At 35.3% G+C, this 288,358-nt stretch overlaps 1 protein-coding gene and 1 pseudogene across 2 annotated transcripts; both read right to left on the bottom strand.

Moving 5' to 3' along the window:
- Nucleotides 1–82,991: 82,991 nt before the first annotated feature.
- On the bottom strand, nt 82,992–84,005 carry LOC132364430 (protein SET-like; annotated as a pseudogene).
- Nucleotides 84,006–147,897: 63,892 nt separating this feature from the next.
- Nucleotides 147,898–286,918, bottom strand: USP25 (ubiquitin specific peptidase 25). Of its 2 annotated transcripts, XM_059921381.1 has the most exons (26): nt 286,443–286,918; nt 264,134–264,211; nt 260,816–260,960; nt 249,482–249,605; nt 239,738–239,900; nt 231,951–232,037; nt 225,493–225,630; nt 222,814–222,890; nt 207,926–207,999; nt 204,073–204,221; nt 198,604–198,731; nt 198,160–198,255; nt 196,813–196,974; nt 195,961–196,187; nt 192,886–192,956; nt 191,576–191,804; nt 189,939–190,139; nt 180,864–181,003; nt 176,117–176,230; nt 173,818–173,913; nt 162,719–162,897; nt 160,826–160,904; nt 156,401–156,480; nt 152,391–152,514; nt 148,810–149,005; nt 147,898–148,500 (listed from the first exon to the last, which is right to left on the bottom strand). In XM_059921381.1, exons 1-26 carry the CDS (start codon nt 286,485–286,487, stop codon nt 148,328–148,330), a joined length of 3,375 nt encoding a protein of 1,124 aa, XP_059777364.1. In that variant the 5' UTR covers nt 286,488–286,918; the 3' UTR covers nt 147,898–148,327. The 2 variants fall into 2 exon arrangements, with proteins under 2 accessions (XP_059777364.1, XP_059777366.1); XM_059921383.1 differs by lacking the exons at nt 173,818–173,913; nt 176,117–176,230.
- Nucleotides 286,919–288,358: the final 1,440 nt, after the last annotated feature.

Genomic DNA, 288,358 nt, shown 5'->3' with positions numbered 1-288,358 from the left:
AGTTTAGGCCCAGCCTTCAAGTTCATCACTAAACCAAACATTGCTGCACTGGGGACAGAATTAAGCTTGTTCGGTTACTTTGTTTGTTTGTTTCAAGGATAGGGGTGAGAGTAGATATAATAAATAATAGCTCTTTACTTCCTTCCCAAGTTCAGAAACAAATGAAAAATAACACATAAGGGATAGACATATGGAGAGCAAAATGTCAATCCTTTTACTTATATAGACTGAATGGAGAATATGGCTTGGGCTGTGGCCCAATAGGTTTGCTCACATTTCAACCAAAGATCTCTGGAGACCCTCATTAAGGCAAAACCTCTACTACAAAGGTTATCCATGCTGCCTTGCTGAGGGGGAGAATATCTAACAAGAAAGAAAAAGGTTGAGTTGAGAACACTGGATTTCTCCTTCCAACTCACAATCAGCTATTATCTTTTTCCATAGGGAAGACTGAGTGAGGAGTGGAGAGTGTTACTGCACCTGAAATCTCTCCATATGGGAAAATGAAGCCAAGAACTGGAAGATTCTTGACCCTCTTCCCCAGCCATGATGATGATTACCTGGGGTCAATAAGGGCCTCTCCTTCAAAACCACATAGCTGTTAAATCTGAAGTCCTGTTAACAATGGGTAAACAGAGAGTTGATGCCAGGGGGTTAACTGGCTCTGTCCACCATAGATAATATATGAGTATATCATGACAGAGACGTCCTGAAAAACATGACAGACACACATTTCTCTCTGCTCCCTCCCCAAACCTGACTGAAATGGCACTTACATAGTTTTAAAAAATAAAATCATTAACCCACAAGGACAAAGAAAATGATAAAGGAAATAAAAGCACTCTAGTGAAGTCAATAAAACTTTGGAGGCATATGGACGAAATAACAGTAACAGAAATCTAAGTGACTTTTTGGAGAGAAGCCAGGATAAATAAGCCAATTTATGTCATAAAACTCTAGAAAGACTCAGGAATTAAAGGTTCCCAGAGGAAGGGATATAGGGGTGTGGGGGTAAAGCATAAAACAGAAAGACTGGTAGAAAGTCTGAAGAAAATGTATTGCTTATATGCCCCTTCTGAGGCTGTGATTAATCATCCCTCACCACAGCCAAAGTGTCGATTTCTGGAGAAACTGTGTCATAGAGCAGAGAAACAGTTGACAACAAGGATGAGATAGAGTATTGCCAAAGAAAGAATAAGTGAAAGTCTGCATGCTGAATTAGGAGAACACCCCTCCAAACCCCATCACTACCCAGACAACTATCTCAGGCTGAAGAGTGTTGAGAAAACTGACCAGCATATTGGGAATACTGGGCATCCCTTTCTAACCACCCGTCAGTAAACACAAGTCAGCAAGCCTTGCCAAAGCAGATAGAGATTCTCATAAGCATTTTGGAAAACTCTTAGACATAAATAGATTGCCTAAGTTATTACATATTTGAGAAAGGCCTCTTTCATTGAAGATATTTTTCCTTCCCCTTTTTTTCAGATTAAGAAAAAAAAAAACAACAGTATATGATATTGAGTAGAATGGTAGAATATCATGATTTAGAAAATTTAGCTGAGAAATTCCATAATTGCTCAATGGAAGGACATCACAATCAACAATCTAAGAAATGTTTACAAAAATATAGTAATCCCAATAAATACCATTTAAAAAACATTTGTTCAAATTCAAGTTATTTACAAATAAAAACCAGTGAAAATGGAAATAAAATCTAATTACTTGTCATGATAATGAATGACTATCCTGAAACAACTGTCATCATATACTGAAAGGAAATGTACATATGTACAAGAAAGGAAGAGACACATCATTAACAAGAAATAAAACTATTACATGCAGTTAATATGGTATAAGATAACAATACAATACTCATTCCTGAATAACCAAATAGGATGGTAAAAAAATAAAAATGTATTTCATCACAATATTAACTAACATAAATTATACTTCATAAATCTGAATGAGAATATATATGACATGCTTTGCAAAAACTAGAAAGCTTTATTGGAAGAAAACTGTATTTGACAAAATGTAAAGAAATGACACGTTCCCGGATAGGAAGATGCAGTCATGTATAATACTGGTTCTCTTCTAAAATAATATGAATGTTTAATAAAAACTCAATCAAAATCAAAAGCTCTTTCTTGGACCAAAACATTCACATGATAAATTGTACTTGGACTATTAATTAGTAAAGAATATCTCAGAATAGTCTCAGAAGAAATATAATGGGGGAACTAGATTTATTAGATATTAAAATATGCACTAATCAATAACTAAAACAGTATACTACAAAAATCAACACATTACATTATATTGAAAAGTTGGGAAAAGTAAAAATTAACCCATACATCAAATTTTTTTAAAATGTTTTGAATTAAAATAATAAGATAATAGTTCTGCATGTTTGGGGAAAAAATCTATTCAGATGATCACAAAAAATAATAGCTCATCCCTAAACATTTTGGCATGCACTATGTATCATTATATAAAACTTTAACAATATCCAGCATGCCCCAAATAAAATAAAACTAGACATTTAGCCCATAGTGTAGTGGTAAAGTGAAGTGGTAGTCAATAACTTTTGAACTATCTAAGAATAAAACATATTTCCTTCCCAAAAACCAAGTGAAGTTATATAAAATTTTGAAATTTCTGAATTATAGCCATAAATAAAAATTCAAAGTCTTTAAAAAATCTAGAGGAAAAGTAACAGAAATAGATTAAAATTTAATTATAATTCCTGTTTTACAAATTAAACTCAGGATACAAATAGGCAAAGCAACGAGCAAACAATTATAAAGAATACTATTTTAGTAAACAAATTAAAATGTTTAGCCTCAATCATATTTCAAATGTAAATTGAAAAGTCAGTGAATAATTGTTTACTACATTAGTAAAATTAAATGAGGCATGCTTTGGCAAAAAATATCTTAAACTTGGCACAGTCGGGAGAAGGTCAACATGTCCTTTTTCAAGAATGACACAGAAAAACATGAAGCATTTCATTTTTTTTAAAAATGCACTAAGAATACAGAATACAAGTCTCAGTTAATTTAAAAATGATAAAATCGTAATGAAATAGTTCACCAAAACATGAAGTAATTTGGTATTTATTGTAACTGTGAAAAAGATTTCTATTATTAATTCAAATCAATTAAGCATTTACCATTTATTTAGTATGTGTTAGGCATTATTCTAGTGCTACAGAAAATTAAAAGTTGAGCAATAAATACATAGTCTTATGTCTCTAGGAGCATATGATTTTCTGTGAGACTAGAAGTGGGACTGTAAAAATAACAATAAATGTTAATTAGATGGAATTACAATTAATTACAATTAATACATAATGTTAGAAATAACAAAACTAATATATATGCTGTATTAAGAGATTTAAATTTTTAAAAACCCTTTTTATAAAGAAGTTTGGCATTTCATATAATGAGCCATAAACATTTCATAACCATACTCAGTAATACTATTTCTGGAAATGTAGTCTAAGGAAATACATACAAAAGGAGAAAAAAAAGCCTAATTAATTAATTTGTTTATTGCAAAGTTATTAAGCAGTAAGAACCTGAAGGGTGTTCTTTGGAAAATTGGTTACATTTAATAGTCATTATGAAGATCATAGCAACCAAGAGGAAAACTGTGAAACATACATACGTATAGAAAACTCGAGATACATAATTTTAGTACTACGTTAAATATGTTTTAAAAGTATAAATGTGGAAAAAGTCTGGAAGGAAATAACAATGTAGAGATGCATATGCTTGGATTAGGGGTGATTTTCATTTATATTCAACATTTTTTAGCTTGCCAAAAATATAGACTTGCCCTGGGCAAACATTCTCTAGAGTTGTTGGATTCTTTAATGATTTTAAGACCATATAAAACAAAGGAGTTTTAGACCCTTTGCTAATAAAAATTTTAGAACCCCAGATTCCCACTGTTTTATTTTCACAGAAGGCCTTTTAGATTTACATCTTAATTTGTTAAGCAGTTAACTGCAGGAGAACCAGGTAGCAGTGAAGATGGTTAACAGAGGGAGGGCCTACAGGCTTTGGCCAGCCCTACTCTTAGTTCCTTGAAATTTGACTCTTGTCTCTCAATCGTTCAAACCTGGACTTGGATTGGGGGGTGGGGGGCTGAACTTCACCGAAGATTAAAGAATCCGAGGCAATGTGGTTTTGTCCAATTACGAAGGAAAGAGGAAGTGGAACACCATATTCGATGTTGTGTACGTAGGCAGAGGGAAAGGATAAACATTTTACCTATATGTTGCAAGGCATTCATTCAGAGATTTACCATGAATAACCTGACACCAGACAATAGCATCAACTGCGCTGTGCCCAGAAACAAATCCCCATCCACTTCCTGACTCATTAATTCCAAGAGTGGACACAGTCCTTTCCTTGACAACTACCCAAGCAGCAAAACCAAGTGAAATGTCAAAGAAACCTCAATAGTTCACAGTATATTCCTCAAAGTTGCAGGTGTTCCACCTTCAATAACCCACATTAGGCACATTTAGTACAATCTCAACTTCCCTCTCAGGAAAATCATTTTTTTACTTACTCAAGGAAACAGCTGAAATTAAAGCTCAACTGACAATATACTAAACTAAGCACTTAATATCCTGATTGCAGATTTAAGTGACCTTCCTCTTTTTCCAAGGGCAAGAGATAATAAGTTACTTAACTTTGTATAATTAAAAGATCCACCTTGTTGTTTTAAGTCCATACAGTCTCAGATCACAAAGCAAAATCAACTTTACGACAAAAGAGAGCAGCTGGATTCTGATGGATTGGAAGTGGAAAAGCTTATTTCAGATTGAGGTGACTGAGGAAAAAGAACTCAGAAGCTTTATTCTGCTTTGTTGGTTCAGGGAACTATACTTGGCTCAGAGTGACACAGAGTTTAACGGGCCCAGAGAAACGCAGCAGGACATGCAGCTAGAGATTCAGGCAGGTACCTAGTCACAGAAATGTAAAGGTGCTACATGTTAACCTATGTTGTTTGCATTGTACAGGACAGGTGGCTGTTCCCAACTTCCTATTCATTGGAACACCCAGAGTGCAGGGCTGGGCCTATCAGGCTTCGGGGCATGCCATCAGCTGAGCCAGGGCTGGTTCAGGAACTCAGCTTATGCCATTCTGTGTATGACATTCCCTAACCAGAGACCTGACTTAGAACATGTATGTGACCTAGTTTGGAAAAAGATGCAAGATGCAAGGGTTTCCTGTGGACTTAAGAGGATGAAGTTTTCTTGACCTCAGCAGAGAACCACTGCAAGGTACTCATTCTTTGGTTGTCGTGCATGAGGATGACCACGTGGTATTGCTTCAACCAGTCTGCCACCAGCTGGGGACTCTACTGCTGAAGGATAAAGTCCACACAGATGAGAGCAGAACCAAAGAGAGGGAAACAGTTGGAGAAAATGACTTACACCTGCCCCAAATTTCTTCCTGTCTCCGGACTCTAAGGTACAGGAACCAATAAGCAGAGCAATATTCAAAATATGAAACAACCTGTATGCCATGATATATATATATGCATATATGTAATGTAAATAAAACTCACAATGTATATCAGTCATAAAATCATTCTAATAACTTCCAAATTGTTTCTTGATTTTTAGGGAGTGTTGTCATGATCTTTTCTTTGATATGCTGCCTCTGACTAAATGATGCATCTGTTTAAGTCATATTTGACCAAAGAAACTTCTTCCAAAAATTCCCCATAAAATTATGTGACATAATCTAAATAGAGAAATATAATTCATTATATTGAATCCTCTCCATGTTTCTGCCAAACTAACAAAAATTATATTCAAAATATGTCTAACTTACATACTCTGTGGTTTTTATATATTAAATGTCTATTACTAATTCATAAAAATTATTTATTGGAATATAATATTTAATTACTTAGCCTTGTTATATTGATTTTTATTAATCTTCAATCCATAAATAAACTTAATATTATTTGAAAAGAATTCAACTCAATAAACTGAAAGAACTTAGATGTTTATTAAATATTTCACTTGTGATATCACTTTTGTGTGATTTATCAATGAATGTTACAGTCTTTTATTAGAATTATTTTGTTTCAAATGTTGTATCACATGCCTTTATTTCTAGATCTTATTCTCTTTCCTAGTTTTCTTTCTTTAGTTTATATATTTAATAATTTTGTCATGCATTAAATTAATCAGACAGCTTTAATAAAACAACTTTTTTCTTGTAAAACTAAACAAAGTAGCGAAAGATGTACTATTATTCAAACTCAGATCTCTGGGAAAAAAGTCCACTTTCCAAGTTCTTAATTATTCCCATTGCAAAATTTCTATTACAAGTGACTATTAGAAGCTTCTTAAAATTTCCAAACCACATTTGCTGCTCTAGTGGCACAGGCTGCCAACAGAGTTACAAATAACCCTTCCAATTTTCAGGATGTCAATTCCCAGCAAGTTAGTAAGTCATTTAATTCTCTCTGCTGTGTATCTAATATATGATGATAAAGATAAACTTCATCAAGAAAAGAATTTAATGATGTGTTATTTACATATTCTATTGCCTTACCCAGAAATAACTGAATGTGATAATGTACTGTCAAATTAAAACATCCAGAAATTTTAATAAAAATTCCACTTAAACTCCAAACTTTCTCCTTCATATTACATTGATACAACCACGTGAAAATATATCATGCATATTTTCATGCAGATGTTTTTCATTTAAATTATTTTTCTTGAGCACCAACAATAAAGATTGATAAGTTATTCCAGATGATATTCCTTCTAATTCCATAATCAATGAAACCACAAAATTATCCTGTCTTTAACTTTACTAAGTTAATCATTAATCACTTTTATGTGAAACAACTGAAGCCTCATCAATGATAATTGAAATTCTCCAGTCTTGTGCATATTTTTCAAACAATGTGGCAAAGTTCCAAATATGTTTCCAAAAGTGATTACATGTTTCCTCCCAAGTGGAGCCATAAATCTGGATTACAAAAATAGGCACATATTAGTATTATTATTTGTGAAATGCTATTATATTTTATAACTAGACATGTTTGAATATTTTTAATACAAAATAAAGTTCTGATGATACTTTCTAAATTTTAATTTACTTTATTGATACTCTTTGAAAAAATACTTTCGGTAGTTTATATTATTTCAAATGTTTTATTATGTGACGCTTGATGTGAAATTATATGACACTGAACTGATGATTAATGATTTACCCCTTTGATGTTTGCAAATTTTCTCCATTTGAACCATGAGCTTTAATAAAACATGATTAACATTCTGATGAAATACATGTGTTTAGCACTTTCAACCTTTATTGACAGAAAATTTAGCTTTTTTTTTTAACATTTTTATTGGAGTATAATTGCTTTACAATGGTGTGTTAGTTTCTGCTTTATAACAAAGTGAATCAGTTATACATATACATATATCCCCATATCTCTTCCCTCTTGCGTTTCCCTCCCTCCCACCCTCCCTATCCCACCCTTCTAGCTGGTCACAAAGCACGGAGCTGATCTCCCTGTGCTATGCAGCTGCTTCCCACTAGCTATCTATTTTACATTTGGGAGTGTATATATGTCCATATATACACTACCACTCTCTCACTTTGTCCCTGCTTACGCTTCCCCCCCCCCTGTCCTCAAGTCCATTCTCTAGTAGGTCTGCGTTTTTATTCCCGTCTTGCCCCTAGATTCTTCATGACCATATTTTTTTTTTTTTTTTTAGATTCCATATATATATGTTAGCATACGGTATTTGTTTTTCTCTTTCTGACTTACTTCACTCTGTATGACAGACTCTAGGTCCATCCACCTCACTACAAATAACTCAATTTCGTTTCTTTTTATGGCTGAGTAATATTCCATTGTATATATGTGTCACATCTTCTTTCTCCATTCATCTGTCAATGGACACTTAGGTTGCTTCCATGTCCTGGCTATTGTAAATAGAGCTGCAATGAACATTGTGGTATATGACTCTTTTTGAATTATGGTTTTCTCAGGGTATATGCCCAGTAGTGGGATTAATTTAGCATTTTTTAATGCTCAGAAGCAATGATACGCTACTTGTACATTTTGTTGAAATAATCAAGTTGTATTTTATTCAAGAAATACAAATGGTTTGTTTTCTTTTGTATTAATTCTTGGACATTATCAAAATACATTCTGGACTTTTTTGATTTTTTTCCCTAACATCAGAAGATGTCCCAGGAGGCAGTTTATTATTTCATTTCATAAAGTCTTTCCTGTGTTCCTACAAATTTTAGAGATTCATGTTTATAACACCTGTTGCTACACAAACTCTCACCATCCCAATAGATTCTTACAGTAAGAGATACCTGTATTTCAAAGCAATAATGATTAATTACTTAAAAGACAGTGACAAGGGCTTCCCTGGTGGTGCAGTGGCAGAGAATCTGCCTGCTAATGCAGGGGACACGGGTTCGCGCCCTGGTCTGGGAAGATCCCACATGCCGCGGAGCAACTGGGCCCGTGAGCCACAACTACTGAGCCTGCGCGTCTGGAGCCTGTGCTCCGCAACAAGAGAGGCCACAATAGTGAGAGGCCGGCGCACCGCAATGAAGAGTGGCCCCCACTTGCCGCAACTAGAGAAAGCCCTAGCACAGAAACGAAGACCCAACATAGCAATCAATCAATCAATCTATAAATCTTTAAAAAAAAAAAAAAAAAAGACAGTGACAAAATGCTGATTCTCCTAAAACATAGAATACTTCTTAGAGAATGCACGTTACATGATACTGATCTATTTAGTAGTCGGAACTGCAAATGTTTTGGATCTCACTATAAGAAGAGAACTATTTACCAATCAATATTGTGAAATCAATAGATATTGTGACATCCTATGACAATTAACTTGGATTAACAAATTTGTTGTAGTTTGATTTTATCAATGGCCTCACTACTTCACCATTCTCTGCATCTATGTGTTTTTGCCATGTAACTGTGTAGTGCCATCCCATTCTGTCTCTGGGCTCCACCAAGTGACTTGCTTAGGCAATGTGATATTAGTAAGTGTGATGCAAGCAGAGGTTTGAAAGTATGTGTGCGATAGGCATGCATTTGCTCCTCTGTCTTTACTATGAGAACAAACCAAGGCTAACCTTTTAGAGGATGGCCTATGCGTGGAACAGAGCTGAGTCACTCCAGTTGTGCAAGCCAGGGACATCCCTGAGAGATGTGGTAAAGCCAGGCAACATCAGAAAGACCCTGTCTGACAGACAGCTGACAGCAGCTACGTGAACATACCCAGCTGAGATCACCTGAGCAGATGAGATCATCTAAATCTTAGAAAATCACAAGCTAAATGAATTGTATTGTTGCACACCACTGAGCTTTTGTGGCCATAGATGGCAGATGTAAGTTTTATAGCTAATTTCTATTTAATTAATTTTACTACTTACTGCCATTACTATTATAGTTTTTAGCAACCAATGAAAACATACTTTAAGTTTTAAAAAACTAGTATAACTATCCTGGTGTGAATTAGCTAAATATCAGCCAAGCAGTGAGTCTCAGAATTTAGCACTGCTTGGATGGGTTTTCTGTTACTTACAGCCAAAGACAACATAAATGACGCAATTTGTGCTTTCATCCTGGAAACAACAGGAAAGCACTGAGTGATGGCAACACTTCAAAGTCCCACAACTATAATGGCCAATAATTTGTCTACATTTTCTGCACATCTGCTTGACCCAGAAGCCAATTTTCCAATTTGAATATAAATATCTTACCGTCTTGCTTTCTCTTCTGAGACAAGAAAGATCACATGACTTTTAACAGCTTAGAGTAGTCATAATCACTGAGATCAACATTTAACAACATCATATGAGGCCAGTAGAAACTCCAGATAAAACTTAACTTTTATAAGTTTGATAGTTACTGAATTAAAAATATTGGAGAGAAGATGTTGCACCTTAAGAGACTTTAAAAAACTATTATCTAGTAAATTGAAAATCAACATCTGTTCTGCATTTCTACACCTTTTAAGAGGAAAGAAACCTGATAAATATTATCTCAATTTTAGGAAAATAATCTGGGAAACAATTCACTCTGAAATATGACTTGTTTTAATGAAATGACAGCTAACATGGTGACTTCATCATCAGAATGAGGAAAAATAGCTTTTAAAATGTTGCACTTAAAATTAAAATGACACCAATTATCTTTTATCCAACTGGCAAATATTTACAATAATGATAAACCTAGCTGGAGAGGATAGCAAATGGCTACAAAAGTTTTGGAAAACAACTTAACAATGTGAATTACAAGGCTTAAAAATGTCCATTTTTTTGCCCAAATATAGATTGTATACTTTAGTGTTACTATGAAATACCACCCCAAGATTTAGCTATGTAAAATGACAACCATTTATTAGCCTATTAACTGGATAGTTCTGGTCATGCTGGGCTCACTCTGTGCATATGCCTCAGGAGCCACTCAGGGAAGCATCTCTGCTTCTGCAATTGACTGACAATTGGCTGGAGCAACAGTGGCAAATGGGTTACGTGTCTCTCATGGATCAGGAGCTCGGTTAATGGCAGCTAGGATTCGATGAATCAGAACATAAGCTGCAAGGCCTCTTAAGACCGAGGCTAGGAACAGGCATGATAGTCACTTCTGCTGCATTTTACTGGCCAAAGCAAGTCACAAGTTCTGATTCAAGTAGTGGGGAACGGATTTCACTTCTTGATGGAAGAAGCTGTAAAATCACCCTGCAAAGGGGCAGGGGTGAGGGAGGCATTGAGAATTGTGGCCAATTTTGCAAACTACCATATAGACTCTGACAATATCTTCTAAGCAATTATCAAAAATATGGGGACTAGGGGCACTCAATGTACAAAGATGGTTATACAGGTAAAATTAGAGGAAACAGCATTTCCAACCCTTGAGGAAAATAATTATATACATTATGAAAAGTTTACTTTGTGGAATAATATGCAGATAATATTAAAAATATAAGGCATGGATACTTGTAAATTTGAAAAACAAAGCAGAACTGAATGAAAGTAATGTGATTACAGTTAAATCAAACACTGAGGGGAAATACATCAAACTGTGCACAGTAACGTGTTTAGGGAGTAAGATTATAGATTTTTAATTAGCTTATATTCCTGAATTTCATTATTCTCTACACTGAACAAGTATAGCCTCCAGGATATTGGACACAAAGTGATCACATGATAATACCCCCTCCACTATTCTTTTAGAAGATATTTTTAAGATGATACATGGAAAGTAACATCACACTTTTGAGTTGGGGAGGGATTTTTTTGAAGTCTTCCCCAAGTAAGAAGTGACCCACATGACTCAGAACACCAAATCCATCATGAGACTGAAGCAACCAGAGAGAACACAGGTGAAGACATAGTGCGTTATGGGTAGGAAGGCAGAGAAGTTCATTAAACAAGAACCACAGCATTCATTGAACATATAAGCAAGACCTCATTGCTATTAGCTGATGCTCCAAGTTCTACTTTGAAGGAGTACATAAGTAAAGATTAAGAAACTTTTGTCATCAGTAACTAGGGACCTGAAGCCAAAGCACTCATTCAGCTCAGCTCAAATTACACGAATTAGTAGCAGAGAAAGGATCAGAGGAACAGAAAAGTAAGCCTTTAACTACTCCAGCTAAGAATTATAAAGCTACATAGTGGGAATGATAATAATTCTTTATATATGCTTCATAACTTGTTGAATACAAACATATATATAAATAGTATATAGAGTCCGTAATCACAGTCACATTCAATAAGTTATGAACTTCTGAGGACAAAAAGTGTTCCTACCCTAGTAGAGCTGTAGCTTTGCTACCGTGTACCCATTACAGTACATTGTTAGACTCTGAGCAAGACTTTTTTTCTTCCCTAAACTACATGCTCTATACATGTTTAGGATGATGGTCTTACAAGATTTCTTGTAGCATCAAACTTCTATGATTTGATGATTTTGCATTGAATGGTGGCTCACTAAATATTGGGTCCTATAGAGACATCTCATTTACTGCTTGGCTTGCTTAAATTAAGTTCTAGGATATAAAGAGGTAAGCACCTCTTCCTAGGGAATTTTGTCTCATTCTGACAGGAGTTGTCAAGTGCTTTTAGGTAGTTCTAGAAACAGGTAAACATAACATTAGGCTCTAGGCCAGAATTAATTTAATTTAATCATTACATAATGCTGCCTTTGTAGTGAGTTCTCCCTCATTGTTTTCCCCTTAGGTCCCTGGACCAGAAACTGACAGCTCCTACTTTGCAACTGGACAGGTATTTTTTAACAAATGGCATTGATCTTGATACTTTGCAATTCCAGATAACTATAGTTATTGTGACAAACTAATCCATCCTAATCTTTAGCCTTTCCAACAGTGTGACACAAATAGTTAAGAACATTAGAATCATACCGGTTTGTGGTATTTTGTTATGGCAACGATAGGAAACTAATACACATAGTAAAAATGATAATATAGTTGTGGGTTACTGAAGTGCATATATATCCTCTATCTTTCTGCCTATATTTTCTGTTTAGGCCTTTGGAATGGACTGGGCCAAATTTTGAAATCACATAGAGTAATATTTCCTCCTGAGGCAATGTATTAGAAAGGGTTGTTTATATTTTATTACCCTGAATGTATTTTATTTATGGGAAAAAACACTTAAGGAAGAGTGACAGAAAAATAATAAAACTCTTTAGAATTCAGAGAGACACAAAACAAACTAAAAATCTTCTCAGGAAATGAAAATAGCTAAGAGCAACAAGACTTCAAATATACATCATGATGGACAAAGGAGATATTTTAAAATGAAAAAAATAAAACAAGCAAACAAGAGAAAGGAGAACACTGTTTCCAGTTCTGCTTTATGTTTTGATCATATCCAGTCTTATAATAATTCATTTTTTATCAGATAGACTTTTAAAAATAGACATATTTTATCAAATACATGAAACACCTTTAGTCGTTGAACATTTTTAAAGGTTTTTACATAGTTAACTTGATAAATTACACTATTTCTAAATGAAAATTTGGCCAATTCATTTTTATGCTACTTGAAATAAAGAAGATTGAAATATTGACCTTTTCTTACTGCAACAATTTTAGTGATTGTTTTTTATGTTCCAAGGAGGAATTTTTTGTTTGCTATGAAATGTTTACTTAACAAGAAAACTAATATAATTTTTTTTTAAGAAGTGTTTAGAAGAACACCAAATCTCAAGTTTATCAATTAGGTAAAAAACAAAATCTGAATAGAAAAAAAAAGAATCTTAAATGATTTATTTGGTAAATTTTAACAATCACGCTGTCCAAGTAGTTATATAGGACTTATATGATAGAAGAGGAAAACCATATTTTGATAATACAGTAGAAATAGAACAAAAGCATTTATAGAAGTTTAAATTCAATTTCTGATCTTTCCCACAAAATATCTAATTCAAAACCCTACATATTTAAGAACACAACTATTTTTCTCATCCAAACCCCATTTTTTCATTTTACAGATTCTTCTTGCAGGCCATAAGTCAGTATATTAGGTTCCCAAATAGCCTCTAAAATCAGTACAAGCAGCACTAAAATGTTGGATTCTATTTAGTCTTTAAAACATATTGTGCCTTCTTTCGTTTAATAGCAACCTACAAAAATTTTGATTCTTAGTTAATATGACTACATGTAAATTAAGGTATGATCATACAATTCAAGTTAACAGTTTATACTTCTTATGTATTTCACAGATCACAGCATAAATACATTTTCTTTGTCATATAATCAATTCACAACTAAAAGTATATGTTGACATTATTACTATTTGTAAGCCAGAGAGTATGGTTATCTTTAGTAAAAATATTCTTAAATGTTTTATCAGAAGTCAAAAATTCAACATAGCTTATAATGGAAATTTTAATTTGCAGTCTTCATTGGAATACTGAAACACTGTATTCTATTTAATTTCTGTACAAACCAGATTTTCTTACTTTATGTATGTTTACATCAGGCACAGATGAAGGAAAGAATATGTGAAAGAGAAGGAGAAGAACAAAGGTGAGAGGAGGGTTTGATCACTGAAAATCTTTGACACCATACAAAATGCATGGGAGTTTGATTTTGTAGGCATTGGGAAGCCATTGAAGGGTTTTACGTAGCGGAATAGCTTGACATATTTATAGTCTAGTAAACTCACTCTAGAAGGATGGTAGAATAAAGAAGAATGACCCTCAAATCAGGAAAAAAGTTACGCGAGGTATGAGGAAGTTTTAAACTATGATAGTGGTAAGTAAATAAGATGATTATGGATGCACTCTGGGATTTAAGAGTAAGAAGTAGACACTTAGTCACTCTTTCTGACTTAAGGGCTAGTTGGAAATGCTGACATAAGAAATACAAAAGTCAGAAGTGGTGTCAGGGTGAGAGGTGGAGACAAAGAGTTCAATTTGGCAAGACAGGACTGCCTGTGTCTGTAAGGAGCCAGCTAGAAGTGTCCTGTCCTGTAATTTGAAACTTAGCAGTGTAGAAGTTGAAGATGGAAACCTAGATTTCATGATTACAGCTGATGAAAGAAGGATGTTGGTTAGGACAGTTGTATAATTGTGAACATGTCGAAAACAATAGCCTGAATAATAGAAATCCTTGGAGAGTGGAGAAAATAAGAAAGAGAGAATCCAACAGAAGAGTCTGAGAAGAAATAGTTAGAAAGGTTAGAAGAGAAACAGGGCAGAGTAACATTTTTGAAGCCAAGGAAAAAGGAAGGGTCAAGAGGAGAAGAGTGGCCCATACCACCAAATACAGAGAGGTCAGACATGATGAGGACTTAACGGAATTCAATGAACCAATTCTCCATGTTTTAATATCATAACGGCTTCTGATACATTAAGTATCTTGACAGTTATTCAGGCAGAAATATTTTTATTTCTGTTTCAAAGAATAGTAGACAGGATTTTAATCCCAATGTAAAGTCCTTTTTGACTAATCATTATGCTCTTTTTCTCCAGCTTTCTGACAATCTTTAACAGAAACAGAGGTCCTGGACCCTTTTTTTAGTATACATACACAAAATAAAAACAAATATAAACAAATACATTTGTTTATATATAAACAAAATATTTACCTTCCATTTATTAGGCATTCACAGAATATCCAAATGTGCATTATGGCCTTGCTAATCTTACGGTTTTGCTTCACTAATTAGAGATGCTTACCCGAGTGTCAGCAATGAGTGAAAGCTACGGGACAACTGTGGTGAAGCCTTCCATGGGCTTTCTGAGACTCCTGGAGGTGAACTGACATGGAAAGTAAAGTGATCATTCTTATACTGGGAATTAAAGACAGAAACCCAGCAGTAAGGGCAGGGGCAGGAAGAGAGGACATAGAGAAACTGAGAAACAGGTCACCAAGGCCATGCTAGTCAGAGGAGAGAGGGACAGAAATGTCAGGTAGAGAAACCATTGAGGCCCAGGGTAAGCTGGAGAAGGAGCCAGAATGCCTGATCTACTCCTGAGAAGATTCCATTTCCAGGCCTTAAAAATTCGTATAAGAATCTCACTTTTACTTTTAGGTAACTTGAGTGAATCTGTTCCTTGAAACCAAACCTTAAAGATAAAGGCTATCGTGAAAGTTGACAGGTAGGGAAGAGAAGTGTCAGCTCAGGAAAGAGAAAGCGAACAAGTGAACAAACAAACAAAATAATAGAGGAAAGCTTTCTGGAGAAGGTAATATTCAAACTAAGCTGGTCCACCTGACAAATTGGTTGTGCCAATATGTCTGTCTTTCAGATCAGAGTTGGAGAGTCTTGAGGTCAGGCCTATGGTCTCCAATGAACAGTATGTTGCATCCATGAGCTCGATAAATATCTCTACATTGAATAGAGAATATGGAAGCATGAGAAATTGGCACAGAAATTTCACTTCAGAACAGCTCAATATAAAAATAAGTAGTTTGATTATAAAGACAATTTAAGAAACCACTAATAAAGATGTCTCCCCATATTTCTTTAGTTCTGGGGTTAAAAAACCATTTTTATATAAGTGCCCCAACATCTATCTGAATGTTGCTGTAACCAGCATTTTATTCCACTGAAGACCAAAGGAATAAAAATGGCCACCAAACCTTTTTAAACATGTATTTTATTAATGTTGTATTCTTGTATCCCAGATGTTAAGATCAACCCAATAAGTGTGAAACCCTTAGTCTTACTAAACCAAATTAATTTTTGAATTCCATGTTTCTTGTAAGCTCATATGCAACTACTAAAAAGATTTCAAAAGCTAAGTAAAATAACTTCATATACAGGAATACTTAGAGTGGTAATATTTCAAGTTCCTGACTGGTAATGGTGTCACTATTGAGAGAAATGAGAATATCTCACAAAGGATTCTAAATATATTGTGTCACATTCAATGCAGAGAAATGTCTCACTCTTCCTCATGATTCCTTAGCCAACAACCTCATCCCCAGATATCATGGCATAAGGGAGAAGTGGCGTTGGCTCAATTTAGATTTATGTGCTGCATCTTCAGGAACAGACAAACCTGCATAATAAACAGCATATGTTATACTTGACCAAGCATGTGGATTCTGTCATATTAAAAGCAAATGTTCAACTAACAAAATTAATATTAATGTGTTTTGCAAAATCAAAGTCAGGAGCTACTTTTGGAGGAGCTGAATAATTACAGACCCTACTGTAGGCCAAATCTCATTTATTTCACATAATAAAAAAGAACTGGTGGTCTCCAGTATTGAATCTCACAGGTCTAATACTCAAAACTAAGTTTTATATTCTTCATATAGAAAGTTTCTCTGTGAGAAAAATGTTTTATAAAAATGGCAATTATAGTCTTTGACAAGAAAAATAGAATTGTATAGAAGATAACCACCACTGTTGCAAAATTCTCCCAAGTCATCTTCACAGCTATTCTGTGTTCTAGTTCCTCCACTTCATTTTGGAATTCTCAACTGCAAAGATCATAATAAGCAGTAATAAGCCAGGAAAGAAATTCCCTTTAAGGACAAGAGACAGGGCAATTGATTTCGATTTTGCCCAAATCTTTGCACTGGAGACACCCTTATAATTACTTAAAACTCCTACAATTTAACACTGAATGTTTAAAAATTATTCTACAGGTATCCCAGGAAGCTAGTTTTCCTGAAATCCCATATTCTGACCCACTTTTGATTTCTGGAATCACATTTACTCATACATTCATATACTATATGCATACTTTTCCATATTTACTGCCCCTCTTCTTGGGTCTGTCTTTCTGTATCTCATTCTGTCCACTATGACAAACAACAGTTATCAAGGCTCCACTCTCCCCACAGATGGAACATGGAAGTCTTTTTTACTTTGAATTACACAACTCCTTCCTACATGGGCTTACATACAACCTGCATAGAACCAAGTGTTCCACTGTCAATATTTCTCTGAAATAGTCAGAAATAAATCTGTCCATTTAATATTAATGTGCACTCTTATCTTTAAAAAATCAGAATGAAGTGCCTTGGGGTTCTGTTGCTTTATCTAACTGAGAGTTTTTCAAACATATCCTGTGGCTTTCCCCATTATTAAACCACACAGACAAATCCCATCTCAGTGATTCAAAGTTCTGTATATCTGACCTCATGTAAGCACGAAGGGTAAAAAAGAGGCAAACTGAGAAAGTACTGAAAGGCTTCTATGTTTAGTTGTTTGCAAAGAAACAAAAAGCCAAAAGGCCTTGTTGCTTTTAATCATTCCATAATATTGAACGATTTTTTTAAAAATGTGATTTGCTGAAGATTTTAAAACCCTGAAACATTGTCTGCTGCTGAGGTCTGGTGTCAAAAGTCATTACTGAAAATGATGCTCCCTTGGTTTTTTAAAATAAATTATTGTTTTCTCAAATATTAAAAAAGTGCTTTCTACAAAATAACTCATAGGAATAAAGAAAAGTATGGGGAAATAAAGATAACCTATGATCCTTTACCCAGATATAACAGTTGTGAATTTGTTTATTTATATACTTTTACAATATGTATGTGTGCATGCATATATATTATCAAAAGATAGACTGAGGGCATATTAAAATTTTTATTTGAGGAAAAATTGATTCAAATTGGGCAGCATCCAATCTAGCAGATAAGAAAGGAGCTCTGAGGACCTGTAAAAAATGAAAGACAGAAGGGCAGGGGAACAAGGAAGTTATACCAGGCAAAAAAGCAGGTTGGTTATTGCAAAGTTCCTTTTCTTTGCAGGATGGCAGGAGTCTATCAGGCAGATGACATAACTAGTACTGATTAAGTGATTCCTGATCACCTGGTTTAAGATTTCATTTCTAGGAGAGCCAAAACTATAGTTAAGTCTCAGTTTGGTGATGTGGGGCTTAGCATACACAACTCCGCTTGGGGCCTGTTGTATGTCTGTTACAGAAAAAGGATCATGTAGTTGCATAACCAGCTTTTTACACTTGTCAACAAATATATCATGAGACTCTTTCACCACTAATAAGTGCATTTGTACAGTATTCCATTGTATGCCTGTTGCACAATTTTTAAATTGGCAATTAAGACGTTTTTAATTTTTGCCTATTGAAGACAGTGTCTTGATGACTATAACTGAAAATATATCTTGGCACAAAAATCTCAATGCTTCCTTAGGATATATTTTTAGAAATAAAGTTGCTGAGTCAAACAGCAAGCGTATTTTAAAATCTGAATCATGTTTCCAGGTGCCTTCCAAACTGCAGTAGATGGATGTGCTCCCTTGCCCTATCTCTCATTAGTTTTTCATAGAGGCAACAAACACTGCATGCTTCCTATGTCCTGGGACATGTACTAGGTGCAAGACAAGGATACATGGAAGGAATAAAACATGGTTCCAGCCAAGTTCTCCCAGAGTTTATAGCTTAGTAATAGGATATACACAAAATTTAAATGCAATGTTATAAATGACAGAGTTTGAGCGATATGTATAATCCTACTTAATCAAGGAGGATAAATAATATTCATTAAACATGAGTTAGGTGCTTTCACCTACTACCTCATCTTCTACTACAAACATTGTAAGAGATGGGTCTTATTATCTTCATTCTACATAGGAAAAATCTAAGACCTAGAGAATTTAAGCAACTTTTACTGGCTTAGCTGCTCTAGTCTCAGCTCCATAACCCTCTAGGTTTGTGATCCTGGACAAGTGAAGTTTTCTAAAACTCAGTTTTCTTATCTGCAACATGAGGATAAAATGAAGTTCAGGACTGTAAAGGACTGAATTAAACGTGAATTCTTGGAATGCATGTAGTGCAGTGCTTAGCACATAGCAAGCGCTCGAGAAACATTATTACCCTAATATCACCACTGCCTCTACTAATACCTCTATCAAAGAAGAGCAACTCTGCTCATAATCCTTTTCTTAATCAAAAGATTTCTTCAATGTTCAACCTAAATCTTCTCAGTGCCCTTTAGTGACATCTGGCAACATAAACTTCTCTTCTTTAAGTAATTGAAGTATCTCTAAGATTGTCTTCCTGTTTATTATTTACTGATTCTTTAGTTATTTTTATGAAAATAAGGATGTAACACAGTCCTGCACTTGGTTTTGAGCATCTGAAGAAGTTATTATAAATTCAGTTTCTAAAACAATTTAAAATACATTTTTTAAAATGGTTTGGCAGCATGAGCAATTAACTCATGGCATTATCTAAGGGCAGGAAGAACAGACTGCAGGTGATTCAAGTAAGTTACAGGTGTAGAGTTTTGAGGTAAGAAAACATCTTTTAGCTACTTCGATTTTAGAATTTCTCATTTATGTAAAATACATAAAAATTCATAAGTGATATATTCTGAGCCTCTCAAGTAATCTATTAAACCAGATCATTTTTTCCATTAATTGTTCCAGAAATTACTTATAGTCCAAGACATAGCTGGCATTTGTTTCTCTTATTTTCATTTTCATAGAGTTTCTACACTTTTGCTTATTTTTGTTAGAAAGATTTGGTTGAGAGAGACAGAGAGAGAGAAGTTTTAATTTGTCTTTATGCTTCCAGTATTCATATTAATCAGTTAACTCTATTAACTGATTTGGGGTTTGGAGCATGGATAAAATAGCCCTCAAAGTGAAACTATTTCAAGCATTTCACCAAAAACATAGAGATGCTCCTCATTAAACATGGAAAGATGCAGATAAATTATCTACCTAAAAATGCTCAAGTAAGCAGCAATGATGAATCTAAAAAGGTTAATATTAATATCTTGAAAATTTACTATTCTAAGCATCTGCCTTACTCTTTGTCACTTACCTAAAATTAGCTCTGCGGGATATTTCTTTAGTAGGCTCACTAATTGTTGTTATCAGTTGCTTTAATTTCAAGCTTTAGGGTGAAAAGGATTTGTGGAATATCTGTCCCAAATTCCAATATAATTTTGCTTTTGTTTTCAATGACTTAAAAGCTGTGGATCACTAAGCTTTAATGATTACTATAGCAAAGAAATTCATTTAAATCATCTCAACAAAGAATTACTCTTAATGCAATATTATTATATTGAGAATTTGTGGGATGCCATGAAAAGGAAAGAAGCATTCTACCATACTAGGAAATATATACAAATCACTTGCAATTAATGTAATTCATGTAATAAAAAATAATATTGCTTTCATCTGTTAAAAAATCTTTATTAGCATGAATATTGGATTTATAAAGCCATTAATAAATTCAGATTGCTAAACAGCAATACAAACTTACTCCTAAAAATGAAATACTCACTTTTCCTTCTCCTGCGTGAAGTACACTTTAGAAAGCCTCTCTGACCTAAAGAGAACCATATTATCTAATTGTAGCGAACATTTTTTTCCCTAGAAATGGAACATCAACCTTGCAAATGCAGTGTCAATGAATTTATTATTGCATGAGTTTGAAGGCCAGAGAGCTTCAACTGAATGGAAAAAAAGAAAGATTTATTTTCTCTAAGTGTCATATAGCCCTTCAATGACTTCAAAGTCAGACTCATTTCCAGTCCTCTAAGACATAAAATGCAGTACTCATGTCAAGTGAATTTTCTAGTGGGTTATTTATTTCCATCTGTCTTATATTTGTGGGCAGGTTGAGCACAAGATCTGAGCCTGCTACAGAGAGAGATGAAAGACTACTCTAAAGAAAGAGTTGAGTTTAAATAAGAAAATAAGAGTCAACATTAGCAAATTAAACTGAAAAGCTTGGGGAATGTCTATCATACAGGCAATTTCATGTGCAAATTTTAATTTGCAAGTATGGAAATTTGACCATCTCCACTATATACAATATAGCTAGAAATGATCATTTATGTAAACAAAAATGATGTGTGTGTATTTCCTAAGTAGCACAGTTCAATTTTATCTGTTGAAATTTTCTTTGTTCCCATAAAACTAAGTTTCAGTTTCCCAACTTCTCTTTCAGTGAACTCTATCCATTTTTAGCACTCTTATTTACCTTTCCTATGAAACTTCATTTTTCATTAAAGTTTATGCCAATAATTAAGCAGAAAAATAATCTGGCGGTGTGTTGGATAGAGCTTCTTGACTCATCATCACACATTAAACCTGTGCCTAATTTAGGCTGGTGTTAACTGCAGATTTATGCCCTTTGAACGTTTTAAATAAGTGAATGTTTTATTTCTCTAATGCAAACACTGTTGTTTGTTCAGACCCTTAAAAAATATTTAAGTTACTCTGATGTCCTTAGGTAAAAATAACTTAACTTAGAAAATCAGACCAGCCTAATTAAATCAGGTGCTATGTAGCTTTCTACCTGCTCATCATTATAGATAAAAACCAATATTGTTTACTGAAAAGAAAATACATACAACTTTAATCAGTCTTTTGAGATGGTTAAAATATTAAAAATGTGATGTGTTTAAAATCAGATAATTTACCTCTCATGATTTAGGAACAATTGTTAGGGCATGAGATACAGTTTTAGGGGATCAGAATTTGCAAACAGGAGCTTTCAGCTTTCTCCTAGCTTAACCTATATTAAACAGTCTTTACTGTGAACAGCTTTGGTTTCTTATTTAAGTGGTCTACTCCAATGTTTACTGAAAAAAATCCCAGGTGAGCTTTTCCAAATAGAAAACGTTTTATAAAATTGATCTTAAAAAAAAAATCATTAACTCCAAATCTCACTGGCTTAGCACAACAGTATATGTCACTTCATACCCTAATATATATCTGACTTGGATTAACAAAGGTTTCTCCCCTGCAAGTGTTTTTAGGGACCTGGGCTGATGGAGACTTCAGTATCTGGTGATGCTGCATCTTGTGATGCTTCGGCATTGGCCACAGCTAAGGAAGAGAGAGCTGAGAAAACCCAAAGCTGCTCATAAGAGAAGTACTTCATTTCTGTTCACAGTTCATTGGCAAGTTATGGCCCCAACGTAAACTTCAAGGGATATTAAGAAATTTTCAAGCAAAGGGAAAAGAGTCAACTATGGTGAAGACTAGTAATCTCAATATTACTTTCTATTCTCTAAATGTTCAGTTCCTTCTTCTTCCCACACGTAACACATATTCAGCAACTCAAATGGAGACAGCCTGAATCTCATTCAATCAGTGCCAGAATCTCAAAGTCCAGCGTATCTAGGGAAAGTTCAGTAGTCCTTACCAAGCCTAGATGTGGCTTCTCTTGGTCTGGAGACCTATGAATTTAAAAGCAGAATTTTCCTGTCCCTACACACACACACACGCACGCACACACACACACACACACACACGCACGCACAGACGCACGCACGCACGCACACACATATTCTCTCTTTCTCTCTCATTCTCAATAAACAAAAGAGTGACAGGACCAGGATAATTACAATAATACACTCACTTTTAGAAAGAAGACAATCAGACACAATCAGCAGCCCATATAAATCCTGAAGTCCTGCTGAGCACACTTATGGAAGGCTCCCTACCTGCGTGTGTCTTCAGTATCCACCCTATGGCAGTTCCTTTTTTTCCCATTCCCTTCTTTGACTGTATCTGGAAATAAGTCTCAGGGCTGCACAGCTTCTTCAGGCTCCTTCTTGTTCACATAAGGTTGTGAGCACAAAGGCCATTTTCAGCTTCTACAGTCAAAGGCCCCTTCAGTCCAGGCTTGTGGTTTCTTTGGCAGTACATTTCTCTCAAATACTTAAGAGGCTTCTTCTCTATTTGTTTCCAGTCAGCTCCACATACCAGTAACCACACCCACACTTTTAAATACCTAGTTCTCAAATCTCCCGTAGCTCTTTGTTTTCTCAACCTCCGGTCTTTTTCTCTCAATTTGATGGTGGCTAACTGAAGCTTATCTGTAATAACAGGTGAGAAGACCTGATTTTTAAAACTTTCTCTGCCTTAAGTACTATAATCAACTGAAAGGTCTTGTTGAATGTTTGCTACTTAAAGCCTCTGTAAAATTCCTTTGAGTGTAGTTTGGGTCTAGAAGCAGTTGGCTTTTCCAATACTATGTGAATCCATATTTCTAGACCCTCATTATATCTTCATTTCTGCTTGCGAACCAGCCAATTCTTTCCTGAGTTCATCTTTATTTTTGTAATACCTTGTCAAGCACAGCCAATGACAGTTAGCATACACTGTTATGGTTCTGTTTTCTACATCTTACCTAGGAGCTAACCTAGGAGTATGATCTGCCTTCCAAGTTCTGACATGCAAGAGTTTCACCAAATGTTTCACTGCTACATAACATTCATTTTCTTCTTTGTCTCCTCTGGGATCATTTTTCTTACTGGCTGTCCACTGCCAGTGCACAAGTACATATCAATTTTTTTTATTATAGTAGAGCCCTGTTTCCTAAAGCTAAATCTGTGTTAGTGAGTACAGATAAGGTAAAACTGTATGTTAATCTGTGGTAGCAAATTAACCACAGAATCTAAGTATCTTATCATAACACAGGTTAATTTCTTATTCATGTGAAATGTACACATTTCAAGGGAACTCTTCTCTATATAGTCACTCAGGGAACCAGGCTATCAGTGGCACCACTGTTTTTTAGCTGGCCATCTAGATCCATGGCTGTCAAGGTTGCCAGGTCAAAAGGAACTTACAATCACACTTAAATGCCTCAGACTTTAAGTGACATGTGTCACTTCTTCTCACAACCATAGTCCACAGTTAGACATATGACCCTGCCCTAATGACAAGACAGACTGGGAAGTCTTTAAGTGTGCTTAGGAAGGAGAGGATAACTGAATATTGTACAGACTAGTTATTTCTATCTTCCTCTACTTTTAATGTTCAGATAAACATGGAAATATAGATAAGTCACAGTAATGTTATTTGATCACTGTGATGGAGAAACATTTGTTGAAAAAAATAATTGGATCATATCATAAGTGTAAATAGGAAGCAGGAATTTGATCCATTTCTTCAATTTTGAAAACACCTGTTGACTAATAAGCTATACAAGAAAGCTACGTGACAATATAATTAGCTCTTAATTTTTAAAAAAAAGTCCCTCGGAACTAATGATACCACATGGAAAACAAATGTTTGAATAAAGCTAAGTCACTAGCAAGAAACAGTTAAGAAGTGGGACAGGAAATACGAAGGAAAAGAGATGAGTAAAAAGGAGAAAAGTAAGAGTAAAGCCACATAAAAACATCCAGCAAAGATTTAAAATGCTGTAGAACATAAGGTATTATTTTTTAAAAAGATAAGTAAAGAGTCCATATAAAGCATTTACTTACAGCTTCAAAGCTTTATCATAGTTAGGACATCAAGGTTGAATAGAAATAGAAGTGTTCTAAATGATTCTCAGAAATGGATATTCCTTAACATCTAGGTCAAGAATGAGAGTTATAAACATTTTCGTGAGAAAGTGATTACCAAGATAATAAATTGGTCCATCCACCATTCATGGTAAAAAGGATGGTAGTAGTCCTTCTAAGTCAAAGGACACTATGTTATTCATCATTCCAGCACCCCAGGCTCAGGGGGTTTGAGAGAAAGAGGGAGTAGAGATGGAAACCATCAGGGCCTGATCAAGCAAGCAAAAGACTTGAAATAAAATATTTGCAAGAAAAATTTCAAACAAAAGTAAAAATTCTTACATAAAGAGCTCATTCAAGTCAATTCAAAAAAAGCTTAAAAAAAATTATCTCTCGAAAACATGACTAGGGACTCATAAACTCTTTCTGTAGAGTGTCAGAGACTACATATTTTAGATTTTGATGGCCATACAATCCTATCATAACTACTTGTCCCTGCTGTTGTAGCAAGAAAAAAATAGATAATATGATACAGAAATGAATGGGTCTGGTTGTGTCTTAGTGAAACTTTATTTACAAAAATAAGTAGAGGCTGAATTGGCCTGTAGCCCATAGTTTGCCAACCTCTGCTCTAAGAGAAAAGGACAAAGAATAATAACAAAAATTTTAAAATAAACTGGTCCCAAAAATAGTAAAGAAAACAACATTCAACCATATTCGTAATCAAAGAAATGCAAAGGAAAACAACGAAATTCTATTTTTCCCTACAACATTATGAAATAAATACCATGATATATGGCTAGAAGGGGCAAGAGCATACTGACATAAATTTGACAAACTTTCTGAAGATGAAATGCATACATACAAATGTCAATAGATAGATACATACATACATACATAGACAGACATACATATTATATACATATATATAGATATATAGATATATAGATATAGAGAGAGAGAGATGAACCATAGAATTAGAACTAGCAAGTTTTACCAAGGATGTGTGGTGTTTGGTCTGAATTTTAAAACTCTTAGTCCAAAATCTATTTATAGATGAATCAGGAATGAAACTACTTCTGGGTAGCCATAATAATGATTTACTTAACATATATGCACTTTCCTAGCCCCATTATTTACCTGAATAATAAAAAATGGTAAGAAATGGGAAAAGTCATACAACCTCTTTATTGGTTACAGAATTTCTTAATGGCAACATGAGGTCTCCTACTCAATCTCCTTTTTATCACCTTCTTTCATCCCATGGATTGAACAACTTTCTGGAGAAATCATATTAAGCAATAGCCAGAAGCATGTACTTCTAGCCATAGGATGTCCACCCGCTATGAGGGGTCCCAATACCCCCATCTGTCTATGGGTCCAACAATTCTTGCATAAAAATATTTCCCTAGCACCTTTGAACTGTAAGTATAATAATTACAAGGTTTTGTGAGTGCTATAGAAATGAAGATTTCACTAACAAGTAAAATTTGTTTCCGGTACTCTCTCAACTATTATAAAAAAACTGAAACACAGATTTATGAAGAGGTTTCTACCTAATAAATCCATTTTCTTTCTTTTTGAAATTCTCTTTTCTTCTTCTCTGACCACAAGAGTAACCATGCCTCACTGTCAAATGTTACAAAGAAAAAATTAAAAAGAAACAGTCACGCATGATGCCAGTAATGAGAGATGACTACAGTAGGTATTGTGAAGTATATTCTCCCCGATTTTTATATTCATATATATGGGTGTGTTTACCAAACCAAGATCTGCTAAACTATTTTTTTTAATTTGCTCTATTTTACTTAAAACAATATAAACAATTTAAATGCACATAAATAAAAATTAGCTCATTCACTTTTAACCACATTGCATTTTACTGGAAGTATGCACCGTAATTATTTATGCAATCTTCTTCTGATGGACATTTAGGTTGCAAAATTATTTTCACTATCATATACTCTAACGTGAACATTTCAGTACACATATTTGAGTGAGCTTGCACTATTATTTCCCTTAGGAAAATTCCTAGAAATGCAATTTTTCATGTTGAAGAGTATTTAAAATTATATTTTACATTATATTAACAAATTACGCTCTAGGGGTGATTGGTTCAAGATGGCGGGGTAGAAGGACATGCACTCACTCCCTCTTGCAAGAGCACCAGAATCACAACTAACTGCTGAACAATAATTGACAGGAAGACACTGGAACTCACCAAAAAAGATACCCCACATAAAAAAACAAAGGAGAAGCCACAATGAGATGGTAGGAGGGGCACAAACACAATAAAATCAAATCCCATAACCGCTAGGTGGGTGACTCACAAACTGGAGAAAAATTATACCATAGAAGTCCACCCACTGGAGTGAAGGTTCTGAGCCCCATGTCAGGCTTCCCAATCTGGGGGTCCAGCAACAGGAGGGGGAATTCCCAGAGAATCAAATTTTGAAGGCTAGTGAGATTTGATTGCAGGACTTTGACAGGAGTGGGGGAAACAGAGACTCCATTCCTGGAGGGCACACACAAAGTAGTGTGCGCATGAGGACACAAGGGAAGGAGCAGTGACCCCATAAGAGATTGAACCAGACCTACCTTCTAGTGTTGGAGGGTCTCCTGCAGAGACAGGGGATGGCTGTGGCTCACCATGGGGACAAGGACACTGGCAGCAGAAGTTCTGGGGAGTACTTCTTGGCATGAGCCCTTCCAGAGTCCACCATTATCTCCACCAAAGAGCATGTAGCCTCCAGTGTTGGGTCACCTTAGGCCAAACAACCAACAGGGAGGAAACTCAGCCCCACCCATCAGCAGACAAGTGGATTAAAGTTTTACTGAGCTCTGCCCACCAGAGCAACACCCAGCTCTACTGACCACCAGTACCTTCCATCAGGAAGCTTGCAGAACCCTCTTAGATAGCCTCATCCATGAGAGGGCAGACAGCAGAAGCAAGAAGAATTACAATCCTACAGCCTGTGGAATGAAAACATTCACAGAAAGACAGACAAAATGAAAAGACAGAGGACTATGTACCAGATGAAGGAACAAGATAAAACCCCAGAAAAACAACTAAATGAAGTGGAGATAAGCAATCTTCCAGAAAAGAATTCAGAATAAAGATAGTGAAGATGATCCAGGACCTTGGAAAAAGAATGGAGACAAAGATGCAGAAGATGCAAGAAATGTTTAACAAAGACCTAGAAGAATTAAAGAACAAACACCTGGAAGAATTAAAGAACAAACAAACAGAGATGAACAATACAATGACTGAATTGAAAAATACACTAGAAGGAATCAATAGCAGAATAACTGAGGCAGAAGAACGGATAAGTGACCTGGAAGGCAGAATGATGGAATACACAGTCACAGAACAGAATAAAGGAAAAAGAATGAAAAGAAGTGAAGACAGCCTAAGAGACTTCTTTTTTTTTTTTTTTTTCACACACACACACTGTATTTTATTTTTACAAGAGATAAATCGACTGACACCAGCCTAAGAGACTTCTGGGACAACATTAAACACACCAACATTCACATTATAGGGGTCCCAGAAGGAGAAGAGAGAGAGAAAGGATACGAGAAAATATTTGAAGAGATTATAGACGAAAACTTCCCTAACATGGGAAGGAAATAGCTACCCAAGTCCAGGAAGTGCAAAGAGTCCCAGGCAGGATAAATCCAAGGAGAAACACGCCGAGACACATAGTAATCAAATTGATAAAAATTAAAGGCAAAGAAAAATTGTTAAAAGCAACAACAAAAAAACGACAAACAATGTACAACGGAACTCCCATAAGGTTAACAGCTGATTTCTCAGCAGAAACTCTACAAGCCAGAAGGGAGTGGCAAGGTATATTTAAAGTGACGAAAGGGAAGATCCTACAAGCAAGATTACTCTACCCGGCAAGGATCTCATTCAGTTTCAATGGAGAAGTCAAAAGCTTTACAGAAAAGCAAAAGCTAAGAGAACTCAGCACTACCAAATCAGCTCTACAACAAATACTAAAGGAACTTCTCTAAGTGGGAAACACAAGAGAAGAAAAGGACCTACAAAAACAAACCCAAAACAATTAAGAACATGATAATAGGAACATACATATCAATAATTACCTTAAAGGTGAATGGATTAAATGCTCCAACCAAAAGACACAGATTGGCTGATTGGATACAAAAACAAGACCCATCTATATGCTGCCTACTAGAGACCCACTTCTCAGACCTGGGGACACATACAGACTGAAAGTGAGGGAATGGAAAAAGATATTCCATGCAAATGGAAATCAAAAGAAAACTGGAGTAGCAATACTCAGATAAAATAAACTTTAAAATAAAGAATGTTATAAGAGACAAGGAAAAACACTACATAATGATCAAGGAATCAATTTAACAAGAAGATATAACAATTATAAATATATATGTACCCAACATAGGAGCACTTCAATACATAAGGCAAATGCTAACAGCTATAAAAGAGGAAATCGACAGTAACACAATAATAGTGGGGAACTTTAACACCTCACTTACACCAATGGACAGATCATCCAGACAGAAAATTAATAAGGAAACACAAGCTTTAAGTGACAAAATAGACCAGATAGATTTAATTGATATTTATAGGACATTCCATCCAAAAACAGCAAATTACACTTTCTTCTCAAGGCACACGGAACATTCTCCAAGATAGATCAAATCTTGGGTCACAAATCAAGCCTCGGAAAATTTAAGAAAATTGAAATCATATGAAGCATCTTTTCCAACCGCAACACTATGAGATTAGAATCAATTACAGGAAAAAACACATAAAAAACACAAACACAAACACATGGAGGCTAAATAATACATTACTAAATAACCAAGAGATCACTGAACAAATCAAAGAGGAAATCAAAAAATACCTAGAGACAAACACCAATGAAAACACGATGATCCAAAACCTATGGGACGCCAACAAAAGCAGTTCTAACAGGGAAATATACAGCAATACAATCCTACCTCAAAAAACAAGAAAACTCTCAAATAAACAATCTAAACTTACACCTAAAGTAACTAGAAAAAGAAGAACAAACAAAACACAAAGTTAGTAGAAAGAAAGAAATCATAAAGATCAGAGCAGAAATAAATGAAATAGAAACAAAGAAAACAATAGCAAAGATCAATAAAACTAAATGTTGCTCTTTGAAAAGATAAACAAAATTGATAAACCTTTAGCCAGACTCATCAAGAAAAAGAGGGAGAGGACTCAAATCAATAAAATTAGAAATGAAAAGGGGAAGTTACAACAGAAACTGCAGAAATACAAAGCATCTTAAGAGACTACTACAAGCAACTCTATGCCAATAAAATGGACAATCTGGAAGAAATGGACAAGTTCTTAGAAAGGTATAACCTTCCAAGACTGAAGCAGGAATAAATAGAAAATATGAACAGATCAATCACAAGTAATGAAATTGAAACTGTAAATAAAAATCTTCCAACAAACAAAAGTCCAAGACCAGATGGCTTCATAGGTGAATTCTATCAAACATTTAGAGAAGAGCTAACACCCATCCTTCTCAAACTCTTCCAAAAAATTGCAGAGGAAGGAACACTCCCAAACTCATTCTACGAGGCCACCATCATCCTGATACCAAAACCAGACAAAGATACTACAAAAAAGAAAATTACAGACCAAAATCACTGATGAATATAGATGCAAAAATCCTCAACAAAACACTAGCAAACAGAATCCAACAGCACGTTAAAAGGATCATCACCATGATCAAGTGGGATTTATCCCAGGGATGCAAGGATTCTTCAATATATGCAAATCAATCAATGTGATATACCATGTTAATAAACTGAGGAATAAAAACCATATGATCATCTCAATAGATGCAGAGAAAGCTTTTGACAAAATTCAATACCCATTTATGATAAAAACTCTCCAGAAACTGGGCATAGAGGGAACCTACCTCAACGTAATAAAGGCCATATGTGACAAACCCAAAGCAAACATCATTCTCAATGGTGAAAAACTGAAAGCATGTCCTCTAAGATCAGGAACAAGACAAGAATGTCCACTCTCGCCACTCTTACTCAAAAGTTTTGGAAGTCCTAGCCACGGCAATCAGAGAAGAAAAAGAAATAAAAGGAATACAAATTGGAAAAGAAAAAATAAAACTGTCATAGGTTGCAGATGACATGATACTATACATATATAATCCTAAAGATGCCACCAGAAAACTACTAGAGCTAATCAATGAATTTGGTAAAGTTGCGGGATACAAAATGAACGCACAGAAATCTCCTGCATTCCTATACACTAACAATGAAAGACCAGAAAGATAAATTAAGGAAACAATCCCATTCACCATTATAACAAAAAGAATAAAATACCTAGGAATAAACCTACCTAAGGAGGTAAAATACCTGTATCAGAAAACTATAAGATACTGATGAAAGAAATCAAAGATGACACAAACAGATGGAGAGATATACCCTGTTCTTGGCTTGGAAGAATCGATATTGTGAAAATGACTGTACTACCGAAAGCAATCTACAGATTCAATGCAATCCCTATCAAATTACCAGTGGCATTTTTTACAGAACTAGAACAAAAAATCTTAAAATTTGTATGGAGACACAAAAGACCCCAAATAGCCAAAGCAGTCTTGAAGGAAAAAAACGGAGTTGGAGGAATCAGACCCCCTGATTTCAGACTATACTTCAAAGCCACAGTAATCAAGACAATATGGTACTGGCACAAAAACAGAAATATACATCGATGGAACAGGATAGAAAGCCAAGAGTTAAACTCATGTACCTATGGTCAACTGATCTATGACAAAGAAGGCAAGGATATACAGTGGAGAAAAGACAGTCTCTTCATAAGTGGTGCTGGGAAAACTGTACAGCTACATGTAAAAGAATGAAATTGAAACACTCTCTAACACCATACACAAAAATAAACTCAAAATGGATTAAAGACCTAAATGTAAGACCAGACATATAAAACTCTTAGAGGAAAACATAGGAAGAATACTCTTTGACATAAATCACAGCAAGATCTTTGTTGACCCACCTCTTAGAGTAATGGAAATAAAAACAAAAATAAACAAATGGGACCTAATGAAACTTAAAAGCTTTTGCACAGCAAAGGAAACTATAAACAAGATGAAAAGACAACCCTCAGAATGGGAGTAAATATTTGCAAACAGATCAACAGACAAAGGATTAATCTCCAAAATATATAAACAGCTCATGCAGCTCAATATTAAAAAAAACAAACAACCCAATCAAAAAATGGACAGAAGACCTAAATAGACACTTCTCCAAAGAACACATACAGATGGCCAAGAGGCACATGAAAAGCTGCTCAACATCACCAATTATTAGGGAAATGCAAATCAAAACTACAATGAGGTATCACCTCACACCAGTTAGAATGGGCATCATCAGAAAATCTACCAACAACAAATGCTGGAGAGGGTGTGGAGAAAAGGGAACCCTCCTGCACTGTTGGTGGGAATGTAAATTGATACAGCCACTATGGAGAACAGTATGGAGGTTCCTTAAAAGACTAAAAATAGAATTACCATATGACCCAGCAATCCCACTACTGGGCATATACCCAGAGAAAGCCATAATTCAAATAGACACATGCACTCCAATGTTCATTGCAGCACTACTTACAATAGCCAGGTCATGGAAGCAACCTAAATGCCCATTGCCAGACGAATGGATAAAGAAGAAGTGGTACATATATACAGTGGAATATTACTCAGCCATAAAAAAGAAGGAAACTGGGTCATTTGTAGAGACGTGGATGGACCTAGAGTCTGTCATATAGAGTGAAGTCAGAAAGAGAAAAACAAATATTGTGTATTAACGCATATATGTGGAATCTAGAAAAATGGTACAGAAGAACTGGTGTGCAGTGCTGAAATAGAGACACAGATGTAGAGAACAAACATATGGACACCAAGGCGGGAAGGAGGTGGTGGTGGTGGGATGAATTTGGACATTGGGATTGACATATATACACTCATATATATAAAACAGATAACTAGTAAGAACCTGCTGAATAAAAAATAAGATAAAAAAATAAATTACCCTCTAGAAAAGTTGTAACAATTTATTCTCTCTCCCTAAGTGTCCAATATGACCATGTTTAAGTAAATTATAGTATTTCCACAGACTAAAATACTATTTGCAAAAATTAATGACATGGCAAACTAGGCACAGGACTGTATCAAGTAAAACAAGGTATAATATAAAGCATACCACTGATATGATATATTACTATATAAATTATATATGTGGAGAGGAATATATACACATATATACACACATATATATGGCAGAAATTGTCACAACTGAGGGATAGGACTAGAATAAATTTCTAAAATTCCTTTAATGCTCTTCTATATTTGTCAAATTTCCTAGAATTTCTGCATATTTTACTTGCAATCTGATAAACAATATGCTCAGAAAATATTGTAAGTCGTAAAGCCAAAGAAACAAGTCTTCAGGTCATCTAATGTTAGACGTACACTTACAAAACTGCAAACTCCTAGTGTGCTCCAATCTGGAATGTTTAAACGTAGTGGCCTGAAATACATTTGACCAACAAAGAACTTGCTTTAACTCATGAAAATCTTCATGCCTCATAGCAAGCAGGATAAAACCTTTCTTTTCTCCACTGAGAAAACAAATAAGAGCAAACTGTGAGATCCCCGAAAACAGAGAGAAAACTATCTCTTCGAACAAGCTCTAAGTCCCTGGCTGCAGGCATTTTGGAAAGCATTTTGGATGGGAACAAACCATTAATAAAGACTCAGTACTTACACTGACCTTTGAGCAATTCCAGATGTAGACATGGAGAATTTTCCACAAATAATAAAGAAGGGTCGGCTACAAGAAGTGACAGTCCGGAACAGGCTTGCAGGAGGCTAGAATTACACGGGACACAGAAAAGAGACTCAGCAGAAATGAAACAATGCAAAAGGAATCCATATCCTTGACCAAACATAACCAGAGATTTATACTCTCATAAGAATTTTTACCAGTTCCTTAGTGTGGAGGAAATACAGGCTATATTATATTTTCTGGATATGATTATAGTTTCATCAGTCTTTATGATGCACTTATTCTCCATGCTATTACTCTATGCTAACTTTTTATACAGAGTAACTCATTTAGTCCTCACTAAATCCAACTTGGTAGACTGTTATTCATATTTTACAATTAGAAAAATGAGGCCCAGAAATTTAGATAACTTGGCCAAGATCATACTTCTTGAACAGGGGTCAGCAAACTTTTTGTTAAAGGGTCAGAGAGTAAACATTGTGCTTGCCAGTCACAAGGTCTCGGTCACAACTACTCAACTCTGCTGTGTAGTACAAAAGCACGCATAGGCAATATTTCAAGGAGTCAATGTGGCTATGTTACGCAAATGGGTGGTGGGTCCGCTGGCTATGGTTTGCCAACCTCTGATCTAGAACGTAGTAAAGCAAGATTCAAACTCAAGTCTTTGCCTTTAATAACTAAACTGCCATACAATAAGAGAAAATGAAATAAATGTGGTTCTCCTCCCATAACATGGGTTCACTAACTTTCAAATATTCTTTGCCTCTCTATACAGTTTTGTTCTAAAGAATCTAACCAGTTAATAGGAATTGTCACTTATTGTGATTTGGTGAGCAGAAAGATCTGGATGCCCAGAGAGCATAAACAAGGTAGGTAGCTCACCTAACAGAATGTGGATTTAACAACATTATGTTAGGATAGATGTGCAGATCTGAAATTTGGGCAGTACTCAGCCTGCTAAAATGGAAAAGAAGAAAGAAGAAGATGACTCTGGGTTCTTTTAAAATATAACAATACTTAGTTTAACAAGTCTCTATATTTTTTTCTTAATTTCAAAATTATTATCCGTGAATTTGTCTCATAAGTACAATAATATTGGGTAATATAGCTATATCCATTTTAAGTTGTTTAAAATTCAAAGTCATAAGGAAAGATATTTTAATCACATCTAGTTTTTCTTGTGTTTATAAATTATAACGTAGCAATGAAAATTAATCAACAGATTGAGTCAGTTGTTTGATTTTTTAGTAGTAGATCTTCACCAGAATTTGAGAGCCACATCCACGACAGAATGAGTCAAGATGACATAACATTCCTTAAATAATGGAGATGTAACAAGCTCTCTGGGCAGGAGAATGATCAGAAAATTTATACTTCAGTCTTAATGTTTCTATGGACCAGTCATACAACCTTCAGCCAATTCTGCATCTTCTTTAGAAAAATGGTAATTATATCATCTGTTACCATACCAGGGTCATTGTGAAAGTTATATAAAAAAAATTCATAAAGTTATCTTATAAATTTAAAATGCTATATTCATTAAGGTAGACATCTAAGGCTTATAATACAATCTGTTTTTACAAAGAAAAATACTTTTATTTTTTTCCTTCTTTCACAGATCTATAACCCCTTTCACCAGAAACAGAAGAGACCCAGAGTTCAGAATTTTTGCCAGCCCATCATTGTGAAAAAACAAAGTAAAGCCATAATTCTACTATTGTTTTATTTTTTAGGACCTTTAAAATTTTCCTTACCATTAGTAATCACCAACATTTCTAAATATTCAGTCTATTAGATTCCTACACGTTTTCTTTAGAAATCTCAGTGACTAAAAACTAAACAATAATAGTACTTATAGAACCAAGTTATTTGTAAAAGGTAGTTTGCACAAATAAATCTACTAAAATTTTGGTTAAATTTCTAAGAAATATCATAAGGACACTGTAATATTAGATTGTGTTATTTTTCACAAATATTTGCAGCCCATCTCTCCGGAAGGTTTATACCCTCCTACTCCACTACTGTCAGCCTTGGTTGTGTGATTCTTGTAACGTGAGCAGAAGTGACCCATGTCACCTGCAAGCTGAAATTTTAAAAGCCACTATGTCGTTTGCCAGGTTCTATTTTCTCCTATGCTATAAGACCAGAATATTCCAGATAAGGGCTGCTCCAACATTCTGGGGTCCAAAAGAATACAACATAAAACAGCACTAAGACCAACCCGTGAGACCATGTAGAGTGAGTGAAAAGTAAAATTTTGTTCCTGTTAGTCACTTTAAGTTATTTGCTACCACAGGATTACCTAGGCTATCCTAAGTGACTAATTACAAGAATGCAAAAGTCCAGTTATACTCTGTATGTTGACAATTAGAATAATTAACATAAGCATGGTAGCAACATAAAATCTCATTTATTAAGAAAGAAACAAGCATTCCAATGCTTCCTATATGTGAACACAGTTACAACAGGATATAAAAACCAAGTTTTGTCTCACTAAACCACAAAGATGGTGTAAGAGATTCAGACTGCAATAATTTTTCAAGTTATTTATAGAATAGAAAGACATAAAACCAGAGAATCACATCCAGAAACAATGTTGGCCATCATTTAGGGATTATCTATAATCCTAGAAATTAGGGCTCTCACCGTCTTACTTTACAATCACTTTTTTCTTTTTCTATTTTTTAACGAAGAAACTTCAAAATTATTTTCAAGGAAAAAAGAAATGACTCTCAAAATGCACTAGCAAAATTCAACAGATTTCCTAAATCCAAAGACTAATAAAAAATATGACATTTCCTCATCTAGAAGCTGTCAATATTACACAGGTCATTTCAGGATTTCTGTTTTTAATTAAAACTTAAATTGTGTCATTAGTATTTTTAAGCATAAAATCTCTAATATGCGGCTCGATACATAAAACATAAGATTTCAGGGATAACATTAGATATGCTTTGCACTTTCAAGAAATTATCAACACAGTATCAGGGATACCCTGCCCTCTACTGTCAGTATTATAATTTTGCATGTTTAACTAAATTAGTTAAAACACTTCATTTAAAATCCAAGTTTTCTCCCTCCATCAGTTTTATTTGGTATTTAAACATTCTGTTTCTATTCTATTAGCTGTTTTCTTAGAAAATTTAACATGTATGTTTCACTGAAATATTAAAGTTCGTCCATCTTTTTATACTGCTCCTAAATAAAGGAACTCAGAATGCTCTAACGCTAAGCAGTCATTTCCCAACTTATAGTCTCTTATTGTTCTGTACTAATTTCTCTCGATTTTTACCCTTATCAGTTAGAAAATATTGTAATTATTTCACATGGTAAGTTTACTTAGAGTTACACAGGTATTTTCTATTTTATTTGCTCACCATTCCTTTCTGCATCTCAGACCTTCCCTTGAAATTAGTTCATCTTTAAAGCAGGTCTGCTGGTATGAAATGCTCTCCATTTTTGTCTGCAGGAATCATTAGTTTGTCCTTCTCCTTTAAAGGTTCAGTGGTATACAATTCCAGATTAACAATTATTTTCCGTCACTATTTGAAGATAATATTCTCCTGTCTTCTACCTTCTGCTGTTGTTGTTGATACCCCTCATCTCCATACTTCATTGGCCTCTGGCTCCACTTAGTTTTCCAATAAATTGTCCCAATATTCACAAACTTGCAGTCTACTCAAGCTCTCATCAATGCCAATTTGTGGAGTTTTCCACAGTTTGTTGAGAAATCTCACTTTGTCTTTGGCTTTCTACTTCACCTGTATTGTAGCTTCCTCAATTCCCTTTGGTTTCCCTGTGTATTTGTCATTTCTTATGGTTTTCAGTATTTTCTTACCATGTGATCTCTAAAAGTTAGTTTAAAATATATGCAGATTTAGTATATATGGTTTACATCATCTTCATTTACATCAATGAAGAGAAAACATATTAATGCATTACCGTTTAGTATTTCATATCACCTTGGTATTCTGGATATGTATTGATGGTGGTCTTGTATAGTGATAGTCAAAATTTTTTAAATCACATACTTTTGTCAAAAAATTAAGTGCTCTGCAATGTATTACACTTATTTGCAAATCACATGCATGTTCTCCTATCAATCTTAACATTAAATAGTAGTGAAATATATTTTTATTTTTAAACAAACAAATTTAAATAGAACATATGGAAAAGATTTTACATATATTTTGGAATGTATGTCCCATCTGGTATCATAAAGAGTCTTAGAAGCTCTGACATTGGCAGGCTTTCTGTAGTAGAGCTAGCTCTATTCTTTGGACACTGTAGATATTTTCAGAGCCTTTTAGATAATTCAAGAAATAAGTCTGGAAAAACACAACAAAGTATCATTGTTTTCAATTACTAAATATGGTACTACTCAAATAACATTATGTCCCAACAAATATACAAATGAAATAGGTGAAATTTTACCACTACTCAGAGTATCCCTCATTAATTCAAAAAAATTTGTTTTCTACCTGTAAAGTGCTTGGTGCTATATTAGGTGCAAATGATACAGCAGTGAAAAGATGGACCTGGTCTGAGGCCATAGACTATAAAGCCTCTTACTGGAGACTAACAATTAAAAAGCCAGTACAGTAAAGTGGGATGAATGCTATGCTTGTAGAAAAGCAGGGCACACTAAATGAGTACTTAACTTCAGAAACATTTTGAAAAGACTCAGGCTCTTATGATTTGGCTTGAGATTATACCATAGACAGAACCTTGAAAAACATGTTTTATTTCTTCACCCTGACAATCACATTATAACTCCTTTGTTCTCCCTGCATTATGTGAAATCCTAGATGGCCACCAACAACAGTTCATAAAAAATTAAAACTTATTAAAAACGTTAGTGATGATTTACAAAAAAAGCTTGGTAAAGATAGTTGCAAGTCAGTACAATTTTGAAAAGGTACCTCCTGTGATGATGGATGAGTTTACTCAAAGTGCAGATTATTGGAGATTTGGTGAATCATACAAATATATCTGGGTTCTCTGACGTCAAAACAGAGTAAAAAGACAGCAACTAAAAATATGTAGGAGATGATATATGAACCAAATATACTTTTAAAAGTGTACTGTACCAGTTTAAAATTTAATTTGGTGTAACATGATCCTGTACAAATTAAAGGAGCATCCCATGATACTATGTTATCATGATTAGAGACATGAAAATAGAGGTTCTATTTTAAGTACAACACAATAAGCATCATCTCGCAATGAAGTGAAATGACCTATTTTCTTTTTCTTTGTGTTCTCTTACTATCTTATTCTCCCTTAAGGTAGCAAGGGATAGTACATATACATATTCTTAGAGGTATGTAGTGATGGTCCAGGTGTTCATCAAGTCAGAGTAAAACTACAGCTCACCTGCCTGGCACATAAGATTTACCCAACTGTACATAATTGAAACATTTAGACAGATTATGTAGAATAACACATTTGTATGATATTTTGTGAATGGATATATGACTAAATGGTTGACTTGTGTTTGTAGCATTATCTTGGGGGTACTTGATCACAGCCTATTTTGGTGTATTTCAAGACCTCTGAAACAACCGTTACTAGAAGGAGCCCTCAGCCAGACACAGAAGGCCCGGTTTTGATGATCCCTCTTCTACTGAGTCCATGGCTGAGGGCAAGGCCCTGAACCTCTGGGTTTTTCATCACAGTGTCCAAATCCCTAAAATGGGATCTCTGAGGCTCTTCATACTCTCACATTCTGTGTTTCTGTGTGGTTCCTGCTGATGTTTATTGGGTCTCAAGAGCACAGAAAGTCCACCTTCCCAACAAAATTTTTTGAGTACCCCCATGTAATAATGGACCATGTTCATTCATTGCCAGAACATGTCAAGGAATGTATAAGGTTGGTAGCAATTGGGAAGGGTGGATCGGGGCCAATGAGGGATGCACATATTAAAATATCTACACTCAGATTGTCTTGTGTTATTTAGTTCTCTAATTTTATTTATGCAAAATAAACATTATTTTTCCCAGACTGTAAATTTTACATTGTAGGAATTATATCATACTATTAATTCTGCTACCCAGACAGTAAGTTGTCAGTTACTTCTTGATTAATATCTAAGACAACTTTAAAAATAATCAAGTAATTATTTGGGACATAGAGTTTTTACCTACTTTATATCAGACAAAACTCTGAAATGAATTTCTTAAATATAAAAAAAGGAGTTAAATACTTCTCACTTTTATTCCCATAGCAATTACTGGAAAAGAAATGTAAAGAAAAGGAAAGAGTGAAACATTTAATTCCAAAATAAGTGTGGGCAACAATCCTGCTTTATTAATACAAAACCACACCCATCATATTCACGTTAAACATTTAGTTTTAGTAAGTTGGTACATGAATTATTGGTAAGGAAATTATTCATGAGGAAAAAATGGCTTTTGACATAAACCTTGTGTGTAAGAATATATGAATAATGAGTTGGAAGCCACCTCCCAGAGGAGAAAGTTGCCTGGGCTTTTAAGTATGAATATAAAAAAAAATCTCTCCTCATTTCACCTCTTTTCTGAGGGCCAGATGGTTCTGTGAACTGAACCCATTCCAACCTGAATATACTTAATATAAATGAACATCATAGCAAAAGTTAATAAGGCCAAATTCTGCTACCACAAAAATTTTAAAACAAATAATCACCATAAGGAAAATAGTCATAAACCCTGGCTTATGGCCCATACTTGGTTGAGTTTTTAAAATATGCTATTCAAAATCATTCCACATAATTTTATCAAGTCCTTAACACTCATTACTCCAGTGCCTTTTAACTTTTTACTGTGACTTCCAATAAAAAATATATTTTATATAATGGACAAGTGTACGTATATATCTTTCTCTCTCTATATATATGCATATATGTATGTACACATATGTTACATATAGCTTTATATATATATATATATATATATACTTCATATATTTTTACATATTTATATGAAATTGTAAAATGGAAAAAAGTTTCATAAAATAATACCTACCCTTCTACATGCTATACTGTCTGGTATTTTATATTCTTTCCTACTTCCTTTTAAAAAATGCTGTTTGAGGCCCAGTTAATTGATTATACAACTCAGTACTATATCATAAACCATCGCATAATAGAAAAAAATAGGGACAAAATATTCCCTTCAAGAAAATGGAGAAAGAGCAAAAGAAGGACAAAAAGGAAATGGGGTAGAGATAGGAGAAAGAAAAGAATGGATGAACATTATAGAGAAAAGCAGTCATAGCACTTTGGAAATGATATGGCCAAAGAGAAGAAAAGATCATTAACTAGAAAAAAGGAAAAATCATGGAAAATTGTTAGGGTTGATCTTTAGGGTCTGAAAACTTCAAGCAATCATAAATATTTTCCTCCCAGATATATGAAAACTAACAGTGTCACAGATTAACCATGACATTCATTAGATAGATGAACTATGTCCAAACTACAGACTAGATGAAAACCAAGGTGTCCTTGCAAATTTTTAAGCTGTGGCATGTTAAATTTTGTGCAACATGGAGAATATTTTATGATTCACAAATCTTGAAATAAGAATAACTATCCATTTCATTCAATAACTCTGTCAGAGGCTTTCTTTATAAATTTCCACATCCTCGACTGATGTTTAATTCATAAGATTAGCCAACAACTGTGCAAAGAGCATAGACTTCAGAGTTGGAAGACCAAGTTTTGTGTTTGAGTCTAGGTTTTACCACTCTGTAAAAAGGGTAAATGACAAAATATGTAGAAACACTTTGTATATCAGATCCCCCAAAGCAATGTAGGTAATCCTCAACCAATTATAGTACCATTATATTTTCATAATTGCTTAGAGTTAGAAGAAACTTTTTCATAGGAGAGCTCATTTGTAATACGAATCTGTTTCTCCTTTCTTCCAACCATTCTAAGATCTTTCCATTTAATTTTCCTGCTGCAAAATAACCCAGAAGATTTCATTTTTACTTGCCTGGCACTTTTTTAGAAATCACCTCTTTTGATTTGTAAGGATTCAGCAAATATCATCTTAAAATCTTCCATAATAAAAACAAATGTTTATTATTAGATTGTCTTTGAAATTAAATAAATCAGGACATGCTATGTTATAGATATTTCAGATAAGTGGTCTTGCTTTTTCTTCTGTTAGCCTGAGGCTTAGTTTAAAAAGTCCATGCCCTAGTGCATTTTATTATCTTCATTATTAATTATTTTCTAGTTACTTTACTTCTGTAGTTCTCGAGGCTAGTTTTAGATTTGAATCCCCTAGGGACCTTTCCAAACTATGCGATAAATCAGAAAGCCTCATTTCTCTGTCCTGAGTTGCGGCTTAGGCATTGATTGTTTTTATGTCCCTAAGTGATTCTGTTGGGCAGAAAAGATTGAGAACCACTGCTTTAGTTTTTCCCACTAATCAAAAAGCAGCTAAGAGACTCAAAATTCAGTCAAGAGATTCTGAATTGATTCAGTCAAGAGACATAAAAATTACATGCTTATATTCCAGTGAAAGAAAGTTATGACCATATCAAAGATATTTTAAGAGTAATTATCCTCATTCCTGCATCAGTAAATTTTCCTTTTGAATATTCAGGACAGCATAGAAACCATTATTTATCCTTTCTTAAAATACTTAAAAGTAAAAACCTCTCCTAATTCCACAACCCTTTCTCACAACCACTTCATTTTTCTGTTTTTCTTGATAGCAAAACTCCTCAAAAAAGGATTTATACTGGCTATTTCCAACTTCTCTTTTTCTCTGGAACTTACTCCATTTGGACTTTCTCCACTACTACCACTTCATTTAAACTGTTTCAAAGTCACTGATAATTTGTATGATCCTAGATCAAATGGTCATTCCTCAGGCTTCATGTTACTTGATCCTTTAGCAGGTTTTGGCTGCAGTTGGCAATAGTTTGATCACTTCTCCCTTCATTACACTCTCAGTTCACTCACTTCTAAGGTAAAGCTTTCCCAGTGGTTATTCCTTTTCACTTCCCTTTACTGGCTTCTCCTTTCCAACCATGCCCAACCAACAGTGTGTTCAGTGCTCAACCAGTGGACCTCTTCTCTTTTCTGTGCTCATTCCCTTTCTGGTCCTCAATCAGCCTTGGAGCTTTAAATATCATTTATATATTGAGAAGCAACAAATTTAAATCTCCAGCTCTTCTCTCCTCCTCAGTGTCCTTATACTCAACTGACTACTTGACATCTCAGTTGAATACCTATTAGCCATTTCAAACTTAATGTGTATGAAAACACACTCTTATTATTATCCCTGACTTGCTCTGTATAGTCTTCACCATCTCATCTTCACCATCATTCTAGCTGTCAGGCCAAAAACCTGGGAATCATCTAGGATTACTCATTCTTTTATACCCCACAGTCATTCTTTTAGCAAGCCCTGTTGATGCTCCCTTTACAAATGTACCCAGAATTCAACCACATCGTACCACCTCTACTGCCTCCTCCCTGGTCCAGGTTACATCATCTCTCACCTGGGTCACGAAAGCAACTTTTAAATGACCCTTTTCTTCTCTTATTGTCCACATCCACATAGAAGCCAGAGGAAGCATTTTTAAAATACATATCATACTTTGTCTTCCCATCACTCAAAACAATTTCATATTTCATTTTACTAAAAGTAGAATTAAAAGGATTTACAATTGTTTACAAGATCCTATGTGATTTAACTCCTTATGTCCTGTCTAAACTCATTTTCTGTGCTTTCCCATCACATGTGATGCTCCAGCCACACTGGCCTCCATGCTGTTCTTGAAAGCTAAAGATATAATCTCACATCATGGTCTTTATATTACGCTCTTCTGTTGCTAGGAATGCTTTTGCAACTGTCCCTCTAATACACCCAGATCTCTTCTCTCTCAATTCCTCCAGGTCTTGCTCAGTGGTCTTACCCGGCCAGATTATTTAAAATGATAATACCTCTCTCAGTCTCTATACTACTTTTCTGTGCAGCTAGTCCATAACAGTTATTTACTTATCTCCATCTGATGTACCGTAGGTTTAGTTGTGTGACTCTCACTCCCATTAAAATGTAAATGCCATAAGGACACAAATTTTGGGTTTTGTTTTGTTTTGTTTGGCTTTTCTCAACGTTCTAATTGTTTTTTTCAGCTTCATTGAGGTATAACTGACAAATTGTAAGATATTTAAAGTGTACACATGGTGATTATATATATATGTATACATTTTGAAAGGATTCCCTCCATCAAGTTAACACATCCTTTACCTCACTATTTAGCTTTTATTGGTGAAAACATTTAAATTAGAGATGAAATCAGAATCTCTTAGCAAATTTCAATTGTACAATACAGTGTTATCAACTTGCCAGCTACAAACTGGCACTTGCCATCTAGCTCTACAAGGATTAAACCAGGAGCTGCTGCAGCTGCTGACCTTCAACACACCCTGAAAGAGTTCAGGGTGGAGATCAGGAATGAGGCACTCTGTGCTCTGGGAAAAACTGGCAAAAACAGGTCTTCAGATAGTTAGATATTTTCAGGAGAAGATTTTATGAGACCGATTCTTGCATCTCCTTGTATCTAGAAAAGCACTAAAATCCTTCATGGTGACGTCTGCTCCTCGTGACTAGCAGTAACCTTCACGAGACTATCAGCAACTTCCTGCGAAAAATATGTGCTTGATTGCATGTACTCCCCCTTCACCAAAATCACATATATACTGACCTTCCCCCCTACCTCTTTAGAGCAGTTTCTCAGAGCTATCTGAAATGCTGCCTCCCAGGCTATAGTCATTTTGCCCCAAATAAAGCTTAACTCACAACTCTCACGTGCATTTTTTTTCAGTCAACAAATTATAGTCACCATGTTATACATTAGAACCTCAGAACTTATTCGTCCTCCCATAAGTGAAAGTTTGTATCCTTTTACCCACCTCCCCATATTTCCCTCACCCCAGCCCCTGACAACCACTTTTCTACTCTGTGTCTATGAGTTCTACTTTTTTTAAGATTCCACATATAAGATTTGTCTATCTTATCTTTTCAAAATTCCATCTTATAGTTTCATTGATCTTTTCTATTGTCTTCTTAGTCTCTATTGTTTCCATTTTGATCTTTGTTATTTCCTTCTGTCTACTAATTTTAGGCTTAGTTTCTTCTTTTTCTAGTTCCTTGAGGTGTAAATTTAGGTTGTTTATTTAAGATCTTTCTTTTTTCTTTACGAAGGCATTTATCATTATAAATTTCCCTCTTAAAACTGTTTTTGCTGCATCCCATAAGTTTTGGTGTGATTGGTGTTTCCATTTTCATTTGTCTCAAGACATTTTTTTACTTCTCTTTTGATTTCTTCTTTAACCTATTGGTTGTTCAGGAGCACGGTGTTTAACCTCCATATATTTGTGAATTTTCCAGTTTTCTTCTTGTAACTGATTTATAGTTTCATACCATTGTGGTCAAAAAAGATACTTGATATGATTTCAATCTCCATAAATTTATTGAGACCTATTTTGTGTCTAACATATGATCTTTCCTGGAGGATTTTCCATGTGACTTTGAGAAGAATGTGTATTCTGCTGCTACTGCATGAAATGTTCTATAAATGTCTGGTAAGTCCATGTGGTCTAACATGTAGTTTAAGTCCAATGTTTCCTTATTGATTTTTGTCTAGATGATCTATCCATTGTTAAAAGTGGGATTTTGAAATCCCCTATTATTGTATCGCTGTCTATTTCTCCCTTCAAGTCTGTTAATATTTGCCTTATATATTTAGGTACTCCTATGTTGGGTGCATAAATATTTACTGTTATATCCTCTTATGAATTGACCACTCTATCATATATAATAACCTTCTTTGTCTCTTGTTACAGTCTTCGGCTTAAAGTCTGTTTTGTATGACACAAGTATAGCTACCCCTTCTTTCTTTTGGTTTCCATTTGCATGGAATATCTTTTCTCATCCCTTCACTTTCAGTCTGTGTGTATCCTTAAAGCTGAAATGTTTCTCATGGGCACCCTGTCAGGGGTGAGGTTTATGGTGAGAGTGTGTCTCAGCCTCTCCTACCCATTTTGATATAGGCATTTCTCATTCACTTGATATGTAGGAGTCACTTAGCTAGTTTCTGGATGTCTTTCTCAGGTGGTTGCTCTAGGTGTAGCTGTATATTTTGTGTGTCCCTGGGAGGAGGGGAGTTTAGGAGCCTCTAGATCACTTTCTTAGTCCAATAAGCTTGCTTTTGTTTTTGTTTTCTTGACACTGTTAATCCCAATGCCTAGAAATATGCTGGGCACACAACTGATATTCAATACTTATTTGTTGAATAAATCAATGAAAAGCTTCAATTTTGTACTGGATACTTCAATATTTTATTTTAAAATTTATACCTTATTTGTAGGTTAGGTAATCTATAAATCCCCTTCCAGTTCTAAAGTTCTATGACTCTAACACAAACATGTGCTCAGTCTGCTTGATGACTCCTTTCCTGATTCACTCAAACCAAGTTAGTTCATCGCCCCCTCTGCTCTTATGGCACTCTATTCTTGCTTATAATATTAGCATTTATCATAATATTTTCCCCAAAATTAGACCAAGAGTTACTCAAGAGCAAGGTATGTTTTTATCTGTTTCTTCATATCCTTGCTGTAACATACCATGGTATCTGACACTCTTAGTGTTTGGCTTTCAATATGTAAATATTTACTGACTGAGTGAGTGTGACTTGTATAAAATAATGCTTTGGGAGAGTGAGGGAAAGAGAATGTTTATCTTTTTAAACATCTAGCTGAAGGGAAAAAACTGGAGGGGAATATTTCTCTAGTGGGTCACTGAGGAGCTTTTTCAGATTTTCTGTATTCCCCAGTCTTGGAACCCAAGCACTCAAGCAGCAAATTTTTTTCTTTCCTATGATGTTTTCTTCTGGGGGCATTCAAAAGTCATCATATCCTCTCCTGGACGGTAAGACTCATTTAAAAGGACAGAAGCATATATAAGTCTGCCTAGATAAGTAAGAAGCAATCCTAAAGCTTTCAGAAATAGATACTGCCTGAAATTCCCATTTCTATATTTTATTACAATTTTTAAAAAAGAAACAAATGAAGAAATACCTATCACTGAGCAGCATTTTAACTGCATACTCTAAATCACGATATTTAAATAAAAGAGAAAGACATAATATTGTATAATAAGATAAATTTTAAAGAAATTTTGTTTAATCACATATCTAATCTTAAGGAAATGGCAAGAAACTATGTATTTAGCTTAATTGTACATCTACAACATGAATTCATACTTCACTCATTGTAGTACAAAATATTATCGTCTGTTATAAGAATGAGGTTCGAATATGTTTGACTTTATCATTTTTCCTTTCCTAGAACTTATTTTTATGCATACAGAATAAACTAAACTTATTTGCAGTATGAATTTTCTACTCTTTGAAAATGAAAGTGCCTCTCACCTTCACTGAAGCAAGACTCAGAGTTCTCTTTGGTTTATATCTGTTTTTAACTTTCCATAACCAAAAGTACTGCCTCACTCTAATTGCTCCAGATATATTCAAACATTAAAACAAATAATAATGATTATAACACTGTTACCAGCAAAGTCCATTAACAATTCGCAGGAAATAAAAATAGAATCTGGGTAATAAAATAAGGTCTAACCTGTTTTTTTTCCTTGGTGCTTAGTCTCACTTGCTCATACGGTGCCCGTGCAGAGGCCTCCCACCAGCTCCTTCAGACCAGAGTTCCTGGCGTGAAATGGTTGCGCCAACACCTCAGCTTGGGACTGTGTGCAAAAACACGGCAATTAAAGATGGCGGCGGCGGCGGCGGCAGCGGGCCGTGCGCAGAGGCGCTGCACCTGGCCCTGCGATCGGAGACTGAGCAGCGCAGCTGCACTGGTCCCGCGAGAACTCCGCTCCCTCCACTCCTCACTGCGGGATCCCTATGAAGCAGCCCCGCCCGCGGCCCGAGAGCGTGTGGTCTAGAACCAGCTCCCACCTCTCCGTTCTCTGATAGAGAATTAAGCTTTCCTTTGCTTCTTAGCCGGACTCAGTCTCCTTCTATAGGCGTGACTGACATCGGACAGGAGGACCCCTGTTTGGGACCATCTCGGGAATGTCGGTAACAATACTAAGAATATCTAAATGTGTTCTTAAGTTAAAGGAGAATCTTATTAGAGTTTATTTGTAATTTGCACTCAAAGTCAAAAGTAAGTTGAGGTGAATGTCTTTTTGCAATAGAAATTTCTGTTCACATTCAAAATAGTCATCATTACTTATGAGATAGAATTTTATGTTTTTAATCACAACTGGGGAAGGATGAAATCAAATACCTTTAAAAATGTTTTCTCTAAGCTGAACAACACTATGCTTTCATTGGAGGATATGATTATCTGTATTACTCAAATCAGTAGTTTCTAAATTTTCCAAAATGATGAATTGCTATCATATAATGGCTTTCCTTTAAATATGCCAATCATCTTACTAGTAAAAGCAGAGGACTCTGGGAATCACCTTGAGTTTCTAAACCAATCCCTGTCAGACACTCAAACATCCCATAATCCTTTATCAAGCAATTTCTACAGTTATGTATCAAGTACTGTGCTAGGTACACAGGTTTTAAAGATCAAAGTCCTTGTTTCCTTCATAAAGGATTAACAGACGGAAAGCAAAATTAAAATAAAATAAATGCTTACTAGAATGTGAAGTATTCTATGCAGAATGATTCAAGTTTTGTAGGGCCCGAAATTTGAGGGAATATTTTTTATTTTTTATTTTATTGAGGTATAGTTGATTTACAATGTTGTGTTGAATTTCTGCTGTACAGCAAAGTGATAAAGTTATACATATATATATATTCTTTTTCATATTCTTTTCCATTGGTTTATTACAGGATATTAAATATAGTTCCCTTTGCTATACAGTAGGACCTTGTTGTTTATCCATTGTGTGCATAATAGTTTGCATCTGCTAATCCCAAACTCCCAATTCATCCCCCTCCCATATCCCCTCACCCTTGGCAACCATAAGTGTGTTCTCTATATCTGTGAGTCCACTTCTGTTTCACAGATAAGTTCATTTTGTCATATTTTAGATTCCACATATAAGTGATAGCATATGGTATTTGTCTTTCTCTTTCTGACTTACTTCACTTAGTAAGATAATCTCTAGGTCCATCCATGTTGCTGCAAATGGCATTATTTCATTCTTTTCTATGGATGAGTAGTATTCCATTGTATATATATATATTACATCTTCTTCATCCATTCATCTGTCAATGAACATTTAGGTTGTTTCCATGTCTTGGCTATTGTAAATAGTGCTGCTATGAACATAGGGGTGCAATTATCTTTTCAAATTAGAGTTTAATCTGGATATCTGCCCAGGAGTGAGATTGCTGGATCATATGGCAACTCTATTTTTAGTTTTTTGAGGAACCTCCATACTGTTTTCCATAGTGGCTCTACCAATTTACATTCTTGAGGGAACTTCTTAATGAAAAAGAATATAAACTTACAAATGTAAAATTAGGCAAGTATGTGAATATTTAGAATGAGAAAATAAATCATGAAAAAATTGCAAAATTTAAAAAGCTGAAAATATTATAAACCTCACAAGATTGGCAAATTCAGTCTTTGCTCTAGTACAATTTAATAAATTTATTTTAGTATTGATATTTTAGAAAATTTTATCTTCACAACTTGTTATTGGTAATGTTATAAAAATGTTTAGGATTGTTATCCAATTTGAGGAAACTTATCAAGTTTCTTTCGTATAAATAAGATTCCAGGCATTTAGAATATTCCTGCATATTGACTATCTCACATACTCTGAGTTGACAACATTTATTAACCAGTTTGTCGCAGATATCTTCATTACTTTGATGTCATTAGGAGTGTCATTTTATCTTCATCAAAGTAAATAATCTTGTCCAAACGGCAAAAAATTTAAGTCATTTTCCACTGTGTTCATATGACTCATTTCTTCACTAATTTGATCATCTAACAATTTATAGTTATTAATTTCCTTGCCCTGGAAAAACATCTGTCTCTCTTAACAAGGTACTATTTTAGGTATGTTTTGAACGTGTTTTGTTACAATTTGCTTCTCATTGTCAAAGTAATTTTGATTAATTTTCCTTCTCACCTTTCTCTTTTGCTTTTGTTTGCATATTTCATTAATTTTTATGTAAATTTTCTCCCATTAAAAAAAAATAAATGTCCCAAAGAGGAGTCTATAATTTCTCACTTGCTATATCAAAAACTTTCCAAAAAGTATTTCCTTATTACAGCTAACATGGCTTCCCCTTAGCCTTATCCTGATAATGCTCTAGTGACTGCAATGAGTGGAGCAAGACTCAAATCATAACTAACTGTGGTTGAACTATGTTTTGCTTCACAGTAAATATACATCTGTGTTACAGAAATATGAAAAGGAAAACTAACTGTGCCTGGTAATTTGAAGGAAGGCATCACAATGTACATGAATACTGGAGTTAACTCTTGCAAAGTAAGTCAGTGTTCACAAGATAGGGAAGACCGTGGGCAAGAATTTGTGCTCAAGTTCAAAGCCCCACAACACTAACCATGAACCCAAGATACTGACCCGGAAATCACCATCCTTCTCTTCCAGTTAGCTATCCAGTGTCCTTGTTGCCCAATTTCCACCTACTCATGTACAGTAGCAATTGTGGCTTTCATAACTCAAGGGCAATTAAGCCGTGTGGCATACAAATTTCCAGATGAAAATAGAATAAAGACAGCTTAAGATTTTTGGTTTGAAAAGATAAAGACCAGGAAAAGGATATATGTGAAAAATATGAAACCATGAAGGGCATGCTTCTTTTCAAGTCTAGGGTGTACCAGTAAGGGACCATGTTCATGAAACTTGAAGGAGGCATTTTTGGAAAATGAAAGCACACTTTCACTCAGTGGGCTTCATCAACCTGAAAGATGGTAAGGATTAAAATTAGGAGCTTCAAGAAAGCTTAAATGACATCATGGATAAAAGATCTTTATCAAGAGGAAATTATACTTCAGAGCCTCCAGTCTGTACTCTTTGTGATACAGATCAAAAAAGGGAGCTGTCATTCTCTCCACATAAGGGGTCTTACTAAAGTCAAATGCTCTGGAGTCAGGTGAGCTTTTAGGGTGACCCCTATGATTCTGATGTTCTTAGTTTCTCAAACATCTTTAAAGCCTTTTAGAAAATAGATATCAAATAGATAATCCCAAAGATTAGAGACAAATGCATACTACCTATATGGTTTCCTTTTTTCACTAATGTGATGGTTAATTTTATGTGTCAACTTGACCAGGCCATGGGGTCCCCAGATATTTGGTCAAACATTATTCTAGGTGTGTCTGTGAGGGTGTTTTGGATGAGACTAACATTTGAGTCAGTAGACTGAGTAAAGCAGATTACTCTCCCCTATGTGAGTGGGCCTCATCCCAGGGGTTGAAGAACCCTTAATAGAATAAAAAGGCTGACCCTCCTGTGAGTAAGAGGGAACTCCTCCTGCTTGATGGCTTGAGCTGGAATATTGGTTTTTTTCTGCTTTCAGACTCAGACTGAAATACTGTCTCTTCTTGAGTCTTGAGTCTATCTCTCAGTTCTCCTAGTTCTCAGGTCTTCAGTCTTAGACTTGAACTACACCAGAGGCTCTGCCGGGTCTACAGCCTTCAGACTGCATATCTCAGGACTTCTCAGCCTCCATTATCACTCATGGGCCACTTTCATATAATAAATATCTTCATATATATATATATATGAAGATATATATATATATTCCATTGGTTCTGTTTTCTTGGAGCACCTTGACTAATACAACTGATATAAATAAGAAGAAGAATTCTATATGGTAGCTAAGAAGAGAATGTCTAAGTTAATATTTATACATATTTAATCCAGTCTGTACATTTGGCCTTTGCCATTTGAGGTATGGCATAAGGGAACAAAGACATATTTCACCTATAAACATACAGCTATGGATGTTAAAGTTGGTCCACTGTACAGATAAGGAAAATGAAACACGGTGAGATTAAATATTTTCCCAAAGATACACAGCAAAGTAGTGGCAGAACTATCAGTAGCACACCTTTTCTGAATTCTAGTCTACTGTTCTATCCTTCCCACCGGGCTTCAATTTCACATTTGATTCTTTCCACACTTAAGTGGTTTAACATGTGAAACGATCTCTGAAGCTAACTCCCACTCCCCACTTCACTTACTGTGCACTAATTCTTTCTTTAAAATGAGCATGTTCAGCTGAATAAACCAGGTCCTTGGGTTGGGCAAGGAACATACTTATGCTTTAGAAAAGGTATGGCAGTGAAGGGCTGGGAGAGATGAGTAGAATGCCTCTGGCTCATGAGGATCAGTCAGAGAACCCTGTGTAGCCCATCCCAAGATGCGGAGAGAGTAAATATTGAGCCAGTGCCAATGTACTCAACTGCAAGGAGGGTTGAGGGGGGATGCAGAATGCCAAGGTCTACAGGGAAGCATTATCCTAGTAGCCTCCTTAGACCACCTCATCTCCAGAGAAGGCTCTGGTAACCTGAACATGCCGTAAACAAAGCTGACACTAAGAAGCACAAAAATTTGCTTCAAGGAACTTTCCCTGAATATTTTTATATGAGGCGCTCACTGTCCATCAACTAACTGTTTTTGGTAAATTTCACCACTATCCTTATTCAATTTTCACACCCTTGGGAGTCTCACTCAATATTTAATGATACGCAGGCTTGGCAAAATAAAAGAAACTCTAGATTATTTTTGCAAAACACATCTGCTTGCTACAGAAAAAAAAAGTGAGGAAAGGAAAATAAGGCATTCAAATTTCCCTGGACAGCTTTTAAAGCTAGCTGAAAAAAATCATATCAAAGAATACTTTCTAATATCTAAGGAAGCAAATAAAAGTCACTTAGAGAGTGTTTATCACAACTAGCTATATGTTTTTAGTCAAATCTATAATGATAGTTTTTTTTTAATATAACTGATATGTTCAGTATATTTTTCCCTATTTTATTTCAAGAAAGATTTTGATAGTTTGCATTATTGTAGATTTTTATAGTTGTCAGATGTTTTGCTCTGATTAGTTTTATGTTGGGTCCTTGATCAGAAATATGACACCTACCACCCATTACAGTTGTTCCTATGAGAAAAATCAATCTTTTTGGCAATGAAACAAGTCATGAAAATTTTCATGAACATCCTCTAGTGAAAAGCAAGAGTAGCTTGTTATATCCCTTCCCTACATTGAAAGGACCAGAGGGGGCAATATCCTAGTGTTTGCTTTGGATAAATCATTCAGATTTTATGAGTCCTTGCATAGATCCATTCCCTATGTCGGAACCAGCCGCGTGTCCCTAAAGTGGTTTCATAGACCTCCGGGTGCTGCTGAGCTGCGGCGCTGCCTGTCCTTAAACAGGAAGGTCAATATCCAGGGCTACTTATATGAAGTGTTTGACATATTCTATGGTCGGTAAGCTGTGAAGCCTAGGATATATTCAAGAGCTAGTTATTGGTGGCCCTAACTGTGTACTTCTGATGCCTCTCTCTTTGGGGATGGATGAGGGATAAATTTAGATGGGCTCACAAATGGAAATGAATGCTTAATCTGGATGGTGGTGAGATATCTAAGGAGAGAAGCAGTTTTATTAGGAATAAAATATTCACATATAAAGAATAAACTATTTTACATACACAAAAGTTATTTTTTAGAAGGATCTGTGGTTTAAAAGGTGTCTGTGATATCTGGATGTTTCTTTTCTGACCCACCACTTTCATAAAGTCACATAACATAATAAATATATCATAAAATTATAACTTAAAAATTAGACTCTAATGAAAACTTTCCTTCTTTCCCGATGCTAACTTCTATTCCTGCCCATCATACCAACCATTTAATGAAACCAGTCTATCAGTTCTTTGTCAGGAGTCATGAAAATCTGACAGTGGACATTGATGGCTAAGCAAAATTACACATTTTGCAAAAGATGTGGGATTCCATGAAGTCCATGAAACTGGTTTTGGAGGACTGCTTTTACTTATATGCACAGAAACAATTGAAGAAAAGACATTGACCCCAAAACAGATGACTAAGTATCAAAAGATTAAGAGAGGCTTTGGGGAAAAGTTATGATGCTACCACTTTTTTCCCAAAGATAATTCTGTTAATAACCATAAAAGTCAAACATGTGGGCTTTTTTAAAGCCCACTGGTCTTCAAAAGATGTTTGAAACCTGTTATAATTTTGTAGGAGGTGTACATGTTGAAAGAATTAAATCTTTTGAGCATTTCCTCCTATTCCTATGTTGATCCAATTAGCCTACAACGACCTGATTTACCAAATCCCTCTCCTCTATGCAGACTCTCTGTTTTCAGTTTCTCATCTAAAACTGGAGAGGAGTCTTATGAAAATGAAATGAGAACAGAAATTTACTTTCTATCCTGGAAAGGGGTGATTTATAATATAGAACAAGGTTGAGGGAAGATACCAGAATATCAGGGTGAAAGGTGAGGGAAAGGGGGGCACATGGTTTGAAAAACATATTCAGTATGATATTTATTTTAAATTTTACAAAGCAAACAAAAAGTACTTTGTCATATCATAACAGTTATTAATATAAACCATAGAAAATAAAGCTTATAAAATCTTCATAAGTGGTAATATGCATATGCTACTGTGATTTAAAGAAGGTTTTTTATAATTGGAAGGGAAATTTGAGAATGTTTTCTGCAATGCATGTGTGTAGAAAAAGGGAGAGAAACACTGGTCTTTGTAAACAGGCAAAAAATAATTTAAGGGTGAGAGAAAAAAAGTTCCATTTGGTCATTTGAGGCTTGACCAAATCTATTTAATCTTTTCCTCTAATAAAATAACAAATGAGCTGATTTAAAGGTGGTGAATCTATTTTGACATTCTCTCCTCTCTCACCTGGATACAGACCTCCTCAGCTCCAGAACTGACTCCTTTATTTGATGAACAAGGATGGCCAGGGGAAGGCAAACACACACATACCCTCTTTGCAAGCTCAATCTATGTCTAAGACACCCTAGTGTTAAAGGCAAGTCATATATTTACATTGGTCTTAACTATATTTATAAAAGCAGGGCAGAGTTCCTCCCTTGATTCTATAACTCATTCTGAGTTCTGGGAGGTTTGTATAAATGTCAGCTGTCATAATTGCTCATTTATTTGAGAGTGTATTTATTTTAACATTTATATTGAGATCTTGGGATTCCTGATGTAGGGATATAAAATTTACTTTTTACTAAATCTTTAGACAGGCTAGGAAATAGTACAGGATTTAAGCAACAGAATTTCAAAGCTAGGACAGAACTTAGAGATCATCAGTTTCTTCATTATCATAAATATGAAAACCAAGGCCCAGGAAACCAGATTCTAAAGCTCATGCTTAGACAGTGATACTGCAGAGTAAAAAAGGCTGCAGGATTTGGAAGCCCAGACTTCTGAATTCAAATCTCTACTCTGCCTTTTATAATTATGATATATTGGGCAAATCATTTAATCCCAGAAGAAGATATTTTGATGTGACTAAAGTTAAATAATTTAACCATGAACTTCAGTTTATCCATCTATAAAATTAGGGCAATAATACCTAGCTTTCAGGGTTATTGATAAAAATACAGATAATATATAAAAATGTTTTTAAAATGTTAACTCTTATTTTTCTTTACTAGAAGAAATTCCAGAAATCCTAAATCCCAGCTCTTTGCTCTTTCTAACTAAGAGTAGGATGTCAGCATAAGCTTTAAAAATCTGATTCATTTTTTAAAAATTCCCTTAGTAAAAACCTCCTATTTCTTGATACTCTCCTCTAACAATATCACAATTAGACATAGATTACTATTTGACAAAGAGTGGTTCTCAACAGTAGACTCAGAATGTTCCAGGAAAAATGAGGCACATAATTCAGGTAATGCTGTATACTATCGCTCTAGACTAAAGAGAAGCAGAGTTTATTAATACCCAAAAGGTTTCTAAAAAATCCTGCAGGAAGGAATTCTATGTATACTAGCTTAACCAGGAACTTTGGCATCCTAAATAAATATCTGTTAATACTCCCACAGACTTGTGTCACCTGGACAAACTCCATTCCCCAAAATAACTTACAAAGGTGCTGCTCAAGGCACAAGTTAATTGAAATGATATGAATTCCAAAATAATGGCTTAAATTCCTTCTGAGTGTTAAGCAAATAAAATGTCAATTCATTTCTTTTTAGTTAAAAATTTTTATACATAGAGCTGGGGAGAGTGAGGAGAAACTGCTGAATAGGTATGGAGTTTTACCTTGGGTGATAGAAGTTTTTTGAACTAGATAGATGTGGTGGTGACACAGTACTATCAATGTACTAAATGTCATTGAATTATTTACGTCAAAATGGTTCCATTTATTAGGTGAATTTCAACCTCAATAAATTATCTTTTAAAATTTCATACATGTATAAAAAGTTCAATTTCAAAATATCAAAACCTGACTATTTCAAGTGTTGTATGACAAACCTACAAAAAGTTTCAGAGTTAAAACATATATTACTACAAATATCGAATCATTATGTTGTATACCTGAAACTAATATAACATTACGTCAATTATACTACGATTTAAAAAAACACACACATATATCACCAGAGCAAAGAGCAAGTTTTTTTAATGGCCTGTAAAATGTCTGTATGTATTTGTAAAAATAAAAATCAATATTTCTTTTAAGCTCTGAAATTGCAGAAGCTATGTAATAAAGTCAATACTAGAAGAAAAAAAAGGTATTTTCTACAGGTAGCTAATATCTTACAGGCAGATTACAAACCATCACAAAACACATATTGACAGAGATTGACTATGGCTGCTGTAACTTAATCTCTGCATTCGTGATCTCAAACCTCCTGAGTCTCACTTCATGGTTTATGATACAGTTACATCACAACCCCTCAATAGAATTACAGCTTTGTCACTAATCTCTCCCTATCAGTTATCCTGTAAGGAAGGAAGCTGGAAGGCACCACTAGAAAGACGCAACAGCATGAATGATTGCATTCAGTCCCTTTCCACAATAATATCTGTAAGTCTGGGAGTGATAAATGGCACCCAAGTTATAAACGAGCAACAAGGTCAGTAGCACCAAGCAGCCAAGAGTTCAAAGAAAAGTCACAATTCTGATGGGTTCAAGAAAAGGCCACATGCTGCTGGCATGCATGAGTAGAGATAAATCCTCAAAGATGCCTTACTGCAATTACAAAACAGAATCAGAAAAGCCTGTTATCGAAGAGCTAAGAGGTCTGTCCAGGAAATGAACAAAGAACATTGATTAGCATAAAAGTCATTCTTTTTCCGGAAAAATGATGAATTTTTATAACATTCCATGACCAGTCAAGAATTCTGGTGGAAAATGTCTTCAAAATGTTTAATAATTCTTTGACACTGAAAGATGTATCACTGAACAACACTGGTTTTCTTCTTGGTCTTCTCTCTTTAATCTCTTAAATACATCTATAAAGAATCCAGAAGAGACATGGAGGGAAATGGCCTAACTCTCTAGAATTATTTTAGGCTGTGTCTTCATCCCTTTATCAATTTCGTTAGGTGAATTGCATAAAATAAAAATGTGATCTTTCCTTATAAACTAAAATATACAAATCTTCTAACAATATAACGAATAAAAACCACTCAGAATGTTATCATGAAAGTGGCCTGAGAAATCCCCTTGTTTGACCCTTTATGTAATAGAGACCTGAAAATGTTGAGGGTCTTTCCCAAAGTTATATCATTGGTAATAGGCAAATTGGGGTTAAAACCACTAGGCTCCTGAAACTTACTCCTATCTTCTTTCTCCTTAATAAAAGGTCCCCTCAGATAGCTACTGAAGGTCCCGTAGCATCTAGCTCTCTCGTTGAAGGGACTATAATCCTCAAGTTTTCATGCTCTGTAGACTTGTAATAGATTTCAATAATCTTTGCTATTGCTCATTTATTTGTTCATGAGGATCAAGACGAATTGTACCATACTGGAGAATTTGCTAGCCATTCTGATGCAAAGCTAGAGAATACAAAAAGGGGCAATCATTGAAATCTCCACTACTCCTCGGAGAAAGAAGCCTTAAAACAAAGGACTCCTGAAGATATTGAAAGAGCTTCTTTCCACTTTCACTCCACTTTCTCATAAGGAGCCTCACATTCCTCCTGTGACAGCCATGGGAATTTTCTTCCTTATTTTAAACAGCCATGTTGGAGTATAAAAAATATTGCACCATGTCTCCCATGAGTAATTAACGTTAAGGTTATGATTTTCACAATGTTTTTGCCTTAAACAACAGAATACGAAATGTTAAAAAGCTGCTCATTGCATCCAATAATGGAAATGTAAGGCACATTTTGTATATGGATGCTTTTAAGATTCAAAATGACGTTACAAAATTTTAAGGATAGGACACTAACCATTGAGAAAAAAATATATTTTCAACAGTGGCCTAAAACTGTAAACAGTGCTCATCAAAGGACACAGGAGCTCTTATTGTCCAAATTGGTGGACAACCCAACCATGACTTACTTGTCTTTTCAGACCATTCTTATATGTAGTTATTTTGTGCATGTCTAATTTTCTGGAAATACTTCAAACTAGGTATTGAAATTTTACCATAAAGCTTTATTTTCTCCATCGTGTCCCATAAATGCCTCTACAACACTTTCTAACTTATCATGAGAACACTTGACTGGCATTGTGATCAGGCCCAAAGAATTTCTGCAACCTTGCTGACTCACACCTCTTTTGAATATGTATAATAATGGTTTTGCTTCAAAAGCATCATCTCTCTTCTTGCTATGCTAAACTTGAAAAGCGTAAGATGACTATTTCAATCAAGTACATCATTAAGAAGTCTAGACCATGAACGTGAATTTTTTTTTAATAGATAATGAAAAGAAGAGGTGATCAATAGAAAGCCACACAGCTCCAAATACATGTGAGAGTTATGAAGAGTTGGGCTCTGATGGGAGATTAAGATCAATAGAAAATATAATCACTGAAGTGTTCTGTGTACTCTAGACTCTAGAAAAATTATAGTCCAGGGCAGAGCCTCCTACAGCCACTTCAAAGTGTCTAAATTCTTTCCTTGTGCTGGAATGTTCTAATTACTATGGCTAGAAAAACCAAGTTGCAGGATAATTAACCACCTCCTCCATCAGAATCGGACTGAAATAAAACAGACCTCAAATGCCCCCGGACATCTTTTGGCACCTTTTCTTTAATTTGGGTAGGTTTACTTCATGAATATGCAAAATGCAGAATTAATCATCCTCTCTTTATTCCATGAAATAAATTGCTCATGCAGATTTATCCTGTAAGCAATGCTATGTGCACTGCTTTGCTTTCCTCTTTTGCTGTGGGCTTCCAGAGAAGCTGTTTACCTCTCTTCACAGAAAGCACTTCCTTTAGTCCTTACTGAGCTAGAAAATCTGCCTTCGTTATCACGAGGGCAGATCACAAACAGAGATATAACCTGGACAAAAAGCACGTTTTAACTTAATTAAGACCAGTATTGTAATTAGACCATTAAAGCACAAATATTATTGGCAATCGGCTGGAGCTGAGAGACTTTTTTTAAACCTGTGGTGGATTTTATTGTTGCTATAATGGTTTTTACCATAATGAAATTTAATGCATTACCAGGAAAAAGCCATACCCTGTGGTAGGGCGCTGCTTATATTTCGAAACACGTTAGCGTGAAGCGCCAGTGAGATCTAATAATAGAAATGAACTTACCTAAAGATGCATTGATTTTTATATCAGGTCATGTTGAGAATTTACAAAGAACATCCAGTCCATGAAACAAAAATCCTCTTGAGAATAACATTGATTGCAAGAAGGGTAATATTAGAAAAATGGAAATCCTCTCCTCCCGGAATAGTGTACATTCGTATAATGGATTAAGTGCACGAGGTAGTTTAGAAAAGGTCATCTTTCAGATAAATGATAAATTTGATAAATTTCAGTAGATTTAATCACCCCTGAGATTTGATCAAAACAGCAATAAAGTAACAAATAACATCCATCTCACACATATAATTTGCTTATTTATTCTAACTTCTGAAATTATAAACATTATTTCTATTAGCATGACCTATTCAATAAAATTCCTCACAAGATAAATTCTTACCATTTTAATACATACCCCAATCGTTGGATGGCTTCAAAGAAGATAAGAAGATTGTCTGAAAGAGAAGGAACAGAGAATTAAGGCAGTATTAAATTATATCTTTCATAAAACCATAGACCCCTCCTAAGGTATAAGGGACTAGAGAGGGAGGTTACTGTTACGCCCACATTATTAGACTTGAAATCAGCATTCAACAGTTTACATATATATTCAAAAACACTTTACTAACAGTTTTCTTCAGAGTAGTGTATTTCTTCATTTTCATCATTCAAGTTTATGTTGTTTATCCATATTCTCTATTATGTTTTTAATGTATTTTGTTTTGAAATATTAGGTTACAGTTTTCATATCTGTGAGGGCACGTCTCTTGAGAATTCTCCTAATCTGTATGGAGGTTCTGGTGCTCCTTACTCTCCCTTTTCCTATTTTAAATGGGTATGACGTTCAACTCACCTTTTTCTATTGCTCAATTTTAAGTAAAATGAGTGTTTGGTTCTTTTTTGAAAGGAGGAATGAGCCCTGCTATCTTTTCTAACTTCATGGCTCTAGAGCTCCCTCTTTTGTTGTTTTCTCAAAGTGATTGAAATAATACAGAGTCCTGCTTTCTGAGATGGGCTTCCTTTGCTTCCCTTTCTCATTTTCACCTAGATCAAGGGAGACAAACGACCGCCTATGGACCTCTGGCTTGTTTTTGTACTGCCTTCAGGCTAAGAATGTTTTCCACGTTTTTAAAACATTGAAAAGAAAAGGAAAAGAAGGAAGGAAGGAAAGAATGAAAGAAGATGATGCACAGAGACGCAGGTGCCCCAAAATAAAGCTGGCCCTTTAAAGAAAAAATTTGCCATCCGCTGAGTCCTAGGTCAATGTTTTCTTTTGAACTTGTCATTGTTCTGTTCAGTTAGGATTCTACTCCCAGAATTTTCTCCTGGCTCAAGCAAGACTGACCTGAAAGAGAGCTTCTATTTTTTAGCATCAAAAGTTTTTAGGGTCCAGACCTTACAGAAGTCCCCACGCACTAACCAGTAAATTTGATCCTGAGAACCCCTCCGGCTATGCCTGCTGTTTTCAGATTGCCATCCTTTCCAGCTGGCTTTCTTTCTCTGCATTTGTGGATTCAGGAAGAACTGAAATTTAGGCCACTGCCTCCATCTTCCCAAAATCGAGTTAATTTTTTTTAACTGAATAATGAAGAGAACCTGGAAAGATTAGGAACATTTCTGCTTTCTCTTTATGAACTGGAATGTGATTTTTTAAGGACCAAGGATGTGTTCAGTAAATGCTTATTAAACTGATTTACTGCTTCTTTCTTCCTTATCTTTAATAAAATATTCAATTATTTTTTTACATATGTTAATAAAATTGATCAAATAAATAATTAAATTTCAATTTATATACCATTATACAATAAAATTAAATTCCCCTCAGAGAAAGCAGACTCTTTCTCCTGGGTTAATTCTATATCTCCCCTGATAACAAAGCCACTCTCAGAGAGTTGAATCTATTTTACTCTCTTTGTTTCAGATTTCCCTTTCAAGGATGTAGCACAATATGAACCTTCATAATTAAATTTATTCTATGAGAAGGATGGAGTCACTTATATTGAACCTATAACTATTCAAAATGCCGAACAAAATATAAAAAGTAACTCTGAGGAAATCCTGGAGAGCGAGCAAAAGCAGAAAGAAACTGGAGGGCATTTGACTCTTTCAGGAAAGAAAGGAGCTGCACCAGGTGAAATCCTTGTTTCCAAGGCTTTTCACTGAGGACACCCACCCGGTAACACCTGGGGAGGGGGATGACGGAGGGCTAACGCTCAAGCAAAGGCTCAGACTTGCTGGCTTCAAAAGTCATAGAAGGAAGTTTGGGTTGCTAAATGGCTGAAAATTAAGAGGGGAAAATCAAATTAAAAAGACCACAGTAAGGGCAGTCCTCAAAACTGCGTACAGTGTGCAGGTTCGCAGAGCAAGTTAGAGGGAGCGCTGACTACCCAGAGAGGGAGGGAGAGGGCAGACCCCAGCTCAGAGAAGCTGTCTGGCCACCTTGGGTTTTGGAGTGGGTGTGCCCCAGCTACTGTGAACTTGGACCCCGTTGCAGGAGCCTTTCTCAGGATGCTCTTCTTTTCTCTGCCCAGACCTGGAGTACATTAGCAGCAGGGAATACTTGATATTGTTTTTCAGAACTACTGAATAACTTTTAAAAACTGAATTACTGGGATTCGCTTCAAGATGATGGAGGAGTGAGACATGGAGATCACCTTCCTCCCCACAAATACATAAAAAATACATCTACATGTGGAACAACTCCTACAGAACACCTACTAAACACTGGCAGAAAAGCTCAGACTTCCCAAGAGGAACAGATGCCTGAGGGCAACCTACACTCAGAGGTGGGGCCAAAACCAAAGCTGAACCCCAGGAGCTGTGCGAACAAAGAGAAAAGGAAATTTCTCTGTGCAGCCTCAGGAGCAGTGATTAAATCGCCACAATCAACTTGATGTACGCTGCATTGTGGAATACCTGAATAGACAAGAAATCATCCCAAAATTGAGGCAGTGGACTTTGGGAGCAAATGTAGACTTGGGGTTTGCTGTCTGCAACTGATTTGTTTCTGATTTTTATGTTTGTCTTAGTATAGTTTTTAGTGCTTGTTATCACTGGTAGATTTGTTTCTTGGTTTGGTTGCTCTCTCTTTTTTTAATTATTATTATTATTTTTTAAAATAATTTTTTTCATTTATTCCTTTTTTTTTCTTTCTTTTTTTCTCCCTTTTCTTCCGAGCTGTGTGGCTGACAGGGTCTTGGTGCTCTGCCCTGGTGTCAGCTATGAGCCTCTGAGGTGGGAGTGCCAAGTTCAGGACATTGGACCACCAGAGACCTCCCAGCCCCACATAATATTAATCGGTGAGAGCTCTCCCAGAGATCTTTCTCTCAACATTAAGACCCAGCTCCACCCAAAGGCCAGCACACTCCAGTGCTGGACAACCCATGTCAAACAACTAGCAGCACAGGAACACAACACAACCCATTAGCAGAGAGGCTGCCTAAAATCATACTAAGTTCACAGACACTCCAAAACATACCACCAGACGAGGCCATGCCCACCAGAAAGACAAGATGCAGCCCCACCCACAGGAAGACAGGCACCAGTCCCCTCCAACAGGAAGCCTACACAAGGCACTGAACCCACCTCACCCACTGGGGGCAGACACTAAAAACAACGGGCACTAAGAACCTGCAGCCTGCGAAAAGGAGACCCCAAACACAGTAAGTTAAATGAAATGAGAATGCAGAGAAATATACAGCAGATGATGGAGCAAGGTAAAAACCCACCAGACCAAACAAATGAAGAGGAAATAGGCAGTCTACCTGAAAAAGAATTCAGAGTAATGATAGTGAAGATGATCCAAAATAATAGAAATAGAATGGAGGAAATAAAAGGTATGTTTAACAAGGACCAAGAAGAACTAAAAAGCAAACAAACAATGCTGAACAACACAATAAATGAAATTAAAAATTCTCTAGAAGGAACCAATAGCAGAATAACTGAGACAGAAGAACGGATAAGTGACCTGGAAGACAAAATAGTGGAAATAACTACCACGATCAGAATAAAGAAAAAAGAATGAAAAGAATTGAGGACAGGCCCAGAGACCTCTGGGACAACATTAAACACATCAATATTCAAATTATAGGAGTCCGAGAAGAAGAAGAGAAAAAGAAAGGGTCTGAGAAAATATTTGAAAAGATTATAGTTGAAAACTTCCCTAACAAGGGAAAGGCAATAGTCAACCCCAGGAAGCACAGAGAATTCCATACAAGATAAATCGAAGGAGAAACACACCAAGACACATATTAATCAAACTATCAAAAATTAAATACAATGAAAAAATATTAAAAACAGCAAGGGAAAAGCAACAAATAACATACAAGGGAATCCCCATAAGGTTAACAGCTGATCTTTCATTAAAAACTCTGCAAGCCAGAAGGGAGTAGCAGGACATATTTAAAGTGATGAAAGGGAAAACCCTACAACCAAGATTACTGAGCAAGGATCTCATTCACATTCGACAGAGAAATTAAAACCTTTACAGACAAGCAAAAGCTAAGAGAATTCAGCACCACCAAACCAGCTTTACAACAAATGCTAAAGGAACTTCTCTAGGCAGGAAATGCAAGAGAAGGAAAAGACCCTCAAAAACAAATGCAAAACAATTTAAAAAATGATAATAGGAACATACATATCGATAATTACATTAAAATGTAAATGGCTTAAATACTCCAACCAAAAGACATAGATTGGCTGAATGGATACAGAAACAAGACCTGTATATATGCTGTCTACAAGAGACCCACTTCAGACCTAGGGACACATACAGCCTGAAAGTGAGAGGATGGAAAAAGATATTCCATGCAAATGGAAATCAAAAGAAAGCTGGAGTAGCAATTCTCATATCAGACAAAATAGACTTTAAAATAAAGACTATTACAAGAGACCAAGAAGGACACTACATAATGATCAAGGGATCAATCCAAGAAGAAGATATAGCAATTGTAAAATTTTATGCACCCCACATAGGAGCACCTCAATACATAAGGCAAATGCTAACAGCCTTAAAAGGGGAAATCGACACTAACACAATCATAGTAGGGGACTTTAACACCCCACTTTCACCAATGGACATATCATCCAAAATGAAAATAAATAAGGAAACACAAGCTTTAAATGATACATTAAACAAGATGGACTTAATTGATATTTATAGGACACTCTATCCAAAAACAACAGAGTACACTTTCTTCTCAAGTGCTCATGGAACATTCTCCAGGATAGATCATATTTGGGTCACAAATCAAGCCTTGGTAAATTTAAGAATATTGAAAGCATATCAAGTATCTTTTCTGACCACAGCACTATGAGACTAGATATCAATTACAGAAACAAAATGGTATAAAATACAAACTCATGGAGTCTAAACAATACACTACTAAATAACCAAGAGATCATTGAAGAAATCAAAGAGGAAATCAAAAAATACCTAGAAACAAATGACAATGAAAACACGATGGCCCAAAACCTATGGGATGCAGCAAAAGCAGTTCTAAGCGGAAAGTTTATAGCAATACAATCCTACCTCAAGAACCAGGAAAAATCTCAAATAAACTACCTAACCTTACACCTAAAGCAATTAGAGAAAGAAGAACAAAAATAACCGAAAGTTAGAAGAAGGAAAGAAATCAAAAAAATCAGATCAGAAATCAATGAAAAAGAAAAGAAGGAAACAAGAGCAAAGATCAATAAAACTAAGCTGGTTCTTTGTGAAGATAAACAAAATTGACAAAACATTAGCCAGACTCATCAAGAAGAAAAGGGAGAAGACTCAAATCAACAGGATTAGAAATGAAAAAGGAGAAGTAACAACTGACACTGCAGAAATACAAAGGATCATGAGAGATTACTACAAGCAACTCTGTGCCAATAAAATAGACAACCTGGAAGAAATGGACAAATTCTTAGAAATGCTCAACTTTCCGAGACTGAACCAGGAAAAAATAGAAAATATAAACAGACCAAGCATGAGCACTGAAATTGAAACTGTGATTAAAATCTACCAACAAACAAAAGCCCAGGACCAGATGGCTTCACAGGTGAATTCTATAAAACATTTAGAGAAGAGCTAACACCTATCCTTCCCAAACTCTTCCAAAATATAGCAGAGGGAGGAACACTCCCAAACTCATTCTACGAGGCCACCATCACCCTGATACCAAAACCAGACAAACATGTCACAAAAAAAGAAAACTACAGGCCAATATCACTGATGAACATAGGTGCAAATATCCTCAACAAAATAGTAACAAGCAGCATCCAACAGCACATTAAAAGGATCATACACTATGATCCAGTGAGGTTTATCCCAAGAATGCAAGGATTCTTCAATATATGCAAATCAATCAATGTGATACACCATATTAACAAACGGAAGGATAAAAACCATATGATAATCTCAATAGATGCAGAAAAAGCTTTTGACAAAATTCAACACCCATTTAGGATAAAAAACTCTCCAGAAAGTAGGCATAGAGGGAACCTACCTCAACATAATAAAGGCCATATATGACAAACCCACAGCCAACATGTTCTCAATGGTGAAAAACTGACACCATTTCCGCTAAGATCAGGAAGAAGACAAGGTTGCCCACTCTCACCGCTATTATTCAACATTGTTTGGAAGTTTTAGCCACAGCAGTCAGAGAAGAAACAGAAATAAAAGGAATCCAAATCAGAAAAGAAGGGTAAAACTGTCACTGTTTGCAGATGATATGATACTATACATAGAGAATCCTAAAGATGCTACCAGAAAACTACTAGAGCTAATCAATGAATTTGGTAAAGTAGCAGGGTACAAAATTAATGCACAGAAATCTCTTCCATTCCTTTACACTAATGATGAAAAATCTGAAAGAGGGGTTAAGGAAACACTCCCATTTACCATTGCAACAAAAAGAATAAAATACCTAGGAATAAATCTACCTAAGGAGACAAAGACCTGTATGCAGAAAACTATAAGACACCGATGAAAGAAATCGAAGATGACACAAACAGCTGGAGAGATATACCATGTTCTTGGATTGGAAGAATCAACATTGTGAAAATGACTATACTACCCAAAGCAATCTACAGATTCAATCCAATCCCTATCAAACTACCACTGGCATTTTTCACAGAACTAGAACAAAAAAATTTCGCAATTTGCATGGAAACACAAAAGACTCCGAATAGCCAAAGCAATCTTGAGAAAGAAAAATGCAGCTGGAGGAATCAGGCTCCTGGACTTCAGACTATACTACAAAGCTACAGTAATCAAGACAGTATGGTACTGGCACAAAAACAGAAATATAGATCAATAGAACAGGCTAGAAAGCCCAGAGATAAACTCACTCACCTGTGGTCACCTTATTTTTGATAAAGGAGGCAAGAATATACAATGGAGAAAGGACAGGCTCTTCAATAAGTGGTGCTATGAAAACTGGACAGCTGCATGTAAAAGAATGAAATTGGGACACTCCCTAACACCGTATACAAAAATAAACTCAAAATGGATTAAAGACCTAAATGTAAGGCCAGACACTATAAAACTCTTGGAGGAAAACATAGGCAGAACACTCTATGACATAAATCACAGCAAGATCCTTTTTGACCCACCTCGTAGAGAAATGGAAATAAAAACAAAAACAAACAAATGGGACCTAATGAAACTTAAAAGCTTTTGCACAGCAAAGGAAACCATAAAGAAGACAAAAAGACAACCCTCAGAATGGGAGAAAATACTTGCCAACGAAGAAACTGACAAAGGATTAATCTCCAAAATATACAGTCAGCTTATGCAGCTTAATATGAAAAAAACAAACAACCCAATTCAAAAATGGGCAGAAGACCTAAATAGACATTTCTCCAAAGTAGATATACAGATTGCGAACAAACACATGAAAGGATGCTCAACATCACTCATCATTAGAGAAATGCAAATCAAAACTACAATGAGGTATCACCTCACCCCAGTCAGAATGGCCATCAACAAAAAATCTACAAACAATAAATGCTGGAGAGGGTGTGGAGAAAAGGGAACTCTCCTGCAGTGTTGGTGGGAATGTAAATTGATACAGCCAGTATGGAGAACAGTATGGAGGTTCCTTAAAAAACTAAAAATAGAACTACCATATGACCCAGCAATCCCACTACTGGGCATATACCCTGAGGAAACCTTAAATCAAAAAGAGTCAAGTACCACAATGTTCACTGCAGCACTATTTACAGTAGCCAGGACATGGAAGCAACCTAAGTGTCCATCAACAGATGAATGGATAGAGAAGATGTGGCACATATATACAATGGAATATTAGCCATAAAAAGAAACAAAATTGAGTTATTTGTAGTGAGGTGGATGGACCTAGAGTCTGTCATACAGAGTGAAGTAAGTCAGAAAGAGAAAACCAATACCGTATGCTAACACATATATATGGAATCTAAAAAAAAAAAAAAAAAAAAAAAGTTCTGACAAACCTAGGGGCAGGAGAGGAATAAAGACGCAGATGTAGAGAATGGACTTGAGGACATGGGGAGGGGGAATGGTAAGCTGGGACAAAGTGAAAGAGTAACATTGACATGTATACACTACTAAATGTAAAATAGCTAGTGGGAAGCTGCTGCATAGCACAGGGAGATCAGCTCAGTGCTTTGTGACCACCTAGAGGGGTGGGATAGAGAGCGTGGGAGGGAGACGAAAGAGGGAGGGGATATGGGGATATATGTATACATATAGCTGATTCACTTTGTTATTCAGCAGAAACTAACACAACATCGTAAAGCAATTATACTCCGATAAAGATGTTAAAAAAAAAACCCTGAATTATTTACGTCTGCCTATTTTGAAAGGCATTAGACCTATGTAGTATGTTCCTTCAAAATATCATACTTGTTTTTCCCAGTTCGAGTTCTATGGCATAAGATTAAAATCTATGTGCTAAGAAAAATTATACACAACATGTAAATACTTTAAAAACGAACACAACATTGTAAATCAATTGTACTCCAGTATAAAACAAAATTTTTTTAAAGAGATTTTTATAGTGTGACCTTTTGACATTATGCAGGAACATTGTTTAATAGGCCCACATGATTGTTTAATTATCTAGAAGAATGAACCCATTTACTATTAGATTAGAGTTTAGACCCTGAAATTGATTATTTTTATTTCAGATACATATGGTAACTACAAAGGCTTTATTGCCCTGTAGGAAATTGATCAGTTTTTACGTAACCCAGCAATCTCATTCTAACGTTCTTCTATAAATGCCTGTAAATTCCTAGTTTCTCAAAATGCTCTTTTACTGGATCAGTCATTAATGGGTTTATAAATCTTTGGCGTGCATTTGTTCTATATTTGTATTACTGTGTTTTTAACTTTTGGAAAGTAATGCTTTGACACAGAGATTGTGCATATCTGGTAGGTATACACATAACATTGTGTGATAATAAATGTGCTTAGTTTGGTTGTTGCTTTACAATTCAAAAAAAAGAAAACAAAACTGTGTATAACCCCCACAAAAATCTCAGCTGATTCCTGGATGTGCCCAGGGTGGGATATGGAGAACTTCTGGTATGCAAGCTTGGGAGATGATCTGGTGAAATCTGAAACCGGCCTCTGGACACGGAAAGGAAGGAGAGACCCAAGAAATAGGCTCATTGGAGCCTCTTATATGGAATTTTACCTAAGGAAATCCCCCAATATCTCATCCTTTATTTACTCAGTACCTTTGGTGAAGACCTATAACATGCCCTGAGATGGGCACCACAGGAGATACAAAGTGAATGAGACACATTTTAGCCTTACAAAGAATTTACAAACTAGGTTAGACACTAGTGGTACGTATAAATATACAAATAAGCAAAATAAATGTGAGTAATTCAAGCACAGAATAATCAGGGAATTGTGGTGGTTCACATAAAGAAACATTTACTTCTAGGGTGATTGTCTAGAGAAAATAGTATTGTAGGCAGCTTTTGAAAATGAAAAGCATAGTCAGAGTTTTGACAGGTGAATGTGTTTCTATACGGCATTCTAGTGGATAAGGCCATATTAATAAATGTTCACGAATCTGATAAAAGAACAGTTTGCAATTTCAGACACTATTTTATACTATCATTATTCTGCCAAGGCTTATGCAATTTGAATTTTATGTAAGTTAAAAACAATCTACTTTTAGATTCAATACCAAACAAATCTCACTACATTATTAATAGTGTCGTCCCTCGGTATTCATGGGGGATTGGTTCCAGAACCCTATGGATACCAACATCCAATGCACATCCTCTTGTATATGTTAAATCATCTCTAGATTACTTATAATACCTAGCATAATGTAAATGCTATGTAAATAGTTACCATCACTCAGCAAATTCAAGTTTTGCTTTTTGGAACTTTCTGGAGTTTTTTTTCCCCCAAAATATTTTTGATCTGCTGTTGGTTGGTTGAATCCAAGGATGCAGAATCCACAAATACAGAGGGCTCACTGTATTATTAAAACCAAAGATCAGGTTTTAATCCCAGCAAATACAAGAAATTCCTCATGATTTACTCTTTTTAGAAATAAACAAAACAAAGAAAATTATACAAAGGCATGAAATTATGCATGCTAAAATTTATACACCACTTCTCAAGTGAAAAGAAACTGAACTGTTATTGACCATCTTCCATATATCAGACGTAATGGGAAAGCAATATATGTGTATCATTATTTTGTGTATATGTTTACTCTGTGCAAAGCACTGTGCTAGATCCTATAGAAAAAGAAAACAGGTCTTCATTCATTAAGGAGTTTGCACATTAATAAGGGAAACACACATGGGCTCAGGGACCATGAATGAGATCTATGCATTTATCGGTCCAAAGTCATAAATATCCCTGGCTGTTCAGAAAGAGTAAACATTTTTATCGTACCTCTGTCTGGCATACAACTGTTCCTTCAGAATCTTCATTATAGTACTGTTCTGTATTACGGCACTTAGACTGTATTTTAGCTGTGTACTTGACTTGCTCTTTTTTTTTTTTTTTTTTTCCTGTCATCACCTGACATTCAGTGTGTCTAAAATAGACTTCATTTTTCCCCCAAAGTGGCTGCCTCTCATGATTTTGTTTCTGTTCCTGGTAGCAACATTCTTTGTAATGGCAGAGCCTTAATATACAGCAAGTCGCTTTAATTCAAGTCCTTACTTTCAGCCCTGATCAGACCTTGGATCATGTTGGTCCTTTGTTCATATTTTTGAATCTCTGACTTGCTCTTTTGACACAATAAGATATTAAGGGCAAAGACTGAGTCATCACCTCTTTTTGCCTCAGAATCTGGGAAGTCCTGGAATATTCCATTATTCAATAAACACTTCATTAAAGGAGGAATAAATAAATAATTAGTAACTTTAAAATAAGTCATTTTTTTAAATTACAAAACCTTATTTAACAAAAGACTACCCTCATAACCATAGAAAGTATGGAGCGATAGAGTAGGATGTGACATAAAATGATCCATCAATTCTTTTATTTTCTCAGCCTGACTTCTACAGTCTTCTCCCAAAGCATTTTAAGCATCTAAATTATTTTAAATATATACGCTGCAAAGGGTAACCTATAACATGTTTTGTTATTATATGCCAAAGTTCAATTAAACATTTGGATTCATATTTAATCTAAATTCTACTCATAGAAAAGTTCTCATCTTTTCTCTACAATAGAAATAGAAACCTATCATGTGATGGAAACTATTTAATAAAGATTTTGTGTCCTCCTTAGAATTTAAAATAATAAAGAGCTTATGAGTTTTTTTGTACTTTTCTCTGTTTTTGAAAAAAACAGACATTTTTAGAGCAGTTTACAGTAAAATTGAGCAGCAGGTACAGAGATTTCCCATATACCTCCTGCCCCACATACACGCACGCCTCCCCACTATCAGAATCCTGCACCAGATGATACATTTGTTGCAGTTGATGGACCTACATTGACACATCATTACCACACAAAGTCCATAGTTTACCTTAGGGCTTACCCTTGGTGTGGTACTTTCTGTAGGTTTTAACAAATAGGTGATGATGCATATCCACAATTATAGGATCGTATAGAATAGTTTCACTGCTCAAATAATCCTTTGTGTTCTGCCTATTCATTCTGCCTCTTCCCTAACCTTTGGCAATGACTGATCTTTCTCTTTTTAAGAGACTTTATTTTTTAGATCAGTTTGTTTCACAGCAAAATTGAGTGAAGGTACAAAGATATTCCCTATCTCTAACCCCTGGTCCCACACAGGCACTTTTTAATCATTTCCACTGCACATAGAGAGGTGAATGCAGAACCAGAAGCCAAATACCCTACTTCTAAATCCTGTGTTCTTTCCACTTCACAGCAAATACATTTCTCTAAACACAGTCCCTGCTGTAACAGACTGGGCCTACAGGCCCACTCTATACAAAGTTCATTCAGGGGTGATTATGGCCCTAATTCCTTTATTAAAATTCCTCCTAAGAGGATCATAAAATTTACCCTTTAAATATTAACCAAATTTTAGTGACTACAAATAATTAGCATTTGATTATTTGTGAAGTCTGACCTCTCGGAAAGAGTTTTGTGTCTTCAGTCTGTGCTTTCCTGCAAAATTGCATTTCCTGTTAATAGTTTCATTAATAAATAAGGAGTCAGTCACCTAAGTTCCTTCATTTGTAATAAAGGGCTTTTGGGACTAAATGGACTTAGTTTGTTTCCAGCAATAGACTTTAGTGATGACACGATCATTCTTTTCCCTCATAAAATTAGAACCTCTCAGAAAAAGTTTATTAATTTAAAAAATGTGACTATATTAATAAAATATTTTTCTATTCCCGAAGTGACATTTTCTTAGAAGATTTAGCATATGGAATAAAATTATATTGGAACAATTTAGCAATGTGTTGGATAACATTAAATTATTAATAATCAAAGTTATTATTTAGAGAACTATAGTTATATAGGTAATTATAATCATTTTTATAAAGCTGATTATTAATAATAATTATTAATATTATTGTTATTAAAATGAATTGATGCCAATTCAGAGAATAAATAAAAATATATCAATGAATGGCATTTATATATTTGTGGAGAATGTAAAAGTGTGATTGGAATCTGCTAAGGGATAGGGTGTCTGAAGGAAATGTTTATCAGTACTTCTCATCAAATAACAGTCTTCCAGAAATAGAGCGGCTTGCTCAGATCTCAGCCTCTGGAGAATTATAAATCTGGGGAGGAACTTTGAACATCTTTGAGAGTAATTTTCCCTGTAAGCTGTAGATAAGACACCTTAATAGGCATCACACCTTCCAAAACAGTACATGTGACTGAAGCACATCATCTCCACATGCAAGAGAGACTTGTAAACTCCCTCTGTATTATGAGGAGAAGGTGCTTAAAGGCCAGAACCTCTCAGCAGCATTCTGTTGGCACCATACCCAAGGCTGACACTCCCTTTCACGTGGATTGTAGAGTCCACTTTGTTGAACTAACCCCAAACTAAATGAGAAACCAGGAGTGGCAAGGGAAGATATCTGGAATTGGGGATGAATAAACCTCTTTAAATTGTAATTTTGTGTCCAGAGGTGCCTTTCTTAAACTTTGTCCTCTGAGATTACACACTGTGAAAAAGAAAATAATAATGTAGGTTTTTATCTTTAATTAGACATACTCCTTCATATATCATTAATGATGCTGATTTTTTTCAAGATGCTTATATTTGGTAAAATTGGATCCTATCTGTAGTTTTGCTCTGTTTCCATCTGAAAAAAAACTAACAAAGATAACGGACTTTACAGGTTAAATTATTCAGTGAAAGATCCCATTCAAGTTACCATTGCAAATGTGAAAATGAAGATGGAACCCTCTTAAAATGTAGATAAATGTTATCTAATTATTTATATGACTTTTCCAATTTTTATTCAAAAACTATCAAGTGAAGAGATTAGTTTCATAGAAACTAACTTTTGACTTATGAGTAAGATGATCCAGTAGTTCAGTTTTATCCCTGGAGAGTAAGATTTAGAAATCAGGCCCTCTGAAATACCAGAATCACAGTGATCCCAGGAGACAAGGAAGAGACAAGGGCAGCCACTGCCTGTACTTTCAGAGGGAAACCTGGCTTCTCATTTTCTTTACAGAACAACTCCTGAAACATTACAGTATGATGATTTATACCTCCTTTAATTTGAAGCTAGTGAGGTTGATTAAGTGACTGAAGCAATTACTTTTGCTAAAAAAAGTACTATGCTTGAATGCTGGTAAATGTCAAAGGACACCGAGTGACGATCATAATTTTCTGATTCTAAAAATGCAACCTGGGCTTCCCTGGTGGCTCAGTGGTTAAGAATCCGCCTGCCAATGCAGGAGACATGGGTTCTAGCCCTGGTCCAGGAAGATCCCACATGCCGAGGAGTAATTAAGCCCGTGCGCCATAAATACTGAGCCTGTGTGCCACAACTACTGAAGCCCACGCACCTAGAGCCTGTGTTCTGCAACAAGGGAAGCCACTGCAATGAAAAGCCCATGCACCACAACGAAGAGTAGCCCCCGCTCACTGCAAGTAGAGAAAGCCCGCGTGCAGCAACGAAGACAAAACGCAGCCAAAAATAAATAAATAAATAAATAAGGTTAACGTAATTTATTTTTAAAAAAGACAGAACTTTAAAATAAACAAATAAATACATAAATAAATATGCAACCTAAGTAAAGATTGCTTCAGCCCTTGCTTCAGTTAACTATCTACACTGCTCACACATCACAGTCACACGTTCTGTCCATTAATGATGAAAAAGAGGAAGTTCAACTAAGTTCAAATGAGGAATGTAAACAGAAAGGGAGTTCAGGGTATGCATGTATGACAGAGTAGATTCAGCTAAATGACATATTTTCTATATCTAAAAAAGGACAATAACTGATTATAAAGATTGCATAAAACTAGTAATTAAAAGTTACATTGTTTTGTGAACATGTATATAGAGAGATTTTTAAACATTTAGGGGGAAAAGTTTATCCACCAAAGAAATCTAAATGATGCTAATATTTACAGGGTCAGCTAGGAAATAAGAGAATTTTTTTAGAGCTGGAATGTGCCCTTACTAATCAAATCTTCTCTTGAAATTTTAATTATTCATTATATCTCATTTCTCCACTGAATGAAGTTATTTTGAGTAAAACACAAATCCCAATGTGAATAAAAATACAAATTGGAAATTGAATAGAAATAAACTCCTTTAGCACAGTGACCTAAATTTTTAAAAAAATTAAGAACTCTCAAAAGCAGAATTTTAAATCACTTGCCCCAACTTTGAACTTGTTAAAATACAGACACTATACAGACCATCCCCAAATTCTGATGGATTGACCTGTGATTTTATGACTTTACAGCGGTTCAAAAGAGGTAACACATTCAGTAGAAAGTGTACTTCAAATGTTGAATTTTTGGTCTTTTCCCTGGGCTAGTGGTAAAAGGTACAATACTCTCATATCCATAGCTGCAACTCGCAGTCAGTCATGCAATCACAAGGGTAAGTAACTGATGTACTTAAAACCATTCTTTATCCAGACAACCTCCTTTTTTTTCACTTTCAGTACAGTAGTCAATAAAGTACGTGAGATATTCAACACTTTGTTATAAAATAGGCTTTGTGTTAAATGATTTTGCCCAAGTGTAGGCTAATGTAAGTGTTCTGAGCATGTTTAAGGTAGGCTAGGCTACGCTATGCTGTTCAGTAGGTTATGTATATTAAGTGCATTTTCGACTTAATGATATTTTCATCTGATGATAGGTTTATTGGGACATAACCCCATCATCAGTAGAGGAAGATCTCTACTAAAAACACCCCTTTTCTGCTGTTGCTTGTCAAATTATTGTACATGTTACCATTTACTTAACAATGTGAAAGATATCAAGCAAAACATTTAACACTCAAATTATATTGTAGCATGCCAGGGCCACCCAAATATAATGTTTATCCCTGAGTCCTGCATCATTCAATGGAATACAACCTTCTTCAGCTACGCCTACTCCATTTTATCTTATCCTGCTGTCCCACATCCATCATGTCCTATTTCTGCCTCACCCATCATCATAGGTGCCTTCACTTACAACTGCACTTCCTTACCCTTCACTTCTGAAATCAAGTGTTCTTACATGTTCAAGCAGTTTACATAAGCTTTCTCTTCTTACCCTAATTAAAACCTGGATCTCCCCCGAGTATACGATTTTCTCTATAAAAATTCTATAATTATAAAAGCTACTGTAATCCAGGTTACCTAGGGCTGTATCCTATCCCTATACAAGGAGTCTATACAGACTTGGAGAGGAAACAGTAAAAGGGATTGATCTTGTGATTTCTCAAACTGTAGGCATATACTCATTACCACACTCACAGTGTGGGTGTTTGATGATGATGATGATGATGATGATGTTAGCTGACCAGGAAGGAAAGGAGATACTTCTCCTCTGCACGTTCTTAATACCTCCTCATCCATCTTTCCTAAAGAGAATTCACATTATATCCCAAGGACAAATTAAGCTATTCTTTATGCAAAGCTGTACAGAGTCCAAGAATGGGAATTTGATTAGCAAAAACAATTTGATGCAGATACCTGGGTATCACGTACCACACATTCCCCTGGAATGCCCAATTGCATCCTGAAACAGTGACTAAATTCCTATTCCCTTTGTGTATCTTGTAAACTTCACAGACCCCTGTCATTCATTTTCAAAGGTTTTTCTTCTCCATTAGGTGTCTGCTAGTATGCAGTGGAGATGGAGGAGTCTTGGTCTCACTGTTGGTTGGGGATATGAGGCTTTCCACTTCAGGGTGCCGCTTTCAACAAAATCTTTTCGCAAATCCACCAGTGGGTTTTCCTTTTATCTCATTTGCTGAAATTTGGTCACAGGGTCTCTTTTAGGTACAATACAGCCTAAAAACCCAGTATACTGCAAAGAGGATCAGGATGCCATGTGTGGTTTAGAGCAATGATATTTTACCCCATGAGGACATTTTTTCACATGAAAACATTGCCATCCTCCACAAGTGGGGGGGGGGGTTCTAGTAGCAAGGAGGAAGGTAGAAATAGATACTCCATAAACCACTATGTTTCCTCATTGTGAAAAAACTTAATGTTAAAACTCATAGAAAAGAAGAAAAAATAAAAAGTTATATATTGTTCTTTATGGATGAATACCAGTGTTCTCACATTTCATTTCTTCAGTGTATTATGTAATACTTTCATGAAATTTATGAAACGTGGTAAAATTTTTCTAACAGGATGAAACCCTAAGGAACAGTGATAGAGTAGAAAGTTCTTATTAAACAAATGTTCATCAATTTCATCAAAGAAATTGCCAAGCCTTTGGTGACTATCTACCAAGGCCATCTATTCCATATTTGGAATATGAACAGCAATTATTTCTTATATTTAACCAAGTGAAAACGTGGTAATGGATATACAGCTATGCATAAAATACAATGTCTACATATTCTGGTGGAAGGTAGGAGGACCTCTTAGTAACAGTGATGAGATTGAATTATAAGCACTGTAAAAAATAACTCTCATTTTTTACTCCTAAAGAATAAGAAGGGGGAAAAAATGTGCTATTGTAAGATTAGGGTGAGTCTCACAAATGGCAGAAAGGCACTGACACTGATTGTTGATAAGGAATCAAGAGACCACAGAAATACCACCTCTCCCACATTCACCAGGAAATCTCAGCATGACAGCCACCAGATGAAGCAAGTATACTAAGAAATAGGGAATAGGATGTTATGCTCTCTTCACCACATCTTCAAAAAGTCATTCCATTAGAAAAAAAAAATCATTACATAAAGTTACAGGAATCACATGGAAAAACAAATTAAATGAGAAACCTCATATTTCACAATCTCATAATTATTTTTATTTAGTTAAATCCCTTTAACTCTCAGGTAACTCCATGATTTGATATATTCCATTTCTTTGGGAGCTATTACAGCTAATGGAAAAATAATTTTCTAGTACTAAACAATTGTACTAGAAAACAGCAAATGAGTAAGTTATTATCACTATTTATAGAGTTTTTTAATATGCTAAAAATCTTTGAAAAAAATAAAGCCTTCTCTGCCTAGTATTATTATTGCTGGGAGCAATTAGGTAAAGCATAGGAGGCCAGATTCTCTTTTTAATGTCTCTACACAGCTCTAAAGGTGAAAAGCATGTTCACAGAGAAACTACATGAAGTTTTTTAAGGTAAGATCTTTCATTCACTTATAGCCTTAAGTATATGGGTGATAGTAATGTATCTCACCACTCTGAATTAATCTAATCTAATCAACATATAATGACTAAAGTTGGCCATATGTTAATTAATTAAACTAAGCAACAATTTATAAATGGATGACTGAGGAATTCACCTAACAACAATGTTCTAATCAAGAGATGAGTCCTACTACCAAATTTGAGTTGAAAATAGACAATATTATTAACATAATTTTAAAGTTATGAATAAAGGAATTTCTCAAAATAGAAAAAAAAAAATTTTTAAGGCTTGGGTAAGAGACATTGGGCCTGACCCAGAGTTACCCCACACTCCTTAGTAGAATCTATCCTTCAGACACAACATTAGGGGCGTATATCAGCAAGGCCTTGTCTACAGGGGAGAGGAGTACTTAAAGTTCTCTTGTCCAGGATAAATCACTTATTCTGACTCTATACTCACTTAGAAAAATTCCAATTTTATTATTTGCCTTGAGGTGTCTATCGGTAGAGAACATTATAGCCTACAAACATCATAGCTAGTCTATATGGAAATAACATTTATCTTTTAAAAACAAACAAAAAATGGCATTCCTGTCTATGCCTTAGACTCCTGTGAATTTGGTGTTGTTTAGATAACTGACAATATATATGTATTCTGGTCCTACAAACCAGAATATGGTGACCCTATCAGAAAACTTCCAGAGGGCTAGCTGCCTTGTGCTGGCTGTACACCTCTTCCCTGCTCTTTCAAGCCCATTATCCTACACTGTCCTCTGAATATGAAAATTGTGTCACTAGTCTACTCTTAATGAAAGGTATCTAGTAATATCTCCAGAATTTGAGGTAGATTCTGCTGAATCACCAATACATAGCTTTTACCAATAGAATATACGTGAAACTCAATTTTGGGAGTAAAGGTAAAATCTATGATTCTTCTACAGGAGAACCAAATCTATGGTTCTTCTGCAGGAGAACGAATCTCTAGCTTTCTTAGTACCTACTGCCAACTCATTGGGTTACCGTCCCAGACATTATCCAGTAAGGAAGCCTCACTTGGCTGCCAGGGAAGACCTAGATTTCTGCGAAATGCTAGCAACATATCAATGAGACAATACTCATTCTTATTCCCCCATGTATTCTTAAAATTTAATTATTGCCTTCTTCCTGTTGTTTTTCTTCTGCTTTGACTACCAGCTACACTAATCATAATCATTGTTACATCGATTCGTATTTGTCTTAGCAAAAATTCCAATAATCTATAGCAAAACACACAGCATTTTATGTCTGTACGATTATCTAAAAGATTAGTTAACACTAATTAAAGCATTTGTTTTCCCTGTGCCTGGTATAGATATATAGATTCGAATACAGGTCATTAAGTAACTTACAGAGACTGTTTAGTGAATGGATAAAGGGAAGGGTTTCTGATGTTCCTGAAACTTAACTCACATTATGGCCTGTCCATATCACAATCAAAGCAATATTTGGGATAGTGAGCCAGCTGGAGGAGAACCAGACTTGAAATATAATAAACCCAGGAGGGGAGGCCCAGGACAGGAAGCTGGAAGCAGTATGGTGTTGGCTAATGCCACACTCAATCATCTGCTAGATTAAAGTTTTGGCCAGGTTAGCTAGCTGCAGAAAAAATGTGAAGCAGAAACTTGCTCATTATAGAGGAACAAGTTGACTAAAAACAGAGTAATACTATTTAGTAATTATCACCTTTTCCCCCAGCTGCTCCACACCTCCAGCACACACATCTAATAACGAATGGATATATGGTATGAAAGTCTTTGGCCACAAGACAGAGCCCAGGAAATGTGCCCCAGGAAAGAGCTCTAAAAGCAGACGCTTTGAAAATCTTCACTTTGCTTCTGAGGTGTATCGATGATGTCTTCCCCAAAGGACCAATTAAGATTCTCCTCCCAAATCCAAGAATCCTACTAGATTACCAAGAGATATTCTCTTTTTTCAGACAAAAAGAAATGTTTTAAAGTAATTACAGCTAAGAGGGGGGAAAAGTTCCAAGTTCTTCTATTCTGTCTCTGTAAATGTCTGTTTGCATTTATATTTTGTCTTCTAAAACTCTTGAAAATTCATGGTAAAATAAACAGCCAGGTATAAAATATTTTAAAGTCAATACAATAAAAGCTGGTTGAGGGATGCTTCCCTCTTATACCTCTAAAACACAGTAGGATATCTACCTTGTTATATATTAAATCAAATATGTCACTGCATTTACAAGAGGAGAAAATGTATATTTCCTAGAGACAGAAGGATTTAGACTGCACATTTGTATTCATAGGGCACCATTGAAGAAGTGTTAGGCTTTTTTGGGAAAATGACTTACTTAAAGTAAGAGTCAGAAATTGGTGCCCTCTAAGGTTGCACACAGCCAGCTCTCTGTCCCTAAGTTGCTGGAATTACATCTCTGCTTCCTCTGTCTTCTCATTCTGTAATTGGCCCTATAATTTAGTTTTGACCTGTTCCCTGCCTAGTACTCCATGCCTACTCCAGTAGTCTTCCACCATCTAAGGAACAAAGCCCTGTCCTGAACCCTACCCAGGGGGACCTATGCCTACAGACAGGTCAGTTGTGCAACGATGACCACTGTCTCCTTGGCTCACAATATTCCCTGTTTTCTGATTTACTCACTACTGATGTGACTAGGAAATGACCTTTTTCTGCATTGCAAATTAGACTGCAACACTCCTCAAAAATTGAGCCTCCCAATTTATCACCCATTTCCCATCAGCATCTATATTGAGTTACTTCCTCTGTGTCAGTTCTTCACCACAGAACAGGTTTTGTGGTACCACCTAAACCTGTGCGGGCAGGATTTTGGCTGTGTCCTGCTCTAGAAAGACAGTCAGTACTTGGCATGAATCAACCCAAAATGTGATTCTAAAGATGCGCCAACCCCCCAACAAGATTCTCATTTCCTGAATATTCAATCATTTATCTAGGCACTGTTAGCATATGTAAAAAAGCCTATTAATCAGTTGACCTTCAAGCAAGAAGATTATCCTGGTTTATCAGGGTGGACTCAATATAACCATATGAAGGAAAAGGTTAAAGGGTGAGTTTGAAAAATACATTAGAAGAGGAAGAAGAGAGATACAGCAGAAAGAGGAAGCCAAAGAAATTCTAAGCAGGAGAAGGGTTCAGCACATCGTTGCTGGCTCAGATGTAGGGCCCATGTGCAAGGACTGAGAAGGGTCTCTAGGAGCTATAGGCAAACCCCAGCTGATAGCCGGCAAGAAAGTGGAGACCTCGGATCTATAACCACAAGGAACTGGAGTCTGCCAACAACCTAAAAGATCTTAGACGTGGATTCTTTCCCAGAAGTTCCAGATAAGATCCCAGATCACTGACATCTTGATTTCAGCTTTGTGAGACAAGACACAGAGCAAAGAAACCAATTAAGCCATCTGTAGAACTGTGAGACCATAAATTTGTATTGTTTTAATCCATTGACTTTATGGTAATTTGTTTTGACAGCAATAGGAAACTACTTACAGATGTTCAATTCACTCATATAATTTATTTTGTGAAAAAGAAAAACAATTCTTTGGAAAAAGACACCTCTGGTTAAGGTTAACATCAATATTCTTTTTTATACACACAGTTGGGAGCTTATATTTCTTATAGTTCTCCCACTACTTTACTTGTAGAAGCGTTTTGTAACCAAACATGTCTTCATTCATTAGACATTTATTGAGCGTCTCCTCTGTCCAAAGGTCTTTGGCAGATATAAAGAATCCCTGCCTATGGTCTCATCCTTGTATGGAAGATGGGCTGACCCTTACAGAACAAAGTCTAACCACCTCAACACAGCATACACAGTGTTCAATCGTCTACCTTCTACCTATAATTCTCTACTTCCCCTTATGATCCAGCCAGACATGACACCAGCATTTTTCTAAACCTCTGATTTCTCTACTTCCCCTTATGATCCAGCCAGACATGACACCAGCCTTTTTCTAAACCTCTGATTTCTTTTCATGCCTTTGAAACTTGGAATTTACAGTTCCATTACCTCAGGGTGGCTTTTCCCTCTGTCTGGAAGACTCCTCCCCCAGATAGCCAGGTGTCTCTCTCACTCACCTTCTTCAAGTTTTTGCCCATTTTATTCTTTAAAATACCCCTATCCTGACCACTCTATTGAACATTGCAAACTACCATCACCTCCACAATCTGAATTGGCCTTATCCCTGCACTATTTCTATTCCATAACACTTAGCAACCTCCAATGTACTATATTATTCATTTATTATATTCATTTGGTGTTATCTCTCGCTTCCCCTAATAAAATATAATTTCCACAAGAAAGTGACCTGTTATCTGTCATGTTCACTGAGTTATCCCCAGGACCCGGAACACTGCCTCACTCACAATAAACAGACCCTTTATAAATACTGATAGATCATTGAATGAATCTTACCAAGAGAATATCTTTTCTTTTTTTTTTCTTCAGTAGTTACATAGGAAATTTATTATCCCCAAGAAGTGGTGAAAACTGAACATACAAACAGATTTTTTTCCTTTGTGTACACATTTAGTTTTATCGTAACAAAGCAACCTGTACACTTCTAACGTTTAAAACTGGGCATCATCTTTCCTTTCTAGCAAAACAAAAAGAAAAAATTTTTAAATAAACAGGAATAAAATTACAACAGAGAATGTCAATTGCAAGTAAGAACCTACAGGTTCTGCTGATTCTCCTATCAAGTGGCAGGGCTCAAGTCATCATTAGAAGAGAATTTTATTTTAAAAGTGTCATCTGAAACTGCAAGGATGTCCATTAAACATCACAACTAAACATGCCAAAGGAGAAGCCATGTTGTCAAAATGCCCACTTAACCCACCCAAACATCTCAAACCCACCCTTTGCTGACCTTCTATAACCCCATTTTTTAAAGTTTTTTCTTTCTTTTTTTGAACAAGAGAAAGTAGACAGATACATGCTGGTAAATGCTAACTGTCCATATTCACATAGAGACACAGTGTAATCTCTGAGCCCAATATACAGAGAAAGGAGGAAAAAGCTAGAATTCTATGCACTACTACACAGGGGCCTAGCACCCTCCAGCTTCCAGCAGAGCTAAGGGAGCAGGAGGTTTTTCTTTTTTCCCACAGAGCATGGTGGTGTTGATTCCACAAAGTTTTTGTTGAGACAGGAAGGGGTAAAAATGAATTCGGAACAGAAAAGGGTAGAGACTCTTTTCCCACTGAATTCTGCTCAAGGTATTTCCCCCCAACATAAGTTGTGAGCCATGGTTTAAAGGAGAAAAGAGACCTCAAAAACAGGACGACTGAGCACAAGAGGAGGAGAAAAAAAAAAAAAGACTGTAACTTGCTCCCAGGGACTGGAGAAAATTTAAAAAGGAAGGTCAGAATCCATCAGTGTTCCATTAGTCATCTTCTCCTTCATCTTCCTCTCCTTCCTCCCTCTCATCATCATCTTCATCTTCTTCACCTTCATCCTCATCCCCTTCTTCATCAATATCTTCCAATCCTTCTTCCTCTTCATCATCATCATCATCTTCTTCTTTCCCTTCCTCATCATCCATGTCCGGAAGCTAGTAGTACTGTAATGGATTTGGCCACATAGCATCTTTGATGACCTCTCCTAACTCATCTGCAACTGCATCAGAATGATCAGTAAACCAGGTGAAGAAGCTTTCTGGTTCCTCATGCTGTCTCTTCCTGCTGGCTTTATTCTGCGTTTCACTTGAACGTTTTGTCAGATCCTTTCTGGATTTCCATTTGATTTGAGTGGACTTTGAAGATGGATCACCACTCTCATTCAGATGAAATTCTTTGGCGAGAAATTTGTTTTTGAAGTAAGGGTTTTCATCAAAATAAAAATCTATTCTGTAACCTGATTTAATATCTTCAAATTCTGTCACTTCGACTCTTGTCAAATAATGCAGCGCCTCGTCACCCTCCTCTCCAAGCAGTGCAGACACTTGTGGATAGTTAGCAAATGTTGTTACCCAAAAATCTGGGCTTTGGGTGATCAATTCTGACCTCTTCTGAAAAAATGGTTGGCGGAGTTTGTTATATTTCTGTTCCACTTTCAAAATCTCCTCACTGGTTTGTTCGTTAAGTCTGTCTGTTTCATTTTGTACTTCATCAATAGGTTCAATTGTTTCTTGCTGTTCTTTTTCTTCCTTCGGCAAGTTCTGAGAAGCAGACGTTTCCTCTGGCCTGGAGGCAGCAGTCAGTCTCGGTTTCTTCAGTTTCTTTGCTTGGGGTGGAAGTGAAGACTGGTTTTGGGGGCCATGCTGGGAGAAAAGCCAAGAATCCACCCAAGGGAAGAGGCTTGTACCAGGAGCTCTGAGGACTAAGGCTGCCCCAGGTGACAGAGGTTTAAATATCACAAACAGATTTGAGAAGTAAAGCATTTGCATCACCAGTCTTGCTTTGATATCTCTACTGTAGTCTTGAAATTTTCCTGAGAAGGCAATTCTATGATCGATCTTTCTGGTTATTTCTCATTTTAAATTCTGATAGAGAAAAGCTGATCAGCCTCCGACTTCCTTGCCCTTGCACGGTTCCATCACACCCAATGCTTTTAAAAATCGAGGTCATCTGCCAGGTTTTGAGCTGTCTTCGACTCCTTTCCCACCCTTCTAAACTAAAGTGGAGACTTTAGTCTAAAGCGGAGACTCTCACCGCATCTCTGCTTTGCCACCTGGCGCCTGTACAGACTCTGCCAATGGGAGGTACCAGAGGGGAAGGGGAAGGCTGAAAACCAAGAGCACATATTTTCAATAGTTATTTGTAGGGTGCGCTTTGGGAGAGCCCGGTTGATGTCCATGAAAAGTGGAGAACTGACAGGTCCACAGGTCACCTTGCTAAGATCAGGAAGTGATCAGGGACTAGGGCTTCACAATAGTCAAGTGTCTGGTATGCCCAACATTCTTCTAGGACTAATCTGGAAGTAAGGGAAGCATTGTTAGATAGGTTTTGGTGAAATAAAGGTCCACCTTACATATATAGGATGCCACCAAGAATGAATATCTTTCAAATTCTTGAAAGAGAACAGGACAGTTTATGAGTCACACTCACAAATTCCTTTTCCCAACTGTCCTTTTATGTTTCAATAAAGACATAAAAATTAATGCTTAATTAAATGCAATATTTATTACTTCTCTACTGCCATTCTTATTGGCTGTCAGTCTCCTTTTCGATAAACCTTTCAATCCATGATTGACATTTTTCCCCTTGTCTTTTTTTTAAAACTGTTTTAACCTCGGTATTCATATACCAGAAATGTAAGGATGAAAATTGTAAAGATTAGAGAAAACATTTTCTCTCTCATTACAAATACAAGTTGCTCCCTTTGAGGTTATTCTTTAACATTTTATAATTGCTGACTTATTTTTCGAAGTTGCCCTATAAGGCAAAAAGCTTGCAAACAGCTACAAGCACCTATGAAGCCACATATGGCTCCCAACACATAAACCAAAGCCACAAATTGATATTTATAAAACTTCAAAGGTTTAAGAAGGTTCTTCTGGGATATGTGACTGAAAAGTACTGACACCGTGAGTGACAAGGAGCCAGTGTGCTCCCTGGTAAAGAAATTCTAGCTCATGCTGGCACTGAACACGGTGCTTGAACTCACCCACCATTTAGTAGTTTACAGCATGCCAACTTTACAGAGGAAAGGTTTACGAAGGAAAAGTTTCAGTCTCTCCTTCTTTAGCCTTCTGTATCTTGCCCAAAGCAGTTTTGCCAAAGCCAAAGTCTTAAGGGCTGGGCTCAATTTCTCCATTTTAAATAGGGATCACAAATAAAACTGTCAACCAGTAAGAATAAATGTAGTGAGTAAGAATAAGTGTAGTTAGCTTCTTGGCCAAAGTGGTAGACTTAGTTTGGCTAGCAATGCCAGAGCAAATACATCCATGGGGCTCATTCAAACTGGACAGATGTTGACTTGGTCCCAACAACAGCAAGTGGAAAAACTCAGTCCTCAATTCACCTCATTGTGGGTTTGCCTGTTTTAAGTTATGCCTCCTGCAACCTAAATAGCAGCTATTTCAAAAATGTTTTCGTCTCCCAAATCCTAAAATGGATCTAATCACATAGTTTCATACTTAAAAACACAACAAGCAAACAAACATGACCAATTTTCCTTTAAAACTGAAGGCATAGCAGATAAACAAAGATAATTTGAAACCCAACATGTTTAGGTATGAGGGATGAAGAAAACAGCAATTTATTTTTTGAAAAACGTTGAAAATCATTTTTTTTAAAGAACTTCCAATCTGCCTGAGAAATTTCAACTTTAAAGGCAGTCTCCACAGTCTAAAAAAATCTATATTAGATATTTCAAAGAATACTCACAGTAGAACAATTGCTATGGCTACAAAGAATCTGACATTTGCATTTCCTAAGGTAATGGTTGGCAATACTCACTATTAGAATCACTTGAAGAATTTTTTTAAAAATTCGATGACCAGGTCCGACTCTTGACCAATTAAACTAGAATATCTGGGAGCAAGGTCTAGGCGATTCTAAAATCCAGCCAGGGCTGTAAACTGAGGAGGTCTATAAACAAAAGGAAAGTAATAAGAATTGTGAGAAAAATGTTTTACACACTTGCCTGATGATCCGTGTCTCCTGGAATGCTTCTTAACACCTGTTGCATGCCAATCTCTGGGGAAAAGCTTGGGAAATGTATTTTTAAACAGGAACACAATAATCTTTATCATCAGGAACCTGGTCTCCTGGAAGGAGAAATGCGAGTAACTATATACAGGTTTTAGCAGATATCCATGGAAAGCACTTAAGAACAAAATGTTATTTAAGCGGGCCTCCAAATCACCACTTGAGCCTTTTCCAGGTAAGGTTTAAGGTCTACGTTAACTGAGGCACACTCTAGAGGAAGCTCAAGTCCCCTTAATATTCTCATTGAACCCCCAAGGGAAAGGCCATGTGAAAAAGGTCAAGAGCAAGATGACATCCTCAGACATCTGGGCTACAGTGTTGGAGGACAGGGGGAGATTTTATAGGAAGAACTGAATTGAGGCAAATCCTCCTGTGTCATCTTCTTGTCTTCACATACAGTCACTCTCTTCACATCACACAGTGTGTTCTGTTCACAATCTTTTGTTGTGTTGAGCTGGAGCCTCGAGCACCTTGGAGCAGCAGGTGCCTCCAACTCCACAAGGCCTGATGATACATGTGATTTGTATCATGTACCATTTAATAGTACACTAAAACATAGTCGTTTTAAGTATCTGTTTGCATTTTACTCTTTTACTATTTGTTTTATTATTTTTACTATTTTATTTTTAGTAGTTTGTTTTACTATTTCCCTCTTGCAACACTGGGGTATTGTAGTATTCATTTAATATCCTCTAACAGACCATAACATAAAGAGGGCAAAGGCAGGTTTTCATGCTGCACCATTGAATTTCCCATATAATTTGCCCCGTGAGACCCCATGACATCAGTGGCAATGCCCAGTGGAACAATAGAGAAGCCTGATGGGCACAGTAATTTCTCCAACAAGTTGGTGGGATACGACAATAGTACAAGCAGGACATGGTGATACAAGGAACCATGTGGCAAGGAATGCAGAATATCATCTTAGGAACAAAGGGGAGTCACCACTAGAATATACAGACATAACAATTTGACCTAGACTTAAGGTTCTATGAAGAAAGTGAAGGCCAAAGCCAGAAAGATTGGAGAGGTTATCATACCCACATCTCTACCCAAAGACAAAGGAGGTGCAGAGATACTTAAACTTAATCAAATTTTTTAAAAAGTAGGATGTAATAACATTTACACAACAATTCCAGTTGTGTTAGAGAAGTTTGGGTGCATATTTTAAAACTTTAATGACATAGAAGACAAGGTTAACAGTGTTTATCTCTGGGTAGTAGGATTATGAGTGATTTCAGGGATTTTTTTTTGCTTAATTTTTTTTTCTAAATATTCTACAATGAATATTTTTGTGATAAGACAATGTATTCAAGTTATAAAATATTATGATTGTTCAAAATTTATTGTATACTATATATTTGTGGTTTAAGGAAGTCAAGTTCTCAAGCCTCATCATTTATTTGTTTAACCCATTCTCATAGCAACAAGTTGTTAAAGAAATAAATATGTATATAATGGAACTCAAATTATATCTCAATCCTACGTGGTAGAGGAATAACTGTGTTCAAGATTAAAATGCAAGAATACTGCAGTATAATTTTTGTGGTCAAATACAAATATTTTTCAATAATTATTCATTGTATTGGCTAATATTATACTTTTTCACTCTAACCTTATTCTGCTACTCTAGACTGTGTCATGAGGCATCAGTATTGTCAACATTATTGACTGTGAATAAATGTAAGACTCAGGCTCTTTAGTTCTGGGACCCAAATCCCAGCACTAGTTCAACTGTCCAGCATTCTCACCAACATAGGGGAGGGGGTCTCGTGAGACTAATTGTTCTAACTAAAATCAGACTTCTTAAACACAGAGTAGAAAATCCGTGGTTATATTTAGTATTCCTTTAATAAAAAACAGAATTTTATAATATACTTGAGTACAATCCATCTCCGTTTATATTAACTTTAATGTATGACTCTTTGATCTTAGTTAAAAACAATGTATTCAACTATTAATAAGGGTTCAAAATATCCAACTAGGAGGAGCAGAGGGCGATTGCCCCATCCACTTGAGCATGGGGAGCCTGCTGAGCTCCCAGGCCTGTCCCCTGCCCTCCAAACCCCCCTCCAGGCCACGTGGGTCCTTGGGGGCATAGGAGGGAGGCTGGGGAGATCAGAAGAGACAGGCAGGAGGGGCCCTCCCAGACCCCAGACCGGAGGAGCAGGAGAGGAGAGGAAGGTGTTTGCACCGCTCACTCAAGCCCAGGAAGCCTGCTGGGCTCCCAGGTGAGGTCCCCTGCCCTCTGAGATCAGGGTGCGGGGCATGCCTGGGCCCCTTCTGTTCCTTGAGCCTAAGTCCCACCCCCCACACCCCCGAGGGCCTATTCCAGCCCTGTGGGTCCTGAGCATTGGCTCCACCCACCACCCAAACCTTATCCTTGCTTAGGCCTCACCCTCCACAGCCACAGCCTTCTCCCCCCTTTTCTTTTTTTTATTTTTCTTTTCCCTCCTCCTCTTTTTCATTATTGTGGTACTGATGTACCTTCTGGTTGTTGATTCACCTATATATATTTTTTACAGTCTTTCTAACATATCTGTTGGTTGCCTAGTCTAATTGTATTTTTTACTTTGTTATTGTTCTTTTTTTTTTTTTTTGCCACCCCACGTGGGTTGTGGGATCTTGGTTCATGAACCCAGGGTCAGGCTGAAGCTCCTGCAATGGGAGCTCCGAGTCTGAACCACTGGACGAACAGAGAACCTCAGACCCCAGGGAATATTTATTGGAGTGAGGTCTCATGGAGGTCCTCATCTTAGCTCCAAGACCCAGCTCTACCCAATAGCCTACAAACTCCAGTGTTGGAAGCCTCAGGCCAAACAACCAGTAAGACAGGAACACAATCCCACTAAAAAAAAAAAAAAAAAAGAGACAGCAAAAAAATATGTCACAGATGAAGGAGCAGGGTAAAAACCTACAAGACCAAATAAAGGAAGAGGAAATAGGCAATCTACCTCAAAAAGAATTCAGCAATAATAGTAAAGATGATCCAGAACCTCAGAAATAGAATGGAAGAACGGATTAAGAAAACACAAGAAATGTTTAACAAAGATCTAGAAGAACTAAAGAACAAACAAACAGAGAGGAACACACAATAACTGAAATGAAAAATACACTAGAAGGAATCAATAACAGAATAACTGAGGCAGAAGAACGAATAAGTGAGCTGGAAGACAATATGGTGGAAATAACAGCCAAGGAGCAGAATAAAGAAAAAAGAATGAAAAGACTTGAAGACAATATCAGAGACCTCTGGGAAAACACTAAACGCACCAACATTCGAATTATAGGGGTCCCAGAAGAAGAAGAGAAAAAGAAAGGGTCTGAGAAAATATTTGAAGAGATTATAGTTGAAAACTTCTTTAACATGGGAAAGAAAATAGTCACCAAACTCCAGGAAGCACAGAGAGTCCCATACAGGATAAACCCTAGGAAAAACACACCAAGACACATATTACTCAAACTAACAAAAATTAAATTCAAAGAAAAATTATTAAAAGCAGAAAGGGAAAAGCAAAAAATAACATACAAAGGAGTCCCCATAAGGTTATCAGCGGATTTATCAGTGGAAACTCTGTAGGCTAGAAGGGAGTGGCAGGATATACTTAAAGTGATGAAAGAGAAAAACCTACAACCAAGATTACTCTACCCAGCAAGGATCTCATTCAAATTCTATGGAGAAGTCAAAAGCTTTTCAAACAAGCAAAAGCTAAGAGAATTCAGCACCACCAAAGCAGCTTTACAACAAATGCTGAAGAAACTTCTCTAAGCGGAAAACACAAGAAAAGAGAAAGACCCACAAAAACAAACCCAAAACAATTAAGAAAATGGTAATAGGAACATACATATCGATAATAACCTTGAATGTAAATGGATTAAATGCCCCAACCAAAGGACACAGACTGGCTGAATGGATACAAAAACAAGACCCATATATATGCTGTCTGCAAGAGACCCACTTCAGACCTAGGGACACATACAGACTGAAAGTGAAGGGATGGAAAAAGATATTCCATGCAAATGGAAATCAAAAGAAAGCCAGAGTAGCAATACTCATATCAGATAAAATAGACTTTAAAATGAAGACAGTTACAAGAGAGAAGGAGGGGCACTACATAATGATCAAAGGATCAATCCAAAAAGAAGATATAACAATTGTAAATATTTATGCACCCAACATAGGAGCACCTCAATACATAAGGCAAATGCTAACAACCATGAAAGGAGAAATCGACAGTAACACAATAATAGTAGGAGACTTTAACACCACACTTACACCAATGTCATTCTTCACAGAATTAGAACAAAAAAATCTTACAATTAGTATGGAAACAAAAGACCCTGAATAGCCAAAGCAATCTTGAGAAAGAAAAATGGAGTTGGAGGAATCAGGCTCCCTGACTTCAAACTATACCACAAAGCTACAGTAGTCAAGACAGTATGGTGCTGGCATGAAAACAGAAATACAGATTAATCGTACAGGATAAAATGCCCAGAGATAAACCCATGCACATACGGGCACCTAATTTATAACAAAGGAGGCAAGAACATACAATGGAGAAAAGACAGCCTCCTCAGTAAGTGGTGCAGGGGAAACTGGACAGCTACAGGTAAAAGAATGAAATTAGAACACTACCTAACACCATACACAAAAATGAACTCCAAATGGATTAAAGACCTAAATGTAAGACCAGACACTATAAAATTTTAGGGAAAACATAGGAAAAACACACTTTGACATAAACCACAGCAAGATCTTTTTTGAACCACCTCCTAGAGTAACAGAAATAAAAAGAAAAATAAACAAATGGGACTTAATTAAACTTAAAAGCTTTTGCACAGCAAAGGAAACCATAAACAAGATGAAAAGACAACCGTCAGAATGGGAGAAAATATTTGCAAATGAAACAACAGACAAAGGATTAATCTCCAAAATATACAAACAGCTCATGCAGCTCAATATCAAAAAAACAAACAATCCAGTTAAAATACGGGTGGAAGACGTAAATAGACATTGCACCAAGGAAGACATACAGATGGCCAAGAGGCACACGAAAAGATGCTCAACATCACTAATTATTAGAGAAATGCAAATCAAAACTACAATGAGGTATCACCTCACACCGGTCAGAATGGCCATTATCAAAAAAGCTAGAAAAAATAAATGCTGTAAAGGGTGTGGTGAAAAGGGAACCCTCCTGCACTGTTGGTGGGAATGTAAATTTATACAACTGCTATGGAAAACACTATGGAGGTTCCTTAAAGAACTAAAAATAGAGTTACCATATGACCCAGCAATCTCACTACTGGGCATATACCCTGAGGAAACCATAATTCAAAGAGACACATTCACCACAATGTTCATTGCAGCACTATTTACAATAGCCAGGACATGGAACCAACATAAATGTCCATCGACAGATGAATGGATAAAGAAGATGTGGCCCATATATACAATGGAATATTATCAGCCTTAAAAAGAAACGAAATTGCTTTATTTTAGTGAGGTGGATGGACATAGAGTCTGTCATACAGAGTGAAGTAAGTCAAAAGGAGAAAAACAAATACTGTGTGCTAACGCATATATATGAATCTTAAAAAAGAAAAATGGTACTGATGAACCTAGTAACAGGGCAGGAATAAAGAGGCAGACAGAGAATGGACTTGATGACATGGGGTGGGAGGGCAAAGCTGGGGTGAAATGAGAGTAGCATCGACATATATAGACTACTGAATGTAAAACAGCTGGCTGGTGGGAAACAGCAGCATAGCACACACAGGGAGATCGGCTCGGTGCTTTGCAATGACCTAGAGGGGTGGGATAGGGAGGATGGGAGGGAGGCTTAAGAGGGAGGGGATATGGGGACATGTGTCTGCACATGGCTGATTTGCTTTGTTGTGCAATAGAAACTAACACGGTATAGTGCAGCAATTATACTCCAATAAAGATCTATTTGAAAAAATAATAATAAAAAGAGAAATATCCATCTATTTGTTACATGTAAGTGTTCCATACAAAAAAATGCCATATCTTAAGGATTTTCTTTATACTTCATATTTTCTCTTTGTTGAGCAAACACTGAACTTTTTATAGTCACTACCAAGATATGTTTTAAGAGAGATGTAACAATACAGTGGTTGGATGACAGTACAGCCAGTAGAAACAACCATCCATAATGCTCAGACTCCAGAATGGTGCATGGCAAAATGGGGAGATAAAGTTAGCATTTACCAGCATAGTATCATAAACTGATAACGACTAAACTTACAACTCTCCTCTCTTTCTGATGAGGTACACACTGAAATGAAATGACCTCATATCAGACCTGGTAGGATGAAATTGTCTATTGATTTAAGAAAAGTAGCTGATGAAAGTTTAATTTAGCTAACTTTAGTAAATAGAGAGGTATATAAAAGCATATCCAAAATGTTGCCATCTGAAACATTAAACTTTTAATATACAGCATGCACTGAATTATTCTGGTGATTGGTGATGCCTATTTTATAGCTGTGTTTCCAGAATATTGTTTTAAGCTCTGTAATTCTGAAAAAGAGTTTCCAGGTTGGCATGCGTTAGCATAGCAACATGCTCACAATCACCCCACAGCAAAGTCATCATCATCAACATTATTGACATCATCCTAGTTGTAACAAATAAACTATAACCAGGAGCCACCGTTTTGAATCTCACCTTTACCTTAAGTCATGGCTATGGTGTCCTCCTGCCATGCAAGGTTAGCCTCTTAAGAAATAATATCCAAAATTACAGATATAACTGACAGTAAAAATCAGCTAAGATTTTAAAAAATTATGTCATAAAGTAACTTAAACCTTAAGAATATAAGAATACAATGAAAGAAACAATTTATATATTTTTTATTTTATATTGCTTATTGAAAAGAAAAATGTTATATTGAAGCCTCTTCCTCTATGACTTATTCAGTATCCTTGAACATTATCATTACTAGTCTACTATCGTAAAATGTCTTCCATTAGAAAATAAGCTACTACTATGGATTTGAACATATAAAAATACTGGCAGTAGGATAAATTTACTTGTAGTACTGAGGATAAAAATGGAATGGTGTAACTAAAGAGGAAAAAAACATGTAGAGATTCACTTAAACTCAGTCATAAGCAGTACATAATAGGTGGAAAATCACTGTTGCCAACAGAACTGAATGTCCTGTAGCCATAAGAAATTTTATTGAGTTGCATTTTTTAAGCAAAGCCTTCAGGCAAAATATGTACCCAGGAGGCATGTTCCAATTGTGATGGATACTTGGGTAGTGACTATAATGACAGGTGTTTGGAAAAAGACTACAGTTACAATCCAAAGCATAACAGTCACCTGTGAAAACTGGCCTTATTAATCCTATATGAACATACAGATCACATTTCCCACTCAAACCATGCCCATGATTACAAAAATGAGAGGATAACAGAATATATTTATTATAAGGGGCTAGAATATAGCTGTGTTGAACATTGTTTAAACATTAATAAGAATTAATCTGTGTTAAGGGAACTGATGGGCAAGAAAGAGTCAAACAAGAATATATACATGCAGGATCAAATGAAGCATAGCAATGACTAAAACACAGAATAATGAGAGAGTTAAAAAACAGGCACTACAAAGGAACCAGTCTTCCTTTGACTCAGAGAAATACACAGAAAAGTAGCATCTATTAGAGAAAACAGATAAAAAGTCAGTATCTATATACATAGAGAATCCTAAAGATGCTACCAGAAAACTACTAGGGCTAATCAATGAATTTGGTAAAGTAGCAGGATACAAAATTAATGCACAGAAATCCCTTGCATTCCTATACACTAATGATGAAAAATCTGAAAGTCAAATTAAGAAAACACTCCCATTTCCCATTGCAACAAAAAGAATAAAATACCTAGGAATAAACCTACCTAAGGAGACAAAAGACCTGTATGCAGAAAATTGTAAGACACTGATGAAAGAAATTAAAAATGATACAAATAGATGGAGAGATATACCATGTTCTTTGATTGGAAGAATCAACATTGTGAAAATGACTCTACTACCCAAAGCAATCTACAGATTCAATGCAATCCCTATCAAACTACCACTGGCATTTTTCACAGAACTAGAACAAAAAAATTTCACAATTTGTATGGAAACACAAAAAACCCCAAATAGCCAAAGCAATCTTGAGAAAGACAAATGGAGCTGGAGGAATCAGGCTCCCTGACGTCAGACTATACTACAAAGCTACAGTAATCAAGACAGTATGATACTGTCACAAAAACAGAAATATAGATCAATGGAACAAGATAGAAAGCCCAGAGATAAACCCACACACATATTGTCACCTTATCTTTGATGAAGGAGGCAAGAATATACAGTGGAGAAAAGACAGCCTCTTCAATAAGTGGTGTTGGGAAAACTGGACAGCTACATGTAAAAGAATGAAATTAGAACACTCCCTAACACCATACACAAAAATAAACTCTGGATGCATTAAAGACTTAAATATAAGGCCAGACACTATAAAACTCTTTGAGGAAAACATAGGCAGAACACTCTATGACATAAATCACAGCAAGATCCTTTTTGACCCACCTCCTAGAGAAATGGAAATAAAAACAAAAATAAACAAAGGGGACCTAATGAAACTTAAAAGCTTTTGCACAGCAAAGGAAACCATGAACAAGACGAAAAGACAACCCTCAGAATGGGAGAAAATATTTGCAAACGAAGAAACTGACAAAGGGTTAATCTCCAAAATATACAAGCAGCTCATGCAGCTCAATATCAAAAAAACAAACAACCCAATCCAAACATGGGCAGAAGGCCTAAATAGACATTTCTCCAAAGAAGACATACAGATTGCCAACAAACACATGAAAAGATGCTCAACATCATTAATCATTAGAGAAAAGCAAGTCAAAACCACAATGAGGTATCACCTCACACCGGTCAGAATGGCCATCATCAGAAAGCTACAAATAATAAATGCTGGAGAGGGTGTGGAGAAAAGGGAACTCTCCTGCAGTGTTGGTGGGAATGTAAATTGATACAGCCAGTATGGAGAACAGTACGGAGGTTCCTTAAAAAACTAAAAATAGAACTACCGTATGACCCAGCAATCCCACTACTAGGCATATACCGTAAGAAAACCATAATTCAAAAAGATAAATGTACCGCAATATTCATAGCAGCACTATTTACAATAGCCAGGACATGGAAGCAACCTAAATGTCCATCTACAGATGAATGGATAAAGAAGATGTGGCACATATACACAATGGAATATTACTCAGCCATAAAAAGAAATGAAATTGAGTTATTTGTAACGAGGTGGATGGACCTAGAGGCTGTCATACAGAGTGATGTAAGTCAGAAAGAGAAAAACAAATACTGTATGCTAATACACATATATGGAATCTAAAAAAACGATACTGATGAACCTAGGGGCAGGGCAGGAATAAAGACGCAGACGGAAAGAATGGACTTGAGGACATGGGCGGGGGGAAGGGTAAGCTGGGACGAAGTGAGAGAGTAGCATTGACATATACACTGCCAAATGTAAAATGGATGGCTAGTGGTAAGCAGCCACATAGCACAGGGAGATCAGCTCGATGCTTTGTGACCACCTAGAGGGGTGGGATAAGGAGAGGGGGAGGGAGGCTCAAGAGGGAGAGAATATGGGGAAATATGTATACATATAGCTGATTCACTTTGTTATACAGCAGAAACTAACACACCACTGTAAAGCAAAATACTCCAATAAAGATATTAAAAAATTAATAATAAAATAAAATTTAAAATAAATAAATAAATTTTAAGAAATAAATCAGAACAATGAATAGAAGAAAAAGACGTTTCTCCAAAGAAGATACACAAATGACCAATAAGCACATGAAAAGATGCTCATTAGGAACATGCAAATAAAAACCATAACGAGATATTACTTCACATCCATTAGGATAGCTGTTATGAAAAAAGTCAGACAACAAGCATTGGTAAAGATGTGGAGAAATTGGAGTCCTCATACATTGCTCATCAATATGTAAAATGGTACAGCTACTTTGGAAAACTGTTTGGCAGTTCCTCAAAATATTAAACATAGAGTTACCATGAGACCCATTAATTCCACTCCTAAGTATATATCCGAGAGAAATGAAAAGATATGTCCACACAAACAGTTGCACACCAATGTTCATAGCAGAATTATTATTGGTAACCAAAATGCAGAAACAACTCAAATGTCCATCAAATGATGAATAGATAAATAAATACGATATATCCATACCATGGAATATTAATCTGCCAACTGATTTTTTGCAAAGATGTGAAAACAGTTCAATGGAGGAGGACTTTTCAACAAATGGTTCTAGAACAATAAGACATCCAAGGTAAAATAATTCAAACCTCAAACCTGAACTTTATGTCTTGTACCAAAATTAAGTTAGAATGACTCAGAAACTTAAATGTAAAATTATAAAACTTCTGGGAAAAGAACACAGGAGAAAATCTTTAGAATCTAGGGGTAGACAAAGAATTCTAAGACGTGATACTGAAAGCATGATGCATAAATATAGAAACTGATAAATTAGACCACATCAAAATTAAAAACTTTTTGTGTGTTCAAACACCTTTATGACAAGACATGCTACAGATTGAGCCCAAATATGTGCAAAACACATATCTAGCGAAGGATTAATAGCTAGGATATATAAAGAACTCTCAAACAACAGTAATAAAACAATCCAATTAGAAAATGGACAAGAGACATGAACAGACATTTCACTGAAGAGCATATACAGACAGCAAATAAGACATAAAGATGTTCAGCATCATTAGCAATTAGGGAAATGCAAATTCAAACCAAAATGAGATATGACTACATACCTATCAGAATGGCTAAAATTTAAAATATTGGCAACATCAAATGCTCATGAGGATCTGGGAAACAATCACCCCAGACGTTGCTGGTAGGCATATAAATAATACAGCCACTCTTGAAAACAATTTGGCAGTGTTCTTATGAAACTAACCATGTAACTACCATACAACTTAGAAATTGCACCTTTTGGCATTTATCTGAATGAAGTGTAGAGCACAAACTTCAATGTGAGGAATGATGCAGAGACAGAGGCTGCTTGTTGTCAGCCCTCCCCAATCTACATCTCTTGTTTAACTTCAGTTCAGCCTGAATATTTTTATTTGAATGATTTGGACAAAAATATAGATATGGGGGAGTGGGCAGGAAGAAAATTGAGTTTTACTTTGGATTGTGCAGTGAATTTAATAAACGTCTGTTTTCCACAGCACTTATATTCTAATAGTTTGGTAAAATATTATATAAGAAATAAGTGCGACAGAGAAAGACAAATAGTGTATTTTTCACTTACACGTGGAATCTAAAAAATCAAACAAAGGAATAAATATAACAAAACAGAAACAGCCTCACAGATACAGAAAACAAACTAGTGGTTACCAAAGGGGAGAGGTGGGGAAGAGGCAAGATAAGGGTAGGAGATTAGGAGATACAAGCAACTAGACAAAATAAATAAGGTATAAGGATGTAATGTACAAAACAGGGAATATGGTCAATATTTTAAAATAACTTTATATGGAGTATAATCTATAAAAATATGAAATCACTGTGTTATATACCTAAAATTACTATAATATTGTAAGTCAACTATACTTCAATAAATAATTAATTAAATATTACATATGGAAAAAATTAAATTGCAAAGTACCATGAATGTGTACAGAGATGTTGTTCTTTGTAAAAGCAATACTTTTTGCTTGAATTGTATTAAACATGCCTAAGTTCAAAGTTACAGGACTTCAATTGTAAAGGATATCGCACATGAGTGTTTAGTTATTGAGATTTTCTAGCATGTTAGTAAAACATAATTTTATTAAGTACTACAATGGTATGGTATATTATACTCTTATCAGCAGTGATTTTATTAGGCAAACATATTTGAATTGTATTTTTCTGGAAAAGAAATCACTTGGGACAAAATTGCTGCTTTCTATATTGCCACCCAAAAGTGAGAGACCCCCCCCAGTTCTAAAATCCAACAGACAAGGTAATGGGAAGTGACTCATTTTTGGTTGAGACATTTTTTTCCCTTTGATGATTCTTAGTTTATCTTTTGTCAAAGCTTCAGATTCAGAATAACATACATTTCTTTTACAAGCCCTTGTAGTGTTCATTCTAAATAAGTCAATTCTGTCAACACATTCTGATTTTTATTGGTTTTATAAAACAATTCCCTAACAATACAGTTTTAGAGTTGAAAGGGATTGTGGAGGAATTTTAATACACTCTCACATTGTATTTATAGAGACACCATTTTTATCAATAGTTCAGACAGTGGAAAATGGGGTAACCACTAATCACCCGCTTATCCATTAGTTAACTCCCTCACCTATGTAGCTATTTATTAATTACGTGTGATCATTTCATTGACTGTCACCACATCCTGAATGCCCGTAAGAGACACATTAATGCACATTCTTTTCTCTCACTACCCTTTGCAAACCGCTCATATGAAGCTGATGATCCTTTTATGTTTGATAAAAATCCACAAGATTTGCCCACCTTTGAACGCTTGAAATAGGAGTTACTTTCAAGAAGTGTGTTTTCAAAGGTAGCAGGAAGGGAAGGGCTGAGCATCAGCCTGGTGAGCAAACGGTAAGAGTTCCGCTGTCATCCCGACCCCGGTGACCCCTTCACTTCACTTCCCTCAGCTGCAATAACACAGAGAGCCGCATTACCCTTGCTTACTTGAGGACATGAAAAGGAAACCATGCAACCAAAATGAGTGAAGGTCAGAACTGGCAGTGAAGTCTTGTGGAAAAAGGCGAGTTGAGAATCAGAAGACCCGGACAGTTTTCCACTAATCGAGACTATGGGACCACAAAAAACTCAACGCTTTCATTTCTTTATCACAAAATGGCCATAATCACAACAACAAAAAAGGAAATGTGCAGACTTTTAAAAAACGGAATACTTCCAAAAGTACATTAAAATCCAAATAAAGGGTGCATTCATTTGATGTATTATTATTATTGCCAAATAAATAACAGAATTAGGTCTGACCTCATAATTAATTTTCTTAGGTTTGAATAGGAACCAAACAGTTTTTTAGTCTATGGCAAATGTCCCTTAGTCAAAAGAGTTTCAACGTTTTATCCAATAGGGAAACAGTTGCCAAAAAACAAATAAAAGAGCTTCTTAAGGGACATTAGTTCTTGGACGTCAACCTCTAAAAACAAGGTTGTGATAGTACATTGAAGTGAATCAGAACTCAGTGGATTGCATTCCATCAAATGATTTTAGAAAAAGAGAAAATGTTTATTCAGATGTGATTGGAATTTCAAGACAGACAAACATAGAACATATTTTATGCTGTTTCTGGTATTTAAAGTTTGTAGTAATACATTGAAAACTGTATTAAATAAACAAGAGAAGGCTTTTTAAAAGATGCCACTAAAAAATGTAGCAATTATGTTTAAACCAAAAATACCTGTTAACTAATATTAGATAATTTCCTTTGTCATTTTTCAAACTCTAGGATATTAAATGACTCTAGCAAATCAGCAGCTTAAAACACGTATCTTTATATGTGCTGGCAATTCCAACACTTAAAATCAGTAGGAGTTAAGAACACCAAGGAAGCTTAGAAATGCAACGCAGATACTTTCAACTCATCTGCCTCTTTTCTTAATCAAAGACTACAAAATGCCATCTACCTATTGGCTATTCCTTATGAATATTTTTTGAATATTAATAATAAATGATCAGAAACATCATCTTGTTTTATTTTCCTAACTACTTAAGGAGTTTTATTCTCCTAACTACATTAGGCTTCAACATTTTCATTATAGATGGTGCTCACATTATATGGGTATGTTGAAAAAATTATTTTCAGGAAGAATTTAAGTGATTTGAAGTCAAAGCACAGCTGAAAAGAAAGTTCCTGTTGGTTTTGCCCACACCATCTGAAGGCTGATATTGCAGTACTCTTTTCCTTCCTGAGCCGTTTGCTCTTTCATAGAAAATAAAATTATGTGAAATTGCATGAAAAAGTTTGTATTGTGACTTTAAAAGGCAGGAGGGGACTGAAAACTGCTTATGGGAAGTAGAAACTATAACAGAGAATCAAAACATAGAAATCCAGAAAAAATAATCACCATACTTAACTCACACATTATAATATTTCCTTTACCACTGTAATTATATCAACTGAAATCATAAGCTAATTTTTGCCTAATTATACCTTATAAGACACAATAATAATTGAATTTATGCCATGGTTAAATGATTACTATTCTGTCTTACACTACATCATCCAAACTATCTGAAGCACTTATTCCCAATCAATGTTAACTCTATGAAAGGAAGAAAAACCCACAGCAGGCTATTCATGCAATCTACCTCCACTGAGTGAGTTAAATGGTACTTTGGAAAGTGTTTGACACAGTACCAAAGGGGTGAATACCAAAAACAGAGCTTATATCTGTGAGATTTTTCTATTATGCCATTAAATTAATAAAGACTTTAAAATAATTTTTTTTAAATGAAACTTTAAAGTGCATCCATTTATGAATCTATAGAGACAAAATCATGATTATTTCTAATCAAAATTAGCTAAAGCATCTTTTCTATTACTTACTCATTGGTGTCAAGGAAGGAAGGAAACTAATATTTCTGGCATCTTCTACTTACAGAAATTTTCAAATGCTTTCTCACTTAGTCCTTACAACAATCTTATGGGCCAGGTTTATTATTTTTATTTTACAAATAAGGAAACAGAGACACGTTAGCAATTTTCTAAGTAAATGACAGGGTAGTGATTCAAATTCATTTAGTTCATAGAAATTTTATGGCAAATACTGAGGAAGTGTGATAAAAAATTATAAAGTGGTATTATTTTTTTCTGTATTTTTTTCAAATTTGTGAATGATTTTCATACTACAAGTCAGACCATCTAATAAGGGTGAGCAGAAGATTTACAAAGCAATTAGCATATTGCAGAATCAGATCAGTGCAAGGAAGGACTAACCATTCCATATGGATAACTACCTTTTGAAATGCTGTTCTGTTGATACGAGTGTAATCTAAATCCGTTTTCAACAACAGAGGCCCTTTGAGTTCTCTAGAATATTTTAAAAATTCTTTTATTTGTTGTTTTATCATATTGATAGTAATCTAAAAAAACATTAATTAATTGCTTGAGCACAAATACTGCCTTCTGGTCTTGATGCTTGCATTTCTTTATATGTAAGCTCTAGTTATATCACCTTCCTGGTACAGAATAATGAGAAAACAGAAACCAACATAATACTTAATTTATGTGATGTTTAAACTACCTGATTTTAGGACTCACTAGAAAGCTACAGTAATTAAGACAGTGTTGGTGCTGAGAGTAAAAACAGATAAACAGATCAATGTAGTAGACTAAAAAGTGTACAAATAAACCTACATATATATGATGAATTGATTTTTCAAGAAAGATAACCAAGGTATTTCAATAAGAAAAAAAATAGTCTTTTCAACAGACAATGCTGAAACAACTGAGTATCATTTTATGACAAACTATCATCAATGCTCACATCATACTGTTCAGAAAAATGGACTTAAAATGAATCATAGATATAAACATAAAAAGATCTCATCAAATTTAAAAGCATTTGCTCTGGGCTTCCCTGGTGCAGTGGTTAAGAATCTGCCTGCCAATGCAGGGGACACGGGTTCAAGCCCTGGTCCAGGAAGATCCCACATGCCATGGAGTAACTAAGCCCATGCACCACAACTACTGAGCCTGCGCTCTAGAGCCCACGAGCCACAACTACTGAGCCCACGTGCCACAACTACTGAAGCCCGCATGCTTGGAGCCCGTGCTCCACAACAAGAGAAGCCACTGCAGTGAGAAGCCTATGCACCGCAACGATGGTGGAGGACTAAGACAAGGAAATCACCTTCCTCCCCACAAATACATCAGAAATACATCTACATGTGGAACAACTACTACAGAACACCTAATGAATGCTGGCAGAAGACCTCAGACTTCCCAAAAGGCAAGAAAATCCCCACGTACCTGGGTAGGGCAAAAGAAAAACAGAAAAAACAGAGACAAAAGAATAGGGATGGGACCTGTCCCTCTGGGAGGGAGCTGTGAAGGAGGAAAAGTTTACACACACTAGGAAGCCCCTTCACTGGTGGAGATGGGGGATGGGCATGGGGGGAGCTTCGGAGCCATGGAGGACAGCACAGCAACAGGGGTGCAGAGGGCAAAGCAGAGATATTCCCTCACAGAGGATCTGTGCTGACCAGCACTCACCAGCCTGAGAGGCTTGTCTGCTCACCTGCCGGGGCAGGTCAGGTCTGGGAGCTGAGGCTCGGGCTTTGGAGATCAGACCCCAGGGAGAGGACTGGGGTTGGCTGCGTGAAGACAGCCTGAAGGGGGCTAGGGCACCACAACTAGCCAGGAGAAAGTCAGGGGAAAAGTATGGACCTTCCTAAGAGGCAAGAGACCATTGTTTTGGGGTGCAGGAGGAGAGGGGATTCCTTCCCCATTTGCCCACAGAAGGCAGAGCACCGACTAAGAAAGCTCTAGAGACGGGCATGAGCCATGACTATCAGCTAGGACCCCAGAGATGGGCATGAAATGCTAATGCTGTTGCCGCTGCCACCAAGAATCCTGTGTGCAAGCACAGGTCATTACCCACACCCCCCATGGGACCCTGCACAGCACGCCACTGCCAGGGTCCCAAGATCCAGGGACAACTTCCCCAGGAGAACACATGGCGTGCCTCAGGCTGTTGCAATGTCACGCCAACCTCTGCAACTGCAGGCTCAACCCACATTCCAATTATGACTACTGTACCCCTCCTCCTCCCCAGTCTGAGAGAGCAAGAGAGACCTAATCAGCCGCTGCTTTAAGCCCCTCCTGTCTGGGCTGGGAACAGATTCCTGAGGGTGACCTACACGCAGAGGCAGGGCCAAAACCAAATCTGAACCCCAGGAGCTGTGCGAACAAAAAAGAGAAAGGGAAATTTCTCCATGCACCCTCAGGAGCAGTGGATTAAATCCCCGCGATCAACTTGATGAACCCTGTGTCTGTGGAATACCTGAACAGACAATGAATGTTCCTAAAATTAAAGCCGTGGACTTTGGGAGCAACTGTAGACTTGGGGTTTCTGTCTGTGACAGATTTGTTTTTGTTTCTGATTTTTATGTTTATTTTAGTTTAGTTTTAAGTGCTTATTATTTTTGGTGGATTTGTTTATTGATTTGGTTGCTCCCTTCTTTTTTTTTTTTTTCTCTTACTGTTTTTTTATTCTATTTTATTTTTTCTCTTCCTTTTTTTCCTACCTTTTCTTCTGAGCCGTGTGGCTGACAGGGTCTTGGTGGTCCACCCTGGTGTCAGGCCTGAGCCTCTGTGGTGGGAGAGCTGAGTCCAGAACACTGGACCACCAGAGACCTTCTGGCCCCATGTAATATCAGTTGGTGAGAGCTCTCCCAGAGATCTCCATCTCAACACTAAGACCCAGCTCCACCCAATGTCAAACAAGTTCCAGTGCTGAACACCCCATGTCAAACAACTAGCAAGACAGGAAAACAACCACACCCATTAGCAGAGAGGCTGCCTAAAATCATACTAAGTTCACAGACACCCCAAAACACACCACTGGACACAGTTCTGCCTACCAGAATGACAAGATCCAGCCCCACCCACCAGAACATAGGCAGCAGTCCCCTCCACCAGGAAACCTACAAAAGCCACTGAAGCAACCTCATCCACTGTGGGCAGACACCAAAAACAACAGGCACTAAGAACCTGCAGCCTATGAAAAGGAGACCCCAAACACAATAAGTTAAGCAAAATGAGAAGACAGAGAAATATGCAGCAGATGAGGGAGTAAGGTGAAAACCGACCAGAAGAAAAAAGTGAAGAGGAAATAGGCAGTCTACCTGAAAAAGAATTCAGAGTAATGATAGTAAAGATGATCCAAAATCTTGGGAAAAAAATGGAGAAAATACAAGAAACGTTTAACAAGGACCTAGAAGAACTAAAGAGCAAACAAACAATGATGAACAACACAATAAATGAAATTAAAAATTCTCTAGAAGGAATCAATAGCAGAATAACTGAGGCAGAAGAACGGAGAAATGACCTGGAAGATAAAAGATTGGAAATAACTGCCACAGAGCAGAATAAAGAGAAAAGAATTAAAAGAATTGAGGACAGTCTCACAGACGTCTGAGACAACATTAAACGCACAAACATTTAAATTATATGGGGGGTCCCAGAAGAAGAAGAGAAAAAGAAAGGGTCTGAGACAATATTTGAAGAGATTATAGTTGAAAACTTCCCTAACATGGGAAAGGAAATTGCCAATCAACTCCAGAAAGCACAGAGACTCCTATACAGGATAAATCCAAGGAGAAACACGCCAAGACACATATTAATCAAACTAACAACAATTAAATACAATGAAAAAATATTAAAAGCAGCAAGGGAAAAGCAGGAAATAACATACAAAAGGATCTCCATAAGGAAACAGCTGATCTTTCAGCAGAAACACTGCAAGCCAGAAGGGAGTGGCAGGACATATTTAAAGTGATGAAAGTGAAAAACCTACAACCAAGATTACTCTACAAAGCAAGGATCTCATTCAGATTCGACTGAGAAATTAAAACGTTTACAGACAAGCAAAAGTTAAGAGAATTCAGCACCACCAAACCAGCTTTACAACAAATGCTAAAGGAACTTCTCTAGGCAGGAAACACAAGAGAAGGAAAAAACCTACAAAAACAAATCCAAAACAATTAAGAAAATGGGAATAGGAACATACATATCCATAATTACCTTAAATGTAAATGGATTAAATGCTCCAGCCAATAGACTGGCTGAATGGAAACAGAAACAAGACCTGTATATATGTTGTCGACAAGAGACCCACTTCAGACCTAGGGACACATACAGACTGAAAGTGAAGGGATGGAAAAAGATATTCCATGCCAGTGGAAATCAAAAAAAATCTGGAGTAGCAATTCTCATATCAGACAAAATAGACTTTAAAATAAAGACTATTACAAGAGACAAGAAGGACACTACATAATGATCAAGAGATCAATCCAAGAAGAAGATATAACAACTGTAAATATTTATGCACCCAACATAGGAGCACCTCAATACATAAGGCAAATCCTAACAGCCTTAAAAGGGGAAATCGACAGTAACACAATCATAGTAGGGGACTTTAACACCCACTTTCACCAATGGACAGATCATCCAAAATGAAAATAAACAAGGAAACACAAGCTTTAAATGACACATTTAACAAGGTGGACTTCATTGATATTTATAGAACATTCTATCCCAAAACAACAGAATACACTTTCTTCTCAAGTGGTCATGGAACATTCTCCAGGACAGATCATATTTGGGTCACAAATCAAGCCTTGGTAAATTTAAGAATATTGAAAGCATATCAAGTATCTTTTCTGACCACAATGCTATGAGACTAGATACCAATTACAGGAAAAAAATCTGTAAAAAATACAAACACATGGAGGCTAAACAATACACTACTAAATAACCAAGAGATCACTGCAAAAAATCAAAGAGGAAATTAAAAAATACCTAGAAACAAATGACAATGAAATCACGGTGACCCAAAACCTATGGGATGCAGCAAAAGCAGTTTTAAGAGGTAAGTTTATAGCAACATAATCCTACCTCAAGAAACAAGAAAAATCTCAAATAAACAACCAAACCTTACACCAAAGCAATTACAGAAAGAAGAACAAACACAACCCAAAGTTAGCCGAAAGAAAGAAATCATAAAGATCAGATCAGAAATCAATGAAAAAGAAATGAAGGAAACAAGAACAAAGATCAATAAAACTAAATGCTGGTTCTTTGAGAAGATAAACACGATTGATAAACGAGTAACCAGACTCATCAAGAAAAAAGGAGAAGACTCAAATCATAGAATTAGAAATGAAAAAAGAGACGTATAACTGACACTGCAGAAATACAGAGGATCATGAGAGATTACTACAAGCAACTATATGCCAATAAAACGGACAACTTGGAAGAAATGGACAAATTTTTGGAAATGCACAACCTTCCAAGACTGAACCAGGAAGAAATAGAAAATATGAACAGACCAATCACAAGCACTGAAATTGAAACTGTGATTAAAAATCTTCCAAGAAGCAAAAGCCCAGGGCCAGATGGCTTCACAGGTGAATTCTATCAAACATTTAGAGAAGAGCTAACACCTATCCTTCTCAAACTCTTCCAAAATATAGCAGAGGCAGGAACACTCCCAAACTCATTCTACGAGGCCACCATCACACTGATACCAAAACCAGACAAAGATGTCACAAAAAAAGAAAACTACAGACCAATATCAGTGATGAACATAGATGCAAAAATCCTCAACAAAAAACTAGCAAACAGAATCCAACAGCACATTGAAAGGGTCATACACCATTGTCAAGTGGGGTTTATCCCAGGAAGGCAAGGATTCTTCAATATATTCAAAGTAATCAATGTGATACACCATATTAACAAACTGAGGAATAAAAACCATATGATCATATCAAAGATGCAGAAAAAGCTTTTGAAAAAATTCAACACCGATTTATGATAAACACTCTCCAGAAAGAAGGAACCTACCTCAACATAATAAAGGCCATATATGACAAACCCACAGCCAACATCGTTCTCAATGGTGAAAAACTGAAACCCTTTCCTCTAAGATGAGGAATAAGACAAGGTTGCCCATTCTCACCACTATTATTCAACATTGCTTTGGAAGTTTTAGTCACGGCAGTCAGAGAAGAAAAAGAAATAAAAGGAATCCAAATAGGAAAAGAAGAAGTAAAATTGTCACTGTTTGCAGATGAAATGATACTATACATAGAGAATCCTAAAGATGCTACCAGAAAACTACTACAGGAATCAATGAATTTGGTAAAGTAGCAGGATACAAAATTAATGCACAGAAATCTCTTGCATTACTATACACTAATGACAAAAAATCTGAAAGAGAAATTAAGGAAACATTCCCATTTACCATTGTAACAAAAAGAATAAAATACTTAGGAATAAACCTACCTAAGGAGACAAAAGACCTGTATGTAGAAAACTATGACACTGATGAAAGAAATCAAAGACAACACAAACAGAAGGAGAGATATACCATGTTCTTGGATTGGAAGAATCAACATTGTGAAAATGACTATACTACCCAAAGCAATCTACAGATTCAGTGCAATCCCTATCAAACTACCAAAGGCATTTTTCACAGAACTAGAACAAAAAATTTCACAGTTTCTATGAAAACAGAAAAGACCCCAAATTACCAAAGCAATCTTGAGAAAGCAAAACGGAGCTGGAAGAATCAAGGTCCCTGACTTCAGACTATACTACCAAGCTCCAGAAATCAAGACAGTATGGTGCTGGCACAAAAACAGAAATATAGATCAATGGAACAGGATACAAAGCACAGAGATAAACCCACGCACATATGGTCACCTTATCTTTGACAAAGCAAGGAAGACTATACAATGGAGAAAAGACAGCCTCTTCAATAAGTGGTGCTGGGAAAACTAGACAGCTACATGTAAAAGAATGAAATTAGAGCACTTCCTAACACCATACACAATAATAAACTCAAAATAGATTAAAGACCTAAACGTAAGGCCAGACACTATAAAACTCTTAGAGAAAATCATAGGCAGAACACTCTATGACACAAATCACAGCAAGATCCTTTTTGACCCACCTCCTAGAGACATGGAAATAAAAACAAAAATAAACAAATGGGACCTAATGAAACTTAAAAGCTTTTGCACAGCAAAGGAAACCATAAACAAGAGGAAAAGACAACCCTCAGAATGGGAGAAAATATTTGCAAATGAAACAACTGGCCAAGGATTAATCTCCCAAATATACAAGCAGCTCATGCAGCTCAATATCAAAAAAAAAACAAACAACCCAATCCAAAAATGGGCAGAAGTCCTAAATAGACATTCCTCCAGAGAAGATATACTGATTGTCAACAAACACATGAAAGGATGCTCAACATCACTAATTATTAGAGAAATGTAAATCAAAACCACAATGAGTTGTCACCTCACATCAGTCAGAATGGCCATCATTAAAAAAATCTCCAAACAATAAATGCTGGAGAGGGTGTGGAGAAAAGAGAACACTCTTGCACTGTTGGTGGGAATATAAATTGATACAGCCACTATGGAGAACAGTATGGAGGTTCCCTAAAAATCTAAAAATAGAACTACCATATGACCCAGCAATCCCACTACTGGGCATATACCCTGAAAAAGCCATAATTCAAAAAGAGACATGTACCACAATGTTCACTGCAGCTCTATTTACAATAGCCAGGACATGGAAGAAACGTAAATGTCCATCGACAGATGAATGGATAAAGAAGATGTGGCACATATATACAATGGAATATTACTCAGCCATAAAAAGAAATGAAATTGAGGTATTCGTAGTGAGGTGGATGGACCTAGAGTCTGTCATACAGAGTGAAGTAAGTCAGAAAGAGAAAAACAAATACCGTATGCTAACACATATATATGGAATCTAAAAATAATTGTTTCTGATGAACCTAGGCAGGACAGGAATAAAGATGCAGACATAGAGAATGGACTTGAGGACACGGGGAGAGGGAAGGGTAAGCTGGGACAAAGTGAGAGAGTAAAATTGACACATACACACCACCAAATGTAAAATAGATAGCTAGTGGGAAGCAGCTGCATCGCACAGGGAGGTCAGCTCAGTGCTTTGTGACCACCTAGAGGGATGGGATAGGGAAGGTGGGAGGGAGACGCAAGAGGGAGGGGATATGTGGTTATATGTATACATATAGCTGATTCACTTTGTTATACAGCAGAAACTAACACAACGTTATAAAGCAATTATACTCCAATAAAGATGTTTAAAAAAATTTAAAAACAGAAAATAATAGCTTGAAAAATCCAAATGCTCACCAATTGTTGAATGGATAACCAAATAATGGTATATGCATATAATAGAATACCACTCGGAAATGAAAAGAATCAGATTACTGATATGCACAACCAAATGGATGAATCTCAAAAATACTACGCTCTCAAAAGTACCCAGATACAAAAGTATATGTACTGTATGATCCTATTCATATGAACAGGCAAAACTAATCTATAGTGGCAGAGAGCAGATCAGTGATTGCCGGCGATTGGGGGTGGGCAGGGGGGAATTAACTGCGAAGGGACAGGAGGGAACTTTTTTGAATAATGAAAATGTTTTATATCTTTATTGGATTGCTGTTTGCATAGGTATATGTTTCTCAAAAGTCACAAAACCATATGCTTTATATAAGTGCAATTTATTGTATGTAGATTATTCCTCAATAAAGTCTATTTAAAAAACCAAAACAGCTTTTAAAAGAAATTCAGCAACCTGAATAAATTTCCATAGTGCCTTTCAGTCCCCTCGTATAGAACGTTTCATTACAATTGTTTTATCACCAGTTTTCCAGAGCCTAAATATTTTTATACCCCACCTTCAAGGCAAATCAACAATAATGGTGAGGACCTGTTGAACTCTACATATGAGCGTTTTCTTCTGCAGCTTTGGTTTAGGAAGAACAAAAAGAGGGTTTGAAGATAAAAAAGCCTGAAACTCCAAAGGAAATCCGGATTATCCCACAGTCATAGGAACATGTAACTACCAGAACTGGTTTTAAATCTGTCTAAAGCATCAGTGACAGTTATATGGCAATGGTAACACCAGAAGTGATTTTAAATCTGTCTACTTGTTCAGGGACAATTCACTTCAGTGTACATACCTCTGCAACTAAGACAAAACATCACCCTACTTCTGCTTATATTTGCAACACAAAACATGCTTCTAAGATTGACTTCAACCCACTCCTTCTTCTATAACTAGTATGACCCAAAACGAAGTCTTCCTAAAGCCAAACGAAATAGTGCCATTTGCAGAGACGTGGATAGACCTAGAGACTGTCATACACAGTGAAATAAGTCAGAAAGAGAAAAACCAATTTCATATAATATCGCTTATATGTGGAATCTAGAAAAATGGTACAGATGAAGTTATTTGCAAAGCAGAAATAAAGACACAGATGTAGAGAACAAACTTATGGATACCAAGGGTGGAAGGGGGGGTGGTGGGATGAATTGGGAGATTGGGATTGACATATATAAACTACAATGTATAAAATAGATAACTAATGAGAACTTACCGTATAGCACAGGGAACTCCACTCAATGATCTGTGGTGACCTAAATGGGAAGGAAATCTAAAAAAGAGGGGATATATGTATATGTATAACTGATTCACTTTTCTGTACAGCAGAAACTAACACAACATTGTAAAGCAACTATACTCCAATAAAAAGTTTTTAAAAAACGACTGTCAATATGCTTTGCTCTACAAGATTAAGCTTAATCATCAGAGCTCTCCCTTGCTTACGCTGTAATTTTGGCATTTACATTGCAGATACTGAGTAGTGATCTTATTTTTTGGCAATTCCCAGATCTCATTTTACAGATGGAGAAAATGTGACATGAAAAAATTAAAGGCTTTGTTTTTAATATAACTAATGATCATATAACGAATATAATCCACTGGGAACTAAATACCAGTCTAATAATAACAGGTCTGGTACTCTTTTTCTTCCAGCATTCACATAGAAACACATATACACATGCATATACATCGTTGACATAAAATTCTTCAAGATAATAAATGTCATATAAATTAGTTTCATGGTCACTCAATCTTTTTTGACTTATACTTTAGGGATTTAAAGATGACTATATTCCTCCTAATATCAAGGGGATCATGGTTTACTAAAGGAGACATTCAGGTAAGAAATAATAGTAATGCGATAAATAGAAATCAAAAAAACTAGATTTGTATTTTAGATTCATTGCTTATTTGCAATATAATGCTGGATAAATTACTTACCCTCTCAGAGTTTCAGTTTTTTTATCCATAAAATGCAAACAATAAAATATACTCTGAAAGAGTACTGGGGAGTTTGAAGATTCATGATAACAGAGTAAAAATCACAATGATTGAAACAAAAATAGTTGTCATTTTCATTTCACCAACATCATTATTCCCAATAAAATAAGTAGTTCTATGAACAGACATGAGAGAATGGTTGTCATTTTGAGAAGAAAGTGATATTGGTATGGATTTGCAAGAAGAGGAATAAGTTCAGGGGGAAGGAACACCGAGGTGGGAGTGGAGGTGGTAGTGCAAGCATTCCAGTCAGTAGCTAGAGCACACATAAATCTCTAGAAGTACAAGTAAGTATAAGTAATATTTACAGGATGCATACTCTCTACTAGGCACTGTCATTAATATACTACCTCATTCCGTTCTCACAACAATCCTAAGATTTAGATACTTCAATATTGCCATTTTACAGATGAAAAGACAGGAGCAGATATTGTAACTTGCCCAAAGTCACAAAGCTATTCCATAGTAGGCCTAGGAATTGAACCTGAGTAGAACATGGTAGCCTACACTCTAACCCATTACACAATAAAGAGTGTACTTTAATGTACATCACTACTTTATATAATTTTCAGGGCTGTTTATGTCAGTTAAGTTTTTCAGAAGCCAGTGAAGACATTTGGAAGACTAGTGTATTCAGAGAAGATTTATCAGATCCTTAATTTCTTTTGCAATATGATTTAAATAATTAATTATGTATAGTAGGCACAAAATGCAGTATAAAACTTAGGTGTTCACAAAATACAATTTCATTTTTCTATTACTCAGTTTATTTTCTGTCACAAGCTTCCAAGTAGTCAGATCATAAAAATTTAATATCCTTTAAATATCCGTTTGTCTTATTACTGGGTTCTAAATGCTGGCTGGGTGGGAGTTGATGGGCATCTGGCTCTTGTCTTACAATCTGTATATTCTGACATCTCCTGAGATAGGCTGAGGAATTCATAATTCATTTCAGTCCATGAATTTCTGTCGAAACAACAGGTCACTGCTAAGTCATTTGTCCCTCCCATCCGAAAGGTTCCTTCAGGCATGTTCTGTCTAGGCTACGTCCCATGTTCTTTTAGAGTATGTAGGATTATTCTGCTGTTCTTAATCACACAAGTCCACAGAGATTTACCGGATGAGAGGCTGCCTATGATCTCTCATTACTTCCTTGCTCCTCTTTGTTTCAGGCGATATTTGTACTTATCAGGTATCAACCTGGCATATGAGAAAAATGTTACCATAAGTTGATCAGAGATGTTTGTCCACCTAAATCCATTTTGTCTTTTTCCTGAGCCAGTATTCCATCCTCCCTTGCTGGGAGGTGTGGCCATGTAACTGGGTTTTAACCAATAGGATATGAGCAGAAATAATATGAGTCACTTCCAACCTGGCCCCCAAGCCTTTCACACATGCTCCTTTATGTTCATTCCTCCTCTGTTGTCATGACACAGAAAAATGAATCTCTAAAGGCTGAAAAGATACAAGCTGTACAAGCTGCAAAGGACCTTGCTTCCTGAATGATAGAGCAGAGAGCTGTAATCTGAAACACTCACCAGGACTGTTATTGATCAATAAATAAACTCCTGTTTTTGTCTAGCCATTAGCAGATTAAGTTTGTTTCTTACCACAGGCTGGTTTATCCTAACTAATACACAGACCCATATGATTAGATATCTTAAACAGTGGTTTCTGTTCTGTAATATTGATGTGCCTCCATGGCTGTACTTTCAGAAGGGAAAAGAGGCACCACTTTCACTCCAATCTCCCCAATTTATCTGGAGTGTCTGAATGACCCCTTGTTCATCCAAGAGAGGGGTCATCTCCCTTTTATAAAGTATGTTCAATATTTACTACTCATTGCTTCTCCATCTTACTCTCCTCTTACCCCAGCTCTAAGAATCCATTATTTCAGTGGGAGGCAGAAAGTTTTGTGTTACTCATCAATTACCCCTTTTTTTAACCATGTTGAAGAGATTAAAATATCATTAATCGAGTATTTTGCAAATAAGTGGGGAAATGAATAAGTAATGTCTAGCTGATTAATTGAGAGACATCGAAGAGTACAAAGAAGAGCAAAGGTGGGGGAATCACCGTCAATATGCCTAAATATTATGCCACAATATTTGTAATCCTCTGTCAAATGGATCACATACCAAAGAACTGCATTATCTCTCAGGGTCTCAGTCATTAGCTTGAGTCCTACCCAGAATCTGGGGAACTGTGACACTTGAAAATGATTAATATTTTTTGATAGTGAGGAATTTGGTCAAAGCACAAGTGTTTATTGAGTACTTACTACATATGCTGCTTACTGTTCTGCGTACTGAAATCTCTAGAAGTACAAATCCTTGTAGTGAAGGACCAAGGATTTTCTCTCAAGATACAAGTACCCAACAGAGGGAACCCCCCTCCACCTTTGCCTGCTTCAAGCATGACCCATACTGAGATGGTAGAGTGAGACAGAGACCACATCAAGGTTTTGTAATAATCCACAAATGTTTTCATGTAGTTGCTCATGTGACCCTGGAAACATCTAGGAGTGCTGATATATGAGAAAATGAGTGTAGTTCCCCTTGCATTGCTTCTAGAAAGCAGTTAGTGCCATGGGCCCCTTGAGTCCAGTTCTTGACTTGAGATACTTTTCCTTATCTCCCTACCCTCTGCAGAAAGTACTCACAGGATTTTGTGATGTAGAACTCAGAAATCTAAGAAAATTGCCAACTGCCTCAAATTCTTCTAAGGCCAGCCTCACTCCATAATCTAGAGTAAAGGAGCACATATTCAAACTTTACCCTTGACACATGCTTGGGTAAACTGCAGTTTCCTGATTAAATATGCAGAGTAAATTCCAACATGGGTCCCAGGTGATAAGTTTCCTAAAATAATTTTTTTTACCAGTTCTCAATTGTGATTCTATCTTATTCTATCTCAGTCATGAGTCAATCCATATTGTACAAAGTCTCACCCCAGCTGGCTAAACTGAGAGCAAGAAATGAAAATCAGATATGATTCTCAAGTAATAAATATGGGAATTGTGACTTCAATGATGGAACATTGGAGAACTGAAGGACAGGGGATTTTTAAGATTCTGGAGAAATTTCTTCTTCTAAAAACGACTTGCATGGGTTGGGATATTTTGAGGTTACAAACTGTGGGTTAAAATAAAGTCTCAGGGCTCACAGGTCTGGTAAAACCACAAAATTCTGTCTTGAATGGAATTTCTGGTGCCAAGCTTTTCATTGCTTTCACCTGAAACCACAATGAGAGGAGTCAAGTTTTCATATGGGTAGAGAAAAGAGAAAGTAAACAAAGGACACTCGTTTCTCACATCACCAAGAAAACAGGCAGTCACACTGGTGCCTGATCTGCCCAGCACTTAAGCAAGAATCCTGGAGAAAGGTTCACAGAGCCACTACTATTGCTTCATCCAGTTTCTCCCCAAGGATTTGGGTATTCACGTCCCATCGTCCTGGGGGAGGGCATAGGGGTAAATCTGCATATTTGTGGATAGTATGACCATGGTTGGGAAATACCTTTGTGGGAACATGCTGGTTACAACAGCTAAAGTGCTTTTCGCCATATTCAGTTAAATTAATCCCTGTCTCCTGTCTCCCACTTCTTTTGGCTTTTTTAGTAACTTCCTTCTATCCCACTCCCATGTAGCTCATGCCCTTTTTTTTTTTCAGTACCTTTACTATTGATCACTCAAAAAGTCATTCTTAGTTTGGAAAGACTGACGGGAGGCACATTTGCCTATTTCTGCCACTAAGTACAGCTGGATATCCTGAACACTATATATAAAACAAAAGAAGGCTCTGAATGGTGGAGACAAGAGGACAGACTGGTTACACAGACTGGCTAAGCTGTGGACCCAAGGAATGACACCACGGTGAAATACCTGGGTTTTCTTTTTATCTCATATACCTCAGACTTAGAGCCGAAGAAACCAGCAAGCAGAAAATACTAATGGGCATAGACAATTAAGCCTCAATGAAAGTCTGTTTTTCTCTACCCAGAGGACTAGAAAAGAGTCAGCCTAGACGATAACAATTCAGCTCCAAACAAATATCACAGAGAAAACTGCTGTCTCATGACCCCGCTCCTGCCTCCACTTCTGCTGGCATGGTGTCAAAGAAGGCTGAGCGAGGGCTTGGGAAGTCCATCTCCATCAAGCTGTAATGCATCCCACCCTACCCTGGTGTCAGCGGATACCACATGGGGAATCTGGATTTGTACCCCTGCACTGTGGGAATAAAGCTCCCCTCCCCGCTCTCCCCCCATGTTTCAGCAGTATCAGATGAGAACTAGCAGAGGGTCAGAACTTCTACCACTGCCACCCTATCCCTGCCCCACATCTCAGTGGAGGACACCTGTGTGCAATAAGCAGCCATTCTAGCCAGGGAGGTATCCGTGAAGGTCTAGACTGAAGCCTGCATTCTCACCCCCAACCCAGAAGTAACAAGGTACCCCTCAACAACCCCCTGCCCGCACTGTGGGGTTAACAGAGGTGGGGAAACCTAGACTTCCACCCTGTCCTAGCAGTAATGAAGAGGTGCTCCCAATCCTTTGCCAGCTTCAGAGGAGGCCTGCTAAAACATGATTTAGATGAAATCCAGTTTCATGACATAATATTCAAAATGTCCAGGATACAATCACACATCACTCCTCATACCAAGAACCAGGAAAGTCTCAACTCGAACCAGAAAAGACAATCAACAGAGCCACCACCAAGATGACACAGATGTTGACATTATCTGACAAGGAATTTAATAGAATTCTTCTTTAGCAGATTCACTGTAGTTTCTCAATGAAGTGGGCAGCCCAATTAAAATAGATGTAATGAATTATAATTCACATTTAATGAAATGTATTTGTGCAAATGGTCACTCAGCACCAACAACCATAAAGAAGTAATGACAGCTTGTTATTACTGATGTAATTAATGGTGGCTTGTTGAAAAATGAGATCGGAATATAGATTAAGAGATTAAGAATCAAGATAAAAAGTACCCACATTCTACTTAATCCATGCATGTTATAATTGAATCATTATAACTGAGTTATGGATTGGGGTTCATTTGTCTACAAACATTTGTCTCCATGTCTCCTTCACCATCCTTCCCAATCTCTACATATACACTCCACAATCACTTAGGAGTGCCTGTATACCTGATTGCTTATAAATTAGAATTACTCAAATATAGTCAAACATAATTATGAATATTATTTGCAATAATGGAAACTAGTGAAGATGTATTAGTCAAGGTTCACCAGAGAAACAGAACCAATAATATATATATATATATCTACCTACCTACCTATATATATCTGTATATATCTATCTGTGTAGATATCTATATATACATCTATAGATAGGTAGGTAGATAGATAGGTAGATAGTATGTCTATACTTGTATCTACAGCTATATCTACCTATATCTATATATTGAGAGAGAGAGATTGACTTATTATGAAGAATTAGCTCACACCATTACAGAGGCTGAGAAGTCCCACAATCTGCCATCTGCAAGCTGGAGACCCAGGAAAGCTGATGATGTAGTTTAGTGGGAGTCCAAAGGCCAAAGGACCAGGGGAGTCTGTGCTCTAAGTCCCAGTCTAGGGGCAGGAGAAATGGGTGTCCCAGCTCTACAGTCAGGCAGAAGGGGCAAATTCCTTTCTCAGCCTACTTTGTTCTACCCAGCGGATTGCATGATGCTTATCCACGTGGGGGGCAGGGGGCAATCCGCTTTACTGAGTCCACTGATTCGAATGATGATGTCATCCAGAACCATTCTCACAGACACACCCAGAAACAACGTTTAGCCAAATATCTGGGCACCCCATATTCCAGTCAAGTGGATATATATCACAAAAGGCAAGTGGCCCATCAAACTTTAAGTTAAATAATTAATTTCCTATTTGCTCTGAACACTTTCCTTCCTCAAAGAGTTCTCAGTGCCTAGTTCCTTGAAAAAACAAACCCAAAATTATTTCACTGAATCTGATAAGTCTTTAAGATATCATTTCATTGCAAATACTCTTTCTTCTCTCTCTTTATAGTCAAATTTTATTAAGTCTTTATTTATGAGATAATGTCATGATCCAGAAGCAATACAAGGCTTTTTGTAGAACTTTTTTCCCTCTGAGATAAGACTCTAAAAGTTCTCATAAACCTCTTCACTCTTAAAAGCAAGAGTTGGCAGACTCCGCTAGGGTTTCAAAACTATGGGACATCTTTAATTGCATGGTCATTTGTCTTTACATGATACCTTTCACCTGGTTTTAATGTCAAGAGAAAATGTGGAGGACTAACTTTTCCATTTAAACAAATACAAATGAAAATACAAAAAGATAAAAAAGATAAATTTATCAGTTTCCACTTTTACTGGTTTTATTTGGAGGTTTGTGAATCTCAGGGATGGGTCCTGTTACGGGGAAAAAAAAGAGATGGTATTCAATTTGAATATAAAATAAAAGAAGGATGGAAGGAAGGGGAGGAGGGAGGGAGTCCTTCTTTTATGCAACTTCTCTAACATGCGATCATATTTGTAAGGAATTGTTCCTTATCTTAAAAATCCATTTGACTGTGCTGTGAATGAGTCCTTGAAAATTCCCCAAGACACAGAAAATGGAACTTTTCTACCCAGGACTCTGTAGTATTGCAGAGTTATCTGAAGTAGAGCACACTGGTTATAAGTCTTTCCAAATTAGTAAACCACAAAAATGTAGGAAGCAGAAAATTACTTGCAAGCAAAATGAAACCAGTATTTATAGTAATTAAGAGATGAGGAGTTTGGGGGGAATTAATTTAAGGAGGGGGAGAATCTACACTACTTAATTAGACAACGACGCTGTTATAGAAACTTTACAAACACAGTATGTGCTAAGTAGCCCATGCCCCACTCTCTAGTATCCAAGACACCCACCTTTCAGCTCTACAGTTTAGATGGAAATATGAGATGCAAACACTTTAGCTTTACCCATGCTGTATTTTACTTTCTGCTTAGATTACAATTGATTGTGCATGATTGGAGAACATGTTAATGATATTTGGAAACTCTTAAACCTTTTTCTCGGGGGGTGAAGTAGAAAGGAATAGCTTTATTGCTTTGCCAGAAAAAGAGGGCCACAGCAGGCTAATGCCCTCAAAACTGTGTGTCTCGGACTTCCCTGGTGGCGCAGTGGTTAAGAATACACCTGCCAGTGAAGGGGACACAGGTTCGATCCCTGGTCCAGGAAGATCCCACATGCTGCGGAGCAACAAAGCCCATGTGCCGCAACTACTGAGCCCACACGCTGCAACTATGGAAGCCCATGTGTTCTAGGGCCTGTGTGCCGCAACTACTGAAGCCCGCATGCCTAGAGCAAGTGCTTTGCAGCAAGGGAAGCCACTGCAATGAGAAGCCCGCACATCACAACGAAGAGTATCCCCAGCCGGCCACAACTAGAGAAAGCCTGCGCCCAGCAACGAAGACCTAATGCAGCCAAATAAATAAATAAATAAAATTATAAACAAACAACCAAACAAAAACTAACAACAACAATAACAAAACTGTGTGTCCCAACTTGGAGGGGGCAGTGAGGCGTTTTATAGTAATGGTTCAAAGAGGGTGTCATCAGCTCGTGGACATTCTTCTGATTGGTTGGTGGTGAGCCAGCATCATCGACCTTCTGGTTCCAACCAGTCTGTGGTCCACGTGCTTGTGGGCAAATTAACTTTGAGATATGGTTAATCCTTATGTTAGTAGGTAAACTCTAGAAATCTGAGCACAAAAGTTTAGCTCAACTGTATGAAACATTCTTCCTGATTTTCAGGATTATGTCACATTTCTGTGTCATATCCTGGGAAATAGCAAATCCTTGCTCCAATTTAGTTCTTCTCTGATTGGTTCTGCAGCCATCCCCAAACAAACTCTGGACAATAAGGATTTAGAATATTACAAGGATAGTATGAAATGTCAGAATTTCTGGAGAAAAGCTTAGGGGGTGGGTAGCAGTTGTCTGAAGTTCTACTAATGTTCAGACCCACTTGGGAAGGGGTTAGTTTTTCTATAGATCATATCTAGAATCTGTTATTTTATAGTAAACTCCAATAGTCACAGAGCATTACAAAGAGTAAACTGTAAATTTGGCCCACCTGTTGAGCTCTGCCTTGTCACTTCAACAGCTTTTAAGAAGTTTTTCTGCAAGTATTTGGAAAAATTTTATGGGAGTTAAATGACATTAGAAAGAGAAGACGCAAAACAGAAATACTTCTGGAACAGCTTTTACGTACAACTTTATAGTTTACAATGTGTTGTACATGCAACCTCAGCCGATGGCCTATTTATTCCCATCCAATCATGTTGGATGGAATACAATTCCATGTCTTAGATGATTCATCAGTACATAAAAATCAGCTTGGCCCTAACCATGCAAATACAATCTGAACTCAATTTTTAAGAAACCACAGATTTTCCCCTTAGGGAATGGACTGTTTGTGGGCAGTCTGTCTCTTTATAAGAAAATTATTTTCTAACGGAGCATTTTCACAGGCTAAAACTGAGAATTCCAGTATTTTCACTGCATAAGTATACCTAGATATTTCAAAGGAATACTCCAAAAACAAAATATGAGCTATTTTCTTGTTTTTGCAGTTTAGATACCTGTATGGAGCCCTATGTAAAATTCTACTCAAGGACTGATTTTCCTTATCAGATTAAACCAATGGAACACCAAGTCTTGCAAAATCCCTTGCTTTCACTTAGGAAAAAAGATCAATTTCACTTACCTTGTGTCAGTTACCAAGTGATTACCTCTCATCTCCAAAGCCGCTCACCATTGCCCTGCTGATGGTCCTGGAGCTGGACCCTGAAAACATTGCTCTTTTCTCAGAGGACACAATGGTAAGTATTGTCAGCAGATGGCGCTAGAGAACACTGCTGGAAAAAGAGGCTTTGTTTCAGTGTGTTTTTCTCCACTTGCTACTGCGGTGCACAGCATCCAGCAGTACATAGGACATCAGTGTGTTCTGCTGAATGGCACCTCCACAATGGCAGTTTCCTCTGGCACTTCAGAGGGCAGCTTCCCAGCAAATTCCATGAAGCAACACTTTCCTATGGACAGTTTTCCAAGCACCCAGAAGGCAGCTTCCTGGCAATTTCAGCTGGCAATATACCTCAAAGGACTTCACCATCCAATGGCCCATGGTCATGGCCACACCCTCTCCATTGGTGGGGAAGAGTACCTCTTCCAGATTTGGTCTTTCTCTTGGTGCTCTGACTCAACCCTAGAGATAGTGGCTTCTCCCTAGATGTGTTCTTCAATTCGATTATTCTTTAGAGTTTTTCTGTTGCTAAGAAATTGGTTATAGTTATTAATTCTTTGTATTAAACTTTCTTTGCTAAAATTGTAATGTGATTTCCATCTCCTGATTGGTTCCTGAGTGACATGTACATTCAAACAGTTTTAAATTTAATAGTAACTGACGATACAAGTACAAATTTGTTTCCAAAAAATCATGGTATAATAACATAGGAAATCTAAAACACTATCTTGAAAATATATGATCCCACAATTTTTCTTTCAGTAGACATTATATTTAAAGTATCCACTTACTGTCAACATAAATAAACCATATAATAGAATAAATATTATCAAACCAATTTGTTTATTATTGATGTTTGAAAGGAAATTTCCTTTAGTGGAAAAGCTGCTGAAATATTTACACAGGCATTCATCAGTAAAAATGCCAAATGAAATGAGATCAACTACATACTTTTAAAAAGAAGTTGACTTGTATACAGATATTGACTTATGATGGGGTTATGTCCCAATAAACCTATCGTAAGATATTCAAAATATCTTGTCAAAAATGCATTTAATACACCTAACCTACCAAACATCCTAGCTTAGCCTAGCCTGCCTTAAATGTGCTCAGAACACTTACATTAGACTACAGGTGGGCAAACTCATTTAACACAAAGCCAAAATTGTTGAATATCTCATGTAATTTTTTGAAAACTGTACTAAGAGTGAAGAACAATGGTTGTATTGGGTACAGAATGGTTGTAAGCATATTAGCTGTTCACCTTCGTGATCACGTGGCTGAATGGGAGCTGCAGCTCACCGCCACTGCCCAGCATCATGAGAAAGTATCGTATCACATATCACTAGCCTGGGAAAAGATCAAAATTAAAAAATGTGAAGTTTACTTTCTATTGAATTCTTATCGTTGTGGCACCACCATAAAGTCGAAAAATCTTAAGTCGAAGCATCTAAGTTGGGGACCGTCTGTACATGTTAGATGACATAACTTAAAGTACCTCTGAATTTACTTGAATGGAAGGCTACTCCCTATCACTAATGTTGGCATTTTACAGCACATGGATCAAAGAGAGAGCATTGTGGTTTTCAGTTTTCAGTAGCTTTCTCTGGGTGGCCATTATTCAGCCTAGTACGTTGAGCACCAAAGTGCTTTGACTTTTTTCTGGATGTGATAACCAAATGACTTTGGGCTATCTTCCTTGGAGAGAAGGTAAATGTGTTCTATGCTTGGAAAGAAAAAGGTGGATTATGAAGCAGCTGCCCTACTAGCTTCTAGACGTAGCCATGTGAATAGTGACTGTCCGATGAAAAGTGAGTGGAAGAAACTGATGTTTGTCATTCTGGGCCAATGATATTAAGAAGCTAGTGTCCCTCCACAATAGTCTCTTTTCCCTTCTTCTGGCTGGATAAGACTATGAAAAGTAAATTATTGAGACACAGAAAGGAAAAATCGGAGTCCCTCAATGATTGTGTGGAAGAAAGGTATCTGCCAATATACCTGAAACAGGATAAATACAAAGAAACATCCACATAGAAACATCGTGGTGAAAATGCAAGCACCCAACAAATAAAGAAGATCTTAAAATATCAGAGAGAAAAGGCAAACCACCTACAAAGGCATGATAGATTGATTGATGATAGAAAGACTTTTGATAGAATTTTCAACGGTAACAAGGGAAGCCAGAAGACAGTGGGAAGACCTTAAAGTGTTGAGAGGAAATACCCATCAACCAAGAACAGTGTATCCAGCCAAACTTTATTACTAGAACAAGGATGAAATAAAGGCATTTTAGAAACCAAAACCTTTGAATGTTTATCACCTTAACTAAAGGAACCTCAGATGGACTTCCATAAGAAGAAAACTGATTATAGGATGACAGCTTGAACATAAGAAATATTGAACAAACAAAATGATTAATGGGTCTGTAAATATAAAACAACTTGTCTGTATAAGTTATTAATGATAATATATAATTTTGAAAGTTAAAAAAATAATAAAACTTAATTTCTGGGTAGCTAGAGCATGTGAGTTGCAAGGCTGCTGTATTTGAACCAACTGTTAAATTTGAGTGTATACTCTGACTTTAGATTCTACCTCAGGTTAAAGCGAAGACCTGGTTGAAAATGTTGATTAAAAGAAATAACCAAGAAAACTACTTATTATTACAAAATACATTTATTTTCATTCAACAACCTAATTAAGCAATCAATCAATTAAGCAAACAAGCCATAACAGGTGATAGACCAGGAAGGGATGTACTAACTTATGCTTATTACTTAGCCAAAACTCTATTTCCTTTGGCTGTTGTTTATTCCCAGCTGATCCTTTGTTCCTCAGTATTCTCTATCCAAGCAGCACTAAGTGGTCATAGTAACCTCATGTAACTGCTGCAAGATCAGAGTACTCCAGAGAGAGGGAGAGAATACAGTGTTGTTCTTTTCTGTTGAGTGCCAGGCTAGTCACTTTATGCTAACTAGGGACCTGGGCATATTTGATATGTCTTACATTCTATTGGTTCAAATTAACATCAACCTTATCTGTCCCTTTAGACTCAGAGTAAATAGAGTGTATACAACGGACGTTACTTGTTTACAAGTTAAGTGTTTATTAGGTATTTATTAGTATCAACTTTTCAGAACTATGAAGATTAACCAATCAGAAAGTTTCCATTAATAGTGGAATAATGTCCTATCAGAGGACTCACCTCCTAGGAAACAACTGTAAAACTTGCACTAAGGCACTGAAGAGGAAACTAAAGCAGACTTAGATGTGGCATATACCCTCAAGGGAAGGTAGTGGAGCAGTAAGCACCTACTTCTACGACTTTTAGCCTAAAGTTAATTGGAATCTTTGAGGCCACCCAGTGTGTGTGTGTGGGGGGGGGCACTTGTGAAAAATCACACTGTGTTTCTGGGTTGGGGAGCCAGAAAACTGATGCCAGAAAAATACCACTGAAGTGAAGAAAGACCCTGGAAGGGAAAGAGCCAGAGAAAAAACATAAAATCCACATCTTGAACCTCAGAACAGACTCAGAATGACCTTCTTTCAGGTATCCTGCTGCATAAATTCCAGACATAGCCTCTGTGTACCCTAATCTCTGTCTTCTCAACTTAGCAAGACCACCATACTCTTCTTGGTCTACTTTCTGTGAGAGATAAGTATTTCTTAGGTCCTTCCCAGCCTAGACACGCCACAGCCCTTTCAGTGTATGTGACCTTCTAGATTCAGGAATATATCAGAGCTTTAAAAAACCCTATATGGACATTTTATTCTCCAAATATTTCTTTTATGATTTTGGGCCAGCCTCTTGTTTGCCCCAACTAATATTGCTACCTCAGCTACCTGCATGTTAAGTAATTGCTGCTGATTGTTTTTCACAAACGCTCTGGGTGTAGTATCTTTCCCACTGAGCAAGTTCTGAGTCAGTTTAAATACAGCAAGCCCTCTGAAGTGCGCTTTTCCATGAAGCTGCCAGACAGGTGAGGTAGTAACCACTATCTGGGGGTGGAGATTTTTGGAGAGTCCAAAATCCATTCTGTCCCCTTCAGTGGTTACTAAGTTGCTGGTTTGAAAGGCTATCATGGAGCTGGGGGAGGAGATGGGAAGAAGGAAAGTTAAAATGCCACAGAGCTCACTCTTCTTACCAAGACTGTCATTTTTGGAGGACCTTCAAGATGGCGGAAGAGTAAGACACGGAGATCACCTTCCTCTCCACAAATACATCAGAAATACATCTACATGTGGAAGAGCTCCAACAGGACACCAACTGAACACTGGCAGAAGACCTCAGACCTCCCAAAAGGCAAGAAACTCCCCACGTACCTGGGTAGGGCAAAAGAAAAAAGAAAAAACAGAGACAAAAGAATAGGGACGGGACCTGCACCAGTGGGAGGGAGCTGTGAAGGAGGAAAGGTTTCCACACAGCAGGAAGGCCCTTGGCGGGCTGAGACTGCGAGTGGAGGAGGGGGGAAGCTTCGGAGCCACGGAGGAGAGCACAGCCACAGGGGTGCGGAGGGCAAAGCGGAGAGACTCCCGCACAGAGGCTCGGCGCCGAGCAGCACTCACCAGCCCGAGAGGCTTGTCTGCTCCCCCGCCGGGGCGGGCGGGGCTGGGAGCTGAGGCTCGGGCTTCAGTCGCAGGGAGAGGACTGGGGTTGGCGGCGTGAACACAGCCTGAAGGGGCTAGTGCACCACAGCTAGCCGGGAGGGAGTCTGGGAAAAAGTCTGCAGCTGCCGAAGAGGCAAGAGACTTTTTCTTGCCTCTTTGTTTCCTGGTGCGCGAGGAGAGGGGATTCAGAGCGCCGCTTAAAGGAGCTCCAGAGATAGGCGCGAGCCGCGGTTATCAGCGCGGACCCCAGAGACGGGCAGGAGACGCTAAGGCTGCTGCTGCCGCCACCAAGAAGCCTGTGTGCGAGCACAGGTCACTCTCCACACCGCCCCTCCCGGGAGCCTGTGCAGCCCGCCACTGCCAGGGTCCTGTGATCCAGGGACAACTTCCCCTGGAGAACGCACGGCGCGCCTGAGGCTGCTGCAACGTCACGCCGGCCTCTGCCGCCGCAGGCTCGCCCCGCCTCCTCCGCACCGCTCCCTCCCCACCCCAACCCCGCCTCAGTGAGCCAGAGCCCCCGAATCAGCTGCTCCTTTAACCCCATCCTGTCTAAGCGAAGAACAGACGCCCTCAGGCGACCTACACGCAGAGGCGGGGCCAAATCCAAAGCTGAACCCTGGGAGCTGTGCGAACAAAGAAGAGAAAGTGAAATTCCTCCCAGCAGCCTCAGGAGCAGTGGATTAAATCTCCACAATCAACTTGATGTACCCTGCATCTGTGGAATACCTGAATAGACAATGAATCATCCCAAAGTGAGGAGGTGGACTTTGGGAGCAAAGATATATTTTTTTCCCCCTTTTTCTCTTTCTGTGAGTGTGTATATGTATGCTTCTGTGTGAGATTTTGTCTGTATAGCTTTGCTTTTACCACTTGTCCTAGGGTTCTGTCCATCCGTTTTTTTTTTACTTTTTAAAATTTTTTTCATAATAATTATTTTTTATTTCAATAACTTTATTTTATTTTATTTTATCTTCTTTCTTTCTTTCTATTTTTTCTCCCTTTTATTCTGAGCCGTGTGGTTGAAAGGCTCTTGGTGCTCCAGCCAGGCGTCAGGGCTGTGCCTCTGAGGTGGGAGAGCCAACTTCAGGACACTGGTCCACAAGAGACCTCCCAGCTCCACATAATATCAAATGGCAAAAATCTCCCAGAGATCTCCATCTCAACGCCAAGACCCAGCTTCACTCTACGACCAATAAGCTACAGTGCTGGACACCCTATGCCAAACAACTAGCAAGACAGGAACACAGCCCCATCCATTAGCACAGAGGCTGCCTAAAATCATAATAAGGCCACAGACATCCCAAAACACACCACCATATGTGGACCTGCCCACCAGAAAGACAAGATCCAGGCTCATCCACCAGAACACAGGCACTAGTCCCCTCCACCAGGAAGCCTACACAACCCACTGAACCAACCTGAGCCACTGGAGACAGACACCAAAAACAACGGGAACTATGAACCTGCAGCCTGCGAAAAGGAGACCCCAAACACAGTAAGCTAAGCAAAATGAGAAGACAGAAAAACACACAGCAGATAAAGGAGCAAGGTAAAAACACACCAGACCTAACAAGTGAAGAGGAAATAGGGAGACTACCTGAAAAAGAATTCAGAATAATGATAGTAAAGATGATCCAAAATCTTGGAAATAGAATAGAGAAAATACAAGAAACGCTTAACAGGGACCTAGAAGAACTAAAGAGCAAACAAACAATGATGAACAACACAATGAATGAAATTAAAAATTATCTAAAAGGGATCAATAGCAGAATAACTGAGGCAGAAGAACAGATAAGTGACCTGAAAGATAAAATAGTGGAAATAACTACTGCAGAGCAGAATAAAGAAAAAAGAATGAAAAGAACTGAGGACAGTCTCAGAGATCTCTGGGATGACATTAAACACACCAACATTCGAATTATAGGGGTCCCAGAAGAAGAAAAGAAAAAGAAAGGGACTGAGAAAATATTTGAAGAGATTATAGTTGAAAACTTCCCTAACATGGGAAAGGAAATTGTCAATCAACTCCAGAAAGTACAGAGAGTCCCATACAGGATAAATCCAAGGAGAAACATGCCAAGACACATATTAATCAAACTATCAAAAATTAAATACAAAGAAAATATATTAAAAGCAGCAAGGGAAAAACAACAAATAACACACAAGGGAATCCCCATAAGGTTAACAGCTGATCTTTCAGCAGAAACTCTGCAAGCCAGAAGGGAGTGGCAGGACATATTTAAAGTGATGAAGGAGAAAAACCTACAACCAAGATTACTCTACCCAGCAAGGATCTCATTCAGATTTGACAGAGAAATTAAAACCTTTACAGACAAGCAAAAACTAAGGGAATTCAGCACCACCAAACCAGCTTTACAACAAATGCTAAAGGAACTTCTCTAGGCAGGAAACACAAGAGAAGGAAGAGACCTACAATAACAAACCCAAAACAATTAAGAAAATGGGAATAGACACATACATATCGATAATTACCTTAAATGTAAATGGATTAAATGCTCCAACCAAAAGACATAGACTGGCTGAATGGATACAAAAACAGGACCCATATATATTCCGTCTACAAGAGACTCACTTCAGACCTAGGGACACATACAGACTGAAAGTGAGGGGATGGGAAAAGATATTCCATGCAAATTGAAATAAAAAAAAAGCTGGAGTAGCAATTCTCATATCAGACAAAATAGACTTTAAAATAAAGACTATTACAAGAGACCAAGAAGGACACTACATAATGATCAAGGGATCGATCTAAGAAGAAGATATAACAATTGTAAATATTTATGCACCCAGCATAGGAGCACCTTAATCCATAAGGCAAATACTAACAGCCATAAAAGGGGAAATCGACAGTAACACAATCATAGTAGGGGACTTTAACACCCCACTTTCACCAATGGACAGATCATCCAAAATAAAAATAAAAAAGGAAACACAAGCTTTAAATGACACAGTAAACAAGATGGACTTAATTGATATTTATAGGACATTCCATCCAAAAATAACAGAATACACATTCTTGTCAAGTGCTCATGGAACATTCTCCAGGATAGATCCTATCTTGGGTCACAAATCAAGCCTTGGTAAATTTAAGAAAATCGAAATTGTATCAAGTATCTTTTGCGACCACAACGCTATGAGACTAGATATCAATTTCAGGAAAAAGTCTGTAAAAACTACAAGCACATGGAGGCTAAACAATACAGTACTTAATAACCAAGAGATCACTGAAGAAATCAAAGAGGAAATCAAAAAATACCTAGAAACAAATGACAGTGAAAACACAGTGACCCAAAACCTATGGGATGCAGCAAAAGTAGTTCTAAGAGGGAAGTTTATAGCAATACAATCCCACCTTAAGAAACAAGAAACATCTCAAATAAACAACCTAACCTTACACTTAAAGCAATTAGAGAAAGAAGAACAAAGAAACCCCAAAGTTAGCAGGAGGAAAGAAATCATAAAGATCAGATCAGAAATAAATGAAAAAGAAATGAAGGAAACAATAACAAAGATCAATAAAACTAAAAGCTGGTTCTTTGAGAAGATAAACAAAATTGATAGACCATTAGCCAGACTCATCAAGAAAAAAAGGGAGAAGACTCAAATCAATAGAATTAGAAATGAAAAAGGAGAAGTAACCACTGACACTGCAGAAATACAAAGGATCATGAGAGATTACTACAAGCAACCAAATGCCAATAAAATGGAAAACCTGGAAGAAATGGACAAATTCTTAGAAATGCACAACCTTCCGAGTCTGCACCAGGGAGAAATAGAAAATATGAACAGACCAATCACAAGCACTGAAATTGAAACTGTGATTAAAAATCTTCCACCAAACAAAAGCCCAGGACCAGATGGCTTCACAGGCGAATTCTATCAAACATTTAGAGAAGAGCTAACACCTATCCTTCTCAAACTCTTCCAAAATATTGCAGAGGGAGGAACACTCCCAAACTCATTCTACGAGGCCACCATCACCCTGATACCAAAACCAGACAAAGATGTCACAAAGAAAGAAAACTATAGGCCAATATCACTGATGAACATAGATGCAAAAATCCTCAACAAAATACTAGCAAACAGAATCCAACAGCACATTAAGCGATCATACACCATGATCAAGTGGGGTTTATCCCAGGAATGCAAGGATTCTTCAATATATGCAAATCAATCAATGTGATACACCATATTAACAAATTGAAGGAGAAAACCATATGATCATCTCAATCGATGCAGAGAAAGCTTTTGACAAAATTCAACATCCATTTATGATAAAAACCCTGTAGAAAGTAGGCATAGAGGGAACGTTCCTCAACATAATAAAGGCCATATATGACAAACCCACAGCCAACATCACCCTCAAAGGTGAAAAACTGAAATCATTTCCACTAAGATCAGGAACAAGACAAGGTTGCCCACTCTCACCGCTATTATTCAACATAGTTTTGGAAGTGTTAGCCACAGCAGTCAGAGAAGAAAAAGAAATAAAAGGAATCCAAATCGGAAAAGAAGAAGTAAAGCTGTCACTGTTTGCAGATGACATGACTGTATACATAGAGAATCCTAAAGATGCTACCAGAAAACTGCTAGAGCTAATCAATGAATTTGGTAAAGTAGTAGGATACAAAATTAATGCACAGAAATCTCTAGCATTCCTATACACTAATGATGAAAAATCTGAAAGTCAAATTAAGAAAACACTCCCATTTTCCACTGCAACAAAAAGAATAAAATATCTAGGAATAAACCTACCTAAGGAGACAAAAGACCTGTATGCAGAAAATTATTAGACACTGATGAAAGAAATTAAAGATGATACAAATAGATGGAGAGATATACCATGTTCTTGGATTGGAAGAATCAACATTGTGAAAATGACTACTACCCAAAGCAATCTACAGATTCAATGCAATCCCTATCAAATTACCACTGGCATTTTTCACAGAACTACAACAAAAAATTTCCCAATTTGTATGGAAACGCAAAAGACCTCAAATAGCCAAAGCAATCTTGAGAAAGAAAAACAGAGCCAGAGGAATCAGGCTCCCCGACTTCAGACTATACTACAAAGCTACAGTAATCAAGACAGTATGGTACTGTCACAAAAACAGAAATATAGATCAATGGAACAGGATAGAAAGCCCAGAGATAAACCCACGCACATATGGTTACCTTATCTTTGATAAAGGAGGCAAGAATATACAGTGGAGAAAAGAAAGCCTCTTCAATAAGTTGTGCTGGGAAAACTGGACAGGTACATGTAAAAGTATGAAATTAGAACACTCCCTAACACCATACACAAAAATAAACTCAAAATGGATTAAAGACCTAAATGTAAGGCCAGACACTATCAAACTCTTAGAGGAAAACATAGGCAGAACACTCTATGACATAAACCACAGCAAGATCCTTTTTGACCCCCCTCCTAGAGAAATGGAAATAAAAACAAAAATATACAAATGGGACCTAATGAAACTTAAAAGCTTTTGCACAGCAAAGGAAACCATAAACAAGACCAAAAGACAACACTCAGAATGGGAGAAAATATTTGCAAATGAAACAACTAACAAAGGATTCATCTCCAAAATTTACAGGCAGCTCATGCAGCTCAATATCAAAAAAACAAACAACCCAATTCAAAAATGGGCAGAAGACCTAAATAGACATTTCTCCAAAGAAGATATAGATTGCCAAAAAACACATGAAAAAATGCTCAACATCCTTAATCATTAGAGAAATGCAAATCAAAACTACAATGAGATATCATCTCACACCGGTCAGAATGGCCATCATCAAAAAATCTACAAACAATAAATGTTGGAGAGGGTGTGGAGAAAAGGGAACCCTCTTGCACTGTTGGTGGGAATGTAAACTGATACAGCCACTATGGAGAACAATATGGAGGTTCCTTAAAAAACTAAAAATAGAACTACCATATGACCCAGCAATCCCACTACTGGGCATATATCCTGAGAAAACCATAATTCAAAAAGAGTCATGTACCAAAATGTTCATTGCAGCTCTATTTACAATAGCCAGGACATGGAAGCAACCTAAGTGTCCATCAACAGATGAATGGATAAAGAAGATGTGGCATATATATACAATGGAATATTACTCAGCCATAAAAAGAAACGAAATTGAGTTATTTGTAGTTAGGTGGATGGACCTAGAGTCTGTCATACAGAGTGAAGTAAGTCAGAAAGAGAAAAACAAATACCGTATGCTAACACATATTTATGGAATCTAAGAAAGAAAGAAAGAAAAAAAAAAGGTCATGAAGAACCTAGGGGCAAGATGGGAATAAAGACACAGACCTACTAGAGAATGGACTTGAGGATATGGGAAGTGGGAAGGGTACGCTGTGACAAAGTGAGAGAGTGGAATGGACATATATACACTACCAAACGTAAAATAGATAGCTAGTGGGAAGCAGCCACATAGCACAGGGAGATCAGCTCAGTGCTTTGTGACCACCTAGAGGGGTGGGATAGGGAGGGTGGGAGGGAGCGAGACGCAAGAGGGAAGAGATATGGGGATATATGTATATGTATAACTGATTCACTTTGTTATAAAGCAGAAACTAACACACCATTGTAAAGCAATTATACTCTAATAAAGATGTTAAAAAAAAAAAGATTGTCGTTTTTCATGAATAACACTCTTCAGATTGTCACAATCCTTTGATAAATTTCCAGAGTTCTGAAATAAATTGGCTTTGATAATTTTTCTAATGTTCTCGTAGTTTTTATAGAGGAATATATTTTCAGAGGTCCTTACTCCACCATTATATATTTTTCTTCTCCCATATGTATACTTTTCCTTTTGCTATTCATTCTTTCTTACATCTCTAAGTGCCATTTGAAATTTTCTATTTTAAATTCCTTGAACTCCTTTAAATTCCTTGAATAAATTCTATTTATCACACTTATTTTAAAGTCCTTTTATGATCATTCTATGATCTGAATCTTCCACATATTTTTTCCTAATGACTTTTTGCTTGTCATTTAAATTCAGATTCATGTCTTCTCTAGTTTTTGTTGTATTTGTTTGCTTCATCTTATTTGATTTGCTTGAGTACAGATTATACATAAAGTTCAAGGAGATCATATCAGGCTCTGGATGATATATCTTTACCTACAGAGGATTTACTTTTATTTCTGGCAGGCAGCTCAGTTAAGGGTGCTAGCAACTCCAATTGACATTAATTTTATCAGTCACTGAAATGACTCCAACCTGGGCTTTAGTCCCTCTGAGGGCCTTTTTCTGTTTGCTTTTGTTCTTTAGTGTGTAACCATTCTAGGTGCTGGGTTTTTCTCATATATGGGTCCTGAACTGCAATCCCTGCTGCCCCATGAGTCAGCCTAAAGTGCTGCTCAGCTTCCCCACCTCTGAGCTGCCTCTTTAGGAACCGGTAAACATATTGAAGAGAAAAGAAGCACATGATGCTGGACTTGTCTACATCTGCTCTCATTCTTTTCTGGATTCAAGTGTGCACAAATCCTCAGTCCTCATTACTTGGGTAGTTCTCCAGTGCCTTCACATAGATATATGTACTTTATTTTGTGCAGCTTTTTTTTTTTTTTTTTTAACAGAGAAGATTTCTCTGAAAAAATTGATTGTACCATTCTCAGAAATAAAAGCTCCACTCAAAAGTTTAGTTCTTGACCTTAGGTTTCTGAATCTGTTTGTTGTTTTGTTTTGTTTTTTTTCCCAAGAAAGAGTCACTTACCAGGATGAATGGAATTCAAAGAAGAGAATGTTGGCATCCTCATGCTGCTAGAGACCACCTTGATTAGAATCAGGCCTGCTGACCTCTGTGTGTAGTGCTCAGATTTGCATTCTACGAAGTTTCTCTTTCATTTTTAAGCAAAGGAGAGATTTGAGAGGATTTGTACCAAAGGAAGAAACGAAAAGGATCATACCAACGTTGGCTGGTATATTAGTTTGCTAGGGCTGCCATAACAAAATATCACAGATTGAGTGGCTTAAAAAATAGAAATTTATTTTCTCACAATTCTGGAGGCTGTAAGTTCAAGATCAAGGTGCTGACAGGATTGGTTTCTTCTGAGGCCCTTCTCCTTGGCTTGTAGATGGCTATCTTCTCCCTGTGTCTTCACATGGTCTTCTACCTCTACATGCCCACGTACAGACTTCTTATGAAGTCACCCACTATATTGAATGAGGGTCCACCTCATTTTAACTTAATTACTTTTCTAAAGACACTATCTACAAATACAGTAACATTCTAAGGTACTAGGTTTTAAGATTTCAACACACAAAATTTAAGGGAACACAATTCAGCCCATAACACCCGGGGTAATGGATCTTGGCTCTCAAGGAGAAATTTCATTATTTCTATACTTTAGAGGCCATTACAATTTAGGTTCAGACCCAGAGAACTCTTACAGAGCCTTCAGGAAATGGCTCTTCATACCAATACACTCAGTGATAAAGTAAAGAAACAACTTGCCCCGGGAATGTCAATGGATTCTTATTAAGTCCCTGAAATGGTCATACTTTCTGCTCTTTCGAAGGCCTGGGTGTTCAACATTTCCTTGAATGTAATGAGATTCTCAGTATTTTTCAAAAACTATCTTTTTTAACTTAAAATTATCTTATTTTAATATCTTAATTTCAGAAAACAATAGAAAGTTAAAAATGCTTTAACTTCTTTAGCAGACTTTAAAAAATAAGTGAAATAATTATAACTTTTTCAAAAGAATTTACGTTATTCCATCAAAGACTAACCCCATGGAGAGCATACATCTTCAGATTCCTGACTATTGAAGCATCACAAGTATGAAATTATCAAAGTAATAGATCTCACAGTGTAGACACCATATCTCTAGGATGTAGGAAAATTTCAAGGAGAATTGTTTATATGTAGATAGTAGCACATTTATTTAATAAACATTTACAAACATCTACTATATAGTTTTGCATAGTTTAAAAAGGGCATTGTGGTGGTTATGAAAATCAAAAACAAAAACAAAACCACCCATTAATCCATTGGCCTGACCCTCCAAGAGTATATAATCTAGCTGAGGAGACCCTAAAAACATGGATTGTTACATAGCTGTTGAGAGGCACCCTCACACAGAGGCCATACTACCCTCCAAGTTATAACTATCTCACTGCATATATTGTATGGCCAAAGCAAATGTAAGGATTACTGAAATGTAAGGTAGGAAGATTAAGAGTACATTGAATTCAATTAGAAATAGCTGGATTTCCACAAAGTCAATCATTTATGATGTAGATAATTCAAAAGAGTACCTAAAAGTAGAAAACATTTTGAGGGCAAAATAAAGCTTATAATGGTTATAATGACAGGTCCTGCATTCCTGTTTGACTCCCAGGACGAAAACAGTTTCTTTCTTCATATGTCTAAGATATAAGAGTAAAAAAAGATCCTGGGAAACTTGGGGTGGGGACATTTTAACCATCTCATTCTTTTGACTGATTATGTAATATTGTATAGCTATAGAGAATAAAAGAATAAAAAGCCATCACGTAGTATATACTTTCTTGTAAAAATGTGAATTAAAGAATCATCATAAAGAATTAAGGTGCTTATAATAGTGTCATCTTAGAGGAAAAAGTAAAGAAGCTTTTAAAATGAAAGTACATATGTTTAAGCAAGTATACTAGCATTTTCTTCTTTTTCTACTTTATTAAAAAGAAAAAAAAAAAAAAACCAAGCTATTCTCTAAATACAGTATTATGACACCACCTACTGGGAATTTAGAAGACAACAATCAAGTTATTTCAGTGTAACCATCCTGTCATCAAGCATTTTTTAAATTATCAATTCAGCCGTGTTGTTAAATTCTTGAAGCCAATCCAACATGCTTTCTGTCTCCACCACTCCACTGAAAAGACCCTTGTCAAAATCACTTACTCTTCTGTCCTCATTTTACCCAGAAACACTTATCATAGGTGACCATTTCCTACTTTTAGAAAAATTCTTTTGTCTTGGAGTAAGAGACACCAGATCTTCCTACTTCATTGGAGAGTCTCTATTTCCTTAGCTGGTTTTCCCTCCAACATGACACCTTTTAATGCTCCTCAGAACTCAGTCCTGGGCCCTCCTCTCTTCTCTCTACATCATCTTATCACATAACATGAATTCCGTTGACTAGCTGCATCTCAGACGTGATGATTCTCAAATTTATGTCTCTAGAGGATAATCCTCTACCAAGCTCCAGACTTAGAACTCCAACGGCAAACTTGCGTAGAAACAGAAAATTAAAACTTACTAAATGCTATGAAATTGGAAGCAAGTCCAGAGGCCTCCCAGGTGTCTCTTTCCAATCACACATTTATCCTCCCTCCTGGAGTAACTATTATCTGGACTTATATGGTAATCCTTTCTTGTCTTTTAATTTTTTTTTCAGTTTTGCCATTCATTAATGCATTCCTATATATTTTTATTTTACCTAGGTTTTTAAGTGTTAAATAAATGGAATTTTACTGTATATGATTTTGTCTTGTTTCTTTTAGTCAGCCACATCTTTACAAGATTCACCCATGTTGATATATGCAGCTGTCACCTTCTCCTGTTTATTGCTGTACAGTATTCCATTATATGAACATACTACAATTTATCAGTTTATCGTTGATGGATATTTGGGTTGTTTCTAGTTTTTGCTAGTATAAACAATGCTTCCAAGAACATTTTTGTATATGTAAACTGATATACATGTACCTAAATATCTTTAGGAAAAAATACTTAGGAATTACTGAATAATGTACTCATAACTTCAGATGTTTTAAAATAATGCTAAACACTTTTCCAAAGAGGTTGCATTAATTTACACACCAACCAGTATAATTTGGGTGTTCCTATTGCTACATACACATCCCCACCAATATTTGTTAATTTTTTTTTTTTTTTTTTGGCCAATCTTGTGGGTGTTTGGTGGTATCTCACTGTGATTTTAATTCCCATTTTCCTGATTATTTATGAGGTTGAACACTTTTCTGGTTATCAGTCATTTGGATTTTTTTTTTTGTAAAGCCTGTATTCAAGTTCACGTTTTTATTGGATTCTCAGGCATTTTTGTATTATATATACATATAATTCTTTTTCTTTGTGGCTATGTTTTTCTTCTATGCCTTCATCACAGCCTGAACTGTGGTAGCCTGAAATGTGTCAACAATGAAAGTTGTAAGTTTCTTTCTAGAATCTCCTTCCTGTATGGTTGCTAGTTAGCATTGGCCAAAAGAATTGCAAGACTGGGAAAGTAGAAGTGAATGAGCCTTGTTTTCTGAAGGTCATTTGTTAGATGTGGTGACTGACAAATGCAGAGGTGCCAATAGGTTCTAGCTTGAACCTGCTCTCCTCCACTCCACACCCAGCTTTCTTTGGCTGCTAACTAACTCTGTTGACCAACAGTTGCCCCAGGCCCATCATCATTGCAGAGGTGGCAGCTATACAGGGTATACCTTCTCATAGACCTAGGAGCCTTCTCTTCAGAGTCCCACTTCAGCAGCTGGGCATGCTTGGTTCCCCAGGTTTACTGGTCAGTGATACCTCCTCTGATTTGCCAACTTCTCTCCTAGACTGTCACTTCCAAGATCCTGCCATAATTGTGTAAGTTTTAATTATTACAAGTAACTTATCTCACAACTCATAGTAGCTCTGCTTCCCTCATTTAACCTCATAAATGTAGATATTGGTGTCAGAAGCGGTTCCAGGGTAACTGAATCTTGAGTACATTAATCTATCATGTTTATCTCCAATCCAATTAGATTAAAATGAATTAATGTTGCCTATCATAAAGGTGATGCTGGTAGGCCGTGAATTGCAGTGGCAAAACCGTGACTTAAATTATCACATGAAGTCACCTGTAGAAGGAAAGACTTAGAGTGTCTAAGTAGCTGCTGCCATTTTTTTGTGAAAATTTGTTGTATTAACAGATTGATTGGTTGCATCAAAGTGCACTGAAGAATCTGAAGAAAGAAAATGATGAGCTCAGGGGGTTAAATAATTCTCATCTCAAAATCTGAGTAAAGGACAAGAAAACTGCAACGATCTTAAATGAAACCCTTGTCTCCTATAGCCACAAGGTCTTTTCTAAAACCATACCCAAAGTTTAATTCTGTGCAAGGCTGAATTAAAAAGCAAATTGAGTTCACAGCATTACAGAGGATCTCTTATGTTAAAGTCAGGTCATTGATTGGGAAAGAGTGGGACCCTGAAAATTGGAACAGGGACACATGGGAAATTTCCAGTGAAGCTGAGGACCTTAAACCCCAAAGTTCTGTTGAACCTTGTCAATAAGAGCAGCCTTCTTCCCCTGTATTGAGTTTAGATTTCCCTTGCCTGAAAAACTTGTAATGGCCTCACCTGAGGTGGCTATCTAGCAGGGACCTGCTGATCTTCTTCAATATTCACCTCTTATTGTTTGTAGGCCTATATTCAGATTCAAATTCTAGCAGGCCCCAGGGTTAAACTTAAAGTGTGACCCAAGAGGAGACACTATGTACATTAAAAATAATGCAAAATTCTGCCAGTTTATATTGAGAGGAACCTGAGGACAGTGTGTGAGAATGGATGTTTGATAAGAGTGAGGGAATATACATTGAATATAATGCTAAATTGATTGATATGAAAGCACTAAGCAGAGACCTTGGATTCAATTTTTGGCTTCAAAGGCTAGCAGCAGCTCTAAGAGTTTTCTTGGTTGGGTGACTGAAATTGGACTCGAATATGGCCAAAACTGAACAAAGATGAGATGCCAGAACTTTCTTGGTACACTGCATATGGAATTGCCCAGAAGTTTACAGAAACTGCAATGCTGGAGTAGATTATGTATCCCTGCTATGTCCACTGGAGAGGCCAGAAGATACTCCCTTCATCAAATCCTTGGGAAATATAGTGGTGACATGAGCACCAGCATCCTTTAAGAGAGCTCTTGTAGCTATTCTCTGTGCACTAGAAATGACAATGGGAAGTGCTGCCCTCAAACTTGCCAGAATTCAATGGGAATAATACGATCCCAGAGAGGTAGGGGTCATGTAGCATCACTGAACTAGTAGAGACGATGTAGGTATGGTTACTTTAATGGCAGCACAGCCAAAAATAACTGGAGGTCTTGATTTTTGTCAACGTCTAATTGTCATGGTGTCCTAGGACTAAAATAGATAGGTAGACTATTAAAGAAGAAAAGCTTATAAATCTGTTGAATAGAAATTTCACTCGAATCAGCAAATGAAGAGTCGTGGCCCCTCAACCAATTCCAAGACAAGCCAGTTTGCAGCCGCAGAGCCACTTGAATGAAGAGGAGACTCAGTCTCCTTGAGAAAGTCCCCATTTATTAAGGTGACTGTGCACTGGGGAAAAGGATATAATCAAGTATTTCAGGTATGATGGACATAATTCCTGGGGCTGCAGGAATGTCATTATGGTACACCAGCAAGAGCAGGAATTTATGCAGGTCAGATATTAAGAGTTTTGGGTTAGGTCCATCTCAACTAGGTTCTATTCCCAGCACTTTCTCCAGGATGATGTCTGCCCTTCTGAAGCAATTTTGATTTTGAGCATTTTTTACTTCCTTGAGGATTAGACTGCCTCAGACCCCTCCGATATTTTTGTCCACATCCTTTTGTACTCATCCACAAACTGAAGCCAGTGGAGCCTTCTCCCTGTTTTGCTTATCGTTCTCAGAACTATTTGCAGAAGATTCCGATTAGGGTCTTCTCACTTTATGGTATTTATTGGCAATTTCTGTTTTCTGAGGGTCTTAGGACATACAGAATTTCCTGGGTTTTTTGTTGTTGTTGTTGTTTGCTTGCTTTTTACTGATAACTCCTCACATCTGCTAAACCTGTCAAAGTCTTGCCAAAATATTGTAGTTGTGTGTAGTTTGGCTCCACCCACTTGTATCTTGTAGCTTATAAGGATTCCTGTCACTTCATTTTGTTGAAAAAATCCTATGTGTTTTTCTTTAACTATCCTTTTTTTTAATGAAAAAAGGATCTGGGAACATTTTAGAAAGTATGTTATCATGATTATCTCACCCAAGCCGTAAGTCCACTCTTTATTTTTATTACTGCACTGCCATCTTGCACATTGCAAATATCCTCTCACTACACTGCCTTGTCTTTTCACTCTCTTCAGGGAATCTTTTGATGGACCAAATTCTGAATTTCATGTGGTTAAATTTATCAAAAATTTCCTTCATGTTTAATTCTTTTTCTGTGTTAAGAAATCCATTGTTATTCCAAGATCTTAAAGATACTCCCCATATACTATCTTCTAAAAGATTTATAGACTTCTGTGATTTAGCCATCATGGAACAGTTGGTATCAGAATAAGTTTCCTGATATCAATAACCATAAAACTGGATTTAAAAAATATGAAGCAACTCTTTTCAGTGTTTGGAAAATGGACAGGCAAGGCTGCAATACTCGAGGGCAGTGCAGAACACCAGATAAGCTTTCTTCCTGGAGACATTTTCAAAATATGGGGTATGGGAAGTGCAAACCAAGCAAAGAGCAGGTGTCTTATTCGGCGAAATTTCCAGGACTATGGAAGGCACACTGAAGTTTGAAACTGTTAGATAATTTTTATTTTTCTAAGAAATTACATGACTACTTTGAAAAATGATTCCTATCTATCTTTAAAATAATTGTGCTTGCTAGTCCAAATTTTAAGCTAGTCCAAATTTTAAGCTAATTCTATGTGTCATGTGGAAGTGTGAGAACAGCATAATTTTCATAATTATTGTAAGGGGTGCAGCAATTATAATCAGAACTTAATTTCCTTTCAAGCTTCAGGTTTGTGATTTAAGCACACCAGACTCCAAAAGAAAAACAAGGCAGAAAATTTAACTATTTTTCACTTAAAATATATTATTTTGGTTAACATGTTATGCTGATATTTTTATCATTTTAAAATTAATATTATATTGTTTTACTCAATTTCTAAAATGGTAAAATATCAATAGATATAACCTGCTCAAACAAAAGCTCTTTTAGGTCCTCAAGAATTTTTGTGTGAAGAGGTCCTGAGACCAAAAAGTTGGAGACCTGCTGTTCTCTACCACTAATATTCAATTAGAATGCATTTTTTTAAGATGGGAAAAAGAAGCTCATTCATAAACACCACAAAAACATTAAAACACATTAAGATACTTAAAGAAAAATTAAAAAAAAATTTAAACTCTTCTGAAAGACATGAATCTAATGAAAGGATAGACAATATTGTTTTTGGATAGGAAGACTCATCATTGTAAAGGCTCCGTGATTTCTCTATATGCCAATCTATGTAAGCCAATGTAAGTACAATCAAAATGCCAGTAGGATTTTTATTTGAAAGAAGATTGAATAATTCTAAGTTTATCTGTAAAAGAGTACAGAAAATTATGGAAAAAAATGAGTATTAAGTGCATCTCTGTTGGGTAGTAACACAACATATTAGCTACTAGGAAAATGTATATTAGTTATAAAACAAATATTTTAAATCAATGTTAAAACAACAGTCATTAAATTAGTAATGGTAGCTGAATAGACAAAAACATTAAGTGGAACTGAAGAGAGTGTTCATAAATTTCAAATATAAAAATTTATTACCTAGTGCAGATTACATTTTAGATCAGTAAGGGAAAGGAAGAAATATTTTATAGACAACTAGATAATCTTGGCAAAAACTTGTGAATTTTTACCTCACCCTTTAATATAATTTCCAACTGCACTAAAGACTGTCGTAAAAAACAAAATCATAAAAATATCAGAAGAAAATATGGGTGAGTATTTTTATAATCTTGAACAGGGAAAATCCTTTCTAAACATCATATCAAAGGTGAAAACTATAAAGCAGGTCAACAGATTTGATTACATAAAAATATAGTCATAAAATAGTAATATTATAAGCAAGCTTAAAATAAATGACAGAAGGTAAAAATTTGCAGTGTGTGCAGTAGTAAAGAATTAATGATTCCTAATGTGAGCTATTGCAAATTTATAGACGTGAACACCCAATAGAAAAAGTGCAAAGGTCATAAGCATGTACAAGCGGCCATTAACATATTGAAACATATTCACTCTCGTTAAAATTTTAAAAATACAATAAATTTTCAGTTGTCCCTGAAAAATATTAAAGACTGATAATATTCTATGTTGTTGAACCTGTGAAGAAATACACTCTCATGCACTAGTGGTGGCAGTATAAACAGGAATAGTTTGGTGAAGTTTGACAATTTAGCTCAAAATTTTATATCTGTATACTCTGTAACTCAGACAGAAGTTATACATCTACAAATTTAGCAGAAAGACAAGAGATAAAAGTAGCACACACAGAGACATAAGTAGCAGCCTACATTGTATATCCATGAATAAATATTGTACATCTTCCTTATAATCAAATACTGTAGAGCAGTGAGAGGTATATACACACTTTCTTGGAAATATGTCTACATCTATTATATTTTTTAAACTTTTATGAAAATTATTTAGATATAGTTGTATGTGTGCATGTATATGTGCACATGCACAGAAAGATGTCCAGGGGAATCAACGCAAAAATGTTAAGTGTCTAACTCTGGGTAGATAGATGAATTTGGGGGGATTATTACTTTTGTCTAATTACTGAAGTTTGTTTTATAAACATACTACCTGGCAGATACTGTGGCATATGGCACACAAGCAAAACGTGTGAATGGGCATGAATTCATAATATATATACATCCTTCCACTGCTGACTTTAAAAATAAAGCATTAAATAGCATCATTTAAAAGTTTCAATTGATAAAAAAAGAGCAACAGGATTTCAATCAGAACTAGTGCATTTACTCTTGAGGTCCCAGAGATAATCTATAGATACATTTCTGAATATTTACTGTTTTAGTGATTAACATATTTGGATAAAAATGAAATCTTTGAGCGGAAACTAGTGTGTAGGTTCTATACCTATTGTCTCTCAGCTCCAGTTCCATCCACCCTTTTATCCCCTGCTCTGTGATGCTGCGGCTGGGACTCTGCAAATTGCATTTTCCTGACCTCTTTGCTGCACCCCATTTAGGTTCTGTCAATATGAAGTACTAAAGAAAAGTTGGAAAGTAGAAAGAGGAAAACAAGATTTACTTCTTTGTCTTTGCTTGCCAATCCTACCGGTGACCTAATAATTTCAATTGATTCCAGTCTTCAACTGGAACTTAGAGCTTCAACTTTAGAACTTCTAGAGCTATCTTCATTGCATCCCTCAGAAGTAGCAAGAGCACTTAGGTGGTGAACCTTCTCAGAGGTTTGAGCACCAACTCCATGGGGACCCTTTTTTTGGAGCTCCAAGGTTCTGGTAACCCCAACTTTTCCCCTTTTGTTTCCCTACCCCCAGGAATAGTAGCTGTATCCTGCAGTTAGGCTCTCTGGGTTACTCTCTAATGCCTCTACCACATCTCCTCTGTTGAAATACCTTGTGTGGGCTCTCCTGACTGGATATATGATGGTAGAAGTGCTCTCTGAAGAGCAGATGTAGTAAAGTGGTTAATGGAAGGATCAAGATAAGGAGATGTAAATGCTGACAGCCAATTTGCTCAGGTTAGCACTTTGGAGGGTGTTTGAACGTTCCAGGGGTGTTAATAGAGGAAGATGTCCGTATCAGCAAGGGTCTGAGGTAGCTCTGTCCAATGAAACTTTCTGCAATAATAGAAATGTTCTAAAATGTATTGTCCAATACGGCAGCCAACAGTCACATGTGGCTATTGAGAAGTTGAAATACGGCTAGGATGACTAATATTATTTGGTTTAAGTTTAAATAGCCACAGGTGCCTAGTGACTATCATACTACACCATGCAGGTCTAAGGTGATTGGAGGACCAGACAACCTGCAAGACTGCACCTTTATTAAATTGCCAGATATTTTAACAGGTACTAGGGTTACAAAACCAGGAGATACTATTTCCCTCTAAAGGAGTTCAGTCCAGCAATGGAAGACAGATATGCAAAACCTCTTCGAAAGATTATTCTGCCAACAGTATATAAGATGGATTAAAGGGGCAAGGGCAAAGATAGGCCACTCAAGGCCAAATCCAATTGTCCAAATTAAAAGATGAGAAACCTCATCAACAGTAGGAGTGAAGGGATGCATGAGCAAGGTATTAAAAATCTGACATGTCAACACCTAGTAATCAATGGGAAATAAATGCAAAATTGAGAATAATTCCCTATTTCTGAATCATTATATCATTCACCAAAAGAATGTAAGAGAATCAGGTTTGGGAAGAAGTAGTGAACTCAGTTTTGGATGTGCAGAGTTTAAAGTGCCTGTGAAGCATCCAAGTCTCTATGTTGAACAGACAATTGGACATACGTACAGATCTAAAATGCACAAGGGAGGTTTGGTTAGGAACACAAACTTGTGAATCATAAGTATGTAGGCAGTACAGGAAGACAAGCTAGCAGACACGACCATCCAGGAAGGGTGAAGAGTTAGAAGAGGGCCAAGTACAGACCTTGACAACACTGATATTTAAGGAGTAGAAAGAAAAGAAAACGACAAAGAATGCAGGTAGGAATGAGAGTAGTCCAAAGAAGCTTGTCTCAGGAAGGCAGAGATTCTGAAAATCATGAGCAGAAGCCAATAGTGACAAATTATAAAATGGCTGATAATTACTGAACACTTAACTTTGTGGCAGACATTTTCTAAGAGTTTTTTAATATAGAAACCCATTTAATCTTTTAAAAAAATCATATAAGGCAGTTTTTACTGTGATCCTATTTTATAGATGAAGAAACGTAGGCACAGAAGAGTTAAAGAGTTCACTCAAGATCAACACCGCAGTAAGGAGCTGAGCCAAGATCTGGACACAGGCAGTCTGGTTCTAGAGCCTGCACTCTTAGCCACTCAGAAGAGAGAAAAAAGTCCAGTTAAGGACTGAAGAACATTTGAGTGCAGCTTCAGCTGGAGCGCAGACGAAAATGCACATGCAGTATGGCTGAGGGGGGCATCAGCAAATTTATACCCCCTGCCTTTTCACGTGACATACAATAATGCAAAAAGCACATTTCTCCACCCTACTTTAGTCAGGCTCAATTAGTCTCTGAGGAGAGGGCCAGAGGTAATCCTTAGAAAAATCAAAGTTGGAGATGCACCTACCAAATGTTCTCAAAACAGTTCTCACTTTAAAAGGCTTTTAAGAATCCACATGATAGATAGGACCTAGACACTTTTTATAAAGAAAGCTCACCCTTTTGATGCACACCTAAGGTTAAGGATACTAATCTAGCTCCAGATTATTGAAAAAGAACCATTTGCTAAAGGACAAACTGATATTGTACAGGCTTTGGGCTAATACAAAGGAAAACAGTGAGCTAATTTTGTAGTAGAGTAAATATGTCTCCCAAATAACGAACGTACTTTTAACTAAGTTTATAATTTTATACTAAATTTGATTTTATTTATATCTTCCTCATAACATTGGGTTATCAAAAATGTCTATCCCTTGTCACATCCTGGTTAATAATTAACAGTAAATTTACAAGTATGGAGGTGAAAAGTTGAAGGGGTTCATATCCAAGCTCCCCAACTTTCTTGGTAAAGGTGAGATCATCCTATTTTACTGGAGCTGCATTGAATAGGAGGTTGAGGATGGTAGTGAAGGTGCGAAAGAAGAACTGTGCATGGAGTAAGTAAGGATATTTGAAATTCTGGTGTGTATGTCTGTGTGCATTCAATTGCGTATGTAGTTCTCTCAATCATGACTCATTTACTTTTATTAGTAGTATTATAGTACTTATTATTTGATTATTGTAAGTCACCTCTATCAAATGGCTAATTAGAAAAAGAAGGAACTGGAGGCTAGAAAGTACAGGAGGGGGTAGGGGAAAGCATGTGTAAAATAGATTTTTTTTTTCATTTTTTAAAAGCAATGACCCTCTCCCCTTCCACCCTCCAACCCCCCGCAAAAAAACCCCACCAATGCTTATATGTATGCACCGCATAACATTATCCAAACATGGAAAAATATGTGTCCACAATGGTTAACACCAGTGCCTCCAGTACTGGCTGGGGAATAGGGATATAAAGTAGGTAAGAATAAAAATACCAGCAAAACAGAAACAGATCTATGGTATAATGTTAAGTGAAACTAATAAAATAAACATGAACAAGGGCAAGTCAACATGAATTATTTCATTCATTCAGCAAAAATTTGTTCAATGAAAACACACTGAAATGATTAGGTGGATGCATTGTAAGCAATTTCTAACTTGGTTTGCTATAACGTTGAGATGGTTTTTAGAATAAAGTGAGAGTAAAAGAAAAGCAGATGAAAGAAAAGAACTACAGATATTTGCACAGTGATCTTGTAACAACAATACTTTTGTGTCTGCAAAGGAGGTATATAAACTGGGCCATCACATACTGTGGACTGAATTGTGTCTCCCACCCCCAGATTCATTTGTTGAAGCCCTTACCCCCAAATGTGACTGTATTTGGAGACAGGACCTTTAAAGAGATAATTAAGATTAAATGAGGTCGTAAGGGTGGGGCCCTAATCCAGTATGACTGGTGTCCTAGTAAGAAGAGGAAGAGACATCAGAGATGCACACATGCACAGAGAAAAGGTCATGTGAGGACAAAGTGAGAAGGCTACTTTCTGCAAGCCAAAGAGAGAGGCCTCAGGAGAAACTAAACCTGCCAACATCTTGATCTTGGACTTCCAGCCTCTAGAGCTGTGAGAAAATAAACTTATGTTTTTTAAGCCATCCAGTTTGTGGTATTTATTATGGCAGTCCTAGCAGAAAAATACATATGCTTTACATGAGGTTATCAATGGCACAACAAACAATATTTAATCTGCTTAACAATGTAAAGTAAATTTAAAAAAAATGATTATACAACTGTATCCCTACTTACTCTTCCCAAGTATGCTGTGTGGATTGTACTTTAGACGGAGGACAATAGGACTCAGAAGCCAAAGTCAACAATTCTGAATCATAAAACAAAGACACTGAACTTCTGGAGAATTAGATATAGGAGGAGAGAATCCACCTTAGTCTCGATAAATCTAAAACTAAGCAAAAGAATTTTTAGTCACTTCTTTGAAATTGCCAGTGAGGGAAATAATGAAAAGTTTCCAAGAAATGAGGGTTCAAAAGTAAATAGAAATTAAACATCAATTTAAGGTGCATAAAATGCTACTGATAGTTTTATTTATTAGTGCTGTAGTTCTCAACATTCAGCAGATATCAGAATCTTCTGAAGGACTTGTTGAAACTTGTTAACTCTTCAAGTTTTAACAAGTGTTAGTCAGTAGTTCTGATATGGGGCTCAAGAATTTTCAGTTCTAACATGTCCCCAGATGACGCTGAAAAGCTGCTTGGCTGGAGACCACATTTTGAGAACTACTTATTTACTGTATTTAGTGTATTGTATTTTAACAAATCTGAAAAGTATTATGGGATCTCACAGGTTCACTCATGGCTACAGTCTCCTTACACAAGATGTTTGTAACAAGTTCCTACAAATCTTAACTTCTATCTATTTGAATTCTACCCTAAATTATTTCAAAATGTAATTTTGGGGGAGTGGGAAGGGAGTACTACAGTAATCAAAATGAAAGTCATTAAATCAAAGTGAAATCTGCCATGGACAACACTTCTATGAGGTTTCATTTTTTTAAATTACTAGCCATAAGTTATATTTAATCCAGTAAATAATGTTAAGAAAATTTCACTAACCTAAATCTTAAGAGTAGATTAAAAGCTGATATAAAAGCAAGCTGTTTCCCTAGGTCTTGAAAAAGGTCACTTTTTAAAATAAGAACTTCAGATTCATAACTAGGAATGAATAAACTGGCTTTTAAGTACAGAGTAAATATGATAATAATACTTACCTGGATGTGCCTTGTAAAAGAAGTAATTTCCATATGGTGTTTAGCAGTTTGTGTCTCAGTGGTCAATTATACACATAAACACAAACAACTTTACCATTATGGTAGAATATCATAAAATACTGAAGATACTTTCTAAATGCTTTGATGATACATATGAAGTTTCTAAACTTGCAATAGGACTTGAAAACCGACGCAGAGCACTAGTTCTGCTCAGTAGAGAATTTGAAATCTAAACCAAAACACATTCTGATGGCTATAATAATATGCAAAATCTAACTTTACAATGGAAGTAGTACCAATTCTTTGTCATTAATACCTTAGCAGTATATTGATACTTTCATAAGGAGTATTATATAACAGTTTAATATTTTCTTGTTCCTCTTCCATCCAGCATCTTTTATGAGAGGCACTTATAAAGAGCACTAGCTTTGGCGACGCTATAAGAAACATACACATGGTATAATGATATATTTTACTACGCTAACAAAGTATCACTTATAAAGAATTTTTATAAATTCAAAAATAGGTTGTAGGTAACAATGATTACCTTTAAAGCATTGAATTTCATTCACAATATTACTTCATTAATCTTAAACAGCAGTTCCATCTACAAAATGTTCTACAGCTTTTTCCTTTTTGAAAAGGAGGTAAATAAATGCAGGTAAGGTACTCATAAATTCTAGTTCAACAATATCAACTTCATTTCACAGCACTGATTAGTAGAGAACATTTTCAAATAAAGTAGTATACAATTTACAAAAATAGAATGACTATATAATGCAAACACTGTCCTCCATTATGAAGAATACGTGTGTGTATACATGTGTGTATGTATGTATATATACATATACATATTTCTTATAAGTTTCACTATTAAATAGCCCTTATTCAAGTACTTTTTTTCTGGTATCTCTTGAAATAATCACCTTGCTATATTATATGTAAATACATAAAAAAATAAAAGGTTAATCTAAGAAAAGGTTAAAAGTTTCAGTGTGGTTGACTTAAATATCAGCCGCTCACTTCAGTGAAAACCTGATTTGAATTCAAAACAGGTTTAGGTGCCATACTAAGTTTAACAACTTAGTCAAAAATATAGATATATTTAAGTGTCAAGTACTCAGTAAATTTCTAATGTGCTAACATTAGAGCAAAATTAAAAGTGTGTATTAATCTATTTATCACCCAATCTTAAACAATCCCCAGACAAAATTCATTTATATAACTAAAAAAATACACTAATATATAATATACCTGCTTACAAACACATAGGTAGCCATAAATAAAACTTTATTCTTTAATTTCATTTACAAGCTACCAAATATTATGTATTGTACACAGTGCTGAACACTTAAATGGCTGTAGTCATGGAGGATCCAGACTGAATGGAAAGCTGCAGATAAAGAAAAGATAAAAGCAAAGTAATACTGTAACAGACAAGTGGCAAAAGCATGGTTTTGCCATAATAAAATCAATTGGATTTGTAATTATACATCAGTTCTGGTTAAAACAAAGTGAGAGCCATGCGATTCTCAGCTTTGTTTGCAGTCTGGCTAAAGTCTGTAGAGTCCTTTTGTCTTCTGCGGTGATTAAAATAAAAAGTTAAAAACTATAGCAGCAACAAGCAAACCCTGTAACAGGAAGGCAAGGGTTAAGAACTAAAAAAAAGTTTATACAGTGTGTTTAGGGAAAGTATGTGCAGTTTATCTTCCATCAGCAGGAGTCCGACTGAGGGACAACATGATTCGGGCAAATCGCTCACAGAGTTCATGCGTGGAGTACGGAGGTAACTTCGGTGGCTCGTGGAAACCTTTAATCTCCGTAGAACAATCAAGCAGTTTTGGCAGAAAATCTGTCAGCTTCTCTTGGAGGTTTGCTGCAAATATAAACAATTAGATGTAACTAAAGATAGACAGGGAGAGAAATTATCTTCAACAAGATTTATTAATTTGGAGTGGTCAGTTGATGTTTCATTTCAAAACATGTAAAATCATTACCATTTTGGGGGAAGAAGTAAAACATAAATGGCAACAGTAGTGTGCACAGCTTAGTTTGTAAATAAGAAAAAAAACTGATGTGAATATAAACATGTTACAGAATATAAAAAATGATAATAACTAACATCTAATTCTAACTGCTTTTAATCCCAACACCCCAGGTGTCCACCTGCATTGTTTAAACTTACATTCCATTTCTTGTCCAAGGTAGGAACACCATCGATTTCTCATATCTTCCACAGCAAGTATATCTTTCTCTTCCATTTCATCCACCAATAACAAGGGCAAAAATGGGACAATAAACTCATTCATGATAATCAGACCATTGTTTACTTCTCGATCCTCTCCAGATTCAAACAGTTCTGCAGCCTGCTCATTTAATTTCTTAATGCAATGAAAAAAAGAACAACAGGTTTGTTTCCTTTTTTAATTAAATAAAAATGTAAGTGTTAATACTGAAGGCAACATAACAAGCATGTTCCCAGACAGTATTAGAACAAATGGAAGTCACAAAAAGCAACCTCAACCTATTGAGCAAGAAAAGTCTCTTAGAAAAGTCTATGCATATAACAACAGAAACAAAAGCAAAAAAGAAGTGGGAGAAATCATGTTGCCATGTTTTTAAAGCTTATGTTCAGTTTATTTCACTTTGATCATCACTATAGGGACCATTTTTAAATTTGTTCTCCAGAGGTAAATTTCCCCCAATTCTAAAATTTGACAAGCACTCAAAGTAATTTTAAAAACAAAGAAATTTTTGAAAGACTCATCATCATCTCCATAAATGTCAACTGAACAGGGACTGTTATATTTCTTGATACAAAAATATAAAGGTAATCCATTAGTTCATTTATTCCTTCAAAAAATTCTTACTCAGTACATGCCATGTGCCAGAAACTGTTCTAGATGCAGGGGTACCCAAGCGATTAATACAGAAAACTCTCATGGAGTTTATAATCCCTTACAATACAGGGATCAGTAAACTTTTTCTGTAAAGGACAAGATAGGAAATATCTTAGGCTTTGAGGGCTATATCGTTTTCATTGCAATGACTGACCTCTGCCACTGCTGCACAAAGGCAGCCATATGTAAATGAATGGGCATGCCTATGTTTCAATAAAACTTTATTTATAAAAACAAGTGGTAGGCTGGAGCACAGGTCAAGTGTGCTGACATCTAATTGAGTAGAAGAGAGAAATCCATGAGATAAGAAACAGACATAGGAGACAGATAAAAAGATACAGGTATAATAAGACGTTTATGTCTGAAGTTTTATGTTTACAGAATGATAAATATGATTTTTAAATAGTTTTAAGCTGAATTTCAAATACAAAAATTTTATTATTTCTTATGGTTATATTATGTCATTCTTGTGCAATTTATCTTGACTTTGTAAAGAGGCTTATGCTGAAAGTCCAATTCAGCCACTAAGCAAATTATTTAACCTTCAGCAAACAAGTACTTTCCTAGCTTCAGCATCTTTATATGAAAAATGAGATACTATTACCTTCCTTACACAGTGGTTAAGAGGATTAAATGAGGTAAGCCTTTAAGTATCTAGTGTAATTTTTATAATTTGCATTCAAACACATATAATTATTCTGAAATTCGATGTTAAGTTCACTAAATCAAAACATATCCTAGAAACAACTCAAACATAGTATGTCCAAAGCCAACCTTATTCATTCTCTTAAGAGTCCCGAAAGCCAAAGACAGGACTAGTAAGTCAGGCAGCCTTAATGCTTCTATTTCCTTCTTCCCACTCATCTAATAGTTACCAAGTCCTTGATTTCATTTCCTTTACCATCTTATATACCCTCTCTTTCATATTCATTGTACTTCTGCCTTAGTTGATGCTCTCGCCCTCTCTTCCCTGTCTATCTCCTCTGGCGTTCTTCATTTCAATCTTTACTCCTTTCCAGTTCATCTTCTAGTATACTACTGCCAGAATTATTTTCCAAAAACAAACCTGATCATGCCAAACTTACACCAACTTTACAATGGTACCAATGCATTAGAATGGTGCATAAGCTTCTTCACAGTCTGACATCAACAAATCCTGTTGGCTTCATCACTTCCACCTAACCCTGTTCCTCGTAACTTAGCCACAATGGATTTATCTTCATTTTCTGTTGTATACTTTCCATGCCTTTTCATATGATATTCCTTTGTCTGGAATGTTTTTCTCTCTTCTCTACAAGGCATTAAACTCTTATTTATCCATCAAGATCCAGATCAGTGTTTATCTTATCTCTTAAGCTTCTCCCCAACAATTCCAGGCATATTATTTTGCATATTTCTCATAATAATACTTATTCTGAAATATAAAAATTATCTGTGTACATCTCTCACCAGATTGAATTCTCTTAGGATAAATAATAGGTCTTACTTATCTTTGCATCCCTCAGAATCTGACATTCAGTAAATACTCAATGTAAAAAAAAAAACAAAACCTTAAAGGAACACTAAAATAATCCTCCTGAGGTTTTCTTTAAATCCCTATGTGAAACAACAAAGTGTGGCTGGTTTACTAACTTATAATGATAAAAGAAACACATTCTACCATTTTATAAATGTCTTAGAATAACCATCAAGTTTTGGTTGTATTTATGTTTAAAACAGTTTTACCAAAATATTTCAATATCCTAACACTGTAACATTTTTACATTAAAAATTGCTTTAACTCATTCAATGCAAAATTTTATATAATTATATAAAACTTTGTACTTTTTTAAACTGAAATATATATAATTCAGGTCCTCCTTCTCAGGGGTTGATTAAAAACCTTTTGAAACTGACCAAATTAAGAATACCATCCTTAATGGATACAAACCATCAATAATTCAAGTCTTAAAATACACTCAAATGCAGCAAAATCAGCTAAGAGAAAAATAACAAGATCACAAGCTTCTAATATTCCCATTCAAAAATTCTGAAAACATACCACAGACTACAATTAACATATACTATGTAGTTCTACTGAAAGAAAACATTTCACCAGTACACCTACTTAAAGTTTTTTAAAGTACACATTTGAATACCTTTATATATTTTATAGAAAAAAATTGCAACTTAGAAGTTCACAATCTATAGTCACGTTAATAGCTAAATGAAATCTAATCAGAAAAAAGTATAAAGATGGAATTTGTAATTTTATACATAAAGGTTAGCTGACTCAAGAAACATTAACAAAGTACTACAGATATCTAGAGAGTAAACTGGTGGGGGAAAAAAAAAACTTGCTAAAAAGATTTCTTAAAGTTTACAACAACAATAATATTTCAGCACATGGATAGTAAAAATATTTGAGGAAAAAAATTCCATTGACTAGGTGAAAATAAAGGATATTATACTACAATGAATCCTTTAACATCATGTACACTATATACACTATTTATAAAAACTCAGAAAAATCTATTCTTTTTCTGGAATAATAATGATGATAATTCATAACATCATTTAGCCCCTCTTCTGTCATCAAAAGAGGGAATGGCAGAATGAGAAGAAATCTAAATATAAAAATGTAATTATTCTGATCTCATTTTAAGAACATTTCTGGTTCATCATCTGTAAAACTTAAGATCCTTAAAGAAGAAGGGATAAAGAATTGAGTGTATTTTCCCACCTCAAGGGAACAGACCCAGATTATAGACATCATCATGACACCTCATCAGAATTAATAGTCAATCACTTATATATGAGTCTGGAAAATTGCCCCAATGGAAGACAAAATGATAAAGTAAACACATACTATGTGCATTCAACTTACTAGTAAACATTCTCTTCTATAATGTGATATCAATTCTTCATCATGTCCTCTGTATGGGCCTTTGGACAAGAGTTCTTTGTTATTCTGATAAGCACAGATAAGGAACAGCAAGGAATCTATATAACTTAAAAAAAAAAAAAGTATAGCATTAGTATTTTATCTTTGTAAAAAAAAGGTCAATTACAATTTTAAAGCATTTTAAGTATACATTTAAATTTTGATTATCCAGAACAACATTAAAATAAAAACTATCATCTGATGATACACTGTATGCCTGAAGGCATCTTCTGAGCAACAGCCGCATCTGAAACCAGCAGACAGTTGTCTTAAAAATAAAACAAACAAAAAACAGAGCTAGGAATTAAGAAAAAACTGAGAGAAAAAGGCCATAATTGATGAATTCAGAGTTCCTTCTGTCTTCCTTGGTATTTATTTCCATTTAGACTCAAAATTAACACTGATGTGAAAGTCAGTGATCTACTTTTTATTTATTATTTATTTTTGGTTGTGTTGGGTCTTCATTTCTGTGCGAGGGCTTTCTCCAGTTGTGGCAAGCGGGGGCCACTCTTCATCGCAGTGCGCGGACCTCTCATTATCGCGGCCTCTCTTGTTGCGGAGCACAGGCTCCAGACGCGCAGGCTCAGTAGTTGTGGCTCACGGGCCTAGTTGCTCCGCGGCGCGTGGGATCTTCCCAGATCAGGGCTCGAACCCGTGTCCCCTGCATTAGCAGGCAGATTCTCAACCACTGCGCCACCAGGGAAGCCCCTGATCTACTTTTTAAACAACATAATGCCAGTTTTGTTTGAGGGAAGGATCAGGTTACTTTGTTCCTTTACCACGAACAGCACTCAATTCATTCAGTGACTCTTTTTTAGTCAGGTTTTTTTCTATGTGAGGGCACAGTTCTACTCATTGAGAAAAATGTAACAGAGGGGAGAATATCCAAAGGAGATGGGTGAAGTAGAAGGGAGAAAATGCTTCTAAATCTGGGAAATCTAGTGGGATACAAACAGACAAAAGAAAACACTAACATAAAAGGCAGGCAGGGTTAAGCCTCTGTTTTATAGTTAATATTAATATGTTATTGATATAAGTCTAGACCTTAAGAAGTTCAAACTAGGTTTTAAAAAGGGAATATGGGAAAAATGTTTGAGTATTATATTTGTCTCTAAAATGATTATTCTTCTCCTAACATGCTGTAGGAAAAAATATATACAGCTATATATTTGTATAACTGAAATATGAAAGATATTTTAAGATATTACCTAGGTGTCAGATTTTCCAATCGTAATGTATCTTCTCACAAATTCAGAAAAATGCAACATCCTAAAAAGTGAAATACTGTACAGAAACAATGTTTACTGCCAATCAGTGTTACTGTTTATTAATTTCAGGTGCTCAGAAACAAGTCTATATTCCAAATGTTAAATGTAGAATTATGTGGAAATTAATGTACACATTCATGACAAATCAAATTACACACCTGAAACTACTTCATAAAAAATAAGTTCTTTTAAGTATGTTTTGAAAACAGCTTTTCCCAGGAATTTGTTTTTGAGAAAACTTAGGGTATGAAATCTTATTTAGAAATAATATGGGTATAGTCTCAGCTAAAGCTTTTTTTGTTTAAAGAGTGATAGTAATATTAAACGTTGTTTTACGCCACTAAGTTGAATTAGTTTGCTGGCACATCTACCTTTCCTTTTACAGCTATTAAGCTTCCTGTTGAAAGGTCTCCCCTGAATGACATCCATATCTGGCTTTCTAGACCTGAGTCATCGCTCTGAGAATAGCTCTGAAACCATGAACATGTTCCAATTTTCTAGTGAAGTACACAAAACGTTCTACATTTTATCAACCTTTAAAGTGCTTACATTTCAAGTAATCAGAATAAAATTCAGCAGTCCAGTTACCAAATTCTTATTTAAGATAAAATAAGACTATGTAGCCTGATAGATTCTCTTTATCTTCCATTTTTACTGCTGTAAAATTATGGTTCCTAAAAACATGATTTCATTTCACTATTCACAGAAGTAATAATGACCCATCAATAAATAATTCAATTTATGGTTTTCAAGTGCTAAGTTTTCATTAAAAACAAGTTTGAACGAACCTTTTGGCAATGTTTTATACACTGCTAGTTACAGTAACCGCTATATTTAAAGTGGTAAAATTAACATTTCTTTTTTCAATATTCCATAAATATTATTTGTCACCATTACTAATTTTCTAGCTGATCTTTTGCATTTGCTATGCTAAGAATATTCACTTTACCAACAAGAATATATTTAAGAATAAGCAAATTATGAAATTTAAACATAATTCCAAGTTATACTTAAGTCCTTTAACAAATGTTAACTCAGAAAAGCTAATGTAGAAGTTATGCAGAGAGCAAGAAAATGACAGGTTCATCTTGTTAATTCGTATTGAGATAATGAATACATTTTGTCCTTTTCTGATTTCATTAAATTATACAAGAATACAGAGGTCTCTATTTCAATTTTTCTCTCCCTAGTTAGTCGTGTGACCTTGACAAAGTTATTGCAGCACTGTGAAGCCCAGTTTCTTTACCTATAAAATGGAAATACCTTTTAGATACTCTATTCAATTGTAAGACCATATTAATATTTTTCTCAGAAAACTTAATCTCCAAAATCCTAAAGCTAATTAGAATATCCCTATTAAATAAAACTTTGACCAAAATATTAATAAAATAGAGCTGATCAAAATAGTTTTCTATTTCAGTGACCAAAGTGAATTAACTTAAAAGTACACAATCACTAGGACTTTAATAATTTGTATCCAAGTATTAACATTACTTTTTACTTTTGTGTGATAACTTTTAAGATTTTGATAAGTGTAAGAATGATGGCACTGTGTACTATCCAACGAACAGAGCAGCACTGTCCAACAGAACTTCCTGCAATAATGGAAGTGGTGTATCTGTGCTGGCCAGAACAGTAGCCACTAGTCACGCATGACTACTGAACATTCAAAATGTGGCTAGTATGATTGAGAAACCGAATTCTTAACTTTAAAAATTTTAATTAATTTAAATTTAAATTTTTGCATGTGTCTGGTGGCCACCATGTTGGACAGCATAGCTCTAGAAGTAATGTTCCATGTTGGCATTTAAAAAAAACAACATTATTACCTAAAGTGGAGGTTTCTTATACTTTACACAATAAAAAAGAAAAGGAAAAAAAAAGAAAGAAATCAATATCCCTTTTACTTGGTGGCAGTATTACAGTGTATATTAAATATAGCACATAAAAAAATCCTTAGTCAAGTAAATTAATGTTAAAGGATATGAATTGAGAAATACATGGATAATAAGTAAATACACATTAGTGAATAATCTATAATGGTCAATAAATCAATATGTATCCTTTTCTTCTCAGTAACAATGATTGCAATTTAAAAAGTAGAAATTCCTTTAAAACCATCTGTAATTTGTATGAGAAGTAATCTAAAATATTTATAGTCGCAGTATTTAGAAGACAAGTGATTAGTTTTCTACAGCTATATTTTTTATAGTACCTGGAAGTTCAGAGAAAGAGACAGATTAGAAACGCTATCTCTAATTTGAAGTCAAGATTAAACTCAGAAAGAACAGGAAAAAGGCTAGTGACTGGAAGGTGGATGTTGGAGAATACAAAGAATTCTATTTGCTGGGCTACCAGCTTCTTCGGTCCCCAGCAAACTTCTAGGCTTCAATCTAATCCTATTCCATTCTAACTTTCAATTGTAGTGTTTGAGAGCTGATAAAAACAATGACAATAATGCCAGCTTTACAGATTTAGCTTAAAATGGAAAATATATTGTATGTGGGGTATATGGGAACTCTTTGTATTAATTTTGCAATTTCTCTGTAAATCTAAGACTGTTCTAAAATAAAACATTTATTGAAAATATACACTGCGAACAAAACCTTTTCTATAGATGAGGTCACATCTGAATAGAACACAAAAATTAAGCTCTTCTTTTCATGTGTGTCCATTTTGCCTTACCTTTCTCTTTGAAAATTTTCTAGCCCAATTATGAGATACATGGTTGTTTCCCTGAATTTTCTATAATCCTGATGCCATTCCTGTAGGTGAAAGAAAAGAGTAAAAGTATATAGATATTAAAACTACAATGAAAACTGCTTATAAATGCATTGTTTTGATAACTGTTTGAATTAATAGAAGCAAAGAGTTCATAATCAAAGATAAACTAGACCTAAATCAAGACTTTACTGTCTTATATACAAAACTATTTATCGGTATAATAATAAATGTAAAAATTATTAGACATTGATGAGAAATTAAACAACAATGATCTCACTAGAAGAAAACAGAAATACAAAGGCAAGATAATCAGTCAGGTACGTCATCTCTCTCTCTCAAAAATTCTTCAGTGTAAAATTTTATTATTAAGATATCATTATAGAATATTTGGGGTGCATGTATCTTTTCAAATTAGTGTTTTCATTTTTTCCAGATACATACCGAGGAGTGAATTGCTGGATTATATTGATGGTTCTATTTTCATTTTTTTGAGGAACCTCCATACTGTTACCCATGGGGAGAGGGAAAGGAGGAGTGCGATAGGGGTACAGGATTACAAAATACAAACTACTATGTATAAAATAGATAAGCAGCAAGGATATATTGTATAGCACAGGGGATTATAGCTATTATCTTGTAGTAACTTTTAATGGAGTATAATCTGTAAACTGAACCTATGCTGTACACCTGAAACTAGTATAATGTAAAGCAAATACACTTAAATTAAAAAAATATTATTATAGATCTACATCACATTGAAGGTAGAAGGTAAATGAAGCTAACTCCTCTAACAGGAAGCAAAGCTTGAAGACTGTTATTTGAAGCACAGTTTTAAGGAACTGAAAGAAAAAGCAAAATGTTACATCATAATAAATTTATTTAGCCTTTTAATTTTCCCAAATTTGTGTTAAATTTTAAATGTGGTTGCTGAATACTCTTTTCAGCTGAGCTATGGTGAAAAAGATAGATGTATTTCACATTTCAACAGCCCCTTCCTCCAAAACAACTCACAGTTATTGGGCATGTAATGTGACTAAATGATTCAGAACTCACAACTTATAACTCTAGAAAATGAGTAAAAAAAAAATCAAGATTTTCTTAACTTACTTAATAAAAATTGATTCAAGGAAAATCATAACTAAAATTCAATATAGGACTAACCTAAGGGAGATAGCGATGATAGAAGTGTGAAAGCTTTTATATACATATTATTATAAGTAAATGAAAATAAGAAACATACAGGCCAGTTATTGACCAGCTACATTCTACTTGAATACGAATCATTTTAATTTTTAATTTTAAAAGGCATAATTTCCACACTATTAGTAGACCTTAATAACAAATAAAGGTTAAATTGTCTTGCAAGCATAAAGTTAACTTTTCTGGGGGAAGTATTCAAATTGCCACTCTATTGTCATTAGAATCACCTTAGAAGTTGTTAAGTAGGTAAACTTTTTCTTTAAAGGGTTAGACAATAAATGTTTCAGGCTTTGCAGGCCATGCAGTCTCTGTTGTAGTTACTCATCTCTGCGGCTGTAGTGTGAAAGTGCTGATGTGCAACACCTAAACAAATGGCTTGTGTTCCAATAAAACTTTATTTAAAAAAAGCAGGTAGTGAGCTGGATTTGGTCTGTGTGCAAGGTTTGCTGATGTGCGACTTAGAGCAAGACAAAGATATGTGGGATATACAGAATCCAAAAACATGTCATGTAAATACCTATAAGACTTAGTGGATCTGCAGTTAGAAAAAATATGAGAAGTTTTCATAATAAAAATATGCTGAATCCAATCTGATGAAGCAAGCTTGTAGAGAGACTGTAGAATCAAATCACAGTTAAAAAATCAAGTCCCATGTTACCTGAATCTTGGAGACAAAGGTAGAGTTAGCAACCAATTTGCCTGCCATCTCTGGCATGTACTGTGTGTCCATTTATTTGTGGCTGTGTTCCTAGATTTTCTATTCTGCTTTATTGTTCGAATTTACCTATTCTTATGCTAATATTATTATAAAGCATAAAGGTTAAAATAATTTGTATTGATTTCAAGTAAAAAGCCTTCCTACCTTGTTCTTCTTCAAGAATGTCAGGACTAGAGTGAGATCTTTGCATTTCCATAAAATTTTTGAATCAGCTTATTAAAGCTCCATAAAACAACTTGCTAGAATTCTGACAGAAACTGCCCAGTATCAATAAACCATTGTGGGGAAAACTGACATCTTTACAATACCAAGTTTCCCAAACACGATACGATACATATATCCATTTGTTTAGGTCTTCTTTATAATGTCTCCTAAAGTCATGCACATTTTTTGCTATATTTGCTTCTAGGTACTCCACAGTTTGGGTACTACTAAAAATGCTGTTATTCTTAAGAATTTCTATCTGATTATTTGTTACTGGTATAAAGGAATAAAACTGATATTTGACATAAGACTTGTATGTTACAGAGCTCTCTTATCTCTATTTATCTCCCATAAATTTATCTGTAGATTTTGTATTTTCTAGGTATAAAATCTGCAAATAATGATAACTTTCTTTCTCCTTTTGCAATCTCTTACTTTTTGCTTTATTTTTTGTTGCCTTACTGTCCTTGAATTTCCAGTACAATGCTGAATAGAAGTGGTAATGGCATACATGCCTGTCTTTTTCTTGATCACAAAAGGAAAGCTTTCAATGTTCAGATTTCTTTATGATATTTGTTTTTGTTTTTCAAGACACTCTTTAGTAGATTAAAGTAGCTACCTTGTTTCTCCAAAGAAGATATACAGATTGCCAAGAAACACATGAAAGGATGCTCAACATCGCTAATCATTAGAGAAATGCAAATCAAAACTACAATGAGGTATCACCTCACACCAGTCAGAATGGCCATCATCAAAAAATCTACAAACAATAAATGCCAGAGAGGGTGTGGAGAAAAGGGAACCCTCTTGCACTGTTGGTGGGAATGTAAACTGATACAGCCACTATGGAGAACAGTATGGAGGTTCCTTAGAAAACTAAAAATAGAACTATCATATGACCCAGCAATCCCACTACTGGGAATATACCCTGAGAAAACCATAATTCAAAAAGAGTCATGTACCACAATGGTCATTGCAGCTCTATTTACAATAGCCAGGACATGGAAGCAACCTAAGTGTCCATCGACAGATGAATGGATAAAGAAGAGGTGGCACATATATACAATGGCATATTACTCAGCCATAAAAAAAACCGAAATTGAGTTATTTGTAGTGAGGTAGATGGACCTAGAGTCTGTCATACAGAGCGAAGTAAGTCAGAAAGAGAAAAACAAATACCGTATGGTAACACATATATATGGAATCTAAAAAAAAATGGTTCTGAAGAACCTAGGGGCAGGACAGGAATAAAGACGCAGATGTAGAGAATGGACTTGAGGACACAGGGAGGGGGAAGGGTAAGCTGGGACGAAGTGAGAGAGTGGCATGGACACATATACACTACCAAATGTAAAACAGATAGCTAGTGGGAAGCAGCCGCATAGCACAGGGACATCAGCTCTGTGCTTTGGGACCACCTAGAGGGGTGGGATAGGGAGGATGGGAGGGAGACACAAGAGGGAGGAGATACGGGGATATATGTATACATATAGCTGATTCACTTTGTTATACAGCAGAAACTAACACAACGTTGTAAAGCAATTATACTCCAATAAAGATGTTAAAAAAAAATACAACGCAAAACAAAAAATAAGTGGAGAAAAATAAACGACGATTATATTTAAAAAAAAAAAAAAGACTGTTTTCTGTATCCTTCCTTTTATCTGTTAATGTAGTGAATTACACTATTGTTTAAGGGAATATAAAGTAATTAAGTTTGTAAATGAGAGCGGTCATTAATCAAAGGCACTCATGAAAGCAAGTTAAAATTTACCAAATTTATAAATTTTTGAAAAGATAATGTATAAAGTTAAATTTAAAAGCTTGAAAAAATACTAGGTGTTTGAATTGGTAACTTAAAAAAATATTAATTTTAAAGCCAAAGTTAACACAAAGAGAATTTTTTGCACAAAAATTACCACAGGCATGATACGAGTGCTCATGTGTGTGCTCGAGATCTCTCACACAACACTGTCCAATAATGACAAATATATATGGCATACAATGATTAAAACGAATTTCTAACTTCCCCCCAAAATATCTGATGAAGCAAAGAAAAAATACAGCATGGCTTCACTGTAGTACAGTATGTAAGACCATAGGTTCTGTTAACAAAGTTGTGACGTGAAGCTATGAGAACTTTAGGCAAGTTACTTCACCGCTCTATGTCAAATTTTCTCACGTGCTTAGCTGTGCTGAAATGAAAGATTACTGAATTAACCAATTCCTCAATCTACAGTTCAACCTCTCAAAAGGCACATTACCTCATACTCCTCAAAGTTTACTTCTTCAGGTTTTATCATTTCAATTTTGGCTTGAGCAACTTTCATTATGTTGTGACACCTTCAAATAAAAGAAATGTATTTCTAAATCAAAAGCAAACTCCATAAAAACTGAAAAACATGTGTTACACAAAACTAAACTACCCAACACATATGAAAATGAAATACACTATCACTGAGCAATATTTTTTTGAGGAAACAACTTTCAAATAACTTAAGTGAAAAATGTGTTTTTTGGACAATACCAGATAGTTACAAAGTATATAAAGAAGACAGAAGCAATAATTCTAATTCAAATTTACCATGTTATATTTATTGATACATATGGCTTTTAAATTATATTCTATTAATAAAGATGGGATATGTAAAAAAAATTTTAAATTTATAATGTATTATTAAGTAAGCTCCAGAGACACAAAATCTTATTTTCCCCCAAATGGTATTATTCATAAATAGTAAAAAGGAATCCAAAATGTGCCTATCATTTCAGGTAGGAATGGAAACATTTCAATAGATTTTATGATCAGAACCATTGCTAAAGAAATCTCCCCAAAATATATTTAGTTATCACACACATTTTACTCCAGATTTCAAGCACAAAAGAAATTAGATTTCTTAAAACAAACTATTTTTAGTTGCCAGGGCAAATAACTGCAAAAGACTGAAAAATCAATGTGAGTACTCCATAAGTATCCTCCCCAAATTCAATAGCATATACTCATTGGAACATAGTACACTGACAGTCCAGATAATGAGGGTTATAACTTCTGAATTCTTCACAGTTATATGTAACAAAATAAGTGATGCCAACCTTACTACTAATAAAAATATTAATAGCCAATACTCACTGAGCATTTACTGTCTACCAGATAATGCTCAAAACCATTTACCTGTATTATTTCACTTAATCCTAAATTTCACAGCAGACACATGGTGAGGCAGAAATTAAATCTAGATGCTTTGTTTTCCCTCATACTCTTCTCTACTCACATATTTTTAATTCAGTATTTTTGAGACATTCATGAAAGGATAATCATTTACTTCAGAATTAAAATGTGTTTACAATGAACTCCAAGATAGTATAAATGTTTCTGTATTCTAAAATAACTTTTCAGTACTTTGGATCTTTACCTGAGGCCTAAATTTTTTTAAATAGTATTCATTCTAACTAGACTAAATTAAAATTTTTAACATTAGTAAATAGTTTTATAGGAGTTTCTAAGAGAAAACATTTTTTGGTAAACCAAAATTAATTTAACCATTCTAAGCCTTCTCTTTATGTCAGGAGATGTTTAATTACTTTATTTGTATATATGATTAATTACTTTTCTCCAGTGGTTCTCAAACAAGGGTTATTTTGCTCCCTCAGGGGATATTTGGCAGTATCTGGAGACAGTATGGGTTGTCACCAGTTGGAGGGTACTACTGGCATTTAGTGGGTAGAGGCCAGGAACATTACTAAATATCCTACAAATTACCGGACAGCCCCCTCAAAAACAAAAAATTATTTGGCCCCAAATATCCATAGTGGAGAGGTTGAGAAATTCAAATATTAAGTCCCAAAAGGGCAGTGATAATTATATTATACTCTTCTGTGTACCTTTACATTGCCTAGCTCAGTACCTTAGTTCACAATTAAAATGTACTAAAGCGATCTAAATTATTTTTAGTTCAAACTTTTAAAGGTCATGATTATAAATCCCAAATAAATTACAAAGCAATTGTTCAAATTAAGTGAAGTCAAATTCTGTACTGCATTTATTGAAATATGTCTGTGTATGTGTAAAATAAACATTCAAAAATTGCACTGGGAGCTATAAAAAAGACAAGGACAATTTGAGCACACGAATAAGATATTTAACATTTTCAAATTACCTTTCATCAAAACTCAAATTTCTATCTCCAAATTGTTCTAGCAATGTTTTCTCAATGATTTTCTTTGGAGCCTGATTCTGGATAAAGTAGACTACTACATGATGTAAACGGTAGTCTGTTTCTGGTGGGGTATCTTCTTGGGCCAATTTAACCAACCTTGAATATTCCAACTTAATTGCCTAGAAAGTACAAGAAAATGTCAATCTTGGTTAATTATAATACTTAAAATCTTTCAATATTATAACTTAATTATCCTTACAGTGAAATATGCTTTTTTCCTTTTAAAATATTACAAATAAGGTAGTAGTACATCTAAGAATATTGTCCCATGTTCCATAGTTTAAATACATCTAAGCTTACCATGTGAGTAACTTTGTAAAACTTATCAGAGCCTGGTCAAAGTCTATTCAGAGGCATAAAGCAGAGATGCTAGGTATATCACCTAACCTATGCTCAGTTTGATGTACCCCTCTAATGTTTCAAATTCTAGGGCTGAACTGCAGTTCCCTAGAATACCCATATCTGAAAGAAAATGGCTGGCTCTTAAATGCATAACATCACCACAATTAACTTCAACTGTAGAGCTGACAAATAAGGGATGAAAAAGCAAGTTTTTTATTTACCATAAAATAAATTTTTTATTGTTTCAAAAATATTTGAATTTTATCAGTGTAATGATTATTAATGCATAATATCACTATTACTACCTTGATACTTGAGCTTATTTTTTCTTTATAAACACCTCAGAATTCATATTATAATGGGAAACAATAAATACTAATGCATGTTCCCACACATAAGCAAATGATTTGAAAAATATCTGCTCATAAAGAAATATGTGTACAGTTATATATCAAATACTACTATAAATAAGAAGCCCATATAGTTAAAGATAACACTATAAAAATATTCATTCATATTAGACACATCTAAATTCTAACTCTGCTAACCATAAAACATTTGGGGTTACATGCAAAATATATTTTACAAAAAGTCCATTCTACTGGAAAGGGTTTTTCTTTTTTCTTTTAAATGCATGCCTTTCCTAAGCAATTCTTGGCCATCCAGAAACTACCACCTATGGGGCTGTATTTTATAGAAGTGAGAAAACATAACAAAAATAGTAAATGAAATATTCTAGTTATATATTCTTAGGGGAGCTAATAAGTCCTTTCTATTGATATATAGCTTAGCATTATAAATAGAGTAAGGTAATTACTCTATAGCTAAAATAAATTATTCCAGTTTTATTTTGGATATACATGTCATTCTAAAGTGTTACTGCTGTGGTTAAAAATAGCAATGAAAATTAACTATATTTAGTCATGTAAGACTATGATGGCTCACTTTACTGCATGCTTTGCTTATAAACTCTTTAATCTTCCCAATTTGAAATTAAAAATTTTTCCAATTTGAAAAAAAGGCACATGGTCATTTAATAACTAAACTATACGGAATTTGAGAATAAGTGTAAAAGAAAAACAATAAATAACTGTTCTTCCTTATCATGGCCCTTAGACAATGATTGGCAGAGGCTATTAGAAGGTTTTTGGATATTTAAATATTTCAGATGTCATGCTTTTGGCCGAAATTAGTATGACCAGAATAAAATAAATTTCTCTTAAATAATATAGGTTTAGACATAAGGAATTACAACACTAAATGATTATCCATTCTCCCACCTGCCTTCAAAACACAGGCTGTGATTTTTTTTTTATAAATAGTAAATAGATTTCTATTAGAGAGCTAGAATATACATCGTCTTTAACTCTAAGATTATGTTTATCTCTTGATTTTGCTCTATTTAAGATTCTCCTAATTTTAATGAGTAAATGCCAAAGTCATAATCTATAGGTGTTTTATTAAACCAGTAGAAGTAGAAAGGTACTTCTAAATATCTAGGAGCAATTTTTCAAACACAAAATACCACATTTTATCAGCATAAATTAATTTATCAACTTTTTTTTTAAATGAATTGCTATTTCTCTAACGTCATTTTATTTATTTTTTAAATATTTATTTATTTATTTATTTATGGCTGTGTTGGGTCTTCGTTTCTGTGTGAGGGCTTTCTCTAGTTGCGGCAAGTGGGGGCCACTCTTCATCGCGGTGCACGGGCCTCTCACTATCGCGGCCTCTCCTGTTGCGGAGCACAGGCTCCAGACGCGCAGGCTCAGTAATTGTGGCTCACGGGCTCAGTTGCTCCGCGGCATGTGGGATCTTCCCAGACCAGGGCTCGAACCCGTGTCCCCTGCATTGGCAGGCAGACTCTCAACCACTGCGCCACCAGGGAAGCCCTCAACTATTTTTTTTTTTTTTTATGAACTTCCTTCTCAAGAAGTTTTCTGACTTCTACAATATACTGCAACCATACACATTCCTTCAGATTTTCAACAAGGTGTTCCACACTGGTATATTTAGGAGAGCTGTACACAATCTACCCTTAACATTTAACATGGTCCTACTAATCAGGCTCAGTGTTAACCTACTGAGTCTTATTTCCTGTTACTCTTCTACCCAGATCAGGTTCGACTCCCCACAAATGCACACATGTCTTTGCTCCTTAAGTTCTCTACATGCATGATGTCCTTGATCATTCCCCATCTAGCCACACATGACTCATTCAATGAGACTAGTTAAAGTCTCTCTCTTTTGAAATCTTCTTCCAAATGATCTCTACTTAGACTTTTTTCTACTTTGCTAAATCATATGATAAAACATATTCTAAATTTATAACTTCTTATAGACTATTTTGATGTAAGTATATGTATACATTAGAAAATGTCAAATATACAAACATACAGTATACTCTGGAGGCAGTAAGATCTAAGGGAAAATCAGCTGGAGTAAAATTCAGAAAGCTAGGTATATCATTTTATTTTTAAAATTGTTTATTTTAAAAACTGATAGTGTACTAAGAGATGAAGAAAAACTACTTCAAATTCCAGAGGGTCAGAATCATATAGGTTATATTCTTTGAGCACAATGTAATATAAATAGGAATTAAAAATAAAGATAATTCCCAAACTAAACACTTAGGAATTTTAAAATACTTTTCTAAATTATTCTTGGACCAAAGGAATCAAAATTATATTAATACTGGGAATATGAGATCTCAAAACCAAAAGGACACAGCCACATTGGTAAAGGAAAATTCCAGCTTAAGCAATACAGAATAACATTTATTTCAAGAAGCTAGAAAAAGAAAATAAACCAAAATAAAGTAGAAGAAATAAAATAATGTGGCAATTAGATAAAGACCACCAAAGGCTTTTTCTTTCCAAAAAGCTGAATGGAAGACCAAAAAATGGAGAAAACACCACCAGAAATAAGGAAGGTGATAATACCAAAGATACAGGAAAAAGTTTTAAAATTTATAAAAGAATAATACATAACTTTATGCCAATAAACTATAACATCTTTATTAAACAGATGATTATCTAGGAAAATATAAGTTATCAGAATTACTTTAAGAGGCAGAAAAACTGAAGAGACGCAGAAAAACTGAAGAGACGCAGAAAAAATATAGATAATTGAAAAGGTTGCCTAAGATCTATGCCCAATAAAGGATTAGGCCCATTCTGTTTTAGAGCTGTGCTGTCATGTCAGATCTTCAAAGACCAGATGATTCCTATATCTAAACTGCTCTGAACCTGAAAAAGGGGGAAAGCCTGCTTAATGATTATATAAAACTAGTATAACCTGAATATCAAAAATTGACAAATATTTTAAAAAAAAGAAAGTATAGATCAATTTTGTCAGTGAACATAGATGCCAAGACCCACATCTATTTTTGATAAACTACCTTGTGTACATAAAGAATATATAGGAACAGATAGTGTTTACAATGATTAAAAAAAAGACGAATGCTAAGATCTTTACTTTGCAAGGATTAAGGAGAAATCTGTTCAGCATCTCAAATAGATGCATTAAAAAATTATCTAAATTCCAATACCAACCAGTTTAAAAGAAAACTCTTAACTGTAAATTTAAGAAAGTGCTTTTAAACTTATAAGAGAGGATCTGTAAAAAACCAACACTACACATTCTATTTAACAATAAAACACTAGAAACATTCACATTATACTCAGGAACTAAACAAAGGAGTTTACTACCATTATTTTATTATTTATTTTCTGAAAAGGCTGGTCAACATAATAAAACCAGAAATAAGAGATAAGTATAATGGAAATTATCCCAATAATGAGATAGTTATTGGGAGGCAGTTTACTGAAATAATCAAGAGAATCAACCAAAACATTATTAGAAAATATAAAGGGTTCAATAAAGTAATTGGATACAATATAAATACATAAAAGTAATTAGTTTTTCCACAACCTACCCTACCAATAATTTGGTATTAAAAGTGAGGATAAACAACTCAATTCACAGAAATAATTTTTATATATCTAAGATTAGATTAAAAAAGAAGGTATAAGACCATTATGAAGTAAAATTATAAAACCTTACTTAAGGACATAAGAGAGGACCAAAAAACTGAAGATTCATATCATGTTCCTTTCTGAGAAGACTCAAAATACTGAAAAATATAATTATCCACCTCACTGTAACTTAATATAATGCAAGTACAATCAAATTCGGAAAGGATTTAAGGAGACAAGTTGCAGTTGGTTAAAAATTATCAAAAAAGAAAAAATGAAACTTGCCAAACTTTCCATTTATAAAAGAAAAAAAATTAAGAGGTGCTTCTACTACAAAATGTCAAAATATATTACAAATGGTCCATAATGTAAATAAGTGTAATATTCAAAAACAGAAAAATGATCAATGGAACAGAGAGACCCAAAGAGACCCATTTATAAAAAGGATTTAATATACAATACAGTATTTTAAGTCAGTGTGCAGAGAATGCATTAGTCAAAGTGTTATTTGTCATGATACGTTTGGACTTTTTGGATATTTCTCTATTTGGAGAAAACTGAAATCTCATATCTGGGAATCAAACAATAAAAATCATTAAAGTAACAAAGATTTGCATAATTTTAGAAGTGATCATATAGTCTCAAATCCATTAAGGAAATATTGCTATATTTTATAAGATTAAAAACATTATGTACAGTTAAGACATCAAAAACAAATTTAAAGATAAATGACAAACCACAAAATACAATTTTCAAATTATAGATGAATCAAATTTCTTAGCAGATCAGATGCTCATTTAACTTAAAAAAAAGAAAAAAAAAGTGTGCAAAAAATGGACAGGCAGTTAACATAAGAAATACCAACTGCCAAAAAATTTAGAGAAAGATACTTAGCCTAACTAAAGATCAAAGATACATAAAATAATGGGATTACCCTTTTTATATCATTTTGTCAGCTAAGCATCAATGATGGTACATTGGAAATTCTACTACGCTATGTTCACATGAGTTTTCAAATGATATATGTACAAGAATGTTCACAAAAATACTGGAAATGACCTAAATGCCCAGCAACAAAAATGGTAATGATGACTTTAATAAAAGTTACAATTTGTGAGGGTTCTTTATGTGACACTGACACTTTATGTGTCTGACACTTTACGTGACAGACACTGTCCAATGATGTCTACATGGATTATCTCATTTAATTCTCAAGATAACTTCTCATTTATAAATAAAAAAAAAATGGCCGTGATAATGTCAGTAAATTGCCTAAGATCACACAATTATTAAGGGATAAAGCTAGAATTTAAACCCAGGCATCTGACCATAGAGCCTTTGCTAGTAACAGCTCGCCTGGGACAGAACTTTCTAACCTAGGCCATGAATAAGCTGTAAGAATTCTGAGATACTAATCCCATCAGCCTTTATGGTGGCCAGATCCATCACTAGATCTATCCATGTTTGTCATAACAAGGAAAAAACTGGAATGCCCTGCTCTAAAAAAATGTTTAAATAAATTTTGGTAAGCTCAACAGGAAATAAAATGTACCTATGAAAAACAATAAATCTACAAATCATGACACGAATAATCATAAACCACATTACATGAAAAAAAAAACTAGAAAAAGAAGAGATAGAAAGAGCATACTTCTATTTTTATTTAAATTATAATGTATGGATGAGTACTGAATATCAGTCTCAATTATCTACCTAGGAGCATATACAAGAAATAATCAATAGAAGCTAACTGTGGAGTGAAAATTAAAAAGTGAGAGAGAAATGTTTACATTCTATGTTTTGGTATATGTATATTTTATTAGTTTAAACATCGCTTTCTCTAAGAAGCCCTCTAGATAACAGCTCTGTTTTTCCATTATAAGGTCTCTTTCCACAAACTGCTCCTTTATCATACTAATTATGACTCTAATTAGTGTTTGCTTCCCCCTAGAAAATAAGCTTCATTAAGGCAGGAACTCAGTCCATCATTTCCCCAGCTATATTCATTGGCTTTAGTACAGTACCTTGATATAAGCAGGTAATACCTTTTGAATATGCCCATCAACAGAATGGAAAAAAAAATAGTGTAGTCATACAACGGAATACCATAAGAGAATGAACAAATTCTAACTATATCCAATAATATATATGAAGCTTCAAACATGTTCTTCAGTAAAAGCAGCCAGACACAAAAGGACCTATAGTAAAAGATTCTAGGTATATAAAGTTCAACAAGAAAACTTACATTGTTAGAAGTTCAGATAACATCTACTTTTGGATAGGGGGAAAGTGTAGTTCATAGAAAGAAGAAACAAAGGTAATTTCTGGAATACTATAATGTTCTATTTCTTGGCCTGGTTGACAGTTACATGAATATGTGCACTGCGATAATTCACAGAGCTGTAAACTCATGAACTGTGTTCTTTTCAGCATGTTTTACATCTTAATAAAAATATTTTTATAACTACTGAATAAACAGAGGGGTAATAATAATAGGCATTTATAAAGTAAAAAACAAACTAATAAAGTTTTGTCAACTGGGAACAATTGTTATGAAGCAATGAAATAACCAGTAAGGAAAAAAAGTTTCATAATATAGAAGTGTTATTGCTTCATTAAAATCCTAAGGGCACTTTAATAGGTACAGACAAAAAAAAAATGTTACAAAAAAGAAATTTTAATGTCTTTGAAAGTAAATGAAAAAAGTTATACTAATCCCATGATTATAATTATGATGTGACCCTCCCACTCTCACCCCTGTACATATACATACAGGCAACTAGTACTTTGAGAATATTATTCCTTTTTTTCCTTCTGGCTTTTATTTTTGCTCATCACAGTAGCCTTGTACTGCCTTTCCCTGGATTTTGTTTTTACATGACAGAAACTTCTGTCTTTAAGCCACTATGATTTGGGGACTTTCTGTTAACAGTGAAAACTAATCTTAATAAATAGAGTCAACTTGGGAAAAGGACTTGGGTAAATGTCTTTTCTCATTTGTTTTTCCAGATCTGCCTGCCTACTAACTCTTTAATATTTGTGTACAGGGGCAGACTCCCATGTGGGAGGGCCTGTGGTTGAAATAGGAACTGTGACTGACTGGGTTGGTAACCCTTCCTAATTCAAAAGTTAATCCTTAGCAAATCCACTTACCCAGCTAGATGTAAGTTTCATTTCCCAACTTATCTTTTTATCAGTAACAAAGCGAACATTTTCATCACGTGGTTTTACTACTAGCAAACATACACAACATTTAAAAAATTGTTCTGATCATAATGCATAAGTAAATCCATATACAGAAGTACTTAAACATGCACAGAGTTGAAAAACTTCTTCTCACAGCCAAAAAGCTAATATAAAATAAAGCCAACAAAGTTTTTTTGGGTAATCCTGTGACAGGATAGAAGAAAAAAAAAAAACTCTTTCCCTCAATTTATAATAAACTAAGCATTAAAAAGAAAGAAAATTAAAACTATACTATATCTGATTTAGGGAACATAGGAAGACAAAAGGAGTCATATGTTAGATTTTGTGCTATGTATATATTTTGTGATTTAATACTGAATGTCGATAATGATTACAGTCAATTGCCAAGAACATATAGAACAATTAAAAGGTCAACTGCTGTAAAAGGAACCAAAAGTCTGTCAAAAGACCTATAACCAAAAAAGGGGTTAAGCTCATATGGTTTTATGAGTGAGTTCTAGTTTACTCTTATGGAACAGTTAATTCCTATGGAAACTATACTAGAGTTAAAGAAAAACAGGAGAGCTCAAATTCATTTACTAAATGAATTTAGTAAATGAACTTAATAAGTATGACATCAAACCTGAGGAAGACAGCCTCCAAATTATAACTTACAGCAATTTTTTTATTAATATAGAATGCAGAAAGCCCAAATAAAATGCTACTGAGCTAAATGTAAATAGGGTATTTTTAAATTTATGAAATAAAAAATTAAGAAAAGTGTTTTAAGAAAATATTCCAGAAAATTTATAATACCTTAGGTTGAAGAAGACTTTTTGTATAGCAGTGAAACTCCAGAACCCAGAAAGGAGAAGAAAGATAGTATAGATAGCACAGTATTTTTAAAACTTCTTTATGGAAAAAGGTACCATAAACTAAATTCAAACAGAAATGGCAGACTGGGAAAAAATATAGGACATACGTCCACAGAGAGAGTAATATATAATAAATGAGAGTACATCTATACCATAGAATACTAAATGCAGGTGGTATAGATAATGTGGTAGATATATTGTCTTAACTTTAAGAATACCCACAATATATTTCTGAGTGATATAAGTTACAAAATAATATGAAGAGTAAAAGTTAAAAAATTTCTCTATATATGCATGTCTTTAAAAACAAAAGGAAAAAACCAGAAAGGTTATACAAATGTTAGAAGTGGTTACAACAGGGCAGCAACAGAGACTGTCGTTATTAGTTTTACTTAAGACACCTCTATATTACTGAATGATTGCATTTGTATACGTTATTTTTGTTATGTATATGACAAATTTTCTCAAATTTTATATTATCAGCTAGAACTTTCCAAATGCTAATCATTTACCTATACCAAAAGTATACATTAATTATAAACTGATAATGTTCACCTACATATTCTTCAATTACAGATAGATGAAAATATACACAAATATAAACTTCAGAGATTTTCTGCTGCATCAAAATCAGAGGGTAAATTTAAAAAGACAAATATATGAGATACAGAAAATACACAAAGGATAAGATGCAAAGGGCATCCCCAAAGTGATGATGGAAGGAGATCTCAAGACATCAGTTATATACCAGGAATAAAGGAAAACCAATGCAAACTGGAGCAGGTCATAAAGCTCCAGAATAGAATTCCACAAGAAAATAAAACTGACAAAGAACAGTGCAAAAAACTAAGCAAACAAAAACCAAAACAACCAATTCCAAGGAAAATGAAAGATGAGGGAAAAGAAGTAAAAGTAATAATATGTATGACTTAGTTCAACCCTGAGTAGCACACAAGAAATAATAATACAAGCTGAGAATTCTGAATTAATCAAATGACAAGATTCTTATACACATATTGCATATGTGTGTGTGTATGTTGATGGAGGGATGAAAACTGTATGTGCTGGTGCGTGTATATGGGGCAGGAGAATAAAGAGGGCTCATCATTCACATCCCATGGTAGGGAATTCAACAGGAAATGTGTAAACTAAGAATCACAAAATCACAAGCATTCTACTTAAAGATATAGAATTAATGCCAAAAGGATTTGATGAAATAACTGAAAGCTGTTACCAGAGCTGGGGGTGGGAGGGATATGATGTGACTACTGTTGTTTGCAGTATGTATAATTAGTTGGCTCTTTAAAATATATTCAGGTATTATTAATTTAATAAAAGTGAAGTTTCCAGTCCAACTGGAAGATGGATAAAGATACCCAACTTGACAAAGATGACAATGGTACTATCAATGACAGATAACTCTTCCATAAGAAATAGAAGAAAACTTTTGAACACACATATTTAGTGTTTTCTAAGAAAAGAAATGTAGACTGCCCGGGAATAAGGATTAATTTTTAAACATAAAAGTTGTTTTTCTTTTTTTTTTCTTTTTTGATAAGAGTAGCTTTCAGCCTCTCTCATGGGATCTTAACAGAGTGAACAACTAATCTTGGGACCAGTCTGCCAGAACTTCAACAGTTTAGCCCCTAAGTCCTATATCCCAGGAAACCCTTCAGTCCCAGGCATACCAGGATGACTGGTCACTCTAATTCTAACCAGTTCAAAAGTGTTTATTGATATAAGGCTACTATTCACAAGGCCTTTGTTTATACTACATACCGAAAGAAACACTGAAAATAAGCAGTTTCTTAAAGACTGCGGTGAATGGTGGTATAGAACATTAAGGGAAAATTTTAGATTTTAAATGTCAAGAAAGGGAACACGTAGCTTTGTTGAAGTGAACTATACCTCAATAAAGCTGCTTGTTTTTTTTTTTTAATAACAAACACTAAAAGGGGCCAGGGAGGTAAAATAATGAACTGGCTTTGGTTAACCTAAAGAAAGTGACAAACCAAACACAGTGTTTTCATCTTTCAAATATATAAGAACAAATAATAATGTAATCAGAACAATAGATCTGGTATTAGAGGGAATAAAGATTTAGTCATGGAATAATGCATCAGCTTGATGGTCTCAAGTCTTGAAATGACTAGGATATTAAAATTAATTATGGAGAAAACAAATAAGAAATATAAGATAATAAATGAATGAATCATTTTAGAAACAACTAAGCGAAGAAAGCAATTTAGTATGAAATGATAATAAAATTAAAGAAAAATATTGTAATATTGACTAACAGTATTACCAGAGGAGAAAATAAACTATTACCAGAAGCATTTACTCAGTTCCTATTTTTGCCCATCAATACCTTTTATTTGCTTCAAATACAAATACAATAAATTTCTGCTAACAAATCAGAGGTGTACTATTAGGATAACTCAGGTAAATTGCTTTGTTTTTGTTGAATTATCTGACTTTAAAAAGAATAATCAGTTTTAGATTCATGCATAAAAGAAACCCGTAGAACATTAGGTGGCCATGATTAGCCATGGATAGGAAGTGAGAAAGTATATAGGAAAACAAATTTAATTCAAGGAAATAAAACATTTTAAGAAGTTTATTTAAAAAATAAATAAAATGAAAATGTTCATTGTACCTTAAAGAACCCTGCTTCAGGGCCACACCTGTCATATACATTCCTGGATTTACCTATCGCCATGATAATACCTTGCATGTTCGGTGTCATCATGATCTGCCACAAGGGATTTAAAGTAAGAACTTTTGAATGGTTATCATAAAAAAAAAATCAAAAAACCAAAATAATTCCTTTACATGCAAGTTAAAAGTCCTTTGTTTTTACATGCATGTTAAAAGTCCTTTGTTTTTCACTATTTATAAATCAAACACTGCATTTTTTTTTGTAGCAAATGTGATCTGATATGCATGTAAGTATATCGAAATCTTCCATACAGGGCCACAGTTAGCTGACATCGTGCCTTTGTGCGAAGTGCAAAAAGGCATCCTGTCTGAACTGAAGAATTTTTAAAAAAGGCACCCCCTTCTTGACAAACAATTTAGAAAAATGTGCTGCTCTCTAAGAGAACCATTTAGAAAAAGCAACACTCTTTTTATTAAAGAAGATGCCTCTTCTTTAAGGCTCGGGGAGCTCAGCATTAGCTCAGTTCCAACTCCACTTCTGCCAGTTGACCAGGCACCCCTGCCTGCACAACCATACAGTCTAAATATCTAAGCAGCAGCCCTGTACCCATATGACTTATTTTTAAAAGTTACAAGGCACATGCACTGTTAAACTATCACTCCAACGAATTAAAAAAAACATGTACACAAAACACAAAACTCTGCCCAGAGCATAAGCACTTGCACAAAAGGTAGTGTTAAATGATTAATCACAATTCTACTTTTTTAAATGCCAGAAGGCTCACCCTAAAACAAGCACTAAGGTGCTTGATCAACAAATTAACATTTTTATTAAAAACATGCCAGTCTCCATAATCTGCAAGCACCAACATGGTAATAGTTCAACAGAAAAACGTACTGCTATTAAGTACTAAATATTTAAGTATTTCTTTGTCTTCATAATAGTTTATTATGTACTATGTCATTTTGTATAATGGACTTGAGCAACTGTGGATCTTAGTATCTGCTGGGGACAGGGAGGGTACTGGAACCAATCCACCATAGATACCAAGAGATGGCTGTATTCTTAAATGTTTGTATTTTAAAATATCTGCAAAGTGAAACAACTCAAGACACTATGAAGCTATCATACTAGAGCAATAAAGAGACTGCATCCATTACCTCTGATTCACTGAACCTATTACCCATAGTATTTATTTTGGAGTACGCACTGACAGCTGCAGTATACCTAACATTAACTGCTTCAGAAAATCCTTCTGGCCAGTTCCTGACTCACAAACCTGCTTCTTATTCTCTTTATGGCCCATGCTTTCTTACAGTAGCACAGTAATAGTAACGTCTGTATGACACCTCGGATTTTGGTGATTAACTCATATAAGAGTTTAATTATAACCTTGAAGTAAGTCTGAAAAAAACATTACTTGGAAAAAACTATTCAATATACATTCAATTCTCATCCATGCCAGTAAAAACTAACAAATGATAGAATCCAGGGTCTGTCTTTTCTGTTGTTACTATTCAGAAACAGCTTTACCGGCCCCCTCTCAAATACAGAAAAGATCAAAACTGAACAGTGTAAAGAAAAAAGTGGTAAAGGGGAAAAAAAATCTGATGGGATCAGGACAATAGCAATTTTCATCTGGATTCCCAAGAACCATATCATGGGAAACAAAAATGCCTCCATACTGTTAGAAAACTAAGTAGATGAGAATTAACAGAGGAGCAGTAAGAAGAGATAAGATGGAGGCGCCCAGTGTATACAACACTGGTAGGCATTCGACAATGTTGATGAATCATTCAATTCAGTCACACAGAGGGTGCAGAAGAAAACAAAACAAAACAAAAGTTATCAGTACACTAATCTGTATCTAATCTATATCTAATCAGATTGTAGGATCTTCTGGTAGGAAATGGTGGGCAAAGTATTATAATCAATAATTCAAGTAAAATAGGAAAGGAAAATATTTTTAAGTGCTCAAAATTTCTGCTATTTAATTAAACAAACCTTATCAAAACCTATCAACCCGAGAGTAAACAAATCCTATGTTTGCACAAAAGAATTAACTCTAGCAGCATAAAATTATTCTTTTGACAAATCCATAAGCTTTCTACTTAAATTTTCATTTGAAATTTGAAGTACTGTCAGCAAATTGGTAAGGTAATTTCAGGCTGTGGGTGGCAAAGCTGTATGTTATGCAGCAATAGACAACGTGATGAGGGTGCAGGCATGCCCAAAGTACTTGCATTAAATAGCAAAAAACAAGTGGAAACAGTGCAGAGGGCTATAATAAAGGTACCTCGTCATCATAACCCCCCTCCTTTGACTCAATCATAAATTTCCCTACATGAGGAATCGCCACCTCTACAACTTGCTGGTTAGAAGGTGGTTGGCTTGTGGTATTTTCAGGTTTCTGCAGAAGAAAATCATTAGTGTGAACATTAGAAAAGAGAACAATGGAAGCACTCAGTTTAAGTGCACAGACTCTTGATCCTTTTAAAAATACCTGCATTTTTTTAGTATGAAATGAAAACATCTAAAACTGAACATTAAAGCAAATGCATTAATCAGGTAATAATACAAGATTTCCAGCTTTCACTTTGCATCTCAAACACTAAATGAAATTTTAATTTTTTTTTTCCCACAAAGCATCTTCAAATACTTAAAAATAGTTAATACTGAAATTGTATTTCCTACTGCTGTCTTTACAGGTGAAAGTTTTATTTACTTTTTTAAATTCTAATAACTCCACAAAGCCTTTCTTGATATCTCCATCAAAATAAGATATGACCTCCTCTGAATCCAGGAGAGTCTGTAAGTTTTCTTTCTTATGATTTTACCTTTCTATCCTTTCTAGTAATCGATTGTATAGCCACTTAATATCCACACTACTGTGCTTAAACCCACTCGGTCGCAGCCTATGAGACCTAGTACAATATATTTATATCATGAGTGTCCAGTGAATTCTTGTTTTGGGGAAAGCTGCTAGAAAGTGATACCCATTTTTAACAACTCAGTCAGATTCTTCTTCTTTTCTTTGTTAACAAATTCTATGAATTTCACTAACCCAAACTAATAGAGTGGAAGCCAGTGTGAAATCCAGGAAGTCCACTCAAAGACACTAATATGGTTCATTCAAAACACTGTTCAGATTTCACAAGGATCTTACTTTACTGACTAGATTTATAACTAGCATATTCACTATTTACCTACAAACAAATTTCAGACGTACTTAAGGTGCTTGAAAGCAGCTTGCTTAAGTAATTTCAAATTGCACCATAAAAACTTCCCTAAGCAAAGATGAACTTTACTTTTGACATCAAATAAACAGAAAATTTTAATAAAAACAGAGTGGTTTTACTGCAGTTTAAAATACAGGTAAATTTTAGTGATGTGAAGACTTCCTGACTTTTCCAAAGTACATATGCAGAAAAAGTTTAACTGAACAATATAACAAGAAAAATGGCCAAGACCGGCATTGCTTCCTTTAAAAGAAGTGTTATTTTTAACCATAACATTTTCAGAAAAGCTTTCCTCGTTCTGTTTGAGTCCTCAATTTTTCAAGAGGAAACAACCAACCTGCATGGTTGTCATGATCGTGAGAGCTAATATTCAGCTAACCCAAAACCTGACACATTAATTGTTGTTCTATAAATGATAGGTATTACAAATATACTATTATGCTTCTTGAAATTGCTTATACCTGAATAATCCTAACCCAATATTACTATGGGTAATATAATATTATCTCTGTAAGGAGAGATAAGCTTGGTCTATGACATTTAATTAAGGATTTTTAATTCTTCCAGCATTTGAGAGAGGAAGAATTGTCCTACGTCTCCATTCACAAGAGTGAAATATAAGCAGGTAAACTAAGAAATTTGTCTGAACTTTTGGTGAAAAATTTCTCATAAGCAAACCAACCCAAAACAATACTATATTAAGAAGAAAAAATACAAATTTAAGGCAAGTAGCAACCAGAAAATGTATTCCTTAGAATATTTATCCTTACAAAATGACATTTCCTTTGGAAAAAAACTGCACTTAGGAAAAATAAATGTTCTATAAACCTTCCCAGTTGCCACAGAAGAGTTTCAACAGCAATAACACTAATTAATTATTTGGGTGAAAGTTGAAAAAGGGAAGAAATTTTGGGCACATGTAGTTATTCTGTGTCCATCAAGTTTAGATATCCTAAAGTACCATAAAAAATTTTCATATAAAGAATTTTAGGGTTCACTGAAGTAAAGTACATTTATCTTTTCCTATTACTGTCAGGTCCCATATGGACACCTTAACAAAGGCTGAACTTGAAAGAGATTAAAAATAAGTTCCTCAGTTAATAAGTTGTAAAAATAATTAGAACACAAAGATTTTTATTAATTGCCTGAAATCTATTAAATACGTGATTTTTTAAAAAAGTGGTCCCATAAAAGGGTGATTAGAAAGCTATATATCTTCAACCCCTTTGGCTCCCTTAATATGCTCATACCTTTTTAACCTACTAACTTATGGAGAGTCTAGTCTAAAGAAATAACCAGAAATATGGGAAAAGTTTCATTTTTAACAGCCTATTTATAATAACGTAAAAGTAGAAATCAATATATAAGGGGGAATGAGTAAGTAAATAATTTAATCACTTAATGGAATACTATTCAACCATTAAATGTTTTTTAGTTTGTAACATGGGGAAACGGTTATGTTCAGTGATTAAAAGAAGAAAAGTTAAGATATAAAATTTTATATGCAGTAGTAACTCAATTACAAAAATAAATCCCAAATCTGTATATAAAAATAAGAATGAAAGAAAACATACTAAATTATTAAGTGATTAACTTTGGATAGTAGAAATATGCATGATTCTTTCTTAGTCTACTTTTTTGAATTTTTAAATTTTCTAAAATATTTCACTTAAAATTAAAGACATTCTTCTAAAAAGCAAGCTGTCTAAACATTTGGAGAGTATCTCTCTATGGTTTCTGTGATTCTAAGCTTTCCAGGAAATTCTTCTTCTACTAAGGTTGGAGCTTTATATATTGTATATTTGTGAAATGTTTAGGATTTAAGTAACAGAAGGAAATAAAGAGCGACTTAGGGCCTACACTACATGCTAGGCACTTAAAAAAATGATCTTAATTCATCCGACAATCACCTCCATTTTATATAAAAGAAAACTAAGGTTTAGAAAAATTAAGCAACTTATTCAAGTTTGCATAGCTAGCAAGAAGTAAAATTAATATTCAAAAACCCAGGACTATTTAATCCCCAAATCTGAAGACTCTGAAATTTAGTTTCTAAGGTATACCTTTAAATGAGAAAACCCAGTAGGTGGTTACCATGATCCTAAGCAACTGACCATGAGACCAGGAACCACTCGTCAGACAGTCATGATTAATATATTCTTAGACATGCTGCAGAATTTATACAGACAATGTGGCCAACTATTGGTGCTACTCCAGAAGATATGCCAGATAGAAAAATATTTATGCTACCTATCGTATTCCCTCAATGCCATCTTTTTTCAAGTAAAGGTGAAGCAGTAGGTTGCTAGCTTATAAGATGATATCCATATGAATAAACTAATCAATCAAAATTTAAGTGCTGATTTCTACAAATTTAAATTACACATGATTAGCCAAACTAAAAAAAAAAAAAAAAAAAAAATCATGATTCTACATTAAGCTAAGTAATGCTTCCAGCTTTCTGATACCAGTTAAAAGAATGATACTTATTAACCATAATGTAGGCTCTAACAAATAAAAATCTTAATTAGCAAAAGCCCTGGCAAATTATTTTTTTTATATCAGGCAAAAATATTTCTCCCTTGTTATCTACTCCTGTGTTTTTTCTCCCTCCCTAGGGTTTCTTCTACCATCCCCCAAGAAGTAGAAATCCCAGATCTATTCAAAGAAGCATTTTTCAGGAAGCGCTTTAGAGTTAGCAGTTCCTCATCGCAAGTTTTTTAGAGTCTCTAGGGACATTTGAAAAATTTGAAATGCTCAAAAAAAAAAATCTATCTATATTAATACATTTTTTATGGTAAGATGATATATAATCAAACTTTTTCAAAAAGGAAATTAAATTAAAAAATAATTTCTGATTACTTTGTTCATCAAAACATAATTAACAGAATACCCTATTAATTGAACATTTTGGTTAATCAAGGTCTTAGCATATTAAAGACATCACTGTAATTAGCAGGCTATTGTTGAGATTAAGTTCACTCAGTGGAAAATTATGTGTTGAAAAATTACATGTCCTGTTAGCTTTAGCACTCTAGGAGTGGAATCTTCAAATCCTAAAATTAGCTATCACGAAACTTGTATTAAGAGTTGTTTGTGCTCACTAATAAAATAAAAAATAAATGACTATAGCAACTGAATAGTTTTGTAGTATGAAATTCTTGAAACAACATCTCTCAGAATATCATATTCATTGAAACGTAATGCAATACCAATGTGCTCAACTTACTGTTATAAAAAGACACACTTGAATACTTGAAAATTACCAATAAAGGAGGCTTATAATGACAATTTTATACAGGACACTACTGAAATATGCATAAAGTGTTTTATAATATCATATTTATTCTACTAATAATACTCTAACCTAGACCATCTAGTATTTTGTTAAACACAGTCCATGAAACAATGAAATTTATACCTTATATTCCCAACTATTCCAATGTAATAAGACTAAAGATGGGAGGAGGGGTTGAGGGAAAAGAAAAATAATGCTAAATTTTGTACTTCTCTTTTTTAAGTTCCAAATCAAATGACTACTTTAGTCTATGATTATAATTTTTCATAATTCTCTAACAGGAAGACAGAAACTTATTTTTTTAGAAAGAAGCATTTTAAAAATTACAGCTGAGGAAATTACAGCCTGGCAGTTGGGTGACACCTACAATCACTCATCATGTTCAAGCAGAGCCGTCCCTTGGCCTGGTCTCTCCTGACTCCCAGGCAGGTCATTCTCCTTATACTGCTAGGAAACCTTGTGAACACTGATGGGTATGTTCAGAGAGCTGAAAGAAAAATTCTTACCGACTGTAAAACTGTTTCAGGACTTTTATCTTCATGCTCATGTGATGCCTTGGTAATTATTCGAATAGTTTCTTCTTTCAAGTGCTTTGAGAAATCACTTCTTGATGGCTGCTCTAGATATTCTGGTTCTCCTGCTTGTGCTTCATGAGAAAAGAATCAATTGTATATCTAATATAAATCAGTGAGTCTATACTAAGATATATCTGTTATTTATTTCTCATTTGAAGTTATACAATAATTAATTTTACTTTACTTACTCAATTTAAAGTAATACATGCTTCAATATACAGCACTTCCCCCAGAATTTACCAAAAGAAAGAATCAGATCTCAGAGGAGTCAAATAATTACTGAAGAAAGCACTCATTATAGTTTATGCTAAGAAATTCATAGTAAATTTTTTTGTCATGATAAGTATCAAAGTCTAACTTTGGAAAATCACGAGCATTCTACCAAAAAAAGAGGTAGGGGGGTGGTTTGTACAACAATCCTGGTCTGAGTTGCTGTAGAGAGCACAGTAGCTGTTTTTCTGGACACAGTATCCTTTTTCATACTTACCTAACAAAATCCTAACCCTGAATGAACCCAACCTTCTATCTTTTCTGAACCTGTTCCTGGTAGCTGAGTGTTGTCAGAGAAAAACAATTACAACTTGCCAAACTGGTACCAATATAAATTCAAGACTTCAAATACTACTTCTGTGAAGAACTCCTAAAGTTATATTCTACTGCCTATGTTCTGAGTTCGAAACCCATAGATGCAACAATGTACTCTGAATGTCCACTGGGTATTTAACAGGCAACCCCAAAATCCTTATACAACCTACAAGGCGTTATATAAATGGGCCTCTGCTTATCTCTCCAACATTGCCTGGTGTCCTTTGCCCTTTACTCAAAAAGGAACACATACCAGTCTTTTTTCAGCTTATCTAATACAACAGAGAAGAGGTTTACCTTCCAACTTTTGGATCTTTCCTTATGTTCTTCCCTTTGCCTGTGTGTTCACCAATTCTCATCCCCCCATCTAATAACTTCTATATATCCTTTTGTTTAAATACCACTTCCTTATGAAGTATTCCTGCTAACCACATTTCTAGAGCAGGGTTGCTCAGCCTCAACACTACTGACATTCTGGTTCAGATGATTCTTTGGTGTGGAGGATTGTCCTGTGTACCCAGGTACCTACCCACTAGATGTCAGTTGTTGTGTCCCCGCAGATGTGACAACCAGAAATGTCTCCAGTATTGTCAAATGCTGTCTGAGGGACAAAATCACTCCCAGGTGAGAATCACTGCTCTAGAGTAAATGTATACTTTCTTTTTAATAGCACTTACCACAATTATAACTTCATTATTGTTGTTAAGTATTTGTTTCAAGCCCATATCCCCTGCTAGGCTGTAAGAATTGAAAGAGCAGTGATGCTATCTCCCTTTTGTATTGCTATTTCTTCAACACCTAGCATATAATAAGCACACAATAACTTAATGGAACAAATGAATTAATAAGCTAATGAATGGATAAAAAGAAATAAGAAAGTACACTAAAATATTCTACAGCGTTACTGGGATAGGTTAAGTGAGTCCTTGGCTCAATCAACTGGTGGGACACGACAGGACACTGTCATCCTTTCCAATATTTTATTAATTTAAAACTTTTCTCAAAGTGAAATATTATTCAAAAAGAAATACTGTAATTTCAACATAGATGCATGAGCATTGATTTATCCAATGAATTCTAATTAAGTGTCTAACTATGTGCCTGGCACTAGGCTAGGCACTGGGACTCCGAGTGTGAACAAAGCAGCCAGTCCCTGCCCCCATGGAGTTTACAGTCAACTATGGAGAAAGTTATTAACCAAAGAATCATGCATATGAATTGTGACAATATCATAATAATACATTATAGGAATAAAATGGGGCAAGGGTAATTTAATTATGGGATATGAGATAAACTGACTTCTTAGCTGAAGGATAATGGATTAGATTTGAAAATGGAAGAATGAACAGCCCATGAAGTGAGCATAAGCTCAATCCAAACGGCATCTAGTGTGGCTGGACTATAGTATTACAAGAGGGGAGAGGTGGCCAAGAGATGATGCAGATAGGGACAAAACGGAGGCCTTTGAGTCACAAAAGTTTTGAAGGGCAAAGGAAAGTGAATAAACATTTTCAATACAATGGCAACATGTCAAGTTTAAAGAACATTATTCTGACCACACTGCAAAGAACAGATTAGAGAGGAAAGTAAAACTAGAAGTCAATGAAAGTACTATAAGGTACTACAGCAATATGAGCAAGAAACGACTGTTCTTTTGGATAACAGAGACAGCAAGAAAGAGACAATTGGTTAGATTCAAGATGCATTTTAGACATAAAGGTTTGGAGACTGATGTGAAGATGACAAATTTTGGGTATGAGTAATTAGGATAATGGGAGTGAAATATACTATGACAAGGAAAACTAAAGGAAGAAATGCTTACAATGTGTGTGATAGGTAAAGAAGTTAAAAAAAGTTAAATGTCATCACTTCTGTATTTCCTGACTTTGGACTGCAATGTTCTTTCAGTGTCCCTGTATGACAGACAAGGTTAAGAAAATCTTAACCACTGCAACTCCAGCTTAGCAAGGCTTCTGCTTCTGGAAGGTTTCATAAGTGGCTTAAGTCAGCTGCTTTAGGGATTAACAGAGACAGACTTCTTGTTGATAAAGATTCCATTACTTGTGTTTTCCCCCTTTGTCTCTTCTCACTGTAATAGATAAAACATCAGTAGTTGATAGTATGATGTGAGCTTAATGCAATGAGGGCCAAGAAATCCATCTGGTGTGACACTGGTCTAAGCCAGGGAAACCTGGACAATGTATGTAAATTAAGTCCTTAAGATAAAAAGTAATTTTATCTGATCGACAAAGTCAAATACACCTTAGGTCCCCAGCGTCAAGGTTTCCTTCCACATAGGGATTTGAGTCGAAAAACCTTATGTGATGCTGAATGATTTTGCCTAAATGTCATATAAAACTATTTCCTCTAGAATTTTCCCTGTGTAAATATCTTCCAGGGAACTTATTTGAGTGGTACTGTAATCACAGCAGGTAAACCTATAAGGATTCGAGTTCTGGGAGTTTGGAAACAAAAATCCAAACTTCATTCCCAACATGTTTGTTGAGCATATGCCATTTTCAGTACCGAGCTAGGTATTAACAATGTAAAAAAAAAAAAACAACAAAATTTACTCACTTTAAGGAACTCTCAACAAAATCAGATAAATGTATACTCCATTACAATACGAAGTACTGAATGCAATAACAGACTTATGCACAAGGTCCTACAGAAGCATTGTGGACCTAATACACACACTTGGAATGATGCTGCATGCTAAGAACGGAGGAATGCCAACTGAGCTGAGTCTTGAAGGATTTGTAGAGAAAATTATCTTGATGAGAAAGAAGATGATTCCAGGCAGAAGGAATAGCATATGCAAAGGCACTGTAAAAGGTAATAATTGCTACAGGGGTAATTAGGGGGATTCATAAAGATTTGGGGATATGAGCAAAGTCTTAAAATGGACAAAATTTCAAGAATAGTGAGGATAAGAGGACATTTTCCAAATGAAGGATACTTCACGAGCAAAGCCTTAATTACAGGAAAATAACCTACAAGCAAGAATAATGGGGAATACCCTGGTTTAGATGAAACATAGAATAGTAGTTTTGGAAGAATTACAAGGGAGTCAGATTATAATAGAGGGTCTTCATAAAAAAGAAAAGAGGTTTTAGCTTCATTTTGTCAAACCAGAAGAGTAAAAAACATGTTCACTAGAACAAACAAATAACCAAAGGAGGAAAACAGAAAGCTCTTTCCACTATCCAGAGATAAGCACTATTAATATTTTTAGTATTATATATTCCAGATTTTACCTACCCAAATTTTTTTTTAAAAAAGTTATTCTGAATATACTGTTTTTAAACTTAATATAACAATCATTCTTCCTGTCGATACAATTTTTACTGATTATACCATGTTCTTCAGTATAAAGGGCTCATACAACTAATATTTTACCATACATTTAGGCAATTTCCATTTCTTTGTTAAAAACAGCATTAGGACAAAACATCTGGCTCTTTTATGTTTTTTGCACACACAACAGTTTTTGTTCATCCTGTAACCCTATAGGAGTCTCACGCAACAGTTTTTGTTCATCCTGTATCCCTAGAGAAGTCTCATCCCTGCTGGCCTATATAAATGGTAGGAGCTCAATAAACAGAGACCACGCTGTTTCCTTTATGCACTAACTGGCATTTTATGTACTAACTGGTCCCACAGTTATTAAAGTGTTATTGTTCAGGCTTCAGCTTGAAATACAGCTGGTGATTACTTATGTGACATTTGTTATTCTTAATTCCTGGAAGTCTTCCTTGGTTACCTACCTGCAGCTACAAACTCCTGAACACACTCATTTCACCGTGAATGACCAGTTCTCTGTAGAGGTGTAAAATGGCCCTGTACCTGGAGTATCTTTCAAATCATTTATTTAGTTTATGGATGCTTCACTGAGATTTTTGGATGGCTATCCTCCACATAAGATATTTTCCAGCCATGTTCTATGTTGATAATAGAACTTATTCGTTCACCTATTTGGCTGTTATATAAAATCCAACATTCTGAGAGTACTCAGAACTTGCTCCTTTAGTCCACCTTCATGTTGAAGTAAGGGGTTGGGAGGACCTTGGGGGTGTTCTGTGCCTGTTTCCTGGTTATGGTCTTTAGCATTTTAAGAGAGTCAACTTGACAAGCAATTGACTTTCTGTTAAAGCATAAAGGTCTGCTCTCTAATCAACTATTTAAAAAAAGAACAATAACTTGTATCTTTCAGAAGTATTTCATACCTTAACTTACTAATGAGTCATATTTATTACATGCAAATTTAGAACAATATTTAAAGAGTACTGTGTCAAAGAACAGCAGTCCATTTTTCTTACAGAAATGTATTTAAAATCAATGATTCCCCAAAAGCAGCCTATAAAGAGCCACGCTAAGCTGGCTGCATAGAATCATCACAGAAACAATTTTAAGACTTCAGATGCCTAGGTGGCACCACAAACAGAATTCTCAGCAATGTGGGGAGCAGAGGCTTAGGAACCGAAGTTAAACCTAAAAATTATCCAGGATAGAGCTATACATGCACAACATACGTTTAGCCTTCTTCCCTAACGTATAGTTATTTTGGCTACCCTTTTTTTTTTTTACATATACATCTTTATTGGAGTATAATTGCTTTACAATGTTGTGTTAGTTTCTGCTGTACAACAAAGTGAATCAGCTATATGCATACATATATCCCCATATCCCCTCCCTCTTAAGCCTCCTTCCCAATCCCACGCCTCTAGGTGGTCACAAAGCACCGAGCTGATCTCCCTGTGCTATGCAGCAGCTTCCCACTAGCTATCTATTTCACACTGGCTATCCTTTTAAAATGGTTGCATTCCCATACACTGAGGATCACCCCTAGGAAACTCATTATTGCAATTTCCATAGGGAATGAAATCAAATCAGAAAATATTCAAGGGGCATCAACCATGTGTCATTTATTATGCTAGATTCTGGAGATTTAAATAAGAACATCACCCGGTCCCTGTTTTAAAGGAACTTGAAAATATTGAGGATATTGTTCATTCTGCCAGGTCTTACTCTCAGGAACCAACTGTACTTTCCTGGAATATCAGCTTATTTTTGATTTGTAGACCATTTGTACCTCATTTTTTGGTTTCAGTTTCTTTCTTTTTGTTTTTAAAATCCGAGTATGTTATATATATTGTAAGGACTTCAAATAGTTTTTGAGTAAGATATGGGTAACACAAGCAAAACAGTAACAGGCAAAGCTCTCTCTCCTTCAGAATAATTTGTTTTATACATACAGCCTAGAGCCATGCTGCTTAACCACAGGTACACCTCAGAATTATCTGACCATCTTTTTAAAAATATATATTCTGGACTCTTCCTCCACTGATTCTGATCCCAGTAAATCTTAGGTGGTATGTCCTGTTTATACTCAGAAAAAGTCCCCCAGGTAATTCTGAGGTATCGATACACACCGCGGTAAAGAACTGTTGGCTAAATCTCTAAACATAAGTGTTAAGGTAAGTTTTCTTTCGCAGTAGGCAGATTAGGGAGGTAGTGTGAGATGGACTAAAGAATACTTTTCTATCATTTATTATTTAGTCAGTAAGACAATGAATCGTGTGGGAGAAGTGATGCCTATGGATTTCTTGGTCACCTGTTAGAGAAGAGGAACAAATACTCATTTAATTAATACTATATAAATTAATATTCTTATTTGGAATATCACCCTTAAGAAATTGGATTTTAATGGTTCTTAGGTTACAGCTTTACTGAAAAGATTTGCAGGGAGAGAAAAAAAAATCACTCTGATGGGTTTTATGCACAAGATTTCCTTGTATTACTTCCACTAGTCACTCATAATCCTAGTGCACACCTGAGAGATTTAAACACAGGTTCTCTTTGACAGTCTGAAAGTATTATACCAAATTAAACAAATTACTTTGAAAACTGTGAGGAGAAACAGGAAAAAGATGGCATAGGCATTAAAGTAAAATTTCTCTACTAATGATAGGATGTAAGTGATTCCAATGAACACTATAATACATTCCCTTATTCAATTGTGGTATGTTAAATTCCCCTGTAACAGAATATGGATTTCTTAATATGATATGTAAGATAATACAGTAATAGAAACCAATCTTTTAAACAATAATCTCACCCCCAAATTTATAGATTTAGAACATTCTATTTCTACTAACTCAAAATGCATATTTCTAGCAATTCTATACAGGACACAATGTTTTCTACTGAGGCAGTATTGTCACTGCTTTCTAAAAACCAGTCTGGAAGATAATTATCATAACAATTACATATGAATTGACCTTTTCCATCTCTTTATTTTTTAGTTATTCTGGCTCCTTTCAGAAATACATCTGTATTTCTCTTCAAGTTTTTTTTTTTTTTAAATACTAAAGAGGGACATGAACATATATGCCCAATACCTACTGCTGAATTTTTTAAAACTTACAAAACAGCATATAAAGTGTATAATAGGAAGTATTGATCAGGATAAAAAGGGTGTGGAGCATACACATGTGGCCTTTTCATAGCGAGGGAATATAAGATGACAAATGTAAATGATAGGGAAAAGCTGGCTAGTCCTGTCAGACAGGAATATTAGTGGGGAATATGTATTAGTCTGATTTAGTAAAAATAAAATGTGTTAAGTCTGTAAATTTAGATAGTCTCGTGAGAAACAGAAAAGATGGAAAAGAGACTGTACAGAATTTAATATTTTGATGTTACAAAATATAACTGAGCCAAGAATAATACGGTTGGAGCTTAACCAATGACTGGAGCACTCACCTTCATCTGAGCGCTTAGGTGCCACTATCACGCCAATTATGCAGCCCTGTCCTCCCACTAATAAGGTAAGAAGAGCCATGTGCAACTGGAGCACTTAAAAGTTAAGCAAAGAATAACAGAGTAGTTCCATCTTGGGGCAAGTTCTAGGGAGTAATTTGGAAAGGATATGTCCAGAAGACAAGGGATGAAATCACAAAGAGATGGAACTGACTCAAAAATGAAAGGAACTATAACATAGTTACTACACTGTGATTTGAACTCAGAAACCTCTTGATATCTACTGAGCTATTTTACTTCCTACTAATATGGACAAAGTTACTATAATGAAACTGCATTGTTATGAAACTATAGAGTTTCACCTGTTCTACACAGTGGCCCTTGATGTACAGGAAGAAAAGTACAGTCCTCGTCTGGTAGAGCTCACCAGAGACTACAATGGTGGTATTCAGATATACTGTACTGCATTTCTGTATCAATATGTTGGTATCTTTGTTGGTATAATACCATTATCTTGGTCTTTTAAAAATTCTGAATCAATGTCACTTAAAATCAAGATCAAGGACTCAAATATTCAACTCATATGAGAACAAGTTCCAAGTTTGGAAAGATCTGTGCATGCCTACATCAGTCACCATACCATATTGTGGTACTATAAATCTCTCATTGAAAGAATAATTCCTTCTAAAGTTCAGATGATAATGCTGAAACCTACCTAGGTAAAGCTGCATGGGAATCTGTCTATAAAAGATGAAATTAAACAAACACCTAAAATGCTTTCTTAAAAAATAAAAACAAAACACACAGATTTAAAAAAAAAAAAAAAATAAGAGAGAGAGAAAGAGACAAATGGGGTTAAGGAAAATATGTTTAATTTATCTCTTCTCATTTCCCCAACCACTAAACAGAAATAGCACCTTTCCTACAGTACAAAATGTTATCCTAAAATATTTTGACAACTTAGTGATGAAATTAATCTTAAAAAAAATCATTAGACATTGTATTTTCAGCTTTGCTAGAACATATTTTTGTACAGTGTTCTTGATATTTTATTGATTTCATCACCTAATAATTGTAGAATGTTTAATATTTATATTTTTATACACTTATCTTCTCATTTGTTTTACAGATCTATATAGATTTTTGCTTGGAATATATTAAATATTTAGTTCCTGCTAATTTTGTTTTTAACTTTAAGAATTCTGAAAAAAAATCAAATAAATACCCTACATGAATTAATACTATTTACCAGTAGTGTTATTTTGCTCAAATATGAAATTATTAGAGTTCATTCCTTTGATAGCTTTAGTGAATTGGCTTGGGTTACCTGTGGTTTCACAGTTTTTCTAAGCATCTTGCCAAGAAAAGTCAATCAAAGTAGGCAGAATAGGTAGAGGGAGAGTTAGCAGAATCATCTCATTTAACTTGAAAACAATATATATGTACATAGAGTGTTATCTGGCAAAGGGGTAAGCTAAATTGTTGCCTTTTATTATCTCTGAGTGATGGAATTTCAGATGATTTTTACTGGAGTCTTCATATTTTAGGATAACTAAAGTTTTATGTTGTTTTTGCTTTTTCAATGAGCATATCTTATTTTTATAATAAAATATCAATAAATATGATATTGATAATAAAATGCAATAAAAGCGGACTAACCTGTTGTCACAGAAGACTCTGACTCTCTCAATTTCTGAGATGCTAAAAGTTTTTCCTGCAAAGCTTTCTGGGCAAGCTGTGCATCCCATTCTTCTAGTTCTTTCTCAAATCGCTGGTTGTCTTCCTCAACAAAATCTCTTAAGTCTGGTGGTAGTGTTTCTATTCCAACAAGGGCCTGCCCAGTTTCTTTATTAAACTCCTCTGCAAATCATATTTCAAAAACTATTATAAAATTAAGGATTAAAGAAAAAATGCAAAGCTCAAAATAGAAGATGTTTCAAATGTATTTAAAGTACAAATTATTACCACTTGGCGAATCAATATTACCTATATATTAAAAGAAAACTCAAACAAATGCTCAGAAAAACAATGATGCAAACATTTGATAATCCATTATAGGTAATGTTCTCAGCTTTTGCTTTTAGGCTGAAGAGTTAAAAAATGGAACAAGACATAAGGCCAAAATTGTTTGCTACTTTTCAAACACTGACATAGTTCTACTTTTTCTATTATAAAATACCAGACGTTTGATTATTCATGAAGTAAAACTTACCACAAAATGAGAAGAAATAACTCATAACCTCAAAAACTCAAAATAGAACTAAAATTCTTTTTCATCTGAAGCAGTTAAGTATAGCAATATACTTATATGCAATTTGAAAACTAATCAATCAATATAGCAAGATTTCTTTAAACATCACATAAGTAGTACTTAAAAGGGTTACTCAACCTCTACCACACACACACAAAATAAATTTTAGCTTTCAGTCATAAATGAACTGCCTAACTAGTTTTGCTAAATGGTTAAATACAAAAGGAAAGTTTATTTTTATCAGTCTCAACAAACCTTTATTAAGTGCTTTTTATATGCAAAGCCTATATTAGAATATGAGAAATAAAAAGATTAAAACATAGTATGAAATGGTCCCTGGCTTTGAGCCGACCAGAGTGAAGTGGGAAAGACAAGTCAACATACAATTCCAACACATAATAAGTGCCCAATAGAGGTATGCTATGAGAACACAAGGAGGGATACTTTGTGGCAGGTCAAGGAAAACTTGGCAGAGCAGATGACATCTGAATTGAATCTGGAGCGATGAGAAGGAATTAGGCAAAACAAGAAAGAAATAAGATCATTACTGGCAAAAAATAAAAATAAAAAACATAAGAACATATAGATATAAATGTGTGAAATGATTTGGTGTGAGCCAAAGAAGTTCAAATATCAGTAAAGTACATAAAGTTTGAAATGGACAATGGTTATAAATGAAGCTGGAGAGACAATTAGAGGCCAGAAGATGGAGGCTTTATATGTTAGGTTAAGGAGCTTGAATATGAGTCAATGTGTGACACAGTCATTAAAGGGATTTTAACAAGGAGAAAAAAATCAGATTTATATTTTATAATAGTTACTAAATAGTTAACTATGAATACAAAATATATTCCAGTTTTCAGCCCTGGTCACATTACTTTTCAATTCCAGTTTTCTCACCTACAATAACCCAACAGCATTTTCTAATCATATTCATCACACTCTTTAGTAAACCACACTTAATTAATCACACCAGAGACCAGAGTCACATAAAAGGGTTACTTATTTAAAAATACATACCACCCTACATATTTCATATTCTTACCTTGCATTAAGAATTGTGGCTTATCATTTATGTACATTAAACAGTATGCACTGGCATTTCTATAACCACCAAAAGAGTCCCTCACTAGCTCTTCCCATGATGATTTTGTTACAGCAATATCATTGTACTTCATCCACCTGTTTTCACGATGATCAAAAATGTATGCCCAGTAGTGCCCGGCATTAGCTTGGCCTTCATGAACTAAAACAGCATGTAAGCGATAAGGAACCTAAATATGAAAAAGAAGAGTTAAACTGTAGTTATGCAGTCTATTACACCACATCCCATGAAACCCACAAACCATCTGACTGGGGGATCCCATAGGAGCATATGTTTTTTAACAAGAGTAAATTGGCTGGGATTAAAGTTTTGAAAAAATTAAACTATGAAATAAAAGAAGGCAGGGGGCAGAGAGGATAAGCAAACTAAAGACATGTAAAACAGGTATGTAAATAAGATGATTTTCAAAACTCTGGAAATATATTTGTCGATCTATTTAAGTTATTTCTTTCGAATAAAGAACTTATGATGAACACTTTTATATATAGCACATGATTTGTTTATATCTTCACAGTTATAAATTGATGGATGAGTTCAGCAAAATGGCTTATATAACAAGCCATTATATGAGCCTCAGAAGTTAAAATGTAACTGAGCCCTTTACCTTCTCCCATAATCTTTTATTTATTTATTTATTTGTTTGTTTGTTTGTTTATTTATTTTTGGCTGTGCGGGGTCTTTGTTGCTGCTCGCGGGCTTTCTCTAGTTGCGGTGAGTGGGGGGCTACTCTTCATGGCGGTGCGCGGGCTTCTCATTGCGGTGGCTTCTCTTGTTGCAGAGCATGGGCTCTAGGTGCGCGGGCTTCAGTAGTTGTGGCCCACGGGCTCTAGAGCGCAGGCTCAGTAGTTGTGGCGCATGGGCTTAGTTGCTCCGCAGCATGTACGATCTTCCCGGCCCAGGGCTTCAACCCGTGTCCCCTGCATTGGCAGGCGGATTCTTAACCACTGCACCACCAGGGAAGCCCCACTCTCATAATCTTAATATCGTTAAACAACCATATAATTTTCCCATAGAAGTTTTTTAAAATGCTAAGGCCTTTTGGGAATTTTTGATAAATTTTATTATAAAAGAATAAAAAGGTAGGCAATAAATACAGTATGATAATACAACTGAATGAGGAAAATATTAATATAAAAATCTTAAAGTTCAACAATTTTATAACAAAAAGTATGAGAATTATGATAAATAACAGATAAATTAAAATATGTAAATAATTTTGATAATGCTTACTAGCTCAAAATTCAACTTACTTGGATCATAGATTTGTCAGAGTACATTAGTTCAATTGTGCGATGGATTCTAGATATGCTTTCCTGCAAATCTAAGGATAGAAGATGCCATTTAATGATTAACATCAAGTATGTTTCTCCTGAGACTTATAAGGTAGGGAATAAAGGTTTTCCTACCAATATGTTAGAGGAATAAGAAAAAGTTTCTAAAACTGTTCTAAAACTTACTATTCAGAATTTGTATAAAATGAAATTTAGTTCTTAATAAAAGATATAGCACAAATGAAAAATGAAAAACAAAACAAATATGGTTTATTTAAAAAATGTGCAGAGCCAATAAAACTGAACTTTGTTCAAATTTATAAGGGAAGTTTCCAATGAAAATTAAAGCTAACCCCCCCTACATATTTCTATGAAACAGGAAAAACTTTATTTTTTTCCTGTAGTTTATTCTTTTATTGCCCTAAATCAAAAACAAAGTTCTTTATCTTGATGAAGTTCCCCCTGTGTTAAAATATATAAGTTTGGAGCCAGAGGAAATTAGGGCACGTAAGTGGAAAAGGGGAGCTATAACCTATACGAAAACCTTTAGAGTGAAATAAAATAACTTCACCACACATCACACACACACATACATATATGTATATGTATAGAAGTAACTGAATAAAAATCCACTATAATCACCAATGGAAATAAAGTTATGAGACTCCCATTACTCATTATTTCTACTTCCAGTAGAAATCTATCCTACAAAATTATTTAGAGGCAGGGATGTTTCACAGTTATATTGCCTCTAACTGGTTTTTAAAAAGTGGACACAACCTAAATATTTGTCAATAGGGAAATGGTTAAATTATAGTATAACCACACTATACTATGAAGCTGTTAAAAAGAATCAGGAAAAAAACACCAAAGACTACAAAAGAAAATTAGGAACTTTAGACTAGGTAAAGGCCTTTTACAGCTCGTTAGAAAATCCAGTAACCATAAATGAAAAGACTCCCCAAATTTAAGAAAATCTATTATTATAGAAACAAAACAAAAACCAACATAAAGAAAATCAAATGACAAACTAGAAAAATATTATCTGCAGCATACACTACAGGCAACAGGTTAATACCCATAACATTAAAGTTTCTATTAAGCAATAAGAGAAGGACAAATAGTTCAATATAAAAAATGGGCAAAGGTCACAAATTTATAGAAAAATAGAATTTCACTCATAATTAATGAAATGCAAATCAAGACACTGAAATACCATTTTCATTTCAACTATCAGACTACCACAAATTAAAAAGTGCCCAGAGCTAGGGAGAATACTGGGAAACAGGTTCTCTCACACAAAATTATTGGGAATATAAACTGCCTCATTGTTTTGGGAGGGAAATTTTTAAATAGTCAAAAATTTAAGTATATACACTTTGGATCAGAAATGGCATTTTTAATATATTCAACTCAAAAAGTATGTTAATATGTATGCAGAAGGCCAGCTTTGTTGGTAGTTAGTAACAACATAGAAATTGAATAAATTATATCATATTCATATATTGGAATACTATGTAATAGTTTAAAAAATAATGCTAACAGCAAATATCATCAGGGATAAAAGAGAGAAAACAAATATTCCAAGGAAAATCTTTAATACTTGATGCATAATATTATAGGTTCAAAACCTTATGACATGTCTCTCAAGTTCCTCTAACTTAAAATGGCCAGAAGTGGACTCATCATATTCCTACTTCCTCCGCCAAGGTGGGGGCCTGCTCCCCACCAGTTTGCTCATTTCCAAAGTGCATTCCATCTATGTAGTTATACATATCACTATGAGCAACTAAGGGAATCATCCCTGATCCCCCTCTCTCTCTCTCTTCCCTCTTGTCAGTGACCCACATCAAAGAATATACCAAATTCATTTCTTCCCTCCCTCAATGCTACTACCTTGGTGTCAGAAGTTCTTAGCTTTCAGCCTTCTGAATGTAATCTTATGAAAACAAACACAATCTGCCAAGTCCAGTAGAAAATTATCCAACACCTAGCACAGTATTCAGGAAAAACTATGTGCTTAATTAATGTTTATAATGATTTCAAATACAAAAAATTTCCTTAGATATGAAAAATACTAAGGAAAATCTTTAGTTACTAATGCTGTTAGTTGCCACCACACCCTATTTACTCCCTATTAAATTAGGACTGCTCTTTATTTCCATATTGTCTATAAAGCATCTAGTTGGGCATTTAAAATCTAACAAGTGATATTGTTTAGTACAAGTCCAACCTTTTGGTATAAAAAGAGTAACTCCTAGATTTTTTTTCATAGATCAATAAAATTAGGATAAAATTAGGGAGCAATAATAGGTTATTATATTTTGACATGCAAGAAAAATTATGATAAAACTACCATAAAATATTAATATCACTTCATTTTAAGAAAAAGGAGATTTTAACAGCAGTAAAGTAGGAAGGAGATAATTTCAGAATAAAGGAGAGTTCCTTCCAAGCGTGGACAGATGGCAACTTAACACTAACACACACACACACCCCACAGAGCACTGTCCTTACTTTTCTTATTTTACTACATGCCAGTTAAAACTCGTTATAGACTGGCACTGAGCTAATAGATCATATTTGGAAACCTACTAGAGCAGAATGAATATTAAAATTCACATTTCTAATTCTTCAACCTAAAGAAAACATTGTATCACTTGAACTCACTGCACAAACATCAAGGGAGGTACGTAACTGATTAAGTACAAAATCTGATGCTGTATGATGTTTCACCAATGGAGTACCTGTGAATACCAGTTTGATATAAATTTAGAGCACTAAACCAGAAAATCAGACCATCTGTTAGGTCATTAATTGGCTAAGTAATCCAGGGAAAATCTTTTGGTCTCTCTAAACCTGATATTAAGATCATAAAAAAGGAAGCCAAACTAGTTTATCTTATAGAAACCACTTTGTAGGGGGAAAACACTTTGTAGGGGGAAAAAAACCTTTATTAATATTTACATATGAAACCCATAATCCACAGGTTCTATTCTAACATTAATCATGTCCATCTGAGGTAGAGTAGCTCTGCTATGAGAAGCTTCTTACCTCTGGTGTCATTTTCTATTTCTGTCCTCCAGCGATGTAAACAGCTTTCTAGCACAGAGAGTTCCTCTTCTGTTATGTGCCTTGGTGCTGGATGCATGGGCAAATCTGGAGGCATCCGAGACTGAGTGAATGGTTTGTGTATTACTGATCTCGATGAAATGGCAGCTATTGATGCGGGTGATGTGCTTGGCAGTTCTAAAGAAGGAGCTCCCTGCTGGTCTGTTGTGCTGTATTTTTAAAGCACAGAATATTCATTATTAAACTTTTCAAGTTGAAGCTCTGGACAATGATTATGTGCCAAACAAATAGCATTAAATAGGCTTATAATTTCAAAAGGAAAAAGGTTTCTTAAAAAAAAACCCAGAAATACATGGATTAATCTAATAACCTAATGAGATTCTTAATATATGGAACTACATTACTATAAGGATAAAATTGGGGCTTTATAGTAGAAATGGCTTAATCATATTTATTTATACAAATCTTACATATACCAGAATTATAAAACCTTCCCTTGCTAATACTTAGCAGCTCACATTACAGAAAATTTTCTAATTTAACAGTAGTATTTTCATGGATGAAAGGTTGATACATATAACATACAACCTAAAGTATAATTCTGAATGGAAAAAAAGTATGATGAAAATTTCAATCCACAACCATAAAATCCATTTAAACAATGAAATAAGAAAGCCCCCAGAAGCATACAACCTTCTAAGTGAACGTCATCTTTTTAGTGTTCACTAAAATAAATCACAACATGCATTTTATAAAACCGTCTTTAAAGGCATCAATTATATTATTACGTAATACAGTAACACAGCTGTCTCTTCTATCAAGAAAACTTTTTACCTTGGTAATGTCTGTGATGGTACAGAACCACTAGATGGGGAACTAGCATCAATATCATCAACAGGAGAAGTGCAAACAGGTTTACTTGAGGCAAATTCCAACGCATACTGCAGAACATCCACCAAGGGGAATCGTTTGGGACCCGAACCATAGCTTAAATACCTGTTAACCATAAAATGTATGAATGCTTTCATTTGTGTATAAAGCACATTTGTTTTTTTTTTTTCAATAATTGTTATAAAACATAATAAAAACATTTCAATAAATATTCCTCAACAATGAAATTAATTTTGCTTTCAAATGAAGATGGTAAAACTAAATATACACTCAAGAAATAAATTTAATGTTCTCCAAAGGAACGCAAAACCAAAGCTGGTTAAGACTGAATGTGTGTATATACTGTTATAAATTTTAGATGCTGCTCTAAGTTGTAACCCAATAGTAAAACGAAAACTGACATTTCCATCTCCTGAGACTTTTATTTTTAGATCTGTTATCTGGTCTCAAGATGGTGACAAATATTATCCTCCCACCGTTTACGTCTGATTATTTTTCAATATGATTACTGATACCTTTTAAGAATTAAAACTATTGAAAAATAACATTATTTTGTACAAAAAGTTGTAGGCTATTAACTTTCAAATTAATACTAAAACAAGGGAATACAGATTAGATCAGAGGTTGCAAACTGGGATCTTTCAGACCACATTTCAGCCTGTAGACTTTTGTCTGAACTACAGAATATTTCATACTCTAGATTCTGGCTTCTTCTGGAAACAATGCGAAGCTATAGACAACAGGAAGATGATGGTCATGCGTGGCACCGCCTACTAGTGCCGACAGCAGCCACCCTCTCTCCACAGGGATGTGCTCTCTGACTCCCTCTGCCCACCAGCTTACGCTTGACTTGCTTCCCCCCTTCTTTATAAAGCCGCCATGAGCCTCTCGTAGGCATCTGAGCTTTTATCTTCTGTGTTAAGGAGAAAAACTCAGTTACCGTTCGTTTTAAGGGAAATCTCAAGAGTAATATTTAGTCTCACACAAAAAGAAATCTCAATCATAGATTAGTTTAACTTTACATCTATTTTTAGTACCATGCGTATTACCTCTTGATGGTAGGAATATTTAATTTTAAACAATAAAATCATCTTCTAATGCCAACTATGAATTATTTTAGTCTCTAACGAAACTCAAGCCTAAACTATTCAAGCAAAATATCAATCCAGAATGATTATTTACTCCTAGAATCACAAATCATTCAAAGCAAATTTTAAATTAAAGCTCTAGATAGTCACTAAAAATATGACTTCCTATAGTTAGCTCATAATTTCACAAAAGTTTCAATACCTTTCAAGTCTCTGTTGCAATACTGTGAGGTAATCTTTTAGTCTCTTGATCTCTTCCCTCTTAATTCTTGTTATTTCTCTGTTTCTGTGCATGTATCTATCAGGAAAAAGAAATACAGCAATTATTAGTATTTTCAAATATAGAAGTAGACACAATATTAAGTCTAGCCATCACTACAGAAGATCAACTCATCCAAAATTTTATAATAAAACATCATACAGACAATACAAATTAGTATTTTTCCTTATAACATTATTCCCAGTAACTATACTTTTCTAAATAAAAAGAGAACTCCAGTTTCCTTGACAAATAGTATTAGATACATTAAGCAAAAAGTAAAAATTATTTTAAGGAAATTAAGCAAAAATTTTCTCTAAGCACAATAACTCTTCACTGGATACTGAAGTGTTTCAAAACTAAGTCATGCTGTATACCAAACCATACCTGTCCAGATATAAAACTTGAGGAAATTCCAATTTGTTGTGAATTTTTTCTGGTCTTCCCAATGCCTGATTAAATTCAAATCTTGACAATTCAAACGTTAACACAGGTGGTAGTTCGGTAAACCAATGCTGAAAGAAAGCAATAACAAAACCCCTTAATATCACCTTTCTGTTTTCTCCATTGCAATTTTAGGCACAGGATGTTGGTTAGCAGTGGCATTTTTATATGCATCATCATAATGCTAACATCACAAATAATTGATTGGGTATGCAATTTAGTTAAAACTGAACTTCCTCTTAAAAGTTTTTCACACCTTTTGAAAATTCCAATGGGGTAACACACAACCAGGAAAGAGAAAAATCTTCTAATGACTCTCCTTCTTCAATGATTAATTCTTTACATTAGAATTTCTAACCCAAAGAGAAAGACACTGAATAAAAGTATGGCTTAGTATCTCAAGTTTTCTTGCTTCTTCAATATTATGTCACAATTACTACCTGGAATGGCACATATACCTAATACAATCAACCACGCTGTCAAAAACCTGTGACAAAGTAACATGTAAGAGGTAGTATACTAAAGAAAAAAAATATTTTATAGCATAAATGATCACAATTCTCATGCTAAAACTAGAAACTGATACTTTCCTGTTTTAAATTTCATGTTCCCACTGGAATTTTGACAAATTTGAGAAAAAGATCTATCATTAGCAAACAGAGTTTATACTGATGATAACTACATTTAATATTTTTAAAAATGACTAGTGCTTAAAGAATTGAATGCCTCACTGCTATGAGGCAACTCCTCCACACACTTTGGCAACTGTTCAGTTAAGCGTGAAATGCAACAAAACTTCAAAATTATTTCAGTAAACAGATTCAAGCTTTACATAAACCTTATTTAAAGAGAAAGAAAAACGAACAAACTTGTGAATTAACAAATACAGAAGTATAAAATAATGTAACAAGTATTTCTAAAGTGCTTATTTTAAGCCGTGCAATGTACTTCTGTAAAAAGAAACTGTTGTATACTATATCATGTATGGTATTTTTAAGTGCCACAAAAATGTCACCACATAAATGTCAATAAGCTAAGAGTATGCTAATTTAAATTCAAACGTTCAAGAAAAAGAAAAGCAGAAATGTGGCACATGTGGCAAACTGAATATGATCTTGAAAGTTGCTACTTTTCTGTAAATAAAATCAATAAAAATAAATGGTTATTAAAAACTATTTCTCCCTCCAAAAATGCTAATGATTACCTGAATTGAGATTTCCTGAGTTGGATTTGGTTTACCTTTTACTAAAAGTTGAAGTTTAAGGAATTTGCTTTATGGATATTACCTGAAACTGACTAGAGAAAGTAATGGAAGATCTAATATTAAAAACATCTCTTAAGTTTTAAAATTTCTTGAGCAAAGTTTGCTTATTTGCTTTGTTCTCCCACGGCATTGGAAAGAATTTTTTTTAGTTAGCTTTAATCCATACCTAAAATTACTATTAAGAATTAAAATATACCCCACACATATCACAAGGAAAACGTCTGATGCCTTAGGATGATATTCTCTATTCCATTTTATAATACCCAAACAAGTAGATTTCAAGTACTATTACCTTCATTTTTTCTTGCAATGCTTTAAATGTTACTATTTAAAAATAAATCTAAGTATTAACTTTAAATAGTTAACATACTTTAATTCATGGGAACCTACAATGGCCAACAGAAATGAAATGACCCAAATTGGCGGTATGCTTCTCTGTAAGCCATAAATAGTCCAGGAAATAGGTTCCATATCTTATGAAAGAATGTTCATAATATATTATGTAATATGTCTCTGTGTGGATCTGTTTCCTCCAACAGCAGTGACAGTTTATTCCTACTACAGGAGTGGAAGGATTTCACTTTTTCATTATAATGCTGATCAGGACAAGAGATAGCCAGACCATTCCCTAAATTCATTTACAAAAGTACTATGGGTATGTCTAGCTCTGTGATTTTTAGATCATAAGTACAGCAGGACATAAGTAGAATTTCAAATAATATAAAACAATGAGACTTTTTTCTTTCAAAATATTTTTCCATTCAGTGAAACTCTATACTTTATCCCTAATCTAACCGGTATGCCATGCTGTGAGACACAGGTCATTAAAGGTAAAAATGATGCTTACATTCTCCATATCTCAAAACACATATCATTATGATTACTATTATTATTACTACATTATAAAATGAACTGACAGGGGTAATAGATTTCTGCAGTTAATGAAAAAAGAACTTAGATAATCAGCAATGGCAACAGCAGTACTCCTGAATTTACTGTAAATATAAATCTGACCTGTTAAAATATTTTCTAGAGAGAATGTGGCCATTTTTATGAGTTAATAGCTAATTTTTCTATTAATATGTTTTAACTACCTTGCTTTTGGAAGATTACATGACTATGGGGCGGGGGGAGGAACAAGAAAAAACAGACCTATCATTGCAAATTCCCCACAGAACACCAAACAAAGCTAGGATATAAACTAAGCACGAGAAGAGAAAACTTGCAATTCCAATTCAAAAATTAGTTTCAGTCATTTAATTGCCTTCACTCCTTTGCCCTATATATTTCCTATATAATATCTCCATGTATCTAATATAGTATATGTAGGTATTATTTCTATAACTTAGTTTTTTAGTTAAAGCTCTGTAAAATTTCTCTCAGCACTTTGATTATAACTTGGTACAACTTTGTGAAGGGAAATTTGGCAGTACTTACATTTTTAAATGAGTATGCCCTGTGACCTAAAGATTCCACTCCTAACTATCCTTCATTCCTAAGTGCTCAAGGGTATTTACAGGAAGACATTCTTTGAAATAATTCTTTGTGCAACTACTATCTCACAGAAGAATTACAACAATTTAATTTTATAAATACAGGCTACACTGATACTATGCAGGTTCTAAATAGAATGATGTAAAGCTATATACTGACATGGAAGGATGCTCACAGTATACTGGTAAGTAAAAAAATGCAAGTCTCAGGACAGTATGAACAGACAAATACAATATTTGTATGTTCATAGCAATCGTCTAAAAGGATGTACATCATATTATTAGTAGTGAATACCCACACCAGAAGTGAGGTATTTACTCTTTGAAATTCTTTCTCTCCAATAGGCAATCAAAAAATAGCTCCAGGTTTCCTGGAGAGTATAACTCATCTACAAATGGCATACCATTTAATTAAAATTTAAAATTTATGATTTAGAAAAATATTTTGTAAGTAATTATCTTACATATAATCATTTTTAATTTATTCAGTTGCCTCTTGGTACATCATTACAGAAATGTAAACTCTTACAGCCCACTGGATGTTTTAACATAAGCAATTCTGGAGACTAGAGATCTTCCTATATTAGTTGGCCACAGCTATTTCAGCAAAAAAAAAAAAAAAAGAGATGTTTTCTGTATCAAAGTAAAATCAATAATTTTTATTAAATAATAGTGTAAGAGATAGAAGGTATTAACATCGGGGATTATGCCAATTTAGAAACAAGCCTAAAATGCTACTCATTGGTCTTTATAGAGAAACAAAATAGCTTTTCTGAAGGACATAATGAAATAAGACTATAATTTAAGGGTGTTACTAAAAACTTTTAAGATATTCTGCTCTAGTCGGTGACAGTCACTTAAACCAGGCTGAATTATTATTGAAACTACTGTGTTCAGCAAATCTAGGCAACTGGTACTAAGAATCACAGGTAATCAAATTTGCTATTATTCAGACTGCTTAGAAACTGAATTCAGAGATGACAACAAACCATTGTGTATCTTAGGTTAGATGGGAAAACCTAGGCAGAAAATATATATAGTAGTATAGGGCATTCAGAGTATGAAGCCAAAGACAGAGGACAAACTAGATTTTTTTAAAAATAAATAATGGCAATCAGAGTCAACGTAAGAAAAACATTTTTAAAAGCTAGGAATATGTGAGAAAGATTATTTACCAATTATTAAATTATTTAACAATAAACCATAGTGTGTTTCATTTATAAGCTACTTTGACAATGTGAGGAAAATGCCATCCCTTTTTTCCCTGCCCAAACCCATCATTCTTTTATTTAATAGGAAACAGATCGCACTTTATGGGGCTCTGCTCACTTGTTCCATTTTGGGATCCTTGGAAAGTCCCAATCTTTACAGATTTGTTTCCCAATTAATAAAATAAATAAGCTTAATTTAAGTATTCTTAATTAAAGGTCTATATCAGAGTCATCTGTGGAGCTCTGGTGGCCATATACCATATCCCTACCCTAGATTCTGATTTGATAGCTTTGAAGTGAGGTCTAGGTATCTGTTGAGAATCACTGAAATAGATGCTCTGTGATGTAGAGAGAAAAACTATTTCAAATATTTTCTCTCTCTCACAAAAACAGCCAAAAAATAGTAAATATTATTTATTTCCTTTTTTGTTTGAGTATGTGAGGGAAGAAGAGGAAATGAGGATGGCGTTAGAATTACATCTTTTTAAAAAAGCATACAACTCAAATAAAAGCAATTTATTCTGAAAAATACAAGAACCTAGTCTCTTTTTAGATAAACAGAGATGCCATCACTTAATATTTATTAAGTACCATTCAGAATAAAGACCTTGGGAACATTTTTAATATGACTGAGACATTTCATTCAGTCAGTCAATACGTATTACGTAATTTTATCTGCAGTCACCACACTGTCCTAGGGATACAGTAGTGAATGGCACAGATGAAGACCCCCACCCTCATGCATGGAGTTTACATCTAGACAGCTATCAGCAATTGCTTAATGATGGCTGATTTTGGCGCACATAATCTATCCTTTACTTTATTATTCTAGAAGAATATATGGATGGAAGGATATACAGATGGAGCTAGAGAGATGAACTGAGAGATGGAGACAGGTTATTAGACAGAGACCAGTGGAGACAGATAAATAGTCTTGTAATATATTTTTTTAATTCTTTCTTTCTTAAGAAAGCAAGTTTTTTCATCTGCCCTTCAGGCAATCACACAGTAATTTTACAAGAAAAAGAGTGTGGTGTTGCCTACTTGGGTGTGGACATATTCCAACAATATTTAATGTAAGTAACATATGTCTATATAAAATTCCACTCTAACATCAGTGTTTTTCTTCCTTACTTCCAGGACTAGCAATGCTGTAATGGCTGGTACCATGACTGAAAAGTCTTAAAAGACTGAACAGTGTCCTAAAGGAGGATTTTAACATCAAATTTTGAGAAAAAATTTTAAATGAAAATTTAACTTAGATTATAGACTATATTGACTCTGCAGGTTTCCCAAATATGTATAAATTATCATAATTAAATCCAAATACATTTTCTGAGTATTCTCTCAATTATTAGTAGCTATATTCTTAGAGCCTTAAATTGCACTTCACAACATTTTAAGAAAGACCTGAAGGGAAGGGGAATAAAGATGCTAAACTCACCTCTTGGCCGGACTTTCCTGAATTTTCTGAATGTAAAGACTCAATTTCTCCTTCAATCATGGCAGCTTCTAGGCACTCATGTAGATCTTTGAATCCATTGACCTGAAGTGGGTACTGACCAAACATTTCAGTATTTTCAAATTTTTTACCTATAAGAGGGGGGAAATTAATATTCCTCAATATGGCCTTTTAGCTACTAAAAGTAAATAGATGTATATAGTAATTATCTCCTGAACCTGAAAACTATACCTGTTTATGCTCCAGACAGTAGTAGTTGGTATAATTTTCCTATTGGTTTGTACATGTACATATGTATATTCACATCCAGCTATGCTATAGATATTACATACCCCATGTGTGTATGTATGTAATTATATACATGCATATATAAGTACATATTATGTATATATGTATATAAACATACATATTTATATATATATGTTTATTCTTTAAAAAAGTACCTTCTAAGGGTAAGAGAGTGTGCTAACATTGAGAATATATATAGCAGTGCACAAAAGTTCTGCAAAGAACTTGGCATGTTTCAACGAATTAAGGGAAGGAAAGTATAGCTTAAGGGAGCAAGACGGAGATGATAATGAAGAGTTAGGTAAGGGATCAAAATCAAATTCTTAACAAAGTCTAGTAGCCCTTGTTAAGAATTTTTTTCCAGTATATTCTGAATATAATGGAAAGTCACTGAATAATTAAATCTAGGAATAAGAGGCTCAGATTTATATCTCTGAAACATCCTTACGGTTTCTGTGTTAAGTAAGTGATAGACTGTTAGGAGACTATTATAGAATCTATCTAAAAATAAAGGTAGCATTGAATAGGGTGTTAGTAAAAGTGTATAAAAACAGATGAAATGACATACACACATTTATAAATATATACAAAAGGGAGCACCGACAGGACTTGATTGAATGGCTCATAGGCAGGATGGGGAATAGAAGAGACAGGAAGGTATCAAGAATGATACTCAGATTTTTAGCATGAACAACTGAATTGATTTTTATGTACTGAAAGGGGCACCAGTGAAGGAAGAGTAGAGGATTTTTTTTTTACTTTTGTTTTAAGGCAGCAGGGAAAATCATTGGTTTAGAATGGCCCATAAGATTTCAAGTTGAAAAGAGCTGGACATAAATAAGTCTGTAACTAAGACTGGTGTGAAGCTATAAATTGGAGAATTGCTAGCTTATTGGTAGCAGGAACTCAAGGAAGTGAACGAGACTGCCCAAGGAATTATCTGACATGAAGAGGAAGAGGACCTAAGCTGATTCCCAAGGATCTCCTACCTTTAGATACAGGAAGAACTATAAATATAACTCATAAGAAGTACACACAGAGGCATGAGAAAGCCAAGATAATATGGTGTGATAGAAGCCAGAGAAGTGTTTTTAAGGAAAGAGTGGGAAAAAGGGGGAGAAGGAGAGAGTGGAGTCAACAGCATTAATAGTTGATAAGAATTCAGTAAGAACTGAGAGGGATCCAATGGACTAACACACATGTAAGAAATCAATAATCTTAAAAAGACCCCTTTTAGAAGAGGTCTGGGGACAGAAAATGAAAGTGGGACAGGTAGAATAATTGGAGAGATAGCAGGTGAAAACAAACTTCTCACTTTAAAGGAGCTTATTTCTGAATAAGACTGACTGAAAAAGAGCATGTGAAGGGAGATTTTTTTAATTTTAAAGATGTGAAATACCAGAACATGTCTAAATATTGATGAGGAAGACACAGTGAAAGGAAGAAGCTAAAGGTACAGAAAAAAAGCAAGATAATGGACAGAATAAGGCCTGAGTGAAAACATGAAAGGATGAGATTCTGAGCACATGTAATGAATAGCCATTGATATTAGACTAAATAATTCCACTATTACCTGGAGGGACAAATAAAAGAATGTGGTAGAGGTTGGAACGGATCCAAGTTGGGAAGCCTGAAGCTCATATATCTGAGGAACTCACTTTAAGAACTATGATAAAAAAGTTATAAGCACAAAATTAGATTCAGGGCCTTAGCCAGGACCCATGGTTAGGCTTCATTAACTTCATGGTAAATCCATGAAATCTGAGTTAAGATCTTTCTCAGTAAATGAAGAGACAAAGAAATTAGATTAGAGGTAGAAAAACTGGGAATTGGTATTGCAGAAAATGGGAAAGAAGACAGTGATTAAACAAAACAAAGATGGCTGCCAGGTAGGGTTACAGGCTTGGGACCAGTGAAGCTTAGAGTCACGACAACTTTACGATCCATTATAGTTAGCTCATCTGAGTGACTTTCTCCTAGCAACCGTCAGGTTCTCAGTACATGCAGAGAGAAGAGGAATAGTTCCATGAGGGTCAGAGACTAGCCAGAGAGATGGTGCCAGAAGGGAATGAGGGGAAAGAGTTTTAGAAATGTATAAGGATGATCATAATGGACAAGGAAGGAAGTAAAGCAAAGACTGAGAAGAACAGAATGGAGGGGTCAATGGCCTAGAAATTCTAGAAGAGTTGAAGAAGTTTTGCAATAGAGTACTTTAGTAAACAAACTGAAAATCACCCCTAATTGAGAGTCACTAGTCTAAAAAAAGGCATTAAGAAGATATATGTAAAAATAATAAAGTGTTCTAAAATAAATTGTTAACAAAGCAAACACATAGTTCCCCTGGAAACGTATTAAAATCACATTTATGCAGCACAGTAGCCTTTAAACAACTTACCAAATCCAAGTACGAAGACTTCACTGATTAAGAAATTTTAATAATCACTTTTAAGAATCCAGATAATATAGGTAGAAGTGCTCATGAGAAGTATTATAAATAGTGCCCAGTCACAACCTGATTAGAGCTCCTCTACTGCTATATAGTGTTCTACTTCAAATAAAAACTGGTATGATAGTGTGGACATCCCAAATTGGAATACAATGTACTATATAAAATATTCCACTACTTATATAATGAATATTTAGCATTTGAGGCAAACAAAATGTACTAACACCTCAATATAACCTTTAGGATGTCTGATTAAATCCTGAGTTAGTGTCTACCTTTTTCCAAATCTCAAATTTAAAACTACATTCAAACAAAACTTCATGGGAATCCATCACTTAACATCCTGAAGAAAAATTAATTTCCCAAATTTTATACTTTGGTTGATTTGGGTGAACTTTCAAAAGCTGACGTATAGGGTCATTTGGGAATAACAATTTTTCAAAAATGTATGCTTTGGGACTTAGTAATATTATCACTTGAAGTATATCTTATGAGTCAGTTCCCTGCCCTTGTTAGGAAAGCCAAAGAGTAACTGGTGAGGCCTGGACTTTACGTAACAGGAATAGTATCACTCAACTGATTTTTCAGAAGACAGAGTACAACTCTTTCTTGAAAACTATATTCTGAAGAATTTTATAATCACCCCCAAAATGGAAACCCTGCAATACCCTGACTATGCTAAATTGCTAAGTACAGCTTTCAACATGCATAGACTTGAAACCCTCAAAAACAGTGACCATCATACCAAGCCCAGTATTAAACTCCAATATTATTTTTAAAAGATCCACCAATTGCTCCCTTAATCCCTGTATCCTAACAATTCACAGTATCACAGAACCCGTCGCAGGCAAAGAACATCAGGACAACATTAACTAAGTACCAAGTAGCATGTGACAATATACTCTGTACTTTCCTTTATATGCACTCAATTCTTTGCTTTTTATATAAATGATTAGCAGTAACAATGCAGCAGAAACCACTAGACAGAGTAAGTCAAATTAAAATTAAAAACCATTCCACAAATAAAGTCACTATCATGACAAAGGAGCTAACAGCTAATAATATCTCAATTGTAATAAATAAGCAGACGTGTAACTATACCTTCAAGCACTCCCACGGCTAGGAATCTTCCATAGAACAACTCTACCATGGGGTTCTTTGGCTTCTCTTCATCCCTAAAAATCACGTTAAAAATATAAATGTGGTTATAATTCTTAATTTTTAGAACTGTAAATAATAGAGAAAACATTAAAAGAACAATAATATATGCCAAGACAATAACATTTATGTGGTTATCATGTGTTTGGCACTGCGACTTACAGTGTTGGGCCAAGGTACTTAAATTTATTTTCTGTTTCTTCACCTGTCAACTGAGGATAGTAATAGTAATGGAACTCACAAGGTTGTTGTAAGGGTTAAAATGAGTTACTATGTGGGACCTCGTTATAAGAAGACCTGAGTAGAGTCTGTATTCACAAAGTGCCTGATCTTTCCATTATCATTTCGATTTTGAACTTTTAGTCTGTACAACACATGCTTATTTGGACTTGTTGGGAAGGAGGGAAAGCCACTCTTAATCAAAATAAATTTCTATAAAATTTTAATAAGTCATTTCCCACATTTACCTAGAAGAATGAACACTAGCCATCAGCAGTGAAGGAGAAAAACACCAGCTTCAACCCAGGTAGCTAAAGAGAAACTCCAATCTGTTATAAAGTTTCATGCTGCTGGTAAAATTAGTCATCTGTGAATTTTCCAAATTCTTTAACATATAAATTTGTTGTTTTTCTTTTTTGCTTGAAGCAAATAGAAACTGACAATTTTTAACTTTTTTTTAATGCTTTGTACTGTGTGGTCTAAAAACACAAAGTTTATTTTGGCCTTGCTATATAAAAGTATGTTGTATCCACAACTGCAGAGAGATTTTTCTTCATAAATTTTGTGTTTAAATTAGTAAAACTGATTTATTTTAAAAAAGAGAGAAGGACACTCTCTGTCTCTTGATATATGTGTTACATTCACCCTCATTTAAACCATAAAATAATTGGTGGGAAGTACTTCACTTAATCTCTGGAACAATCCTTTGAGGTAGTGTGGTGGTCATCAGTGCTATTCAAAAAGATTTCTGTCCCTCTACTTTTAGGTACATAGTAAGAAGCACTTTCCCATTTACTTTTTATTGAAATTTGAAAAAAATCTGAACTGTGATAAAATACACACAATATACAATTTACCACCTTAACCATTTTTAAGTTTACAGTTCGGCAGTGTTAAGTATATTCACACTGTTGTACAACCAACTTCCAGAACTATTTTCATCTTGAGAAACTGATTAAACAACTCCACATTCCTCCCTCCCGCCAGGCCCTGGCAACCACCATCCTAACTTTCTGTTTCTTTGAGTCTGACGACTACTGACACATCATATAAGTGACATACAGCGTTTGTCTTTTTGTGACTGGCTTACTTCACTGAGCATCACGTCTTCAAGGTTCATCCGTGTTGTAGTATGTATCAGAGTTTCCTTACTTGTTAAGGATATTCCACTGTATGTGTAACACATTTGTATTTCCATTCATCCATGGACATATCAGTTGCTTTCAACCTTTTGTCTATTGTGCTAATGCTGCTATGAATATGAGTGTGCAAGTATCTCTTTGGGACCCTGCTATCAATTCTTTTGGATATAAATTCAGCAGTAGAATTGCTGGATCATGTGGTTAATTCTTGTTTTTTTTCATCTTTATAGATACAATTGACAAACAAAATTGTAAGGTATTTAAAGTGTACAGTGTGAAGATTTGACATATGTATACACTGTGAAAAGATTCCCTCCATCAAATGATAATTATATTAGTATTAATTTTTTGAGGAACCACCATGTTTTCCACAGCAGCTGCACCATTTTACATTCCCATCAACAGTGCACAAATGTTTCAATTTTTTCACATCTTCATCAACACGTGTTATTTTCTGTTTTGTTTTGGTTTTGGTTTGGTGAGGGTTTTTTTTGTTTTTTGTTTTTTGATAGCAGCCATCCTAATGGGTATGAGGTGCTCCCATTAACTTTGAAGTTAAGTAAACCACATGACTTGCTTTGCACAACAAAATGTGAGCGGAAGTAATGTGTGCCATTTCTGGGCTGTAACTTTGAGAGCCAATATACTTTTCACTGATGTGGTGATCCCAGAATCCTGTGATGAGATGAAGCCTCTGTCAGCGTAAGGCCCTGTCAATGGATGTGCACAGCACCTTGCTCACACTCATTGGGCACAGCTAAGGCTGTGACATAAACCTCTGAAGTTTTGGGGATGTTGCCACAGGATTATCTAGCCCACCCTAAATAGTAGCAGGTGGCACTCTTACCTCTATTGCACTGGTAATAAAACTGTAGACTATGCTAAGTCACTTGCCCAAATTCACACAACTAGTAAGTGCTCAAACTGAAAAGCAAACTCAAGTCTGCCTCTAAAACCTATGAATCCTCCCACTATGCATACTTAATCTCTGGGCATTTTAACTCTATGAAAACAGTTTATTTCACACCTTATTTTTTACACTGTGACAATAAAAAGGACTTGAGACTGATATGGGGGAGAGGAAGAATCCAAAGATTGTCTCTCTTGATGTAAAAGTCTATGAATCTTTAGACATAAATATTAGTATCTCCATTTCCACACATCATATTTCCATGGAGAAAAGCAACATTCCTGGTTTCTCTCCTTACTGTCACAGACATACTGCATAGAAAGAGCAGTGACATACCAGGCTGGTGACTTTGGCAGAAGAAACTGGGTAAGAGCTGCTCGACTAATTCTGAATTCTCTTTCCAAATCTTCATATCTGAATTTTGGTCTGCTCTCCACTGACCTGTGGTATGCACACTGACCTTCCCTAAGGAGTCAGACAGACCAATCTTCTAGAAATTGTTTACCCTGTCCTTCTTTGCAACCTCTCAGAGGTCTTACTCTTTACTGTGCATTTAAGCTTTGAATATCAGGAACTAAGACTGTGGTTATCAACAGAAATGTAAGGAACACAAGTGAAGAGCAATTTAAAAGACGTGAGACTTCCATTGATATAACAGAAATGATATACCCACCACTTGCATGAAGAAAAGCTAGATTGACACAAATAGCAAAGGCCAAAAGAAATCACTAAAGAAAACCTGTATCAGGGACACTTGAGCCTTGGGAATTAGGTCGACACAGAAAGAGTTCAGAGATCTAGGGCAACTGATAGAGTAACCTACTCAGTGCTTCCCAATCTTTTTAATGTCATTGGCGCACAGATAATATATGCAGAGAACTCTGGAATAAAACCACATGTTTTCTCATGATAACAGAAACAGGATCAATACCTCCACATACCTATAATCTGGCTTACCATGGCACAACAACTGGAAAGCTCTGTTCTAGATAGGCAGAGCATAGTGGTTCAAAAAGTTTTAGCTCCATAAACAGTAAAGAAAAAACAAAACTACTGAGAAATGAATGAGGAGAAGGACATATTTCAAATAAGACAATTTTAGATGAAATGGGAAAGTTCTAGCTTCTTTTAAAAACAGTTTTAGGAAATGGGGAGAGAACTTGTTAGTTACTAGATCAGAAAAGTTGACACTGGGACCCAAAGGAATTTTTCAAAAGTAAATGAGTAATAAGGAAAGATCTCCAAAATCAGAAAAGAATGATCCTTTCAGAAATAATCAGGATTCAGGAAACAGTCAAGTGGCAGTCTTCTAAGGCTAGAGATAAAAAGTAATCAGGGAGTTGTGTTGCAGATAGGTTACTATATGAGCTGCTTATAGAAAATCTGGATAGATTCGAGGAGGAACTAGGGATTTCAGGGTAAAGCATTCAAAGAATTACTGAGAGAACTTCAAAGAGACTCAGTAATCATAGATGGGGATACAGATATTGTTCACATTCTGAGGAAACATGCTCAATAAATTTTGGGGGTTGGAACTCTAAGGAAAAGTATAAGGAACATGAGTTTTACTAAAGAGGAGCCAGGGTGGACAATCATAGATCAAGTCCACACATGGGCTGTCTGCTGGTCTGACAGGACAGAACCCTGGTGGAATTCTGCAACACAAAGGAGGTGAAGGTGGACAATGCATGTTTGAACAATAAATTACTTGGGCATACTCCTAACCCATATTTCACTAGCTCTCATTATGAGGGCCCTATCAAGAAAATACAGAGGAGCAGGTTATACAAAAACAAGTTTATAGGGCAGAAAACAAAGTCAAAAGAAGAGAAAGAGAAGATACTTGTCCATCAAACAGAGCTGGTCCTGAATGAGGTAGAACTAAGAAGCAGGTTAACCTATTAAAAATTCAGCCAAGCCTTCCTTAAAGAAGAATGAAAAAAACGCATATGTAACTGAACCTTAAAGGGCTATCCCGCCCAGAAAAAAAAAAGTAGCAGAAAGAAATATACTCAAGGCCTAGAACTTTCAAAAGCTGAGGAAAGAGCATATCATAGAGATGATGATCTTCACTGGGTGCTGGAACTCAGGTTTCAGAAGCATCAACCGCAGATTCAGTTCAGCAATCTGATGGGGAGATTTACCAAATGAAGCTAACCTGAAGAGAAGAAAGAAACTACCTAGAAAGCAGGTTTTATAGGCCTAAGCAATCCCATACCAAAATGCAATGGCAGCAACCACTGGGCACAAAAATATGTTATTAGAAAGAGCTTACATTCAATGCAGCACTGAGGGCCAGCAAACTGAAGCTCGTAAGAAAAATGTAGCTTAAGAGTGCTGGTGGACAGAAAACAAGGGCACCTGACCAGAGCCGTTAGCATCATAAACTTCTAAACATGCCAAGAAGGAAGTGGCTTTGTTCAATGCCACATTCTCAAGACAGTTTCTAACAGTAGAATTTTTTCCCTCAGATACTGTAGATTTAGCGCCATAATCTAGAGAGATTTCTTCCAACGTTAGTTGTCTAAGACCAATTGGCCCTTAATGACAGGCATCTTGGCAGAACTAAAACCATGATGATTGCCTCCATTTATGACATTATCCAGATTTTCTGCTACAGTCTTTAGCAACAATAACTTGAGTATGGATTGCACTAAGATCTAGGAATATCATAGCTGGACTGAAAGTCAAAGGGTTGAAGTTCTGCTTTTGTTTCAAAATTTTGAAAGTAAGAGATCAATGTTAATCATGTGTCCTAATAATCCTTCAAAATCTAAAATTAGAGTATATGAAATTCTACATCTGAAGGACTGAAAGAACTACACACATACAAGTGAAAGAGAATGCAGGCTTCATCTGAAGAACCTCAACTCAATTCAGGCACAGAAAAGACAGGCCTGTAGTGTAAAGGCTGAACAAACTCAGAAAGTCAAAAATGATTTCTTTTTTGTTAGACTGCAACCAAAGGGCAAAAGAATCTGACTTTTAAGTATAATCTGTTTGGATTTTTCCTTAAAAGATCAAGTGGATATAATTTGGAAACTTATTTTTCCCCTGAGAATTTGAGAACAAATGATGAGGGCTATATAAAATTTTAGAAGCATCTCCTAGTTGCTAACAATATATAATTAGAATATTTTTACTTTAATTCAATCTCATTGCAGACTACGTTATTATGCGTTTTTTGGACAATAAGGTTGGCCATAATTTTAAAATAGAAAAAAAAAAGATACATCTAACTAAGAAAGTAAAAGGCCTGTACTCAGAAAACTAGGAAACTGATGAAAGAAACTGCAGACACAAACAAATGGAAACATATATGGTGCTCATGGATTGGAAGAATTAGTACTGTTAAAACGATCATACTACCCAAAGCAATCTACAGACTCAACGTAGCTCTATAAAAATACCAAAGGCAGTTTTCACAACACTAGAACAAATAATTCTAAAATCTGTATGGAAACACAAAAGACCCTGAATACACAAAACAGTCTTGAGAAAAAAGAGCAAAACCAAAAGTATCAAGCTGCCCCTAGTAACCCAGCTGGAACTGGTCTGAGGTGGCACAGGGCCTGTGAGTTTGGTTTTAAGTGCCTGGTGGGAAAGCACATGTAAGTGCAACTCCTTTCTCGGAATGAGAAAATTATTGCTCAGAAAGGCACAACTTGTCTTGAGTTTACACACCTAGTTGGCAGATTGGCTAGGACTTGGTTTTTGTCATCAAAGTCAGTGCTCCTTAAGCTATCTAGGAGCAGACAAGATGGCCGAGTAGAAGGACCTGAGCTCACCATCTCACACAAACACCAAAATCACAACTACCTGCTGAACAACCATCGACAAAAAATGACTGAAACCAACCAAAAAAGGATACTCTAGTTCCAAAGACAAGGAAGAAGCCACAGTGAGAAGGTAGGAGGGGCGTATTCATGATCAAATCCCACACATGCTGGGTGGGCAACCCACAAACTGGAAAATAATTATACCGCAGAGGTTCTCCCACAGGAAAGAGAGTTCTGAGCCCCACATCAGGCTACCCAGTCTGGGCATCTGGCATTAGGAGGAGGAGCCCCCAGAGCATTTGCTTTGAAGGCCAGCAGGGCTTGATCGTAGGAACTCCACAGGACTGGGGGGAACAGAAATGCCACTCTTGGAGGGTGAACACAAGGTCTTGTGCACACCGGGACCCAGGGGGAAAAGCAGTGACTTCACAGGAGCCTGGGCCAGACCTACCTGCTGGTCTTGGAAGGTCTCCTGGGGATGCGGGGGGCAGCTCTGGCTCACTGCAGAAACAAGGACACTGGTGGCAGAGGTACTGGTGAGTACTCATTGGCGTGAGCTGTCCTGGAGGCCACCATTTTGATGCAAAGATCTGGTCCCACCCAAGAGCCCGTAGGCTCCAGTGCTGGGATGCCGCAGGCCAAACAACCAACAGGGTAGGAACACAGCCCCACCCATCAGCAGACAGGCTGCTTAAAGTTTTCCTGAGCCCACAGCTGCTTCTGAACATACTGCTTGACAGGGCCCTGCTCACCACAGAGACAAGACCCAGCTCCACCCACCAGTGGGCAGGTATCAGTCCCTCCCACCTGGAAGCCTGCACAAGCCTCTTAGACCAGCCTCACCTACCAGGGGTCAGACACCAGAAGCAAGAGGAACTACAATCCTGCAGCCTGTGACACTGCAAATACAAAGTTAGATAAAATGAGACAGCAGGGGAACATGTTCCAGATGAAGTAACAAGATAAAACCCCAGAAGAACAACTAAGTGAAGTGGAGACAGGTAATCTAATTGAAAAAGAATTCACAGTAATAGTAAAGATGATCCCAGATCTTGGAAAAAGAATGGAAGCACAGACCAAGAAGATATAGGGAATGTTTAACAAGGATCTAGAAGATTTAAAGAACAAACAAACAGAGTTCAACAATACAATATCTGCAATGAAAAACACACTAGAATAAATCAATAGCAGAATAAATGAGGCAGAAGGATGGATAAGTGAGCTGGAACACAGAATGGTGAAAATCACTGCTGTGGAACAGAATAATGAAAAAAGAATAAAAGAAATGAGGACAGTTTAAGAGATCTCTGGGACTTTAAATGCACTAACATTCGCATTATAGAGGTCCCATAAGGAGAGGAAAGGGCCTGAGAAAATATTTGAAAAGATAATAGCTGAAAACTTACCTAACATGGGAAAGGAAACAGTCACCCAAGTCCAGGAAGCACAGAGAGTGCCATACAGGATAAACCCAAGGAGGAACACACCAAGACACATATTAATCAAATTGACAAAAGTTAAAGACAAAGAGAAAATATTAAAAGCAACAAGGGAAAAGCAACAAATAACATACAAGGGAAACCCTATAAGGTTATCAGTTGATTTTTAAGCAGAAATTCTGCAGGCCAGAACGGACTAACACATATATCTAAAGTGATGAAGGGAAAAAAACCTACAAGTATATTCTTATACTCTACCCAGCAAAGCTCTCGTTCAGATTCAAAAGAGAAATCAAAAGCTTTACAGACCAGCAAAAGCTAAGAGAATTCAGCACCACCAAACCCACTTTACAACAAATGCTAAAGGAATTTCTCTAGGTAGAAAAGAAAAGGCCACAACTAGAAACAAGAAAATTACAAATGGGAAAGCTCACCAGTAAAGGCAAAAATACAGTAAAGGTAGGAAAATATACATACATAAATATGGTATCAAAACCAGCAATTGTGAGAAAAGGTGAGTACAAATATAGAATACTGGAAATGCATTTGAAATTAAGAGACCAGAAACTTAAAACAATCTTGTATATACATATGGACTGCTATATCAAAACTTCATGGCAACCACAAACCAAAAATCTATAATAGATACACACACAAAAAAGAAAAAGCAATACAAACACAACACTAAAGACAGTCATCAAATCACAAGAGAAGAGAACAAAATAAGAAGGGAAGAAAAAAGACCTGCAAAAACAAACCCCAAATAATTAACAAAATGGCAGTAAGTATGTATCGGTAATGACCTTAAACATAAATGGATTAAATGCTCCAACCAAAAGACAGAGACTGGCTGAATGGATGCAAAAACAAGACCCTTATATATGCTGTCTACAAGAGACCCACTTCAGATCTAGGGACACATACAGACTGAAAGTGAGGGGATGGACAAAGGTATTTCATACAAACGGAAATTAAAAGAAAGCTGGAGTTGCAAAATTCATATCAGACAAAACAGACTTTAAAATAAAGACTGTTACAAGAGACAAAGAAGGACATTACATAATAATCAAGGGAAAAATACAAGAAGACAAAACAATTGTAAATATGTATGCATCCAACATAGGAGCACCTCAACATAGAAGGCAAATGCTAACAGCCATAAAAGGAGAAATCAACAGTAAAACAATAACAGTGGAGAACATTAACAGCCCACTTACATCAACAGACAGATCATGCAGACAGAAAATCAACAAGGAAGCACAGGCCTTAAATGACACACTAAATCACATAGACTTAATTGATATTTATAGAGCGTTCCATCTGAAAGTAGCAGAATACACAATCTTTTCAAGTGAACATGGAACATTCTCCAGCACAGATCACATGACGAGCCATAAAGCAAGCCTCTATAAATTTGAGATTGAAATCGTGTCAAGCATCTTTTCCGACCACGACACTATGAGATCAGACAACAAATACGAGAAAAAACTAAAAAAACACAAACATGTGGAGGCTAAACCATATGCTACTAAATAACCAATGGATCACTGAAGAAGTCAAAGAGGAAATCAAAAAATACCTAGAGATGAATGAAAACGAAAACATGAGGATCCGAAACCTATGGTACATAGCAAAAGCAGTTCTAAGAGGGAAGTTTATAGCAATACAATCTTACCTCAGGAAAGAAGAAACATCCCAAGTAAACAACCTAACCTTACACCTAAAACAACTAGAGAAAGAACAACAAACAAAACTCAAAGTTAGCAGAAGGAAAGAAATTGTAAAGATTAGAACAGAAATAAATTAAATAGAGATGAAAAAAACAATAAAAAAGATCAATGAAACTAAAACCTAGCTCTTTGAAAAGACAAACAAAATTGATAACCTTTAGCCAGGCTCATGAAGAAAAAGAGGGTGATGGCTCAAATCAATAAAATTAGAAAAAAACAAAAAAAGGAGAAGTTACAACTGACACCACAGAAATAAAAAGGAGCATAGGAGACTACTCTAAGCAATTATATACCAATAAAATGGAAAACCTAGAAGAAATGGACAAATTCCTATAAAGGTACAATTTCGCAAAACTGAACCAGGAAGAAATAGGAAATATGAACAGACCAATCACAAGCACTAAAATTGAAACTGTGATATAAAAGCTTCCAACAAACAGAAGCCCAGGACCAGATGGCTTCACAGGTAAATTCTATCAAACATTTAGTGAATAGTTAACAAGTATCCTTCTGAAACTATTTCAAAAATTGCAGAGGAAGGAACACTCCAAACTCATTCTATGAGGCCACCATCACCTTGATACCAAAACCAGGCAAAGATGTCACAAAAAAAGAAAACTACAGGCCAATATCACTAATGAACATAGATGCAAAAATCCTCAACAAAATACTAGCAAACTGAATCCAAAAACACATTAAAAGGATTATACACCTTGACCAAGTGGGATTTATCCCAGGGATGCAAGAACTTTTCGATATCTGCAAATCAATCAATGTGATACACCACATTAACAAACTGAAGATTAAAAACCATATGATCATCTCAATAGATGCAGAAAAAGCTTTTGTCAAAATTCAATGCCCATTTATGATAAACACTCTCCAGAAAGTGGGCATAGAGGGAACCTAACTCAACATAATAAAGGCCATGTATGACAAACCCACAGCTAACATCACACTCAATGGTGAAAAACTGAAAGCATTTCCTTTAAGATCAGGAACAAGACAAGGATGTCCACTCTAGCCACTTTTATTCTGCATAATTTTGGAAGCCCTAGCCATGGTAATCAGAGAAGAAAAAGAAATAAAAGGAATCCAAATTGGAATAGAAGTAAAACTGTCACTGTTTGCAGATGACATGATACTATACACAGAAGATCCTAAAGATGGTACCAGAAAACTACTAGAGCTCATCAATGAATTTGGTAAAGTTGCAGGATTCAAAATTAATACACAAAAATCTGTTGCATTTCTATAAACTAATAACAAAAGATCAGAAAGAGAAATTAAGGAAACAATCCCATTTGCCATCGCATCAAAAAGAATAAATTACCTAGGAATAAACCTACCTAAGGAGGCAAAAGACCTGTACTCCGAAAACTATAAGATGCTGATGAAAGAAATCGAAGATGATACAAATAGATGGAAAGATATACCATGTTCTTGGATTGGAGGAATCAACATTGTCAAAATGACTATACTACCCAAGGTAATCTACAGATTCAATGTAATCCCTACCAAATTACAAATGGCATTTTTTTGCCCATCTAGAACAAAAAAGTCTTAAAACTTGTATGGAAACAAAAGACCCCAAATACCGAAAGCAATTGTGAGAAAGAAAAACTGAGCTGGAGGAATCAGCCTCCCTGACTTTAGCTATAGTAATGAAAACAGTATGGTAATGGCACAAAGAGTGACTTGCAGATCAATGGAACAGGATAGAAAGCCCAGAAATAAACCCATGCACCTACGGCCAATTAATCTATGACAAAGGAGGCAAGAATATACAATGGAGAAAAGACAGTCTCCTCAATAAGTGGTGCTGGGAAAACTGCACAGCTATATATAAAAGAATGAAATTAGAGCATTTGCTAACACCATACAGAAAAGTAAACTCAAAATGGATTAAAGACCTAAATGTAACACCAGATACTATAAAACTCTTAGAGGGAAACATAAGCAGAACACTCTTTGACATAAATCACAGCAAGATCCTTTGTGGATCCACCTCCTAGAGTAATGAAAATTAAAAACAAAAATAAACAAATGGAACCTAATTAAAATTAAAAGGTTTTGCATAGCAAAGGAAACCATAAACAAAATGACAAGACAACCAACAGAATGGAAAAAAATAGTTGTAAAAGATGCGACCAACCAGAGATTAATCTCCAAAATACACAGACAGCTCATGCAGCTCAATATCAAAATTAATAATAATAAAAACAATAACCCCATCAAAAAAATGGGCAGATCTAAATAGACATTTCTCCAAAGATGACATACAGATGACCAACACACACAAGAAAAGATGCTCTACCTTGCTAATTATTAGAGAAATGCAAGTCAAAACTACAATGATGTATCTCCTCACACTGGTCAGAATGGCCATCATCAAACAGTCTACAAACAATAAATGCTGGAGAGGGCATGAAGAAAAGGGAACTCTCCTATGCTGTCGGTGGGAATATAAAGTGGTGCAGACACTATGGAGAACAGTATGAAGGTTCCGTAAAAAACTAAAAATAGAGCTATCATATGATCCAGCAACCCTACTCCTGGGCATATATCCAGAGAAAACCATACTTCAAAAAGATGCATGCACCCCAATGTTCACTGCAGCACTATTTACAATAGCCAAGACATGGAAGCAACCTAAATATCCACTGACAGATGAATGGATAAAGAAGATGTGGTACATAAATACAATGGAATATTACTCAGCCATAAAAAATAATGAAATAATGCCATCTGCAACAACATGAATGGAGTAGAGATTATCATACTAAGTGAAGTAAGTCAGACAAAAACAAGTATCATACAATGTCACTTACATGTGGAATCTAAAAAAATGATACAAATGAACTTTACAAAACAGAAACAGGCTCACAGAAATAGGTAATAAACTTATGGTTACCAAAGGGGAAAGGTGGAGGGGAAGGGATAAATTAGGAGGTTGTGATTAACATATACACACTACTATATATAAAATAGATAATCAACAAGGACCTACTGTATAGCCCAGGGAACTCTAACCAATACTCTGTAATAACCTATATGAGAAAATAATCTGAAAAAGAATAGATATATGTAAAAAAATTGTTAGCTAAAACCAAGGGTATGATGCTTCCTCATTTCAAACTATACTACAAAGCTATGGAAATCAAAAGAGTATAGTATCAGCACAAAAACAGACAGGTAGATAAATGGAACAGAACAGAGAGCCCAGAAATAAGCCCACACTTACATGCTCACTGAAAGTGAGGGGATGGAAAAAGATATTCCATGCAAATGGAAATCAAAAGAAAGCTGGAGTAGCAATACTTGTATCAGATAAAATAGACTTTAAAATAAAGAATGTTACAAGAGACAAGGAAGGACACTACATAAGGATCAAGGGATCAATCCAAGACGAAGGTATAACAATTATAAGTATATACACACCCAACATAGGAGCACCTCAATACATAAGGCAACTGCTAACAGCTATAAAAGAGGAAATCGACAGTAACACAATAATAGTGGTGGACTTTAACACCTCGCTTACACCAATGCACAGATCATCCAAAAAGAAAATTCATAAGGAAACACAAGCTTTAAATGACACAATAGACCAGATAGATTTAATTGATATTATAGGACATTCCATCCGAAAACAGCAGGTTACACTTTCTTCTCAAGTGCACACGGAACATTCTCCAGGACAGATCACATGTTGGGTCACAAATCAAGCCTCAGTAAATTTAAGAAAATTGAAATCATATCAAGCATCTTTTCTGACCACAACGCTAAGAGATTAGAAATAAATTACAGGGAAAAAAATGTAAAAAACACAAGCACATGGAGGCTAAACAAACAAACAAGAAAGACAGCAAACAACAAGCGTTGGCGAAAATGTGGAGAAAAGGGAACCCTCATGCACTCTTGGTGGTAATGTAAATTGGTACAGTCACTATGCCGAACAGTATGGAGGCTGTCAAAAAGTTAAAAATGGAACTACCATATATGATCCAGCAATTCCATTTCTGGATACTTATCCAAAGAAAACAAAAACACTAATTCAAAAAGATATATGCACCCCTAAGTTCATTGCAGCATTATTCACAATAGCTAAGATATAGATGCAACCTAAGTGCCCACTGATAGATAAATGGATAAAGATGTGTGTGTGTGTGTGTGTGTGTGTGTGTGTGTGTGTATATGTATACACATTCCATGTAATATTATTCAGCCATAAAAAAGAATGAAACTTTGCCATTTGTGACAACACAGATAGACCTAGAGGGTATTATGCTAAGTGAAATAAGTCAGACAGAGGAAGACAAATATTGTATCACTTCACTCACATATGGAATCTAAAAAACAAATGAACAAACATAAAACAGAACAGAGTCATAGGTACAGAGAACAAACAGATGGTTGCCAGTAAGAAAGTGGATGGTGGTGGGGGATGAGTGAAGTAGGTGAGGGAAATTAAGAGGTAGAAACTTCTAGTTACAAAATAAGTGAGTCACAGGGATGTACAGCATGGGGAATATAGTCAATAATTGAATATCTTTGTATGATGACAAAGGTGGTCAAAAGGTACAAACTTGCAGTCATAAGATAAATAAGTACTGAAATGATTAATACAATTAACACTGCTGTATGTTATATTTGAAATTTGTAAGAATAAATTCTAAGAGTTCTCGTCACAAGGGATAAATATTTTTTCTTTTTCTTATATTTTGTATCTATATGAGATGATGGATGTTTACTAAACTTATTGTGGTCATCGTTTTATGATGTATGTAAGTCATATCATTATGCTGTATACTTCAAACTTACACAGTGCTGTTATGTCAATTATATCTCAGTAAAACTGGAAGAAGAACAAATAAAAACAAAAATAGATAAAAAGAGAAGGAAAGAATTTTCAGCCTTGGATTTCTGCCTGTATTCTAGGTGTTAATTTACGTAATGCATCTTGTAGAATAACATCAGAACCTGCGGTGGCAAATCCTAAATGGTCCACCAATGTTTCAGGAAGATGCACAAAGGAACCAATGTTTGGTGTTAGGAGAGTGGCCTCAGAAGAGTGGGAGTAGGACCACCCTGAAAGTGTGTGAATTCCTTCCTTTAAGGAGGTCTGCCCATATATTTTAAATTACCAGAGTCTTAGTGGTTCAACTAAATGGGCACAAAATAAAAAGCCCCAGGGAATGTTAAGGAGAAATTTTACATGGAAGGAATCATGAATGTCCTCACGATTCCATGTAAAAAGATTTCATCAGAATTATTACTCCTGGCATGTTTCCCTACCACTAACCCATTCTTCTTCATGGAATATGACTTCATGGAATAAGAACTGAGGATGTGGGGTTAGCTTTTTCAGAGATCACTTCTGAGATATCTCTCACTAGATTCTGACCTTATATTGGACATCTAAAGCTACCCAACATCTGCAGCCACAAATTCCAAAGAACTTGTCAATAATACAGATAACATTTAGGTTTCCACACACTTATCTCAGATTCTTATTTCTCTGTTGACAATGAATACATAAGAAAAAAAAAATGAGTGTTATTTATCGATCTCCTAATTTATCTCCATCACTAAATTTCACAGTAACTTACGTCTCCTCTTCAGCTTTCATTTGGAAGGCATCTTCTAACCAATCTAATAATTTGTGTGTAAACTCACTCACGTCTTGCTGTGGGGGAAAAAAAAAAGTCTTGTTGACATTCGAGCCTACCAATGAAAACACTAAATACTGAAACATAAAACTTACAGCCAGTCTTTTCAAATGTATAATTAACTGACTCCTCACAAAGGTAACATATGAAATGTCTCACGTCAAATGCAAGAAATATTTATAACTTAACCAGAGCATAAACTCAGTATTTGAGAAAAACAAGCATTATATTCATAATCATGTAATTGGGTTTCACCTTAGGAGGGAAAAATATATATATGTGTGTGTGTGTGTGTGTGTGTGTGTGTGTATATGTGTGTGTATATATATATATATATATATATATATATATATATATATATATAAATTCAAACTTATCAATGCGATTTTTAAAAAGAGTTATTACCCCCCCACAAAGAGCTCTCTAATGAATCTTTATAAAATGAAGGACCCACATTACCAAAGAGTTCTTCATTATATAAAGATTTATTACTGGCTTCTGTCTTAGAAGGAATATGTGTTTTTAAACAATTCATTTTTTCCATTCAACTGTTAACGCACAACTTTTTAAGCCATATCCGATTTTACTAAGATAACTGTTAATTTGGATAGGTTGAGCCTAATTAATCACTGACTCCCCAACTATCAAGTCTACCACCTCATGAACGTCAAACTGATTCTCCAATCAGAACCAGCACAATCTTCACCTTTTGCCATCTCTTCGGTCCTACATCACCTGACATGGATAAACAGGAATAAGCAGTGGCAGTTGTACTTATCAACTACCATAAAATTCTTTCAACACTCCGACCTGGAGCACAGCAAACAGATTTGTATAGAACCTGTATGGGGAGTGGAGTGGGGTGGGGTGGGCTGGGGGGATAAAGCAACCCTACTATGACTTCCCAAAGACAGATAAATAAGTGTAAGCAATTTGCCTTTATCAAAATAGTCCCAAATATAAAACAAACTTACTATTATACATTTTCACAGCTAGAAGTTTTTTGAAGAGCATCTGGGTCAACCTATTTACCTTTAAAATGTTGAAACTAAGGTCTAGGAAGCTTAAATAAATTGCTCCAAACCAATATAAAGACAACTAAACTTAACACAAAATGCCAGTTATAAACATCCATACCACCTGTAGTGGGTTAAATTGAGGCCTGTCAAAATATATGTCCACTTGGATCCTCAGAATCCGTCTGTATTTGGAATAAGAGTCTTTGCAGATGTAAAGAAGGTACGGATCTCAAGATGAGATCATCCTGGTTTAAGGTAGGCCCTAAATCCAATGATGGGTACTCTTATAAGAGGGAAAAAAAAAAAAAGAGCAGGCACACAGACATAACAGGGGAAAAGGTCGTGTAAAGATGAAGACAAGAGACTGGCACCACAAGCCAAGGAACACCAGGAGTCACCAGATGGTGGAGGCAAGGAAGGATTCTCCTTGAGAGCCACCGGAGGGAGCACGGCCCTGACAACACCTTTATTTTGAATTTCTGGCTTCTAGAACTATAAGATAATCATTTTCTATTGTCTTGAAATCACTCAGTTTGTGGTAATTTGTTACAGCTGTCCTAGCAAAGTAATATAATACTTTAAAATGGCTTTCCATACTTTTCTATAACATTACTTACCCTGCAAGGTTATATCTGACAAGAAACAAAAAGTTTTCCTACTTATCCAATACTCTTTAGAAGAAAATGTTAGGGGGGAGAAAAACTGAAAACAGCAGCAAATATAAGCAAATTCTGATGTGACCACCTTTTTTGTTCATTTATCTTTGCCATAAAAAATGAATTAAAAAAAAAAAAAGCACAGGGAAGGCAGTGGCAAAATCAGACATCTTTCAGCTCTCCACACATCCACGTAACAGATATATATCCAAGTACTACAACAACTACACTGCAAACGTAGCAGATTTTTAAAATCTCCTCAAGTATTGTCTTTATCTTTTGCCCATTATGTCATTGTCATCTTTTCCAACACTGTTGCTATTATTCTCTGCTACTTTCTTTCCTTCTCTTCCGCTTTCCTTCTTTAATTTCTCTGACTTCTCACATTATACGTGAAAATGTTGGTTTGTGGTTTGTTTATAGACATTTTCCATTTTTATAGGAAAATTCCCAATATTCTTTCTAAAAAATTGATAAAAAAGCAACCAAACAGCACTACATAAAGATTGGGAAATAAAAGAACTAATAACAATGTTAATGTCATTCAGAAACCTTTTCTGAGTAATTACGGAAAACTACTTTCTGCCAGCAAAGAGAGGCATATCAAAAGCGTGTATACTACACTGACACTGGGTTATCACACCTTGGTGAAGATTTTTAATTAAAAATTTGTGAACATTCTTAATTTTACCCACTGCTTTCATTTAGTAATTTTAATTATAATATAAATTACAGCTTCATTTATCATATACTTTCAAGATTATCACTATTTCTTAATTTAAAAGTAAATCTTCCAAATAAACAATGTTTTAAATGGCTCCAGCTTATTTGTATAAAGATAAATGACAACATCTTTGTCATTTATCTTTGAAAAAAACTGCTTAAGAAAAGATCAGATTAAATAAAATAAAAAGTTAATAAACAAGGAAGCTCAACAAAGCTACCTGCTGGGAGTCATTTGATTTGAAAGCATCCTTAAGAATTTCAACTGCTCTTGATGGATCAACATATTTCCTTTTAGTACCAACAAGAAGTGCAAATAGATATCGAAGCTCACGCATAAAAGGCAAATTCCGATGCTCCTATTGAAAAAAAAGAAAAAATCCTTAAGTGAAGATTAAAATCTTTACTGGTAAAGAGATACTCATTTTAAAATTAACCAAAAATTTAATATAGATTAGGGATGAATCTAGCACTCCTATTACCATAAAAAAAGAAGAGTGATCGTGTCATCTAGCAGAATGAAAGAAGGAGTCAAACACGGAAAGAGCAGAGGACCTAGACTAAGCTCACAATTTTAGAATAAATGCCACATATTCACAGTAAATCATGTCATTACCCAGCCAAGAATATCCTCATTTAAGTCTGTTTATTATAATCCTTTCCATTCAGCAAAGCCCAGCTGCTGCTGAGGACAGCAATAACAAGAGCCAACATTCAATGAGTGCTAACCACGTGCCAGGCACTACTTACGTACTTGACGCTCAATAAACCCATTTAAGCAAAAATCCCCCTCCTCCATGAAGCCTTCCCCAAGGCCCCTCCAAGTCAATGATCTCTTCAAACTCCACATCTACTGAAATTAATGTTTTTCATTCAGCAATGAATCACTACGGCCACTGTTATGTGAAAATCCTAATTATCAGACACATTAGTCTAATAAGTAATTAGACTAGATCCTAATATTAGACTAATGTATCATCTTTCTAGTGTTCCTTTGAAAACTCACTACTGTTTTTCTTCTTCTTCCAGAAGGCACAAAAACAACCCAATATTATCAATCACAAACAATTTATTTTAAAATAACAAGAAAACTTTTTATAAGAATGTAATTCACATGTCTTAGTGAAATACATTATGGTAACAAATCAGATGGGCAGTTCTTACTACGGTTAGCTCCTGAAATAACAATTTTAACAGATAAAGCTTACATATACTATTTAAATATTAGAAAAATTTTCCAAGTTTGCATAGTTTTGTAGCAGTGTGTGTCTGTGTGTGTACAGTTGTTACCCAGAATATAATCAATTAATAAAGAAACAGTTGCTCCCACAATACATTAAAAAGCAGTCCTAAGAAATAGGTGTAAAGGAATAAAATTGATTCCAAATATTTATTTGATCTAAAAACTACATATCCATTACAGCAATCAGAAAGTACATAAAGTCTAACATAAAAATGCTAAGTTATAGAAAACATGGATTTTATTTAAGCATAATAAATTCCACCATTGATGATAAAGATGAAATGCAAAAGTTTTAAATGAGATAAAAAACTAATCCATGATTTTTCTGTGGTACTTACTATTCCCCAACAAGTGCCCTATATAAATAGGTTTCAAGAGTGTAAATGCTAAAAATTTTAATCCATAAAATAATTTTCAGAAATCTCCTTAATTTCCTGTGATCAATTTCTTCATTTATCACTGTACCTAAGGCAAGGCAGTTTTTTGAGACATTCCTTGCCAAGTGACAAGAATGAAATAAATGACTTTTGAAAATTAAGTGAAATTCTGCTGAGATGCATATGTGAAAAGTTAAATACTTTAATAAAACATTTTTTGCTCTCAGCCAATTCCTGTGGCTAGAAAATCTTGAATTTCAAAAGGCAAAATTAGTGATTGCTGTTAAGACTAGCCACTGCATGGCTAAATTATGAAAATACCACCACATCTAGAAATTATTCAAACACAGTTCTTTATCTTTTTTTAAACAGATTTATCATGATATAACTGATGTACAATATACTGTACATTAGAAAGTGTACAATTTTACAAGCTTCACATACGTATACATCCATGAATGTATCACCACAATCAATAACATACCTGTCCATCACCCCCAAAACTTTCTTCATCCCTCACTCCCCTCCCTAATCATTCCCAGGTGACCATGGTTACTTTACACTTTCTAGAAATTTATATAAATCAAATCATATTCTATGTACTCATTTTAGTCAATGGTTTCCTGCAATCGGTATAATTATTTTGAACTTCACCTATATGATTATGTACATTAATAATTAATTCCACTTTATTGCTGAGTGGGATTCCATTGTGTGGACAGACCACAACTTATTTATCCATTAACCTGTTCCAGCTGCAGTGGATATTATTGGATGTGGCTTTGTGTGGACATATGGTTTCATTCCTCTTGAGTAAAGAACTGAAGGGAAATGGCAAGACTGTATGGTAGATGTTTTTAAGAAACAAACAGGGCTTCCCTGGTGGCGCAGTGGTTGAGAGTCTGCCTGCCAATGCAGGGGACACGGGTTCGAGCCCTGGTCTGGGAAGATCCCACATGCCGCGGAGCAACTGGGCTCGTGAGCCACAATTACTGAGCCTGCGCGTCTGGAGCCTGTGCTCCGCAACAGGAGAGGCCGCGACGGTGAGAGGCCCGCGCACCGTGATGAAGAGTGGCCCCCACTTGCCACAACTAGAGAAAGCCCTCGCACAGAAACGAAGACCCAACACAGCCATAAATAAATAAGTTAAACCTTAAAAAAAAAAAAAAAAAAAGAAACAAACAAACTGTTTTCCAAAGGCATTAAACTACTTTATATTCTCACTGGCAGTGTAATGAGAGTTCTAGGTCCACATTCTAAAACACTTGGATATGGGCTATATTTTTTAACTTTAGTTCTTCTAGTGGCACCCCTCATTTTAATTTGCATTTGGCCTAATGACTAGTAACACTGAGCATCATTTCATGTAGTTATTTACAATCTGTGTATCTTCTTTGGTGTTGTAATCTGTTGAGATATTTTTCCCAATATAGTAATAGGTTACTTGTCTTACTATTGAGATGTAAAAGTTCTGTATATATTTTAGATACAATTCCTTTGTATGATATATGTTTTGCTAATATTTTCTCCCAATCTGTGGCTTGCCTTTTCATTTTGTATGAATTTTTCAAAGACAAGCTTTTCATTTTGATGAAAATGAAACATCAATTTTTTTCTTGTATGATTTGTGCCTGTTTATTGTCCTTCTTAAGAAATCTTCTCTTAATCCAGAACCCTAAAATTTTCTATGCTTTCCTCAAGAATTTTTATAGTTTTAGTTCTTTGTTTTAGGTCTATAGTTCATTATGATTTTTTTTTTCACAAATAGTGTCCTGTAAAGGTTGAAAAGTATTTTTCTGTCTAAGACATCATTGGTTTAAAAGATTTTCCTTTGACCATTGAATTGTTTTGGCAACTTTGATTAAAACCAATTACCCCTATATGTGTTGTTCTATTTCTGGACTCTCTATTCTGTTCTACTGATCTATATGACTATCTTTTCACCAGTAACACAGTGTCTTGATCATTGTAGCTGAATAATTAATTCCTCCAAAGCTGCCTTTCTCTTTAAAACTGCTATGGCTATTCCATATCCCTTGGTTTTGCAGATAAATTTTACAATCAATTTGTCAATTCCTATGAAAATGCCTGCTGGGATTATAACTGGATTGCACTGATTCCATAGATTAAACTGGGTACAATTGATATCTTAAAAAAACTGAATCCCCTGATCCATGAACGTAGTATATCTCTTTATTTCTTTAATTTCTCTCAGCAATGTTTTGTAGTTTTCCATATCTTTTGTCTACTTTATCTCTAATCTTCCATATTTTATGCTGTCTTACATAAGTATTTTTTAATTTAAATTCCCAATTGTGTGTTGCTAGTATTAAGAAATACAACTGATTTTTGTATGTTTGCCTTGTATCATGTAATGTTGCTGAATGAACTCACTTCTTGATTCTAGCATCTTTTTTTTTTAGTAGAGTACTCAGGATCTTCTAAATAGACAATCAGTCATGTAAATGAAAAGACAGCTTTGTTTCTTCCTTTCCAATCTGCATGCTTATTTCTTTTTCTTACCTTACAGCACTGGTTAAGAACTCCAGTCTAATGTTTAATAGAAAAGTGGTGAGGGACATCTTGTTTGTTCCTGATCTTTGAGGAAGAGGATTCAGTCTTACACCATAAAGTACTATAATTAGTTGTAAGTTTCTCATAAATGAGTTTTAGCAGGATAAAAAAGTTTTTTTCTGTTCCTAGTTTCTGAGAGATTTTGCCATAAATATATGTTAGCTTTTGTCAAATCCTTTTTCTTCATCTACTGAGATAGTCATATGGCTCTTCTTGTCTAATATGTTAATATGATGAATTATACTGATTTCTGAACATTAAACCAATCTTTCAGTCCTGGATAAACCCCACCTGCCAATGAGGTATTATTATCCTTTATATGTACTACAGCATTCAACTTGCCAAAAATCTGACAATTTTTGCTTCTATTATTCATGAGGAATATTGGTCTGTAGTTTTCTTGAAACATATTTTTCTACTTTTGGTTTCAGCGTAATGCTGGTCTCATAGAGTAAATTTGGAAGTTTTACCTCTTCTTCAATTTTCTGGGAAAACATGTAGAGAATTGCCATTATTTCTTCCTTAAATGTTTGGTATAACTCACCAATAAACCTTGCTGCTACTGATTTTTTTTTTTTTTTTGGTGGGTAGGTTCTTAACTAAAAATTCAATTTCTTTAATATAATATAGAGATACTCAGGTTATCTATCTTTTCATCAGTTTCAATAGTTGTTAGCTTTTAAGATATTTGCCTATTGTTTATAATATTCCACTATTCTCTTTTATTGTCTACAGAATATGCAGTGATGTGCCCCTCTTTCATTCTTTATTTTGGTAATTTGTTTCTTCTCTCTTTTTTCTTACTCAGTCTACTTAGAAGGTTATCAATTTTACCAACTTTCTTAAGAAGCAGCTTGTGGTTCCATTAATTTTTCTCTACTGTTTTCCTGATGTCTAATCCATTGATTTATGTACTTTGTCTTTATTATTTCCTTTCATCTGCTTTCAAATTAACGAGCTTTTCCCCCCCTAATTTCTTGACGCAATCTGATGCCATTAATTTGAAACAATTCTTATTTTCTAATAAGGCATTTAGCTCATGTATTTTCCACTAACCACTGTTTTAGCTAAATACCTCTAATTTTGATACATCATGTTTTAATTTTTATTCAGTTCAGAATACCCTGAAATTTCCTCTTTGATTTGTTCTTTGTTCCTGGGATTATTTAGAGGTGTAAATAATTTCCAAGTACTAGGGGGATTATCTAGATATCTTTCTAATTGCAAGTAATAATTCTAAATAATCATGTGAATTATAAATATACTTCAACCAAGACATCAGAACAAAGAACTAACCAAATTGTGACAGAGAGAGGCAACAGTCCAAAAAGTTTCATGTAAAAACTGTAATGACTGAAAGGTGTTTGCTTAATTTCTCTGGAAGTATGAGTAGTTGGTCAGGTGATCTTGCTTCCCTTTTGAAAACGGCTTATCAGTCTGACACTTTATGGCCAAAGATTACAGCCTGAAAAGCTGGTTATAAATCAAATTATATTCCCACTAGCTAGCATTATAAATGTTTCACATGTTTGCAGGAAAAGTAGTTTTCAAAATTAGACACTAAAAGGAAAACATAATTTAATAACGTATTATTACTACTAACAATAGGTTACACAAAGTTCAACACTTTACTGAAACCTAAAACTTTAACTTCTTTGTCTTTGCAACCAGTCCCCTTTAGGGCTACAGTTTCTTTATGACAAGATCACTGAAGTCTTACACTCAAGGATATCATCTCCATAATTATTTTTTTTCATTAATATGAATTTCTGAATGCAAATCAGTCCTATCTTTTGAAAAGCTAATATGAACAGTATAATAACTAGCAACAGCTGAAACCTAGTACTTACTATGTACCAGGTACTTCTAAGTCCTTTATGTGTTTTATCTCATTTAATTCTCACAGCAACTCTATAAAATAATTGCTGTTATTATTTATGCTTTTCAGATAAGGAAAACGAGCAGTAACTAGATCAAGCAGGTCCACAGCCAGAACCCAGCCAATGTGGTCCTGATGCCTGTGCTCTCTGTCACATTATATTGCCTAACAATATTAGAAGTTACAGATTTTCACTGCAAAGACAACCAGTGCAAAACTAACCTTTTAAAGAGCTCATCTACAGAAATAACTGAAAAATTTTTGATTTCCACACAATTTTTCAGGAGGCAACTGAGTAAAGACCTTGAATTGTAAATGGTAATCTATAAAATTTACTGAAATTTGACATCCAGAAAAAAGAAGAAAAAAGCAATTACTAAAGTGAAACAAAAAAATTGGCCTATTACTGACACACAGGTGAAGAAAAATTCATATTTACAATATAATAACCAAGAATAGGAAGTTACTGTTGTAGCTGAGATTAATAGGTTCACATTCAAATTTGACACTACTTCAGATTTGATTTGGCAAATTCCCAAAAGCAAGCACAGATAAAAGAATATGAAGACCATATATACTCTGCTTAAAAATTTTTCATAATTTTACCTTTTGGTTTCGGGGTAATTCTTGAACATTTGATGGTGGCTTGTAATTCAGAACTAGTCTTCTAAATTCCAAAAGATTGAATAATGACTGAAAAAGAACAACAATTTAAGATAACCGAAGGGAAAATTCTATTAACAGAACTGTAAACATATGACTGGCCTGAGAGATTTATTTTATATACAGAATATTTCCCACTAGCACAAGAAGGCCTATTTTCTCCCTGAGAAGAAGTCACATTTTTAAAATTTTGACATATTATTCTTGATCATTAACAATATTTACGGTACTGCAAAGGAGAAAATTATTCATGGACAACTCAAAAAAACATAATATATATTATTAAAAGTTTCCTTTCTTTATGTTACTACGTGCCTAAGCAGTTTCCTCAAAATAAAATCTACACAAATGCAAAGTCAAGAACTTTTTAGACATGCTATGTTCAGCATGAGTTTTCTAGAGGTATCAATTCTACAAAAATATAGTACAAATAAATTTATGGGCCAGATGCTAGGTGATAGAGACACAAAGAAATTACGTATTATCGCTAATCGTCAAGGAGACACACAACCTAGAAAGGAGACAGATATTTAATTATAACGATAGCAGTGTTACTCCAAAATACAGTAATATTGATCATGTAGAGCATAATGAAAGCATGTGAAAGATGCTCATGAAAAAGCTTCCTGCAGCTATGTTTTTAAGCTATAGCTTGTAACCCGTTAATGTCATCATGATAAACATTAATTTTAAAAACTGAAATAAAATATAATGGAAAATATCAGAACATGTCATAAACAGTCAATTCACCAGAGTATCATTTGTAAAATTTTCATGGGTGATATTTTTACATACATATGTATGTGTAAAGTGTTTTACAATGTAAAACGTATTCCTTTCTGTGAGTCACACAGTTTATAAAGTTTGAAAATCATTGTACTGGAGGTGATAATGTATTAAATCTTAGTAAAAGATGGGTTAGCCAACTTGCTAGAAAATAAAAATAGCACCACAAATCCATAAGAAAACAAGATTTTGTTTAGTACTGGGTGTTGGGAAAACTGGTCCACTATATATAAAGAAATAGTCATATATAGATATATAGATATAGATGTGGATTAAAGACCTAAATATGAAAGGTAAAACCATAAAACTGATAATTGTGATCTGAAGTATTTTTTAATTAAACAATATGAACATATTCATTCATTTATTCATTCATTTAACAAATATTTATGGAGCACCCACTACATGCCAGACACAAGGAAGACAGGCAGCAGAGAATAAAATATATCAAGTCTCTGCCCTTGTACTATCTTGTTATTGCAAGTTAAAACAATGAGAGCAGATGTTATAAATCAGAAATAATAAGTACAATAACAGACCAAAATCAGAAACTTAAGGAAGAAGCAGCATTTAAAAGCCAGAGGAAAAAGAGCTATTAGAAAGACAAAATAAAAATAGTAAAGGAAGTGTGGAGTATGAGATCACAGAAGAAAAAGGAGTAGAGAAAGCTTTCAAACATAGTTGTGTATCAGAATAACTGCAGAGCTTTAAAAAATCCTATGTCAGGAACCTCTCAACAAAGATATAAAGTACCACAGAAGATTCTGGAGTACATCAAAGAATCACTGGCAAATTTCATGAAGGACAAGATTAGCAAAGGTTGAAGGTTGCCACATTCTAATAAGGTAAGGGCAAGAAAATAATCTTTAGACTTGTCAATTGGGAAGTCACCTTTCCAGTAGAATGGCAGAATGGAAGAAGAGCAGCAATGAGTCCTGAAGAAATGGGATAAAACTAAGGGGGACAAAGTATAGACTGTTCTTACAAGGAATTTAAATAGGAAAGAGAATACTGACAAATCTGGAGAATCTCAATCCCATTTCTATGCTCTGAGCTCCCACTGGAAAACTTTTTTCTTCTTCCTGAACACCCTTTAGAATTTCCTTTGGTGTGGGTCTCCTGGTAACAAATTATTTCAGATTCTGCTAAACTGAAAATTGTGGGGTTTCTTTTCATTTTTTAAAGATTTTTGCTAGTTATAGAATTCTAGGCAGCCAGTTAACTTTTCCCAGAACTTTAAAGATAGCATTTCTGTTGAGAAGTCAACCGTTAGTCTTATTTTTGCTCCATCATAGAGGCGATACACCTTTTCCATCTGGCTACTTTTAGTATTTTCTTTGTCTAGAGTGTTTTGCTGTTTTACTATGATGTGCCTTGATGTAGTATTCTTTACATTCATACTACCTGGTTCCTACTGCTTTCCTAATCTGTGGCTTCATCTCTTTCATCAAGTTTGGAATATTCTTTGTCATCTCTTCAAATATTGTTTTTATCCTATTTCCCTTTTAGTTTCCCTCTGGAACCAAAAATAAATTGTGTTAGTACAATTTACACCATGTCCAAAATATCTCTTATATGCTCTTATCTGTATTTCATGGCTTTAGTGTGAAAATGTTCCACAAACTGTCCAGTTGACTAATTCTCTCTTCAGTTGTGTCTGATATCCTGCTAAACTCTTCCACTGATATCTTAACTTCATTTATCATATTTTTCCATTCTAAAATTTCTATTTTGTTCTTTTTTTATAGATTTTAGTTTTCTATCAAAATTCTCAATCATGCTTCTAATTCCTTGAGCACAGTAATAGTTACATAACAAATAATTCGATTTTTAGGTTTCCTTGTAGGTATATTTCTAATTATCCATTGTTTTCTCTTAATTTTTGGACATGTCTTATTTTCTGATATAACTAATTATGACTGATTTGAGTGCTAGACATTGTATGTAAAAAACTGGAGAAAATTCAAAGTTCGAGATGATAGTATCTTCTAACAGAATTTACATTTCCTTCTGGCCGGCAGCAAAACTGGGACTACTTGCAAACCTAGATCATCTTAACCCAATCAATTCTGAGAAAATCTCAAGCTGGGATTCACAAATTATAAAGCCTGGCCTATTTTCAGTTCTCAGTTAATTCTAGGGTGTAGCCCTTTAGAATTTAACTGAAAATCTCAGGTGTTTCCTAGGGCTCCAAGCCTGTGTGAAACTTTGCTTAGCTCCCCAGCCAATCAGCAGTCACTCCAGAAATTGCCTCAAAGATAAAATCAGCCCAAAATGTGAAGTTTACTCTCTGAAATTCTTGTTCTCTCCAAGTGTAGCCTCAAAATTCCTCACTGCTTTAGTGTTTATGATGCCTTCAAAAAGCTGATTTCATTTTTCTTTTGTTTTGTTTTGGACTCCAGCAAAATATGAGCAGGTAGACGGCCGAAAACAACTTAATATGCTACTACCCAAAGTAGAATTTGTGACCATGGATTATCACAACAAATCACAGAAATTTATTTTAAGTACCAATCTATACCCTAAATCAGGCATAGTACTATTAGTCAACACATTCCTTCAAAAGGGGTGGGAAAGAGTAATTGTCACTACTGCCTAAATTGTGTTTGTGAGTCATACACATTGAAAACAAGTATCCTTTCATTCAGTCCAAAGCTAATGTGTCAGTTTTGAAATTTGTTAAAGTAGAGTTTGGTTAAACTCTTGCTAATATCAGAGAGCTAATGGAAGATGAGAGTTTAAATACATAATTTGTGGAAAACAAAAAGAGTGATGACAAGAGAGCAAAGGGAGACATAAACTGTCTATAATGAAAGATACTAAGGAAAAGCAACATAAATTCTCCTTGGTGGATTTTTAAAAAAATGAAATGGTATCAGATAAGTTTCAAGGTGAGATAGAAAGAGACTGGCATGATTAAAAACTGAAAGTCTGTATACAGAGCAATTAAAGCCCTATGTCCTTCCCAGACTGAGAAGCATCAGACAAGTACTCTCTCCTCTGTGGAATACAGGAAAATTTAAACTTTGAATATAACTTAACTGACTCAGGTTCATAAAAATCAGTCATAGTGTATTTCAGGGTAGGATGAGATTCAGGGCTACAAACAGGGTTAAGTGAAAGCCTGCCAATTGACCCCCAATTGTCCCTTCCCCAATTCCCTTTCTCTAGACCTGCTTTTGGAAAGTTAGCAACCATGCTTAAACCACAAAAAAATGAGAATCCAGTCTGGATTTGAGGCACAGAAATCTCATGTTGTAAAGGACTCCCCTCACCAAAAAAAAAAAAAAAGAAAAAAAAAGAGTTAACATGTTTGAGATGTTTGAGTATATGAAACACACTATTGATAATACCTCAAAAGAGAGGTTGAAGCAGCTGGAAATTTTTAAGGATAAATAAGTATACAGAAAACAGAGAGAAGAAAAGGTGGCAACTGACAACTCCAGGGAAACAAAGAATTACAGAAGGGTAGTCTTAGTAAACCACCACAATGTCTACAAAGCCAAAGAAAATGTAAACACTGACTACTGACTATTTTTAACTGGTGATATAACTATGTTGGGAGATGAAAGGAAAGGCAATTCTAGGTAGGTGAAATGAAAGAGCTAAATCCTCATCTATCTTTGCAGAAAGCCATGTCATTTAGAAAAACGAAGATAGCAAGAGAAACAGCTAGAATTGGTTGTAGATGCCTTTAAGAAGCAGGACTATGTTTCTCAGGCAGGGTGGTTTGGAGCAGAGGACTGCTGTTTTTCACAAGGCTTTTATTGCTATGGAATTTTTGGTTTTCTCTTTGAACTATGTACTCATGTTCTTTGACGAAAATTAGAGACAAAAGCAAGTGCTATGAAAAACACGTTAAATGATATCCTGAAATGTTTTGAAAACTTGCAGCACCTTTTCAATACCATACTTTAATACATTAGAGTGGTAGAAGCACCTTAAGTCATCAATTCCACCATAAGTAATATATGCTCCTTTACGGTTCATTCATTTACTAACTCAGTAATTACTTAAAGGGTTCCTCCAACGTGTCAGACACTCTACTATACACTGGTACAGAACAGTAACTTAGATGATGTGCTCTCTGCCCTCAGGATGCCTGTATTTTAGTCAACTTAGAGTTTCATAATTTATGCATAAGGCGACCATATACCTTATCATCCAACCCATAACCCTTCTGAGTATGAGAAAGGGTTTCAAGACTAATTAATAGGGGCTGATAGAGCTGCCATGTGAGTAAACTGGGACTGTACCAGGCAAACTGAGAAGTATGAGCACCTTACTTCTGAGCATCTCAGAGGCATCCAAACGGGAATGGTGCTAAGGTTTATCATGAGAATCCACGGATTACTTGAACTTAACACCCCAAACCAGAGAAAGAGGAGAACATATTCCTATTAGTAACTACCTAATTCACTGACACCCTAGTGGAAAAAGCAGCCCCAATTCGTACTTTCTACATAAAAGTTCCTTTTGAACAGGATGAAAATAGTCCTGACTAAATAACTGGTTGATACCCAATCTAAAGACAGTCAGGCTAATATTATTAGCATCCAAAAGATTATGTAAGCCATTCTCTGTACAACCTTCTCTTTGCTTACAGTCTATTTCTGATATTCTGTTCCCCTTTTATTCCAAAATACTTAGGTCTCAGTACCTAAAGGAACAAATATAACAAAGCTGTGCCTTCTGTAGTCTATCCTCATTACCTACTCTGAAGTTAGAGATTTATAATCCCAGTAAACTACTATAATTGGTAGAAATATTTACAAAGAAAAGAATTCCCAGTTGTTTCATACTAGTCTTGCCAACTAAGTATAATAAATTCCATCCCTGAGAAAAGTTCATAATTGAAACTTCACAGTACATTTATGTCACAGTCTGAACAAGTTCCACCTTGCTTTGGAAAATACAATTAAAAAACTTCCAACACTAATATAGATTTCCTACCCAAATTTTCTTTCATAAGTGAAAAGTTCCATTTATGATGATAAACTGTTATATTTCAGATGTCTGTGGAATTAAGCAAATGTCAAGAAATGAAAAAATATAATATTTCAATTACTAGAAATGAAAAGTAAAAGGTACTTAAAATGGGTTAAGAGACTTTAAAATTACATTCAAAAACAAAACGAAGTTATCTCCAGATAAAGTTTTCTTCCCACCCACAATTTTCTGAACTCTGAAGCTTAATGTTTTTCCACATCCCCAAGTCAGTATCTTATTACTTTATTATAATCCAAATTTTTCAAGGTTAGCGGTTACTTCTCCTAGGTGTTTATTCTAACTAAACTATTGATTTTTTAGAAGCACTTTCTTACTTCTTATAGTTTTCTAAGAGAAACAACTAACCAATGAGCCTCATTTACTGGCTGTAATAGTGTAAAGGTAGCATCTACTTGTCCAAATACAGGCTGCAAAGCATACTCATAAACACTCAGATCAGAGCCTTAAAACTGTGCTTCATATTTTAAAATGATGACTAAATTATGAAATTTAGATTGAACAATGAAATTGCAAAAGCCTTTACTAACAGTGCAAGTAAAGCAAGGTAGCCTAGTAAGAAGATCTAAGAGATTAAGATAGTAAATAAAGTTTGAGATATTGTTGGCATGTAAGTGAACAATTAATGCATATTCAAGGCCAAGAACAAAAGTATCATCACAAATTTATGCTAATCCAGGTATTCCTTAACATTTTAATAGGCTGGAAAACAAATAACATAGCCTATTATTAATTAGTGTATACCACAGTTTATTAAAAAGTGAGGCATAAATCCAGAAAACCAAAGGAAATCAAATTATATAATATTATTTGCCAGAAAGGCAGAAAAGAGTTGGAAATAACACGGAAGTAGAAAAAAAGTTAAAACTACAGGTTAATCGCCTAGAGAACACAATTAACAACCTTGTAGAAATGAACTTAATAACCTGTGAGTTGCTTTAATATCATATGAAAGTTTACGCCATATACAGTTTTGGAAAAGTACAAAATGAGGAGATATTTTGAATGTAAAAGAATATAAATTAGAAAACATCTAATGATTTTAAAAGTACTCATCAGAAATAATAAATAAGCTACAATTCAGCTGTGTTAGGAAAATAAGCACAAATACTAATTTTCCTAAATGGCAATTAAAATTAAGAGCATGTTATTATTCACAGATTGTTTTATTTAAGGAGACTTTAATTTAACGTTTTGCAATTTGACAGATAACATTATCAATGTCTGAGAATGGTAAAGATTTATGACAAAAGTCATATCACATAAAAGTTAAAAAAAAAAAAAGAAAACTACTCCAAATTGAGAAGATGATGGATATCTATGCATACAAACATTTTTTATTTTAGAATAAGAAGCTCAAGAAACATTTCATTAAGGTCTTTCCAAGTTAGAAAGAAAATATGTTATTCTTGATTTATCAACATTTATTCTTTATGTCATTCTCATATACGTATTGAGAATTATTTGTCAATCTGTTCCCTCCTCAAATAAAATGCTCTCTTACATAAAAATAGTATTTAAATGACTATAATTCTTGAATGATATTTTCCATTATATATAAATAATTCTGATCTGACTCACAAAAAAACACAGTTTTGGTTTCATATCTTGGTTACATCCTTCCCTAAATTTGCAGGGATTTATATACAAAAATATTTTCTTTCCACTCTGACAATTCCCAACAAACGGGAAGGAGGAAAAATTAATTCTGAATAAGGCATTAGGTAGTGTTCTATCATTAAAACTCCATACTGGGAATGAGGAACAAAGTGGGGTGGGGAATACTGCAATCCCCAAACTAGGTTAGTAGACAGAAAGGCATACTAAAACCTGGTCTGCAGTTATATATAAAGTATACAGCTTAAAAGAAACACAACCCCAACCCACTTTCCATTGCTGTCAGGCCCACCAAATAAGATCTGCATAAAGACTCTTACCTGAATAACAGCACTAAACCAGCAAGTATTGCCAACATTCTTTAGTCCAACAGGAGCTTTGTCCTGCCTTTTTCTATCATAAGGGTTTCGAGAATCTCTCCAAACTTCAGTAGGTGTCCTCTTCAAACATGCTTTATTTTCTGCTATGCTGGCTTCAAGAACTCTTAAACAATGGGAAGAAGATGATGGGGGAAAAAAGTACAGTATTAATTTAGTGCTGTACCCTAGAAAATAGCATACTATAAACTAAGGATTTTAATAGATTAAGCTCTAGACAATCCATCTGGGGAAGTAATATTTAAAACTAAATTTACTCAAGCAGAGGCTAGTTTTCTTTAAGAACATAGCCGTGGCAATGCCAACACATCAAGAGGCATGCAGCCTATTTTTCTCAGAAAAAGGAAATTTCAAACACAAAAAGACAGCATTATGTAATAGGAAATATATTAAATTATGTTTCAACAAATTAGAGGCTTAGTACCACGGATACAGTACCTAGATAAGTTTTCTGAAAAGTCACTGTATTGAAGTACATATTTACAATATAACATAATGACTAATTTTTATAAGAATTACTTTGAATCAAGAAAACTAAAAATTGAAAAAAACTGTACTGTTATTCCTCTGACCATTAATTTCCTTTTCTATTATAAAAAGGGTAAGGTAAATTCTAGGGTTCCTTTCAGTTCTAGAGATCCATGATTCTACAAGAGCTAAATAAAGGGAGAGAATATTTATGTGTTCACTTTTTTACCCAGAAGTTTGCCTAGGGAAAAATCTACTGAAATAAATATCTACATATCAGAATAATAAAAGATTAACCTCTTCAAAATAAATGCACCTACAGAATATCTAAAAATATATCTAAAATATCTAAACACGGCTAAGAGTAATGCTACTTTGCTTAATGGTGTTCTTCTTGCTCTTAAGCATGCAACAACATGCTGGAAAACCCTAATCCCCACATATAAACTAACCATGCATTTTTGCCTGCTCAAGACATGTGTTACTTACTATTCTAAATAAGCATAAATAATAGCTAAATATCTTAACTCATTTTGTATTCATTATAAAACCTCAGCAAGAAGAAGTTTTTTCAACTTTTTTGGCTTCTTGAGAAAATCTCATTCATGCTACACTATCTTTCTCCTAAAGATTTTGCTCTATCAGATTAATGTCAAAATAATATAGCTATCTTCCTTAATTATGCAGAAAAAGTAAATTATTCTTTTGTCTCTAACCTTAAAAATGACATTAGATACAATGTATTAGATTCCAAACCAGTATTACTTAAAATAACTTATATGAATGTAGGCTAGAGTCTTCTTTGGGAATCAGTAAAACCACATACTGAAAAAAAGAAAGCAGAAAACAACACGATCGGGACTTCCCTGGTGGCACAGTGGTTAAGAATCCGCCTGCCAATGCAGGGGACACGGGTTCAAGCTCTGGTCTGGAAAGATCCCATATGCCACAGAGCAACTAAGCCCGTGCACCACAACTACTGAGCCTGTGCTCTAGAGCCCGCGAGCCACAACTACTGAGCCCACGTGCCACAACTACTGAAGCCACACGCCTAGAGCCCATGCTCCACAAGAGAAACCAACTGCAATGAGAAGCCCGCACACCACAACGAAGAGTAGTCCCCGCTCGCCACAACTAGAGAAAGCCTGTGCGTAGCAACGAAGACCCGACGCAGCCATAAATTAATTAATTAATTAATTAAAAAAAAAAGAAAACAACATGATACATTACAATGTAAAGATCAAAGTAAACTCACATATTTAAAAATAAACAGTATACCCTTTTAAGAGTGGTCCAACATTAGCAGCAGTACTCTGCCCAAATATCAACTCTCCATGCAACCTCGGCCCATACAAGCTTTTTCTCTTAAACTATTGACCACTAAAATGTACTAGAACTCCTTGGAAGGTATTTAGTTAGATGAATTGGGGCATAAGAAAATCAGCATTTATCTAGAACATCCCACTCTTATCAGAAATAAGTTTTAAAGAACATAAAGGGGAGGTAAGTCAAAGAGCCAACTTGAGAGAATTCCTACTGTTCAAGTTGTACAATTCAACATAATATAAGAATAAGAATAATCAACTGGAAAAATTAAATTTGTACAAGGCGACTACTTCAAAAGAGAAAAGTTAACACATAGTATACAAAAGGTAAATACAACACCAAAGTCTATTTTATATAACAAGGTATATTTAATTATTTATTGACTTTTATAAATGGGAGTGTTTTCATTTGAAAAGTTTGCTCTTTTTGTAACGTATGTATATCCAAAAGTATAAATAAAGGAACCTTATTTCTATATTGGTAATTAGAAATGAATGAACTAACACAAGCAATGGGTTCTGGGTGAAGTAGCAACAATACCACAAACAGGAAAGAAGAATTAGCACCAGTGGTCATATATAAGAGACAGAAGAGGCATCAGCAGTTGATTAGCACCAGTGGGCATGTACAATAACCATTAAAAAAGAGAACTCTACAGTATATTCCAAAAGCATAAACTGATCAAAAGTGAAGGAGAACAAGGAGAACTACACTCATTCCTAAATCTTCTAGGTGGATGGTCCTCTACCATTACATATTTTTAAACTTCTAATTATAATAAAATATTAATTAGAAATAACCCTTTTCAATGCCAACACACCAGATCATTTGTATCATAGTGACCAGGAAACAGGTCACACAGACAAGTCATGGAAAACCTGAGAAGACCTGATTTCTACAAAATGCACCCAGTCTACAAAAATTAAAGTCTAAAAATAAGTCACATGTACTCCAATAGAGGTTAAAAAAAATAAATAAAAATTAAAAACTGAAAAAATAAAAATAAGTCACATGAAGTTAATAACAAAATGAGACTCAGCCTCAAGACCATATTGAGTAAAATTAGGTCTCCTGTTCCCCACAAGTGTCAACAACCCATCCCAAATCTACAATCCAGACTCCCCTGAGATAATGACATTCTTCTTATTCCAGATCTAGTTAAGATTACTAAAAACTAAAAACCAGAAAGTATTTTTTGAATGTTTCGATACAGTCAGTTCAGGTACCCTCCTCTTCAGCCCCCTCCCACCAAGAAAATACATCTCTTGATTTTCATGTTGTATGAAAACATTAATGTGATAATATAAGCTTTTTAGTTCCCTTGCCTACTTTTGGGAGAATGTATGGCATCAAATGTACTTTCTAGGACCAAGCAGCTTACCTGCACTTTTTGTTACAAGAGGAGGGAAAGAAAGTCAAGGATATAAACTGAAGATACCACCTCTCCAGCATTCCCATAAAACTTTTTACAGAGGTAAAATTACATACAAACTGTAATAACTGACTAGAGCTTAAGACATACATGTTCACTGTTTCTCAAAGTGACCTAAGATATAAAATTTTTTTAAAGTATCCATTTCTAAACCACATTTATTTTTGGTGGGTGGGTATACATACTTAAATGTATATAATTAAATATTCTTATAACTCAATTCAGTCATATGGTAAGAGATCATCATTCATTATAATAAAAGCATGAGTTTTAAAGAAGTAGATTTATTATAATATTCCTTAAACATATGGTAATATGGTAGAATTATGGTACTAAAAATAGTGGATGAAAGAATGCCATGACTTTGTGATCTTGATTTACAGCTTATAACACATTTAGTTTTTTAATCACCAAGGACTTACAACATGCTCCAGTAGGTTTCCTCCTACCACTTCCTCCTGGCTCCTAAAAGACTTTATAAACACATTTATTACACTGCACAAAATTATTAATCAACCAGTCTCTCCCATCAGCATCCAGAGGATAGAAACATGGATTTGTTTCATCCCTAGAGCATACATGATTAAAAAAAAAAAAAAAAAAGGGGGGGGGGGCTAAACAAGTGTTTGAAGTAGATGGAAGATTAAAATATTAGATGTTGCTATCTCTTTGTCATTTTTTTTTTTTTTTTTTTTTGGCAAAAGCCCAACCTCTAGCCCAAATATGAGCTCTCCATTCCCAAGCCCTTGTCCTTTTCTATAGTCCAGTCCTGGCATATTAATATAAGCTTTATATAAAGCCAAGTCCTCATAAGGGTTCCTTCCCTGGCCTCACCAAACAAAGTGAAGCCAATGATTCTACCCAAGCTTTAAAGTGTAAAGTATGCCAATAGCTACATTTCAGATATTAAGGCTGCAAGTAGAGAGAGAGAATAAAAAAATAACACTGCAAATCTCAGAGCTCAGAAATAGCTTAGAACAAAATGTAGCATACTGAAAAAGGCAAGCCCAAAAGCCACAAATACCAACCCCAACTACAATCACCTTATCTTCTCAACACCAGTCATGACCATGGCATTCAACAATATAAAAAGATGACAAAATGTTTTGCTGTCTCTTTTCCTTCCACACACTGTATTGAGTGAATCTTTAAAGCACTTACTTATGGTAAGTGTTCATGTTCCTAGTAGAATTTTATCGTGCTGATTTTGAGGGCTTTTTTTTTTTGCTTGTTTTCTTTTGTATTGTTATTTAAATTGCATTATAGAAAACATTTCACTTTGGATCATCTAAGTCTATTTCAAGCAAGCAACATACTCACTGGAAAACATGCATATCATTTAAGCTATACAGATCAACCAAAAAGAAAAGAAAAAAGAAGGTGGAAGGGAGGAAGAGAAGGAGGAAGGAAGGGACGGAGGGAAGGAGGGAGGAAGGGAGGAAGGGAGTATTCATCTTCTACATTTCCTTTAAAAAAAATCTATTGGTATTTTGATTGTGATCGCACTAAACCCGTAAGTTAATTTAAGGAGAACTGACCGGTTTTACAATATTCAGTCTTCCAATTTGTGAAACACAATACATTTCCAATTATTTCCATATTCATTAATATGTCTCAGTGTTATTTAATAATTTTCTTCTTAGAAGTTTTTGCACACTTCTTATTAGATTTATTCCTGGTCTTTAATAGTTTTGTGTGTTATAAATGGTAGCTTTTAAAATTTTCTCCTTATCATTCCTTCTTATACATAAAAACATAACATTTTGTGTACTGATTATCAACCAACAGGGCTAAATACATCTTTTCTTGGTAAGAGTATTTTATTGAGGTGATTTACATATAATAAGATACACAACCCCTAAATGTATAGTTCAGTGAAATTTTTACCAATGAATACCACCCCCCATGTAACCACCACCCAGACCAAGATATAGAAAATTTCTATTATTCCCCAAAATTCTCTCATGCCCTTTCCCAACCAATAGTGTCTCTCTAGTTCTCAGATAATCACCATTCTGACTTCTACCACAATAAACTAGTTCTGCTTGTCCTTAAACATCACATAAATGGAATCACACAGCAGTTACTCTTTTGTGTCAAGTTTCTTTCACTCAACATGTTGCTTTGTGGATTCCTCCACATTTTTTAAAGTACCAGGAAAATGTTTTCCATTACATTGTTTAGTATTCCACTGTGTGAATATACAACCACTGTTAACTATTCTGCTCTTACGGATATTTGGTTGTTTACAGTTTTTAGTTATTATCAGTAAAGGCACTATGTGCTTCTTTCTCAAGGGTCTATACCTAGAAGTGGAAACGTGGGCTATGCTAAGTTCTAGCATAATATATGTTGAAATACACTAGAAATTCCCAGTTTTCCAAAGTGGCTATATGATTATACATTCTTATGAACAATATATGACACTTCCAACTGCTCTACATGCTTGCCAACATTTGATATTGTCAGTCTTTTTAATTTTAGCCATTGTGTTGGATATATAGTGGTGGCTGTTCTCCAATGAGGTGACTCATCAAACTTGCACCACAAAGATTACCACCACTGCTATAATCTATCATCATACCCAACATGGCAACTTGTCCACTTTTAACTTGTCCAACTTATTATTTTCATGTGTCTAACTGCTATGTAAATTTGTGTCATTTGTCACTTTCACTGTCACTATTTTTAGGATAATTCTACCTTTTTCCTCTTAGTAATTTTAAGATTTTCCCAGTCTTAAGTATTCTGGAGTATCACTATAATGAATTTATGTATGGGTTTCTTTTCATTTTTCTGATTGGGATTTGTTGGCTCATGAAATTACAAGTTATCTCTTCACTTCTAAAAAATTCTGTGATTATCGCTTTAAATTTTGCCTCTGACTCACTCCCTCCTTTTCTTCCGTAACACCGATTAATGTATGTTAGACCTACTCATTTTATTCTCCGTGTCATTCAACCTTTCTCCATATTATTTATCTTTTTAGCTATCTGTTACACACTGGATAATTTCTTCTCATATAGCTTACAGTCTACTAATACATTCTTTAGCTATTTCTAATCTGCTATTAAACCTGTGTTCTGTTTTTTCTTTTTCTTTTTTTTTTTACTGTAGTAATTCTTACTTTCATTTCTAGAAGATATTTTCACAGTCCTTTTTCAAGTAAAGATTTATTGAATCATTAAAGTGACACAAATTTCAGCTGTACAAACATGGTACAACTTCTCATGGGCAAATCTCATCCCCTCCAACAACACTCCTCATAGCTAAGGCAACTGTCTTTGTAGTATTATAGGGGTTTCAGAGGAGGGATAGTTCTGATTTACCCTTATTGTGAATATGTCATCCACTGACATAACTTTATGAGGGGAATGATTTCCTGTTAAAGCTTCCCACCTAATATAGACAATGGCCTTTAACTTCTTTTTCCCACATTCAACAAGGATATCAAAACTGAAATTCAAATTTATACACACAAGCAAATGTCATCATGTCAAAAAGTGACTTTCAGCATTCCGAACTTACTTCTTTGGGTTCCAGCTTTCACTTTGATTTAGTCTGATTATAGCCCTTACTATCTTAACAATTCTATAATACTTTCAAGAGATATTAAAATATTTTACATCCAACAGAAACAACACATTCTGGTTGTTTCCACTAGAAAATCTGTTTTAGTCTACCATGTTTCCTGAAACTGTTGAAGGTGTGCTCTTTGTAACAATTTTAACTAGAACCTAGCCCTACCTTCTACCCAACTTATTCAAAGTCATTTCATGAGGCAAGCCATTTTCACAACAAATATGCTAGACACAAACTAGCCACAATGCAGTTTATTAACAAATTTCTACTATCCACACTCTACTTGTTCCCTGTCTGTGCAGTGATAACTAAGATAATTATAATAAATGCATCCAATCCTGACATTAAGAAGTAATTATATTAAGAAGTACACTTCTAAAATGTTCAACTTAAGAAATTTTACCATGAAATTTATGGGTGCCGGAACACAGGATTGTAAGATGTAAAAAGGTTTTATCTCATCTAGTTATACACAATAACTCAGTATTCCAAATGAAGTAATTATATTAAGAAGTACACTTCTAAAATGTTCAACTTAAGAAATTTTACCATGAAATTTATGGGTGCCGGAACACAGGATTGTAAGATGTAAAAAGGTTTTATCTCATCTAGTTATACACAATAACTCAGTATTCCAAATGTGTGAATTCATATTAAAGTATGTTACTGAAATACAACCATAGTTAAATGATTCTAGGATTTTATTTGGCAAGATTTTGTCATCTGAACTTACTAGGTAATGAACAAATAAATTTACTTTTAAGCATAATATATAAATGTTTTCCTTAAAAAATTCATCATTTTCCCTTTTGAATTTAGAGTCTAAGCCTTAATAAAACTCATGCAATGTTATATTTGTCAAATGCTTAACTAGAATTCTCATGTTCCCTTATTTCTAATACAATATGATATATAAATGTGCTTATTTACTGAATGTTGCAGTTAACTTTTTTTGTTAACTATATATTATAAAATCTACGCATATCAAGGAAAAAAATTACATTCTGCAACAGTAAATTAATATTTTTTTTACTTCTGAGTATAATTTTACATAAAATTTTGTCATATTACACTATACCAATTCTCTGCAATGCTATCTACAATACAAATACTTGCAAAATATTTACTATTTTAAGAGTTTATTAAAATTAAAAGATCAAGGGAAAAAAAGGGCATTATCTTAATGAGTTTTTTTTCCACTTGGACAAAAATTAGTATCTTAAAGAATATATAACATATATTGTATGTAATAGAGATTAGGAATAATCTAAATTCCTTAACTTTTATTTTTTTTTTTTTTACTGATTATCTAATTATTATGTTATTTTAATTAGAAAGCACAGGATACAAAACTACTGACACTACTTGGTATATAATCCTCCAGACTTTTTTCTATTTATGTACTAATATAAACTAACATATATCTAAATATATATACATTTAAAAATATTTGTATCATAGTATATATTCTATTTTATAATCTCTTTTTCACATACTAGATTATCATTCCCCTTAAATATGAATTGCAACTGATGTATTTCATGTTTAAAATATTTCTCATAAAGCTTAAGTATTATCAAATTTTATAATTATTCAAGACAAATATTTCATTCCAATTCATTTTTATAAGACAAAATCTAACTTTATAGTTTCTCCAAATCCTTCAAAAAATAAGCCTAAATAAAATGTCTAAAAATAGCACATGTACTTTTGGTTTTCATTTAAAATTACTGGCATTAAATGATATTAGCCACAACGAAAGAGGATAATGAATTTTAATTAAGTCTTGCCATCTTAATATCTTATTATACAAAGCAGTTTCCAAAGTAACAAAGACATTAAAAAGTATTACTACAAAAAATTATGTGCCTTTGCTAAACATAGCATTTTGAGGCATCTCCTACGGTAATCTCAGATTACTCAGAAAGAAATGTACTATTAATATTGTGCCAAGGGAAATTATCTAAGAAAGCTGGTACATTCTGCTACCAAACAACTCTGTTAACAGGGGAAAAGAACACTGGAGTCATAAGACCCATCTTAGCTGTGTACCTTTGGAAAATCATTTAACCTCTTAAAAGATAAATTTCTTCTTCAGTAAGATAAAGTTACCATTGGCTCCAAAGAGTTTTTTAGAAGATTATGTTTAGTTATAATTTAAAGTTTTTTTTTTTAAATCAAACTTATTTAATCCTTTGGTGGATCAAATTTTTTCAAACTAAAAAGTTTTGGTAATTAAATCAAAAGATGCATTCCATCACACATCTTGGAATCTTGCTTATTTCTTTAAAAAAAAAAAAAAAACCTATAAATATACTATCATATCATAGATCAGAAGTTGGCAAACTATGGCCCATGGGCCAAATCCAGCTGGCCGTCTGTTTTTGTAAATCGAGATTTACTGGAACACAGCCACACTCATTAAATTATGCATTATCGATGGCTGCTTTTACACTACAACACTTGAGTTGAGCAAATGTAACAGAAACCAGATGGCTGACAAAGCCTAAAATATTTACCACTGGCATGTTACAGAAAAAAGTTTCTTGACCCTGGCCATAAATGACTATAAATTGAATTGGACAATGTATCTAAAAGGAATTAGGGGAAGAAAAAAAATCAAAGAAATATTAAAATATATACCTAAATTTAATGCCCCACAACGTCACTCCAAAATCCTAAAAACAATCTAAGTTTCAAATGCAATTGGATCTAGAATAAGAAATTCTGGGTTACATAAAATATTAAAACAATACTAAGTTTATTAATAGTTTATTTAGAATTGCAAAGTATATATTTGTGCCTCTTCAAATTAAAGTCAATTATTATTTCTATTATAAATAGTATTTATATCTACTTTATACAAATTATATTTTTACCTGCTAATGGCTTGCTCCTCATCAGTTATTCCAGTCTCCCTGAATGCCCTGTTTGATTCCGCCAAACTCAAGGCAATTGCTCTCTGAAGATCATCTTTATCATCTCCAGTGAGATCAATCACATCTGAAAAGCAAAACTATCTTTCTCAAAATTAAAAGTCAAACAAAATGAAAGGTAATTCTTATAATGGAGATTTTATACCCAATATACCCTTTCCAATCAAAGTCAGCACCAACTTAATTCTGTATAAGAGCCTCTCTGAAGAGAATGCAAACACTTTTTAAATTGGTTATACTTTGAAATTTAATGTTCTTCTCTATAAAATATACCTAAAGCAATTAAGAGTATAAATATTTTTCATTACAGAGGAATCTCAATATTTACTATGAAGTCTCTGATTAAAAGCTAATAAGCAGAAAGATTGCTAAAAACAGGTTCTTTAACAACAAAAATTGAAGCCAACATAATTAAACATTTACATATATGCTTTCTGAAGTTAACCCAAATACACACACATTACAGTCGGCTATACTACCTAGACATTTATCAAAGTATAATAATTAAATGAGCTCTCAAAAACTATGTTTCAGAAACTAATTGACCATATATATTTATATTTATATACACTTTTAAAGTCTGGACGAATGTATGAAGCTGTTAACAGTGGTTAATTCTGATGAGGAGGGTTATGGGGAGAAGGAAGTATAAGGATCTTTCACTTTCTATTTTCTGTTCTATGCATTCCTTTTAATTAAAAAAAAAGTTTTCATTTCAGAAAAAAGAAAAATATGCAAGTAAATGACAGGTTTTCCTTTGTTAGAATAAAATAAAGTAGTTAGATGCTGTAAGTGTTCTTCTTCCAAAGAATAAAGTCTACAACTATTACCACATCCAAAAAAACTGATTTTTAATCCAATTTCCCAATATACATCGATTTATTTCCTTATCTCAAAAGATGTCAGTAATACTCCTATTATCATTTAAACAATGATAGACCATAACATGTTGTTAAGTAGGATATTACAAAATAATGGGATGAGAAAGAGAAAGAAGTATAGCTGTTACTACCTTATCTTTTCATAGTTGGGATTATGCTGGTTGGTATTCTGGACAAGTTTTATAATCATTTTGTTTATTTGTATTCGAGACATGTTAAAATTAATTTTTTTCTCTGTAATCTTAGAATATTATAAGAGGGAAACAAACAAAAGGGTTGGGGATGGGAGATAAAGTGTCTGCATTTTACCATCTGGCTACATCTAGTAGTTATATATAACTACTAGAAAAAAAAATTTTGCACTTAATAAAAAATAAAGTATACTGATAGTTTCAAAAGTCTACTTCTATTGTTATATACACTTTTTTCTCCAAACAGCAGCTTATGAGAATATTAAAAATATTAAAAATAACAGTTGGCCACGGAAGATTTTTTTAATGTTCTTAGAGAGTATAACAAAACCTCACAAAAATGTAGTAAGTAGGGTCCAAAAAATTCAGTCAAGTAGAATGTGCAACAGAGTTATAGAGCAAGTGAAATGATGGCGCATGCATACGTACGTCAGCAGGCCAAAGGTTTCCTAATTCTGGTTTACAAATTCCAAGTCCACCAAACCACAGCTGTAGATGGATATCACCTGGGTGTAGTCATTCAGTCCAGCGGAAATATTGATAAAGAAGCTAGGACTGGAGAGGCATGAAGTGGCCTCATAAAAACGAGAACTACCATGGTCATTAAATAATGACTAGAACTTGGATGAGTAAAGAGAGAATAATGGAAGTAAAGAAAATAACTTGAAAATCACAAAGAAGCAGAAAAACAGGCTTTGGGGACACGATCAATTAGCCCTCAGACTCCAATCTCTCATCCTCCTTGTGTGCCTTCTACAACTACAGAAGCTGAAAAGATTAAAACAAACAAACCTATTTTCCTGATTCACCTGCAGTTATGGTTCTGGATAAAATTTAGGTTCCACCAATCGGATGCATTAGCATGAGATTTGGAAGGCAGACTTGAGGGGGGAAGCCACTATCCTGCTGCTTTTGGCTGTTTTTCTCCAGCATGACTGAACTGATGTGGGCCGTTCCACAGTAGCAATCCAGTATCCAATTTACAGCTTCAGGTATGTCAAAAGATAGAATAGAAGTGGTAACCAGACTCTGCACTCCAATGCCCAGGCACAGCTCAGTGGCAGTTACCTAATCCTGGCTGCTTGTTCCCTGGGCAGCAGCTATAGAGCTATGTACATTCTTGAACCCCCCAAAGGCAGTCTCCTGATTCATTATCTTCCTGACTGTGGCAGACAGAATGGCTTCCCTGGCTGGCCAGTCCTGCAAGAATCTAGGAGTCATTTCAGAAAGCTGAGCTAGAGATCCTTCCTCCATTGCTTCCACTGATTTTTTTTTAAGAACCTAGTTCCCAGTATTAAATTTCTTCTTTGGAACTATCTAGAGTGTTTACTGTTTCATGACTGACAAGTAAACCAAACTGGCTAGAGCAGAACTCACGTAGAAATGGCAACAAGTTATACTTAAAACTTTTCATAATTTAGCAGTCGTAACTCAAGCAACACAAAAGCAAAAAACTAGGCAAGATGCTTTTAACCCTATTTCATAAATGAGATAACTGAAGTTGCAAGAAATGAAGTCTAATAGTATAATAAAGAATGGTACACAGGCTTCAAATTTAAGTCTTCAAACTATTAAGTCCAGTGGTCTTTCCTCCATACTAGCAGTACCCAAGTGTAATCCATGGATCCTTGGGATCCCAATGACCCTATGAAGGAAGGGTTTCCTTAAGTAAAAAATACTCTCATAATAATACTAAGATGTTATGTGCCTTTCCTACTGGGGTCACATTTGCAGTGATTATGCAAAACAACAGTGCATAAAACCACAGCATCTTAGCACAAATCAAGGCAGTAGCATCAAGTTAATTACATTACAACTATGCATACCCATTATTCAAAAAAAAAAAAGCCAGTCTCTCTTAAATCCTTGATAAAATGAGGAAACTAATTTTATTAAATCACAAACATTGTTTTACATGTTCTTTTAATTCTATGTGACAAAATAGAAAGTATGCATAGTACTTCTGCTCTATATCCAAAGTATGCTGTTGGTAAAGAAAACACTAGTACACTGCTTGAGTTGCAAGCTGAACTGATTTTTTTTCATGGAGCACTATTTTTACTTGAAAGAACAACTGACAAACTACAAACTATGATTATTCAGACGTCAGTATTTGGCAGACATTTTCTGAAAAATAAAGTGAGCCTGTCACTTGAAGAACAAATGAAGAGTATTTGTTGCCAATGATTAGCATGGAATTTTCAAGCAAAAACTGAAACTTCAGAAAACTTGTTTCTACCACTATGAGCTTGACATCTTCCCAATACTTAAACGCTTTTCTGGTGAAATCAAGTGATATTAACAATTTCTATTTGTTTTATAATGTAGACTTTCTTCCAACATTTGGAAGGAAACCTTTGCCAAATTACCAATGTGCTGTGTTATTAAATCATGCATGGATAAACAATCCATTCAAAGAGCAAGATAAGACACTAGGAGCATCTTCTGTTCTAATATTTGGTCTCTGACCCAGTTCCTGACATAGAGCTCCTATATCACTTGGCATTTCCTAGCTTGATAGGAACATATTTTGCTCTAAGGAGGTGACTCTTGGTGGGTTCCTAACTAGCTTCAGGGTGGGCCACTGGTCATCAGAAAGACTAAGCCCTGATGAGAAGCTTGGAACTTTGAGCCCTACCTCCCATCCTCCAGGGAGACATAAGGACTGGAGATTAAGTTAATAATCGATCAGGCCTACCTGATGAAACCTCCATAAAAATCCCTAAAGTACAAGGTTTGGAGAGCTTCCAGGTTGGTGAACATGTCCACATGTTAGGAGGGTGGTGCACCCCAACTCCACACGACAGAAACTCCTGGCTTGGGACCCTTCCAGACCTTACTCTATATACCTCTCCATCTGGCTGTACATACTTTATCATAGTCTTTATTATATAATAAACCAGTAAAAGTAAGTGTTTCCCTGAGTTATGAGCCATTATACCAAATTATCAAACTTGAGGGGGTCTTGAGAACCCCCAATTTGTTGTAGCCAAGTCAGACAGAATGTGGGTAACCTGGGGACCCACTACTTGTGATTGGTGTCTAAGGTAGGGGCAATCTTATGGGACTGAGCATTTAGCCTGTGGGGTCTGATGCTAACTCCAGGCAGATGGTATCAGCATTGTAGAACACCCAGCTGCTGTTGGAGAATTGGTAGTGTGTGGGGGGAAAAAACTCACATATCTGGTGTCAGAAGTATTATAAGTATGATGAGAGGAAGAAACAAGCAATTATAGTCTTTAATGCTAGAAAGGTTAGCTGACCACAGACTATCAGTTCTTAACTGAAAAGCTGGGATTTGTTCCTTTAAGCGATGGAGAAGGTTTATTTATTATTTGTAGTTTCACTATAATTACAATAATTTTCTCCATGATGTTCCCATTACTTCATAAAGCTTCTTCTTTCCATAGGTCATTTTAGAACAATATAGAAATCTTGAATTATTATAACCTACTCACATACCAAATACATATGATTTTAAGCACAGATATTAAGAAAATAAAACTTTATTTTAATAGAATGGTTAATCCTAAATTTATTTTTCAGGAGTTTAATAGAATGATTTCTGTAAAATATGTAATAAACTATAAAATAGCCCTCTATGATTTTCTTATGTGTTTATTCAAAAAGGAACAGAGAATAAGCTTAGCAGTAAACAATTTCTAATTGGCAAAAGTCAACTATAAAAACTTAGCCTTTGTAAAAATTCCATCCAAGTACCAAAGTACTATGAATATTTTTCTGTCAATGCCAAGGGAGGACCTTGGTAAAACACCAAACTTTGTTTGAACCAATCCTCCCTCCTGTATTAGTATTAGCATTAGTGTGAACAGAATTCAAGGGCACAAGTGTGTTAGTGCCAGTTGAATAACACTGTAGAAAATCACGTTACAAAAGCCTATGAACAGTAATCTACAACATTTCAAGATTGACCAAAATAAAACATTTTTTCCTGTAAAGTCAGAAATATATATACCAAAACATAACATCCACCCTAATAAATCTTCCACTTTCTAAAAACTTACACACCAACTACCAAACATTTCTCTGCTAACTCCAAAACACAGAAAGTCATCAACTTAACAATAAATTAGACTTCAAATGTATGAATTGTTTATCACTCAGTTTTTCTCATGAAAATGGTATATAAAATGACATGAGGCTTCCAAGTTAGTTCACAAGAGCCAATTTAGCCCATAATCTAATTGAATATACGCAAAGATTTTTATTTTAGAAAAAAAAAGTTCTTTCATTATTTTCCTTACCTACATAAGGCTAAACCTAGGGAAAACACTTTTTTATTTTTAATAAGCCAAGCTTATATTTACCACCAGCAACGATTTCTAGGCAGGGGAGTGATATGAGTAGAAATAACTGTTTTGGGAGTTAGAGGAGTTAAAAGTGCTGAATAAGAGTTTGAGAAGAGTTGTAATAAGAGTAGGTACCAGAGCAGAAAAACTCTCTGGCCCACCAAAAGGACAGGGATACCCTTAAGAGAAAAAAGCAAATATGAAGAAAGAGATGGTCAGCAGATTGGAAATGAGAAAAATACCATTCCCACTCTCACTCTGCTTCAACCACGGTTGTTGTCCTCACCATTCACCTCCTGAGCCGAAAACATACTCCTACCTCAAGACCCCAGCCTGGGACACACCTCTCTAAGACATCCTTGAGGTTCCCGCCTTCACTTCCTCAGGTATCTGTATAAATGAGACACTTCCCAACCAACCTTCCATCTAAAATAGCACACCCCATGTCTGAACTACAACCTCACCCCTGCCAGCCTCTGTCCCTCTACCCTGCTCTATTGTTCTTCATGAACTTACTATTATCTGACAATATTTATTTATTGTTTACTGTCTGTCTTTCCATGTAAACGGAGACATTTTTTGATCTTTTAATGGCCTAAAAGAGTACCTGACACATATTAGGCAATCAATAAATATTTGTTAAGCAAATAAAGGTTAATATCTAGACTATGGAATAGAAATAAAAATTAATGAGTCATCTCCACAGTGGCACTAGTTAGAATACTTGAGAATATATACTTTATCCAAAATTTTTTCTAGTAAAAGGACAAATAGCATAATAAAGTATCATGTTAAAGGAATACTTAAAATCAAGAAGACATAAGCAACGTAAATTGTGTTGCTCATCCCACTCTCCCATTCTCCCCTACCGTCAGTCAGTTCTCTTAACATGTTCCTACTTTTCCAATCTTCTCATTGCTAAACTCAGATTCTCCAAAACAGTGATGTCCAATAGAACTTCCTGTGATGATGGAAATGTACTATTATCCGTATTGTCCAATAAGGTAGCTACTAGTCACATGTGACTACTATTGACCATTTTAAATGTATGTATGGCAATGGAAAAAACTGAGTTTCAGTATTACTTAATTTTATGTTTAAATTTAAGTCTCCACATGTAACTATTGGCAACTGTATTGAACAGCTCAGCTCTAAATGGTCTTGCTCTGTTTTTAATAATAGCTGCTAAATTTATAATGGCAGCATTAGTGAGTAAGGAAAGTAATAATAAAGGAGCCATTCTTGATTTTTGTCATCTATTTTACTGTGTTTTCCAACTTGGAAAAAATTAAAAGTTAACATTCTATATTAGTCAACAAAAAGTGCAAAGGCCCATGGCCATCATTCTGTCCTAAAGTTAAAGAAAATTCATAAAGTTATACAAGTAATTCTACAGTGTATGTCTAATATAGAATGTAAGTCTAATTGCATCCAATCAGTTACAAGTAATTTTCATACCATTGTAGCATCTCATTTTTAAGTTTAACATTGACTTTTGGTGAATCATCAAAATAGTTTTATGCATTAGAAATCTCTACAGAAAAAGACTTAACTTCCATTTCACTAATTTTTTTTTTTCTATCTGCAGATGCTTGTTTAACAAATTTGGTGAATGGGAAAAATATCAGTGTTCAATTAATAAAATCCTAAACTGCTTAACATAAGTGATTTGCCCTCAGCAGGGATGAGAGCACTAGACTGGGATCTATTTATGAAATGTGCTTTAAATCACTTTTAGGCTAGCCAAGCAATATAACCAAGATTAGAGTTCTAGGACAGAACTTCAACATTTTTCTCACTTTCTATGCAATCCTTACCAAATAATTCAAGTTCTTTTGAAGGATAAAAGAAAAAAATACAGTGTGTCTTAAAAAAAAAAAAATACAGTGATTCTACATTTTTGAAGGGTCTACCACTTAACACTCACTCCAATGTGTGATACTAATTTCTCTAAAACTTAAGCCAATATGCGGCATTATTTTCTGTGTTAAAATTACCTACCCAAATCCCTCTTATCTTTTGATCCATACTTTGATTGCTCAATTGTAGCACATCTCGTTCTGGTGGGTATATACCGTTTTTTTTTCCTGTTTTAAAGAAGTTCAAAAGAATTTAATGGTCATGAAAGAAAGAATATTACTATTTGATTTCAAATTGGGCAAAAGCCTTATATGGTCATGTCTATGACAGAGTTTGCCATGACACAAAGACTTCACACAATCTCTTCTCTGATTATTAAATACACCTATGATATCTCAATATCTTGCATTGTTTCCTAGTTCCCTTTGCATTTTTAACTGCAAAACTCCTAACACAGTAATTTTATTTCTCATTTAAGCGAGAGGTAGGAGGCACTCATTTGACAATTCACAATATCCAGTCTAGACAGGAGATATAAGTAATTTAAAAAGGTGCCTCAAATTTTTGCTAACAGTACTACAAAATGGTTTGGGTCTTTTCCCAGAATTCAACAGAGTATTATATTACAGTATGGAATGTTACCAAAGCAATACTTTCTAATTCCTTATTATGCAGAGTACAAGCTTTCCTTGAAATGTTTCCGTTTTCTCTCAAAAATGAAAGGTAAAAATACACTGAGAAGGCCAACAATTGAAAATGTAATTACTCCGTCAATATTAAAGTTCACAAATATGTGTTCTAATCAAGTGACATAATTTGCTTTCTCTTCTGATATACTTGGGTATATGAAAATTTCCCAGCAACCCCAAAAGTGACTTCTATGGGATATTAGTTTGAAAGCTAAATTTTTCTAGTCATCAAAAAAACATGTATTTTAGATCTTCTAAAAGAGACCTTCAGTTATAAGCTATATTCTAGCTTATAACAATAAAGAACCATTATATATTTAGCATTAGAGACTTTTATCTCAAAATATAGATGTTTTGTCAGCACTACAACCAACAGATGACACACTTAAAGTTAGCAAGGCTTTGTTTATGCTTTAGCCTGGTTGTAACAGACTTTATACTTAAAAAAAAAAAAAGAAGAAGAAATTGAAAAAATAAAAACCCTTACCATATTTGCAAGAATTAAGTTCGACTATGGTCAATTTTCAAGTAACAATGCATTTCACATAAAATTGAGAAAATGCTCAAAAAGGGTTTTATATCTAGAACAATCCCTTGAAAACTTCCTCACACTCTGATCACTCCAATACTCCACACTCCTTCAGCACTTACAGAGTTTTCTCCAAGAAGAGGCCTGAGTTTGAATATATATATTCATTTATAATTATTTTCTATCCTTCCCATGTTTTACCACCCCATCCAAGAATTAAAAATACAGAGATTTCATTTCTCCTCAGCAATTACAGCATAGTAATTTAAAGAATCTGCTGAATGCATGACATCTACTTACTTTCTCAGTTTTAAACCTTGTAACACTTGGTATTATACAAGTGTCATAACACTTGTAGTATTATTATGGCACTACTAAATTTAAATGCTGAATAAAGACTATTTCCTAAAGGCAGTTGTACTTCTTCGAACTTTATGAAAGATGGCACAAATTTGTTAAATAGAAAAGAACTACTGTCACCTCATCAGCTATATTTTTCTCAGTTTAATACTAATACTATTATAATACAATCACCCCACTATATTTCTACAAGTTTTTTTCTCAGTAATCTCAAACCAACTTTATGAATGCACTATCCAAATTATTCAATTATTAAATATGAATTAGCATCCTGGTTAGAAGGATAGCTCATTTTATCAACAAAGAAACCACAACAACAAGCAATTTGCTCAATAAGATAATAAGATGAAACCAGAAACTCCATCTCTCTACCATTTCTTTCAAGTGGAATATGAAAGCACTTAGTGCATATTTTCTGAGAGCTACACACATACACACACACAAAAAAAATTTTTTTCAATTATCAACAAATGGGACACATGCTTTCTGAAATCAGGTTGCTTTCTCCCTAAGAGCACCTAATCAAATCTCTCTTTTTGTCCATAACATTTTCACTATTCCTTGTCAAAAGTCTTTAACAGGTGTTAACATGTGACTTAAACAATATTTTCTAATTTTCACACAGCAAATAAGACATCATCTTTAATGACAGTCTTATAATCCTAATTCTCCCCTGCAAATCTATATATGCTGTCCCACGTCTCAAAGTCTACCATCTATATTGAGTTCACAGCTATCGTTCTAAAATCTTTCCATCCTTTCAACTAGAACACTGCACCATGTTTACTCAGTTTTGTCTCCATTTTAACCAGCTGTCTTCAGTCAAAATCTTTCTTTTTTTCCTTTTTCTACCTAATTTCATTTTCCTCCCAAGTCTCAGAACCTTGAAAGATACGTTATTCTCACATACTAATTCCTCCTCTATTTATACCACTTCTCTTTTTTCCAACTTCTTATAACAAGCTTCTCAACCCTGTTCAAGAGAACGTTCAATGGTTTCAAAACAGCTTTTTTACACATATTATCAAAAACAACTCAACAAACACTTTTTGAGAAACAATAACATCCTATTATAATGGTGGGACTACCAATGGTCTCTTGCCCTTTTAAGTTTAGTTTGGTAAGCAAGAAAGGCACAGCAAGTAATTTCAAAATAGCACAGTACCTGTTAAGACAGAAGTATGCTCTGGGTGTCAGAAAAGCCCTTGGAGGCTAGAGGAAACATTCTAGAGCCAGCAGCTCTTAAGCTAAGTCTTATAACATCAGAAGAAATTAGGCTAAGGATAAAGGCTGGAGGGGATTCCAGACAGAAGGAACAACAAGTGTAAAGACAGAAGAAATTAAATAGCACTGGGTGAATGAGAACTTCCAATCTATTCTGTATTATCACAGTGTAAAGTGAGAGGAGGAAAACAGTAGAAAATGAAGGTAGAGATGTAGATAGGGGCCAAACCACACTTTGTCTTGAACTTGGACACAGCAATTGAGTCTGTCTTACATACATAAAACTTCTCCCATCACCTATTACATGTGTGAGATAGGAGTATCCTAGCTTTGGCTGACATAAGACCATTTTGGGAGCAAAAACACTAAGATTACCTTGAAATTTTGAAATTAAAATATTTTATCAATGAACATTAAACAGCATTTAATGTCAATCAATAGCTATAAACATCTATGTGAATGGGATCTTCCTGGTTTTTTCCTAACTTTGAGAAAGTCTATAAAACAAAATCAAAAATTCTCTTTAAGTACAAGTTAGTAATCAAACTTCTCAAATCCAGAATGCATAGAAATACCTACATTTTATATAATGCAGTTATTACACCATAATGAGATAGAGATAAATGAACATATTTTTCAAAACTCAACTATATAAGCATAAATTATTCATATTATGAAGAAAAATTAGAGTCCCGTGTAAAATTTTCCATATGTATGTATGTGTATATGTGTATTTATTTATTTTGTTATGTTGTAGTAAGCCTTTTTCCAAGATCTTTATTCTGGAGAGGGGTTGGAGTTAAGGGAAGGAAAATTCTGTTAAACAGTAAATCTATCAGTAATTAGAAACAATACTTTATCTTCAAAAATAATACTAAGATCTCTACCAACATTTAACATCAATAAAACAAATGACTGTGCCCCATTTAAAATTCTAGAAACTTTTGTTTCTTTAATGAGTAAGACCTTTAGATGTTCCATATTTCAAAACAATGAATACGATATGATATGTTTTATAAAAGGATATACAACTTAAATATAACCTTTTACTCCTCAACTGAAAACAAATATAGCAACTAATAAAAACATATGCGCCTTTCAACTACACCAAAAAGAACCAAAGCTGAAGTCGTTCCTTTTTTGTTCTTCACTTCTGTTTAAACAAAACACAGCTCCAAGAAAAATTTTTCATTACATTCTAATTAAAATATTAAGAAAGAGAAGTAAACTTACTCGTATCTGCTTGGCTTCCCACACTGATGTATCTATCATTGCCAGGTAGCGCTGTTTGGTAGTAAGTTGTCTCCTCCTGCTGAGGGGTCTTGGCATTCTTCGCAGTAAGGAAAGCCACTGCTAGTTCCAAGTTTCCGTTACTATCCTTCAAATATCAAGAACGGAACATCAAATATTTTGGAATAACTCTATACATTCTCATATAATTATGTAATTTTCTCCATAACAACTAATACTAATAGTAAAAATCATTTTCAGATTTAAAATTATTCTATGTGATTCTTAATTTTACAGTATAAATTCACTGTAAACAAAGTAGACTACATAAATAGTAATTCCTTTTTCTATTAATTAAAACTACTAATATAATGTAAAAATCAATTCTATAACTAATTATCCAATCATAACTTACACTCCTAAACAAATGAACAAACTAAAAAATGTTTTCTGGAACTGGCCACATAAAAGGGTGAAAAATAAATATTTAAAATAGTACTTCAGCAAACAAGGACAATAAAAGATATTCCCTTTAGTGTGTATGCTGAATGCCTACCTAGAGGCAAACTAACAAGCAAATATCAAAGACTCATAAGAAGAAAACAGCAAAATGGTCTGAAGCTTGATAGAAAGACACACAGAACTCCTAGGAATACTCAATACTATCAAGAGGAAAATCCTACCCAAATTAAATGTATAAATTGTATGTAGTTCTCATCAAAAGTATACCTGGACACTTTGTTATAAAGCAGAAACTAACACATCATTGTAAAGCAATTATACTCCAATAAAGATGTTAAAAAAAAAAAGAAAAAGTATACCTGGACAAAATTATTCTAAAGTTAATTTAGAAGAAAACAGATGCTAAAAAACTAAGAATTTTTTGAAATAGCAAAATGAGAAGAGACTTGCCCACTTATCTCTATATTCTCTCCACAGTTAACAATAAATATAACGCTAGCTCTATGACAGCTCACTGAAACCACATTATGAAATCCAGATATTAGTAATGAAGTTATCTTTGTAACAGAAGGCCATAACCCACAATACTACGTAGGCCTTTAGAAGTTTAGCATACACACGAAGCATAATAGGAAGCCAGTGGAAGGTTTTGGACAGAAATGACATGGTATGACTTACACTTTAAAAGGATTACTCTGGCTGTATGCTGGGAATAGACTATAGGAGAGAATGGGTACAAGCAGAGAGTCCAACATTATTTGCTATTATATTAAACGTGGGGAGGGATAAAAGGAGAAAGAACAGGATGATTCCAAGATTTGAGGCCTGAGCAACTGGAAGAATGAAGTCCCCAACCCATCCTAACTCCAATTCTAGCAGCCTTTGAGGAGAGAAAAAAGTAAGAGTGCAGTCTGAAAAGCACCGCTGTTTTAAACTTTGTTATCTGTCACAACCGTTATAAGATTCTTAAATGAATCATCCAAAATATGGGTTTAGCATAGTCTATAGTTAGATAAGTAAACTAGTCGTAAAATAATTGTAATAACAATGGCTAACATTTATTGAACGCTATGTGCCAAGAAATGTGCTAAGGGCTTTCCATATACTCTCTCATACAATAATAATAAACTGAATGCAGCAGGGATCTACACTTACTTTGGAGGTATAAATAAATTCTCAAAATAAAATACAGTAAAAGTGCTAAAATCGATCAATGACATTGCGGCTCCCAAAAGTAGACTCCTTGTCAGTATATTGCTGAGAGAGTCAACTCATTATTAAACATCTTACAAATTTATATTGAGCAACAATTAAGGTTTAAGTACACTGTTTTCCTCCCCAGATACTGGTAACTGAAACAAAAGTTTAAAAAGAAAAAAAAAAAAACCATGGTCACACAACCTACCTCAAAGGAAATGCGGACAATAATTTAATTTTTTACGTTTATTTAATTTAGCATATACTATGTGTTTCCCAAGTTAAAAAAAAAAAATAAAAAAGCGAATTCCCCAAATTTGCCCTGACAAAGTAATGGGTGTAGCCCCACACTCAGTGATACAGAACGGGAAAGGCAATTTCTGAAAATAGACATGGAATGATTTAATCATATTTAGCAGAATAAAGAAAGGACTGGCAATCATCTAAATGTCATAATCATAAAAATTGAGGTACAACACTTTTGCTTCCTCTCCAAATACTTACAGTGGCATCATAACCATGCATTAAAATGCTCCTAACAGTACTGTTTCATCGTTTTCCTGACGGGGAAAAAAGCTGAAGCAAAGCTTCCAGTAAAAGCAGAAATTATCTGAGGCACTGGGATCAGGCAGCTTGGTTTCTATCCAAGCTCCTGCACATACTATGTGATCTTCAGCAAGTCACTTTAACTTCTCTGTTTCCTTATCTTTTAAAAAGGGGATAAAAATAATACCTACGTCATAGTTATTAGGAGGATGAGTTAGCCACAAAAAGTACTTAGAATAGCACTGTAGTGCTTAATAAGTGCTAGTTATTATCACTACAATTATGATGATTATGATTACAATCATCCAAAAGATAAATTATTTCTAGAAACAAATGAAGAACTTTCGGCTCAAAATCAAAAATGATATAATTAATGTTGTCTCTCAGAGCAACTTGCAAAGGACTGAAGCTATGTGTATGCCCATAGCAGCAAAAATGCTGTACTGCTGTTAGCCTTTGGCAGCAATCTATAAATAAACTTAAAATGCACTTCCAGTTCTTGAACATCTTTCATTCACTTGCTCTCTTTCAATGTGCATATCCATGTGATTTGACTCATCTGGGTGCCACTGTGTGGAAATGAGCATACTACATAAAATATAACAAAAATCATGCCCTTCATTTAGTGCATAATAAAACAGTTTGATGTTGAATGTTCTTAAGGTGCAATTAATTGAACGTTAGCCAATTTATATTTCTCCTTCTTGGAAGAAAAAAATGTAACTTCTGATACTCTATTAATTTTCTCCCACCTCCTCTTCCTCCTCCTCCTCTACCCCACCCTGCCCCCCACCCCCAATTAAACTCTAAAATCATGTCTCTTGGGTAAAACCAGCCAGTAGCACTTGGATTCACTTCCCTCCTTTGTGCATGAAAAGTGTTTCACATGGAGAGGTCTTCTTTCACTCCAAGGTATCTTGGAACATTAGGCTGCTAAAAGCTAACATGCTTGAAGTTGCAGTATGTTATGTTAAGTAAGGTTCTTACTTTATAAAAGTTCTTTCCTATATCTGTACTACTACCCATGGTATAATTAAAAAACTCAAGTTTCAAATATGGTAGGCAGTGGAGATGAGGGTGTACTAGAAACTGTATGTTGCAAAACAGAGGCCATACCTTCAAGGCTTGCTGTAGTATCTGGGCATCATTAATCCCAGTAATTTCTCTCAGCTGGTTCAAAAACGTCTGCTGGTGCTAGAGGAAGGGAAAAACCAAAAGTGTTATCTATGAAATCTGAAAATATACAAGGACAAGAAAATAAATGACCTTTGGGAAAAAAACAGAAAACACAAAATAAACTAGAGTGAAAAACAAAAAAACAATAGAACTTGACAAAGATTGAATAAATTTCATTCTTTTAAGAAGAATGAACCATACTGTGGTAGCCCTTATTCCATTCTCACGTTTCTAAAAGCCCATTCTTCACTGACTAATTTATGCCTCCCAACAAGAAAAGGAGTGATCTGCCTTATGGCTAAACTTAAGAAGAACTAAGGAAAACAGGTATTCATTGGGCTACTTTAACTAGGGGATGAGACCACAAAATGAAATCCAGGCAGCCCTATTAATCGCTCTCTCTACCTAAAGTCAGCCAGCATTGAGGCACCTAGGATGTTTGGAAAAAACATGCCTTTGGCAGGCCAAGCACTAGGTGGATATATTACACCAGGGGGAATTCTACCCTATTCAAGGAAAAAAAGGATCATCTCATTTTCCAATCTGTCATAAAAGATCCCAAATAAAATTGATCACTTGCCCCCATTTGCTTTAAATCTGTTTATACTCTATTGATCTATATAATCGACTATACTCTACTGGAGAGAAAAAGAGGTAGGATAAGATTCTACTACCAAAACCCTTCCCCTAAACTTCCCTAATTAAGAACCATGCTCCTCTCTACATCTCTGCATTTCTTAAAACAAGTCCCCCAAAACTGTAAGATGGCACCATGAAATAAAGAAAGCTCAATGGATATGACATGGAAAACAAGTCACCACTAGAAAAAAAGGATCTGCTGAAATCTTCTGTCTTCCCCCTAAACATTCGTATGTGACAGTCACTAAATGTCACTCAATGTTTCCTCCTCCAGCATCCTGTCCAAATTCTAGGTAGGGTAAAGGGCAAAGGACAAAGGGTGTCTGCTAAATGACTCTGCGTTCTTTAATTTGTAAAGGTATTTACAAATACCTTTGATATAGATGAACCTAGAAGCACAGTTTGATTTAAGCAAACTGTATATTTTTAAATAGCAAATATATAATCTATACAGAAGTTAATCTTTACAAAATCATATTAAGCTAAAGTGGTAAAATACAAAATTTTGTGTGTATATGTTAATGAGTACAAGGTAAGATGTAAAAAAGAATGTAAAACCCAGAAAAGTTTACAGAGCCTGCATTGCAGTAGACTCCCAATTCTTCTCCCATCTCTGTACCCACACCCTTTACCACTTCTCACTTCCTCTCACTAGAAACACGATATATTTCCTTGTTGTACTGATGATAGGCTTGGCCATGTGACAAGCTTTCATCAATGGCATATTAGCAAACAGCATGCAAGCAGACATGAAATGTGCTCGCATGGTTGGGCTTGCCCTCTTGAACTTCTGCAACTTCATCAAGAACATAAGCTGGGTAGCCCACTTGCTCCAGAAGAATGAGGTATGTGTTGCCCCAAAAAAATGGGGCACGTGAGAAGAGCCACCCCAACCAACCAATCTGAACACGATGACAATATTTTGGTATGCCACTAACTTTTGGTGCGGTCTGTTACACTGATAGTTGACTGCTAGAGAGTACTATAAGAATACTGAGTATTTTATGAAGAGAAACAACGTCTAAAACTTTTTTTAATTAATTAATTAATTAATCTATCTATCTATCTTTGGCTGTGTTGGGTCCTCGTTGCTGCACGCGGGCTTTCTCTAGTTGCAGCGAGTGGGGGCTACTCTTCATTGTGTTGCGTGGACTTCTCATTGCGGTGGCTTCTCTTGTTGCAGAGCACGGGCTGTAGGCACATGGGCTTCAGTAGCTGTAGCACAAGGGCTCAGCAGTTGTGGCTCACGGGCTCTAGAGCGCAGGCTCAGCAGTTGTGGTGCACGGGCTTAGTTGCTCTGTGGCAGTGTGGGATCTTCCCAGACCAGGGCTCGAACCCGTGTCTGCTGCATTGGCAGGCGGATTCTTTTTTTTTTTTTTTTTAAACATCTTTATTGAAGTATAATTGCTTTACAATGGTGTGTTAGTTTCTGCTTTATAACAGAGTGAATCAGTTATACATATACATATGTTCCCGTATCTCTTCCCTCTTGCATCTCCCTCCCTCCCACCCTCCCCATCCCACCCCATCCCACCCCTCTAGGTGGTCACAAAGCACCAAGCTGATCTCCCTGTGCTATGCGGCTGCTTCCCACTAGCTATCTATTTTACATTTGGTAGTGTATATATGTCCATGACACTCTCTCACCCTGTCACATCTCACCCCTCCCCCTCCCCATATCCTCAAGTCCATTCTCTAGTAGGTCTGTGTCTTTATTCCTGTCTTGCCACTAGGTTCTTCATGGCCTTTTTTTTTTTTCCCTTAGATTCCATATATATGTGTTAGCATACTGTATTTGTTTTTCTCTTTCTGACTTACTTCACTCTGTATGACAAACTCTAACTCCATCCACCTCATTACAAATACCTCCATTTCATTTCTTTTTATGGCTGAGTAATATTCCATTGTATATATGTGCCACATCTTCTTTATCCATTCATCTGTCGATGGACACTTAGGTTGCTTCCATGTCCTGGCTATTGTAAATAGAGCTGCAATGAACATTTTGGTACACGACTCTTTTTGAACTATGGTTTTCTCAGGGTATATGCCCAGCAGTGGGATTGCTGGGTCGTATGGTAGTTCTATTTGTAGTTTTTTAAGGAACCTCCATACTGTTCTCCATAGTGGCTGTATCAGTTTACATTCCCACAAACAGTGCAAGAGTGTTCCCTTTCCTCCACACCCTCTCCAGCATTTATTGTTTCTAGATTTTTTGATGATGGCCATTCTGACTGGTGTGAGATGATATCTCGTTGTAGTTTTGACTTGCATTTCTCTAATGATTAATGATGTTGAGCATTCTTTCATGTGTCTGTTGGCAATCTGTATATCTTCTTTGGAGAAATGTCTATTTAGGTCTTCTGCCCATTTTTGGATTGGGTTGTTCGTTTTTTTGTTATTGAGCTGCATGAGCTGCTTGTAAATCTTGGAGATTAATCCTTTGTCAGTTGCTTCATTTGCAAATATTTTCTCCCATTCTGATGGTTGTCTTTTGGTCTTGTTTATGGTTTCCTTTGCTGTGCAAAAGCTTTTAAGTTTCATTAGGTCCCATTTGTTTATTTGTGTTATTTCCATTTCTCTAGGAGCTGGGTCAAAAAGAATCTTGCTGTCTTGTATGTCATAGAGTGTTCTGCCTATGTTTTCCTCTATGAGTTTGATAGTGTCTGGCCTTACACTTAGGTCTGTAATCCCAGCTAAGAGGGAAGTTTATAGCAATACAAGCCTACCTCAAGAAACAGGAAACATCTCGAATAAACAACCTAACTTTGCACCTAAAGCAATCAGAGAAAGAAGAACAAAAAAACCCCAAAGCTAGAAGAAGGAAAGAAATCATAAAGATCAGGTCAGAAATAAATGAAAAAGAAATGAAGGAAACAATAGCAAAAATCAATGAAACTAAAAGCTGGTTCTTTGAAAAGATAAACAAAATTGATAAACCATTAGCCAGACTCATCAAGAGAAAAAGGGAGAAGACTCAAATCAATAGAATTAGAAATGAAAAAGGAGAAGTAACCACTGACACTGCAGAAATACAAACGATCATGAGAGATTACTACAAGCAACTCTATGCCAATAAAATGGACAACCTGGAAGAAATGGACAGATTCTTAGAAATGCACAACCTGCCGAGACTGAACCAGGAAGAAATAGAAAATATGAACAGACCAATCACAAGCACTGAAATTGAAACTGTGATTAAAAATCTTCCACCAAACAAAAGCCCAGGACCAGATGGCTTCACAGGCGAATTCTATCAAACATTTAGAGAAGAGCTAACACCTATCCTTCTCAAACTCTTCCAAAATATTGCAGAGGGAGGAACACTCCCAAACTCATTCTACGAGGCCACCATCACCCTGATACCAAAACCAGACAAAGATGTCACAAAGAAAGAAAACGACAGGCCAATATCACTGATGAACATAGATGCAAAAATCCTCAACAAAATACTAGCAAACAGAATCCAACAGCACATTAAAAGGATCATACACCATGATCAAGTGGGGTTTATCCCAGGAATGCAAGGATTCTTCAATATATGCAAATCAATCAATGTGATACACCATATTAACAAATTGAAGGAGAAAAACCATATGATCATCTCAATAGATGCAGAGAAAGCTTTCAACAAAATTCAACACCCATTTATGATAAAAACCCTGCAGAAAGTAGGCATAGAGGGAACTTTCCTCAACATAATAAAGGCCATATATGACAAACCCACAGCCAACATTGTCCTCAATGGTGAAAAACTGAAACCATTTCCACTAAGATCAGGAACAAGACAAGGTTGCCCACTCTCACCACTATTATTCAACATAGTTTTGGAAGTGTTAGCCACAGCAATCAGAGAAGAAAAAGAAATAAAAGGAATCCAAATCGGAAAAGAAGAAGTAAAGCTGTCACTGTTTGCAGATGACATGATACTATACATAGAGAATCCTAAAGATGCTACCAGAAAACTACTAGAGCTAATCAATGAATTTGGTAAAGTAGCAGGATACAAAATTAATGCACAGAAATCTCTTGCATTTCTGTACACTAATGACGAAAAATCTGAAAGTGAAATTAAGAAAACACTCCCGTTTACCATTGCAACAAAAAGAATAAAATATCTAGGAATAAACCTACCTAAGGAGACAAAAGACCTGTATGAAGAAAATTATAAGACACTGATGAAAGAAATTAAAGATGATACAAATAGATGGAGAGATATACCATGTTCTTGGATTGGAAGAATCAACATTGTGAAAATGACTCTACTACCCAAAGCAATCTACAGATTCAATGCAATCCCTATCAAACTACCACTGGCATTTTTCACAGAACTAGAACAAAAAATTTCACAATTTGTATGGAAACACAGAAGACCCCGAATAGCCAAAGCAATCTTGAGAACGAAAAATGGAGCTGGGGGAATCAGGCTCCCTGACTTCAGACTATATTACAAAGCTACAGTAATCAAGACAGTTTGGTACTGGCACAAAAACAGAAATATAGATCAATGGAACAGGATAGAAAGCCCAGAGATAAACCCACGCACATATGGTCACCTTATCTTTGATAAAGGAGGCAAGCATATACAGTGGAGAAAAGACAGCCTCTTCAATAAGTGGTGCTGGGAAAATTGGACAGATACATGTAAAAGTATGAAATTAGAACACTCCCTGACACCATGCACAAAAATAAACTCAAAATGGATTAAAGACCTAAGTGTAAGGCCAGGCAGGCGGATTCTTAACCACTGCGCCGCCAGGAAAGTCCTAAGACTTTGTTTTCACTTAGTATTTTGTTCATCTTTCACAATAATGTCAGCTAAATATCCTAATAAAATAATTCAGGTGCATGGTTCTTCAGCTCATGAATTTTGACTGAAAAATGAAACAATAAAGAGAAAAGGATCAAGGTGGGGGTGGGGAAGAAGGCAGAGCGGGAAGGAGAAAAAGTAAATGTATTTTCTTAACTAAGTTAGCAAGAAACGGGACCGAGATCTAAAGAGGTGAACTATGAGAAAAATTCTAAGTTTATGGAAGAGAAGCCACCTCATTTGTCAAGTTTTCCCCTTTGTTATTGGCATCTTCCAGCTGTGCTTTTCCTGTCTTTGAAAATTTGCACCTTCATTTCCTACAATTATATGTTTTTGTTGCTATTATTTCTGTTGTGATTAAGACCCTGGTCTTCTTTCAAGGTTTGCACCTTCTTATTTACCAAACTTCTGGTCTGATACACCCTGATCCTCAACTAAAAATGTCCTGCATATGGTTCTCTCCTCCTTGACTAGCGATTTTGGATCCAAGGTGGATCTAACCCACTATCATTTCTAGAATTCCTTTTCTGAGCTCTGAGTTCTTCCTTGTATGGATTTCTTGTCTACTACAGTATAAGGAGGTGGGTGCAACCTGTTCACACTGCTGGACCAAGAAGAGCAAGACACAATGTTCAAAGAGATTCAATGGCTTGCAAACACCACAAAAATCAATAAGCAAACAAACCAAGACTATCTACAGGCCTTCAGATTCCTTCCTCGATGTAATTTTTACTGAGTGATGACATCCTTAAGTGTCTACTACATGCAAAATCCAGTACTATGCACTTCAGGGAGAAGAAGGCATCAGTAATTTCAATATAAAGTTAAGGATCAGAGTGTTTCACAGAAATTCCTTCCCCCCCACCTCCGTTGATCCTACGTAATGCTGGTTCTGTTTTAAATCTGTTTAAGTAAGACTACAGTATATTTAACATTGGTATAACTTCTTGAGAATGCAAAAAAGGATCACTGGCTTAAGTCCAAAAAAGAAGACAAGCATTTATTATGCTCTTGCTGTGTGCCAGACTGTTTTAAGTGCTTCCGGTGTATAATCTCATTTAATACATGTGCACGTGCACACACATAAACCCTCTAGAAAGTTACTCTCATTTTATAACTAATAGAATATTTAAGAGACTAATAAGTACAGAGACAGAAATGACTGACTAATTTTTCAACTTCCACAGCCCATGTCTCTTCCACATTTTCTCTATGGTATCTGATTCTGCAGATTAAAGATTCAGTGAAAAATGAAAACTCAGCCCAAAAATCCATTACTATGCTGACATAAAATACTTAGATAATGGTACAAGAAAACTGGAGCACTGATGACCACAAGGCAGGAAAGCTTTCTGTGTTAAGGGGTGAGTGACTCTTAAGTCAGTCCTTGGTTCCTTTGACTGAATTTCTAAATATAAATAAAACTTGGTTTAGTGCAAAAGAAAGAAAGACAAAGGTTTCCATCTTCAGGGGAAAAAACGGTAACTCTTAGAATAACCTCTAAAAAAACCTCAAAATTTCTAAGAAAAGAAGAAAAAAACCCAATTTGATAGAAAATCCCAAAGTATTCATAAGCTTCAGAATCACATGCCCTAAACTTCAAAATCAGCATTGCTAGGCACCAAATGGTAAACATTTCAAAGTTACCTATCAATGAAAGGACTAACTATACTACTGCCTTTAAGGTACATAACCATACATATATCTAGTCTTACAAATACCTTCTGCATCTACCTAATTAACACTGAACTGCCTTACTTCATGTTATCTCTTACCGTAACAAAAAGTTCCCAAACTTCATTGACAGATAATTTCAAGTACATAATATATCCTTCAAGTACATCTTTGTAAGACCCAAACCTGCCTCTAACCAGATATATAAGAAAAAAAAAAACTTCATTTCATTAGTCTTGCTTTTTATTTTTATCCGTAATTTTAAGGAGGACAACATGATGACCTTTCATTTCCCTTCATATGTAATAATCTATGACCTCTCTGAGGAATTTTCCTACAGTACAACCCTTCTCATGGCTTAAAGGGCCCTTTGCATGCCCCAGCTATCTCTAGCTTCACCCTGCACTACTTTCCCCTTCTTCCTCTTCCCTCTTTCATTAGGGTCTACAAAATACTATTCAACTTCCTAATTCAAAGGTCTAACCTTTCTGTTAAGGTTAGAGGTTCCCCTGACACCACAGATTGTAATAACATACTATGTTAATCACCAGACTCTAAATCGAAGAGAGCACAAGACTGTCTATTTCGCTCATCACTGTGTTCCTGGTAACTAACTAGTGCAGTGTCTGGCACACGGTAGGAACTCAATAAATATTGACTGAATAAATGAATATAGCAGAGTTTGCAGAGGTGAACTGGAGTAAGTCAGATCACAGGGCTTGAACTCATCCACAGGAAGGAGGTACAAACTAATTACTGGAGATGGGAACAAGAAGCATGCGTAAATCATGCCACTTAGCAAATTTTCTACACTTTCCTACATTGCACCTAGAAGTTCACAGAACACTTTATAACCTAGTTCTGGTCCTGTCAATCCTGCCTGAAGGAGAGTGTACAGTACAATATTGTTCAAATTCCCAACTGCAAATAATTTACATATTAATCTCAAGAATAGTTGGGGTATCCTGTACTTTCTACTGCCACAGAGTTAAGGTTTATCTCAGTCTTGCTGGGTTAACAGCACTTTATTTTTTATTTATTAAAATAAATTAATCACATACCTCTACGGATGTATAAATCTAAAAGTATGCTTTTTTATTTTTCACTATTTACATTTAGCCTTAGAAATGCTAGAAATTCTGAATTTAGTCTTTTCCCACCTTTTTATAGAATTCAGAGCTACAATCTTTTTTTTTAATTAATTAATTAATTAATTTATTTATGTGTGTGTTGGGTCTTCGTTTCTGTGCGAGGGCTTTCTCTAGTTGCGGCAAGTGAGGGCCACTCTTCATCGCGGTGCGCAGGCCTCTCACTATCGCGGCCTCTCTTGTTGCGGAGCACAGGCTCCAGACGCGCAGGCTCAGCAATTGTGGCTCACGGGCCTAGTTGCTCCGCGGCATGTGGGATCTTCCCAGACCAGGGCTCGAACCCGTGTCCCCTGCATTGGCAGGCAGGTTCCCAACCACTGCGCCACCAGGGAAGCCCCAGAGCTACAATCTTAAGCATTATGTAATGCCCCCCCCCAAAAAAATAAGAAGAAAGTGAAGAAATGAGATACTTTGTTCGCCCTCAATAAATGTTTGTTTCCATCCTTCCTCACCTAAGAGTTCATACCCTTACCTTCCACTCCAGCCCTTCAACCAATCTAACATCTGCATGATGTCCATGCCCCTAATAGAATCTTCCATCCCTATTAACTGGCAGATATAAGACATGCATCAGAAGTAGAAACTCTAAACACAATTTTCCCCAAATATACTGTTACACAGCGCTATAAGCTAAGTTCACACAAAGTTAAATACATATCTTGGCCAAATAAGAACCTAATACCATGAAACATGGTTTCTATGGCAATATGCATTTAGAGGTCCAAAAACCCAACTTGCAAAATCTTTTGGAACTGTGTTTTTAAATTAGAATGCCTATATTATGGAAAATGTGGGTAAACAAAACTTTTGTGAATCAAATCATATCCTTGAACTGCTATGTTTTCAGTTTAAATAAAGTATATATTTAACTTGTTTTTGATGCTAATGATCTGGCTGATTCCTAATATACCTCTCTAAGATATATAAAATCTTTGTGTCCAATTAAATCTTTATGTGTCTCTTGGTTTCTGTACTTAAATTTTCATAATTAACTTTCAGTCCAAAAATAAAATCCCTTATACTAATAAAACAAAATAAGCATGCTCTACGTAGAACTTTCAGACTAGAATACTACATAATTCCTAGCAGCTATATGTGTCACAAACAATTCCTTAAAGCAAATACAGTATTTGGTCACACTAATTACATTCATAATACATCCTACTGACTATTAGGAACTCCATTCTTCTAGATATAATGTTAGGTTTAATAAAGCTTTCTTTGCCAGACCCATAAAAGAGCCATTTGCAGAAGCCTTCAGCCTCCAGCACCTCAGCAAACTTGTCTTCCATCCAGTGGGCTTCAATCACAACCTCTCCAATAAGAACTGAATCTCAGTCTTGGAGCTTGGTAAGACCTCTCCCAAATGTATTCCTTCCTTTATTCTTTAGAGTTCTCTTTGCACTTTAGCAGCCAATCATCTATTACTAGTCAATACTTCTTTGTATTAAGCTTTCCCTGTTCAAATTACTGTGTAGTTTCTGTGTCCTAACTGGACTCTTACTCATACAACTTCCTTAAAAGCAATTTTTGTATTCTAATAATACGTTAATGATGCAATTCTGTACTTTTAAGAGAATAAGTCTCAAAAACAATAGGAAGAGGAAAATTAACCATAAATGGTAAGTGCTATCCAAGAACCACCGCTTACTGAGCACTTATTAAAAGTGTATAAGGCACCAGAGATTTCATTATGTGGGCAAGATCAATTAAATCATTGGCCATTGGTGACTGAGCTCAATCTCTAGTCCCTCTCTCCTCCTTGAACTGGGGAGTGGGCTGAAAGTTCTAACTCGCTAATCATAGTGGTTGGTTTTTCTGAGGCACAGCCCCCATCCTGAAACTATTTAGTCCCCCAACCAGGAGTTATCTCATTAGCATACAAAAGACAGTAAATTTCTGTGGCAGAAACCAGGGGAAAAGACTAAATATTTACTTTTTATTTTACCACACCTAGCCTCCTACAGCTACTTGTAGATAACAGAAGGCACCAAATTGTTTTGTTTCTTTGTCCTTGCTCATGGACTTCTCTTCGTTTAGAATGCTACCTTCAATCTCCCCATACATCTTCAACATTACCTCCTCTATGAGGCCTTTCCTGTTCTTAGATCCTCTCCTTGGTCCTACCAATATATCCTGTATATACTTCACTTAACTTCTAATATAATATATGCATTTCTGGCTCCCACCCACCAAACTATAAGCTTTTTTATAGTGTATTATTTATTTCTCTATCTGCTTAAGACAAAGAATAAATGAATGGATGGACATGATAATGAGAGTCGACTGGGTATCTAGGCAGAAATGTATAACAGGAATTGAAAACCTGAAACAAGAGTTTATGTGAGGGTGAAAATTTTATTTTGAAAATACAAACTTGGTAGTAGTGAACATATATGACTGAGAAACTACATAATCTCTCAAAGCTTGCAAAGAATAAAGCAGAAAATCGAAGACTAAACCTTGAAAAACTCCTACAGCTAAGCAGACACACAGTATATAGTATTAACAGCCAAATTTTACCATGCTGTATTGCCCAAATGTAAATAGTTTAAATATATGTACTGATAGTACACAGCAAAAGCTGACAAGCTTACAAAAATCTTGCCCATAGCTAGGCCTACTTGCTACTGTCTTCTTACCCATCAATTCTCAGCTTCTTTGTGTTTGTAGAACTTGTTCAAATATTAAATATTTTTGGCAGCATACTTGAAAAGGTTTAAAACTTTCACCACAACAAAATTCAACAACTCCTAAAGGAAGTGGTAATAATTACAACACAATTATTATTCCAGTACAACAGTACTGTCGCATGGTATCTGCAAAAGGAGTTATCACACTGCACAGTAGTATCTCACCCTCTTGATTATCCAGGCACTAAGACATGCTCACAGGCAAAATATTGACAAGTTCCAATACATAATAGTTATATGGCACTAACTTAAAAGTAAGCTATAATTGTTACCTCTTATTCACAGCAAGTGTATTCCACTCTACACTAAATCACAAAACCTGTTCAGTTCAACATTCTGCTTAAGAGATACTAGAATAATTACAATACATTTACTAAGCTATAGCAAAAAAAACAGTTTTAAACTATGATCATACTTGGCGGCACATCTCTGAAGATGTGACAACAAAAAGGCTGAGAACACTACTCTTAAGACAAAGGCTATCAAATAAGTACCAGGGTCACAGATGGAATGTGGATGACAACAGCAATAAAATCTACTCCGAATGTTTAATAAAGATATTTTACAAGAATATCCTGATATACATATATTACTTTCCTTGGCTGAAGCTGCAACTGCCAAGTTAGCTTCTGTAAAACACTACCATCTGTCAAATTAAGCTAACCTTGTTATTCTGGTTTTTTAATTTTGGTTACATCTGAGTTAACAGTTGGTTTTTGGTTTTAGTGCATAAAAGCTACACAATAGAACATAATAAATGTATGTCTATTTTATATTTATGCAAGCTTCAGTAAAACTATAATAAAAAATACTTTAGTTCAAGAAAGAGTTCCAGAAACCTCCTTTCTTGTCTTCCTTTAAAAGAGTCCTAACTCAAGGATAAAAAAATACTGCCATCAAGTGGAGTATTAATGGGAAGGAGAAACTTTTCAATAAAGCTGCTGGTTCTCCAGATGAGAAAAATCAACTCGGACACCTACTTAGACATGCAAAATTCAAATCCAATTGGAATAAGACTTAAATACCAAAAGCAAAACAAGAAAAAGATTACACGGCAATAAAAGAGAATACCTTTATGAAACAGGTATGAAAGATCAAAATAAAGGAAACTAATTACATATAAGATTAAATCAAAATGGACTCCTACTCATGAAAGAACAACATAAAGGGAATAAAAAGACATACTGATAAACGGAAAAAGATATTTGCAGAATATGTAAGTTGGAAAAAAAAGTAGTATATAAACTATAAAGAACTCCTTCAAATCAAAAAAGGTAAAACAATCTCCCCCCCAAGAAAAAAAAACAGAAACAAATATGAATTTCACAGGGAAAAAAACCCTCAATGGTCCATAAACATATAAAAAGATAACCAATTAGGTTATCAACACCAGAATGGTTAAGTTCTTGTGTAACCATAAGTATAAATAACCACCACATATGCTCATATGCTTCCTTCTCTATCCCACCAAAGCTTCACATGCTCAGATTCACTGGGTGCCCTCCCTCTGATGCTACAAGCAAAAATGGAAATATTATCAGTTCTATTAGTTCTGCAGGCTTATTACCAACTTGAAGTCCCAGCCCCACTGGGGAAGAAGCCTGGAAGTCAGTTCTGAGAATATGTATGGTACAACTAGAACAGGCACAAAGAGTGTCCATGACCCCAGGAGGCCTGTGCAGAGAGCACCTTCTTCCCTCGAAAAGCTGGAAATTTTAGACCTGAGGCAGTGGACTGCTGCTAATTTCCTTTCAACCCACTTCCTTGGCCCTGTCCTGACCCAAAGCCTTTCTCTAAGGCCTCATGGGAAGACTTTAGGGGCCCTCTCTCTGACACACCAAGACCAGCTCAGAGGCCTCAGTGGAGGATACAGCAAGTCCCACACCTCCAGCCCAAGCTTGTTTCTGTAGCTCCATTTCAAAGAAATGAGACATTTGATTTTGCATGTATTCTGGCTCAAATTATGATGCATAAACTTTTGTGTATGCAAGTGTATGGTTGGTTCTCACATTAGTGCAAGCACAGCATCAGATCCTGGCCACTAATGGTTCTTCATTCCTGGTCCCTCTCTCTACACTCCTCCCCCACATCTTTCCTCTTCACTAAGAACCTAGCTCTCAGCTCTGCAGCCAATCCTGTCTGTCCTCAAAGCTAGTGCCACTCACCCCAACAGAGCCACTTCCAGGCTGAACAACACCAACAAAAACCCAACAAATAATAAGTTTCTAGTTCAAAACAAGCTATTCTTCTGTCTTATTCTCACATGGACCAAAAACCATAAGAAAAGTCTTTCTCTGCTCAATTGTTTACCTGTCCACAGTTCATCCCACCCCATCACTGGTCCCCCAAGTTCTTTCCAAACTTCCAAGCTAACTACAATGTGAAAGTATTTTTGTACCCTGTGGGAAAAAATACACACCATAAAGATTATTCTTGTGTGTGCTATTAAAGAGATTAATGCTAGTCTGAGGCATGAAGAAGAAAAGGCTTTTCATTCCTCAGTAGTGAGCATTCTTTATGAGGTATTACTTTAAAAAATATAAAGTGAAGGAAAAATGGTGCAATTTCATTTTGTTTTGTAAGCATATCAGTACATGCTCCTAAGTGTTTTACCTCTAGGAACATCTTTAACTTTTTTGCCATTTTCAGACTTGGAAAAATAAGTAGCTTTTGTTATTGCTGATCCTATGAGAATGTAAAACTGAATAATATATGAGAAACAATACTTAAAAGTCATATAAATATAGCCAATAAGCACATGAAAAGATGTCCAAAACCATTAGTCATTAGGGAAATACATACTGACTCCACAGTGAGGTACCACTACATACTCACTAAAACGGCTAAAATATAAAAATTGACAATACCAAGTGTTAACAAAGATATAGACCAACTGGAACTCTCATACATTGCTGATGGGAATGTACAATGGTACAACCACTTTGAATAACCATTTAGCCATATCTTACAACAATTCCACTCCTATGTATTTGTCCAAGAGAAATACTTTAGAAGTACATCAGGTACCAAAGTAATGAACTGTCCTTTAAAAGCAGCAATAAAGAGGGATGTGAGGCAGTTTACAGAGATACCATAAAACATTACTAAAACTGGATGGAGAAATCATGGGGAAAATAAGGGAGGAGGATTAAAATGAAGTCATCGGTAAGTTTTTCCACAGACAAAAGGCAGGCTAGGACTTCCTTGGTGGTGCAGTGGTTAAGAATCTGCCTGCCAATGCAGGGGACACGGGTTCGAGCCCTGGCCCGGGAAGGTCCCACATGCCACAGAGCAACTAAGCCCGTGCACCACAACTACTGAGCCTGCACTCTAGAGCCCACGAGCCACAACTATTGAGCCCACATGCCGCAACTACTGAAGCCCACGTGTGTAGAGCCTGTGCTCCGCAATAGGAGAAGCCACTGCAATGAGAAGCCCGCGCACCACAACGAAGAGTAGCCCCGCTCGCCACAACTAGAGAAAGCCCGTGCAGCAACAAAGAGCCAATGCAGCCAATTAATTAATTAATTAATTAATTTTTTTACAAAGGCAGGCTAAGGACATGGCGGGGGGGGGGGGGGGCAGGGGCAAGGACCATAGGGTCCTGCTCTGTTTCACTATGACAAGATCAGGGTGTAGCAAGAAAACTCTGGATAGCTGTTTATAAAGGTCTCCTAGGGTGACATTAGCTTGGAAATTATTACATTTAAGGGTGTGATCTTATACTATCAGTGTCCCAGAGTAGATTGGCATGTTTTAGTCCACAAGAGTAAAAAACAAGAAAGAAAATAAACCAAACCATTTGTTCATTTGTTGGGGGATGAAGCCGAAAAAATAAATAAATTTTAAAAAAATAATAAAAGCAGTAATAAAACAAAAACATCCAATATTATCACTTCTAATCAACATTTATCATATGTCTTACCTAGTATAAGAAAAAATGAAATTATAGGCATAGAAACTGTAAATAAATAAAACTGTCATGATTTATTTATGATATGATCTTTTATGTAGAAATTCTAAAATTATCTATGAAAGTTTTAGAGTAAAGTTTAGCAAGGTGGCTAAATATAAGATCACTATACAAAAGCTAGCTGCATTCATACACACCAGTAACAAGTAACAAACATTTTAAAGCACCAAGTATTATTGTTATCAGAAAGTATCAACTACATAGGACAAACAATGTGTAAGAATTCTACTGTTAAAATTATAAACTAAAAAAAAAAAACATTAAAGAAGACCTAAATAAAAAGAAGTATACCCTGTTCATGGATAGAAAGACTCAATATCATAAAGATGTTAATGATCCCAAATTGGTATATAGATTCAATAAAATTACTAAAAAACTCAAACAGGGTTTTTCAGAGAACTTGGTAAAATTATTCTAAACTTTCTAAGGAAGATAAAGTACTATAACACTTCGGAAGAAGAGGGCAAACTTATTTTTTCAGTACTAGAGATTACTATGAAGCCAAAGCAACGAAGACAGGATGGTATTCACAAAACGAATGACGGAACAAAACAGCAGAGGGTGAAAAAAAGCATTCCATAACGCTTTTATATATGACAGAGATGGTATGTCAGTTCAGTGGGGGAGAGCATTATCTTTTCAATAAGGTAAGATTAACAACAACAAAAAATCATATACAAAATAAAAATTAAATTGGATCACTACCTCACACCAGGTACAAAAAATTAACTACAGACAGTATAAGGTCTAGATGTTACAAACATAACTTTAAAATTCTTATTACTATATAGATGAATTTCATTTATATATCAAGGTGAAAAAAGTTTCCAAAGTTAAAACAACTAAAATTAAAAATATATACCTTCAGGAATTCAGAGCGGCAATAAAAAGGAACTCAAGGGGAGAATGAAGACAGGATTCAAGCTGATTACAATCTCAAATGAAAATAGAGGGATGCGATGAGGGGACTATATGGCTAGATATAGGTTACTTTCAAAGTTCTCACTTGTGTTTTAAGTAGTGCATTCAATGTGTGCTTATCATTAAAGATTAATATGCTATTTCATAAGTAAATAAAAACATATTTGCATAGATAGCTGATCATGATCCAACATTTATGATTAATTCGATTCTGTGTACTTCAGAACCAATTAGTGTATACATTATTAAAACAAACCCACAAAAAAGTATCTGACCACCTGTGGAGGGAGTAAATACAGAATTGGCATTACAAAAATTATAATGTAGACAAAGTAAAAAGTTATCCTAGCACATACAGCAAAAAGGGAAAGAAATTATGAAATTTGAAGCAAGGTAGAGAGATGAATGGTATCTAATATTCAAATGATGTAGTTTCAGAAGGAGAAAGAAAAAAGGAATAGAGTAGAAGTAATAATTCTTAAATATATATCTTTTTCCTGAGAAGAACATTAAAGTTTTCAGATCAAAAATCCTCGCCAGGATGGTTAAAAATACACACACACACACACACACGTGTGAAATTTCTCAATTTTGAAACCAAAGAAGAAATCTTATAAGCTTATACAGAGAGTTAACAACTTATCTACAAAAAAAAAAATCAAACGGTATTAAACTACACAGAAAAACATAGTTAAAATTAAACACCTAAATACTTATTTTTAAAAAACTTATTAGCTACTAACATGTAACACAATTAAGTAATATTTTTGATGTAAGGTATATTGCAAAAAATTTAAATACCATCATTTAAATTAGAATTCCATATTACCCCAACAAAATCAAGAATGCTGTAAGTAAAAATATGCTAAACAGTCTTATCTTATTGGGGGCACAGGGAAGGAGAGAAAACTATTAATTATTTACAGAAAAATATGTTTAAATATATTTGTTTAGAATTAAAAGAGCAGAAAAAGCTCTTTAAATAAATGAAAGTCAGAGGGCAATAAAAAGATTAAATTTGTTATCACTATATATGTAAACGATGAAATCTTACTAAAAGACCAGCAAAAACACAAGTTTGGATTCGATCCATTAGAAATACGAAGATAATTTGATGAAATTACATTAAAAGTAGAGACATCAATCTCTCTCAGAACTTAAGACATAAAGAAAAAAAATGAAATATTCAAATGACACTATAAGTGTTCATTTAATATATAAATATAGAACTCTATAACTCTCAAAAAGTACATATCCTTTTCATATGATCATTAAAACCTCATGTACTTAGTTGTAAGAAATTCTTAATAAAATTCTAAAACTATTACAAATCATATTCTCTAAACGCACTGTTTCAATTGTGTTGAAACTAAGAATCCACAATTTTAAAAATGCAACAAAAAAAGCAAAACAAAAAATATGTTTAAACAATGAAAGAAAAAATTTTAAAGATACCAGTCAAAATTTGGAAAGCGTAACTAAAACTTGCTCTAAATAAAATGGTCAGCCTAATATAGTCCTATTCATCAAAACTTCAAAGTAACAAGTACTTAGGTTGAAAGATCAAAAATAGTTAAAAGCTACAAATTTTGAATGGTTTAACCTAATGCTACACTAAACAATTCCAAAAGTGTAGGAAAAAAACAAAAAGCTTTCTAATGCTTTTATGAGCTAACCTTAATAGCCCATATACATATAAAAGCAAACCTTGCAACCAATCTCAAAAACAAAAATTCTAATTTTTTTTAAATTTAGTATAGTGAATTTGGAGGCATCACGACTGAATGTGATTTTGCCAGAAAGCAATACAGATTAATGGTTAACAGCAGAAGCCCCTGAGTCGCGTGGCCCAGAGTTTAAATCCCACTCTTAACATATACTAACAATGAAATGTTGCTTTAGTTCTTAACTTCTCTATTACTGTTTCCTCAACTGGGACATGAGGGTAAAAAAAAAAGTCTCCACCTAAAAAAGTGGTTGGGAAGATTAAATGAAAAAAACTTATAAAACTCTTAGCACAATTTCTTAACATAGTACATAGTAAATATTCCTTCTGTTAACAATCGTTCTTATTATTGACATACAAAATATCATCGGTTGTTGCAAAAAAAAAAAGACATTTGATAAAGAGTCAACATCTAAATCTGATTTCAAAGCATTTTAAAAACTTATAACTGTAAGGACATTTCATATTACAATGAAACAATACATAACAGAAACTAGTATTAACCCTAGTAGTATTCTGTAATCTTAGCTAAAACAATAAAATAGTTTATGAGTAAAGAGGTGTAAAGATTGACAAAGAGGAGGTCAGATGATAATTATTTGCAAATGATATGGCCTGCATACAAAGAATATTGAAGAATATCAACAGAATATTAGAACTAATGAAAATTCATTAAGGCAGCTGGATACAATGTGAGTATAACGAATCAAAATTAGGTGAGAAAAGAAAGGAGTAAAAAGGGAATAAGCAGCTGGATCCCTTTCTCTCTGCAAACCAAGTCTTATGCTAATACCAAGATAACCAACTATTTCATACTAAAGAATATCCATTTTATATAATGTTTAGAGTGATTTATATAATGTTAACTGTCCCTTGAAATGTTGTATTATATTTTTATAACTTTAGATAATACCTAAATTAGAAAATACTACATTTTTTTAACTAAGAAATTTACCCTGAATTCAGCTTGTATTGTTTTGCAAGTTTTGTTTTAACTCTTAATTTGGTTAATCTGTGACATCCTTCCCACCTAACCCCCAGTATAACTAAGTGAAAGTTGACTGTTGATCCATAAGATTCCTTCTGCCTCCATCCTCTATTTCTTTCTTATCCTCCCTGTCTGGAATAAATGTATGCTTAGCTCCACTAAACACTCAGATCTTAAAAAGTTGCTCATGTCTAATCATACTAACTTTAAGGCTTTAAAAGAAGATTCAGAGGCATTTAATGACTTGCCCAAGGTCATAGAAAGGTGATTTAGATTAACCCACATCCTAGTCTTTTCACTACACGGCCTATATTCTAACAGTTGTCCACATTTTCGAGCTTTCATCGATTCTCAATAATGTTAAATTGTGAGATTCAGTTAGGGAACTAAAATAACCCCTGCGCTTGCATTCCTTTTAGAAAACACTCACTCATTCATCAAATATTTACTGAAACCTACTACGTGCAAGGAGCTGTTCTAAGCCCTAGGGTGAAACGAAATAGGCAAAATACCTTCCCTTATGAACCTTATATTTTATTCAACTCAGGAGGATACATTTAATGAAAACAGTATCCAGCTCACTTAACTCTACAAATTAACTTGGTCCCTGGGAGGAAGGCTTCTATTTTGCTGCCCTAAAGAATCCTTATTTGGTAGTGTATATATGTCAATGCTACTCAGCAGCATAGCACAGGAAGATCAGCTTGGTGCTTTGCGATGACCTAGAGGGGTGGGATAGGCAAGGTGGGACGGAGTCTCAAGAGGGAGGAGATATGGGGATATATGTATGCATATGGCTGATTCACTTTGTTGTACAACAGAAACTAACACAGAATTGTGAAGCAATTATACTCCAATAAAGATGTATTTTTTTTAAAAAAATCCTTATTTGGGACCTGAATCTATGAATCAAATTTCTGAGATGCAAGGATCCTACACTTAGGTAAATATCAAGCACAAAGGCTGAATACACATGTTCAAGAACAAAATTATGACAGACTTTAACTGTAGCTAATCTGCTGCCAACTCCACCTCACCTGTATCATCTTAAACTTCAAAAAAACAGCTCTCTGCAGTTACACTTAATCTCATAACTCCCTGCCATGGCTAAACTTGAGCAATCAAGCAAAGAACACATCAGAGGAAAAGACAGCCCTTGCCTTATGTTACCCTGTGACAAGCTACTCTGTAGGTGACAAAAGACATATGAGTGTTGTGCTTTTTTTTTTTTTTAATCATACATCCTTCTGGAAGAAAAAAAATCTTGAAAAATAGAAAACTGTTCCAACTACCAAAATACGGCTCTTTGTATAAAGCTAATATTATATATGAGCATACAACACACAATTTTTTAAAGGAGAGCAGAAAACAGGCTAAGATTTTGGTTATGCAATATGCACTAGACACTTCTCGTTTTACTAATAATTCATAAAGTTTCTAATTTAAAAGCAAAGGGTTTCACTTTTGTTTCTTCTAAAGTAGTTCTTCCTAGTTACTAGCTTGAAGTCTACTTCCTAGTTACTAGCATGGTGGATTTAAATCGTCAATTCATTTTAAGTGGATGGTTTAAGGTATTTGAACCTATATGAATATTTTTAAATAGTTCTGAGTAACAAAGTAATAGTATATTAATATAGAAAGCAAACACATTACATGTTTCTTTTAAAAATAATACATAAACACCATGATGGAAGTATAAAAATAAATGCAATTGTATTGCTCTAAAAAAATGTCCACAGTATCAGGGAGATGATCTGACAGACACACACTAAAAACAGCATCATAATGGTAATATTTTAGACTAACAACTACTCCCTTTGTTTAAGGAGGGGACTCAGTAAACTAGGAAACTGGACTTGGTGGCCAAGATCACTTTCAGTAATTTGATTCTTGATTCACAATTTTATGCATAAACCTCTGAATTGGGCAGATCTGCATTACCTAATTTTATGCTAAAGAAGTACTTTAGTCCAAAATCAATTTAAAAAACTCACAAATTTCTTGCCAATGTTCAAATTTAAGAGATGTGAAAAATATGAGTTATATTTCCCACTTTGAAACACACAGGCTTTAATATTCACCTTTGAAGAGAACTATAAACAGAAGCGACACCAAACCTATTAAATATTGCTTAGTATACATAGGACCACAAGATCCTCCTCTAAGTATTAACACTTTGTCACGTACTCAACATCAAAAACTAAAGTTTAAGGTATTCCAAACAGAATGGAGGGGATTAGGAGATAAACTGTTCTAAACTCCCATTATTAAATCTAGAATTATTCCACTGTAAATAAACTGCAGTCTGCAATAGTCTTCTAAATTAACCAGTACAGCACACAAGAGTTCCAAAGACAACTTTCCCAAAGTGCCTAAACTAACAATGCACTATCCTTGCTTTCCAAAATTCTTGAGCATCTTCAATTACCTCAAGTACTATAATAAAATTCTAAAAATAATCTCAAAGCAAAAACTTAGCAAGCTGGGTGTATACATAGTCAGCAGGACAGCAGCCCTTATTCTAAAATCAAGCACAGGTAGGATGTAACAATGCCAAAACTACAACAGGGTGGGGCATTCACGACTCTGCCAGAAAAATCAAATATACTTCTGGTAGCTGCTCTCTGTAAACGCTGGTTACCCCCATAATTCCAAGACGAGTAAAGTAATCTTTTCCTTTTGTCCAAAATGCTTTTCACACCAATGACCACCCCCCCACCCCCAAAAAATTAAGTCACAACCAACTACTTTTCAGGATATGGTGCAAGCCGTGATAGTGCACTTGAGATTCTGAAAGCAAAACCTAGAAAAAAAGTAGCATCTCTCATTACTTAACGTAAAAGATCTGAAGCTTCACAAACCCAGATTTTTTTCTTAAGTGAGTGACCATTTGAATGTGTGACTGAGGCAAGAGTAAAGGGTGAACGATGGAACAAGGTCAAACTTAGGGGACAAAGGATTCCTGGAATAAACATGGCCAGAAAGGTTTCCTTAAGGGACAGTTTCTATATTCAAAAAAGAAAAAAAGAAAAGAAAAAGAAACGGAAGGAAGGAAGGGAGGAAGGAAAGGAAGGAAGGGAAGGAAGGGAGGAAGGGAGGGAGGGAGGAAGGAAGGGAGGAAGGGAGGGAGGGAGGGAGGAAGGGAGGGAGGGAGGAAGGAAAAGGAACCAAGCAAAGCCTCTGCTTTTACACTGAGTCTACCTGGTTAATGTACCTGTCCCGCCAGGCCGGCTAGTCAATGCTGGTGGAGACCCTTTTGCAAAATAGCAGGCCTGGAATGCTCCTACCTTGGAAATAAAAACTGGGTTCAGAAGGGATGACAACCGGCTATTCCTTTTTTTAAAAAGAGGAGGAAGCTAAAGTTTAATTAAGAAGCCATATAGAGGAGTGTAGGAATGTGAGGTCGCGCTCAACCAATACCCGGCACCGTCTGTTACAGGAAAACAATCGGCAAAAAGGAAGTGGACTGAAACCCGCTAACTACACCCCGCTTTCCACAAGCAGCCCGGAACTGGGCGCGACGCCCCCAAAGCGGGTAGGGGCGGGGGGCAGCGAGGGGTAGAGGAGGCCCGGGCGGCGGCGGGGGAGGCCGGGGAGGTCCCGGCCGAGGCGGGTGAGGGCGGCACGTCAGAAGGAGGAGCGGGGCCGGGCCGCGCCGGCTCGCGGCTTCGCCTCACCTTCTGCGCCGCGCTCTGCTGCAGCACGTTCTGCTCCACGGTCATGGCCCCCGCAGCGCCGGCGGCGATACCGGCGGCGGCGTCCGGCTCCTCGAGCCTCCGCCGGCCCTGACTGCCACGCTCCGCCGAGCTCCAGGGAGCGGCGCGGACGGCCGGGGAGGACAGCGCCCCCGCCAGCCAGGCGCGAAGGCGATGGCGGCCGGCGTGCGCGGGCACCGCGGGCTGGCGGCGAGGTGCGGACAGCGAGGGCCACGGCGGCGGCCCCACGACTCCGCGCGGCCCGCCTTAGCGCGGCTCGTCGGCCGCGGCCCGGGCCATGAGCGGGCGGCGAACGCTCGGCGCGGGAGGGCGCGAGCAATCCCGGACGCGTCACGCGCGCGCTCCTTCGCTGGCGGCTCGCGGGCCACTGCGGGGAAGGGAGAGGGGACAGAGGGAGCGGCCGGAATGGCGCTGTCCTCCTCCCGCCGCGACTCCTCCTCCCCTCCCCCAACCGTCGTCACCGCCCCCGCCCGGCGGCTCCTCCCCCGCCGAGCCCCGCCCGCCGGCCGCCCTAACCCTACATTATGACCCGCGGGGCGGCGGGGCGGGGCGGAGTCGCCCGGAGCCCCGCCCCCCGCACCCGCGCTCCCGGGGGGGAGCGAGAGAGCGCCACGCGGGCCGGGCCTCGGAGCCGCCCCTGCGGCAGGTTGCGCGACGTCTGCCCTGGCTCCGCGATGCTCCAAGCCGAGGGCCGGAGGGCAGCGTTTCTCTCTGTGCCCAGAATTTGTTAGATCGCTGGCTTTCCGAACTCCTCCAAGACAAAACATTTCCCTCCAGGCCGCATAACGTCCCAAAACCGCTTTGGGTCCCGAATCCCAGCTCCTTTCTATGTCCCTGGTCTTTCTAGGAATTTCACAAGCAGTAAACTCGCCCGAAGGGAAAAGTCAAGTGTGGTTTAAGCAAAAGGCTGTCAGAAGCCCTTATGCTGGAATGTACTTTAATCCTTAACTAATCATTACGTAAATGAATATTGATATTCTCTGCCTACTTCTTTCATTCAAACATGTGTCAGTCACTGCTAGGCTCTGGAGAAGTAAGGTATATTTTCCAAAGGTTTGATATAAATGAAATACGGTCTATACAACAGACAATATTACAAAAGTATCACTGCCTAGATGACACATCACCTAATATCCCAGTTGCCAAACAATTATCTGTTAACCACCCTGCTTGGAATACTTGACTATATGTGGAATTGTAAGGAAAACCTAATATTGAGAAAGCAATCTGTAGCCTCAAAAATATCTTAAGTTTCAGGAGCTAATCTGGGGATAGGAAACAGATAGGGATGTGAGGGTGATGGTGTGGTGGGAGAGGAGGAATAATCAGTGCGTATTGTCACAAATACAGTGCACACATATGCAAATCTGGATATAGTTTTTAATCTGATGGCAAGAAAAGCAAGTTTGGTACGTGATCATTGAAATAGTATCAGGTTTAATTTAATAATCATGGATTACAGTAACTCCTAAGGTTTGTAATCAGTCTGTGCACTTTACAAGCTGTCTTTGCTCTGCACCTTAGATGTCTTCAACCGCTTTTGAGGTCTTTCCCTTGAGTTTTCATGTTTATTTGCTCATTTGATTTTGACAGATTACAAATTTTATTTTACATCTCTAACAGAAGAATTTGAAAGGTTGTGAAGTGGTTGGAAACCCAGAATTTTAAGGAACAATGCAACAGTTCTGATAGAATGCACACATTTTTTATAACACTGAGACCCAAAGAGGGTGACTTGTCAACAAAAGCTTACTACAGCCCATTTTTCCTCATTTATAGATGAAAATTCTTTCCACATATCAACTCCAAGTTTGTCTGTGTTACAGATTTTTTAAAAAATCTATCCAGTTCATGACATTTGAATTTAAGAAAGTTAA

This window comes from Balaenoptera ricei, chromosome 4, assembly GCF_028023285.1.
Source record: "Balaenoptera ricei isolate mBalRic1 chromosome 4, mBalRic1.hap2, whole genome shotgun sequence".
NCBI classification, from domain to species: domain Eukaryota; kingdom Metazoa; phylum Chordata; class Mammalia; order Artiodactyla; family Balaenopteridae; genus Balaenoptera; species Balaenoptera ricei.
Note: the sequence above shows the minus strand (reverse complement) of the source record. Positions and strands in the feature narration are given on the sequence as shown.

Coding starts and splice junctions, on each gene's coding strand:
- USP25 (XM_059921381.1), bottom strand. CDS start 286,487: ATGACCGTGGAGCAGAACGTGCTGCAGCAGAGCGCGGCGCAGAAG. Junction 191,805..192,885: donor CTGACAAATCTATGATCCAA/GTAAGTTGAATT, acceptor TTTCATATTTAG/GTTCCTTATCGCTTACATGC. Junction 152,515..156,400: donor GAAAATTTTCAAAGAGAAAG/GTAAGGCAAAAT, acceptor TTTTTTTTTAAG/TTATATAGATTCCTTGCTGT.